Here is a 260,781-nt window from a genome sequence, read left to right on the forward strand (position 1 = left end):
TGATTCATAATTGTAATGCTTGTCACAATTCTGGATTGGTAATAAAAAAAAACATTTTACTTTGTATCGTATCTGAAATTATGGACCAACTAAATCAACAGTCTTAAATGTAATGTGTGCATTTTGTGTGTCTGTGTGTGCAAAATCTGGCATTGCTGTTTTTACTTGTTAGAAAAAGGAGTATTTGGCACAGTAACAATATAAAGAGAAATATTTTCATCTGCGTATGAAAATGTGAATGTGTACGTTAGTACTTTGTTTTGCTATTATTGCAATTCCTATTTGTGTGCCATTGTCTGAGGATGAGTGTAATTGCTGCTTTAATGGTACAGCTTATTTTGTTGACGATACAATAAATAGATTAGACAAAAGGCATAATATGCTGTCAATCTCAAGAATCAGTTTCAATTTCTTCAGCACAAATACCACTTTGCTTAAAGAATGGAATGAACTTTGCATGCTAATTAGCTCATTAAAGCTTAACAACTGTTGTTTTTAAAACTACATTTTCAGTCCTCGATATCAAAATGAGCAATGGGAGCTACGGTCTTTAATACTTACATATTAGTGTTTATCATAGACAAACTAATCACTTAACAGCTGTGCTTCACACATCTTTGAACTAATTTATCATCCGCGTCACTTTTTGTCCAAGTAACATTTACATTTGTCAAACTGCTTGCATTTCCTCTATTGTTGAGTTTGAAGTTTTTTTTTTTGTTTGTTTGTTTTTGCATATCCAAAAACCCCTTTATCTCTCCATTGATCTTCTTGCACGGGTCTCCTGCTTTATATCCGCATACACACGCACTTTAGAATGTCCCGGGAATACGGACTGCATATGCAGGTCAGTGCCACTTGAAGACATTTTCCCACTCTTCATTTCTGCTCCATTATCATTTGAAATAAGTTTTAAATATGACTTATGAGGCGTAATGTTGGAAACTGACGCCGGCACTTATTCTTCTATTTACTTTTTTTTTTTTTTTTTTTTTTTTTTTTTTTTTAATGGTTTATTATCTCTGGTAACGGTATCCCCTGAAGAAGACGCAGTAAAAGTCTATCATTTTAATTTATTTATGACCGTAATTAAGCGATTAAACTGCATCTTATTTCAATCAATAAACGTCATTGTTGATACCGCGAGAGCACCAGTCAGCAAATTAACCGAGACCCTTGGCAGATCTCGCGAGATCTCTCGAGTTTTTTTCCCCCTCCCTCTGCTTAGAAGGTAAATTATATTCGTCCTTTGTTCCCCTGTATTCGTTTATATTGAAATCTGTAGCATTTTGGTATTTTGAATAAAAATTAAATATTGTATGAATGCGTTAATGTTATTCAAATCTGAAGCCACACCAAATTTGTGGCTCTTTTCTTTTTTTTAATTTTTGAAAATACGTCAAACTTTGAATCGTCATTACGTCGTTGGACGTCAGCGGGGTTACTGTTTTGAGACGTTGGGAGAGACGAGACTGCTGGGTCGCTGCTTAGCGGTTGAGATTTCATCACAGCGCAAACTTTGGCCACTGGGTAGGTTTTTTTTTTCTTACTGTGACCATGTAATATTAGAATTAAACACACGTTGTGCCACTGTTACACTCCGTACTTCTAAATATGTCTCAGAATGTTTTATTGGGCTTACTTGTCATGAAAAGCCATATGTTTGTGCCGTTAGCTTGCGTGAGCTAGCTTGACATGCTAACACGGGGAACTAACGTCCGCTAACGTGATCGTGAATCGTTCTACGGTTATCAGTAACGTTCTGAAATGATGGGATGTTTTTGTCATGCTCGGGGCAACCAGTGAAATGTCAGCGACAAACATCGCCACTTGACGGTTTTGTTTTTATACGTGTTTTTCGTAGCGCACTTGGATTTATTGCCAACTGTGAGTTACCAACAGTTAGCATTCGATGCTAGATCGATGTGACTTGTTGATCTCGTCATTTGTCAGATTATGAACGGCGAAAGATCTAGAGCGGACTCCCCTCTGTACGGGTGATGGCTGCGCGTCTGCGGTCATATGATAGCAACTCAAGTGACACCGAAAACTGGGATCAAACGGCAACGAGACGACCTCGCAAACTCTGCAAGCATTCTAGGTGAGTCAGCTAACTGAGCATAAATCCAGACAACAAAAGGTACACGTCGTGACAAATGTAGTGTCAGTGTGACGACGAGGCTTCAGACAGCGCTGTAACCCCCACCGTTGCCAGGAGAGACCTGCTATGTGGCACGGTGGTTCTCGTCATCCTGTTGAGATCATTTCCTGCCAGCTCTCTTGTCTGTTAACCTGTTCTCGTTGACGTGGGTTCCAAATTCCGTGTGTTTTGAGAAGGATTCGGGGGTCAGATTTGTGTTTGAAGACCCAGAGGAGAAAGAAAAACTAAATACATAGAGCCGGTGCAACAGGGTCTCTCTTGACTGTGCCTTTAAATGCCAGGTCCTGAATGAGAAGTGTAATGCTGAGGAAGTGCTTTCCTCCAGATTGCTGGAAGCAGTAATAGCCGAGGCAGTTGGCTCGGCGTTGGTGTATAATTATGGCTGCATTCTTTGTGTCTTGACGTGGAGTTATTGAATGTGGCAGAGCCTGTTGTGGTACAAGAAGACCTTTAGACCAATGTCTGCAAATGCAGTGCTTCATCTTGGTGCTTCTGCCATGGCAATACAACTATACAGCTATGTTATGGACAATGTGTGTGGAAAAACCAATGTGTGCGTGTCAGAGTGTGCAGCTTAGGGAGTAAGACAGCAATATGTAGGTATGTCTACGGTCTCTGTCACTGACCCTCCCTGGTATCAAAGCACTGCCATCAGTCCCATCAGAGGCTGCTGTAGCGAGGCCGGGCAGTTAATCTACTTTCATTGTCACTTACAATTTGCTCTTTTTAGTGATCATTACAAACAAGCTAGCTGAGGTATAATGATTAATATGACTGCACGGCATGTGGGCAAGTGTTGCATTCCTCAGCGGCCCCGATGTGCATGCTCGGCTGCACCACCTGAGACCGCCAAGTTTTGTTGGGGTTTTTTTTCAAAAGGTTTTTGTCACTTTACTGATCTCCTTGGGGAAAGTCTTTCTCTCTAGTTAACCCTTCATAGTGGGAGCAGTGGGCTGCCGCAGTGCAGCGCCTGGAGTGTAGCCAGCGCTCCAGGAGCCTTACTCAAGGGCCCTTTCTGGTGGGCATAAGGTTGGAGACGAGCGGCGATCAGTCAATGAAAAATTGTGGTGTTTAATATATAGTTTATAATTTCATTCTTGCACAAGGTAATTATGAATATGGTTTTTATGATTCCCTGTAATGGGGCATATTTCCCTGCATGAAGACAACGCAGAAAATTGCTGAAACTGTCAGATCGGAGTCATACGAGTGCATAATACCATTGACAGTCAAAGCATCGCCTGGAGCCTGAAGTAGGTTTTCCTGACGCCGGACGGGCGACACAAAGCTGTGAACATTTCCCCTCTGTCTTCTTTGGGTCTCTTACCATTGTGTTGCTGGTGGAGCTTCCTTTCTCATACCGTCAACCAGGCATTAATGCACTCATTGATGTAAAGCTCCTCTTTCACTACCTGTGCTTGTTAATGTGGAGGTGGGGGGAGGGGGGGGGGAGAGTCAGGGTATGTGGGAAATTCTACATTACTTCTGTAATTGGCTTGTTGCATTACAAAAAATTAATTATATGTGATATATGTGTAACTAAACAAGTCTGAACTGCTTGGCTGGAGGAAATAAATAAGGGAGCTCTGTCATGTACCCTGCAGCTCGGGGCTGTGCGATTAATCGATCTTAAATCGAAATCAGATTATTTTTTTTTTTAGTCGTAACGACGTTAAATAGAGGAAAATCGGAAACTCGATTTTCCTCTTTCATGCTTCTGGGTTGGCGCCTCTTGGGTACCGTAGTCGCCCCCCCGCCCCGAGAAACTGTTAACTGGCTGCCTATGTTTACTCGCATCTGCACTAGCCGCAGCAGGTGTTAAATCCAGGAAGTGATTCTGTTTGCTGCCCTCACCACTAGCTGGTAAATTATTTTTCCGAAGTCGCACACAACCCGTTTTTGTAGCATATTTAACGTGGAGACCCCCCCCCCCCAAAAAAAAAAAAAAAAATCGAAATCGAAATCAAAAATCGAGTTTTCGGAGAACAAAATCGTGATTTTAGTGTTGACCAAAATTGCCCAGCCCTACCTGTGAGACTGGAAATGTTGCTTTTGTCTGGAAAAGCAGCCAGGGCCGAGCGTCGCGTGTGGAGGCCGAACACAGGAAGATGAGCCTGCATGGTGCCAGCGGAGGTTGTGACCGCTCACGTGACCGCCGCCGCTCCAGCGACCGCTCCAGGGACTCGTCGCACGAGAGAGAAGGCCAGCTCACCCCCTGCATTCGCAACGTCACCTCACCCACCCGCCAGCACAACAGCGGTGAGTGCGCGCCCGGAGAACTGGGGGCTTATATGGATGTCATGTTCAGGCGCCCGCAGCCCCGGGCAGCGTCTGCAGAGAACAGCTGAGCGGGTTCATCAACTCGCTCCTCGGACGCCGGCCGCGTCTCTGCTGTTTTTCCACCGCTAATGCTTAAAGTCAATACTCATTTTCTGCTTTGTTTGGCGTGAGTGCCCTGGCTTGTCTTGATTCTAAAGAGGCATTCAGGGACACAACTCCTTTCAGATTTGATTGCATTGAATACTGTTTGTGTCTCTGATAAGTAAAAAACAAAAACAGTTAAAGTAAAATTCAGTCAGTTTTTAATATTGGACGTTGTTTTGTGTGCAGACCGCGAGCGAGATGGCGGCCCGTCGTCCCGGCCCGGCAGTCCCCGCCCTCAGCGGGTCTCTCCCAGCGGCTCCAGCAGCAGCGGGGTGGTGAGCAGCCGCACCAGTAGCCTGTCCAGCAACGAGGGCACCTTCAAAAGCCTGGGAGTCGGAGAGATGGTCTTTGTTTACGAGAATCCCAAGGAGGCCGGAGCCAGCGCGTCCGTGGGGAGCCGCAGCACCAGGACCTCGGAGAGAGTCACGCTGATTGTGGACAACACTCGTTTTGTCGTCGATCCATCCATCTTCACAGCGCAGCCGAACACCATGTTGGGCAGGTAGCGGAACGTCGTCCTCGTCCTCGTCCTCGTCCTTGTCCTCGTCTCGTCTTCATTTCTTGTTTCGGATTATCGTCGCGTTTGAGAATAACTCAAAGTTTCTGTGTTTCAGAATGTTTGGCTCTGGAAGAGAGCACAACTTCACCAGGCCCAATGAGAAGGGCGAGTACGAAGTGGCTGAAGGCATTAGCTCCACGGTTTTCAGAGCAATCCTGGTCAGTGTCCCTCTCTCTGTTTCCACATTGTGTATCGCTGATGGCAAAACCACAACTGAAAGTACTGCAAATGTTACATATTAATGAAGCCATCGCAGCACAACAATATTGACCTTGAACAACGTATACATTGTAATCTCAATTAGAGTCGCTCCCATTACCTCTGAGAAGTTCTGATTGAATTATGACATAATCTAATGCATAATAATATAATATGGGATATTGAAGGTAACCCATGTGGGCATCTATTTTTTAGCTCACCACACATTTCTCTGAGCCTGCTCAAAGTTCTGCCAAGACAAATGTTAATGTACGAGCACCAATTCAGTCAAAAGTTTTTACAACTCTTGTAAATCAAGTCGGGTCTTAACTTTTGAAACACCGGAGTCCACTCGATGTGTTTGAGTTCTTCACAACGTGTCCACAGAGCATCAGAGTTTGTAATCTGTGTTCTGTGATCCGAGTCCGGCGCTTTTACCGGATTTCTCTTCTTTCTTCTGCTTGAATGACGAGCACGCGCTTGACCTCCCACGTGCTTTCTGTTAAATTGACAGGATTATTACAAATCTGGGATAATCCGGTGCCCTGATGGAATCTCCATCCCCGAGCTGCGGGAGGCGTGCGACTATCTATGCATCTCCTTCGACTACAGCACCATCAAGTGCAGAGACCTCAGTGAGTGTCCCGTCGCGTGCGCTCCGGAGCCGCTCGCTGCTGCCGCCCGCCTCACACCGTCTGACCCGCCGTCCCTCTGTCGCCAGGTGCCCTGATGCACGAGCTGTCCAACGACGGAGCCCGCAGACAGTTTGAGTTCTACCTGGAGGAGATGGTCCTGCCTCTGATGGTGGCCAGCGCCCAGAGCGGGGAGAGGGAGTGTCACATCGTCGTCCTGACCGACGACGACGTGGTGGACTGGGACGAGGAGTATCCGCCGCAGATGGGAGAGGAGTACTCGCAGAGTAAGCTCACAGCGGCGCCTCTGCGCCGACCCGCAGGTCTTGAAGACGCGCGGTTGAACGGCGCGCGGTGACGTCTCTCTGCTTTGGCTCTTTCCGCAGTTATTTACAGCACAAAGCTGTACAGATTTTTCAAGTATATCGAGAACCGAGACGTGGCCAAGTCTGTTTTGAAGGAGAGGGGATTGAAGAAAATCCGACTCGGCATTGAAGGTAAGACAAACTCTTTGTTTTAAGTCAAATGTCATTTGCAATTTAGAGGCCAATCAGAAAATAGCCAGACACTGAAACCACGCCCAAGAAATAAAAAATAGGCATCAATACTGATTTAAAGGAAAAGACTCCATTTGTTTCACATTTTCAACTTTGCTAGCAATAAAGCTGAACTCCACTGTTGCGGCCACTGACACTGGTTGGCTCCTGCGAAGGCTAGCTGTATTAACGGCGTGCGCTCCTTATCGCCAGGCTATCCCACGTACAAGGAGAAGGTGAAGAAACGCCCGGGAGGTCGTCCAGAGGTCATCTACAACTACGTGCAGAGGCCCTTCATCCGCATGTCCTGGGAGAAGGAGGAGGGCAAAAGCCGCCACGTGGACTTCCAGTGCGTCAAGTCCAAGTCCATCACGAACCTGGCGGCGGCGGCGGCGGACATTCCCCAGGACCAGCTGGTGGTGATGCACCCCGGCCCCCAGGTGGACGAACTGGACATCCTGCCCAACCACCCCCCCAGTGGGAATCACTACAGCAACAACTTCAGCAATGAGCCTGATCCTGATGCACCTTCACCTGCTGTCTGAGGACACACGGGTCCTCACTCAATGCCTCTGCCGCCCTCCTCCTCCTCCTCCTCCTCTAGTCCTTCTCCCAGCATGCTGCAGCATGGAGCTCCAGGGGCACCATAACCATATTGCCTTGACACCTCCTTTGCAGCCTTAGAGCCTCAAGTATCTGGTTGACTGTTGAGAAAGAAGCGCGAGGGGCATGAGACTGGTTGAAACAAGTGTGTTCACTATTGTTTTAATTTTTTTTTACTTGACCAAAGGAATTTTATTTTTCTGTGTTGGGGAGAAAAAAAAGAAATCGGTAAATACTTAATATTAACATTATTATTTACTACGTTCTTGTACCTTAATATGAGTTTGGCCAAGCACTCTTGTGGTGTCACTGTTTTTCTCACAGGGTTTTATTTCACTGATAAGTTTGCGTTTGGTTTTTTTCCTCGGGTGGCCCCACCGCGTCATTGTGCTTTGGAGGGGAAGAATACAGGAAGTGCTATGGAGAACATCAGTCATCACCACTTAGTGTCATGATCTCCAGTTCAGCTTCTCTCAGATGTCTTAAAATCTTGTAATTGGGTATGTCGTCATTGGCTGGACTTGATGTGATATTCAGCAGAGCACAGGCTGTTGTTGTCCAAATCTTTTTTTGTGCAAAGCTTGGAACTGTTGTTTAAAAATGAAATATAAAAATCATCAAATAAAGACATCAATAAAAATGTTTTTGCATAAGCCATCCTTGATTGTCAGTTTTTCTCGGTGCGTCGCCGACCCTCAGCGGGACGACTGCCAGCAGTTGAGACAGGAAGTGATTGGGAATGTTTGAAGAACATGATTATTCAGGTTGATTGATCTCTGCATGATCAAAGAATAAATCAGAAAATACAGTACAATATGTTGTGACTTGTACAAATTGGACAAGGGATGGACAACTAAGGGAAATGAAACGGTTGAGAAACTTTAATTAAATAAGGCTGGAGTAAAGCACCAGAGATCTGAAACAAAGAAACTTCTTGACAGTCCCATTAAACCTGGACCGTCGTCCTGACCCAACTTCTTTCACGGTACCAATCCTTGTATGGAGAAACATGATGAACCGACATGAGCACTGAGCCTTGAGTCGTGAACTTTTCCAGGAAATCCTGAAATAGTCGCACACACACAAATTTTGTTGAAATTGTATGATTGTGCACTGACCATGTAAAATACACAATAAACACTTATGAACAAAAAAAAAGCAGAAATCAGTAAAACAAATATTTAAAGCAACATGTTGGAGTTGTTTGGCCAAGTTCATAAAATTTCCTTTTTTCTTTTGTTTAAATAAAAAGTTTTTGAAGTTCAGATATTTAAGGGCTCATCAACCAAGGAAAGGATCCTACACAGTCACTACCTCCTCTTGCCACATGTTAGCAGCAGTGCACAACAAACAGGGAGGATTTCTGCTGATATATTCAAAGTTCCTAAGGGATTCTATGTGAGAGGAGAAGCAGCAGATTGACTCAGTCAAATCTGCTGTGTAAATGTTTTACTGGTAGAGTATAGATTATATCTCTTTACTATGTAGCCTATTTATTTACCCCAGCAGGCCTCAAAAGTGCATTTTTATTTCATGGTTCTATTGATACAACTGATGAGACTGTTTTCACACACACAAAAAAAAGAACAAACAAAAAGACAAAAATGGATAGATTTGATCTTGCCAAACAAAATTGATTCTAAAACAAACATGTAAAAGACACTGACTGTGATCACAGTCTATACACCAACCTGAGCTATTTGTCCAAACAGAATTGTGCCTTCATTCCAGAGACCTTCCTTGACTTTAAAGCACAAGGTCAAGGTGGAGTTGAACCAACCATTTCTTGATTAACAGTCCATCCACTAAAACACCCTGAACTATTTGTCTTGACAAGGCCATGATCACTTGCAACCCCATTCAAAGTTGAGTAAGCTTGATTCAAAAGCAATTAAAATATATATATATATTTCAGCTGTGTAATAAAAAAAAACAAAAAACCGGCAAGTGCACAGATGTTTGGATGAAAACAGATTGCTGATATATGAGAGGGTTTATTTTTTGACTGCTGCTCTTTCTAGCAGCTGGCTTAGCAGAAGCTCTGGTGACGTCTAATTAAATAAATTTCCATCAGAAAAATGTGAGTGTGTAATACGACACCTTCTCTCCATCTGCTCTTCGAGGTGGCCATTGTATTAGTTTGCCGCACGTCAACGCGCGATGAATCAATTGCAACAAGTTGTTTTGCGCTGGATTAGCAGGGAGCTGTCAGTTACACGCAGACAGACGGGCCACGCTTTCGCTCTGCTCTCAGATTTGAAATTGTCCGGGGTTCGTCAGTAAAATGGTCACAGTTTTGCAGATTTGTTTTCGCAGCACAAAAGGCCACTGTAGGCGTGTCTGACGGAGACGTGAACGTCAACGCACGTAATCCTTCCTCCCCACGACCCTGACAAAATAAATAAACGGACAACGTGCAGCATGTAACCAGAGACGCCCCGCCAGCAACATAAAGGTCAAGTGTCTCAAGTCAGACAAAGGTAATCGGAGACAGAACGCGCTAATGGGGGGGGGATTTGTCAAGAGACTTTATCAGAACATCTACAGATTAATGGCTTCAACTCTGCTCCAGTGCGGTGGAACTGTGCGAATGAGTCACTTGGACCATCTTAACCTTGGCCAGGCGCACGGCAACGACCTTCAGGGGTGCGGCTGCGGCAAGTTTCTCCATCCACTGAGATTAGATGGTGACTGGATTGTGTTTAAGTCTGTCCAAGATTCATGAGATGAAAATCTGCTCAGAAGCAGTCAAAACAGTCTGCATGACGACACGGTCACGGTTTCTCACTATTTGTTTCATTTGTTGGTTTTGTTTGATTCTGTGTGAATCAGTGGTTTGTTTGTTTGTTTGTTTGAGTAAAGACTCAAATGAAAGTTCTGCAATGTGTCATGGTGCTGTTTTATCACGAGAATGCAGTTCAAACCGAGGCTTTCTCACCAGTCAGATTTAACTAAAATTGTAGCACACTCGAAAATACATTTATATATTTTTTTCTCTCAGAATGTACCCGCTGACCCACATCGTTACATAAATATTTCTGGTTAAAGATAGAAATGGAGTGTATTGCCAGCCACTGCAGGCATCATTAGCGGTACCGCCGCTATTTTCTGCTCTAAAAAGCTAATGAAATGCGCTGTTTTTGTCACGTGCAGCTCTCCCTCCTGTTTGCCATCTGATGGGCTGAAGGTTCCGCTGCCAATTTCACTGACTGACCTGTTGATGGCGTAGCCGCGGCTATCTTTGTTCCTGTATCTGACAGCGTTAGCTGTAAAGATTAGCAGTGTTGTGTTTCCTAACATGTGACATGAGCACAAAGGTTTACATCCATCGACAACACTCCTCGCGTAGATAACGAGAGAAAACGAGGGCACGCTGTAAAGCCATTATGGCAATTAGCCACTAGCGCGCTAATCAATTACCCCCGCGCTTTAGATCTGTGCTTCGTTGAGGAAAAAAAAAAAAAAACAAACCTGCAGACTTTTTCAGCACGGCAGTGAGGCCTCAACTGACTAAAAGCTCAAGTGCTCTGCGTCTTCGAGGAGGCAGTGCGATGCAGTGACCCACAAATGTCCTGCAACACAATCCGTCTCCATTGTAAGCGAAGCCAAACGCCGACCTGAGGGACAAGAAAGGGCAAGTAGCAGCAATTGTTCCTTCGCCCGCAGCGGAATCCCTTCACTTTTATACACGGAAGATAATTAAGAGAAGTTCAGAAACACCCCAGAACACCTCAACGGGCTTGTCTGTAACTGATACACCGAGAACACCCAACGGGACCCGCTGTGAGCGATAGGAGAGCGCCCGTGTGCAGTCGGAGGTGATAACCGAGCCTGCGATACCCACGCTGCTCTTTTCTTCACGGATGGGTGTGGCCTGTTTTGCCACAGAGACCACCTGAGACAGCCGGACACGTGTAAGTCATAAAGTGCAGTAAAAATATAACAAATAAATTTAAAAAAATGTCCTACCAATCAGGGTTTTGGGGGTCTGCTGGAGCCTCTCCCAGCTGTCACAGGGCGAAGGCAAGGTGACACTTTGGACAAGTCGCCAGTTCATCACAGGGCCACTTAGAGACAAAACAAAGACAAATAACCAATTTCACTTACTCTACTTACTCACACATATGGACAATTTAACCCTCACATGCATGTTTTTGGACTGTGGGAGGAAGCTGGAGAACCCGGAGAGAACCCACATAAACTCCACACAGAAAGGTCCCAATCCCAGAATCGAACCCACAAGATGCATGCTGTGTGATGGCAGTGCTAACCACTGCACCGCCGTGTCACCCATTTTAGGGTCAGTGTGTAAAATTTTTAAGGAAGCCCAGTATTAAAGGAAGCCCGCCTGGCTATTTATATTATATTTACATTTATGGCACAGACAGGTGGGCTTCCTTAAAAGAAATGACAGCGAACTAGGAGCAAGACATATATATATATATATATATATATATATATATATATACATATATATATATATATATATATATAGAGAGAGAGAGAGAGAGAGAGAGAGACAAGTGTCCTTGTCTATCTGTTCACTTCCCGTCACTGCCGGTGAGACTATTCAGTGGCGGCAACCATTTGTATCAGAGTCCTTTGCAGTTTTCTACTTTTATTCATGGAACAAACTAAGATCGTACTACAAGTAACTGCTCAGATCTCTCTGCCCAGAGAGCTCAGTCCTATGCACTCCATCTGCTATTGTGGTCACAATTTCAACACAGTCACATAAAATGTAAAGTTGTGAAGCCGTTTTGATCTTGACCACTTCAGCGATGTGAACACAGTTGAGGTCGGCACAGTTGTTGACGGCCCACTGAGTCACGTATACAAAAGACAGAGAGACGTCATTGAAGGACGCAGTTAATACTGAAACACCTCAGCTTTTAGCTTTAGCGTGATTGAACGATAGCCTGCCGTCTCAGACAAATAGTATATTTTATTGTCAGATAGATAGATAGATAGATGGATAGATGGATAGATAGATAGATAGATAGTCTGGGATGGAAAATTATACCTATCATACCGATAACACCTATTATACGGAACCTTTTAGGCTTCTGAAACAACCAGCAGCAGGATCGTTGCAGCGTTTTATTGCGTCTCTCTCTTTCCCCTCTGAAAGCAGATTTTTGGAGGGAACTTTGCCCGCCGCGGCTGACAGACCTTGGCTCCATCTGCTCCTACAGGAGGTGACAGGCTCTGAGAAAGAGAAAGAGGTTCTACAGTATCCCGCAGGCAGGGTCTCGGGGGTCAGCGCCCGGCCTGACAGGATTAACACACCTGCCACAGGCACAATGAGCCCTAATGAGTGCACGGTGGCGGCCCCGGCCTGCTAGCAGCGGGCCGCGTGCCCCCTGAACGGCTCCCACCTCAGTGCCGGCGCTGAGGCCGCGACTCTCGAGTCAGTACCTTCATTAGTGACTTGGTGGCCGAGCGGCCCAAAGCTTCCCACAGACAAAAAAAAAAAGGGGACACATTCCAGGGATTAGGGGACGCTAGCTGGTTGTGCCATTAAAGGAAGTTAATTTCTCTTGGTGACATGCACTGAATTCCCTTTGACAACAGCGTCTGTAAAAGAATTCCCTTAAATTAATTAGATGGAGTGGTTATTTTTTCGCCCCTCTACTTGTTAACTTGATGATGTTTTCAGTAGCGCACAATCCTGATTTTCAGTCGAGTTGATGTATCGAACTGGAGTGCATTTGTATCAACGCTGCAGCCTCTTCTATAAATGTACTGTAGCGACTTTTTGAAACCCAAATTGAGTTACTTGACCAAAATCATCAGCAGTCCAGCAGCCTCGGCTGTGACTATAGGTTGTGCTTAAATGCATTTTTGGACGCGGCCGGTTTCAGCGATCAATGCGTTGAGCTCTGCTGTGCCGCTGTGTCTCTTTTTGCTGGCCAACCCCGGAGACCTCATTTGTGCAATGATCAACACGTAACTGATGCGTCAGCAACTATGTAAACAAGAGCCCCGGACTCCCTGCCGACATGTAAAGGCCTCCTGCGAAGGAGGTTTTCTTCAACATGTCATTTCCTGCAGCCGATTGCAGAGGAGTAAATGAGTTTGTGTGACAAAATGATTTAGTGGCTGCACACGGGCCTCGGTTACCAGCACACACACACACGCACAGCACGCACACACAAACACTGCCGCTTGATGCATGTTCCCCAAATCCTTCCCGACCCCCTGTCAGACAGCAGTGATCCTCCACCACAGTCAGGCTTCCTCCATCTGTCCAGATGAGATGAAGTTCCGTTTTCTCGCCCTTCTCTCTCACTTTGACTTTAAAAGTTATATAAACTACTCATGGTGGAGACCAGGATTCAAACTCTGGTCTCCAACAGCAGATTCAGCTGCCTAACCCACTGAGCTGACCTGCACAGTTCCAGAGGACTGTGGAAGGATATCAGTACATAAAAACAGCAATGATTTGACATTGTATGTTTCGCCACTAGACTCTTGAATGAACAAATAAACAGCCGGTCACTTTGAACTGGAGTAACAGCAAATGGAGTTGAAGAATTTTATGTCAAATTTTGACCAAATAATAATATTAATCCTCACTCTTTTAAAATTTAATTTGAAGGGAAGAAGGAAGAGGGCGTTAGCTAGCTAGCTAGCTAACTAGCTCCACTTACCTGTTTGCTGTTTCCTGTTGATCTCGACAGGAAGGAAATTCCAAATGCTCAGAAGATTGAAAAGCTCAGAAATTCAACGGACGCAATGCAAGTTTTGGTTGTTGGTATTTGGACTCATTGCTTCACCTGACACAGACAAACACACACTGACAAACATACAGCAGCGACAGAAACACAGAATAAAAGAAAATGAAAAACAAAAAAACAGGAGAATAAGTCACCAAAACACAAAATTATTTTATGAAAATCAGAAGAGCATATCACATTAAAATCGAGACTATCAAATTATATATGTTTATATATCATATAGGTCACTGTATAATATCATAAAACAGTTCATAGTAGTGTGTTTATTATAGCACAGTACTGACATGGAGGCCGGCTGTATAAATAGGGTTACTTGTATACCTCCATGCTGTTAGGCTAACAAAGAAGGTAGCTCAGTAGGTTATACCTCTGATTGTGGTGTGGAAGATGTGCATTCAAATCCCAGATGGTACTTACATGTTCATCTCATCAAGTCCTATATTTAATATGCTCTGACCTTTGACCTCCAGAAATGCAGGATTGAAAAAGTCAACACTTCTTTTAAAACTGCAAAAGTCCAAAATCGTAGGTGTTAAATTTTCTTCAAAACTCAATTTTTCCACACAGGTCCAGACTTCCAAATCATTTCCGATACATGAGCATTTAACCCATAGGGGCAAAGACTATTGATCGGGTTCATGGTTTACAACGGCACTTGCATTGATGGCAGATGTCGACAAGGGTTGCAGAGGTCAGCAGAGGTCGGCAGGCCACAGAAGAATCTGTCTCTTGAACGCTGCTTGCAGCTTAAAAAAAAAAGAAAATTGCCATGTCACTTGCCACTTGCTCTAGTCAACTGAGACGCCTCCTGTGCCCCATGAGTCAGAGTTTAGTCTACATCTACAATATCATAGAAACAAGGAACCTTGTTGGAGCAGGACGTACGTCTTCATTCCTCAAACCTTTTTGTTTTGTTGAGGCCAGCTCTGTGCAAAGCCTCAGCGAAGGGCACTTGAGGTTGCTGAGAAACTTCCTCCTGGAGTGGCTGCAGGGGTCTGCTGGGGGAGACACTCAACGTGATTAAAGGTTGACATTGGTGCGAGCCATTCAGCAGTGTGGGAACCTCTCCTCAGCGGTGAGACAGAGAAACAAACAAAGGGCAGGAATGCGCTTTGACTTTTTTCCTTCCAGGAACTCGGAGGGCAGAGGAGCCTCACATCCACGCTTGTAACGCATCACATGAAATGGTTTCATGTGCTTGTGGGTCGAGGCTCTGCTGTTAAGAATGACATGATGTGAGGGTTGTCAAAACTAGTTCAAATTCTAGTGATGAAATAAATGTCCAACGAGACTTCAGTTCTTATTGGTTCATGAGAGCGCCCCACTTTAATCAATCATATAAAGAGCATTGTTCTTAATATTCAAAAAGGCTTAAATGTTGTGTCTCTGTCACTTCAGTGAAGATGCGTGTGGGGGGAAAACGTATTAGAACAGAACAAATACAGAAGAAAACAAGTTTGATGGATTGATACAGTTACAGATTCTCCTCTCAAGCATTAAAGCGCCACCCCTCGCCCCCAAAGTCCAGAAGTCATGATCTCTGTGCAACACATCAAACTAGGGATCCCGGATGTTATGCACCTGCCATTTAACATGTTCAGAGTTACACAACCCTCTGTTGTTTTGTTGAGTCATGTCACTCGGTCACTGTATATGCTGAGAACCTTCCGCTGTCACCAGTGTTTTATGTATTATTCAACAGGCCTATTAAGTAGCCTAAGGAATCAGGGTAACGTGCACTTGCGCATTCATTTGTCCAAGACGGTGAGCTCAGTTGCTGAGCTGCACACTGGACAGGTTTCTTGTTTTCCTTCATTTTTTTTTTTTTTATTACATCTCACCTCAAAAAAATGACATATAAATGAAAAATCGATATTAAAAATAAGTGCTTCAACAGTTCATCACAAGTATATAAACTGTCCCTCAGGGTGAAGGGTAATCCCTGCTCGCGCTGGAGTGGCCTGCGTAGAAGGCCTTGGGTGAGCTTTCACGGTAACATATTTAACAACACACTGTCACCTGCAGGCCACAGAGTAGTTAGCGTTGTCTAATCAGCTCAGTATCTGCATCTCAATCTCAGCTATCTTTAGTGAGGGTCACACTTCTGAGGCTCTACGCACGTGATTGGTTCGATCGTTTCTTTATCTCTTTGTTTTGCAGAAAGAAATGGAAACTGTTCTTCATGACCTCACAGTCTTGGGGCGTCATCAAATGGAGAACTTAAACTGGAGAAATGAGGTGGTGCAATTAACATCCCTTTCTCCCTTTGACAAGCTGAGACCCTCGCTCATTTATTCCATTGTCTTTTTATGGTGTCCATCACAGTGTCCATTCCCTCCTCATGGTTTACAGAGCACTAAAACAAACAGTGGTGGAACTCCGTCGCCTCCTAAATTCTAAAACATTCAACCTCAACAAGTGACATGCATGTGTTGTATTGCAGACATTTAATAGGACCAGTAATCTGCCCTCATTTCACCCCAGGCCAATCCAAGCAGACACAGCTGCTGAAGTGAGTATTCTGTTTCCAAAACCAAGTTGGGATGTAGCTCTTTTCTGTATGCAAGGCTCCACCTCGATTTTCTGCAGAACTGACAGGAAAGCCCTGAATGTTACATTTGATTTTTCTTGCAATGTGAAGCGGCTGTGAACTTTGTGTGTGTTTTGACGAGTGATTCACACCGAGGAGGGTTCCTTTATCACTCAGCGTCTGGGTCACCTTGTAACATGAGACGCCGCTGACAGAAGAATTCTCAAATCCTTTGTGTGTTTTGGCTGCTGTGTCTTGTAGTGCGGCAGAGAGAGTGAAGCTGATCCCACAGCCAGCACAACGATGCTGTAGTGTGTGTGTGTGTGTGTGTGTGTGTGTGTGTGTGTGTGTGTGTGTGTGCGTGTGTGTGTGTGTGTGTGTGTGTGTGTGTGTGTGTGTGTCAGAAAGCAACTAACTCCTGCTCAAAGTCTCAAAAAAAGTATTGATGAGGAAACATCCAAACTAAGAAAACTCATTCATTCTCTGATATTACTCTGATGATGATTTGCTTTGGGGGAGATTACAGTCCCTGAGATCAAAAGTTGTGTTTTGTATTCGTTCAGTCAGATGTCACCTAAACCAGTGCCTCACACCGGCTGGCTGTCTGACTCCTGGCTGTGCATGGAGCTCAGCCCGGTGTCGGAGTCGTCGTCGTTCCCACTGTGAGTTTTGGAGAGACCCCTGGCCTGCTCCAGCCACTCTCCTCTGCCGTCCTGCAAGCAAGGGTCCATCACCCCAGTCTCAGCATCCCTCCCGGGGCTGCTCCCCTCCTCCCAGGAGTCCTCCAGCTCCAGAGCGTTCACCTTCTCCAGCAGCTCCGTCGTCTCCTCCCGGCGTGCCGCGTAAATCTCCTCGACCAGCTCCAAATCGTCCCTGACTCGCTCCAAATCCGCGTTGAGACGCAGGCCGATGTACGAGCTCGCCTCCAGCTGCGTCCTCGCCCTCTCCCCTTCGAGGAGGAGCTCGTTTTGCCACGCGGAGTCCGCTGCCACCGCCGCTGGGTACGGCCAGGGCGGCGCGTCCCGGAGCTCGCCGCTCCTCCGCTGCATCCAGCGGCGGTTCAGCTCTTCCTGCAGCTGCACGGAGAGGGTGTCCGCCAGGGCTTCCTGCTCCCACAGCAGCTCTTCCAGTCCGAGCAGCTCCTCACACTGCCAGCCACAGTCCTCCACCCCGGCGGGGCTCTCGGCGGGCGGCTCTCCGTCCTCCTCTCGGCTGGAACGAGCGGCCAAATACGTGTCCTGCACGTAGTTCACCCCGTGCGCTTTGATCCTCTGCGAGTGCACCTTCGCCTCGCACCTCTCGATCTCGGCGTCCAACTCCGAGATCCTCTGGATCTGCTGGCGGATCGTGTGGTCCCGAGAGATCACCAGGTGGGCCAGAGTTTCCATCCTCTCCACGGAGGACGCGTCTCTGCGCGCCGCCCGCGTCCTCTTGCTTCTGTTGATCTTCTCCAGCTTCCTGAAGGCTTTCCTGACGACCCGCCGCTGTTTCTCGGGCGAGATGCTCCTCACGGGACCCGGCCCGGTGCCGGCGGGGAGACAGGGGCTCCGCTTGCTGAGCACAACGCGAGCCTCCGCGCTCCGGGTCCCGTGGCTGGTCAAAGTTGCGTCTCCTTTGACCAGCATGAACTTGACGTCCCTGCGCTCCTCTCCCCACGCGTCCCAAAGCCGCAGAATCTTGGTTTTGCTCGGTAAGATCCTCTCGAGGCCTCTCCATTTCTCCACGATGTGGTAGGACCGTGCGCACCCGGTGAGCGGAACCGCGCCGCCGAGCCGCGACTCCTGCTGCTGCTGCTGCTCCTCCAGCAGCACTCGGACCACGTCGGCGCAGGTGGTGCGCCTGGACAAGCCGAGCACCAGCTTCTCCTCCCGGCAGACAAACACAGAGATGCGACTCTCCTGCGACTCCATCTGAAAACTCCCGCCGAACTGCGCTTTCTCATGGGGCGACTATCAGGAAAGTTGGTCCCTACTGCTGCTGAGGTAGATTTATGACCCGCGCACCCTTGGAGAAATGCGCAGGTGCATATAGTGCATATACTGTAGTGGCGTCCGGTTCGTGCATGCGCGCTGTGTCGCAAGAGAGGCGGCGCAGGCTCCCCCAGGTGTCCCACTGTGAGTGGAGTTAAGAGTTGAGGGAAGTCAAGAGGACACTGATCTCCGGTCAGTGCAGTTCTGCGCACTGCACTGAGAGGAGCCAGATGGTTGAGAGCAGAGCAGACTGTGCGGTCGCACGGGAGAGCATCTCCTCAAAGCATAACTCTGAAAACAAATATGATGAAAAATCTAAACATTTAAGATGAAAAAAATGGATCTGGATTAAGGGCCAACGTGTTATAGAAGGCACATAGCTTCGTTATTATCAGGACTGACCAACAAGAGAATGTAATATGTCCTCTGATGTGCTAAATCTTCATACACATACCTTTTTCTGGAATGTATTAAAATCACAGTAACATTTCAGTGGAAAAATATCCAAAATTGTTTTTTTTAGAGGACAATAAATTGAGTTTAACCCCTATAAAAAATTAAACATATTAAAGTTTGATTAAATTATTTTTTTTAATCTGGTCGACGCTGTAAATTAATTTGCTGCAATAAAAGCGCGGTTTCCTTTTCAAGAACTGCATTAATCTGAAATTTAAGATTACCATCACCATTTACATAAAGCACAGAATCGCGATTATAAAGTGGTGTGTTGTACGTTCGACAAAGAAATAACAATAATAATAACATAAATGTTTTTGCATTCTTGTGCCGTTTTCTCAATTAATTATTTCAAATAAAGTTTTGCATCTTTTTTCTCAAGCACAGGAGTCTAACTTTTAAGTTTTTTGTTTACTTTAGTTATTTGAACAAGCTTTAAAGATTTGGAAATTGTGTTTGCTTGTTTTAAGGGGCTGCATCCGTAGTTACTGAAAAGTTATAAGACGTAAATAAATGAGGCAGTCTTCCGATTGTTTTTGATCTAATAATTTCGTTTTTGATGCCTCTGATGACACAAATTACAAAATGTAAAAAAAAAAATAAATAAATAAAAAAATTAAAAAAAGAAGGAAGCCATATTCGCTTGTTTTCATTGAAAGGTTTTCTTTGCGAGGCTTTTTATCGTTCGATTTTTTACTTTAATACAAACTGCAGAAGTTTAATGCCGACGTCCATGTTGTTCGCTTTTAGTGGACAATGTCTCCCCCTAGTGGTGTTTTTTTGTCTCCACATTGTGGACTTGAAATATTCGCCCCTCCTGTTCAACCAGGTTCTTTCCACTAGTACGAACAGTTCCTGCTCGGGTTTATCGCAGCTGCCACAAGTGCCAACACATCTGTGATCTCCGATAAAAGTGACAGCATGCGGAGGCCGTATGTTCAGATTTATTCAACTTCAATATTGCATACATACAAAATATCTAGAAAGCTACAAAATATCTACCATTATCAAGAAGGCATCATCATGTTACGGAGCAGACAAGACCATAATATGCAGAACACGGGAACATTGCAGAGCCTCGTCTTCTTCCTCTGCTCGAACATTATTTACTGTCATGAACACATAAAGATATCACACATCTGTACCAAGAAAGCTAGAAGATATAAACTTTGACAAAGCACCTATTTTTTTTTTTTTTTTATGTTGTTGGGGTTTTTTTTTTGTTTGTTTTAAATTACAAAAACAAGTCGGCACACAAAACCAAAACGTGTGTGTGTGTGTGTGTGTGTGTGTGTGTGTGTGTGTGTGTGTGTGTGTGTGTGTGCTAACGGCAGGGGAGCTATGAGAAGTCACTTTAAAGCTAGCATCTGAAAATGGTCAGAAAACAAAGGAACCACCAGGACCTGCTCGTCAACAGAAAAGCATAAGACAAGAGCTCAACTGCTGATATGTTTATAGCAATGATTGCTCAACGTAGTTTCCTCTGTTTTGTTTTGTTTTGTTTTTTGTTTTCAGTTTTTCAATCATTCCATCTCGGAATAGTCCTCCGGACATTTGTAACCTTGAAAGCATCAGTCCTGCTGCTTTAGTGTCAAAAAAATACAAACGAAAAAACAAACAAACAAAACAAACAAAACATGTCACCATGCACCAGCAGTGCGGCAACACCCTTGCTGCCACCTGGCTGGGTTTGCAATATACAGACTTTGTCATCACCACAAAAACCAAGTACAGCTGTACACAAGAACAAGTAAACAGGAACGTGTCACTAAGTGATCAATACATGTGAACGGACACACAGGGTAAACATAGAAAACAGTTCACAGCGCTCACACAGGCCTGTGGCAAAATACTGAAGGACTCGACATCATCTGCATCCGCTGGACATCGTCTGCAGTGTCTTCACTTGAAATGTTGTTTTTATTTTTTTCCTCAAAGGTATAAACAGTAGATGTTTTGAGAAGCTATGATATCTAAGGTAAAGTATAAAATAAAATAATATAAAATAAAATAAAATAATAACCAAGAAGGTTTCGTCCAATTTGAATTCCTGGAACAGCAATTAACAAAGTGTTTTCAGGCCAATTTCAGAACAAATACATTTAAAGCAGTTTTATGCCACCAGAATCCTTAATAACTTCTTAAAAAAAAAAAAAAACCTTTTTGTTCTGAAAGAGAATAACCGATGCTAAGAGCTCGTGTTGGTCCCGGCCTCGTCGACATCACAGCTGCTTGTGCATTTTCAACGGTAACATTGTGAAAGTGTGATGCTTTCTGTTTTTGTTTTTTTTGTCGGGGGGGGTTCACATCATGTGAGTGTGCAGTCGTGGGGGGGGGGCAAAATGTTTCGAAAAAGACCTTTTTTTTTTCTTTTTCTTTTTCTTCCAGAACACTCGAACCTGCAAGTGTGCACGAAGCAGACAGCTGCTGCGTCTCTACGAGTCGACAAGGCTGCAGTGGCCGAACATCACCAGCAGGGCCTGACACTCTTTGACCTAAAGCACAGGCATGGGGTGTTCATCTCACACAACCTCATAGGCTTTAAATACCAGTGGAAATAAATGAAAACATCTCTGCAGTGTCACCTCCAACTATAGCAACCAGCTTTTTTTTTTTTTTTTTTTTTTTTTTTAATATCCCTGCTTGAAATTACAATCCTTTAACAAGGCAATGTGGTGATTGGTTTCACATGTTGTTTGTTTGTTTTGTTTTTTTTGGTCTGACAAATAATTCGATTAATTTCAGTTGAGTGTGTTTGAAGCTGGAAAGATTTTCTCCAAAGGCACTTCCTTGCTACCATGCAGAGCATGACGTGATTGACTTGATCTCTGTGTTTTTTGGTCTTTTCTTGAACAAGAAAGGCAGTCGGTCTGTGTTTAGTGCTAAACACTTGAAAAGGCTGATGTCATAGGAGCAAATTAACCTTCAGAGGATAACGCAAGCGGTTCTTAACTCTTCTTTCAAATAAACCAAGATGAGCGTCCTGTCCACCGACGGACAGGACAAAAAAAAACGATTCCTGTGATTGTACCAATCACCAGTGAGACTTCTCATATGTGAATATGTAACCAGTAGTAACTCGGTGGTGTATTTTCTTTTCTCTCTCTTTTTTTTTTTTAAAACACAAACAAATCAACAGTTGATGTTAAGAGTATATTCTAAGGCACTGCACATCTACACTTTGGTAGATATATATTAATAGTAATATTCTTTTGAAATTTCTTACACAATGAAAAGTTACAAAGAGTCTTGTGGCGCAGAGATCACAGTTTTACTGGCATCTTTTGGAGTTCACAGAGCTGGAGCATGTTTAAGGCGGGTGCTGGAGGGTTGTGGTGTGGGCCACAGACACACGACAAATAGATATATTCAGAACCTCCGAGGGGCCGGGAAAAAAGGAAAGAAAGAAAGAAAGAAAGAAAGAAAGAAAAAAAAGAAGGGATGTCTGACTCGGAGCGTCCCAATCGTTGGAAGTGATTTTCTGAAACCACAGACCGAACAGGGAAACACGAACGCTCGTACACATAAACAAAGTGCTTCAAGACAAAATGAGAGTTTGAGTCGTTTCTTTTCTTCTTGTTTTTTTTTTTTCTTTTCTTCTTAAGCAGGGCTGTTTTAAGCTAATTATTCTCTAACCGGTCGGGAGAGAAAAGACTTGTTTGCACACACACACACAAAAAAAAAATGTTTTGCAGGCAGTAAGACTTCTCTGTGAATAAGAGCAAACGAAGAAACGTAGTGTTTTCACAGTGCACTCAATTCTCTTTAGTGTGAACAAGCTGGAGTGTGACAGCGCGGGACGACTAAAGCATTAAAAGACCAGCTGTTTTCTAAGCGGCCTTGGCAATTACGCACGACCTGCCGCCGCTCTGGCTCGACTGTCTTGGCAGTGTCGCGTTAGCGTTGTGTCTTTGGAGCATCTATTGGCTGTGTGGTTGCGTGTCTGTACGTTCACAAGGGAAAAATAAACACCTGCAAAAAAACATTTTTTAAAAATTCTAAAATACACTCAGACAGACGGACTTGCACAAACCGCATCAGGAAACCGGCAGCAGAGGCCGGCCTCCTCTTTTTTTTTAGTGTACAGAACAGAGCAGAAAGAGACACGCACGCACATTTCCGTTTAGCGAACAAACTGAGGGAGAACAGCCACAGAGCCTCCGCAGCGGACAGCAACTCAACATATCAACTAAAGTTCCCATATTTATACAGAACACAACCGTACCGCAAATCACAGCTGCAGTCGACTGAACAAACACGTGACATTGAAACAGATTCGTCCGAACCGACTTTCAAAATAAAACAAAGAAAGCGCAGGTGTGACTGTCAGGTAGAGGCACTGCCACTTGTCTCTGAGGTCGGTAAGTCTATGAAAAGAAGGGCCGACTGATGGGGGAGAGGGGTATGGGAGAGGGGCGGGGCTTCTCACTCCTTTACCAGTCTGTAGATGTGATGCTGGGCGCCGTGCTCGCTGTTGGACACCTCAAACACGCACGCCATACACAGCAACGTCTCCTGGGTGTCCCGGTTTGTCACCACCTGGAGCAGCATCCAAAAACAAAAAGAAAGTCAGGCTCACGCTTTCTAACGGCGGCCTCACACACTTTCAGGGGAATTTGAAAAAGCAGCCGCGGCCTCGAAAAATCATCAGCTGTCAGTGTTTTTGAGGTTGTTTCTTAAACATTTTTGACATTTTTTCTTAAATTTGTAAATAATCACACGAGGTGGACAAAGAAAAAATGTAAAATAGCCAACATTTTAATTTTTCACTTAGAAGACACAAGTTCTTAACTTATATTTTGTTTTTTAACTAATTATTTTAGGAATTTTGGTGACTACAGTCACAAGTTTGGACACATCTTGTCATGGAATTTTTTTAAATCGTTTTTTTCTTTAGATCTTTACTTTTTCTTTTGTTATTTGTGTGGACAGACAGGAAGAATAATCCTCACGTTGTGAAAACTAATGGGACACCAAATAAAATAAACAAACACAGACTTCAGCGACACAGAGCCATTCATAAAACCTCGGCAGAGACACCTCACAAGGACACTTTCTTATTTTACCTGTACCATTACACTGATTTCAACACCCCCCCCCACCCCCCAATTTGGTATTTTGCATTTCCCCGCCCATTTTCCTGTCATATAATTTCTGTTTGAAAATCCCCCCCTGCATCAGTGCGCGAGTGCTTAAGGCTCATGTGACGGCTAATAACAGGGGTCCCTGCTCTCTCTTATCCGCCTCCTTCCCCCTGCAGATAATGAGGCTCCTCACACTGTGTTTCATCCCCTGTGGAATGACAGCAATGTGGCCGCACCGGCAAGTGGAGCTCATCTCGAGACACAGTCTAACCCCTCCTCCCCTCCCCTCCCCTCCCCCACACCCCTGCCCACCTCCACACACCCCTCCATCTCTACAAGGTCATCAGAAGCCACCGACGCAGGCTGGCGGAGCGAGAGAGAGAGAGAGAGAGAGAGAGAGAGCGACAGAAAGAGAGAGAGACAAAGAAAGAGAGAGAGAGAGGCCGAGTGGGATTCCTGCAGATGGGATCTCACCCACGCCAGGGGGAGGAGGACCAGTGATGTAATTACCAATAAGATGGTGAAGTTCTCCAGCACGCTGTTCATCATGTATTTCTCCGGCAGGTGTTTCAGCTTGTGGATGAAGTTGATCATGTATTCACACATGGGGGATCGGCTTATCCGGTAGACGAAGCGGCCGTTCTCGAACCGCGCGTACTCGGTCTGGGCGGGACGAAGCGAAGAAACAACAAGAAAAACTAAATGTGTGCGAAGCTTCTCAGTCGTCCAGGTCATCTTAAGGTAGAAGGGTTGAGTGAGTCGGGGCAACTGGACTTGTTCGAGTGATCTTAAAGTCTTTTGGATGAGAGGCGAAACGTCTTCAAGATCACAAGAACAAGTCCAGTTGCCCCGACTGACTCAACCCTTCTACCTTAAGAAAAACAAAAACAAGTTTAGCGAAAGAGGAAACATTCGCAGCGTGACACTCGCGAGAGCCGAGCACGCACCTCTACTTTCTCCACCACCTGCTTCCCGAAGGAGCAGACCTTTGTGGAACACGTGATGGTCATGTTCTCCGAGCTCTCGTACTGGCTGGTGACTCCGTAGAAGGATCCACTTTCATCTTGGATGTTGCAGTTCAAATCGGCCTAAAACGCAGGTGGGAGGAAACAAACAGACAAAACAAAAAAAACAAAAAAAACCTTGTTGTGACAAAAAAGCAAAAGAACAAGTCTTTCATGCAGCATTAAGAAGCAGCAACAGAGTCTTTTCAGAAGGTCCGGGAGTTCCACAATTTGCCTACACGTCCCTTATTTACAGCCAGACGCGCTAATTCTCTGTCAGCCTGGGCTGAGAGTTCCAGTCGCTGTTAAAAGAGCCTTTTGCCACGCTGGGATGAAAGCGGACTGAGTACTCCTGAGGTGCACGGAGAGCTGATAAAGAGGTGAAACACAGTGTTCCCTCCAAGAGCCCACCGATGAACACAGGAGCCACATTCATTAAGAAACAAAAAGAAATCAACGGCACCGTTGCAGGGAAGTTTCATCAAATCTGCCGGCAGAAGCCGAAGAGAGAGCGATAATAATTTCAGAGGGGAAGTTGTTAAGAGGGTGTATAATAGTTTTAATAACGTAAGCACATTTTACGACAACACCACTTGTTATTCCTCATCTCTGGCAGAGCTGCTCTCCTCCTCATCCGACCTCATTGGTGGAACAATTACTCCTGTTTCGTTTCATGGGCAGAAATGTGCTCCATCATTGTTGAGGCAGGATTACAACATTATTTTTAGTGTGGAGGGGCGGGAGGGGGGGATTAATGAGTTTCTGATTCCTCTGAATGGACTCCAAACCCTGTGTTTTCACTGTAGAGGAAAAACAGGCCAAATAAGCGCACAATTGATGAAGTTTTCTTTCTTAATTTCTCTCTTTAAGTGGGTTGAGCTCCAGGAATTGTGGGGCCAAGTTCACCAGTTCTGAGTCAAGCTGTTTGTTCACAAGGAAACAGAGCCCGGGCCAAGTCAGCAAACGACTTCAGAGGGAAAAAATGTTCCCCACAATGATCCACTTCTTGTAAAATCAGCAGTTGCCTTTTTGATCAGTGAACCCAGCGCCTTGCGGGGGGAAAAAAAACCTCACAGTCCGACTTTGACCTTCTGACATGAAATATGAATCAAACTATTTTGTGCCTTTGAAAATTGATTAATGGAGGCTTTTCCATATGTTCAGGATATCATGGCTGTACACCACATATTGAGTAACTATTTTTGGAGCTGCCCCCCCCCCCCCCCCCACCTCCTCATCCTTCCTTTGCCTTCATCTACACATCATGTGTTTCCCACACTCAGAACTTGTGTGCGTGGGCCATCCAGTCCTATTAACATCTGTTAAAGCAGTTTCAGGGGCCCATTGGAGCATTCATTTGAATTTATTTGCTGATTCTATCCATATAAAAGAAAGGCATTTGTGCTTTTCTTTGGATTTTTTTTTCTTCCTTTACTTCATTGGCATCTGTCTGTAGCAGGTGCTCATGTTTAGTTTGGCCTGAACTCCACAGTGCAGCTTTAACTTGACTGCCATCATGTGACTTATGCGTTCATGAATGAAATAAGTCTCAAATGGTGAACGAGGGTTTTCTTCAGGGTGAAACCACTGTCAAGGTTTTAAATGAACTCTGCAGACCTGTGTCTCTCTTTAACGCGACGTAATGCAATGTGCGTTGGCCTAAAGCTGCAGGCCGTGCTCATTTTTTTTTTTTTTTTTAGCAGTGATGGGTGATCACCACGTGAAGGACCCACCTGAAAACATGAAATATAATATTTAATGTTGCCAGTCCGCTGTCATTTTACACCCACAGCAACAAAGCGACGTGCAATCTGTTAGAGCAGTGCTGGGTTTCAGATTTTTGGGCCAGAAACTTATCGTGTTAACAAAAAAAACATGTCAAAGTAAACGTCGCATGGAAGAATCCACAAGCAGCTCACACAAAATGTTGAAAATGTATATATATATATATTTTTTTTTAACAAAGTGATTTGTCCAACGCCACCCTGCAGTAGGCAGAGATTTACTCTGCAATTTATGGTGCAGACTTCGATCAATATTTGGCCTTTAAAGAGCGAGACAGAATGAGCTTCCGACATTACAGCTCATCACAATAATCAGTGTGAGACTGCGTGCAGAATTTCATGACATGTACATGGCACATCAAATTAAAAAAGGACTGCGGCCTGGTCTGAATGTGAATGTTAATGTGATCATATTGGAAAGAGGATTTTTAAGAGGATGAAATGACGTTGCGTTAAAAGCCTGATTTCCAAGGTTCAACGGGGTCTGATCTTGGAGGGCAGCCTCTCTGTGCCCTCCACATCCTGTTCATTACGGACACAAAAAGAGCAGACATCCTCCCTACAACATTCTCCTCCTTCATTAAGCAAAGCAGTTATACATTCATTATTGTGCAGATTCTGTCTTTCATTGGAAATTCAGATTGGCCGGTCACTTCAAAAGGAATCCGAGGGGACTTGGTCCAAGTACGCACGGTCCCTACTTTGTTGGCTGCCGCTAGTTAGCATTTTGCGTCAGGGAGGAAATACATGCAATGTTTAAAGAGCCATTAGGAGTGCAACCAGGTCACTCCATTGTTTGGAGACATTACATTGAATTAGTGGGTGCTTTGATCAAAAGCTCTCCTGCTATGCAAGTCCAAATACGGCAGCGCTTTCTGCTAACGTTAAGAGAGCAATCTTTGCTATGGGGACTGATTATGTCCAATCGCTAAAGACAAATCTGCACAGACTGGTGCAACAACACGAGGCACTTTCAAAACACTCTAACTAACATTCACGTGCGATGCGGACTGCACTGCTTTCTAAGATAAATTGTACTCACCCAGAATTTTATTAGGAAGAAGGAATTCTGGGGACCCTTGCTATAAAGTTCCTTCAGACCTCCTTTCTTTTCTGGGAATTTGTCATAAATCTGGCGAATGTCCACCGATTCCAACAGGGCGTCACTGTAGGAGTGATTTGTCTGTCCGATGTGTACAAATAGGTGCTTGTTGTACTGTAAACAGAAAAGAGAGAACACACGTTTTGAATCAATTTGAAAAGCAAAAATGACCAAATGACCCTCTGATGATGTCATAGATAAAATGCAGATGAGTCGTCAAAGTGAAAGAGTTCTAAAGAGGGGCTGGAAAAAAACAACGTGCAGGTTCTCAGCGCGACTGTGACTGTGACCCGGGAACTGTGTTTTGCACTGTTGATGACCTTTTTGTCTCTTTGGAAGTAAAAACTAGGCCAGACCTTTCTCGTCCAAAGTAACAGCCAAGCCATTTTTGAAATAGCATCCGACACTTCTGTATTTCTATTTTTGAAACCCCAATTCCACAGGCTTCAATTGCTCAGGTTCAACACAGTATAACTAGTGATTAGAATCTTTTGTTTTCCTTCAAAAAAAAGTCAGTTCTTTTCAAGACATCTCCACTATCGCAGTGTGTCTCGAAGGCATTTAAATTAATCCCATTACTTTATCTTTCCAATTTTTTCCAAAAAAAAAAGCATCATCTCAGGTTTATCTCAAAAGCAAATCCCGCTTTGTGGTGCTGGGCCTGGACATCAGCTTTTAAGATGATAAAGAAGTCTTTCTAAATTTTATTTCCTGTATTAGCAGCATATAAGATTAATGGCTGCTGTCCTGCAGCGACTGGGAGAGAAGAAACTCAAACTTGAAGCTGCCAATTAGCAAACTCGCAGTGTAAATATTGTTGTGGCGCTGCTTTAAGAGGAGCTGATTAGTATTCAGCCCTTCTGCAGGGTTTTTTTTTCTCGCTGTTTCTCTACAGGCCGGCACTCTTCCCTGTCCGCCTGCGTTGGCCTTCCCCCTCAGCTCACTCTCTGTCTGGGAAAACCGTCCCAGGGAATTCAGAAAGGTGGAAAGGTCCACATGATGGGAAATGGTAATGGGCCACATGGCTGTATTTGGTTCTTTATTGCGATGCTTACGCTCACCGAGTCGGGGTCCCTCTGCTGCTCCAGGAAGGCCGAGAACTCCACTAGCCTGAGCTTGGACGTGCCGATGGAGCGGCCCTGCCAAGCTGGCGCCGTGGGTGTTGGAGCTGCGGTGGGCTCGTAACCTGCGTTAAAAACAAAATATTTGTATGGAAATAAGATTAAATACAGTAAAATCTTTTTAATGTTTTTTTTTTACTTAGAATTTCTCACGTGGTCTGTTTTATTGCACAGCACCAATATTTATGTTTTAACTTTGTAATGGATGTCTTTGCTGCCTACCTTGCTCACTATGTCTCACCATAAAGCCACTTTAGTTAATAACACACATGCATTAAATAATTTTTATTCACATTGTGACTCTGACATAACAAACTAAGATGACTAACAACTTATTAAATAAGGATAAAATTAAATATAGTTCAGAAAAAAAATCAAGAAACTTGCATAAAATTAAGTAATGATGAAAAAAAAAAACACAGTAGAACAACTACATTTCTGAATATGTATAAACTGATAAACAGGCACTGCAGCACTTTGCATCACTCCTAAGACCTTACTTGAAATGGCTGTGGTGACTGCTGGCTGGATGGGATAGGCTTGCTGGGTGAAAGGCTTAATACTGGAGCCAAAAACAAGACAGACGCGTTAGAAATGAACTCCGTCTGGGGAAATATTCAATTTCATGTTTAACAAAAGTATTCCAGAGTTTGAAACTTACTCTTGTGAGGATCCTGGTTGGCTGCTCGATATCATACCCTGCCATAACTAGATATACAGACAGACGCACAAAAAAAACAACCCAAAAAACAGGAAGCGTTTGTTAGAACAAAAAAAAATAATAATTCACTGGGTGCAGTTATCTTTACTACCACTCCTTTTGATCATGTGCTTATCTAATCTGGCCGTTATTTGTCTGCCGTGTGTAATGTGATTTGGCCCGGCTGCGTCTGTGGCTGCCCTCCCCCTCACCGCCACCCGCTGAGGCGGGGGCATGGAGCTGGACAGGGCGAAGTGAGCGGGTGCAGCGAGTGGTCTTACCCCTGCTCCGGGGAAGGCTGGCCGCGGGATGCCTGGCAGCCCCAGCTTGTTGTGGATGGCCGTGGCGGAGACGATCTGGGCCGAGGACATGGAGGCCATGCTCTGGAGGGCTTTGTCTTTCACCGCCTGGTCCTTTTAACGGCAGTCACAAAGGGCTCAGCACTCACTCGGATGGAGGGAGGGAGTGAGGGAAGGATGGTGGTGTGTGGGGGGGGGGTTGGGGGGGGGGTGAAGCAGAAGCAACCAGAGTCCAAACAAAACACTGAAAGCACCACTGACCTCTCTCACAACAGCAAGCGGGTTAAAAAGAAGACGGATCTATGATGCTATTTAAGTGTCGCCATTTTTTAATGGAATGTGTCAAACAATACCTGGTGGATTCCAACATACAATGGCTGGCAGAGGTATGTGCTAAATGGAATTTTGCTTGTTGACTAATCTGCCATTAAATTACTTACACATCCACCAAGGCTTTTGCTCATGCCAAAAAACACATCTGAAGGCTGTGAAGAATTTCTCAAGTTCAAAAGAAAATAAGGGGGGGAAAAAAAAAACCTAAGCACTGCATTTCAGATATGTTCTCTTGTTTTGGGGTGACAACTGTAAATAGCAACAATGTATCGCAAGTCTTGGAAAAGCGTGGAGAGATGCACAGCGTATTGAATGTTGCTTTAGAGAAAAGCACATAATGCACATTAGTGAATCTAGTTTAAAGGTCCCACAGTGTGCAACATTCGCTTCACCAATGTTGTCTCATAATAACGTGTGCGACTCGTTGCTTGCTTTTCAAAACAACTCTTTGGGATTTCACAAAGAGCGCAGACATCAGCCCAGTGTGGACTTTGAGCAGTGCTAAAAGTACTCTGAGGATCAAATTCACCTTGCTTTTTTTTTCTTTTCTTTTTTTAAAAAATCCCCTTCCAAATGTGTTAAAGTACAACAAAGCGTGAGTGGATCAGCATCAGGGAAGATTTTCTGAGCTAAATACGCTGATTTCTGGAGATCTGTGGAGTTTTGTGGAGATCGCTTATATGGCGCTGCGCCACTTGAGTCCTAGATGGACAATTATGATTAAGTATAATGTGGGACCTTTAAATCAATGCGAGTATAGGCGCCTACTATGAAACAAGCCATCACACACAGTTTATCTCACGCAGGCTTATTGGTGGCAGAGAGAAGTGCATGCTGGAGAGTCAATCTTCAGTATGCTCACAAAACAATGACACCATGGAACAATAAAGAGGGAAAAGACGGGGCGGCAGATATGACGCCACTAGCACGGGAGCACAAGTCAGCAGCTGGTAGGCGAAGAACAAGGCAGCCTCTTTATAAAAATCACTCAGAGAAAAGTAATACTTACCATACTTGTAACCTAGGTGCAAAAAAAACAGTTTTATTGTAAATGTGTTGCTCATCTACTTCAGAGTAATTCAACATTGACAATAAACGCCTTATCCACACAACCAGCAGACAATGGTGCTCATTAACAGAGGATAAAGTGTGCGGTTGCAAATGATCCTCCGTCTCAAAGGGGCCAGTCATTGTTTCACAATCTGATCAGCACTTGACGGCGAAGAAACTGCAGCGAAGTAGCGACGGCCGCTTCGCTCAAATGCCACAGAGAGCCCGTTTTCACCGATGCCGCTTGAATACGGGGCACATTTCTGTTTCTCTTTGCTCATGAACTCTAATTTGCTTTGAATGAGGAAAGACAGGGGTCTGTACAAATGCTCTGTTTGTCTTCAGACTGCTGCCGGTTAACCATGAAAGGCCGAGCATGAATGCTGGCTCGCTGCCCCTTTGACTTTTATGTTTCCTCAACATAGGCAAACACACATGAATTAACATTGGGGCCATTCATCTTGTGTTGAACACTGCTCATGTAGCACAGTCATGTCAGTGAAATACTTAGTTGGTCGAACAAGGAGGGAACAGAATGACACATGGGTTAAGCATCCTTATGTTGTGCACATGACTCAGTTCTTAAAGGCCCACTGTGTCACATCGAGTAGCCTCTAGTGGTAAGAAAGCACACTGCACACTGATGATGAAGATGATGATAATGATGATGATGAAGATGTCACTTGATGTATCATCTGTCTTCCAGCAGCTGTGTTTTCAGGGTAAAACCACAAGTGGTTTAGATACAGGGTTGTATAATAATATCACCAATTTGCTCTCCACTTGAATACAAATACTTTGCTACCAGTGTAGGAGAGTTAGCGCTGGTGTTTTTGTTTTTAATTAATGGAAAAAGGTTCCTTGACATGCTGCACATTGGGCCTTTAAGTAACGATTTGACACGGTAGCATTACTTCAGGGATTTACACATATTTCCTGTAAGAAAAATAACAGACAAATCCAACATCTAAACAATCTGGACCGGTTGGAAGGGAAAGTGGATGAGAGCCATGACAATGTGAGAGTTTGAGTTAGTAACAGCTGCATGAAGAAGCAGGAAAGAAAAGGGGACATTTGAGGATCAGCCAGCCAGAGTGGAAGGGTGGTTGCCCAGGAACGCTCAGCTCTCAGCCAATCACAAGCAGCCAAAGCCAGCGAGCCTCCCATAGGATTTTGCATTTGTTAAGTTTATATTTTAAATAGTGCAAATCTAAACATATTTAGAGCCTCAGCCTTTAAACAAAAAGGTTTAGCGCATTAGCTCTAGCTTAGCAGAGGTTGAGGTTCAAGTTTTTGCTGAATTTGGTCAGTTAATCCATAACACTGTGCTCTGTTCAATGTTTCATATAAACAGTAACATTTCATATTTTCTGTATAAATTATACATTGTTCCACATTTAAACAAATGCAATGCAGTTTTAAAGTGGATTTTGGATTACCGCATATCATCACTTTGTGTTATGACTCAAACCAACCTGTAAATCATTTCCTTGACAAGCTAAACACTATTTGCATTTGATAATGTTAACCGACATTTAAAAAAAAAAACTTTTTAGTTAGTTCAGCAGCAACTCTAGCAACAAGTTAGAGAAATGAATGAAGGTGAAAGCAAAGAGGACAGAGAGTGAGGCTGAGAGATGGACAGACATCAGTCAGTCAGTCAGTGGGGGGTTAGTGCTGGGGAAGGAGGGTGCAGAGAACCAGGCATTCGCTCTCACCACAGGAAACAGGAAGTCAAGATGCACAGCAACCAAAAAGCCCAGAAGCAGAAAAGCGCATACCTTTAGCTTGGAATGAAACTCACGAGATTTCCTTCTGGCAAGAACCTGAATGTGACTAGACACCTGCAGGGTAGGGGAGGGGAGGAAAACAAAGGAACAGCCTGTAACCATGGCAATGAAAAGCCCCCTGCAACTGGGCAAAGCCAGACGTACCTTAATGGCAGCTTGGATTTCTCGAACTTTCTTTCTTGCTATGACCTGTATGTGACTAGACACCTCCATTAAAAAGAGAAAAAAAAAATGAAAAAATAAAAACAAGAAAAAACAAAAAAATGCTCACGGTGCTTTTTTTCTTCGTCTTCTTTTTTTTTTTTTTTTTTTACATTTCTTTCGTTACAAGGGACTTAGAGGAGATCGTGTGCATAACAAAGCATCTCCAAAGCAAACACCAAGCAAACAGCCAATAAAGCGTTACGCTGTGTATCGCCGTCACGTAAGTGAACTGATTAAGGAGGATGCAGGCCCCTTTAGCGCACATTAACCACAGCCAGATGTGATCTGTTGTGTGTTGAATGAGAATTGGCTGTTCTAGTATTCTAACGGGAGTTGGCCGAGGTATGTCAGTAAGCCAGGTTGGCCCCCGACGCGTTCACCGTTCAGGATTTACAGTCTTGTGTTTTGCGGCGCAGTTGCTTGTAAGTAATGTGCTCCTCTGCTGGTGATGACGACGATGTCCCAAGAGTGGATTTCTTTCAGGGAATTATTTCCTTTGGTTTACACACGTCACAGTCAACTGTGGTAATAAATACAGGTAAACAGAAGGCTCATGTTTACTTGACTATGTGTATATACGTGTGTAAATTGTAAATATACATATATATGTATATATACACATGTGCATATGTGTAAATATATTTATGAATGTCGATATAGATTAATATACTTTTGCCAAAACATTTCATACACAATCCTCAGTTTATTCCCCATTTAAACACATCAGTCATCATTTTGACCAGGTGAAGTAACGACATTGTGTCCTAAAAACCCAGATGAAATGAATTGTACGCATTTGCTTAAATTATCCATCATAGACTCTTGCCGATGTGAATTTCTTCACTCTCAGACAGTTCACTTGACATGGAAATGACCTTAACTGCTCTTTACGCAACACTGAATGAAGGCCAGTAAACTTTGAATTCATGAAAACAGCCAAAATGCTCCTTGAAATAATCAGCATGTTAACTGATTACCTGTCTGTCACTGCAGATCAAGTATTCACTTTTAAAACCCTGAGAGTTGTAAATGTCAATTTAAAAAAAAAATTCAAATTCAGCATAAAATGCAAATATTAAGGCCTTCTGTTTTCAACCAATCCCAACACAGTGTACAGGGTTAAACATTGAGGTTTCCTGCTATTTAAAAAAAAAAGTAAACTTAAATTCTTCCAAGAAAACGTATCATTCCCTGGATGAAGCATTGTTAGCAAAATGTGTATTTTAAAAAATAACATTTAAAAACGCAGCTTGTCAAGGGTGAAAACAATAAACAGGAGCAGCTTGTTTTTGCAGCCAAACTCCTTCCTCCCTCCCTGACGCCACGTCAGAGGAGAGAGCGAGTGAGAGGAAAACAACGGTGTGTTTCTTCGGCCCCAAACTGATCAGTTCACACACATTGATCCCAGATCCAATGCTACTGTAGACACTGGCTTGTTTATCACTGCTACCAACGCCAGCGGCCACATAGAGAATTTCCTGCTCGTAGGGGAGATCAGTCCGCCTGTCTGCAGAATATCCATCACCAGCAGCAGCTCGGCATTGGATAATTTGCAAAGGCAACAACTACCTTTCATGTTTAGTGGATTTTCCAATCGCAATTGTCAACCTCCCCTCGACTTTAAATCATTATTATTACATTTCCCTTACGAATCGCTAAAATGTTTATTCAGGTGCTGGTGATTCTGTCTGTCTGCATGGCCGTGTGTATGAGAGAAGACACTGTCAACTCTGGCGATGGCTGAGGAAGACTGCTGGGTGCAGAGGAGGAGACTCAGCCGTGAGGAGAAGGGAAGATATTATTTGGCGTTATGCACACCTGTAGACCATGCATGTGATCAATACTCTGGTGTATTTTTTTACTGCCATAGGAAATAAATGAGAAAAGCTCTTTGGCCAACAGAAGTCCAGCACAAGATTGTTCTTCTTTCAATGAAGGCTGGGAAATAAACAGTGTTGTTTTTAACAAAAAAAAAAAAGGCTATGACAGCAAATTATCATTATGTAGAATGTGTGGTGAAGACGCGTGCATTAAAAAAGCAATACTTGTTTCTGTCGTGCGGAAACAAAAGGCAGCCGTCTGCACACGTCCAGCAGCCCTCCGTCCCTCATGCAACCAAGACGTCCATCCGTGGGTTTTCTTACCTGCTTGCGAGTCCTCGTCTTGCCGGTCCGAAGCTTGATGTATCTGGCTATTAGCTCATTTCGACCTGTAAGAATGAGAAAGTGTGAAATGTCTTTTGAAATATCGACACACACACACACACATAGAAAAAAAACCCTCCAGAGATACACTCAAAATATCAATGATGACAGTGTTGCTTGGTGTGTGTGTGTGAGTGTGTGTGTGTGTGTGTGTGTGTGAGTGTGTGTGAGAGAGAGAGAGAGAGAGAGAGAGGGAGAATGAGAAAGAGAGAGAGAGAGAGAATCTGCAAGCCATTCCTCATCCTGACAACCGAGTCATACACTGAATTTTAGCTTTTGTTATCTTGTGGTTTTGTATTTACTTGCTGTTTTCTGTTAAATATATACCATTCTGAATTTGCTGATGAGCTACAGATTAAAAAAAAAAGGTCAAGTCAGAACTGACTGGCTTGATTATTTCACCTTTTTTCCGATCACTGTTGAAAAAAAAAAGTGTAGCTGCAGTGCACCTGTGCACGTGTGGACCCGACATTCTGTGGACTAGTTTGTACTTTTGCTCTACGTGATCATCATTAGCCGCAGACAGAACCCAGAAGCAAACAGAAGGTCTGCGTTCATTTTCGAACGGGATGCAAATCAGAAGGTATGTCTGCGCATTCTTTAAATGAAAGGAAGAGTGAAACACTGTGTCATTAGCATGATAATAACGACGCAGCCTTCCAAATTAATCTAATTCCATCTGATTCCCTTCAAAGGCCGACACTCTGAAAGGAAACAGAGCCAGTTGTTTATACTAATGCAGGAAATAATGGCAACTGATTCTACCGGGTTTGAAACCATGCAGCTCCGACTAAATTATAATTAAAGTGCAGCTTTGTAGAGATTTCCAATTAACAACGGCTCCAAACATTCTTCTGCCCTCAGCTCTGCTCTAATTGCTGAAGCGATGCACATGACCCCTGCTTAGCCCTTTCATATGGTAATAACATGCCACGAACCAAAACTATTACACAAATTATAGGTAGGGAGGCACTCTAATTATTGGTCCAGCTGTAGCCGACCAATGCCAACATTCTGTGCCGCCGCTTTATGAATTGCACCTAACGGTAAACACAATGAAGACATGTTCTACGTTCACTTCATTATCAATTAATGGTCTCACTTTTGTGACGACATAATGGGATCCCAGCAAACTGGACATGTGCTAATGAGCCGTATCTTAGGTTATGAGCAGAAGAGGCATTTTTCTTTTCATAGGGATCGCAGAAATTGAGCCCAAACAACTGAGGAAGGTACAAAGGAGCGGGCGTTATGTTTAAAACTAAGGACAAGAAAACACTAATGGACGTGTCTGGGCTGTTTGATGAAAGTACAATATCTGCCGTAAAGCTGCACCGTGTCAAGGTGGCTCACATGCCTGGAAAAACATATCTGCAAAAGCTTCATTTTAAAAAAAAAAAAACATATTCTAATTACCTTTAAAATGTGTGTGGGAAATTTTTTGTTTTTTGTTTTTAATTTAAGGGTTAATGAAAAACCAGTTTATATTAAACAGGGCAATAGTTGCATGTCTCTCTAAATTGTAATGCAAATTAGTGAATGAACCAAAAATGTTTTAATTGTTTCTCCAAAATACAAAAGTGAAAATGGGAACTATGTATTTGTATATTGTATATATATATATATACACATTTGTTTGTTTGATATAAGCCATTAATGAAAATTTGGAGTGGATACATACAGTAACTTCCAGTGTGAGGAGTTCAGTGCTTGCAAAAACACCAACATCTCTGAAAATGCTTACTTCATTGAGCAGTTGCCTGTGTAGGTAGTTATTAATGTTTTTGTATGTTCGTTGTGACCCCACCAGTCAAAAAGTGTCGCCACCCCTGGGTTAGATACATCAGAGTGAAATTCCTTGATGTAGCCAAGTTGAGGGGAAGCGGCTGCGCTTATCCTGCGTTGCACTATTGTTAAAGGCTGACCTCGGTGCTCGCTCACCTAGGCAGTACGACCCGGTCACATGACCACAGAGGACAAATAAAGAGAGATTTATTGGTTCACTCAGCCACTCCTGCACGGTGTGAACCTGTCCAGCTCAATCGGGAGCCGACACCATTTTTAATAATTCACACGCTGAGAAAACATAACATGACAATACAGGCATTCATGCAAACTCCTGCTTCCCAGATCAAAGCGCACAAATGGCCAGCTGAAAGCTTGCTTACTGTTGAATAATTCATTCTTTACAACAGGCTGGAGGAAAAAAAAAAGCCTTGACTGGTCCCGGCCAGTCTGCAATTTTGTTCTTCGCCGAGATTGTACCAAAAAAACAACTGCTGATTTTATGTAGCATCGAAAAAAAAAATTACCTTCAAGTCCAGGACTGTGTGCACTGTTTGCTGCAGCAACATTATTGCCATGTTCACTGCAGCCTCTCAAGCCAAATATCAATGTGTTTAAGAGTAGCATGTGTCTGTCCTGCTGCCCTTTGTCTGCAAGCAGAAAGTGACTTGGAACACTAGTATTTAAAGTGACACTTCAAAAAAACAAAAAAAAAAAACGTTTTGTTCATTTATTCCTGTTCTTTTCATTAGCTGCAGCCATTTATTCTCTGTCTAACCTCTAGTGAAGACGAATTGCCCTGGTGGGTCTTATGGTGCCCAAAGCACTATTAAATATGTAAAAAAAAAAAAAAAAAAAAAAAAAAGGCAGAACAGCAATTTGTCTTGCAATAAAAAAGGGAGGGAAAAAAAAATCAAGATCAGACTACTTAAATACAATTTCAATGCAATTTCGGCAATTGCTGCTCAGCAGTGCACTACAGTTGTGCAGAGGTTCTTATCTTTGTCTACGACAAACCCAGTGCTGTCTACTTAATACCATTTGATTTATAAATGGATCAGAAATGCAATTATTACTGAGCGCACTCGCAGAGATTAGAACGTTTTTATGGGCGACAAACAGGATTTGCAGACGCTTCGGCTAATCACTGCCTTAAAGTGACAAACAACGCAGACGAGCGGCTCTTCTTCCCTGCAGTGACAGCGGGGTGCACTTCAATGCCACCTGCCTGAACAGGCGGGTTATTATTAAAAGGGTACAGCACATCAGAAAGAACCCTGCTTGAACTTTGACCTCTTGCGAGAACTTTAAATGTGAGCAACAAAGAGAACAAAGTCCGGCCTTGTTAATTTGCTTAATAGGCAATTTGAAAAATAAAAAACAGCAACTTTATTTTCTGAGAACATTAAGCCATTATGAGGTGTTCCTGTCACTCCACCACAGCCAGGATGAGATTATGGGAACTGTATGATCCCTGGGAAGATTTGTTCCAACAGAAAGGGAGAAAAAAACTCCACCTGGCCAATGCCGTCGCATCCCAGCGACGCTGGAGGATGCGCCATGTATGAAAGGCACCCCAGCAACAGACCCACAAAAACACGGTGGCTCAACTTTGCCTGGACCATCGATAAAAAAAGATTCCTCTTTCAGTCAGAAATCCAATTAGACCCTGCGCATCCTTTCTCTCAGCAACCTGGGACAGGGCCCCCTCGGTGGCAAATAACAATTCTTTTTGTATTCTTCTGTATTGTCGTATTTCGCCGTGGACCAACCACCGAGAAGACCTCAAGGACGTGTGTGTAGCCGTGCTGCGACAACATTTTGCAGCTCCGCAGAGACGGCGCACAACAAAACAACTAAATGAAACAAACAAAAAAAGTGTTTTCTCTTTTGTCACAAATGTATTTCTTTTTTCGGCTTTACATTGATTTTATTTAGTTGGACTGTTACCTTGATCCGCGTCGCAGTTTTGAGCTTATTTGGGATGTGGTGTTCCTATGTGCAAAGGCACCTGGATATTCACATCTCTTCAGGGCTTTCTACAGATCCATTTATAATCACAGCAACTTATTTCATGCAAATGTTTGCCATGTTTTTTCCTTTCTTTTAGCAAAGGCAGAAACAGTTTCTTAAAATACTGTGGCTTATGATGGACTTGCCACTATAATTTCATATATCAGTATCATATACAGCACTCTCAGTAAATAAAAAGAAAAGAAAAAAGAAAGCCTAATCTTGCTCATGTCTCACTCCTAAAACATGAGACCTTTCTCCTGCGATGGTTAAGGTTTGTCATATCATTCTCGGAATTCAGGAATTTCTGTTGTTATTTCTGCTATGTTGTAGTGCAAAAATTCTTGTTCTTGCGTCTCGTCAGTTACTTTCAGACACCATATTTTCAGCAGCCTTGACACAATAAGTGTATATTAATCAATATACTCAACATATTAAGACTTGCCCTTAATGGAAAGGTCTTGCCTGAGGTATATGCTTCTCCAAGTAATATATAACAAAAGTTACAAATTTTCTCTTTAGCAGAAGAAACAATATTTTTCGGACTTACTACGAACCCCTTGTCTTTTCCTCTTTCCAAAAAGATCCATTTCCTGTGACACTGTTTTGTTTTTTTTTCTAAGCCAGGCACAACCACAGCCACATCTGGCCCAGCACTCTGCCATGAGACGGCGCAAGGGCTGGCCAGCAAACAGCGGGCACGCTGCCTACATGTGCCTATGTGTGTGGCTTTTACCACTCGGCTGTCTCTTTCACTCCCTGCAGCCCCTGAGACGCATCTTTCATTAACCCTTTGTTTGAGTACTAAGTTTTTGCCATTTAAAATAGTGAAAAGAAAACGTTTTCTGCTGAAACAGACTGAAGAATATCAAAATCAAGACAGGAGTTGCAAAAGTCTTATGCAGGTGCATATGGAAAACACAGTAAGTTTTCTTGAATGTTTTTTTTTTTTTTTTTTTTCAAATAACCATGACAGTGAGAGCATTTTGGAAAGAAATAATGTTGGAAATAATCACAATTTGAAACAAATCAACCTCTAAATCTCTATCAAAACCTTTTCAGGTCAAAGGAATCAGGATACTTTGCACTTTGGTAACTTGGGAGTTTTAAAATGATGGCGCATTTAAGGAGGAAGAGCTGACTAACTGATACTGATTACTTACTGAATATTCATTAGGGAGAGATATGCATTATTATTATTGTTGTTATTATTATTGTTATTATTATTATTAATATTATTATTATTATTGTTATTATTATTATTATTATTATTATTATTATTATTATTATTATTATTATTATTATTATTATTATTATCATTATTATTATTATTATTATCATTATTATTATTATTATTATTGAGCAGGTGCGAGTATTCCCATTTTGTTATCTGCCCACCTGTAGGCTTGTGTGACTGTGAGTGCATGACAGCACGCGTGTGTGTGTGTGTGCGTGTGTGTGTGTGTGTGTGTGTGTGTGTGTGTGTGTGTGTGTGAATGTGTGTGTGTGCGCAGTGTGCACTGGCACACTTGGGCGAGCACTAAAGCCGGAACTTCGCTGTTGTCTGTGACAGATGACTCGAAGGTCTCAGCGAGACATTAGCATCACAATGGTCTGAAGCAACAATATGAAGGCATCCGTCCTGGGTTTTAGAGAGAACAGACGGAGGGGGGAGAAGCCTTTTACTTGGAACATCAGTGAGGGACCACCACTTGCCAAGTTGGAAGAAAGGCCGCACCCTGAAAGAAAATTAACTGGATCCCTTTCGACTGAAGACGTGCGTCCAACAGAAAACGGTGGAACCTGTGGCTGCAAAGCCGACAACTGCTGACGGCTCGGATTTTGACACATTATGATTTCATTTGCACATAACCACTGTGCTGCTGTTAAAACAATATGCCGACTATTTCTTTGAATAAATATCATCAGGGCCTAAGAGCCGTGCTGCTGCCCAGAAGCTGCAGGCTTTTGCCTGACATTTGCAGCACTAACACCCACAGTACTCGGGGTTTTTCACCCTATAGCTACTCAGCAATTTAGCCCATTCAGCAGTGAAACATTTTTTTAGTGGAAGTAAGAAATGGAATGTCTGTGAGCATAACGTCTCACTCCAGTCCACCTCTGGCTTGTACATGTTCTTTGTTGGATACTTGCACTGGAAATGTGGGTCTATTTAAAAAAAAAAAAAAAGACTTCAAGGCCACACACAACAGCTTGTGTGGCGCCACAAACAACACCAGCGACACAAACATTTCCTTTTGCCTTTTATGCACAAACTAACACGCCGCACACAATACCTGCGGTGGACGGTAATATCACTCAAGGATAATAACGGCGTTTGTGCACGGATGAGTAACGGATTTAAGATTGACCCTTCTGTGAGAAGGTGATTATTATCTTGATCCTTTTACTCAATTTAGACATCACATGTGATTTGAATGGCTCATAAATTTTTCACAGACTTTAAAGTTTGTGGCCTTGCGTCCAGATGGGTGTTCCTACCATAGTCACAGGGAACAATTCCACTAAACACTCATTTGGACAACAAAACCAGAGATATATAAACAGAATGACTGACAGTGGCATTTATTTCAATCTGACTGAGGCAGAAAATAACCTGAACATTTTTAATGAGTCCTTCATTTACACAAAAATATTTTTGTATGAATTGAAATGTAACTCATTTTGAGCACAATCTGCTTGTAAACGCAAAATGTAAATCGGAGCTCTATCAGAAGGAGTCTGACGTAAATAAAAACAGCGCTAGAGAAAATACATCAGTTTAAAATCTTGGCAAATATATTTACCTCTGATTTTTTGCTTGTAAAAAAATAGTAGTATTTCTATTTTTTGTTCACGTTTTGTAATAAAAAGCTTTAAAAGGGCATTAAAAAAGAGGTATTAAAACAAATGCAATTCAGATTTTTTTTAAAATCCTGCCACAGCTAATTAATTTCTCTATGTATGGCAAAGTGCAAGTGTAATTAACGGCTCTTTAAAATCCATTTTTTCTCTAGACACCCAAAGAAATCAATATTTAACTTCAGATGACCTTATTGAGCTGGATAAAAGGCTTTATTGCAGGGGGCTGGGTCAGGACCGGTTGAGATAATGTGTTAGTTGAACAGTGGGGGATTAAAGGTGAGGTGTTCTCTAAAAATCTTACAAGACATCACAAAGCAGCAGGTCACTAACCCGAACCTTCCTGGAGACACTGAGAGGATTACAGCAGCCAACCTCTGCTGAACTGTGCCTGTATTCAGACGGGTCTAAGGAGGCAAGACAGCCTCTTTATCACTCAGCTGGTCCAAGCCCTTCTATTTCCTCTCTTCCCTGCGCTATGGACCTCAAACCCGCCCCGAGCTGCAAACCGGTAAGTCCCAACTCAGGGCAATATACTCACAGGGGACCAATTTGCGCGGGCAGCCCTTGTCTGAATCACTCTATCAATTAGCGGCCACTGTGTTTATCATCACGTACATTATTGTAGAGGCCGAGCAGCAGGCCATTGTGTTGAGGTGTGTCTCTCAGGAGAGGGAACGGGATGAAACAAATGGCCGGGGAGTGAAGCTACACTTGGACAGGCTGGCGGACTAATCTGAAAAGACAGCTGTAATTACGAGTCTCCCGAGGAACTGGCAGCGTGGCAAGTCCGACGTGTGAACGCGGCGCCGGCAGACAGGAAGGTGCGCTGCCCCGGCGCTCCGCCACCGAGTAAGGCAGGTAGCGGAGTCAATATTTTCAATCTCTTGAGATCAATTCAGCACCTGTGCACAAAGGGAGGGCACGTCGGGCTGCGAGCAACGAGCGAGAAACGTGAAGAGTCCAACTTTGCCGTCACGGCGGGTTCTGGTTGGTTCGGGGAGCTCCGTTTGAGCCTGGCGGCATCCAAACCACACCCTTTGGACTTCCTGCTGTAAATATTTAGGCTCTACTTACTGCTGCAGGGTAAGCCACTCTCCATCTCGTTCATAAAAGAGAAGTGCTGCATTTGACACTGCATCGAAATTTGCAGTCAAAAAGCTCCAAGCACAGCAAGGACTTTAAAATATATATTTTTTTGTTTTCAAATATTTTCAGCACGCTGTCTAACACACAACTTAACGCCCCGCCCCTTTTAGGGAATACAATTTCCTAAAGGAAACATTTCCGATGATATACAGGGTGTCCCAAAAAAATGTGACATCATTTTGCAGGCCAATAATTTTGGCAATTCTTGTTAAAAAAAAACAACTCAAATTTTCACAGAATGTATAGAAACAGATCAAGATTTTATATTCCTCCTTTGTTTTTCCCGCGATGCTGCTAAGTGATGAGAGACCTTTGGCTTGAGCACAGACAGGAAGGGAAGAACATGTCTGCTGTCTGAACAACACACATATTCAGATTCCATTCATATGTTGATTACACACAAATGGTCCCATCAGTGCGAGACGATCTCATCAGAACAAAAGTGTGTCATCAATGAAATATGATGTAATCAGCACCAAAACGGACGATTTCTTCAAAGAGCACAAAAGTGACACTGCTTCTTTAAAAACGAAAAAAAAAAAAAAAAAAGAAGGGGCCCAGCTCTCGCTGTGTTTTAGTCCAACAAAAGCAGCCAATGGGAACATGCAACCTGAAACCAGAAGCCTGCCTCAGAGGGCCGCACACAGACCTCAGAGCAGAGACACACCCCATGTATTCCTGATTCAGGCAGGCAAAGAGCCACATCCTGCTGTCAGACCATTCAGTGCAAACATTCACGCAACCCAAAAAAAAAACACCACACACACTGATAGTTTTGTCAGAATCGTTTCCACGGTTGCATGTTTTTTTGTTGTTTCAGTCATTTCCGCATGGAAACATGAGACTGGCCTGCTCATGTGGATTCACAATGAAAAATTCCACACAGAAAAAAAAGGATTCTAAGCATTTTCTCGGGGTCACATCTTTGACACCAGATGCTTCACCACCATCAAATGAACTACACAACACCACCACCCAGTAACATCTGCAAAGGTAACGCGAGGCTGGAGTCTGGATCCTCACACACGAGTCAAAACATATTCTGCTCGGTCACCTTAACACGGACCTGAGTTAGAGCTGAAAAATCAGCCCCCTGAACAGAGTGCTATGTAATAATATCCACTTCAAATTCAATTCCGCTGCTCAGCAACAGGGAAGTTCTAATGGCACATCCATTTGGGAGACAGAGTTTTATTATTTGTACGTATTCAGACAGACAAAACATGCGCCATGCCACCTAAACAGACACAAGTATTAAATCAGCCATGACTAATATTGCAAAATAAGGCTAATCTCACCGAATCAAAACAGTTTATTCCGGTCACTTGTTGCTTTTTTTTTCCCCATAAGAGATTCAGCGTATATGAACTAATGTACAAGGACTATCACCAAATGTCTTGCATTAAAAAAAAAAAAAGTTTAACATTGTTGCATTGACATCAATTTAAATTAGATTTTCTTCAGGTTCTGCCTCTCGTACAGTCTCGTTGTCTTTACCATGCAAGACTATTTCAGGGTTTACAAAAACAATCATGAGAATTCCTGTCCATGGCAGACATTCCAGCTAGAAGTCTGACAAGTTGATCCAGTTTCGGTAGAGTAGTTGTAATACTGTCCATTTGCCCAAGTGTGCACCACAGCGGCTCCCATTAATTATAGGTTAATTACATGTATCAGCTCACTGTGGTCTTAAATGACCTTAAAGATCTCTCTTCCTCTGGCTTTGCCGTCCATGCACACTGACAGTCTATCACACACTAACAGTCACACACGCACACACACACACACACACGCACACACACACACACACACTGATCAAAACTAGGCAGACCTGATGGCTTACACCAGCTCCCACTTCCCCTTCCTGTAAAACATGTGCCAGGGTTGTTTTTTCTTCTAATGTCCCTTGATAGCAGAACATATTGTTTTATTTTTTTTAAGTCAAGGCAAAGAGAGAAAGCACCATGTGAAACAATTTGCGTCCCCATAAAATACAAGTATGTCCATCGACATGGGATCAAATAAAGGCAACAGGACAATGAATGTTGAGTCTTAACGTTGTCCCATTCACCAGCATTCAACCAACTCATGGAGAACTGCTTGGCTATCCATGGGCATGTCTGTTATTGTAACATTAAGCTTTCCCCCCCATTTCGTAGTACTGAAGAAAAAAAAAACACCACTCAGGACATTTGCCTTTAAAAGCTACCACTGCTTAAATCCTATTGGAATGTCTAAATCCACAGTGGTGCTAAGAGAGAATAAACCATGAATGAACCAGTCTTTCTTAAAACTAAAATCTCTAATAATCATTAAAAAAAAAAAAAAAAAAAAAAAAAAATGCTAATAGAACCTTTGACAAGACCATTTCCACTTTTGATATCTGCTACTCTTTAGGTAGGCATGGAATAACTGGAACTTTCTTCACTAGCACGTGTGAAAACATAGTAGGCTTGCTCTGACAATGGCAGAGGGATAATGAGGGATTATTCTGGAGGTGTGCAGTGCCTCTCCTGCAATTTTCCTCACACTCTATTCTGAATGAATGTAGGTGACTTGGGGAGCCTGAGCTGATCCCAAAATTCCTCATTATCCGCCCAGCAGGGAGGATCAGGTCCGCTCGCTCCGTCTCAGAGCATGCTCGGCCCAATGAGATGAGCCCCAGAGGAGCAATGTGCTGGGCTATCGGGGGCAAGCAAGGTCTGCTTATTATATCTAACTCATCTTTGGCATCTGTGCAAACCAAGTGCCACTTAGTTCCCGCAGGAGGGGTCTGGGCTGGATCACGCACGAGATGGCAGAGCAAACAGCAGAGTGGTGCGAGGGAAAAAAGCTTTACATCAAAAGACACATCGCGTAAGTTGCAAACTTCTGCATTCATGCTGAATAATACCTCTTTAGCGCATAGTTCCCATTTCCTCTCATACTTCTCACCTTCCCCTTTTTCTACGTTAATGTGTACCAGCGGTCCAACGAGATGACAGGAATTAAGGAGCACGTAATACTGACTAAAGGTTAAGCGCGTTTGGAAATGCTTGAAGACACAACTGCTGCTGCGCCTTACGCTGACAGACAAGAATACAGTTCAACGCGGCGTGTGGTGTGGCATACAAGTGCGTATTTTACTTCTTGTTTTGTTTTTTTTGTCTCTGTGAGAACATGACACAAAATCACTGCTTCCAGTTTCCATCAAAAGCTGCTGTCACCAATGTAATTTGGCTTGCAGGCCAAGTTCAAATACATAACTCAATGAATAAACATACGATTTGAATGAAGCGTGTTGTTTCATTTATAATCTCCATTTCTGGGATAAACGAATGCGGAGCTCGCACAGCAGGTGACTTGTGCCAGCGCAAATTCTAAGGTCTTTGGCTCGGAGCCACTGTCCTCCTTTTATTTTACTTTCTACGAGTAAAATGTCCTCTGGGAGGAATTGGAAGCATGGAGGCGACGGAGTCTATGCAAATGCAGCATCTTCCGCTGGCGCCGACTCCGCATGTAGAGATCCAATAGCGGTCTCAGCATCTGAAACACTTCAGGTAAACACCACAATAAGCTAAGAAGCAGAAATTAGAAATTGTTTTGTACAGCAACGCAGTTGCTATGGAGACGGTTGCTAATTAACTGCACTCTACCCCTCGATAACAAAGGGCTTAAGGGCACTCAGGGCAGCCTCCTCTTGTGATGAGCTCTGTGTATGGAACACTGTGCCATCCCCTGGGTTTTTTAAGTACAAAATACCTGTCTCCTTATAGCCAACTTTTATCTTAGATGCCATGAGAGGTTTAGCGTGCTGTCTGTCTGAGGTTATTAGAGACCCTATGGACTGGGATTACGGTGCTATATCAGCTGCAACACGGACAACAGAGTTCTGCTGAGCTAAGAGAGCAATAAAGGCCGGCTGTTTTAGATACATCAACTCATCTTTTTTTAATCATCTCTTACGACAATCTAAGAAACTTTGTCTGAAAAAAAATTCAAGTGACTCAAGAAAGAATTCAAGGACGCATACAAATACAGAAGGATAATTTCTACTTTTTTAATCTAGTTTTACATACTTGATTTGTATATATTTATTTGCCCCAATTAATTTTATCTCTACATGCACTTTTAACTCCTGCATATATGTTTTTCATGTGGTGGTATTTCTATATTGTACAGCATGTTTTCTGTAAAATATGCTAAACAAATAAATGTGACCGTAACCTTGGCCTTGATTAGCTGCATTGAACATCTACAGGGGAGAAGTGGCATGGAGGCTGGCCTCGCTGCCTATAAGGAGGTTCAAGGTTCAATTTGCGGCGAGGAGTATGTGCGCTTTTAATGTTCACATTGGCCACTGCTCCCTCACGACAGGATCGGCCAATGCTTAAGGAGTGTTGCCACTGTTTATGTACATGTACTCAAAGAAAAGTAGAGTAAAAACTTTAAAGATGAAGAAAGAACCAACTTTCAGTGTCACACTAATTTTGGTGCTAAACTGATGTGGCACTCTGCACACGCATGTTATTTGTGTAATTGCACCCAACATTTTTAATTTTCTATCATACACAAACAGTGTATTTTCATCAATAAAGGGTTTGTAAAATCTTCACAAAAGTAACTGAGGTTGCTTAAGATTAACATTCATGGGACCTTTATTGCTCTCCCACTTTTCCCAGTTGAGGGTTGTCACACCTCACGTCACGAGAGGATCGGCACACAGATACAAGCAGCAGCTGCGGCCGGGCAGAACAACAGTGAGCCAGAGAAACAGCCCAGCTGTACATATACCAACTGCTATTTTTTTTTTTTAGAAGAAGAAGAGGGCATGCGCGTAAACCCTTAATCTTGGACCGTCACGTCCTCGTGCCCTCACTCTTCCCTAAGCCTGCCAGACCCAGTGTGAAGTCATGGTGTCATACATTTTATTCCAAAAACATTTAGGCGCTGCATGTAAAAGCCCCGACAGAGTAAAAGGCAATATAGCGACTGTGCTACTGGTGAGGCAATGCGTAACAAGATACAGAGCACATCTGGCAGGATGGGAGCCTGAAACATTAAAGATGTCTCTTCAGCAGATTTTAGGGAAGATTTAAGAGCACAAAAGGGGAAGGAAAAATTGAGTTTGGTATTGGGGGTTTGCCTGTATCATAATAAATGTCTTTTTGAAGGCCAGTGGGAAAATAAACCTAAACATTTTACCGCTAGCGTTACAAATTCAAGTTTATCATGCCTTAATCCAGAGCAGAGGGGCAGCTCCTTCGTGTGTACGGACAAAGGCTTTGGAGTGGAGGCAATGTGGGAGGGTGGGGTGTGGGGGGTCCTGTCGTCTGGCCCGCATCTCCGCAGTGGCCACTGAGGGGCTTCATTGCAACTCCTACGATTTACATTTCCTTTGGCCAGAGGGGTCACATGACAGCTGCGAGCGAATGCTCTGAGGGGTTTCCTGCTTTCACTTGACACTGACAGGCTCTACCATGGTCCAAGACTACAGAGAGAGAATATTCCCTCTTTCCATGACATCACCCAGCCAGGAATGGAGGGAGAAGAGGGGGCACAGCTGGTGGCCACCGCGGTACCATCTGCTGCTGTCTAATAGTTAGCGCTGCCTCACTTAGAAAGTCAACCACTTCGGTAAGCCGGAGGAGTAGCTGGGTGGTCACCATCACAGGGGCGTGTGACAATGTAACACTTGAGACTGAGGAAAATAGTCCATTTTAGAAACTGTTTGATTTTGCTGTATTGTAATAGAGAGTAGCTGCGTTTCATTACAGTTTGTCGCAAAATAAAAGCGATATTTTTAAGATTTCGACAAAGTACAATTGCAATTTGCAGGTGTTTTCATTGAATGGTGTGAAGCGCATAAACCGTAACTCTCTGGTCCCAAACAAAATCTACATCACAATAACAAAAAACTGTCTTTTTAAATCTTTATTAGAGTAAAGATTTAAAAAAGACAAAGACAAGACATAATTTAGATTTATAATTCTTAACCTTACCTCTACCTTTTGAGCGATTTTATCACTGTACTACCTTCGAGTTTTAATGCTAAGCTAAATGCCGTGTTCAAGTCAGGCTAAAAGGTATTTCACTGAAAAAATCTAAAACTAAAAACTAAAAAAAAATCTGCCCTTCAAAGGCATTTAGTTGTGGATCTTGAAGAAAAACTCTATTTTAGCCCTAATATAACACATCTCTACTCACCATACATCTTTCCCTCGTCAGAGAGGATGATCTTCCTGCGTCCACATGGGGGGTAGATGGCCAGGGCCTCCTGGAAGCTCTGTTCAATGTCAGGGCTCCACACTCCCTCAGCGTCGTTGTCCACAGGTTTGTCTGCCGAGTCGCTCATCCTCTCCATATCCTCGGCAGGACTCTCGCTGCCGCTCCAGCTGCTGGGATCAATGGTGGCGGTTGGGCTCTCCAAGCTGACGCCTGGAGCAGGCTAGGGTGAGACCTGCAATCCCCAGATACACAAGTGCGCGTGAGAAAAGGACGAAAAGAAGAAATGGAATGAAAAAAGAACACCTGTTTAAAAAAAAAAAGAAAAAAGAAAAAAAACACAAAGTGGTGGTTGAGAGAAGTGGCCAAACAAGCAAAGGTCGGCTGCCTGGAATATTGTTATTTTGACTCACAACTGATAGTTTCAGTTGGAAAAACTAAAGTATTTGCAAACATTGCCTGCAAGATGATAAGAATAAAAAAATCTTAATAATTATTTTTTGGGTTAATGTCAAAGCTATTTGTTTGAAAAAGTCAGATCAACTGTCAACTAAAGAGAGTTGCAAGAAAGTTTAATCTGGAAAAAAAAAAAAAGGGACACAAGACATCTGCAGGCCTGGTTGTCTTGTGCATGTTTCTCAGTGGGGAAGCAAACGAAAATTTATTTCACTAAAAACCACTGACAAGACAGACTGGTTCCCAGTTACAGTAACACAATTTGGAGTTGTGTGTGGCCTGTCCATTCAGTAAACTGACAATAGAAACGCTGTATATGTAATATATGGAGCCACACTAGACGAGTTTAGGAAAGTTAGTTGTATCACACATTGCGCTACTTGTATTGCAACTGGATAAATACTATTGCTCTAAATAAACTAAAAAGAGAACCTCTGTCGGGATCTGCTAGTCTGCTATGCTTGTTATAAAACCTTTGTCCAAATTGTAAGACATATTTGGACAAGACATATTAATTGGTCTCTGCACGGATAAAAGACTGTTCAACCTATTAAAAAAAAATCAAAGCAGAGATGAAAAATATGCCTACATTTCTGATTAAAAGAAAAAGAAAAACATACAAAGAAAAGTCCAGACTAGGCTGGGTTAAAAATAAAGCGCAGGTATACTGCAAGTAGGGCTCCTTTACCGGTGTCTGAAAGAAGTACCAACAAGTGGCTGCATCGTGAGTCATCAGAACACTATGGAGTAAACAGGCAGAGCTAATATGCTGAAAAATGCTGTTTTTCAAAGATAGATTCAGTGTAACGCTCATTCACAGGGTACCATTTGTTCCCAAAAAGAAATACATATATATATATACATATACATACATACACAATATATATATATATCACTATATACATACACAATATATATATCACTATATATTGTAAACCAGCAACAGGTCCACATCAAAACTTTCACAATGACAGCTGAGACAATCAGGAACATTGATTCCATCACAACGTAAGCAGCCAAAATATTCTCATACATTGGAATCTTACAATTGCCGCTTTACACTCAGAAGCCACCGCCTTTTTATTCTCTTAATTGTTAATACACTGATAGATTAACTTCTCCTTTGTTTCTTTATCTCTCCTTTCTTTCCAGACAACTGTGCTGCCCCCTGAGCCTGAACCAGGAGGCGGGAATAGCAGCATATGTTTCTTCCAACATGTCAGCTCGTGAGTGGGGAGGGAGGGGCTGGGAGCGAGCCTCTCCCGGAGAGCACAGAGCTTTTACTGAATTCCGTTTTTGTGTGCCGACTGCTGACACAGCAGAACTAACTCACAAACTGATGAGGGCGGGGGGGGAAAAAAATTCCCAATTCAACCACTAAGAGGCTGGGCCTCTCTCTCTCTCTCTCTGTCTCTCTCTCTCTCTATCACTCACCCACTCACTCTCTCATGTTCTCCTCACCCCAGCCCAATGATGGACTGTGCTCATCATCACCTCCAGCTTACACATCCATTGTGGGGAAGCTTCTAAACAACATACTTCTTTCTATCTCTGTTGTGCTGAACCTCTGGCAGCAAAATTGTAACAACTTTGTAACAACTTTGAAATATTTAACATTATTTTAATGGGAGAAAAAAGAATGAGAGAATCACTTTCAAATGTTCCATCTTCTTTAGGATTGATTTGCACGGTATTCCGAACCCTCTGAAGGAACGTTTGGTGACTCTTTTTTTTTTTTGTTCTTTACAGAGAGATTAAAAGAAACATTTAGAATAGAATTGTATGTCTGTAATTCCCATGGATTCTTAAACTGTAGCTGTGACACGCGTAGTGGAGCTGTTTGTCTGTTAGCAAGACACTAGGAGAGAATTACAATCAACCGATACCAAATGACACAACAATTGTCATTTTAGTTGCCACAGACCTAAAAACCTTTTGTTCAGACAAGTATTAGAACCAATAATGTGTCCTGCCTTTACAAGTCTATTTAGCTAGGAGTCAACAGATAAGACAAAATCAGAGCATGTTTTCATTCTGCGCAGATATACAATAATCTAGCTTGCAAAAATAACCTCAAAACAATAATTCCTCAAATGGCTTTACTCAAACAGGAGATCAAATTTATTGTTTGCGAATATCATCTCAGAGAACAATTCAACCAGAACAAATAATACACCAAACGCCAACTATGGCTTTACCATCTTTCAATCTCTTCAAAGGGCCACTTGTTGGATTTGTGCATTATCACAGAACTTCCGTAATGAGAACAATCATTTCCAAGCGGTGTTTCAAATTCTTTTTATGAACCACGAGCGGGAAGTTGAGAAAAAGAAATCCTCCGTTGGCCAAAAACTCCCTTGATGACTTATCGTACCATTTTAGATGTCATTTTTGTGAAGGTGCACACTACTGCACGTTCACACTGATGAATACTGTTTTTAACTGCCCTCATAAAAAAACGGAATAAAAAAATTAGCCAAATCAATTCATTAGTAAACGTTGAAAAACTGGGCAGACTACGACAATTTCCATTCGTCTTGTTTTAAAATCACTTTGGTAACTTTGCCAACAATCAGAAAAATGACAATTTTGTGCTTTATGAGCAATTGAACGTTCACATTCACTGACGCCTGCTTCAGACGACACTGATGACTACCTTTAATGATTATTCACAACAGAATGTGGCGACGCTTTGAAATAATAAAGGAGGAAATGTGCAGACTGGATATGAAGCATATAGTGTACATAGCCAATATGTGATACCTCCCGCCAAAAAAGTTGTCACTGAAAATTTATGTGTAAAAAAAAAAATGTATACAATAAAATAGCTAATGAAATAAAAATAGTGGCATTGACAACAGGAAAAGCGTGACAAAACATATCAGAGGATTTACAACTGTGACCTGTGGTTGATGCTTCGAAACCAGTAGCCAGCCCGTGACTAAAGCACACTGCTTCCCTCTCTAAACAAAATCAATGCAAAGGAAATAATTGATCTGTGGAAGTGAATATGTATTTATGTCTCCAAGGGCTGCATGAAGTCGGATTGTTAAGGTGTCCTCAGACAACCACGGAGGTGAAAAACAGGCTTAAAACATCTCAGGTCTTTTTTCCTCCCCTGCAACCAGTGAAATCAACAGCATGCTTTCGCTGTGAGCAACATGTGAGTAAGCCCGCGGTGCTGTCAGCGAGAACCGTCTCTTAGAGCCGTAAAATCCAAGGGCTAATTATGTCCATCAAAGGAAGGTATGAATGTCAGCTGCAGAAACACTTGTGGCTTACAGATAATTGCATTTTTCTGTCTTTGCAGGGTGCACACCATAGAAATGGTCTTATTTGAGAGGCGGAGGTGGCCCGCAGTGCAACAAGTGAATGCGGGGCTCGGCAGAGGAGTAGCTGTGGCATAGTATTATGGGAAATTACGCTTACTGTGAGATTACATAAACCACTCACCGAGCTGGAATTCAGCTCCTTAAATTAAGAGAACCCATTTCACCCATTAGACGGAGCAAGGTAATGAAATAGCAGATGAGGGAACTCAAATGTAATTTTCCACGTGGAGTTCTTTTGTGTGGTTATCTCAGAGGCTGCAATAATGATTCTGTGAATGACTTTTGTGCGCCCCATAATGGCCCACAGTAGTTAAGGCCACAAAGTGTAAAACTATAATTACTGTGTGATTTGCAAACTCAAAGAAATATCCTGGCCTTTGCATAATTATAACAGCTATGTCAATAGTATTCCATCCTGAGCAACACCGTGCAGCCTCAGCGAGTGTTTACAGTGACAGAAATGGCTGAAATTCCATTTGGTTTTTTAAAAAAAACAAATTAATTACCTCGTGAAAAGAATGTTTACAGAATGGATGACTCCCTGCCAGGTCTGCGAGAACCTTGAGGTGCAGAAACGGGGCTCAAGCAAAAGAAGGGTAAAAAATAATTAAAAGGTCACAAAATACACGGGGTCATGCAGTTCCCGTTTTTATAATTAAAACAAAATAATGTGGCTGTATATTTCTGAGTCCCAGCATTTATACAAAAATAACACACAAAAAAACATGTGAAGCACAAAGAAGGAAGCACTTTAAGTCTGTGATCACAATTTGGTCGAAAAGCATTTCCAAACTGATTAGGGGATGTCATTGAGCTACAGAAGAATGTTGGGACATAACTATTGATCCCGCCATGGATTTTCTTTCCTTCAGGTCTCATGAATAAATCTACAGACGTGAAGTACAGATGAATGAATAAACAAGTCTTTCAATACCAATTTCCAGGGGGGCCGCTGCCGAGCCAAGGAAGCTCGCTGGTGCCGCCGCCGTTTATTGGCAGCGGCCTTGTGTCTATTTCATGCCTCTTTGAACCAAAGAGTCCGAGGTGCTGCGAATCTGTCTCAAATCATCCCAGTCAAATCTGAGGCCTGGAGCCCAGCAGCAGCAGCAGCAGCAGCAGCAACAGCAGCAGCGGCCGGCCACGGCCACTGTGGGATCAATCATGGTTTGCCAGAGAGTAGGACTGATTTACAGCTTCTGTCAGAGCAGCCCTCTCTACCTGCATGACACTGAGAAACAGGCGGCAACAACGTGACCTGGACAGCATCAGATATGATGGCAGCCCAGAAAACAGGCATAGCTTAAAGGTCTGCTGCTGCTGCCACACACACACACACACACACACACACACACACACACACACACACACACACACTCGTGGAAAACTAGACCGGAGACACACACACACAAAAAAAAAATCCCTTCCACCCTACAGCAAATAATGGCGAAATACAAAAAGTACAATTTCCCATTCAAACGCGGCACGTAATGAAAGCCGAGGAGACATTTGCCTATCAAAAATGTGCAGCGCATTCCAGACAGCAGACAGCATGCGGCCGTGTCACGGTGGAGTGTGAGCAGAACACATACAGCTCAGGAAATTAAAGCTGTAAATAAAGGTCGGTCAGATAAAGAATCTCCTGACAGTTATGAGAGCGGCGCGGGGCCGCGGCCGGCCGCCAGCTCATTCACGACGCGTGCGGATGGGCACGAAAAAACAAATCACGGCAATGAGCGCGCAGGCCACCATTTGCATGTGGCTCTGCCAATTCACACCCACTTTTATCTCGGCGTATGTTCGTCTCCTACTTGACTGACCACTGTTTACTCCACTCTCTCGTTTCTCTCTCTCTCTTTCTCCGCTCTCCACATCCATCTCCTCTCCTCTCCTGTCCTCCCATCATCTCGTTTGTCACGGCAGCAGAATCTGATCAGCGTTGTGAGGAAATTCTCTTTGAATTTATAAATCTACTGTGATAGAAAACAATACGACAGGGTTATATATATATATAAAAAACAGAGGCAGACCATTTCGATATGAAAAAAAAGATTTAAAGGGAAAAAAAACAAGGGAAAAAAACACAACTGTGATTACATCTAAAATTACAGTTTACAGACTACAGTTCTGATAGATATAAAGATTTTGACTAACAAAATTTGACAATGAATAGATGAGTTTTCTATTTTTGTGAGCTTAATCTAAGCAGAAAATCGTAAAGTGATCCATGTTCTAACAGAAGGTTTAACATCAAATCTCTACATATGAGTCTCCCAACTTCAAATATCTGGGTTATTTTATGGTTTGAATTCCTTCTGGTCAATACACTGGAGCCTGTGCTGAGGTCTGATCTGCAATTCAGACAGCAGCAAACTTAAAAAAAAAACTAAATTAATAATAATAAGGAAAATAACAAAAATGACTGTAGTCATATAATATATTATATACTCAGAGGAACTGAGTATATAATATTTCTTGTGCAGTGATCAGCAAATTAAAATGGATTTTAATCCAAACATTTCACTTTTGGTACAAACTGACTTGGAACCAAATTACACCCACAATTAGCATAAGTGTGAAGAAAAAGTTCTGGGTGTGTTTTCTGCAACCTTATTATTATATTACGTACACCCATAGTAAATAAACTGCACATGGTATGCCAGTTGTGGATAGTCAGCTAGGTTTTTTCATGGAAACCTACAACTTTTTCTTTGGGGTTGGACAGTAAACTTTGAAACACACACACACACACACACACACACACACACACACACACACACACACACACACACACACACACACACAGTTGGACCATCCAGTCCTCCATTTCTGTGTCCCAGATTGGATTGTGGACTAATTTACCAGACACAGCCTGCATATTAATGTTGGGTGCTCGGTCTCCAGTCTATCTGTGCCTTTACTGAATCCAGGGCACCTTCAGGGCAGAGACATGCTGTCCGATCTGTGTCAGCCACGATAACAATACAAGCATCATTGATAAAAGGTCTTGTGGGAATTTATAACAAAACAGTTACGTGCAGTTCACAGCCAGAGAGCGAATAATCCACATTTGAATGCACTTGCAGCAAATGGCCCACTGTTACAGTTCATGAAGCGGCTGTTTGCCTTTGTTCAGCGCGGCTTCCTTTCACCAGCAGGGAAGCTCGACACCCATGCCGCCAGCATGACCAGCACTGAGGGAGGAAGTTGTTGAAGCCGAGATTTCCTGCTTTCATTGTGGTTACAAACTCCAAAGCTTCTCAGTGGTTTCTGAAACTGACTCATCCAATGATTTGTGGAGTGCACGTTGCATTTCATCTGTGCGTGATCGCGGATCGGCTCATTTATTTGGGCCTTTTATTCAAATAAAGGCAGGAAGACAAAGTGCACGTCGAAAGCGCCTAAATGACATCTGAGGCACTCCACAACAGTTACAAGTGGTAATGGCAATATGCTTTTCTCGCGGCACACTTGACTGCGATCGACATATGGCAAAAATTATGAGGCTGTAATATTCAAGTGCTGTGACTTCAAAGGGTCAGAGGGCTTTTGAGGTTTTCTGTCATTTGAAAAAAAAAGACTTGTAGCCGTTACCACTTGAGCGGAATAGCATGAGCAGTGCACACGTCTTTTCCTTCCTCAAGTTTTCAGCCCAAAAAATTATATATACATAAATATATATGTATATATATACATATATATGTATATGTGTGTATACATATACATATATATATATATACATATATATATATATATGTATATATATATATATATACATACACATATACACATATATCTGTGTTAGACTCACAGAGGTGGCTGATGGGGCCAAAGTGCATTCAGTAGCCAGCAGTCATTTTATAGCAGCAGTTCTGAAGCAGATTTACTTAGATGACGTCAGTGGCTTTGAGCCAGCTTTTCTTTTTTGGTGGCACTCGACGGCGGCCTCAGTGGGCACCGCGGAAACTGCTGAGCAGCGGCGCATACTCTAAAATTCCCTTTCTAGATCGGGTTTACCTCAGGGCACACACAGTCTGGTGGCCCGCTGAAGTGTCCTCTCAGAAAAGACTGCTTGAGCCGAGGAGCACGTTGATGTCTGGATGCCACACATCATGTGTAATTAGACAATTAGTGACTCGTTTGCTAGATTCAATTACACACATCACATACCTTATCATATTCTCTGTGTCACGTAAGAGAAACGGACTTTAACTGAGACAATGTCTTTATGACAAAAATCTTTTCATCAAAGATATAGAATGTACAAGGGTATAAGTCCTATTCTTTTCACCAACATGTTTGTGAACACAGGAAAGGGCAAAGAGGAACTGCTTTTAAAAACTATTTACATCTCATATTTTTTTTAATGAATATCCAAAACATGTAATGTTACTGGATTGCCTCTCTTATTAATGAGGTAAATAGGCCCAGAGCTGTTCCCGGGCACCTGTTGCATGAAGTAGATACGAGATACAGCAACAGCGGCTCTACAGCAGTCAGTCCCCATCTGCATTTACAGACTGTCTCTCTTGATCTGCAGCTAATATTGAAATTCAAAGTATACAAAGAGACCATCTCAACAAATCATTTAAATTTCAACATCCATCACAAATTTTAGAATCCTTGCATCTCAATTTGGTGTCATTTTTTTTTTAAACTTCATCACCATCATTTTAAACAACTTGTGCGCAAAAACAGGCATCTTAGGGCAAATAGCTTTAAATATTAGAATAATAGTTATGCGTATCAATTCCATGTCAGGTTTGAAAAAAACAAAACAATGTTTTGAAAACAGAATTGTTGCTTTGTTACTCACTAAATCACCATCATACATTTTGAAAAATCTTTGTATTAGCCACAAAGGTTTGCATGGAAGCCAGATTGTTTGAAGAAAATTCTGAGCAAAATCTGGAACAATCTAGACATTAAGGAAAAGAAGGAAGTCTCCCTTTGCTCGACGATGAACACAGTCGACTCTGACTCTGCTTCACAAGAGAAAATTACTCTGTCCACACTTCACGACATACTGACTACACTTTCTGTTGTAGTGCCCTCAGACCTCAGCAGTCTGCAGAGAAAAAAAACGGTCATCTCTGGCTTGTATATAAAAAATACTTCCACAAAAGCAACCTTTATGTAAACACAAGATTTATGCTTAGATTATTCAGAGTAGATCATAATGCGATGACAAAAAAAATGTCAAAATAATCTTACACACACAACACAATACTGGCTCATCATAACAGTCAGTCAGTGAAGAAACACCATTTTATAAGTTTGTACAAACAAAAGAGAATTCAGGGAGTCTAAGATTCAAAAGTAAAGTCTCATTCAAACAAAGACAACATCCTATTATTGCACAAATGTTATGCAGGCTATGGTCCAACAGGTCCATTGGTTGCATAAGCCTAAAACAAAGCATCTTTTTCTACCCCTAGCTTTTTTTCCCCCCTTTCTTTCTTTCATCCCAGGCAGCAGATTTAAACTGAGACTCGTCTGGTGTTACAACCAATTATTTTCAAGTTCTCTCTTGGAAATAAGTTTTTCAGGTTGTCGAAATTGAGCCTGCCGCGACAGCATCAGATTGGCCATTTTATTTCCTGCAAAGTTACATCAAATAGTGTTTGAGGATCAGATGCAATAACCAACAGCTTTCTTGTCAGGCAAAAAAAGACAAAGAAAATGCTACAGCAGCTGGAAATAAAAGCAGCTATGGATTTTCACATCACTTCCACTGAATACTTGATGATCTTCTGGCATGCAAATATGTAATATGGGAATGTGGAATATGGAATACATCAAAGCCTTGAGGCGTCTGTATTCCTGGACTTTGAATCAAGAACATTTGCAATTGCAATGGCCATCCATCTGAGCATGCACATTCTGATTGAATCCGTGCAGCATATCTGAGCTGTGTGAACTGTGACCTGATGACTGGACGGGGATGTTTGTTCACAGCAAACCAAACCTGACAATTTAAAAGTGCAAACATTCAGTGGTGTCAAGGAGTGCGGGGCTTAAATGGAGGGGCTGGGGGTGTGTAGGGGTTACTGGGCAAAGTATGAAGCAAACAGTCTCCTGAAGCTAACTGTCCCGCTGCTAATGAACGCGTTTTGTCCTCATTCTCTTCTCGCACTTGGCTAAACAGCCTCGGTCATTTCTACAAGAACATTTATGGGGGGTGAAACCACGCCGAAGAGTAAAACTTTGTGACACAGCTGGCCACCAGTTGAGTTGATGGGGGAGTTTTTTTTTTTTTTTTAGCTGAGCAGGCATTTCCCAAAGTCGAGGAGGGGGGAGGAAAACACTGTGGGGGGGGGCCCCGCAAAAAGTCCGGAGAGCAGCGCACCTATTTTAGCTAACTTTACTCGTCAACTGCGCACAAAGATTTGTTTTAAACGCGTTGTGAGGATGTCATTTCGTTCAAGACCCCCAAAGCAATCCTTATTTTCCCCTCAAAGAAACCGCTATTGAATACAGTTAAATTATTTGAATATGTTGCCCACAATTTGCCGTTAAAAAAACACCGAGCTAAATAAAACAAACCAGAATGGTTTTTTTTTGTTTGTTTTGTTTTTGTTTTTTCTCCCCTCCGGTTCCGTTGTGTTGCACCAGAAACAACATGGAGAGCACTCACACACAGAGTAACATGGACCGCGGAGAGAAGTCGCAAACATAAACACGAGAGCTGTTACTTACACAGAGATCCGCCGCCGAATTCAGGAACGGGGAGACCGCCGCCGTCAAACCGTGTGGAAGCAACAAGTCTCCACAGTTCTGGTTTGTTTCTTCTCCTCCGAGCTGCTCCGATAATTCTCCGGCGAAACCTCCAACAAGTCGCCGCTGCTGCTGCTGCTGCTGCTGCTGGTGGTGGTGCTGCTGCGGCGGCGGCGGCGGCGGAGCCAACTGGGGGAAGGAAAACAGCAACGATCTCAACCGTCATCTTGTCCAAAAACAGTTTTTTCGTGCACTGTATCTCTCGCACTTTATCCACTAATCCAGCCGGGAATTCCCCGGCAACCGAGCGCTGAAGGACCGTGTGCCTGGCGGATCGCATCGGGCCGTCTGAGCGAGGTCGTTTTTTTTTCTCTCTCTCTCCCTCTCTCTCTCAGAAAAATGTGAAAAATGTCAAAGATTTTTTCGCCGCTCGCTGTGTCAGAGCCGCCGAGCGGAGTGGCTCCAAGTGGAGCGCCCTGTTTGCAAAGCAGGCGGCCAGGATCGGCCATGTATCTAACTCGGCGATGGGAGCGGACGAACCTACTGTTAATTCGCCACATGGGATAAAGAGCTAAATCTCCAAATAAGTCAAAACGTGTTTGCTTGCAGTTGCGCACCGGTTCCTTTTCATCATACTCGCCAACTAAACGCCAACAGAAGTCCACAACAGGCAGTTTGGATACCTGCAAGTCCCATTGAAACTTACCTCGTTATTGATACCTCATCTAAAATGCCAAGCACTTTCGCTAATGGGCTGTTACGGGTTTTTCTTTTTCTTTTTCTTTTTTTACTTTTACGCAAAGTTATTCTGCTGTGCCTGGGCCAGCCGGGAAAGGTGTTGTTGGTGAGTGGCTTCGCGCACTGACAGAGATTCGAAGAATGCTCGGAATGAGAACAGGAATGAAATGAACGCAAAGAGCGAGTTTGCGCCGGGGCGGAGCGAGAGGTGGCGTCATCCCGAGCCCCGGCAGGCAGCCTGGGCAGCAGGCAGGCAGGCAGGCAGCAGGCAGCAGGCGGCGGGGAAGGGACACAACATCCCGGGAAGTGACGCCTTCACGGACACCGCCAAACTCCGATTTCACAGTTGCGTAGAGGTTACGGAGGCATTGAACGGAGGGCCCGTGAATCCATCTCGACTCCCTGACATGACCTCAGCCAAAAAATAAACAAAAAGAAACACATGACTAAAAATTCGATCCGATCGCTGTTTTAGTTTTTGATGTGATGATTTTAGAGTAGACTGTAAAAGCTTCGGTCTTAATCCGCAATGGTTTCACATGATTATGTCGCGACTAATTCAAAGTGTGACAGAGATTTGAAAACTGTGTGTACACTACTGCTTACTTTTGTGTAAAACTAATAAAAGTAACCTACACTGAACAAACTTCAGTATAAACTGATGCGTACAAATAACTAACATTCAGGCTATAATGTAGAAGCAATAATTCTGTATTCCATCTATTTATGGCAGCATACATGTGAATATATGAAATTCATTAGATTGATCATTTTAGTTTTATCATGACATAAATATGTTTGGATTTTGGTGTTTAGTTTGATTTGTTTTCTTATTAAATTAAGCTGATGATTTTCTAAAAAGTTGTGACTCTGACTTTTCATTAAAACATTAAGGACTTTAAAATGAGACTTTCAGTAAACATGTAATTGTCATTAACACATCAGTCATTGACTGATTAATATACAACTTTGACAACTGTACAAATTACACTGCATCCTATTTCAGTTGTACTTCAGGGTACTGCAATGTTTTGCTCATTAAGGCCACAGCAGCGATATTTCCAACAGCACCAAAAGGCGGCAAGAGAAAAATGCAGCTTTCAAAGCAACATAAAAAAAAATGCACATTTAAAAATATACAATTCTTAAACTGCTGTATCTCATGTACAGTTCCTCCAATACTCAGTTGCCCACAATAATTTTGTTTTAGGCACAATCCTCTGTTTATTCCTATTAAAAGTATTAGTAATTACCTACAACCAGGTGCAATGATCACATCATGTTTCCCTGTAATGGAGATTAAAACGACATTAAATTTGTTTTGTGCTGTAAAATAGAAGTAAAGAACATATATATTTAATTGTATTTTAAGAGCATGAGACAACAGTGTATATATTCAATGTGTCAGCAGTGGGATTGACACATTCTAGTATTATTACACCTATAAATTCAGTGTCTCCTCTTGACACAAACATGTCATTGAAATAAAAGCTATTATATCTTCATTCACCTGTCATTGTAGGTTTCTCCCAGTAAAGCTGCTTTCGGCAGAACCACACGTGCAAATTCAAACTATTTTCAGCAGAAATTCTCATTGAAGGCAGGTCTGCAGACCTGTCTGTACAAGTCATCCATTATGAGCCTGTGGTTTGACACCAATCCTTCATAATATAAGGATCTATAAAAATGACAACAGGCCAGTGAGGACATCCATCAAGACCTTTGAAAACATGTCCCTGCACATTTCAGCAACAGTGAGACACAGTTGAGGTGTTTGCTCTACATGTAGATGTTTTTTCATATGCTTGTTAAGGTATTTATTTTTTCGGTTGTTTCTTTAAACATGCATTTCCTGCTGTATCTGACTGGAAGCAGTCAAAGCCTCTGATCTTCAAATTGCAAATCAATCAAAGATGAATCAAAAATCTCTTAAAGCTTCTATATCCAGATCACTTTTGCAGCAAAGACAGTGTGTCTTATATTTGGTGTCACTGTGCATTGGAATTCATAAATACACACAGAGGAGAAGTACATAGTGTCATTGCACCTCACAGAGGTGTGCAGTCAGTAGGTTCCAAAGACAGATAAGTTAAGGTTTTAAAGATCAGTTAATTTATTTATTTATTTATTTATTTTTTGTTTACTGATTTCTGTGCTGTGGGCTGTACAGCGAGTAAATGTCGCCAGAGATAAATCAGCATGAAAAGCATGGCTGAACATAATTAGACACAGTGTAACGCCTGCAAGTGAATTGCGTGTCTTTTTGATGTGGCATAGTGTGGACGTAAGAACACTCGGCATGGATGATTTCCTGAATCGTTTGGGCTTATCTAGACATCATAGGAAGCACTTATAAAGGGAGGACAAAACACAGAAAGTGTTTCTCATATTAAAAGCAACACTTTCACCAATGCCAGCACCCTTGACATGAGAAAAAAAGAGCAGCGACAACCGAAACCCAACAGAAACTTTGAGAAATTCTGTTGTATTTAAGTGTTTAGGTCAGTGTCTTTTTCATTTTTTTTTCACAGTGGGGGTCTTTGTTTTTTGTTTTGTACTTTTACTCGTAAATTATCCACATGATTTGGCGCGATATCATTATTGATATGGTAGGTCCAGTAGTATGCACTTTAATCCACAAAATGAACAAAAGGAGACTAATGGAAGTGACCTCACGATGAACCAGTCTGACTGCCGTGTGGTAATAATGCTGTGATAACACATTCTGTCCACACAACAGGCAGCTGTTTCCAGGTGTCTTACGCCGATGTATCAGCTCACTGAACAATCCCACAGTGTAATGAGTCAGGATTTTGTTTTCCTGTCTCTGTCCTCAGATACGTCTGTCTGATGTGAATTGATTTTCATATGTTTTTCCTATTAACCGTGCCGTCTGATATTTTAAACCATTTTTTTTTGGTACCTAATATTTCTCCCAGGGCAAAGATTATTTCTGCCGTTTACTCTTTCATCTAAAAAAAAAAACAAAACATCTGTTTGTTTTTATCAGCTTCATAAGAAGTGTAGTTTTCTCAGCCTTGGCGTTCACTCCTGACTCCCGGGTTTTCGAGAGCGATGAGGGTGCTTTGTGCTTCGATTTAAACCTGCTGCTCCGAGCCTCTGAGGGAGGCCACGGTGCAATAGAATTAACCTGGCTCCGTTCATTTTCACTCCAGACCTGTGCAGCCACTGCCGCTGGCTGGCCGGCCTGGTCCGGTTCAGCCTGGCCTACGTCCCCGTCTAATCTGATAGGTGTTTAAGGCCAGGTGCTACTCTGGCTTCGACTGCTCGGCCAGCCACCATGATTCACTTTGTCCAGAGATAAGAGAAGGACTAGTGAGGGCCTCTCTCTGCTCAAATAAACTGGAGTAGGGTTTTGATGTTTTTAAATTAGTTTTGTCCTTTTTTGTTTGCTGTTTGGAGGTGCACAACTTCCTGACTGGAAGCCTGACGCTGTAAAAAAAAGTCAATCTAAGGCCACCTGACCGCATTTACTGTATGTGTAAGACAATTATTGGTGGTCCTCAGATTAAAGGTTCAATTTAAGTTGAGTTGAAGTTCAGTTAAATTTTTTTGGTTCTACCTTTTTGTGGTGCCAGCCATGGTCAGGACTCTATTGAAAAAGAGATTTTTGATCTCAATAATAAATTCTTGATCAGATAAAGGTGTAAATTCAACCAATCAATTTATATCAAATGAAATCAGCCGCAACATCATACTTGGATGTCTTTCCTGCTTGTAAAGTTTGCAAATATATACCCCACTTTACCGTTTGATTTACTGCCAACTAATCACTGGTCAGATTTCTTTCATTTATAATAAAGACGCATGTCTTTGCGAGTCTAAGGCAACACATCGAGAAACTCAGAAAACAGTGCCACATAGACGCCATAAAGGGGCTACGTTCAGGAAAGATGTCAGTAGTGGAATTAAAATGGCCAGTCAGTCATCGCAAACATCCTGAGCAGTGAGCAGAGGGACGGCAAAATATGAGATAGCTCCGTAAAAACCAAGTGCCTTGGTATTTCCAGCCACATTGTATCAGAAATAGCAGCTGCAGTAAAAGGAGCAAAGAGGGCACAGCACAGGCTCCTTGGGCTGCCAGGGTTAGTTTGACCTCTGCCAGGTCAAACCATCAAACCACTGCTCTACTGCTGAGCTCAATTAACGACACCGCCGTCATTTTCTCGGTTCTGTTTCATCAGAAACAATCATCTCACGTAACTGGAAAAAAAAAAATCCAAGTTTGTTTTTTCTGGATCAATAGGGAGGTTTTCCTTTATAGACATGATGTCTTTAAACGTCAATATTGTGTCGCCTGCACAATTAAGCTTAATTGCTCCTTTTCCTTTCCCACTTTTGCAGCTACAATAATGAAGTCGTAAAACGACGCTGGGTACTAAAATAAAGTTGGCGTGAAATGTAAAAGACGTTCTCCATACATATTCGGCAACAATTTCAAAATGTTCTCAGTATTGGACATGCTTTTGGACTCAGCGGTGTAAGTTGAGGTCACACACAACACTGTTTGAGTTATGGCTCATTTGACGGAGTGAAGTTTGGACAAAATCGCCACCAATGCGGCCCTGAATGTTTCCGTACGCCGCCGCCGCAGCAGCAGCAGCTGCCTGGCTGCTTTTTATCACACTTTTGAACAGGCTGCATACCTGCTAGTTCTCCACAAATCTCTTTATCTCGTTGGCAGCTCACTTGCCTGCCCAATAGAAGTTTGCGCCAGCAGGACACAGACATTAAAGACAGATTATTGCGTAACCAATGTTTGAAATGTGATTATAACCAGATGTGCATGCAGATTGTATCTGCGTCGGAGGATTTTCGCAGTATCACACAGATGCATGCTATCACAACAGAGCTCTGTGTCCTGCCATCAGAGAGAATCAGAGCGCCCTCCAGTTTCTGCCATTTGGCAAGGAAAGGCTGGGCGCACCAACACCACAGCAACATTTTATTTTTATTTTTTTTATAAGGAATTGCTCCTGCAAGAAATAGTGCAGCTTGACACACGGCTGCAAAGATTGTCAAATACAGTCATTCGGCACGAGGGAGTAAATTGCAATCCAAAAAATGTGCCCGCGACGAGAAAGTACAGTGAGCGGTGACAGACGTGCAGAACATGGATAACATCTGAAAGGTTCCGAGGCATGAGCTCAAATCAATAACAATCACGCAGGAGTTCCTGAACCCTCTCTAGCACAAAGTACTCCTCCTCAGCATCGCTCTCGCCAAGCCTACCTTTTTATGACTTATTGTTAACGGCTGTCGTGATGTATAAAAGACAGACGTAGTGTGGTAGTACCATGTGTGGAGAGGCTTGTTTTATATGAATACTGTGGTATATAAAAGCAGATAGATACAGGAGCGTAATTGCACCTAATGGCTGGAAATACTCCTGTTTAAGAAACGCCGGCGTATGATGTCTGATTATGGGTGATCATCTCCTGCTTTTTCTTTTTTTTTTTTTTGTGAAAAAGCGCAGCTCCCAGGTACACGGGGCTTTACTGATGATAGTGCTTCAGACAATGGGGCTATTGAAATGCATTCTCACTGTCCCGGCTTAAATGTCAGAGGATAAGGCTGGCAAGAAACCCAGGGCTCGTTTTATAGTCGGCGACCATCCTCGGCCAAAAGTAAGAGCAGCTGGCATGGCGCTATGTTGAGGATCGGCCATTCAGCAGCCTCCTATCCCAGATTGTAGTCCTGTAAGGACTTTCTTTTCTTCAAAAATCCAACAATGAGTTAACAATGAGTGTGCTAATGCACACAAAGAATGTAAAATAGAAATATCCACTGTACAGTCATGCATTTTAAAATCGGATGGCAAGAAAAAATACTGCATATACAAGTTGTGTTGATTAATCCATAATTTCTGACATCCCACTCCATTCAGCCTCTTCCAGCTGCGATGTCGGGAAAAATTCATTATTAGCCGATGTTCTCAGAGCTTCAATAGTATTACCCTGACATCTCAAATTAAGTGCAATATCATAGAACAAGGAATAACATTAACACTACAATGTGTTCTCTTGGAATTAGATGCAACTGAATTTTAACCCGTTATTTCGAGAACAGACAGTATTACTATTAGCTACGACAAGGTTCGAAACTATGACACAGGCAAAAGGCTAAAGAGCAGTGACCTCTTTCCCAGATATAGGCTGATCAGAGTGGGAGCCTGGAGCCACATTAAACATGGCGGGTGGATGATGTCAGCGGGAGAGACAAACCCTGCAGCCGCAACCCCCGTTAGCTTTTTGCTCATCGCTTATTAGCACATTTTAAATGAAATCAGCACATGCACAGTGAACGCTTTATCTCTCGACTCATCTACACATCGCAAACGTTGACAGATGTCTTGCAAACTCACAAGGGTGCGCCCTCTACTGGGCACACTGGTACTGCTGTCACATCGAACATTTAATATTAATTTAACTTAATGTGCTGAATGTGCTGATGCTTTTGAACAGAACCACAGTGTGTGTGTGTGTGTGTGTGTGTGTGTGTGTGTGTGTGTGTGTGTGTGTGTGTGTGTGTGTGTGTGTGTGAAATTTCAGTTTCATCCACCACGTGATCTAAACTTGCCCAGTCCAGCCAGACAATATTTCTTGCTGTTATCTAGTTGTGTTGCAGGTCTTATAAATAACAGACAATATGAAATTCTCCAGATTAATTACGACGACTGGAAATGGCAAATGCAAATGAATGCAAGTTGGAATGAGCAAGTCTCACATTCTTTGTACGAAACACTGTCATTATCATAAGAGTTTTATCTTGGTAGGTGTGTTGCTTCAGTTTGTTTAGTTTTTTTTTACATTTTTATTTCATTTGTTTCTTAATTTGTCTCCTATTATTCTTAAATAGAAAGGGCTTACAATAAAAGTAAATTTGTATTGAAAACTGAAAATGGATTATAAAAACAAAATAAGAAGACAAGGTCAACATGTCACCTTCAAATTAGCGATAATCAAAGTTTGTGGCTGGGATGAAACAAATAAAATTTGAAGGATTTCTGACAAATTCAAGCTTCTCGGGTTACTGACAAAAAATGCAATTACAAATGTTTGTACTCTGCCGCAAGTGCTGCCTAATTTCCGACAAAGGCACGCCTGATTCATTCAAGGATGCTCAGCAGCATTCTTGGAGTTCATCAAAATTTACACTGTTGACTTGATAAAGGAACGCGGAATACTTGCATATTTGCAGATTTAGCCCGAAGAGAAGTCTTAAATGGGCTTTTGAAAAAAGGAAAAGTTGCAGGAATGGAACTGAAAAGAAACACACAAATGGCTGAAAAAGAATGCGAGTCCAAAAATCTATTAAAAGTACGGCCTCTTTACGCTTGCTGAGGAAAAAGTGAAGCTTTTGTCAAAGATTTTGAGTCTGATCATTATTTGTCAACTTGTTTCCCCACTTTTCATTTAATTCTCTAACCCTCTAATCAGAGATTCTGCAAATTTTATATTTCGCTGGGTGATGGCAAGACTGTTGCTCATGACTATATACCATTTGTGGCACTTACATTGTTTCAGTTATGTTTTTCTTTTGCAGATTGTTCATTTCTATGTCCTGCAAGACATCAACGACTTCTCTTCCCATACAAAGATTTCAGACTGATTGGGCGAAAGGTGACAAATATACAGATGACTGTGTTGAACACTAGTTACTCAGTTAACAACCGAGTGTCTGTCGCTACGTGATTGGTACGTCGCCTCACTCTTCGCTGTGCGGCAAGGCGCAGAGGGCCCGGCCGGGCTTCGAACCCCCAGACTACCGGGTAATCATCATGCGTGCTTAACCAGCTGGCCAAAGGGAAATCCCCTTGGCCAAGTAGCCAGGGCGCATGATCAATTGGGGGCACAATGACAGGACCGTCAACTGTCACAGCTGCAAAATGTTTGAAACACGCAGGAACCGTCTTCCAATATCTGCCTTTATTCTTCTTTCTGTTGCTGAGAGGGTCATTTTCTACTCGGCTGTAATGTAAAAGTCCTACTGAGACGTGACCTCCTCCTCTCCCCCACGTGACACATTGTTTTCTCCGCAGGTTTCTGCTTAAGAGGATGATTTGCGTGAAAGTGGTAAAATAATGACATTATATTTTTACACTCATCTCCAGGCTTTTAATTTTTTTTTTTTTCCATCAACTTACACAGCTTCTGTCATTTCCGTTCAATTTCAGGCATTTGATTACGCCGCCACCTGAAGGCTAATCTCCGCTCCCTGGCGACGACTTCGCTGCTTGATTCTTTTTGATCTCAAGGGAAGGGTCATTTAATAAAGGGAGAAAGAAGCAGCGATGTTGAAAGGCGTCAGTAAACAAATGGCGCTGCAGACAAAGTGCAGGCACTTGTGCTTCTGCTTCCCCTGTTTGTCATTTTAATGTTATTTCAAATATCCAGAAAGGATCCATAATCAGGAACCACGAGGCGCAGAAAATCAAGTCTTGTCTGCATATGACATCTCGTCTGGCGCAACTGGCACAACAACACAACAGCTCAATGCCAAAAGGCCACAATGCTAAAGTGTCACAGCAAAGTCTTGATGCACAGTGGGTTCTAAAATTTGGCAGAGGGGCCGGATCAGCAGCAGCAGCAGATGGATGGAGTGTTTTGGTGACCCAACTCATAGGAATAAAACAAATATATGAAGAAAACAAAAGTGTTACAACAAAATATGTCTTTGAAGCCCAACTGTATTTTGCTCCTTATTGAAACTATTCTGAAAACACTTTTTTTTAAAAAATGGATGAAATGCAGCTATTTTACGATACTAATATAATTTCTACGAGTTCGACGGGCTGGATTTTGGTGTGAGAATCAGAACACACGCAGTGTGGAGTCCCACTGCTGTTACACCACAAAGCAATTTGTCTGTATGTATGAACTGAATGAAAGTTGCATCTTTGATGTTCTCCACATTGTTGGGTTTTATTTCTGAGTTTTTGTTGTTGTTGTTTTTTTTTAAAAATAGCAAAAGAAAATATGACCAGAGAGGAATTGGTACAGGAATCACAAATCACAAAAATGAAAACATTACCTTCACTCTTTGTGTGTATTGTCACTTTTACTACAGGACACAAAACACAAACAAATGAATTGAATATGTCCGCCGTCACGGCACTAACAATTAATGGAAACGGAACCACGCCAATGGCTTTCTAATACACACATTTATTTGACACATTGCATGTAGTAAGGACAGTATCAGTCATAGTAAGGCACTGCACTGAAGACATAGAACAACTAAAACACCTTTCCAAACACACAAACATCAGAATCCTAAATGTCACGGTCCTCAGTGGGTGGAGAGGTTCTTGGCGGCAGCCGCTGTTGACTGTCAAGCAAACGGAAAACAGCGGCATCAAACTTTGGGAAGCTCTCTCTCTCTCACACACACACACACACAAACAAACAAATCTCACTGCTCACCGACTCAGTGGCACATTGTGTTGTGATAGTTGTAACTCATAAACTCATGAAAGCTGCGGACATCTACAAAGGGCTCCAGCATTTTCTCGAAAGGACAAATTTACTCTTGAGAAAAGTTCTGACATATTTGTGCGAGTTCAGCTTCCACACAGCTGAAAACGCTGAATTGAGCGGTTTAGAAAAGGCATTTCTCGGTGTGCGAGCAAAATAAACAAAATAAAGGCCGACATGTTTTCATCCTTAGCTCAGCGAGATGAATACTGTCGTGACTGAATAAAAGCTCCCAGTTCTGCCGTTCTCGTGCTTTTTTCTTTCTTTCTTTCTTTCTTTCTTTACAGTACGACCAAACAACAATCACGCGTCCAGAAGTTTCAGCACAATGACAGTGAAGTCAAGGACTTTTTTGAGCAGGATTCATGGAACAAAGGTTATGGGAAAGGTAGTCAGCTCTAAGTGCATTCCTGAGCAGCCTGCAGCACAATGGAGAAGTACTTTTTACATTCTGTCAGTGAGGAGAAGGCAGAGAAATGCCCACAATGTGTTTGATGAACGGCTGTTAGTCCTGCCGTGCAGCAGAAATATCAAATGACACACAGAAAAAGTTGCTCTGAGTGCTGCGCCGCTCAAAAACTTAAAAAACGGCATGAAACTAGAAGGCCAAGAAGGAAAATAAATTGTTGTGTCTGCCCAGCCACAGTGAAAAGCCTCTGCTGGTGATGAATCTCCTCACACACAGAAGGAATCATGCGGATGATCAGGGATATTCTTTCTTGCTTGTTAATGCATCCATTTTAAACACTGCTCTGGGAATTCAACTCGAACATCAACAACGCATTCAAAGACAGTGGAGGGGTTTTTTTTTTTTTTAGACTTCCGAGAGGCAGAGAGTTACAGAATCTCGTCCACAGACTCCATCATCAGGTCACCTCAGAAAAGATGTTTCCGGCATTCATTTCAGTGAGCCATCAAATCCTTCACCTCAGTGAGGAGGCGTCTGGAGCCATAAATGCCACTCGGAGAAAGATTTCTTGGTATGCAGAGAGGAAACTAAGCCGTCAAAGTTTCCTTTTAATTTTTTTTTTTTTAGCACGTTAAGGTCTTTGAATCCCTCTTCTCTCTCAATTGACACTTTGTTGTAGACCTTGAAAAACAGTATGGAAAAGATTTTTGTTACTCTGAACCAGCACTTTAACGCATGTTGTTGTTCAATATATTATTTGTATTTCACAAACCGCTAAACTACTGAGATTTCCACCACATGACAACCATCTCCTGGGGTTTACAGAGATGGTTGTCCAAAAAAAGACAAAAAAAAAAAAAAATACCCGTGAGTGACACTTGTGTGGAGGAAAATGCTTTGCTGATGTCAGGGGTCAGAGGTCAGAGGTCAGAATGCGTAGACTGTTTGGAAACCAGCAAGGCAACATTTGCTTACAACCAAGACCTGCAGGGCATCATCTCTGAACACACAACACCTGCAACCTTGAAGCAGTTGTTAATAGAGTCGACGTTACACCAAACTCGGTCGCATGCTCAACTCAACTGGTGCTTGGGCTGCCATTTATTCTGATTTGCAGTTAGCCACCTGGTTAATGTGAGCAGGAAGTGAAGGAACCATGCTCCGTTAGTTCATTCCCACCCACTCACTGACACAGAGTCAAGCTGTTCATCAGCCACCACCCCCACCCCTCCCACCCCCCCCACCCCCCACCACCACCACTTCAACAGCAGAGCTCCTGCAGTGCTGCGAATGCCGTCGGGTCAGTTTTGGTGAGTGATTTATGTCCGGGGGGGGGGGGGGGTTTCGAGGTGAGTGCGACCGCGTGACCATGCACGTGATCACCTTCAAAACGCCATATCTCCTAACCAAGCGGCCGACGCGCGGGCCTCATAAAGATCTTCAGCTGAACGGGAGGAAGACAGGAGAGGACATTCAGACGTAAATGACAAGAGAAAATGTTTATGGGAACAAAACACTGACATTCATAATGAAAATTATGTTAGCACCAATGTACATTTTGTCAAAAAAGAAAATATTTGGAGGAAATAAAAACATGCATAAACTCGGTCAATTAAGTATAAAGATATTTGGTCTAAAACACTGACCTCCTCCACCCATTTACTGCACAAAGGTCAAACTCAGAAATTGAATTTAATTATTACAGGCAGCAGGATTTTGTAAATCAAAATAAAAAAAAAAAAAAAAAAAATGATAACAGAAAAAACAGTAAACACTGAGCACAACAGCCAACGATTTATGACAAATATTTTTAAATAACTTACACACGAAAGGAAAAATAGGCAAAATACTTTTGAGAACCTAAAGTGCTTTGAGAGCACCACTAGGTGGTGTTTTTTCTTTAGGAAAACACTGGTTTCCAGTCAAGGCAGGTCCAGAGATACGCAGTTGGTCTTTCAATAACATTCGTTAAACTAAAGTCGCAACAGCAACTCAGCGGCTCCTGCCGTCTACAGTAGATGTGGAAATACATCCCAGATGAATGTGTAAACCATCATCGTTTTAACAGAGCCAGAGGCCCTGATGGTTGTTTTCAGAAGTCAACAGTAGATGGCAGCAAAGTAGAACCTAAACAGTGGGAAAGGATGCATACGGGGCAACACGTCAAGGGTTTCTTTGGCGTTTTAGCGAAGTCAACAGAGACAGTGACGACCTCTGCACGTTGGTCTGTGCGTAAAAATAGCAAGGCACCAAACGGCAGGAGAGGCTTTAACCCGCCGCGCAAGATTCTGCACACGGTTTACGAGGCACAGCTCAGACATAAAGTGCATCAAGTCTGTCGGTCAGAAGCTCAGAGTTAAAGCTGTTTCAACGGCACCGTCCGTCATTACAGGACTGTTTGTCAGAGGTGAGTCTGTGTGGCAGCTTTGGCGAGACATTACAGCAGTTTAATCCGCTGACTGAGGCCCGTTCGTCTTTCTTTCTCTCTCTTTTTTTTATTTTTTATTTTTTTACATTTGGTGCGCTTAATCGTTATTTCAAAAACCAAAAACACTGCAAAACAAATTAAATAGTACAGCTTTCAAGGGGGCCTTTACTTTTAAACCCATCCAGAGAAAATTGCAAATGTTGCAGGGGCAACTTACAGTGTCTCTTTTACGTCAACACTGAGAGCCAACCGACTCTCGGCAGCATTATTAAACGGCAAGTAAACATTAAAAGCAAAAAAAACAAACAAAAACAGATGGTGCTTCTGCACGACTGCACTGATTGTGGCTGATTGCTCGGCCACAGCCAGGCTGGATCAGGACAGCGGCACCGTGGGCCCTCCGCTAGATGAGCCTGTGGCCGAGGTTCTCCTGCAGCCAGCTCAGCAGCGGCCGGATGGAGCCGGACTCCTCTGGCACGGCCTCGGCGTACACCTGCAGCAGCACCTCTTGCAGGACCAGCAGCAGGGGCACGCTCACGCTCAGCAGCTCGTACAGGGACGCGTAGTCCTGCGCGTTGTCCCTCACGTGGGCGGCCAGCGCGCTCGCCGCCGAGCGCACACCGCTGCACAGCCGCCGGGGGGCGCTGCACGCGGCGCGCGTCACGCGCAGGGGCCAGCTCAGGTGTTGGCGCACCAAGCTGCGGAAGGTACCTGCCGGCGGTGGACTCTGTGGGGGGGACGTGCCGGCCGCCTCCGAGCTCCGGACCCCCTCTCCGGCGTCGGCGTCGCGCTGCGCGTGCACGCCGGCTCCCCGCGGATTATGGGGCAAACTGCTGCGTGGCTTCGTCCCGTTGTTGAGCTGATCAAAGTGGAGCTGGCAGTAGAGTTTTCCTGCGGGAGCACAAGGACAGTCAGTCAAATATTTGTTGATTGACAGTATTTATTTTCAACATGTATTAATGTATGCAAGTATTTAATATCCATCCATCCACTTTCAACACCCACTTCTTCCTGAACTCAGGGTTGCGGGGGTCTGGCAGTGTGACACCCTGGGCAAGTCGCCAGTTCATCGCAGGGACACACATACACACACAGTCAATTCAGAGTTACCAATTCAGCTCACATGCATGCAGACACAGCATGCAAACTACACACAGAAAGGTTCCAGGCTGCGAGGCGGCGCTAACCACTGCGTCGCCCAGTATTTAATATGTATAATGTAAATGGTAAATGGACTGCACTTATATAGCGTGTTCCAGCACCTTCATGGTACCCCAAAGCACTTTACAATGGCCTCTCATTTATCTATTCACAAACACATTCACAAACCTGCTGCCATGCAAAGCGCTGCCAGACCCTTTGGGAGCAATTTAGGGCTGTATTGTTATTATATTGTATTGTATTGTATAATGTATTTCTGACTTGATGATTGGCCATAGGCGGATTGTCATAAAGTTACACTGAAAATATTTAAAACAACTACAGTAAAAAAAATTGACCAATAAGAACAGTCATGTCGTCATTTCAGGTATCTACTTATTGCCGACCCCCATGTGAGTCAACATCTCAACCTGGCTACCCCAAGGAATCATTTCTGGCTCCGCCACTGGGGGCAGCGGACAACTCTGAGCGCAGAAACCATTTCCGGAATGTGGATGGCGGTACGTACCGCGTTTGGAATCGAAGGCGTGTCCCCCTAGACGCAGCGTGCAGCCGCAGGTCGAGCAGCGGAAACACTCCCTGTGGAAGTAGAGGCCCTCTGCGCAAACTCTCTCCACCATGTAAACCCGCCGCTCACACGAGTGGCACTTGTCGCCGGACGTGGGGAACGTTCGGCGGACTGAGGCAATCTGGAAACAAACACACAGGGTGTTGACAAAGAAGAGAAATCATGCAGATCACTGATTGAAGGACTGAGGCTGGAGGGTCAGTAGTTCAACATCCGCTTGTGGCGTTAAAGAACTATTTTTCCCAAACCATCAGTGAATGCGTGTTCAGGAGTTACTGCTTTGTAAACTTGATAAGTTAAGAACACACAACTTTGTTAACAGAGGTTTTCAAACCCAGACCACTTCCCAAATGTTTTCTCAGGCAATTTCCTGTTGTCTGAATAATTTCCCTGTTGAATTTCCAGGATCACATTTAAATGAAAAATGAGAAGACGAAAACAAAACAAAACAAAGGGTGATTTATAAAGGGCAGCAGGAGCTTCTCTTTCACTTGCACTGCTCCAACATCTGGCTATTGAGTTGGAGCAGGCAGTTTGAGGTAGGTGGAGCAGGCAAAGCCACAAAGTGCCACCGCAAAAACACACACTTCTGCACTGTGAGCAATTTGGCTAATTAAAAGCACAAGAGGCAGAAAACAGCATTTAAGAGCAACGCTCCCCGTGCAAAATGGCAATGCTTAGGGCAAAAAAAATAAATAAATGTTATGATTAAAGGATGCCTTGTATAAACACTCTGACAAAAACAGTGAAAAACAAATCAAAACAAGACCAGATATTCTTGATTAGTTGTATATTTTAGACCAATGTATAAAATAAATGAACAGTTTATTGTGGAGGATATCTGATCATTCTTGCTGATGATCTAATCGGTTGATGAAAAAGTGTTTAGCTGAGCCTTTCAACTGTTTATAAATAAACAAAAAAAGATGCAAGAAGAGTCTCAGCTTTTTAGAGATTTGGTTTCCCAACTTTTGCAGTTGAAAAAACGTTGCAAAACATATCGCGGGAGCTGGACACTAACGAACCCAACCACCAAACTGTAGCCGTATTTAAATCAAGAAAAAGGAAAGAAACACACTGGACAAAACAGGCTGCATGCATGTTCGTGACATCTGCCACAACAAGTGCTTCTGCGTGCAAGTAAACAAGGCGGTGGGAGGTGCGGCCGGAGGGAAGCACATGGCCAGCAGGCCGGGTGAAAAGGTCACACGCTTGACATAGTCACCTTCACAGCCGAGCTGTCCTCTGAGAACAAGCCGCTGAGGTGAACGGCTTTTTCCTTGATACTCTTACTTTGAAACTCTCTGGCGTGCTGTGCCTGAGCTTTCCTCTGCAGAGTGACATGGGGTAGACGAAACAAAGGGAGCGCCATCAGTCCCGTCTCCTCGCCATGATGAGGAACAATTCCGCCAAAAGCTCCTTGGTGTGTGTGTATCTGTGTATGTGTGTGTGTGTGCGTGTAGTACACATAATTAGGTAGACTAATAGCCGTTTAACACACAACACGCAGCTAATAAATGAGATCCTCCTGTTCTCTCGGCCACAAAGAGAAGCGGGCTTGGACAGCTCAGTGTGTATTGTCAGGGGAACAATGACATCACTGTGCGAGACTGAGGCCGGCTTATTAAATTAATCTCCCACTTCATTTGAAGTGCTCACCGCTGATGTACTGAGAGGGGAAAACCAAGACCAGACCTGTCTGAGAAATCACAGGCAAGATGTTCAGAACCAGCCAGCGCCCAGGATTCAGAGAGATGGGGCGTTTGAGAGAACCGGAAAGGTCAAATTGTTCAAGCCAATCCAATTATGATGCAGATAAAGTGACGGGAACAGAATGAGAATTCATATAGTTTTTCCAGGTGCTTAAAATAAGATCAAACTCTGCATGCACTGCAGAGTCAGTGCTACCATTTCTGAAGTGCTGGTCTGAACAAGGAAGATGAGCTTTTAGTACAATCGGAATCATTTTCAGGCAGCAGCCTGCAACTGAGCGGCTCCCAGCCTGGCCCACAATCCTCATGTGTGCCTGTCTCAGGTCAGGCCAGGTCTAAAGGCCAGATTTCCTTTTGTCGCATACTAACACACAAGCCTGGCTGTGTATATAGATGTAGAGGACTGTTAAAGAGGAGACAGAGAGAAGAGAAAGGATGGAAGGAAGAGGAGACAGCCATCACCTCGGAGACTTGCTGGTCCACCTCCCTGAGGCGCTGCAGGACTCTGGACATGAAGTGGATAGCCGAGTGGCAGGACGGAGGGGGCGCAGGGGCGTCCAGGTCCTCAGGTAGAGGCTGGAACTGGCTCTCACTGTCTTTCTGCTCAACGGGCCTGAGCCTCACTAGGGAAAAGGGATGCGGGGCCTGGGACTGCTGTTGGGGGTTGTACAGAGCCTGTGGCGGCAGGTGGACTAAGTCCTGCGCTGCGTTCCTGATACGCATTTCAAACTGGAAGCAAATATGGATGTAAATGTATATAGAGAGAGTGATTACTGCCTGAGCTGCAGTTTAATTTAAGATCAATTTCACTGAAAGCCTCTTAATCCTTTGTACTGATGCAGCACACTGGTGGTTTCGCACCTCTAAGGGACTTACAGCACAACCCCACCACAGAGCAGGGTTCATGCCAGCATGCAATTGCATGTATGGGCTGTGGAAATTGGTTCACCAACTCACCACATTTGGCCAAACCAGGGATCTTAATTGGCTCAGAGATAAGTTTTTTTAGAGCGACTGTGGGAGGAGAGGCAGTGTTGTTACGAGTTTGCTGGAAATGCAAGTGCAACAGCTTTTTCTTTTCGTATTTTCTTGAGTTTTTAGCTCTAAACTCTGCTTTGTAACTAAACTCTATAATTAAAATAACTCAGTCAGTTGGGACAAAAACATATAAAACCACCAGTATGGACACACGGTAACAAGACATCTGTTTTTGTAAAATCATATAATTCAAGGCTTGCATACAGCGCAGGGTTCCATTTCTTGGACGTACGTAAAAGAATGGTATGTGAATCCAGATGTCTGTTTCTTTTATATGTCTTCAGAACCCTTTTTGTTTTATGTGGAGCTTTAAAGACAGTCTGCAGTCTTAAAAACGGTCCTCATGCTTTTTTTTTTTTTCGTTTTTTGTGCCTCTGAACTGCCATCGTGCAGCTCGGGACTCTACCTGTTTCTCAGGGGAAGGTTTAGGTGGAACCGGAGGCCTGAGTCTAGTCTGCGGACTCTCGTTCACATCGAGAGTCTGCAGCGGGGAGGAACTCTTCAAGGTGGGAAAAAGGATAAGGAGGCAGTTATTAAAGAGAAGACAGCAAGTGGAAAAGGTTGAACAGAAAGTAGGAAACAGCAGACACAGATTTGAAGGCATCAGCACAGAGAAAGAGTTACGGTCAGTTGAAACCACAGACCGCAGCCCGCTGAGCCGTAGACGGAACAGACTGGTCATACTTGCGGCAGCGAGGGGAAATGACCCTTATATCTTCTATGTAATGACTGATTATTTTAGCTTTAAATAGCTCAATGGAAGATAGATGAGGAGGCACATATTTCAAGATCGCAGGAAAAATTGAAAACCCAACATGCGAAATGAATCCGTCCACTTTTATTCAACTAGTTGCTGTTTACCTGTGTTTTCCTGATGGTGTGACTCTGCTTGTTTTCAAATTTGGCCAGCAGCTGGGAAGCCATTGAGCGTACTTTGTTTTCTTTGGGCTCTTGGCTTTCTCGTGGCGAGGAGCCATTGCTGGACAGATTGGTGGCCTGAACAGGGCACAAATAACACAGTTATTTGTTTATACATATTCTGTGGAGAGTTATTCATTCAAGCATTTTAAGGTCAAACCTCCTCCAGGTAGCTGCAAAATTTCCTCTTTCTTTTGTAAACGGGATCTGGACCCTCTGACACCTTTTCCTCCTGTAAAGTAACAAAAAGCAAATAAAAGTGAAAATCGAGGCTTCAAAAATAAGTATCGCAAAGCATCTTTGTATACTTTCAGAACACAGCTTTGTTTGAATCTTATTTCACAATGACTCAAAATCTATTTTAATATGTGCACTGCTAAATATATATGTATTTTTTAAATCAGATGCCACATTCGTTTATTTTGATGTCATCTTCTGCGTGGACTGACCTTTGGTGTCCGTTTTCTGAGTTGTGCAAGATTGAGGACATTATGACTTCGGACCTCTTTCGATGAATAATCTTCATTATTCTCATCAACTCTTCTGTAACCTGCAACAGAACATGAGTCTGTAAGCGAGATAGAGAGTTTCCGTATTCGTGCAAAGGTACTCCAAAAGCTACCCAGCAACACTCAAGACATTTCTGCGGGACAACAGAAGAATTTCAGGCTGAAGGGTGAAGAATTAAAAAAACAAGTTGATAAACAGAAGCAAATGATGGGCCGGAAACAAGCTGCTGTCTGGTGGTTTGCTGGAAATCTCAGGATGTTGTAGTGGCTCAGGTGCAATTATGAGACACACCCATGCAGCTTGGCTGGATTCACAGGACGCCGCTACATGTGCACGCTAACTGGAAACCGAGGAGGGCTTTAAATGCCTTCTATTGCTGGATTTACGTTCATGTTCTTACACATTTTAATCGCAAAGTGAATTAAAAGTGCGTCTGAAACAAAGCCACGGCCGGTGTCCACAACTACACTGACAGGCACAAGCTGAGTCTAGTCAGACTGGAATGAAGCGGATCATCGGAGGCGAATCCGGAACAGCAGCAGAGATCGGTCGCATCCGGAAACGTGGTGAGTCACGCCGCCAATAGAAACAGTATTAAAAAGAATGGAACGGGGGCTGAAGCGGCGCAGAATACCTGAGGCAGGCAGAGGCGTGCCCCTGAACAGCTCATAGAATTTGGACAGGTAGGTGATCATGGTGGTCTTATCCAGCTCCTGGTCGCCACTCATCTCTTTCTCTGAGGTGAACGGCCGGATCCCAAACTCTCGCTCACTGACGTCTAAGGCCAGCTGCAGGTTTGCAGCATGGTCCTCTTCATTCAACGAGTCAAAATCTCTGATGGGAACAGAAAAAAATATTTCCTTAAGTATGTCAAGCAGTTAAATAACTTAGCAGAGAAAAGGAAATAGAAACACACGAGTCTGAAATTCATTTCCGATCTTTGACTTCTGGTAATTATTATTGGTTTGTCCTAGAGGGACTGAAATACAAATCACCATTGTCTTGTTTTGTTTTTTTTAAAGTAGATGTGCAATGCCCTGAATGATGAGACAGGAATGTAACAGCCAGCTTTGTTCCTGAGATTCTTCAAAGGATTATTTCCAGACTAGCGTTCATACCTTTGTGTAGGTGTCAGGTGACTGACGCTGAGAGTAAGTGTGTGACAATCGCTAACAGAGGTGCAAAGGAATGGAGCTCCTGCCCGAGAGCTATCGTGATGAATGTCTGAACCCCGCACAGAGAGGCTGGAACAGAAATTAAAAGCAAATTGCTTTTAATGGGAGGAGACGGGCGGGTGGGGAGACAGCCTGGACGTCTCCCCCATGCACTGACGGTGTGCAGACACCATCAGAAATAATTTCAAGGAGACAGCAGTAACCTAGCAGCGGCGCACACAAACTGGTGTTATTCTGTGAGTGCAGAGTCCCACTCTTTCTCCTTTTCTCTCTCCTCTGTGAACCTGCTTCACTCTTTCTTCGCAGCCGGTTGACAGCCGTGCATATGGAAGGGGGAATGTGAGGTGGGGACAGGAGGGGGGGAGAGGTTCCTGGAAACTTACAGGACCTCACAAAATTGTAGTGGCACGCGGCCAGGTATGAAGGCAATAATTAAACAGTGGTAGGATATAATTAGAAAAGTGTTCTGATGTGCCGTTGCACCCTGAAGACTGAAAGCTGAAGGTGCACTTCCTTTAAAAGCCTATTTTATGATTTTTTTTTTCCTAGAAAGACTAAATTTGTAGTCTTTGTGACATGAAGGACTTTTTTCTTTTAATAATAATTGGCAACTAATGTGTAGTCTTCCTCACTAGAACCTAAGCTCTTTAACGTCCATAAGCACTCTAAGAGGAGTCAAGTGTTTCACAAGCCGAGCGTAGGAGGTGAAGCATAAAGACTAAAGGCGTGCGCTCATGCTGAGCATAAATAACACTGAGTACCTACAGGCATTTCTTACAAAGGAGTTCACGGACTTCAAACGGAAAAAAAGAGACGAGAGGGATGCATTAAGGAAGGATGGTATCATTTGCAGTGACTGCCTCTGGACAGATGCAGCTCTGCAGGATCTGGTGTTTTTGGCGTGACCCAAACCATGATGACTGGGTTGCTGCTTATTGCTTTTACATTTGTGTTTTAATTATGTTGCACTAATTTAGCATTTTATTCTTTAAATTGTGATGGATTGATTGATGCGCGGAACGTACATCAGCTGCGGTTTGAACCTGTGGATGAGGGCGCAGAGGGCGATGCCACTCTTCCACGAGGACGTCAAGTCCGTGATGGTCACATTCCTGTAGCCCTCCGTCTGCTTCTGGCACCAGGTGAGCAGCCTCGCCGGTCTGATCTCGGACTCTGCGATCAAACAGCAGGGTTGAAAGTCTGTGAAATTCCTGAAATAACTCCCGAGCGAGCGCCGGCACACGGCAAGCAGGTAAATAGGCTCATGAAAAGAGATGATGGTTCCAGAGGTATGTAACATTCTTTTTTTGGGGGGTCCAAGCCTTCTTAGGTATACATTAAAGCACACAAGTCAGTGTGTGCCAGTACACACATGATCCTGCACTGAACCCTGAAGCACCATCTTAAGTGTTTACAAAGAAGGTTGAAAGTTTACTTTTTCTTTTTTTTTTTTTTACTGACAAATTTGTTTCAGGCAAAAGTCAAGCTTTTTTCCTCTTACAGAAAAAGCGAAAAAGAAAAGGCAGCCGCGGGGCATCGGCTTGACCTCCTGACAGAGCGCAGGAAGCTTTAATCAGGCCGCCGTGACAAAACACACAGAGTCAGCACGTTGCATCCTTTCAACCAGCGGGAAAAATCCAGCGCGCTGCATGCAAGTTTCCGCTGCACTCACCTCGTCTGCTGAGGTTGACGGGTCGACGTATGGTAGCGGCACGCTCCAGGGTGCAGGAGCTCAGGCCCTCCCGCACGTATAGGTGACGCACCTGCAGGTTAAGAGAAACAGGATTACACAGGCTGCGTTGAACTACTGGGGTGGGGGGGGCACGGAACCCGGTGCTTGAAGTCACTGCTCTGACCTGATGAGGCCTGACTGAGGAAGAGTTGAGGTTGGGGTACCGAGTGGTGGGATCGATGGTGTACTGGTCAAAGTTCTTGGCAATGTTCTCGGGTGTCGTCTGCGGAAGCAACCTGTAAATACTCTCCCTGCAGCAACACAAACACAAAAATCCATCATCATTGATGAAATCTCAGTATTTCATGAGTTTCTTCTTCTTTTTTCCCACTCGTTTTTCTGACCTTTCTGCCAGCGCTTCCAGAACCGTCTGACCCTGAGCCCAGCTCCTCACCATCCACACCGTGTCAAAGGCAGCCAGGAAGCCTCTGGCACAGCCTGTACCCATGGGCCAGAAGGGCTGCACAGAACACAAGCAGGCAGAGACAAAACACAAGGTTCTGGATCAGTGATGAAAATACTGCGGTTAGATGGGTGGGGGGAGTGGAGGGAGACTATTTCCAGCGGGACATGTTATTGGGCGCATGCCGTCACGTTTCAGGAAGAGGGAAATGATCTCACGCAGGCAGAATCTGGATCACTGGCATTTATACGGCGAGACGTGCGTTTTATCCGAAGAAATGCAGAGGGCGTGGCCATGCCAGCGGCACAGGGGTGAACGGGCTGGAACGTTTTGTAGGAGGATTCAAAACTAATAAAAGACCATGATGGAGTGAAGGTTCATCGAGTACATAAATGACCTCATTGCTTATCAAAAGTTATGCAACAGCGCTATTTTCTTTCCCTTTTCCTCGCATTTTTTTGGTGCTCTGCTTATTTTCATGTTTCCCCTTTCTTGGGTCTGGTATCAGAAGTGTATGTCAGACTAAACATTCAAATAAACTTTGATCAGCGTGTGTAAATGTGAGCTATGTCACTGGAGTCGTCGCCAACAGCTGTGGAAAATATGCCAATTCTGAACAGGATACGTGTTAAAAACAGGCTGGAAGGACACCAGACACCAAAACGGTGGCCGTGGGGTTTCTCGCTGACCGTTCCTCACCTCCAGCAGACTGTCCCCAACTAGAGCCACCAGCAGCTGGTGGCCGAACCTCTCCCTGACCAGGGCGGCGTTCTCCGAGGCGTGCATGCTGGTGAAGTCAAACATGGCCACGTCGGGCTGCCCGCAGTGGTTGATGGCGTAGTCCAGAGTGGGGAGTTGGTAGTTGGTGCCAAAGTCAGCAGCCTCACGGGCGTAGCACAGAAGAGCTTCCTGGTTGACGTTCTCGCCGCTCAGCAGCATCTGGGTGTCGGCGTAGTCCTGAGCAGAAGCAGAACAGTGGACGGGGAGTTGACCCAGAATGCGGGAGCGCTTGATTTAGTTCCCGTGTGTTCAGTCTGAGAGTTGCTTGGAAGCAGGCAAAATACAAAGTGCTGTTCTGTTTGAGTCACGCAGACGCAAGTTACACAACATAACTAAAGCGGTTTGTTTAATAGCTAATATGTATTACTGACACCGCACTTTGAAAAAAAAAAAATGTTTATTACATAAACATATACTCAAAAAATAATTCTAAAGAAAAAGTCTGTTTAAAAAAAACTGCACGTTTGTCATTATTGCAGATGGAAAAATCAGTAGTGCGCTCACATTTAATCTTCTTAAACAAACAGATGTTTGCAAACACTTGTATCCATCAGGTCTATTTGTTTTCCTAACAGGCCTCCTGAGGGCAGCCAGTTAATCAGTTAATCAGTCGACCGTTTAATTCTCTCTTCCTTTGCAAACAATACTTAAATAATCCACACACAGGCTATTCAAAAAAAAAAAGTTGCTTTAACTTTGACCCCATTCTTCAAAATTTTAACAGCTTTCAACGTAGAAGGAGGAAACTCCAGTTGAGCGAGTTCACCCAACGTCTTATTGACTGCGACACGTTTTGCTTACATTGAGGACGACTCCCTTGTCCAGCAGGCTCTGTTTCTTGGCAGTCATGACAAAGTAGTGTGTGTTGTCCCTGTAGTACACAATGTTCTCCAGGTCGATGCCTGCAATGATGACAACACTGGTGTGATAATGTCCAAGAGTTCAAAAATTGTGCAAAGAAAAGGTGATCAAGGTATTTTTCTTTTTTTTTTAACTGCTGACTTGCATCCAAAAGTAATTGGTTTGCAGGTTGTGGGGCTCCTTCCAGATTAGCAGAGTTAAAGTAAAGATTGTTTTGGTGCTTACTGATCGCAACGTCAGCAAAACACTTTTTTTTTTAAAAAAAAAGAAGCAGTTTCTTCTCCATCCTCTCCCACCTGTCTCCTCTTTGAGGTCGAGAAAGAACTTCTGGTTGAAGATAAAGGCCACGCCGCTGATCTCCTCCACCTTGGCCTCGGCGGTGGTGTTCCTGTTGATGAAGTTGGCAGTGATGGCGATGGCCAGCTTCCCCCGGAACTCCTTCCTTTTAAAGCCTGCAGAGAGACAAAGAGAGCAGGAGAGGGAATGAAACGGCGAGACACTCGATTAGAATCAGCGCCGCCAGCTCGTCTGCTGACAACCATGTAGATCTGATGGGAGTGTTTCTCTCTAGATCTGATGCTGAAGCTGCTCTACACTGCAAGCCATTTGCTTTCACAAATAACACACTTACTAACCCTGTTAGTCAGACTAAACCAGCTATTGTGTGACAGAGCGAACAATACTGCTGGTGGCTGCAGATTCAGAAACAAGAAGAAACTCTACACTTGCATCTGTAGATGAAATTTAAAAAAAATAAAAATACACATTGTACCATACACAGTAAAAGAAGCAAAGTGTATGAACTTGTGTCAGCAAAGTTCACAAGGGGCGTTTGTTTCCATCTGATACCACGGCATTCCACTGAAAAACAAGCCGACTGCTGGGGGGGGGGATCATTTTCTCCTGGGCTTCATAATTGGAGAGTGAGCGAAACCTCTTGCTCTGCCTCAGAATGACCTTTTAAGGATTATTCTTCTGATGCAAATTGGTTGCTAGATGACAAACTTTTTTTTTTTTAGAGAATGAAAACAGCGAGACAGTGAGATGGACTCCGTCCAGCGCGATGACATCAGCAGCTGCTCCAAGACGATTCTGCTCCATTAGTGCTCGCTTTAGCGCATGATTTATAGTCTCTTGAATGCTGTGAGTGTGAAATGGACACATACTGCGTGTGTTCTAGTTTACAGAAATTGTTTATAGCCTCCAGCTTCAGGTCCAAGAGCCGCCTTGATGGGCTGCTGGGACGATCCAGTAAACAGAGTTTAGCTGGCGTTAATCTGAGTGAGGTGAACTCCCCGGCACAACTTCTTTTTTTTTTTAAACACAATTCTTCAGAGACTAAAAATATACACAGATGACTGTCAGAGTACAACAAAACCCCACAACGACAGCAGACGTCTGTAGTTTTCAAAGCTGCACATTAAAGCCAAATTGTGTCGTTTTTGTATCTTACAATGAAACCTTTAATATAAAAAAACAAACAATTTTAACAATTCCCTGACTTGAAGAGTGGCACCACTTCCGCTGACAGTGTACCTGGCAAGCCTGAACAGGAGGACGTAACATAGAGCCTTTCGAGATTAGACAGGCGTGTTCTTGCAAAAGGGTGCTGGGCAGGCAACCAGAGTTATGTAGCTCCACAGCAGGCCAGCCTGGAGCACTGTGTCAGTGGCAGGCAGGGCGGACATCCTCCATATTCAAAGTCAAAGAGTTGGAAAAATATTTTGAGACCATCACGCAAAATCAGACAATCACAGAATATCGTGACAAGTGATCAGAAACCACATGCTCCTTCCTATTATCAGACAAAAGTAACTTTACACGGTAAAAAAAAAAAAAATGTCACCCTGGGGGTCTTGGCTGCTTCTTCTCACCTTCCAGAGTGTTCCTGCGTCCATCAGCCCCGACCACCACATCAAAGTCAAAGTTAGCCACGGGATGATCAGCAGGTCGGATTGCAGCCCTCCACCCAACCCCTAGGACACGGGAACAAAGACAGAGGCAGAAGAGAGGGATGAACAATCACACGTCATGAAGGAACCTTGTCCCACTTCAGCCACTACTATACCCAAAACAGGAAAACTTTTTGTTGTTTGTTTGTTTGTTCCTGCTAGGTAGGTGGCAACACTTCACAGAATGCCTCTTATCTCTCCAGTTGCCAGTTTAATACCAGAGATACTGGAGAGGCAGCATGGAAAAGCCCAGCATGCTGTTGTGTAACGCTGCCATTCGGAGAAGGCATTCCGCGAAGTCAAGGGCACAGCTAAGTCCGCAGCAGCAGAGCAGGACAAACGAGTTGCGGTCTAATTTTAGGCGAGGCCCTTTTTGTTATCACGGTGCTGCTGATGCTACAGCCTGAAGGCGAAAAACACCTGACACAACAAGTTACTTTCTTCCTCAAAGTTTTGCGGTGCAGTGCAGGCCAGGGAGGTCACCCAGCTGAGCACGTTTGAGAGGTTTCCGTTTTTGTTTGTTTGTTTTGTGAGATGATGAAGATATATTAGCAGAAAGGTTAAACTGTGTAATTGACCTTAGCCATGAAAATTAAGAAGTGGGCGCTGTTTATAAAGGAAAAACTCCAAGAAAATTTAAAAGTGCTTCAGAATAGAGGTACCAAGCTACCGCAGAGCCTCGACTCAGCTGCACGACAGGCAGACAGATGCAGACAGACGTCACGTCCCATTACTTCTGTCACTTATGCATGCATGGTTTTCCTACCCTTATGTTGGAATGGTTCTTATCTATATATAATCATTTACATAGAGCAAGGCTCTTGCTCCCAGGTAGCCATCTCATGCCGCCGTATTTCTAAGGAAGCCTCATGCGGACAATCCAGCCTGCCTGACAGCATGTTTCGTATTTAGGGTGAACGCTTGCATCCTCAAACCAAACGAAGAAAAAGGTGGACAAGGTATCTAGGTTTGTGTGCATAGGCAACTGTAGCTCACTGGCAAGCTAGAGAGAGGGACAGGGAGTGAAACAGCGCTGTCCCTCTAAAATGTAGCCACTTGATGTCGCTGTTTCCTTTACAAATCTCCACACATTACACACTTTACCTTTTAAGAGAAAAAATATAAGTAAAGCAGGCAAATAAAAAAAAAAAGCAGGATAGTTATCAGTTCAAGAGTGCACCGGCCACCGGTTACCTTCTTTTTCCTGGTCTTCTGGAGGCTCGAGCAGCTTGACAAACTCCACGTTGATGTGAAACTCCACTGCGACAATGAGGGCAATCTTCAGCAGCATCAGCTGCAGTTGCTGAATGCCTGTGACACACAAGAGCGTTAGACACTCTGAAGCAAACAACAGCGAACGCCACGCTCTTAATTCCATGGCGGCAGATGCTCACTGATGTGGTCAATGGCTCCAGCACAAAATTTGCCATAAAACTTTTTGGCGCCGAGGCCTCGCAGGTCATGAATGGTGTAGGGCCAGAGGTGCAACACGTTGTTCCTGGAGAAGGAGTCCCTCTTCTCGATCACCACCACCCTGGCGCCCATCAGAGCGAGCTCGATGGCGGTACGCAGGCCGCAGGGGCCTCCTCCGATGATGAGGCACTGAAAAGAGAAGGAGAAATTTCTGTCGTAGAACTTTTCAAGGCACGGAGGCAACTTGGAGAAATGAACTTCTTATGAAAGAAAAAAAAATGTTGACGCCTTAGCACAGCATCAGAACTGTGAGGGTCTCAAGGAGGGCATCGCTTTATTGCTCCTCTAAGGTTTAAACATGACAACAGGTCGGCAGACTGAACGGCGTGGGGTTAATATGATCGCATCCGTCATCTCCGGCCGATATTACGATACCGACATACCGAAGGAGTTACTCATACGACGGCCAGGGTCCGTTCTTTGAAGTTAATAGCTGTAAATGTGTAGTTTAAACATGACATCACCCTCTCATACGATGAATGACGAAACCGCTGAACGTGCGCCAACGAACCTCCGTTTGCCCGGAACATGTGAAAGTGATGAAAAGCATAAGACAGTGCCTGATCTGAAGGCTGCGCTCCACGCGGTGGACGGCCTCCCATCAGGACAGCATGAATCAAACCAGTGCTGGTCTGCAGCGTCTTTCCTCTCGCACTCCAGAAAAAAACGGGGACACTTTTGCGCCATTTACAGAGCGGCAAGTGGTGAGTGAGCAGGTGGATGACAGACGTCCTAAATCTTTCCCTTAAAAGGCTCTTTTGCTCCTCACTAAACTCAACAACCACTGATTTAGTCATTCCGTCGGTCTCAGGCTGGAAGCATGTGGCTGAGGTTTCGCCGCGTGGAGGGATGTGGGCAATGAGGAACACAATGTGTCATCTCACACTGCCTGAGGTGATCGGGATGAGGTAATCTCAGGTGTGAGGCACACACACACACAGAGACAGAGACAGAGACAGATGGTGGAGGGGCTGCCTAGACATGCCTGGCCCTTGGCCTCATTTTTCTGCCCCTCTAACAAAGGAGCTCTAAGATGTCCAGGCTGTTGAAGCAGTCAGGACACACAAGATGGATGTTTTTCCCCTCCCTGTTTCATTTATCCTCATCACGCCTTCTGGCCAATAGGGCAGCGACAGAGTCCCTCCACTTCCACCGCAGTGTCCAGAGTTCATGCGGATGAGCACACTCCCACCCAATCTCATGGAAGTGCTTCCATCTCATTGTCACTGGCGGCTGTTTGCACTAAGAAGTTTCCATTTGCTAATATCTTACTCCAAATGTGCATGTGCTCCCCACCCCCGACAGCTCGGCCCACATGTGTCTGGGGTCCGGACACACACGTTTCCTCTCAGCTCCACCTGTGACCTCGCTGTTATCCCAGCTTCACCTCGGCCCGCTACCTTGCCTCCACTACTCACCGTTAAAAGAATCATGAAACAAAAAAAAGGACAAGCACGGCAAACAATTGTGCTTTTTATTATGACAGCAAGTTTATTCCAGCGTAAGATAGACATCAGTTAGAGATCAACAAGGTTTTATCACCCAAGTTTGCTTTGGCGGCTCAAAATTATATAGATCTATATATATTTTTCATTGTACATTAATACAATATGATTTATTAATGAAGTCAGTTTGTGGTTATATATTTTGAATTCTGAAGTTTTTTTTTTATATTCCAATAATAAAACACAACTTCAAGAAGTTTGGATGGATGAACAATGAAGGTACAACTTTAGGGAGCCATGTGTTTGACTTAGAGGAGATCAATTAATCCAAAATCCATCCTTTGCAATTAATTTGCAGCACTCGGCAGTAAAACCTCACCAGGAAGACACAAACAGTTGTTATGAGTGAGGGTCACAGCGAGCACCAGCAATCTGGCACCATAAAACAGGATGACATCACGGCCTTCAAAAGACTGCTGCTACAGCGGGAATATGGATGCCGGCTGCAGAGTGATTACACACGTGTCACTTTAAAGAACCGAGTCACCATAAAAACGCGAGTCATCACCTTGTGGTCGCCCCCGGGGCTGAGGAGAAGTCGAATAAAGTAGGTCGTCGGCTCGACCTCAAAAAGGCTTCTTATTTCGCTCACACTGTGTATGTGGGGAAACTGGAGGAAACAACGCAATGCCACATTTTGGAAAGGGAAGATCTATCTATCTATCTATCTATCTATCCATCCATTGAGGTACGCAGTCACTTTTGTACATTTTAATTAACACAGCTAAGGGGACAGTCAAGACAATTAAGAACAACACAATGTGGCAACAATTTCTGTTTTTTCTTTAAACGCAAGGCAGTTACACTATGGACAAGAACAGAGCCACTCAATCAGTGACTTCTCACATTGGTTTAAATCGGGGCTGTAAAAAGATTATCTTTTAATCATGATTAATCTCAGAATCTTCATAATTAACTGTGATTAATCAGTTTGAATTGCATGTGTAAAATTCATTCATTCATTGATTTTCTATACCCGCTTCTTCCTGAGCTCAGGGTCATGGGGGACCATAATGTAAAGTATTTCTTACCAGAAATCGGCCAGTCGGGTCAACTACGGGTTAGTAAAAGGGACAAAAAGGCTTACGTTTTATATGCGATTAAAAAAAAAATTACAAGTTATGGATTGTATTTAATTAATCACGATTAATGTGTTAACGCACAGCCCTAGTTTAAATAAGGCTAAACCTGTTAAACTGGGTTCACAAATTATAACACACACACACACAAACGGGTCTGGCTGCCGTCAGTGAGAGCAGAGCACAATCTGACCATGACAGCTTCCAATTATTCCTACCCGCTGAGTGATGCTGTCTGTTTCACTCGGCAATTTAATTTCTTTGGAGCTGGAAGCGGTCGATGCCTGAGAGGTAATCACACACTCCTCCAGGTTTTCCTACCTTGGACAATCACACACACACACACACACACACACACACACACACACACACACACACACACACACACACACACACACACACACACACACACACACACACACACACACACACACACACACACGCAGGAGCAACTCTTCTGCATAGCTAACTGTGTGACATGTGTTTATGGAATTTCTTCCTTGTCTGTAATTTGCTCTTTGAAAGTGATTGGCATGTTTTGTTTTGTTTTTTGGTTCAGTTTGGCTGCTGGGTTTTGTAAAGGCTCCGACTAACTTTCCACTTGTGTCATACATTTTATTTAATTACAGGCATATCTGGTCACACATGTTTAATGTACAACATGTGTTTTTTGGTTTTGCCTTCGTAATCTGCAGGAAACATAAAAAGGTTAAATACAGGGGTGTTTTTGGCAGGGGGTAATTTGTCCGTACAATAATGATGCTGACTGTACGAAGACATACAGCACCTGCCTGAGAACAGCAATATCTGAATCTCTTTAATTTCCTGTGTGCGTGATGAGCCGTCACAGTGATGAGTATCTGCTGGCAGGTGAGAGACTATCAGAATCATGACTTGTTCTGTGGCCGTGATATACAATAGACTGGAAAGGGGATACAAGCAGGCTCTGGTTCTTGAACAATAAAAGTCAAGAGGTGAAGTCACTGGAACACTTCCTGAATCATAAAATGTTGAAAGAAGTGACACATGCCAAGTCCTTGGGTGTTTTTTCAGATGTGTTCCAGGTGATGCAATTCATTACCTTCACCTCACAAAGAACACAACACACGTCCAGCGATGCCATATATGGCAATGGCTAGTCTCTAAAAGGTAACAACATATTGTCCAACAATCAGCTTGTGGAAACATTTTCCTTCTGTCTGCACTCTGACACGCTAGTCATAAAGACATGTGTATTTTGTACTGTGACTAAGCCCTCAGATAGTCAATGGCATATTTCATAGTCACAGAGAGGTGAAAAAACAGACTTCAAATTAAAATGAAAAGCTGACAACAAAGGCAACATTTTAAGAAATATGCTCTCTAAGGTTTTTTTTAGACTGATTATTAAAACAACAATGCGACCTACCTTGGTGCCCACGCAGGCCTGCCCTTGGTTGTACACCTTGTGGGACATCCTCTTGTCCAGCTTACTCCACAGAGCTTTAGCCTTCCAGGTGGTGACCCTCTCCTTCAGACTGCTGTAGAAAGTGCTGCTGTCGGCCGGGTCCAGGTCCAGCTGTCTGCAGAGGACGTTGAAGGCCTGGAGGGTCTCCTTGCAGGTCGAGGCCTGGACAAAGTTCTCGAAGAGCTTCCCCACATTGTCCCTCTCCTCCTCCGTCTCTCCCATCTTCTCCTGTTGCGGCGGGCGGTTTCGGCGCACTGGGGCTCGCTCTCCGTCAGATGTGGCTACACCCTCAGCTCGGTCGGCAACGCCATGCCCAGTCTGAGTTGGGATGTGGGGGGTGGGGGGATGGGGAGCAGGAGAGTGATGTCATCTCACAGTTGGCTGACTGTATTTTCCATATACTGAATGGATTGCACATTAGAAACGTTAAAAGTCGAATAATTGCATGGTTTGAAGCTGCTCTGCTGAGAGCCGTGAGCATTTCACATGACTCAACGTATGTTTTGAAAGACAGGTAGCCCCGCCCACACTGACATCAACATTATCATTTTACGAGGCATAAAATGCCTTTGGGATAAATTCTGGTGGATAAGAATAAAGACAAAAGACTCAGTTATCATCACACGGCCATCAAGCATTTTAAGGTTTGACAGAATCAGAAGCGCATGGGATTATTAAGAGGCTATTTGTGGTTTCTCCACTAGTCTCACTGGCCCTGCAAACTCCTCAAGGGTCAAAAGTTTCAGCGATCAGTCGAAACAGAGCCGCAATCAAAAAGTACACAGTTGTGTTACCCGGGTCTTTGCTGGGACTGTAAATCTGTTGGCTGCTTCTCACTTGTATGTTTTTGCAGCAGAGTTATGAGCTATGGGCCATATATCACCTCAAGCATGACGTGCTGCAAATGAAATTTCTTGGCAATTGAGGCCGGTGTGTTACATGAAGACACACAGGGACCACAAACTCAAACTGCGCTTCCCTGCTTTAACAGTGTGTGAATTACATTTTCAAAAAAAAAAAAAAAAAAATCTGTAAACGGTGGTCTCTCTGCAATTGTAAGTCTGCGCCCCGAGTTTGTTTCTGTTGGGCGGCTGGTACTGGGAGCCCACAGCACTGACCGTGAGCGAGTAGACCGGAAAGGTATTTGTCTGAAAAGCAACAATGTTTCTTCCTGTATAAAGAGACTAATTCCAGAGCCACACTGAAACAACTTGATTAGCTCAGATTGGGCCTGTTTGGCTGTCTCACCGCTACCAAATCACTACAGCCACTATGATTCCCTCTGTGTGGAAGGCATTTTAACTAAAACCTGTACTTTGTCTTGGTCTGACCAGTTTTCTTCTCTGATCAAGCCCTTAAAAAAAGAAAAAGAAACAAAGAAACAAAAACAAAGCAGTGCCAAATCATCTAGGTCCAAGCTCAACTTTGAAGCATAAAAATGCTGAAGTTCTCTCAACAAGCGTGTAAGTGGGTGGAGGCCGCAGCTTCTGTGAAGAAGATTGCCTTTGATATTTTAATGTCCTGCTGAGTGGGTTGGACCAGTGTAGAGCAGAGGTCAAGCCGGCTGGAGCGGACCTCCCCTCTGATCGGCTGCTGTTCTTATCTCACTAATGATATCACAGTGGAGATAACGTGAAGTAATGCAGACGCCAATCGACACGACAGACCTGTGTGTCACAACAACAACACACAGTCCAATAGAAATCCCAGTGAAACTGTCTACTGAGAGCCGCTGTATGGCACCCAGTGAGCATTCTGGTAGATTTATACGTGGGAAGACTTTTTAAATCGTTCCCCGAGCGGACAGCATTTGTCCAGCTGCTAAAATTAGAGAAATAATTTGCACGATATCCTGTTTGGCCGCGTGTTCGCATCCTGTTTTTGCTGCCGCTGATGATGATGATGATGATGATGATGATGATGTAAAAAACAAAAAGCTGCGGATGAATAAAAGGGGGAAGAAAAAAAAATGACAAGAGAGGGGGGAAAAGTATTTTGCACAGCCAGACTGCTTGGTGCACCTTTGTGGCTTCAAACAGTAGGCACTGTGTAGACCCCCTGAGGCCCTTCACAGCAAACACCCAGCCTCAAAGTGAGCCAGCGGACATTCCTTTGCCATGTGGCCGAAGTGCTCCGTCAGCACGAGTCGGTCCATCCCTCGGCCAGCCCTCTCTCCAGCTGCAGCAGCAGCAGCAGCAGCAGCCACAGGACCATCTGAATTTACACTGATTGTTAATCAGTGACCCTGCAGTGACGGACAGGGCCATGATATAGAACGTAGGTGCTTTAATCTTTCACGCTGGCAGCGGACTGCAGTGAAGTGCCACCACAGGAATATCTTTACAATGACTTCATGCTGCACATTGTGATTTAATAATCAAAGCAAGTCACGTTAAAATAATAGAGTAATAATGTGAAATAACAATTCAGGGTAAGTAAGACATAAAAGAATTGAGACTGGGTTGAAAGCAAAAAGTATTGTGTGTTAATATTGTGTGTCTTGTTATACAGTCTCAAGAGAATGACAACATTTGGCCTCTGGAGTTGGGAGTCGATGTGTTGCGATAGTTAAAAGCACTTTGCTGGCAAGGCTAAAATGAAGACCCACATTACAAAAGGGGAACTTGACGGTGACATCATTTTAAGCTTGGCCAACTTTCTCTAATCTGGGGCCCTGAAGTCCACTTTGAGACATGTTGACTGCATTTACTGCTTTATATTAAGGCTCAAGCCTCAAGAGTCAAGCAGTATAAAAAAAAAAAAGAAAAAAAAAAGGCTAAATCATTCGAACCATCTGGCGCTCAACTCTGCAAGGATTAATATAGAGGTACAACTACTGTCCGCCTCAAGCCCAGGCACAGCTTTAACGCTCAAACTACATTGTCTCAGACAGAGTCCTATGACTTCACCATCTCGGGCTGACAGAATGGAAAGTCACTTGTGGGCAGACAGAACAAACCCACAGAGCGGCTGTAAAAATACAGCTAATGACAGACGAGGCATAAGGAATACACACTAGCACGTACAGCATGCGCGGCGGAGCAACTGTACTGTGGCTGAGAGGATCAGAGAGTTTAAAAGTTTCAAGTCGGTCAGAAGATAATAGGAGTGGTTGAAATCCACAGCAGATAGCAGAGTGGGAGCGAGAGGGAGAAGGACAGCAATGTATTATTTGTACAGTGAGTAATTTCCACCGAGATAACTGTGGTTTGGGGATTTGGTTTCCAAGCGCTTTAATCTTGTGATGCAGCACATACCGTTTTATGACTTATCTCACGACCTGGCAGCGCCTAAGAAGAGAAAAGCGCCCAGTGGAAGTGTTGTTAAGCCGGCATTTAAATAAATAAATGCACCGTGTGCTCCGTGCTTTTTACCCCCTTCCCCATGCCAGTACGATAGACGGAGAATGTTAGGAATGTGACAAACAGACCTGTTGCATCTGGTCAGCAGAAAAAAAGAGATAATAGCTCGGACGTGCACACTGCATGTGACCACATCGAAAAGCTTGAGTGCTTGTCGCCGTGCAAATGTCAAATGGGTTTCAAGAAAATGGTCCTGTTTAAAAATGACACTCAATTACTCTATGCATCATCGCCGCCGTCACGGCCGACTCACAGAAAGACCCAAAGAGCAACTTAAACATTCTGTGCATTTTCTCAGTTGCTCCAACCACCTGCGCAGTCTGTAATCACATTAAATACTACCGAAAAGTTCTGGAAAGGGGGCAAAAAAATAGAATAAAAAATGAAAATGCTTGTCAATTTGTCGCTATACAATACTGTTCCCCTCTGGAAATCCTGTTTGCGACCTACAGTACAGTACAGCTCCGGCACAAAGGAAAGTGACAAACCAGTGCGTCATGTCTTCATTTGTTTCTGCAGCGCACGCAGCTTCAGGGCAGGCGGGGTACAATGTGAGGCTGAGGACAGAGAGAAAACACTGGGAGTGCTTGGGAAAAGCTTCTGCTGTGGCGTGCCCAGTCAGTGAGAGTAATTACATACAGCGCTGAAGAAAACCAGGAAGGAACCCTCTGCGGGCCTGATAAGCAGGCGGTGTGCCTCGGAAAACAGTGCACTCGTGGACTTCAGCCCGGCCGGCCGGCCAGCCGGCCAGCCAGCCAGCCCTGCCCTTCTGCAGGCCCCAGAGCTCCACGCCGTTATCTCAACCCTCTGAAATCTGCCTACATGTTTGGGCAGCGCCGGCCCGGGAAACAAAAGAAAGAGCTGACGAGAACGCGGCGCGGAGGCCGAGCGGCTGCCGTGAATGTCAGCCACCTTTTTTCTGCCGGAGAGAAAGCGTGACTTCACAACAAACAGGTGCGGGCTTGTGACGCCCCGGGGGTTCCGCCGACCAGCCGGCCCCTCCGGACCACGAGGTGTGTTCACCGCACGGCTCCTCTGGAGAATGATTCGTCTGGACACACTGAGCACTGAGTTAGTCTTGCTCCAACAACACATTCTCTGGCGTTAAGAGGAATTAGTCTGCTCAGTTATTATCAGTGCATTTCATTTTTCTTCTTTTTCCTTTTGTCGGGGAATACAGTCTGGTGTCAATCGCAACGTTACACACCTCCAGACTCTCACTGGGATCAAAACACACCTATAAATAAAAACTGAAATAACTGATAAGACACTGACATTTGGGGTCAGTCACCGCATGGGGTCATTTCATTCATCAATATCACACAGGGGGACGCTGAGAAGCTTTAGATTACTGCCTGGCAGGAAGAGTAAATGCTGCAAGCCAACAATGAGTAAAGCCAAGCTCAGAATAGACGGGTGTCACATTGCAGCAAAACACAGCATGTGACCTGGAAAGATCTAAACCGGGTCAGAATCTGTAAACAAAAAGGCCAATAGACAGGATTATAAACACAAACACGAACAAAGGTCGACGCGCGATATTTCCCAATGCAGCTCATCCAAAGGGAAGTTTCAACACCTCCGCGGCGGAGAAACTAAAGCGCAATGTTGGCGGGCGAATCTACAGTTCAAATTCTGAAAAGCTCCATTTTCTGAGCTCCCTCGGACGCCTCCCGTCTGAACGCTTCCTGCTGAGTGTGTCTGGTTTCCTGTCCGGATCAAAGCTCAGCGGCGAGCAGCTTCCAATGTCCAAGTCTGTGCACGTAAAGAAAGTGTTATGTTTAAAAAGCTCCTTCAAAGTGAGCTCCTGTTGCTGCCAGGGGGGGGAACACATTCACGACATCCTGGGGTAAATCAGCCGCTCTTTTTCCTCTTTATTCCCTCCGCCAGCCCCTTTGAGTGGATGTTACAGAGCTTAAATGTAAGGTGTCAGCATATATCTTGCCAGTGGAGCTTTTTTTTTTTCTTTTTTTAACAGCAGTAAATGTTTTGGGTACATGCTAGCCGACCACAGGGAACAACACGCCACACCCATCTGTGAAAGTTTCCCCCTCTCTCTATTGCTCTCTCTCTCTCTCAGGCCTTGGTATACCAACCATTTTTTGTGTTGTGAAACCAGGAAGGAAGCATGCATGTTTGAAAGCGGAAGGAGAAAGTTATGACACCTCTCGCCAATGACGACCCACCTTTTCCACTCATCAAGGTTGCACAGGACACAGTTGCATCATCTTCTGGCTCTCACATAAGATGCTTTTACTTTTTCAGACTGAATCATTCAGTTTTGTCTTTTTTGGGGGGGGAATTTATAAACATTTACTTCTACTTCTGATACTGACTATTAACCCTGTGTTCTTTACACCTGTAAGCAAAACCTCTAATAATGTTCAAAGATTGAAACAGCAGGTTTTGTGACGTCAGTCAGTGCGGTGTTGTCACAGCACTGACCTATGAAAGATGAAAAGTCTGTGGACAGGTGTGTCTAATTGGTCCCAGCTGTTTTAACAGACAAGGCCACATTTGGCCACAAGGTTTAGTGTAAGACTGCACCATTGGAAACCATGAAGGACAAGATCTGTCAATGGGTACAATATGGGCCTATGAATTTAATTCTTTATGCATTATTGTTTGTCAGGTTGCTGTTTTCATTGAAACGCACTGTTGTCAAGTCAAACTGGAGTCAAACTGGTAATTATTATCATTCAATGGCCGGCACTCATTTCGAGTTGTGAGTTCCTGAAGCAGTAATACATCCTGCTGCGAACGGGAGACTGTTTAGAAAATGTGGAAGTTCAGCTGCTACCTAAATCACAGCACTGCACATGATTTGTCACCCTGGTTTTAGAATCATGTTTCAGTGGTGAAAACGTTGCAGGAACAAGTTTTGAAACTTAAACCTGTGACACTGAGCCTTAAATGTTTTGTTTTTTTTTAAAAACAAAGAAACTTGCCTTTTTTGCCCTAATTGCTTACAGTGGTTCCCCCTAACATCTTACATCATAGCACATGAATAACTGAGAAAAGAAAAGAAAAAAGCCTGCCAAGCAGGAGGAGGAGGATATTGTGATTGAGAGGTTGTTCATTTCCAAGGGAATAAATCACAGGGACCATTAGTGTCTGGGCAAAGACCAGATACTGGTTGTATCACACCAGTTTGGATTTCAACATGTCTGGGTCTTCAACTTTCAGAGTCTCCTGGTGTTTGTGATGTAAAGTGCACAGGAAATGACTCAGCGGTGGGGAAGGAGAAATACCACAGTCTGCGTGACTCCGATGATGCTCCTTGAAAAGTTTCTAAACAGAAAATGCATCATCATTCAAAACACACATGAATCACCTCTGGCCCAGTCCTCACGAGGTGTGTTGAAACATGGAAGGGGGAAGCAGATTAGTCTACCCACAGGGCTTTAAATTCTCCCAAATTCATAAACTAATCTCTTTGCCGCTGCCCTTTATCCTCTCCGTGTTTGTGTCTGGCTATTTTCTGCCCTTTCCCTGCTTCATCAGGTAACCAAGGTCCACTTTGTGTGAGTACTCGATCAGAGGCAGAAGAGTTGCGTTGACAGAGTCTTCTTCATTCACTGACAAGTCAAAGGCACACCCTCCTTCCTTTATCATGCACTTGGTGCATCCTCAATGAAGGGCTAGGGGGTTATTTACAGCCTGGAAGCTGCTGAGCAGGTGGAGTCGGTTTAAAGTAAATGGAGGAAATGAAACACAGTTCCTGCCTTCGGAAGGAAAAAAAAACGCGTTTAAATTGACTTAAAGGCAAAAACAATGTAACGAAACTAATTACCTTTCTTCTTCTTTTCTATCAAGCCGAGATTGGCAGAGGTTGCCAGAGAGAACAGACAGAGTCTAGATGTCTGCTGTCGGTCACAGCACTGACTTATGCACGCAGGAAACTGAGGTTCAGCACGTGTTCAACACAACCACCGTCTCACCCTCGGGTTAATTCAAACGAGTCGGCGTCCCGGTGAGACCGACTGAAGCGAGTCATTCTAACACACAGGTAACTCTCAACACCTGTCTGTGTCGCCAAACACGTCGAGCACCAATCTCACAAGCCGCGCTACCTTTCACCTGAGCGCATTAAACACTCACACTCACCTCGTGTCTTCTCCGGTTGCCCTCACCGCTCCTTCTTCTTCTTCTTCTTCTTCTTCTTCTTCTTCTTCCTATTCCCTGCCCGGTTGTGTGTTCTCCTCCAGGCTGATCTCGGGCTGCTGTCGCTCCCTCACTGAGTGTGACTGGCAGCCGCCTCACAGAGCAGCAGCTGGCTGTACACAGCAGTGTTTCAGGGCGGTCCTCCTCTCAGGTCTGACACATCCCTCTGCAGCTACCGTAGCCGCTGCTTAACCCAGAGGCTGGTCCGAGTCCAGAGATCAGGGGTCTCCGCCCCCCCCCCCCCCCCCCCCCGCATAGGAGGGATTTCAAGACAGCTTACCATTGCTGCCGGTCAAAGTTAATAATAACACGGTTTATGGTTCGTGGTTTGGTAGTTTCGAGGTTGTTGTTGTTTTTGTTTTGTTTTGTTAATGTCCAATGAGTCCAGCAGATGAGCGAGTGACATTTAAGTCACAAATGAAAAACCATCACGCTGTCCATAAAAGACTGAATGCATAAGTGAATGAATGAATAATGAGCGAATCACTTGATAAAATACAGTTTAAACAGTTAGTTTTATGAAGCTGCCTGAGCATTTTAGTACATTTCAAAGTAAAGTGAACCTCTTTATTTTTGTCTGAGACCACCGAAAACCATATAGCTGCTGGCTGAGGAGCACATCACACATTCCACTGAAGAAGGCAAAACTGCGGTCTGCTGATGGGATTTTTTTTTTTTTTTTTTTTTATCTTAAACGTTGGAGCTGCCGTTCAGAAAGCACATTGAGAGTAAATTGCACCACTTTGTGGTTGTTCAATGGAATTACATGTAGTAGTGTCTGATAAAAACGGAATAAAGTACATACATTAAAAAAAAAAAAAAAAAAAAAGGGAAGATGCACGTTGGTTTGTCTTGCCTTGAAGTTTACTTAATATATTTACGCCCGTCCTAAATGTTGGTGTCTATGAGAGACGCATTAGAATGACTCTTCTCTTCAATTTATGTCCTTTGCGAGTCGGCTGTGGAGTTACACAAGTTTATACACTGGCGTTGTTTGTAAATATTCGTGCTTGACTCATGTTGCAGTTGAATCATGTAGTCACTTGAGACTTTAAAATTAAAGAGTTAAGAGTGTACCTATCTATTTTGATGTTAAAGGCTGTTTTAGACACTTTGATTGAGTTTATGTTCATTAGCGTAAAACTAACATGCTGCGTGCAACATCAGATGTACGCGCGCATTGATCTAAAGCAGCTGTTCAACTTGACCGGAACTATGTTTACCCCGGTCAAAAAGTAATAAACACTTTAAATACATTTTTAGTCGTTATTTTATTTTTATTTTATTTTATTAGTTGAAACCAGTCGATGACGTGAGTTACCTAGCTGAGAGGAAGAAACTGTAAAATGCCGAAGTAGAGTCTATGACCCTCGGTGTTGTGACGCTGGCTGAGCTCTTAGCATCCTCGCCACACCCATCCCACAGTGCAGCAGCAGCAGCAGCATCAGCAGCCGCACTGGCAGCAGCAGCATGATGATGCGCGTCGCTGTGCTCCTCCTGGCTTTCTCTGCCGTATGTTACGGCATCCTCCCTGACATAGTTGACTCAGGCATCAGCCACATTCTCGGGGATGATTATGGTCAGGGACGAACTGAGCTGGACCCCACCTATGTGGAAGTGGAGCAGCTGCAGGAGGATGCGCAGAAAAAACCCGAAGATGGGCTCCAAGTAGGCGTCTGTTTTTCTTTTTCTTTTTTTTTTTTCTTTCTTGCATGACAAAGCATTATTTTACGTCTCTCAACTGGAATGAACTTATTGTATATAAGCATATTTTAAGGAAACTCAACGCACGTTTCATTGAAATAGTACTAAGTTTTTGAAATATGCATGGAATTTCTCCAGACCAGTCTTAAACTTAAAATTCCCCCGTGATCTCTCCAAACATGCAGAATAACAACCAAAGCATCAGTCCTCAGCCGAGTCACCTTCCTCCAAGTCCCCATGACCCTGATCATGTGACTAACAATGACTCTTCCCACTCTGCTGCAGAGCAGGTAGGATTTTCAGGAAGTCATAGGGGTGTCGTTGTGTTTTGTTTCGGTTTGGGTTGTTTGCTGCTGTTGTTATTTGCTTCTCTGATGTGCCACCTTTGCACAGGAAACAAACAACATAACCACAGTCACTCCGTCCAGTGACGTGGAGAACAGTATCGAGCATGTAAGTTTAATTTTTTTGTTTTTTTTATAAGCAAAGTGAAAATTTATTGTCCAATGAAACTGATCCCAATTAGTCTACGTCACCATCGCTACTGACATAATGTCTGACCAAGAAACAAAAGAGTGATTATGATACACAGCTGGTCATTATTGTCAGTGTAACGTCAGTCATGTTATTACTTTCGACTGTATATTTTTTGAGGGCACACGTTTACACCATGGTAACTCGGGGAAAACGCCTGCTCCAGTTTTACAAGAGGGGGCACCTCTCACTTTATTGGTATGCTCCAGATTTTGTTGCCATAGTAGCTGAAAATAAAACTTGGTAAAGGCTTAACAATTTTTGTTCCTCATTTTGCGAAGTGTCTTGATTCTTGATCATCTAGTTTGCCCCATCATTAAAAAAAAAAGAACACATACTATGCAAAAATAGTGGTGTTTTCTGTGTTTAAATGCAATCCTTCTCTTTTACCTCCAGGGATGCGTGAGTGCCGAGGATTGTGGGAAAGGAAGATACTGTCACGTTGACATGCTCCGCTCCACATGTCTGCAATGCAAAGCACTTGATGTGGTCAGTAGACTTATTTCTACCGTTAACTGGAGCCCATGTGCTATAAAATTTTATTTAACAAGAAAATATTTTGAAACAGGAGCATCACAGTGTTGCCAATGGCACATCAGAGAAAGAAGGTTCGATCGCTGACAATGAGTTTGCTTGTTCTCCCTGTTTCAATGAGGGTTCTCTCTGGGTTCTCCAGCTTCCTCTCACAGTTCAGAAAAATGCATGTGAGGCAAACTGGAAAATCAAAATTGTGCTGTCGGATTGAGCATGAGTGCCAATGATTATCTGTCTCACTGTGTGGCCCTGCAATAATCTGGAAACCTGTGCAGAATGTAGCCCCGCCTTCACCAGAAGACAGCTGTGATAGGTTCCAGTATGTACCCAAGTGCGGGAGAAGAGGGTTTAGCAAATGAAAGAGTGAATGAATTGCAGATGAACAGTCACTTCCTACCAAGAGGGGGTTTTCACTTTCACTGCACTGCAGTTTGCCCACAAGTGTAATTGGAGTCTTTCATCAATCTCACACAAAAGGACAGCATGTGTTCAGGTCAAGTGAGTTTGTGTGTGTGTGTGTGTGTGTGTGCACACACATACATGAACCAGCCTTAGTGGAGTCGAGCAAAAGGTGATGCAAAGGAATAAAGATACTGGCAGGAAGCCAGAGGAGGTTGTGCTGGGGAAGGGTAAATACTCAGATGACTGCAAGTCTTTGAACTGACATTCAGTAGCCCCCTATGTAGAAATGTTCATGTGCCAATTCTGTATACATACATACGTACATACATACATACATACATACACAAACACAGCCAATACACAATTTTAGCTATGAGAACTTCCTGTGTGTGCAATGAAGGAGCTGACACTGGCCATTAGCTAAATGAAAGGAAAATGAACAGTCAGGTAATTGCAAATTGTTGTTTTTTTTTGTCTCCCTCTCAGTCCTGCACTAAAGATGAGGAGTGCTGCAACAAACGGCTGTGTGTTTGGGGCCAGTGCAGTCAGAATGCAACCAGAGGAGAAGCTGGCACCACTTGTCAATACCAGAGCGACTGCAGCGCCGACCTCTGTTGTGCTTTCCATAAAGGTAGAACACCTCTCAGAGCATCCGATCCAATGTAGTCCCTTTTGGTAAAATAGCCCCTGAGCGACGCCTCTTTTCAATGTTTAGTCCTGCTCTTTCCCGTCTGCTTGGCCAAGCCTGTTGAGCGTGAGCGCTGCCTTAGTGCCCCCAACCACTTGATGGACCTTTTGTCATGGGACTCCCAGAACAGGGGGCCCAAGAAGCACTGTCCCTGTGTAGGAGCCCTCCACTGTCAGCATCTGGGGTGAGTGTGGCGGTTAGCTCACCAAATGCCAAAATGTACAGCATGTGTTTGAGGTACATCATTCTGCATGTTTCCCAACAGGCGGGGCTCCATGTGCCTTAGAATGGAGGATGAAAGTGAAGAGGAGCTGGCGGACTCCCTGTATTCAGAGATCGACTATATAATCTAGGCAATCTGATTCATTCTCCCTGTGCACAACCGACTCCAGAATTTATCTGCCAGCTTGATCCAAAGTTAGAAAAGCATGAAAAGTGAAGACGTCTTTATCTTATCTGCTTTGTGCAAGAAGTGAAACTTGTGAACCTTTATCCAATGCCTAAGATGATCTAAATTAACTGCACAGCAATAACCGAAGATCCATGGATGCGCAAAAGTATCCATCTTGACAACAGATTTGTTGACATTTTCAATGAAAGGGCCTCTCTTTCATCTGAAACAAAGGTCAGAACCATCAAGTTGTATGCAAAATCTGTATATTTTGTGTCTATTAAATGATTCTATAATTCTAATATTTAATCAGCATCTTTAGATGTTTGATAAAGGGAACAGATGCATGTTCAAGAATAAATGTAATCAAGAAATAATTAAATTGCTTTATTTTTTATTTTTTTGAATAGTTCACTTTTTTTTTTGCTTATTATGTCGAGATACATATTTTTGTAGCTTAAGTTTATCAAGTTTCCCACGATGCTGATGTTTGGTTTGCCATGTCTGTATAGCTGTAATGTGGTATTAAGTACTAACATGACTTAAAAATAAAGTTATTGTAGTTTCTTTGTCCTCACTAAATATCCACAACTAATTATTAACCAATCAGGTTAGCTAACCAGTGCTTAATCTGAATTCATTGACATTTCCTCCTTCACAAAAAATAAACTGCAACACCTGAACAGCTGAAAGCAAGGCTCTGCTCGCCGGTGTGTCAAATCTTGCAGATCAACTCTGATGGCAGCCGCAGCTGTAATGGCGATTAAACATTGTACCCGTAACCACAAGTGACAGCGAGCTTTTTCAGTTCCAGAAGAAAATCTGTGACAAGAAGCTTCAACTGCTGTTTACCCTGAAATGTGATCAATCCTTGGAGGCTACGACAACACATATAGCACCATCGGCAAGTTTTCAACAGGTGCACGCCGCATTTGCGCACAACCACAAGGTGGCACAATGTGAAGTTAATATACACATTGCGTGGTTATCCACAGGACTTAAAGACAAATATATTTTTGACGTGCAAAAGCAAAAATGGCAAGTGCCAAACTTGTCGTGTGCTGTGTCTATCATAGAAAGATGAGCCAGGCTGGACAGCACAATGCTAAAACATGAGACTATATAAAGAGAGTATAACCTGACAACAAAGTGAAATGCCTGCCCCAAAGTTGGGGGTGGTAGTGGTGAGGGGGTGGGGGGGTTAAAAAAAAAAAAAAAAAAGCCCTGATAATATGAAAAGAACATTTTAATCTCTAAAATCAACTTATTTATCTATATTCACACAGGATTTGAATCTCAAAGAAATGAACAACAGAAAAACAAACAAGGTTTTCTCTAGATATTGGCATTTCCTACAGTGAATAGCTGGTGGCAGCATCAGGAGTCCAGTGGGGCCGTGAAACTGAGCTTCAGTTCTCAGACCAGCTGCTCAGCAGACTGAAGGGTCATGAGGGCTGTCAAGAAGCAGCAGCAGAGAGAAGCCCCACAACACACTCTCTCTCTCTCTCTCTCTCTCTCCACATCCCTCCTCAAGCACATCAACTCCCTCACACTCACTCACATAGACACACAGACAACACCAGAGACAAACAGCAGGTCAAACGGTGGGGGAAGAAATAAAAACATAGATACCACGGTCTAAGTTATGGTTATTACAGACAACAGATGTGTGCCTGGTGCCTCACAAGACCTAATTTATTAAGTCTGGAGAAAGAAATAATAATTTACATGAAATAAAAGCAAAAAAAAAAAAGAGACATGACATACTCTACTTGGTTTTGTTTTGTAGCCTGTAGACGACTATCTATGAGTTGTGGCAAAGCTCCTAGAAAGCAGGGAGAGCAGCGAGTGGGAGGACCCACGATGAGCAACAAGAGACTCCAACTCATCATTTACTTAAATTCCATTATTTATACACTGAAATCATCAGGTTAATCTGAATGGATGACAACTGGGGGGTCGGGCAGAGTGGGGATCGACTGCGCCAGACCAGATGAGGCTGACGAAAGCTGCTCTTGGCTGGTAGCTCTTATCAGTGTGTGCTGTTCATTGAAAGGTTGGTGAGCTGTGTGAAGTAAGACGGGTGTTCAAACGGTGTGAACATACGCACTGCCCACACGGTTCTATCTGACTCAGGATCGATGCTATTGCTTGAACAGGGGGAGAAACATGGCGCGAAAGGAAACGGGAAACTTGAAGAGACAGAACGGATTCCCACCAGCCACGTCTCAGCTCTGGCATCCACCTCGAGAGACTTCATCATCAACCATTCACCTGCCTATACAGTATTGATTCTTCTGTTTTCTGTATTGAATAGCCTTCGTACATCCCTTTAAACTTTACAGTACATACACTATAGTGCACAGTAGGGTTTTCTGAGCCAGTCCGGGGGCTCAAATTGGAGGGTGAGGGCACGACGGCCTCACAGTGCTGCCTGATGTTCAAGTATCCGTCAGGCTTGACACTCGGATTTAGAGTTGTGCGGCCCGTTTTCTGTGCTGTGCAGCAGCCAGAAGATGCCATTAAAACAAAAAAGAAAAAGAAAAAAAAGAAATTGAGACGCGCGCTCCCGAGGCCATCAGTCTTGTCCCGGGTCCTTGGCAGGGCCGCCGTCCAGGTAGATCTTCAGGGCCTTCTCCTTGCGAGGGGAGTAGCTGACGCGGTGTCCGGTCTTGAGCAGGCGGCTGCTCTCTTTCTTCATCAGCTCATTACGCTCGTCCTCTGTCAGCTCCATGGGCTCCTCCGCACTGTGCCTGCACACAAACGCAAAGCACGCATTTAATGCATTCTCATTCGGGCTGTCAGCGTTAACGCATTAATCGCGATTACTTAAATACAATCCATGGCATGTTAATTTTCACGCTTCCGCGTCTGGTGTGAACCCGGCGTGAGAGCCGTAGTCGGCCGGTCTTCGTAATACTTTACATTATGGGGTTAAAACTGCTTTGAAATGCAAAATAACAGAATTTTACACATGCAATTCAAACCAAGATTAATTGCAGTTAAAAAAGGAAGACCGTGATTTATCGCGATTAAAAAAATAATTAATCGTTTGACGGCCCTAATTCTCATACATATTTACATTGTACCAACACTGTATGTACATATACTTTAGCAACACTTAAAGTGTAACATTGTGAAGCAACTGACACGTCACCTTGTCGTGGTGGGCAGCTTGAAGTCTTACCTGTAGAAGACCACAGCTCCGTCGTCGCATATGTACAGAGGCCACACATTAAGAGTCGATACTTTAGGGTTCCAGTCCAAGTCCTGATGAATCTCCAGCACAGATATGTCACAAGGAAACGTTCCTTTACCCTGCGCAAAAAAATCAGGAGTTGATGGATCAGTCAACTAAGGTTGACTAATGTTGACAAGAAGAAACCAGTGAGCCGTTCGGTCGACAGCAACGCACAAACCTTTGCAAACTCCAGGTTTTCAAGAGGAATGTCACTCATCTCACTGAGCTGTAAAAGAAGTGAATTAATCACAATGAGTTGCGTCGTGCCAACTAGTTTTACTGCCCGGAAAACCAATAAATAATGTTTTCAACTGTGTCAATAAAGAAGACAAACCTTCTCCTTGAGTTCTTCTACACTGCTGCTTTCCAGGATAACTTCCTGAAAAGGGCCCAACTTCATGGTAGCTGGGCTCCACCTTCGGGTCAGCACAGCCAACTGCGACATGGACTTCATCTTCTCGGGTTCTGATGAACAGATTTGGGAGGGGGAAAAAAACACACATATTTTAAGCATGCATGGTGGTAAAATGGAGCATGAGGTCCTGCAGTACAGTTTTAACTGCTAGAGATGTAACTTTAACACGTTAAATAACTCTTAATATGCTTTTTATGAAAGGTGGCTATTTTGAAGAACTTATAAAATGTGTTTGAGTTATGTTTACGTTTATACAGTTTTGCATTTATTAAGATCTTTCATGCCAAACCTTTAAGTTGCAGCCATTGCAAATAATCTCTAAAGAATCAGCACAATGAGGTTTACCATCAAGAACTTCCAGGAACACCTCCCAGTTGGAGGATATGCTGATGTCTTCTTCATAGACATGGTAGTCCAGAAACACAGTGCCCGGGTTCTTCCACGTCTTTTTCCTGAGACGGACCCTGAGGCCAACAGATCACAACGCACAGTCTTTTAATCTTTTTTGGTTTTCTTAACTAATCATCAAATTCTGAGTCTTCTGTGTTGAAGAAAAGCTTACCGGTCAATGTTAAGGTCCAGCTTGCACTGATCTCTCAGCTGGGGGAGCAACTCCTCTTTGGACTGCCTCACAGTCATGCTTTTTGCAAACACAGTGTCCACAAGGAACTTGCAGGGCTGTCATAGAAACACACACACACACACACACATTTTTGGGGGGATTTTAGATTTTTTTGGATTAATCCATTTGGTCACAATCACTTCAACTGCTGTGGCTCTTACCTCTGGTTCGTTCACTAGTAGTTGGTACACTTTCACTCTGTATTCACCCTTTTTCAGTGCTCTTCCTAGTCGAATAGTGATCTATGAGAGGAAAGAAAATATCAAAACACTGGTTAAAATCTGTGCAACAGACAGAAAAAAAAACCTAAATCTGACATTTGCGGTATTAAATGGATGCTGACCTTATTATCAACAGAAAAGGAGGAGAGCGTTTCGGTGAGCCGTACGCTCTCAAACTCCTGATTGTTGCCGTAAACCCGAAACACTTTGAACTGGGTGGAGGCGACTCCCACATAGGGCTCCAGGTTCTGCTTAAACGCCGCCAGCGTTATTCTTTTGTCCACGTGAACCACTAAACCTGAAGTGAATCACAAGAAGCACCAGTCACACACAGTGTTCGATTCTCCGTCTTTGTGAGAAAGTGTCACGCAGAAGAATATTCACATCTATTTTAAACAAGTCCTACTCAAAAAAAGAAAGAGAAAATGACGTTGAACTTGAAGCAGGTGGGTTCTTACATTTCTGTGCATCCCCTGAGGCGTCGTCATGGGGACAAGGCTCGGTCCTAAAGTACAGGTACTGAGCGTCTGCTTTGGCCTTCCCGTTGTCGTCGTACTCGCTGTCCGTCCCCGAGTCTTCTTCGGCCGTGTCCCACGTCTCTTTTTTGCCCTCGTGGGCTTTGGAGCGTCGGCTGCTCGTGATGCTGTGCGAGTCCAAGCCGTTGGCCAGCTGCATGGGTCCGCTGTCGGCATTGCACAGCGTGTCGCTGCTGTGGCTGGAGCTCAGGATGTCGCTGTCCACGGAGCTTGTGCTGCGGTCATTGTTGACCTCAGAGTCTGACCGCTCCTCGCCGGCAAAGTGGTTCTCAGGGTCTGAGGAGGCTCCACTGCCCTCGCCCGCCCCCGCTTTGATCCGATTCTCCAAGTCTCTGTTGTCGGTGGCCACGCAGAGCGAAGAGTTGGAGTCGGCCTCTTGCGTCGGGGATTCAATGTGTTCAAAGTCAGTGGTGTCAGAGCTTTTTGGGCCGGCATCGCCGGAGCCCTGCAGCTGCTGCTGCTGCTGCTGCAGCTGCTGCTGCTGCTGCTGCTGCTGCTGCTGCAGGGAAAGATTCTTCAACTTCTCCGTGCTCTCCTCGAGGATGGCCTCGACAGACTTCCTGTTACCCTTTGACCCCTCCAAGGACACGTCAGAATCTGCGCCTTCCTTCTGGCTCAGAGTTCTGTTAGTCAGGGTGCCAGGAGACTGCTCAGGCAGTAAGACCAAGAGCCGGATCGTATTCCCATGACGGTCGAGCAGTTTCCACAGCAGCGAGTCGGTGAACGCAACCTGATGATCTGCTGAGTCAGAGCTCTCGACGAAAATCTGAAGGGGAAGAAATGCAAGCCAGGTCACAAAATCAAACTGCACAGCATCAATGAGGGGCTTTGGCTAACTAAATGAACAATGCATAGGGACCTTGTTGCTTCTGAAGAATCCCTCAGCTTTCAGTGTTTTGTTTGGGACGTAGAGAAGCCGGAGGTCATTGCAGCAACGCTCCAGGACCACACGCATGTTGTCTGCAGAGAGACCAGTGGCCTGGAAAGAGAAACACACGCTTCACATCAACAGGTCGGAAGTGACTCACAAATCAAAATGCTATGGGGACCTTTTAACGACTGGAGGTGAAAGCAAAGAAGCGGAGAGCAGAAGAGAACCTGCGAGATGAGCTGTTTGAATTCTGTGATGGTCTGATTCAAGTACGCTCGGACGCTGACGGGAGCCGCGATGTTCTCACTCTTCAGATCCACCACATGGACCTTCACCATCACCTCTTTATGGGTCAGGCACATAACAGAGATGGTTAACGTCCTAAACATCAACATTTCATAATCACAGAGGAAACAGCGGCCGACTGCTGACCTCCAGGTTTGTAAGGCTGAAACACCTGATCCGGCCCACGAGTCTCAAGCAACAGGTCGAACGTGTACGAGGACTTGACTCCTCCCAGCAGGAGGCCCATGGGTGTGTCCTCTTCACCTTCGTAGGAGCGCTCCAGGTACTCGTGCAACTCGTCGTACTTCACCAAGCGGCAGCAGTCCAGAGAGACCACGCCCTCCAAGTCCATGAGCTGCAGGAGGAAAGACCACCGTCGTAAATCTTGACGAAAAAGCCATCAATATCCTCACACTGTTCTTTGTTGCGTCTAGGCGTAAATAAAAATACTTCCGACCATCAAGATTTGTAGATCAGTTCCTGAACATAATTGATAAAATTGCTCAAGAACAAGAATTGCTCAAGAATAAATTGTGTAAAAAAAAAACAAAAAAAACAAACCAACCTTGTAGGCCATTTCTGTCGCTTCTCGCAGTGTTTTGTCCTTGTGCACTTCCAGCTTACTGTCTATCATCATCTTCACAGGATGCATGCAGAAAAGCTTCATCTACGAATGAGAAGTTTAAGAGCACACAAGTTTAACTTTAATTCCAAAGAAAGCAAATTTGTGAACCAATTAGAGAAAATCAACCTCAAGTTCAGCTGCTTACCTTGCAAGTGTTCCGCTCAATCTCTCTCTGCCGTTTCTCCTGCTCCTCAGACTCCTTCTCCTTCTGAACCAAACTCTTGATGTGCTCTGGGAAATCTTCTACAGACAAATAGTCTGCACACAAGAAAAACTTACTTAATTGTGGGAAAATACTAAAGAGGGACAACAGAACAACAACAAAAAAACACTGAAAGCTAAACTCTCAACAACGCGACTTCTTTTCTTACTTGCATTCCTAGATGGATCTTTCAGTCTGTAAATCAGCATATATGCATTTGTAGAGCTGTGGAAAAAACAGAAGACTTGTTAAGGATTACAGACGGAAGCAGAGGGAAAATGTCACGACTGCTGAAATACGAACAATGCACGCATTGACAAGGAAAAGAAATGTGAAAAATTCAAATGTACGTTGTGCAAATGTGATGCTGAGAGTTACATCTGCCTCTTCTGTGGAGGCCACAAATAATGCTACGGCTGATCCGTCACTTTGTCACATGGTGCAACAAAGGCCTCCCGAATTCCTACATTAACAAGCCTAAAAGATTCCTGCAATAGGCAGGAACATTTAACGTGCATGTTGCTGCAAAGGAGATCAAACGGTTTAAAGCACTGCAGCTTTAAAAGAAATGTGGATGTTTAACAAGACAGCAAGTGCTGCATGCAGACACGACTGACCTTGCAAAGGCACCGGAGTAATAGCCTCTGCTCCCTGAGGACCCGCCATGCGTCTTCCTGATATCTTCCTGGGTGATCTGACCACCAAAAAAAAGCACAGAGGCACAATGGCCATGATTCTAAGCGTGGTGTAAAATGTAGCCAAATTGATACTAAGCAGTCACATGGCGCGGTGCGTCATTCTGCGAGACCATTGCTCAAGGCTGACCTTGCTGACATGTTGATCATTGAAGCTGTACCACTGGCTGTCGCTGAAGGATTTGATGCAGGCGTAGTAGTGGCCGCCCGCAGCACTCCCGCAGTGAACCATGACGGAGAAGAGCTCAAAGGTCAGCAAGCTCTGAGAAAACACACGGGGGAGGAAATTATTGCCCGGACGAAAGCATGAAACAACTCACATGTTGTTGTTTCTTCACAATTGGCCTCCGCTGCGAGTTCTACAACAAGCAAGCTTTGTCAGTAAACGTATGACTCACTGGCACAGAAATGAGGAGAAAGCCATCAAGAAGGGAGTGCAAAATGTTACAACCTAACCTGTGCAACTACAGTTTAATGTTAGCAATTGTTAGAAACCAAAAAACAAAACAATTTACAGTTCGTGAAAAGGCCACACAATGTCAACAGGTTCCTCAGAAGCGTGTCCATGATCAAAGACGATGAGTGAATAACTGTTTTGTCACTTAGACTGGGAAAATAAATACACACAACTTCACACAACAAACAGCCTGAAAGCATCATCTCTCCTATTATTAGTAGTTTATCAAACAGTCAGGTGAATGCTTCCATTTTTTTTGCCCAACACTGATCACATCAATGATGTGGATGAATTACCAACTGGTGACAGTAGGCAATGTCAGCTGGTGTTGATTAATGTCAGTTCTAAGAGTGACGGGATAGCAGGCCAAAATTAAAAACTGGCTCATGTTCTGTGCAGTAAACAAGCTGCCATCTGCTTTCAACGAAGGACAGCGTTTAAAAAATGTCTTTGTATCTGTTTCTATTTTTTTTTGTAACATTTGGAATTTAATTGATGATTTCTGTTACATATATTTTAGTGAAATTTGAACCATTTAAAATAATCTAATATTTGGAAATGTAATTAGATAGGTATTGATCAAGCCTTATTTTTCTTATCCTGTGCGTGCAGCTAACCACATTAATACATTAAAATAAACAATATTAGTACAGAGCGCTATCCCGGTGTTTACCTTTGGCTTCAACGCTCTCTCTGTGCTGCCAGTGCTGTCCAGGCAGATGCCCTCATCCACACAGTCGTCAGTGGAAAAATCATTGCTCATCTGGTCACTGTGGCAACTCCCTTCATTCTCTGCGCCGCTGTCGGTGCAGCTCTCCGTCTGAGGCGACTTCTAGAGATGAGATTACACAAAAGCAAAGTTTAACTTTAAACAGGCCTTGCCTGGACTTCATTATTTACATGGAGCAGTTCTATTTCCACTGAAGGGATGGTGGTTTCTACAAGACTTCAACTCACAATAAAGTGATAGAATACAACATATGGTTTTTGTTGCCCTGTAACTGTGTAGCCCTTTGTGTTAATAGCACATGTATTGGTTTAAGTGAAGAAACAGGAGGTCAAACTGACTGTAAAACATCCCTAGATAGTGCAAAGTGCAGGTCACAAACCTGATGACATGTTCAGCAATTTTATATTGTATAATGATTTATATAATATATGACTGACAATAAAACATTTTTTGAAAAAGCTGTGTGACCCACTTTCTTTTTCCATCTAATTGCTCTGAGTTACAGCGACATTTGGAGATTATCAAAGCAGACAAAGGCCACAAAAATCTGACGAAGGATTAATCTTATGTAAATCTGACAGAGTCCATTGTTCACCGTCGCCCACCTCATCTTCCACATCAATGAATGGACTCATGTCGAGCTCTTCGGGGAAAGTCATGCGGTCGTTGAGCTTGATGCGGTGCATAGTGGTGTAATCAAAATCAAAACGCTTCAGCTGGAGCGTCAGCAGGTAAGGAAAGTGCAGAAATCTCAGACCCTGTGAGGATAAAGAAAGACAAAAGATCAGAACGTGGCTGTCTTTGATCATGACTCGCGTCCCCCGCTTTCGCCACAGTCACCTTCCGTGCGTCACATTTCTTTTTGCAGCGTTCGCAGAAGTACTGGTTGGGCCCATCCAGAGTTTCAGGTTGGATGAATGCCTGCAGAGCCTCTTCCTGTAGAGGAATAATTTGCTTCAGGTCATTTTGGAACAGTGTAATAAAATCATGAGCATGAGTTGTTAAGTCCACAGAACTTTGGAGTGTTAAGTAATCCTGTGTTATTTCCTGCTTGTGCGTCAAATGCGGAAAAACATGAGCAGTTAATACTGGGTCCCTGTACTGAACAGGCACTTTGGCTTGAAGAGATCAGCTCAGATATTTTGTGCTGGCGCAGCTGTGGCTTTTCTTGCACCATCAATAATAAGATGACCAATTTTCTCAAAAATCAGCCTTCTATCATTCACTTCCACTAGTGTAGCAGACTTTCTAAAAGAGCATGGCTAACGCTAACGCTGCAGTAGAGATTGATAAACAGTACGAGCGGTCATGAGAGTGGCCATACCTTTATAATCTAATCACGACTAGCAACAGAATGCACAATGGAGAGATACACACCACGCTGCCGTAGGCCTGGCTGGCCCCAAAGGGTCTGATGACGAGAGGAATGTCCAGGTAGGTGTCAATCCTCCAGCTCTCGTAGCCGCACTCCAGACAGCGGACATAATCCTTCAGCTTTCCCTGGTACAGCTGGTTGATCAGGTCAGCCTGAGGGGACAAGCCACGAGGGTGAGGCCTCCACAGCTGATGTTTACAGGCAACAGCACAACAACTGTCTGCGCAACAATGTTTTCTTTCACTGTAATAATTTATTCTATTGCCTCTTGCTGAGACCTACATTGTTGGAACACATTTCCGATGAACGGGTGAGTTTGTAAATCGAGGTGTTAGGAACAATCTGATTCCGTCACCTCCAGCAGCTGCGTTTACATGCGCAAATTTCTCCAATCCGATCTAAACCTTGGTTGATTGTAAATTCCAAATCCACTGGTTACATGAATACTAAATAAAATGATCCGATCATGACGTGCGTATACATGCACCAAGCGTTCAATCAGAATAAATCATTTGGGCGTGCGCGCAGTTGTCTACTTTTAAGTAAATAGTAGTACAGGAAGAAGCTTTACTTCCGCCTGTGTTGTAACCAAACGTCACGTTGTCTGCACGTCCTTGGCTCGTTCACTCTTCCTGCTCCTCACATTATTTTTATCTTTTAAAATTTCCAGCAACAGTCCGGTTTTGCTTCCCTCCAGGCATGTTTTCTGCATGCCGAAAAACGACCGGCTGCCGCAAAGGCAGAAACTCGTGACGCTGAACGTAGCACACATGCGCAGTGGAGATAATTTTACCTCAAACAGGAAGACAGGATAAGAATAGGTGCGTGCATGGACGTCATTCGAAATAATGATCGGCATAAACTACCTCTTTCATTCGGAATGAAATCTCTTTCCGAAATGGACTGAATCGGATCAGAATATTCCGATTGACGCGTTTACAGTTTTTAATGTGATTGGCCCTTTGATATGATTATTTGTGTTCATGTAAACATAACTACTGACTAGGAGTAATTGTGATTTTTGGTTTACGGCAATCACATATTTTCTAAAACAGAGTTAAAACACAAAACAAGAGAGAGCCAGAGATAGAGAGGGAGAGGGCAAGAGAGCGAGATGGGGAAAAGATTTTCATGCGAGCGTCCTGCTCGTTCTCTCTTACCTGCACTGTCTGCTTCCATTTCTGCTCCAGGGCATCAAACATCACCCTGCACAGCTCCTGGATATCGTGTTGCTGCCAAGCTGAGCACAGGAGGGAAGTGTCAATGAACGCACCATGGGAATCGCACAGACCTGTGAACAACTGAAGTGCACCGACGCTCACCCTCGCTGCTGTCCCAGCCAAAGCTCCGCGTCACGTCCGTGGTCTCGATGGCCCGTTTCTTGCTGGTCTGCAGAAGCACAAACAGCCTCTGCAGCTGGTAAGGGATGCTGGTAACCGGATCCTCCTCAGACTCCTCAAACTCCCAGCTGGCAGGTGGAGAGAAGTTAACTACACAACTTGGAAACGCAGTACAGAAAGATTGGCCGAGACTTCCATGAGACTTCCTCCTTACTTGTAGAGCGCATTTCTGAACTCGGGAGTCATAAACAGGGTCTGCAGGAGGCTGTTCAGGTAGCAGGTCATAGCTTGGTTGACCAAGCCAATGTAACCTGAGATAACAGGAAGTTTAGTGACTGTGATGAAGAAGTGATATAGAGGCCAGAAAAGGATATGAAGAAAAACACCTCACCTGTTTCTGACTTGCTTAGGATGGAAGAGTAGGAGTACGATGGACTGCTGTAGTCTCCGCTGCAGCCCACAGTGCCGTCTCTTGGTAGCGGCCCAATGAAGCGTTCCTGTGAGCTGTCATCCAGGCCGCTGCTGTCAGCTGTTCCTGACTCATCCTGCACACGTCCACATGCAGAGGAATTAGTGACTTCTGATTAAACTCCAGAAAATGCGAACAAGCTCTCTGTTGGTTTCACTCACAGATGCACACTGAGGCTGCTCCCCATCTTTGTCTGTAATATGGAGGAAGTTCCTCTTGCCACCTGGCTCAAATCCAGAGTCTGAGAGGGCCATGTCGCTGCTGTGGTCCAGCGGTGCCTGTATGAAGAGATAAATAAATAAATGGCGTGCATGTAAAAAGACATCCACTTCAAAGCAAATAATGGCCCGCGGGCCACAAAGTGGACAAGCTCACAAGACTCAGGATCCCACTGAACTCATTTTCAGATATTTGTCACGCACTGACGTGAGCGAGCGGGGCAGGCGACTCCGAGTCAACATGTGAGTAATGCTTTGACGGCCAAACACTTTCTGCAGTTCTCTCAGGCGAGCTGAAGACGAGCGTGGCGCCGCAGTGGAAACATGCAGTGGCTTAATCCACTGACCTACTCAGTGAGATAACAACAGATACAGCACCTGGGCTTTGGCCTGGGTCAGCAGCAGGATTAGCCAGTGCTCATTTAAGAAAAGTGGGGGTGGTACAAACGCAACAAGGAACGGAGCAAACTCGCAGGCGGCACGGCGGGCACGTCGAGGGGCGCGTTGGCAAAGACTCTCACTGTGCTTCTCAACAGGCCAGTCTCTCTTAGCGCAACCGTTCAAGCCCACAGAAGAATGACGATAAAACCCATTATGGAACGCTGATAACAGGGAGGGGGGAAAAAAAGCGCACATATCTGCCTGCTATCTGGCATGTCTCCGACATTATCAGCATCGCTGAGGTCACCACGAGGAGACTCGCGCTGTGGGAACAAGTAGGATCTACATGCACTGCAGGCTTTGTTCACAACACTGGAGAGCTGGACGGCACCAAACGCAAACAAATGTGTTACATAAAGTTTGAACGGAGAGTTCATCCGGACTTTTAAGTGAAACAATTTCCTGATCCAGATCAATCCAATGGAGACTGAAATCCTCAATTCAGGCTCCGGTCACCATTTCAAATCCACACGACGAGTTCAGGAGATTTACGAAAAGAATTCCACCCAATGGATGAACGGAATGTAAAACCTGCCTCCTTCCTTTTTAAAGTCTCTGCAACATGACTTGAAATGGCAACACTCACACCGTGACTTCAGCCAAAATATTCACTGTGGCCTACAAACGAGGGGGCTGCATTCATGTGAGTGCACAAGATCAGTGCGACACAGCTGCCTGTGTTTACCAGCTCCCGGACGTTGCCGAGTACAGCTGCCTTGCGGGAGGGGAAACAATGGAGAGCTGCTTGAGTAAATGTATTTCCAATGCTACAGGACATAAGGAATAAGAAAAATGTCCGAGGGTGGCAAGATAGACCAGAAATGCTCGCTGTGTCACGTTCTTGCTGATTTTGTGTGTGGAACAATGTACACGACTCCAGCTACTGGAGCCGTTGCAAACCAAACTGACACCTGGATGACACAGTAGAAGCAGTAGAAAGAGTTTCGTTTTTTTTAATCTGGCTACTGTTGGTGCCCACCTTACTCCACTATGTAAGCAGGTTGACTGAAACTGAAGTATTTGACTTTTGCGGATTGATTCCGGCCTGCACATATGAACTGAGACAATTTTGGCAGTAATGTCCATCTGCTCGCTCTCAACTGTTTGGGACACGTAGGAAGTAATTTGTCTACATCAGTTCAGAAGCCGAGAAAGCTTGAACCTTGATTGTCCGCTTTGAAGCTACGTTACTGCCCAAAAGGGCAATCTTGACAACAAACTGTATGTGGAAGACACGCGACAGGTCACGTACAAAGCATCCAGTTTGTTGACATGGCTGGTGGACAACAGAATACTGAGCTGAGCTCATAATAAAAGGGCAATCTGGAGCAAGACATTACACTATTTTGTTCACAGACACTAGCGTTGGCTTCTCAAGAGCAAATAGAGAGGACACTGGTGCTGCGTCAGTGCCGGAGTAGGCTTGAGCGTGAAACGGCAAGGAGGAAGTTACGATCACATTAACCGTGGCAATAGCAAAGCCATATAAACAACGAGACGAAGAGGAAATAAACTGCCAACCATTTCAGACACGTTTCCCCAGACGAGATCAAAAGTGCCGTTCACATATCCAGCTTTGTGAGCGACGTCCTTGTACAGCTTGGCCAGAGTGGTGGAGGCCGGGAGGTTGAGGGTGAGCTTCTCCGTGACCGTCTTTGCATTGGTGGTGTCCTGAATAATGCACAGCACTCTGGGCTCCTCCGCTGCATTGTGAATCTGAAAGTATAGCATGTGGACAATCAACATTTGGGTGACGTGTTTAGGCAAAATGTGTTTGTCTATGCAGGAAATGCATGCCAGTGAGAGGGAGGTTTAAAAACAGAAATGTGTTAAGGCTCTGCAAGCCACCATCACAAAGGCAACAGTACACTTTAGATTGAACACTTTAATGTCATGCGTCTGTGGTAATAGCACTTTCAACTAATGACCACAAAGTCCCTTTATGGAATCAGGAAAATTCTGGTTACGAGAGATGTTTTCAACATCTTCACAGTTAATAATCCGAAACCTCCCCACATTACGCAGGAGAAGAAATCTTGGCGTGCTCCTCAAGTTATTTTATTTTTTATTACACACTGCATGATTCATATGCTTTTATTCATTACAGGAGGGAATTTAAACACAGCATCAACAACACTTAACATAATCAAACACTGATGCATTTAAGAGGTAAGGCTCTTTTGTTTTTTTCCCAACACGCAACACAACACAACAAACTCCCCCCATTTCTTAACTTGGTGCAGATGTTTCACCGGAGGAAGGAACAACACGGCCTGCATTCTGTAAATCATTTACACGCCAGACACACCTTTCATTGTGGCCTCGAGGTGCTCAAAAGTTTTCCTAATCTGTAGCGTGCAGCCTGACTGTTAGGGCATCGTGACAGCCTCATGCATCTGCTCAACGCCATGCTGCTCCTGCATCTGCATTCTCTCACACACCGCAAACGGGATGCGTCTACCTGAGAGAGCCTCCTCATCTCATCAAAAATATTCTGTCTGCAACTCCAAAACACACCCTGATAAAAAAAAGTAAGGGACAACAAGTCAGAATCTAAATAAAATAAACAAACTTTAAAGTGAAGTTTGAGACATCTCCACACAGCCGATATGTGGGTCCTGTGGCCACCTTCTGGTTTTAAAATCTGCCTAATTACTGGTGAACTGGTAAAGTGCAGGGTTATACTGATGTTACCCCTGCGTTCTTTTGAGTGCGGTGCGTGATCTTAGCAAAATGTGGTTCTATAAAGGAGCTGCAGCCCACAACACACAAGTGTATTATGAGATTAAAGGTTATTTTTACCGTGGATATAATCACAGGGTGCTGACATAAAACCACATGAACGGCGAAGCGCAAGGGCTGCGTTTCGGCGACTGCATGTGATTTAACAGGGGCACATAAATAGGGACATTGTTTATTTTGTCGTCAATCCCGCAGTCCCGATTGACTTCAGTAACGCCAACGGTCACGTTGCGCTTCTGTCGGGGTGGTCGACAGCGTAGAAGTCGCCGTTACACGACTTTACCTGCGCGCAGCCGTGCAGTCGTAGCTATTTTCATGGTTACACGAAGAGCTGGTGAATCACTGTGGCGGCCCAATCTGGAAGCACTACGAGCTGCTCCCGTCTATTTTCTAACTCAATGTCCGTGAAGCAAAACAGTTGTCCGCTTTGCGCTCTGGGCAAACAGTTTGAGGGGATGAAGTCTACAAAAAATTACAGACGTTTTATCTGACACATTATTAATATGATTTACATTCCAAAGTCAGACCTTTAACAATGGCAGAGTGGCCTTTTACAATTACACAAAAACAGACTAAATACCCTCCAGGTGATGTTTGCTTTTTACACCACGAGGCAAATTCTACAGCTGACCAAAACCTGGAGAGCGTTAGCATCATGGTGCGGTGGCAACAATATTCAATAAACAAAAACAAGCTTGTAAAACAATGCGCAGAATTTTTTTTCTTGAGGGGAAAAACACCAACGAAAACAGGCTAAAGAAGAGGCAGCCTTAGTCACAGGGAGGTAATGTGAGACAACTGGATTGCATCCCAGTCAACACATGTGACTGACACTCCAAAGGATCTCAGCCATTGCGATCTGAGTTTAAAGAAACGAGCTGCATTTAGGGCAACTCACGAACCAATGTAAAAACAAGTGTGCGTGCGTGTGTGTGTGTGTGTGTGTGTGTGTGTGTGTGTGTGTGTGTGTGTGTGTGTGTGTACACGATTTATCCACATTATTTGGGAATAAAAACGTAAGCCTAGAGAGATATTACTTAAAAAAACAAAAAAAAAAACAAAGCGTGTCCAACTATCGGATGTGTCAGATCCATTTTCCCAGCAGCCCATTATGGCGGAGTGACGTCTTGTGTCTGACGTAAAACTGCAGCTGACGTAAACAACGCCTCGGCGCAAAACGGGCTTATAATTAACTGTTTCGCTTCAACACGACTCGAAGCTACTACGCGTTGATGCAAAAGGTGGTCGACGACATACAAAATAGACAAAGTCAAAGAAAGAAAAAAAAAATGTATCTACCGATGAATAACACAACAGCGCTTGTCACCAGAATTCTGACTGGCATAATCTGACAAAACTGTTTTTACTTGGACAAACAAGCGAATGCTTGACACAGTCTGGATTTATGTGATTGCTTCGTGTCAGTTTTCTTTGTTTATGGAAATCATAACAAACCTTGGCACTAACTTAGCAAGCTAAAAATGAATAAACAAGCACCGCTTTGGAGTTATTATTATCAGCGAGTTCCACAAGTAAAACGAAAATAAAACAAAGACCGTTTCTACCAAAACATCTGAAGCGACGTTTTTTAGGAGTATTTTTTTTAAGTGATAACTATATTTTTGAAAATGTTCGTGTGTTCCTGTTTACATTTAACTGGTACAATTTTGCTAGGTAGCCAACACGACGAGCTAACGTCTATAGTTAAGCTACACGTACTATCCAGCACTAGCTATAACCGAAGGCTACCGAAAGAAGAAAAGTACGCATCATGTATTAAACATATCCTTGTGGCAGATGTAAAAGATCACGTCAAAAGTATAAATATGGTTAAGTCAATGTAATGTGCTCATTGCCATTAGGTTTGTCAACTTCAAAACATCTAAAAATGTCAATAGTTTTTGGCTCCTAAGCCAAACTGAAAGAGCCCGTCAGTTAGCCCAATTCTATGAGCTAATGTGATATATACAAGTCTGCTAACGGTAACCAATGTTGACAGGCGTCGTCTGCGTCATTTGGACGCAACAACACAGGTAAAACAATTTCCATTTTTATCTTGAAATGGCGTACACTTAACTACACGACAAGTGGGGCAAAGCGTTAAATAGTGTTACCGATTTAAACTCACTTAAAGGGACGCTGTCTTACGTTAGCTCAGTGGCTAGCCTAGCTGTGTCAAGACAGGCCGTCCCAGTCGTGTTTAGCCGCTAGCCGCTGTGGGTTAGCGCCCCCTCCAAATTAGGCTACCACGATCACGGACTCATAAACTGGCGTAAAAGTTCTGCAAGTAACAACGAGCGAGGTCTGCAAGGGTGACAGCCAGGGCTGCCACTCAGGCTCCCGATCCGCGACCTTCCGCGGGATAAGCTCACCTCTTTGGGTACGAACTGGTTCTCCTCGCTAGGCACCATTTCCATTTGTGCGACACTTTACACGGGCATTTATCCGGCCGAGGATGTCAGCGAAGAAACTTTGCGGCGCTGGGCGCAAACATAGTTTGTGTTCTGGCTGCCGTGAATTTAGACGCTCGCTTGAGCGAATACCAAAAAAAAAAACTTGCCAAATTAAAAAAAAAAAAAAAAAACTTGTGGGCTTATCGACGCGATCGCGACACTCGTTGTTACACTAGCCAAGCACAAAGTGTCCTGCTATAAATGGAGAAAAATGGCCGGTGCTTTACTCCGCGAGACTTCACTCGGCCAGCTTTGGCATCGCATTCCATTTACACGGGCGTGCGTGCGTGATGTGAGCAGACACACGGTGACGTCGCTGCTTGTGTGTCTGCGTTTTGTTTTTGAACGGACAGCCACGACAGGGAGGCACAAAACACGGCATTACTCAGGTTGTGTACAACTCTGTGATGTGTTTTTCACCCAACAGCCGTGTTCTGTGTGTGTGTGTAGGGGTGAAACTGTCTTCATGATACAGTCTGACAAATATCTTATTTTTCTCAAACACTGGCACCTGTCAGTCATAATTTATTTTTTTTTATTTTTTTTATTTTTTTTTAATTTTTTTATTCATTTATTTATTTTCATTCATGGATTGGCCCGTTCAAATTGGACTTACAAGTTTACCGTTAACTTCCCGATGTTCAGGCTTCACAGTCAGGTTTTAGAACTAGGCACAAATAACATATTATCATCTGTCAAATGTAAACACCCAAATCATTTCCCTTTTAATTTACTTTTTGCCAATTCGAAAACCAGCAGGCCAATAAAGTCACTTTTTTGGGGGGTTGTTTTGTGAGCTCAAATTCAGTTCAGTGTCAAAAACCTGAGTTCTTCTCATTAGAAGCTCTTTTCTTGAAGAACTTGCTTGATTTCTAATGTAACTGCAGTTTGGTTAAATCATCTTTATAAACACACAAATCAGAGGGGAGAAGTTACAACGTATAAATACTTTGTCACTGTACCTCAGTACCTGAGATTTTTCAGGTATTTGTACTTGAGTATTTCTTTTTCTGACGACTTTTTACTTTTACTACCTACATTTGTTTGCTAATCATCATTAAAAGTGTAAACATTCAATAATGGTTCACTCGTACCAGGTACCAGATTACCCAATGAATCCTGGGCGCAGCGCCGCTGCCCACCGCTCCCTGAGAGGACGGGGATGCAGAGGGATTGCATCCCTCTGGTTGTGACAATCACTGGCACTTTAAGTTGAACTGTTAGTAATTATAGTTTGGTTGTGCTGCGGTTGAAAAACAAATAAACTATGGCATAGAGAGTATCAAAGCTGTTATGATCCAGATTGCTCATCGAGACCTCTGGTCAGTTCAGTCCAAATTATTCTGTCAGAACTTTTTCATTTTTGCAAAACTATCAATGAATCTATTGTTTTGTTAATGGCAATATATATACATATGTATATATATATATATATATATATATATATATATATATATATATATATATATATATATATATATATACATATGTATATATATATATATATATATATATATATATATATATATATATATATATATATATATATATATATATATATTTTTTTTTTTTTTTTTTTTTTTTTTTTTTTTTACCTAGGTATATTTCAAAACCTGTACTTTCTTACTTTTACTTGAGTGAAGGAATTGAATCAGTACTGGACACCAGACATTTCTCAATAAAGTATCTATTTATCTATCTACTTTTACCAGAGTGTTTTCTGCACAAGTACACTTTTACTTCAGTACAGAATGTGAATACTTTTGCCACCTCTATGCTTTACCATTATACCAAACTTGTTTTTACTTGAGTGAAGGAGTTGAAATGGTACAGGAGACCACACATTTCCCCTGGAGATCAATGAACTATCTATCTATCTATCTATCTATCTATCTATCTACTTTTATCTACTAGTATTTTTTTTGTTTGTTGCACAAGTACCTTACAAGTTACCATGTTAAACTTGCTTTCTAAGATTTAAAAGGAAACATTGTAATTAAGGGGCCAATTCGATGTAACCTTATATTTCAGGAAAAACAGTACAAACTGATGTTTATTCATACATATTTATTTCATAATGAGCCAGACAGCGACCCTTGGCAGGTTGTCAGCCCCCAGGGAGTCTCTCTCTCTCTCTCTCTCTCTCTCTCTCTCTCTCTCTCTCTCTCTCTCTCTCTCTCTCTCTCTCACGGGATGACGTACTCGCAGATGTACTTCTTCAGACTCCGACAAACCTCGTCGTGCCACTTGCCCTGCGCGGCCACCGACAGGGCCACGCAGCTCTCCCTCTTGGTCCCGGTGGGCTGCCTCTTGGAGCGGTCCCAGTTCAAGTAGCTGACCGGCACGCTGTTCACATCCACGTACTGGCCCTCTTTCACAATGTCTGCCACGCCGATCCAAAAGTCTTTGGCCCCCGGGGCGCTCCTCTTGGCGTAGTCTCTGAGTTCGTTGTTCTCCGCCGGGTCCCGCGGCGTGGCCAGGGTTCCGCCCTGGGCGATGCAGTCCTCGTTCGCCTCGTGGTAGTGTTTGGGCTCCTCGACTGTGAGGTAGCACTTCCGGTGAGCTTTGATGCCACGGAGACACACTGAAAACACACGAGAGCTTTTTATGTGAGTGGTTTGCGTTCTGTTAATGAATGTGCTTCGTTCGATATGAAAGTGATAAAATAAAATAAAAAAACTCATAAAAAGATAAGACGAAACTTGTGTGTCAGTCTTCACAGTCTCAAAAATAGCCGGAAATTAGAAATGCGAGGCTTAAAAAATATAAGCTAGAAGCCCCAAATTTGACGTGGCTGTGTCTTGAGGGATCCCAATGAACCTGCAAGTGGCCCCATGTCTCTAGGACAAAGTTGACTTTTGACCCCATAGACTTACATGGCATTAGGGCAAGTGGTTCTCAAACTTTCTCTGTTGTTTTGTTTTTTGTTTTTTTTCAAATTCACTGAAACGACATAAATGTGTAAATAATGTTTTACCTTTGGCACACCACATTTTGTGATATCAAAATCAACATTCTTAAAAAAAAAAGAAAAAGAAAAAGAAAATCATGAACATTAATTTTTTTTTTTTTTGATGATGATTTACGAAATCATTTATTTTGTACAAATAAACAACTTTAGCAAATCACTCTTTGTGACATCAAATCCTGAACATTACTTTTTAAACAAGAATACTCCTTTCACTTTCCTGCTGCGCAAATCTGTCTGGCGTGAACGACACCATCGTTCCGCAGCTACTCGCGGAACCATTCTACAGCCAAAAGTGCCCAACAACAACAACAAAGAACACTGGCCACCGCAGGACTCCTGAATTCTTCTTTTCGTCCCCCTTCTTTTGTCCATCCTGTGTACCTGAGCAGCGTTTTTCTTAGCTACAACCTACTGAACACTTTTTGTTAATTGTTCCGACGTGAAAACATTAGTTCCCCCGGGCGCCGCGTCTCCCTCCCGCCCGGTGTTTTGCGCCCCACCCCCCCCCAGACGTGACTCGCGCCACCCACTTTGAGAAACACTACTGTACAGGTTTATTTTTTGTTTTAATGTGATACATCTAGTAAGCACTGCTTCCCTCTGCTGGTGGTTTGGAGTTCTAAATTCACAAGCGTACTGCACCCATAACTGACCCCAATTACCACACAATAGCCACCATAATAAATGTAAAGCGAATCTAAAAAAAAAAAAACCACTTTGTCAACTAAAGACTGCATTTCTTTTTAAAGCAGTGTTTTTTTCATTCATTTCTCCAAACAAGTCGACCTATCCACCCTGCCTTCGCTCTGTGACAGCTGCGATAGGCTCCAGCAGACCCCAGTGACCCTGAGTTCAAGAAGAGGCGGGTATTGAAAATGGATGGATGGATGGGTTTCTCCAAACAGAAAGCAAGGATTGAAACTGAGACACTTAACATTGATTAACTTGGATTTCTTCATTTGGTACCTGTCTGCAAAGCCTGCATTTCTTTCAGAGAGTTCACCTCCTGCCACAGCCGCTCAAGTTGGGACGTCACATCATCGTCTTCTGAAGATGCATCCAGATGTAGACAAGAGAAGGAAAGAAAAACAGGCCAGATGAAGAGAAGTGAAATTTAAAAAAAAAAAAAAAAAAAATCTAAATTGTGCTTATACCTCCAGGCTGACGTGGCGACACGGCCTTCCTGGTGCGGGATGGACGTCCAGTGCTGTTCTGAGGTAAAGAGAAACAGAGGATGAGGAGGACGGAGAGGGCCAGACGTGCCATGTCTGGGGCCAGTGGAGCCGACGGGACGGGGACACGGTGGCACAGGGCGTACTGCTGCGGCAAGAGGTGAAAAGACTGCAGGCTGCTCCATATATACTGCTTCTCTGTGTGCCTTCTCTGGGTGCCCTCCCAGCATTTGGCTCCAGCTCTGTTTGTTTTTGTCCACACATCAGGAAGAAGTGTGAGAGGTAAAAGGGCGGAGGGGCAAATAACAAGCACCTTGTGTCTGGATTTTGATAAATATTTACTTGCAACAGGCAGTATTCCCTTTCATTTCACAAACAAACTGGAAATTCATTGACTGCTCCACTGTTTCACAGAGCCGTCTTCATTCCATCTTCATGTGTCCCGAACAGGTTTTTAAAAACACAGTGATCTTAGGTTTTAGGCCAGGGGGGGAAAGGAAATCTCTCCAAAGGGTGACGGTTATCACCATGAGCATCCTGGGCAGTGGATACGATGCTGCATCTGGTTACACAATGACGGCACAGTGGATTACGCATACCAATTATGCTTAATATTTCTGATGTGGTGTGGATAAGTGTTTACAGAGGTCCATTTGTATCATTTAAAAATAAAGCTGCACTCAGAGCTGAGGAACTCCTGCTCCAAGTTGTGGATATTTTTAGAATTAGATGTTGTTTAAAGATGGGAGGGGGAGCTGAAGGAACTTTGGCATGAGCTCAGTTTAGTAATGCTGCTGCTTTTTATTTACCTTTTTTTTTTCTTTTTTTTTTTTCTTTTTTTTTTTAACCAATTTTTCCATCTTCATAAGTGACATCTGTAAGCACTAACATTTTTCAAGCATAACAACACTGTCTTCTGACTAAAAATATTACACCAATGTTACTTTCAAATTGGAAATTATTTGAAACAGAATTATGCACAGCGGCTGTACAGAAAGGTACGTGAGGTCATAAAGAAGGGAAGATCTTTTATATTTTTTGCACAAAAACTTGGTCTCAGTGGATGTTGGATGGTATTGTGCTCTAATTTAAATTAGAATAATCTGTGGTATCAGCACATCAGCTTTTTAGGCTCAGTATCTCCTGGCCTCAGGCTTTTATATTTGTATGAAGTAATAGATCCTTAGGGGCAACTAGTAATAGACATACAGTCACACAATAGTGGTGTATTATTCATACTTTAAAAACTAAACTGTAGTTTTGACTAAATAATAGTAAAATGTGAAGTGAAATAACTGAAAACACAAGCATGAGATACTTTGCAGGCACATTTATTCAAGTAAACAGAGCTGTGGTTGAAGAAGGTAGACAAAAAAGTGACAAAGATACGCAACCACATGGTAAACCAGTGTATAGGTGAATACTACAATGTGATATACAGTAAGACATTTTTCCATTTTTTTTTAATGCAGTTGAAATACACAAAAACACACACACACACACACACAATAATCTTTTCCCTCCTTCATCTCTCTCTCACACACATACACACACAAATCTGGCATTAAACGCACTGCGAGTGAGATGACTAACTAAAAACTCTGCATTGCCATTTGTCAGTCTAGAAATCAGCGTGTAATTGTAATGATTTACATTTGCTCTGAACCTCAATCGCTACAATATTCATTGGAAAAAATATTCAGTTCCTCTAAACGGAGAACTGTTGATATTTTAAACGTATACTCTAAAGGAAGATCTGGAACAGTATGTGATCACTTGCCAACAAAGACAGCACACCTAGTTTGCAATCAGATTTGATGAAAGAAGTTTTTACTTTGTCACATTAAAAGGCTGAGTTGCTGCAATAACAAAAACAAAAAAAGCTTTGTACAATTGGTTTTTGACATGCTAGTGTGATATAACCTGACCTAGTGATAAGTCCGATACTGTGCTGTATGTGTTTCATTTTAAAGTAAATAAAGTAAATAAAAAAATCTACAGCTGTGTTCCAGAAAAAAGGTGATTTCATCAGTAAACTTACCTCTGAAAATGCCTCCTCTGTTAATTGACTTGCAGCAAAATTCACACAAAGACAACAGTTACCAAACATATTAGTTTATAGCTCAAAGGCACAGGTGAACCCACAGATTTGCACTTGGCAACAGGAAAAATGTAACGCACACGTCCTGGTTTAACTGGCTAAGACACACATTTTTACTTCAGTAATTTGTTTGCTCTTGGCTCTAATTTGTAAGAAAGAAATTTTTTCAGGCCACTGCTTGTAAACAGCCAGCCTGCAGGCTAAAATGCTGAGTCACATGCTGAACCAACAAACTGCTTGTAGATGTCTATGGCTGCAAATGAATAATAATAAAAATAAAAATAATCTAAGCTGGTATTGAGCAGTGAAACATTACTCCATAACACAGTAAGGTAATTGGAAAATACTACTTTAAGCATGGCACTTGTTGCTTCTCTGAAAACAAAAAGCGCTCATCTTTATGCGGCTTGATTCCCCCCCTCCATTCAGTTGGCGGGCAGAAGTTACAGAGCAGCAGCATATACTGAGTGTATTCTGTGCAAACATTCACTCATGCATACATGCATGTTACGTGCAGACTTACATTCGCACGTACATCACAACACTGTGTGTGTGTGTGTGTGTGTGTGTGTGTGTGTGTGTGTGTGTGTGTTCATCTGATGGGAATGTGTGTGTTTTAATGAATGAAAGGCATTCGCTCCTTGCTCTCATTGTCTCCCTCAGGCTCCTCCTCCTCCTCCTCTCCTGCCTCGCTGGTCTCTGTGCTGTCACTGGCCATCTGGTGGTTGAAAAAAAGGTAGATGATCCAGCTATTATTATTTCATTGCAAGCAAACTCATTTTTTTTTTTTTTTTTTCGGGTAACAAACAATTGCAACTTTTCCCCCTTCCTTGTCATCTGTACACATTAGATTATGTCATTCATTGAAACGCGGGGAATCTTATTCAAGTCTATTTGTAATTTGGTTATATTGTCATTTGTCCCTTCTGGGTCCCACTGGAAACATGGCAGCCTACATTAAAGGAGACCTGCTCTGCACCATAGTAAATAGAGCTGTATATATTACACATCCTACCGTATTACACCAATATGATATATTTATCAGAGTTTATAATTGTATATTTGAAGGTCCTTTAATATTTTGTTTTTTTGGCCATCATGATTTTAGCTATATATGCTATATATTGCGTGATCTATGGTGACTGTTTCATTCCATCATTGGTTGGGAACAAACGCACACAATATACTGACATACCAGAGGGGTGGGAGTCTTTTCGACATCCAGGATGAGTTTTCCAATGTTGCCCCTGTCATGAATTCTCTGCATCGCCTCCTTCACCTGAGAGTTAAACACAGCAATAATCGTAAAGGTGCGAGCAGTGACTACTGCAAGCTGCTAGTGTACCCCTAGGATCACAGCCAGAAAACATTCTACCACCCCAAGAAAATGTGACATTTGTGAAATATCTCCCAGTGACTTTAGAAACAAACAAACAAAAAAAACAACCTTTTAATTAAAGAACGTTATACACTGGCAAATGATGTCAAACTTAATAGGAAAAATACAGATTTTTTCATTATTATTATTGACTTGTAAGATTACCGATATTCATTTTATGACAATGAATCGTTTGTTGCTGCCTTTATGTATGGCTTGTTTTGCTGGTGGATGTCAGGAGAATGATAAAAGCTCGTTGAGGGATTATGACTATTCTGTTCTCGTCATACTGGCGGGATGACAACGGTGTGTTCATCAATGTCCAGCAGCACTCATGAAAGAGGGAAAAATCCCTCTGTTCACTATGACTTGCTTTCTCAATGGAGAAACGAAACATGCCTCTTTGTATTTAATCTATTGTGTTGCAAACGTGTACATGTATTTTACTTATGCATTTAAGATGAAAGACATTTAGCCAAGAGCCAAAATAGGTCAGAAAACCCTTGCATCAGATTTAATTAGAATTTTTTGAACAATTCCCCACACAAGGATTCGTTCACAAAACAAAAAAACTGAATAAATGTGTGAATAGTTCAAAAGCTAACAGAATTCATTTTTCCCAAATATGCACATTCTCCAAAGACACATTGTCACAGTCAACACAGAGAACAAATTCTTCTAAGTTCTTCCACCAGGGATGACAACAAATGAGGTGGTTTGTACCCCTGACACAACATCCCACGCCATCTTCCACTCTAATCACATTTTTCACGGGAAATAGCTACATTGAATAGCCTCGACATTCTGCCAGTGCGGTGGGAGTTTCCATGAGTTATAAAAGCGCAGCGAAGGACTCTTTTTCACTAGACATGGTGTTTTTTCTGAAGGTTGTTCATTGAATGCTGGACAATTCTTTTTTTTTTTTCTCAAAGAATAAAACACATTTAGAACTCATTTAATGAGACAGATGACAGATGGCTTCCTAGACTGCTCATAGGTATAATTTAGAAAATCACTTTCAGATAGATGGCAGAAATGGGCCTAACATTAGTCTTGGCATAATAGTCGGAAGTGAAGACTGAACCTTATTATCGCAGACACTGGCTTCAAACTTCGCACCTCTACAATCAGCTGCTATTATGACTGGTTGATCAAGTTATTAAAGTTTTGCGTACCAGAAGGGTGAATAAACATGATTGACATATGGAGTTTGCGTGGGCGTAATAATAATTGCGGACCATGACGGCGCAACCTACCCACCTTCTGCAGAGCAACGTTTCGGAACAGATGACAATGTTCAGCTGAGAGCGGCAGTACCGAAAGCCTATATGCCGTCCAAGGCGTTTCTAGTTATCAGATTTATCAGATTATTATTTATATTTCTCATGTTAACATGCCACTCAGTTTGTTTTTCACGTGACGCCGTTAAAAGCACCATCATCTGATCAGGCCAGGCTCTTACCTCCTCCAGCGCCCACAGGGAGTCCACCACCGGCTTAATTTTCTTCTGCTCGTAAAGACGTAAGAGTTTCTCCATCACTGATTTCAGAAGGCCACTTTTCCTGTGCTTGAAAAGTATGTTGAGGAGAGAAAATCCCGCGATAACCTTGTTCTCCTCATACAGTTTAATGGGGTTGACCTTCTCCACCTGCCACCACTGCAGCAAGAACACACACAAAGACATGAGTTAATCCCAAGATACTAATGTGAGTGTTACATTTGCCATGAACTGTTCACTGAATAGTATCAGGGATTTTTTTTCCTTCTAATGAGAATGACAGGCGGCATGTCTGACTCACGGATTTTGCAAAGCTGAAGAAACTCTTTGTTTCCCCAGTGACCATGTTTGACGCGCCTGAAAAAACAAAAATAAAGGGATTTACTGAATGCAGTGCAAATAGCTGGACAAGCAACTGGTCTGCCATAAGCAGCCATGAAAAGTGAAGACAGCAGCAGTAGGTGCATGCCATTCTTCACATCCGTGCCATCATACATATTCAGTGTAATTAAAACTTATGAATGAATCTCCGTCTAATACTGTTCATTAATCACCAGCAAGAATTAAAAGAGATCAACCAAGATCAGTCGCTGTGAAGGCCAATTTAATGCCACTGACACTGTGTAAAATTGTGCGTTTACTTCCTGGTTTGCCTTCGTGACTGCTGAAAATGCAGACGCAGCCAAGACACAATAAGCTCAATCTGAAAGCAAGTTCCAACTTAAATCCAATTTAGGGGGCCAACGCATAACTTTTGAGGGGATTGATGGCATTAAAGATTAAATTAAAATTATGTATTGAAATGAGTTTATTTAGATTAAATGTTTATAAAATGTACATTTATACACCCTCAGAATCTGTAAATCAAAATCTATAGTAACCCAAAACATGGATCTGCTCAGGGTGTAACTTCAAAAATAGGATTTAAAATGAATATTGTGATATGCTCTCATATAATTAGATGCAACTAAATACTTCACACTGAGCCTTTAGAGTTGTGTTAGCTTTATCAGCACAGAAACATCATAAACGCTTCCCAAAAGATTAGATGCCTGGCAGGCTTTGAAGGACATTTTACTATTGTATTTAATGAACCAATCATAGAAGTTGTCTGTGTGCGGGCAAAACTTTCTCTGGGGGTTAAATATCTTCCTTCCTTCCTTCCTTCTACCTTCCTTCCATGCTAAGATAAACAATGACAGTGTAGTAGCTCACACATTCATATGAGGTGAACATATGTGTGCCGTCTTTGTCTCCCTACCATAGAGGATGTAAATTCCCAGAGGCTTGAGCAGACTGAGGCCTTTCCCAGTGTTCTCGCCACAGAGACAGTCCAACACAATGTCCACTCCTTCTGGAGAAATCCTGAAGCAGCCAACGGAATTAAACAAACAAACATCAGCACAAGTGAAAGGGGGAGTGGCAGAGGTAAAATTCCATTATTATGGATGACTGCAGCTATTCTTTAAAAAAATAAATAAATAAATGTTTCCAATGTTTTCCTTCTACACGACAATATGAACACAGTTTATGTAGATTTTTAAAATATTTTGTTCTGAATAAGCAACAAAACAAAAATATCCTGTTTGTACCAAACAGAGAATCCCACAGTTGTTGCAGACAAACACTAATGTTTTGACTGGACACAATTTGATGAATTTCTTTTTCTTTTTAAAAAGTTTAAAAAGGCTGTTGGCTACTGCAGAATAAACAATTTGCATCTCAGTCATGAGTTTTTGTGAGCAGACAAAAATTGATCCTGGAAACAATCATCAAATTAATCCCAAGGAGGATTATTCATAGCCCTGACAAGCTGGCGCCATAATTATTTGTCAATCTAATTATCTTAAAAGGAGGGAGAGGAAAAAGCAATGGCAGACTGCTGGGACTGATTAAAAAAATTCTAAGTTGGGGAATCACTCTGAGGGATCAATAACACATTTTGTGTGAGACAAAATGAGAGTCAAGTGTCAGGTTCACATCTCAAAAATTCTCAACACCAATATTCTACTGACTATAACTCCACAGAATGTTTGTTTTTTTAAACACAAATCTCTATGTTAAGAGTTCGTTAGCATTTTAACGACAAACTGCATGTTTATTGTTCTCTATTAACCACATCACCTTTCTCTTGAAAGGGAGACTTGTGGAAGGCACACATGAAAGGCTTGACAAGGAGACCGTAATTCCCCAACTTTCAGCCTTGGCCTTGGACACCTGCTTAGCTAAACTGCCTGGTGGTCTTGTGATTCCCATGGTTTTTTGCCTTTTGTAACGAGACTAATTTAGTTGTACTTTGCTCTTTATCCTGAGAAGAATGTGTGGGCCAGGGAGATGAAAGGCAACCACTGTTGATATGTAGGCAGAAAGCATGGAACGATCAGTGCTCATGACAAAATATTATTTGTGGGTAATGCAATCAGGAAGGTACAAACACGCAGCGTGATTCATGTATAGACGACACAGGCTCCGCGGCAACAACAACGGCCGCAAATTACTGCTGAGGCTGCCTCTCTGTGCCAAGGGTAGAATGGCGATGAGCTCCAACGGTGGATTACAAGTCATTTGAGTTTGCCACAGCATCTTTTCCTCCGAGAGAAAAGTCACTAGCAACTTGCAGTGTTGCGAATGGAATGTGAACGGTTCTAATGCTCGGCCCTAATTGGCTCAGCTGCTCTACACTGTGGCCACTGAAAACTCCGCCCCACTCTATGCTGCTGCTGCTACCGCTCCTGCTGCTGTTCACCGAGATGTGCCGTGTGTTGCCATGGGGACCACGGGCATGCAGGACCAAATAAGGCAACAGGTAACATCTGCATCATCACAACGTCTGCGCACAAAGAGGTCCATGTCATCGCAGCGGCTCACATCTATAAAATGCTGCCAGGGGCTCCCCTGGTGACGCCTTCATTTACATTTTCCGTAGCTCTGATGTTGTCATGTTGCCGTGGACGCAGGCTACTAGCACTCAAATCAACTATGTCGCGTACAAAACTAATCAGGCTTACTTTTTGACCTCCTGCATGTAATCAATGTTTCTGTCAAAGAGGTGAGTCACAGAGTCCCTGATGGCTGCGTGTTTGAAACAAGAGGCAGTCCCAAACACTGTGACGTTGGGCACGGTGGAGCACAGCTGAGCCACAGCTAGACCCTAAAGACATAAAAATAAACAGGCAGTTGCAACATTGAGGATTTTCCCACATGAAAACAACACAAGCCAATTTCTTTTGTTTAATAAACACTGTCTTTTTATGCATTTTAAGGACTAAGTCATTGGAGTATTTCTCTTTATTATTGAGTTACATATCTAAACTGAAAAAAAAATAGCAAACAACACAACTTTTCCCATTTGTGGCAATGCTGATCACATTTGCAAAACACACTTATGTGGGAGGATGGAAATAAACATGACACTTACCACACCACCGCCTGCTGAATGCACCAGCACGGACATTCCCTCTCGCAGGTTGGCGACCTCAAAGAGCATCATGTAGGCAGCCACAAAGTTAAGGGAGAAGGCGGCGGCCTCAGCAAAAGTCATTCTATCCGGCATCTTGTAGACAAAATCCACAGGTGCGCACACAACTTCCGCCCAAGCGTTGTAATTTACAAAGGCCATGACTCGGTCACCAATCTGGAGGGGAAGAGAACGCAGGGAGCTGAACGGCAAAAAGATGCTAATGAGAAACATTAAGGCATGATTATCAGAACAGTGAGTGGCTATCTCAATATTAGACTCACAGCACACTGCATTATTTTATTTAGCAGTCAGATTAATGATCATTTAAAAAAAAAGTAAACAGCTTAGTGAATCCATTTACCTCGAGCCCTGCTGTGTTTTCACCCACTGACTCAACTATTCCTGAGCATTCGAACCCAGGAATAACAGGAGGTTTGGGAGGATTATCAATCGTGCCCTGACGCACCAACAAATCCAGGAAATTCAAGCCACTGCAGCAAAGACAAACAAAAAATATGACAATAACTTAAGTATGACAAGTTTAGGCGCAGCCCTTTATGATTGATCATTTCACTATAGTGTCCGTGACTCATTGCTTGTCTCCATGAAAACAGGCCACATTCAACAGGCATCATCTCTCTCCATCACACTGAGTTTTCCTGCAATTGCGCGCAATGATGAAAATTTACACATGAAATGGAACTTATATTTAAAAAACGACAACTCATTATTATAGATGATGCTTAGAGGTACTGGGCTTCCGCAGAATCACCAAAAAATAAAAAAATATATATAAATAAAAATCACACAAAAAATACTTGATCTTCATTGATCTTCATGACTGCCAACATTCAACAGACAGACAGAGTTTTGTTCGTGAGCAAAGAAGCGCACCTTGCGTGCATCTCTCACGCAAATGCTCTTCCAATTTACCATGCTTTGACGCGGATCTTCACTTCCCCGTCGCGCAGCTCGGGCATTGCCTTCTTGCCGAGCCTGAGTTTGTTGAGACCTCCGAAACCTGTCAGGATGACCGCTCGCATTTCTTTGGCGTCGCCGGACGACTCCGCGCTCTCCGCGTCCTTCCCCGCGTTCCTGTTGATCATGCACTCGGTTTCCTCCGTCATATCTGCTCCTTCTTTAGCCATGTCGGAGACCTGCTGCACTCCTCTCCTCTCTCCTCCTCTCCTCCCCGAGGCTCGCGGTGATGTGGCTGCAGACGGTGTCATGCCGAGTTCTGCACGCCTGGCTGCCGAGACTTGCATGCACATCGCGGGAGCGCGCACCGCCGTGGCTTCGCAGCGTTTCGGCATCAGGCAAACAGATACCTCGTTGAAACCGTTCATTTCTTTGTCGATTTGCCATAAACTCAGAAGCACTTAGCTGATCGCTGTGACTTGAGGAAAAAAAAATTGGGAGGGCGACTTGTGTGCTCAAATATGGACTTTTTCTACGGAATAATAATAATAATAATAATAATAATAATAATAATAATAATAGAAAAAAGTGCAAAGGAGCACAAAATACCCACTTACTTATTGTGACACTTTTTTTCATTTCACTATAATATAATGTATTTAGTGCACCTCTGACTGGACACAGAACGTTTAACCCGTCTATCAAAAACCACTGTTGTCGAGAAGTGCTTGCTTCTCTTAATGCTATTTTGAGACAGATGTGACAGATCATCGCCATCGCCTAAGCGCTTTTGAGCTTAATTAAACAGTGTTGACTTATTATTGTGACAGTATGCCAAATCAAAAGCAACTGAGGAAGACATGAACGATATCGTATCCAACGCTGTCTCTCTGGAAAGCGGTGCGCACTCCCGCGATGTGTACACTGAGCATGGCAGGCATGCAGAACTCCGCATGACACCGGCGCGCACACGTCGCCGGACGGATGGTCCAACTGACAGCACCCCTTCCCCGCCGCACCCCCTTCCCTCGTTTGTATATTTATGGGTTATCATTTGGACACTCCACAATTTAATCCCGAATAATGCGGCTTTTGCCCTCTGAAACTAATGAGGACGACGATTAATTTATTTTTTACGTTTGCAGTCGAAAATGTCCCCCCAATTTTCTGCTTATTGGTGACGAATTGAAGAAGTGCACCACCTTCTGGCCAAAAGTGTACAAAATTTTAGTCTGATGTTTTGAAGGATGTTGACAGTATCTGAAGATGTCAATGAGGCATCCAACTAGGCAATGTACTAAATTATAAACAGCCAACTCTCTTTTTATTTTAAGAACTCTAAGCATCGCATACACCTCATATACGATATATGTAAACAGCAATCTATGAATATTTCTAAACCAATCAGACATCTGGCTCAATTTGAATTCAGGGTCCGTCTGCATGGAGCTCTCCAGCATCCTCCCAAGTTCCCCTTTAGTCCAAATACAAGCACATGAGGCTATTTGGCAACTGTAAATTCTCCATTGTGTGGCCCAGCAATGAACTGGCAACTTGTGTACTCCGCCTTTGCAGTGAGATAGGCTGCAGTACCCCTGCAACCATAGCCGCATGATAAGATTATCTTAGTAGATCAGGCAAAAAGTTCGTTGAGGGGCTGGGAATGAAACGATCAAAATAATACATGCTCTTATTACCATTACATTGGCCATCTCTGAAGCATCCTGGTGCAATCAGTTAAACATAAGTTTAAAAAAAGAAGAAGAAGAAGAAGAAGAAGAAGAAGAAGACAACAACATAAAAAAAAAGTATAAGTAATAATGAATAAAAATAATCACTGACAATGTTTTGGAACATTTTTATTTTATGCAAGACATTTATATTAATTAATGTTTTAACTTACCGTTTTAACAATAGCCCTGAACGGACAAAAACTTTGGAGGTTCCTTAGGATTCATTACTTGGCCATCATTTAAGTTAAGTTGTGCGTATTGTAGCGCTATGTAAAAAAATAACATTTTACAAATCTTACATACAATGATAAATGAGAATGCCAGGGACAACATATGTTTGCCATACTTCAAAGAAACCCTTCCAAATGATCGTAGAATTATATTACTTTTTGAAATTGTACTGTACATCCATTACATAAGAAGATATAGAGGAGCAGAATGAATGGTGTTGAAAGGAGGAGGACATTTCCTATTGTTTTGGAACATCAGTAAAGATTCGCAGACCATGCATTCCTTGAATTTCTTCTTTGAGTGCCTGTAGAGGGCATAGCGTAAAGGTTAAAAATCAATATTAATAAAGATTTTTGATCCTTCATGAATATATTCAAGTAATTGTAGGACAATCTCATGAGCACAGCTGGAATACATTCACAATATTGCAAAGGTCAGGGCATGTATTCCAGAGCAATATCTAAAACATGCGGCAACCACCAATAATAGAACTGCCGTATACCTCCCTTTTATACGTTTTTAGTAACATGTTTTACCTGATTGACCAGCTGGTGCTGCTGGATAGTCCTTTTTCCTTTGAACTCGTCAGACTCTATATGGATCTCATACATGGCCCCACAACCACCTGAACACAACAAAGTAGTCGCACTATTATTCCTGACAATGATGGCATTTTCAATGATGATCCCGTGGTCACCCTTAACTCTGCTAGTTTAGACCACGACTAAGGTAATATATAACTATCCAAAATATTTAGCACGGACTGAGACACCCAGAATGGATGTCGCATCTTCTGTCATAGCTTCAAGCAGCAGCATGGAACTCGTTTGCATAAAGTACCTGATATATCCACCACCTTCAGAGAGGAGGCGAGCGGAAACTTCTCCCTCAGTACGTTGGCGATGTGGACCTCTCCGTCCGTCTGAGTGGACAGACATCTCCGCACGGTGCCAGTTACAACAACCTGAGGAGGGAAGACGGCAGCAATGAGTGTAGCCGACTGCTGCTGACTAGCATTGCGGGCTATCCCCGTTAGCATATGAACAGAGAGGTTTAGTTACTTTGTCACCGCGGAGAAACCTCAGCGCAGCGCTGGTTGTGCCGACCAGGCGTTGTCGAAAAGCCGACATAGCGACGATATGGCGTCAGTTTTTCTTTTAATCACAAGACGTTATGAAAGGAGCTCCAACTCCTCCAAAAGTCATGTCCTCACAACAAGTTCGTCTCAGGAATATGACGTCACAAACGAGAACCTCCCGGTGTATTTTTTTTCTTTACGGCGTTGTCGCGCGCACACACACACACACACACACACACACACACACACACACACACACACACACGCACATGAATTCAGCCAAATTAAATCTGTAGTAGTAGTAACAGTGGCAGCAGTAGTTCCACGATACTTATTGTTAATGTCTTGTCTGTTTTTATGATACTTTGAATTCTTTATGAATGTATGCTTTTAATACAGTTGCCAAAATGAGTTTTGTGGTTGTTGTTTTAAACAAACATTGATCCCATCAAGGTGTGTGTGTGTGTGTGTGTGTGTGTGTGTGTGTGTGTGTGTGTGTGTGTGTGTGTGTGTATAGACAGAAGGAGAGATAGAGAGACAGATAAAGATTTGTTATATTTATGACCACACCAAAAGATATTAATTACCATTACCATATTATATTATTACACCTCTGTTAACAACCGTTCACCATTTGCACAGAAGGTAAAACATAAGACAAATTAAGGTTCAACATAACAATTAACTGCATTTCAGTGTGACAATGACAAGCCCATTGGCCAGGTACAGTCTCAGGCTGCTTTCAAAACCTATGATTGATGTTCTCATAACGAGATAAAGGTCTGAATGAGAGGCTTATCTCAGTCTACAGGTTGTGGAGGTTGAGGCAAAGGAGCAATTAGCGTCTGTTTACAGTGCCCTTTCACTACAGACAGAGCTTTTTGTCTCCGCAGGAGTTATGGCAGTAGCACAAAGCTTGACAGCAGTCGAGTGAGCGGTCCTAATGTCGAAAATAATCCTGAAAAGCCAAGGAGAGATTGGGAGGCTGACGTCAGTACCCTTTAAAGGCGCGATGCTTCTACCAGACCTGACCAGTTTACCTGCCCAGAAATGGATAGCAACACCTTTGGACCTGCTCTGATATTTTTGACGTTTCTCTTCATTAATCTGGCATGTTGTGTTGAAGATACCGATACTATTTCATGTCCAGAACAACAGGAGGTTTTTGAAGGCTCTTGTTATGAGTTTGTGGCTCTGCGAAGGTCTTTTCTTGATGCCCAGGGATGGTGTGAGCAAGGCGGCGGGCACCTTGCCTTTATTCTGACTGATGAAACACAACAATTCCTCCAGAAGCACCTGGTGCCCGACAAGGACTGGTGGCTTGGTTTGGCACCTGCTGCTCCAAACCTGACGCTTGATGTTGCTACTACAGAGGGTGAGGTTGCACATTGACACAGGAGACAGAACAGACTATACTTTTATATAGAGGTGTATATTTATTATTTTATATCATATTTTTATGTTTTTATTTTATCATGTACCCAACTGTTATTGTTTTGTTCATCCATTATGGCAGATATGTGACGAATGATCATGTGTAGGAGTCAGATATTGGACATGGATATGATAAACCTTTTACAATTGAGCCGCTATCACATGAGACAGCTTGCACACCCAGCTTGTATGAATGGGTGTTTGTTCGCGGACATCTGTTCAAGGATTGCCACGTCTGGATATCTCCCTCAAGCAGCATTGAACATTTGAGCAACAAGTCATTGAGTTTAACAATGTTTTTCACAGAGCTGTTGTCAACGAGCCTGATTTATGAGCCTCTCTTTGCTTCCCCCTCACAAAGAGGGTCCTTTGTCATCCAGTGAGCATAGCACTAGCTCATTTTTATAGCGTTGTTGTTTTTTTCGGGACGCCAAAATTGCACTTTACCCCTAAATTTTGAGAAAATATTTTCCCCCCTCTTTCCCCAGGTTATCTTGCATGGCTAGATGGCTCAGATGTCAGCTACAGTAACTGGGTGAACATGCCAGATACGCAGGCGGCCTGTGGTCTGATCCAACGACATTCAGGCTTCCAGTGGGAAAGCACAGAGAACTGCAGCCAAGAGCTCAACTTTATCTGCCAGTTTGGTACGGGCATCCAAATAAATCAACATGCAGCGTTAATGTCTTCCTGTTTGCTGCTCTGTGATCATATTTCTCTTTTTTCTTGCAGAGTCTGGACGATACATTTCATGTGACTGGAAAAACGCATCTCTGCAGTGTGGATCTGGCCAAGTTCTCGAGATAGATGACAGCTTCTATGGACGAAAAACTGTCCACTACTGTCGCTCCGAACTCACAAGCTCACCCTCAAATTCCCAGGAGGAGTGCAGCTGGGTGGATGTGACTGATTCAGTGTCAGGTATGAAGATTTTCATTTCAATGCCATTAACAATTAAACCATTTTCATTTTCATGCAAACATGGTCAATGTTATAGAAATCTAGAAATGAATAGTTCCAGCAGATCCAGCAAAAAACATTATATCTATGTGGTTGTAAAAGAGTTAAACCTTGCCAAATCCTGTTTAATGAGCTGAATTGAAGGATTTTGATGTATTAGTGCTGAATTAATGTGCTTCAGGAAGTTCAGCAAAAAAAAAAAAAAAAAAAAACTTGCTAAGGCTCCATTTTTTTTTCTTTGATCACAAAATGATTTGAGGGTAGTAGAAATTCTAGTCACTTCAATTTTTCCATTTTATGTAATTTGGTCTGATGACAACAGCACGCCTGTCATTGTGTACTGTGTGCCTTTAAAAGTGATTTCCTTTTTTCACTTCAGAGCGGTGCCATGGTCAGCGCACTTGTCAGGCTATGGGGGAACTGAGCTCTTTTAGTGAACCATGTCCTGCGCTGGGGAGTTACTTGTCTATAGAGTATCACTGCAAACACGGTCAGAAAGCTCCTTTTTGTAAAAAAAAAAAAAAAAATTCAATAGCTGTGATATTGTAATTCATTAAAATCTGTACATACATTTTTGTGTTTGTGTAGCCCACACTTTGCAAGTTATCTGTAGTTCTCAGTTGCCCTGACGCTTGCAAGTTAATGTTTGATCTATCATTGTGTGACAATAGTGCATCTCATTTTAGAACTCCAAATCCAAATTCTTTACCTTTCACCTTACAAAACATGTCTGGGAGTAGTTATGTTGTCTCTCCTGCTAAACTTGCTTGATAACTTTCAACATGAAGAAAGTAAAACAAGAAGAGAGTGAACTGAGGACCCCCCCTGAATTGTTTATTATTACTTTTTAAAATAGTTTTTCTTGTTATTATTTTTTATATAATGTTGTTCATTGTGTTCAGTTTTAATTAATATCTGTTATTTTTTCCTCCTCAGGCCTTCACCTGTTTATGAGCAAACTGGCAGCCGTCTTTGACAATGTCACCATCACTGTCAAGTGGCTCCTTCACCCTTTCCAGGGAAACCTAACATGCACACTGAATGCTGGAGACGGCCACAATATTGATCCGTACAGCCCAGTGGGGTGAGCCAAATGTTGCATCCTAACAACCAACAACCAAAATGCAGCACAACTTGCATTATTCACAGCATTTAACCTGTCACTTGTAGGATGGAGACCACTGTGATGCACAAATTCAACCAGCCGGGTGTTTTTAAAGTCAGCGTGGAGTGCTCCACAAGTGAATGGCACGTCACAGCTGACAGCATCATCACCGTACAGGAGCCTGTCGGAGAGTTTGGTGTAATCAGGTGCTTTAGCGGGAACACGTCAACAGATGGCACTAAATGCAATGCGCTCAGCGGTGAGCCTGCCAGTATCCAGGTCGTGGTTGAGAGAGGTGAGCCTGTCACACACAACAGAGGTTACTGCTTACAAGACATCCCCTATTTCTGTATGATCATGCCGTTCCCTCTGTTTCAGGAACAAATGTTTCCTATGCAATTCACCACGGCAACCATTTGGTTGTCAACTCCTCTGTGGACAGAGGGCTTGCACCCCACAACCTGACACTGAACGTCAGTGTGATCGGGAAGCTGGGACCCGGCTGCCACAACTTGACCCTGAGTGCTTCTAACAGGGTGAGTGCCCACCCAGTGTCCTCTGGTTTGGAGCTGTGCCTTCTGGAGCCTGTGGAAGGCCTGCAGGCCTCAGTGGAGGGGGCAGAGGATGGTGACTGCCCGGACCTGACTGATCTGGTGATCGGCGTGTCTTTGGAGAGGGGAGCCCCTGCAAAGCTGCTCTTCACTCTGACTGGAAGAGGCGACACGTTGTCAGAGAACAGAGACATGTTCAATGGCAGCACACAAACGTTTACGTTCTCCAGCCCACTTGAAGGTACGACCTGGCTCGAGCTGCGCTCTCATGAAATGTGAAAGTCAATTATTGTGGGTGGTTGATCTAAATTTAGCCTGCTGTGACAAAGGGTTGTTTAAGGTTACCGTACGAGCCATGAACTCCATCTCTGCCTCTGACGTCGATGTGGACTTGAAGAACATACTTCAAGCTTGCCAGAATTATTCAGACCTCTCGCTGGAGGACGAGGCAAACACAGTATGATTCTTTGTGTGCCAATTTAATCCTAAAGTATTTCACCTGACATATACAATTAATACTATGTTCATATTTTTTTACATTATTATGCTTCCACAAAATAATTTGGTATTGCTCCACAGACAGCTGATACGAGTGTTGAGGACTCTGTACATTTAAAAGTAATGGCCACCCCAGAGATGTTGTTTGACAACTCTCAGAGTGTGACTCTGACAGTTCATGGGACGGAATCTTTGCCAAGCAAAGGACTGATATATGAATGGAAATGCCGTGAGTGTGATTACACAACTGGAACTTCAATTTGGTCTTCCAAAACATGCACTTATTAACATACGTTTTCTTCCCTGCACAGGTGGAAACTGTAAATGCAGAAACAGCACAAATGATGAAATGCATGTCATTGAAAAAGACTGCCTCCCAGATCCTTTTGATATTTTCAAATATATTGTTATTGTGAGGAAAACATCCTGGTTCAGAAAATGGGTTAAACTTGATATTGCTGCAAAATGCATCACAGTCACTCCAAAAGAATTCACAGATGTCACCATCAGGTAAACCACATGTGGAAATGTCCTTGAAAAATAAATATGTTTAGAGAGACAGTCTTACTTTCAACATTTCTGACCCTGCAGTTGTGACAATTGCGCTCCAGTTGACGTGAACGACAACGTGAAGCTGATGCTGAACTGCGAAGCAACTTGCCCAGCTGTAATCTGGCATATTGAGGATCCCAACCCTCTGCAGGCAGGATATGAATAATTATGATCTGTGACATTACTGGGAAAAACTGTTCATGAACGTATTGTGATATTATCCGTAGGATGGCCCTGGAAAATGTTTTTCCAGAGCAGGAAGAAGGCCACTGACTGAGAGGCAGGACGGCATGACGACATATATTGTAAAAAGTGAACATCTGAAAGTGTCTAGGGACACACTGCACAACGTTACTGTGATTGCCTATGGTGCGTTCGGAATGGCCATGCACAGGACTAATGCATCATGTTCAGATAAGTAGCCCTGAAATTTACCAATGTCTGTCTTCCCTCGTTTTGCAGGACAAAAGGAGCCAGCTTTTGCCAGATACACTTTTCAAATACCAGTTCTAGAACCAACGACTCCAGTCGTGACAGTTGCACCGACGCACAGCAGCCCCGTCTCATGTAGCATCTCCCCACCAACAGGATCGGTTCTTAATGCTTTTGACATCACCTGCAAAGCGAGCACTTTTTGCTCCAAAGGCTGCTCTTATTGCTTCAAAACAGACACAGGTGGGAATGTCTCAGTGAGGGGGAAAGAGTATCAGTCTGTCGGCTGCAATGAATAGAGGAAAATGCAGATTTGTGATGCTACAATGAAAGGATGGTGTTGGAGAAGGCCGCTTCTTCATTTGTCGGGTTGCCACATAATAAATTGACTGTCGGAGTATGTTTCAAAAAGTGGACTTTCATCATTTCCAAGCAGACTGATGAACACTTCTCTTCTTATTATCTTTAAGGTAACCATCTGCGTTGCAGCGATACAGAGGAGGTGAAATCCCTGTACCTTCCTCTTGGAGATATGAACAACAATTACAGTCTGTTGATTGTGGTGACTGTGAAGAATGAATATGATAAAGCCAACACTACCATCCTCACTCAGGTGGGTGTTCTACCACTGTCATTGTGTCAGTAGAAGGGGAAGAAGAAAGAAAACAGGGATTCACCATGTAAAAGCTGAATTTTCAATCAGTCTGACCTTTAATGTTCCTCAAGGTGTGGAAGAGCAACTCCAGCTCATCTGTGGAGACTCTCCAGTCTGCCGTGGACGACACTGTGAGTCAGTTGGAGCAGCAGGGCTTGCTTACCGGTGAGGCGCTGGGGCAAATATTTACCTCAGTATCTGATATACTGAACACTGAGGCTGACCAGGAGGAGAAGGAAGCCAGGACAGAGGTAACATAAAGACGTCCGCAAGGGCGAGAGTGGGAAGGAACGTCAACCTCTTTGTCAATAGGCTCTTTTGCTCTGTATTTCAGCTCAGGATGCAAATGCTGAGCAAAATGACCACAGTTCTGGAGAACTCACCCAGCAACACGACTCAGGAGGTAGAGGTGACAGCCCGAGCTGTGGCAGGACTCACCCAGCGTCCAGATGAGCTCAGTCCTGCTGCTCAAGTACAAAAAACCAACACGTGGCACATTTTTTTCCAAATAAATATGGAAAGAAAGTTCTGTTAAATTCTGTATATGGCACATAAATTGTACACAAGGAGGATTAAGCATTACAGTGGTAGACAAATATTTTGAAATCTGATTGAATCATCATTTAAAAGATCAGTCATGAACTGAGTACTTATATTTTATTCTGGAAAATGAGCGTTTAGTTGTCACATCAGCAAAAAAAAAATAGCTGAAATAAAAAAGCATGGTATACTTTGCAATCAACCTTGGTAGTTTTTTTGTTGTTGTAATTTTCAGGCTTTATTAAACAACTGTAAGTGTTAACTGTAACTGCAGTATTTTGCCACATTATATTCAAAATACTGACACTAAATTTGCTGAGACCAAGCAGCCACAACTTCCACATGCAATAACACAGAAGCGCATAAAACACATATATATATATATATATATATATATATATATATATATAGTTGTATATGTATATTTATATTTGTACATGTATTTGCCTTCAGGGCAACGAATCTGGATCATATTTGCACTGTGTAATAGTTCCTCTTTACAGGAGGAAGCTGGTTCACTGTTGGTAGGTCTCAGTTCCTCCCTCAACACTATCAGCGTCAATCAGGCCGGCCAGGACAATGGAGAAGTTGTGCAAGCAGCAACACCAATACTTGAAGCAGCCAGTAATATTCTAAATGTTTCCTTAAATGTAAGGGTGAATAATTTCTCTTACTTCCACTGATACCAACACTACTTATCTCAGTTATCTATGGTCTGACAACGTACTTCGTGTTTTTCCTCAGCAAAAAGTGTCAGAGTTTCTCTTCACTGGGATAGACAACGTTCAGAGCGCTTTGCTCACCAATAAAAAGTTGAACGGGGAACCGGCCATCATTGACTCCGGCCAGATCAGTGTTTATGTCAACAGGTAAAAGATTGAGACTGATGCTGAAAAAAAGTAATGAAGAGAAAGAAGTCACAGAGTCATAGAATAATATTTATCCACTTCCTTTTAGAGTTTCTCCAGAAAATATGCAAATGCAGGAGATAAATGTCCAGAAAAACTCGTCCACTAGATTTTCCTTCCCGGCACTGCCAGCTCACATCGTCTCCCCAGAGGAGCCAGTGGATGTTAGAGTAAGTGTGTGTGTGTGTGTGTGTGTGTGTGTGTGTGTGTGTGTGTGTGTGTGTGTGTGAGTGCGTGTGTGCGTGCGTGCGTGCGTGCGTGCGTGTGTGCTGAAGACAGGGAGGGAGCGACTCTTGATCACTGTTTACATCAGCATCCTCAGAAGTGCATCTGGCAATTACCAGTTTCATACATTCTAAAAAGCTTTCTTCTTGTTGTTGTTGCGATGCATTCTTTCCTCTAGATGATGAGTTTCAAGACAAATCCTTTCGCCTGGAAGGAGGAAAACATCACAGGGACTGTGGGCTCTGTCTCTCTCACCAGAATGGATGGCACCGTCATCCCCGTGGAAAATTTACCAGAGGAAATAGAGGTAATCACCTTTGTTCCTAGAATTACTAGTTACTTTGAGTTAAGCGACATTCTGAAGTCTGCGCCTAAAAAAGCGTTTCCCACACCCCCTGTTAGATTCTCCTTCCAAGGCCTGATTTTGGCATGGTGAACAGCACCATCCTGGATCTTGCCAATTTCAGCACATTAATTATTGATATCCCCTCACCGGATGTCACAATTGTGCTGAAAATGGAGCCGTCAGAGGACATTTCCTTCATGCTATTCCTGGGGTATAAAGATTATCCAACTGATGAGAATTATGTGGCAAAGACTCAGATTCCCCAAGAGAATTTCCCTGAAGGTAAATTAAAACCACCTGTGCAGCAAAACCCATTTGGATACTCTGTTGTGAAACTGAAAGTGTTTTGGATTTCTTTACAATGCTCAAAAATGAAATGAATACACACACCTCGTCTCAGAAGGACTGCATCTCTTGAAGGCCTGAATCACAAACAGACAGCATGCATCTTCCTAAAGCCTTTAGCCATTGATGTTCATCCTTAAAGTCAGGATTCTATCCATTTAGTAACCAAAGTCTTGCCTAATTATTCATTGCGTCAAGATATGTATGTGATTCTGTCATACTGACACAGAGGGGAGATACACCTGGGTCCTGAGCCCCGGAGACAGAGCAGGGAACGCTGGACTTCACTACCTTGTTATGAAGCCCGTCGTGGACCCGGGCGTCAAATCCGTCAACACAACTGTGACCGTTGTGTCAATTGCTGCTCAGTGCAAATACTGGAATGAAAGTGAATTCACTTGGAGCGAGGACGGCTGCAGGGTTGGTACAGAAAGAGGAAAACTCTACACTGGCAGCATTGCTCATTCCTGGAAAAGTAAATAACAACAGACTGAATGTTTGTTTTCCACAGGTTGGCCCACTCACCACACCTTTAGTCACTCAGTGCCTCTGTAACCACTTGACCTTCTTCGGCAGCTCTTTCTTTGTCATGCCAAACTTGGTGGACGTCTCACGCACTGCAGAACTTTTCGCGACGTTCACCAACAACCCGGTGGTGGTGTGTTTCGTGGGGGCTCTCTTTGTCGTCTACCTCCTGGTGGCAGTGTGGGCATGGAGGAAGGATATCCAGGACTCAGCCAAGGTAAATATCATCCAAGACTTAGCTTGCACTGAAAACCTTTTTCCACTTTCCAGGTGGAAACTAAAAGTCAGGCTACACCTTTGACAACCCAGTCAAATACGGCATCATGCACCAAACCATATATCTGACACATTCCAAAAAGTGTAAAATTACACAATAATGTGAAAATGCTCCAACTCGTAGTGAAAGAAACTGGTGTTTTAAAGAAGTACCATATCCCTGCACGATTTACGAGAATTCATTGTTTATCTTCATCTCGTAGTTGACAGTTGAATCACTGTCACTCTCTTAAAGTGGATTAGCTTTAAGTGAAATGAAGATCACCATGTCTTCCCACACACCAGGTCAAGATAACAGTGCTTGAGGATAATGATCCCTTGGCTGAGTATCGTTATCTGCTGAATTTCAGCACAGGCCATCGCCATGGTGCCGCCACTTCGTCTCAGGTCAGTAACTTCGATGAAAGCTTGAGGGTAAACACAGATATTACTTGGCCTGTGCAATGCAGATAAATATGTGTATCTGTATAGGTGACCATAACTCTGCAGGGGACGGAAGGAGAAAGTGAGCCCCACCACCTCACAGACCCCGAGAAGCCAGTCTTTGAGAGAGGTGGGGTTGACATGTTTCTGCTGACCACGCACTTTTCTCTCGGCGATCTGCGGAGTATCAGGCTGTGGCACGACAACTCAGGAGCACATTCGGCATGGTACGAAGTCCAATGCATAAGTGGTGAAATCAAGGTTAAACCTGAGTCAGCAATAGTTTTGCATAAAATTTTTGATTTCACATGCAGGTATGTCAACAAAGTGATGGTGCAGGATCTGGACAGTGGTCAGAAATGGCATTTCCTCTGTAACTCCTGGCTGGCTGTCGATGTAGGAGAGTGCACTCTGGACAAGGTCTTCCCTGTCGCTACAGAGGTGGACCTAAAGAGATTCAGGTCATTAGAGTTTTGCCAGGTTAAAACAGATGACAAAAGAGTGTTCATTGAATTTGTATCATGTTTGCTGAATTTTCCATTGATGTATTTATTTTTACCTCCAGTAATCTGTTCTTCATGAAAACAGCCAAGGATTTCCGGGATGGCCACATCTGGTTTTCCGTCATTAGTCGACCTCCCTGCAGCACTTTCACACGTGTGCAGCGGGTGTCCTGCTGTTTCTCACTGCTGCTCTGCACCATGTTAACCAGCATCATGTTTTGGGGCATCCCCACTGACCCTTCTGAGCAAACCATGGACCTTGGTAAGAGACTCAAACAGAACACCATATAGAAGCAGCAGTTGTAGTATTCTAATATTATAACTGACATACTACACTACATTTCAGAAACTGTGTACTGAAGCACAGTTCTTTAATACAGCCCTTTGGGATTTTTATGGGTTGAAAAATAAATGGGTAAAATATGGGGACTCTAGTGAAGGATGTTTCTTGTTTTTGCTCCAAAACAAAAATACGCTAATTTTTGCAGGTAACGAAAGACAAACAAATCAGATTTCTTTTTAATTCAGCAATGATCAAAGAAAAATAAAACAACAATTTAGAGCTCAGCAAACTCATTCTTTGCAGTTATTGAGCAGGGTACTGCAGTCTCACCAAAAGGACTTTCACTATCAGCTGGATCTCGACTCATAAAGGATTTTTTTCTTCAGGTCATATCGAGTTCACCTGGCAACAAGTGATGATTGGCATTCAAAGTTCAATCATCATGTTTCCCATCAACCTCCTCATTGTCAGTATCTTCAGAAACACACGACCACGAGAGAGAGAAACTAAAACTGGCTCATCAAAACGGGGGAAGGCTGGGCAAGTGTCGCCCTCACAGGACCCTCAGAAACAAATAAAGGACATCACTCCTGATACTGTCATCAAGGTGAGGAAACTGCAATCTTGTGTTTTTGTGAAGGGTGAAACTAGAGCTGCTGCTGCTATTGAGATCAACGCTTGACGTGTTCCCTACTTTAGGACATAAAGAGAATAGCTCAGTCGCTGTCCAAGGTCACAAAGAGGCCACTGCCTGACCGGGAGCTGCGGCCTGGTCAGCAGGTGGACATCAACACTCTGCTGTCTCTGGTGGAGGACATCATCAGACAGCAGAACCGAGCGGCTGGAGACTTGTACACGGAGGACACCAAGAGGGACCACACTAAAATCCTCAACTTACATGCAGTTAACCTGCAAGGTAATCGGTACTATAACCAAAACATGGGAAATGCCTTCTAAAAAAAAAGTTAATTTCTCCAAATGCAAACAGATTTGTCTCTTCTTTTTAATCAATATCTGTCCAAAGGGAGTGCTGCTGTACTGAATATCATCTCTGTTGTTACCTGGTTCTGGGCTCTACAGGTCGCTTGAATCTTGAGTGCAAAATGACCCTCAAGAAGCTGTCACAACCTCACCTGTGCTTTAATATTCTCCATGGGTCTAGAGTAGCTAGCAGCATACGAAAAAAAAACATTAAGATTTTATACGTTTGTTTGTTTTTTCATGTGGATTATTTGCCACTGCTAAGTGCTAGAAGACTTACTATTACAGCAGCACTATTTAGTTTATCAGTGGCAATGGCGGTTGTAAAATCATCTTTATAAATCATTTACTCCTAACAGGGGGAATGGCACCCCTGCCACTAACACAGCACGCCTGCCTGGCCTAGTAGAAGGCAATATACTCCGACTTTATACTGTAACTGCGTGGCACCTGGACACGCCTGGCCTCATGGCAACACTTAGCTCACCAACACACCAACACCAAGTCAGTAAGCTTCTATCTCATTGGTGTCAGATACTTTTTTTCTTAAAGACTACAACTCTGTAACTTACAGACCTTCAGTAAGAACTGTAAGTTAACTGAAAGTTTCTTTCCAACTTTTTGGTCGTTGCAGTCCAGTCACATCTCCCAGTGGTCATTTGGGGTCCTGTAGAGAACATATTTTCAACAAAATGGATGCTGTTTATGTTGAATACATGAGAGACCCCTGCATAACCTTGTTGGATAGTGATGCAGGTGCCTGCGTGAAAGTCATCTTTTGAAATCAATGCTTGGTCAGGGCTAATTGTTTTATAATAGAATTAATCTGAACCAGCATATTAGAGAATATGTGTCTCTCAAAAGAAATATGCTGTTGAGTGCTTTTTATTTTATCCTTGACATACTGATTTTTCCGATGAGCAGAAACCACTGTGTGTGGCAGCACAGAGAAGACCTCAGATGAGCTTCAGACAAGGAGCAACAACAGCAGATACTTGTACAGGCAACTGCATCACGTGGAGAAGGAACTGGGTTTGCTGGGACCCTCTCGTTTTCCAAACCAGGACAAATACAACCGAGCTGTGCGGCAAGTTCAGGGAATGAAGTGTCTCCTCGAGTACCACCTGCCCTCGTCGAACCTGGAAGGCACCGGCCTCGATGGCGGCTCGAGTCCAGAGGAGAGCATCAACGGAGATTCTACCAAGAAGGGAGGACTGCCGTGGTGGTTTGTGTTTGTCGGCTGGACCCTGGTGATCGCCACCAGTGGTGTGTCAGGTTACTTCACTATGATGTACGGTCTGACCTACGGGAAAGAACGCTCCATCAGCTGGCTGATCTCCATGGTGGTGTCCTTCTTCGAGAGTCTCTTTATTACACAACCGCTGAAGGTGAGTTAAATTACTGTATGATTGTATGATGGGACACTGGATTGGATTTCAGATGTTAACTTAAGTGAGAGATGAAGACTATCCATACAATCCACACTTCTACCTAACAAAATTACATTTTGCAACAATGTGACGTGACAATGCCCAGAGGAGTCATTTAATGATTTCTAATATTTTTTTTATCTACAAAATATTTAGGAGATGGCAGACAATCAAAGTTGCAGACTATGATCTACAAATCCACTTTAAATCATGAATTCTGTTCAGTCTAAATTTAGAAACATAAAATGCATACATTTGTTGTTTTGTAAAATACAGTACCCCACATGTACTGACGTTTTTTCCTTTTAACTTCTCTCATTCCAGGTTCTTGGTTTTGCTGCTTTCTTTGCTCTCGTTCTGAAGAAAATTGACCAGGAGGAGTACGGAGAACCACAGATAGATGTCACTCTTGGAAACACTGGTATATTACATCCTTTTCACTTCATCATCAGTTTTAAATCTGATTGGATTTTATTTGTGATGGTAATCGATTTGTGGAAAACACACAACACATTTGTGGGGTCAGCTCAGACATGCTGCACATGCTAGAATAACTATAAGGAGGAGTGGCTGGCTGTTCTGGTAGCATGTGTTCTTCTTCCAGCTACTGAAGTTTCTTGTTTTGTTCCATTCATTAAATATAGAATTAACATATCTTGTTTGTTTTTTTTATCACCTAATCCCCAAAACAGTTGAGACTGTACCGGCGAGAGAATAGCATAGACTACTAGGGACATCGTCCTCTTCTCAGCTGTGTTGTTCATCCTGCAAACGTATGCTTCTCTGGAATGGAACATCATTGGAGGAAAAATAAACAAGATTTGCAGTGATATGCTAATAGTGTTAGTGCTAATTATAATGTGACAACAGAGATACAGGGTCGACATGAAGGGCCATCATTTTCAGACAAGATAGTGTTTGTATAAGAAGAATTCAGCACAGTGTTATGTTTTCTCAGATGATCCAGATATGGTGCGCGCTGCAAGGAGAGACAGCACATGCAGCTTCTACCAGCCACCACCTCCTACAGACATTGAAAGGATGAGGAGCAACATGATTAAAGAGCAGAAGGTTGTGGGCCTCATACAGGAGATTGTTGGTAAAGAGTCACTTGAGTTATTATTTATAATTTAACATCAAGGAATTCAGCGGATGGCTGTTTTCAGACGCTGATGTGAGATATTTGTTTGTGCTGCAGCCTACATTGGTTTTATGTGGATGCTGCTTTTGGTGGCGTACGGTCAGAGGGACCCCAATGCTTACCTCCTCACCCAACACATCCGCCAGAGTTTCGCCAAAGACATTTCAGACAGTATGAGCATTCAGGATGTGTTTAACTGGGCAAACACAACTCTGCTGAGCAACCTGTTTGGGGAGTACCCAGGTCAGTACGTTGTGTAATTATATGTGGCTGTGCACAACCGATTTACCCAAAACGTTTCTCTACAAGAGAAAAATAAATGCAATTTCACAAATTGCATTAATTTTGACATAGATGCTAAAAATGAACATGTCAAATTTAATGTTAAAATGATTTAACTCATTGGTTAACACGTGCATTAAAACATTAATTGACAAATTTCACTCAAACGAGAGAAAATATTCTTTAAAAGGATTCAGCTCACTCCATTGTGTTCTGATCAATATTTAGAGGTGAGTCATTAAACATGAAGTTCACCAAATCTTGTAAAAATCACTTAGCCTGCCCAGATTGATGAATCTGACCAGTGGTGTTATACTCTACAATAATAACAACACCACTCTAAATTGCAAAAGAAAAATTAAGTTGTCGTCTGCAAATAATTGTTCCACTATCATTATGTCAATTTCATGGAGCATTATGCTTGATTCTCAAGACATTTTTATTCACAACACAATATCTTTAAATTGATTTGTGATTCCCTTCATGCTTCTAACAAGCTTCAACAATAATAAAAAGAGACCTGATATGTTCCACAGGATTCATCACAGATGGAAACTCCAAGCTGGTGGGTAACGCTCGGATGCGTCAAGTGAGGGTTCACAAGGACTCCTGCCGTGTGGCTGGTGTCATGCACCAGTCTGGACGGGATTGTCACGCTCCATACTCATGGGAGCTGGAGGACATGGGCTCCTATGGTCCAGGCTGGAGCCCTGTGGTAGATGGCAACAGCTCACAGAGCCATCACAGTCCATGGTCGTACCAGTCGCAGGGCAAACTGAAAGCCTTCCCCATCTGGGGCAGTATTGTGCTGTACAGAGGTGGTGGATTTGTAGTGGATCTGGGACCAGACCTCCAAAATTCCAGCAGGTAGGTCCTATCTGAGTGTGAAGGAGAATTTAGAATCAAAATGATTTGTTCAATGATTGAAAATAATTATGCAAAACTTTTTTGTCAACATGCTTTGATATTATGTTTATATTATATTTTATAAAAATTTGTGGTGTTCTTTTCATGTGAAATATGTGTGTATTAACTTCTGTTGCAAACCAAACTGCCCTTTAGGCACAGTTCAAATCAAATCAAAGACGTAAGATGAAAAAATGTTACACAAATCGTATCATACATATTCATTCCTCCTGAAACTAAGTTCACATTTGCATGACGAAGTGTATACATGGTGTCATTACCTTGTTTTTCTTCTTGTAGAGTTCTTAAGTACCTTTTTGACAACACCTGGTTTGATGTGTACACCCAAGCAGTCTTTGTGGAGCTCACTGTGTACAACGCCAACGTTAACCTCTTCTGCATTGTCACACTGATGCTCGAGACCTCAAGCATTGGTATGTGAGCCCACATTTCGCTGCTATGCCAGAGATTCACAGACATCTAAACTGTTCAACAAACCCTGTTGTCCACTAGGGGCGTTCCAGTTCCGCAGTGAGCTTCAGAATGTACGTCTTTACCAGGCCACCGGTGGCCTTCACATCTTTGTCATGACCTCCGAAGCCATCTACTTCCTCTTTATTATATACTACATGTTTGTACAGGTATAAATATCTTAAACCTTGAATTTGCTATGGCCACCTGTTGTGATACTAATTTGGTCGCTGTCACAAACTGTCTTCCACCTGACAGGGGAAGCTTATCAAACAGCATAAATGGGCGTATTTCAAGAATAAATGGAACCTGCTGGAGTTGGCAATTATCCTTCTCTCCTGGAGTGCTCTGTCTGTCTTCATCAAGAGAACCTTGCTGGGAAAGAGGGACATTGAGTACTACCAAAACAACAAAGATCAGTGAGTAAAATAAGACCAATGCAAGCAAGCAAGTATTTTCACCATAATGCCCATATTTTCTCTATGACAAACGTTAATCATTAATTGATTATATAATGAATATCATTTTCTATTTCTGAATCAGAAGAGGGGAAGCAAATCAGTGGATGCACTCAACCCTAAAATAATTTAACTTATCTACACTTCTGCAATGTGTATTTAAGGAGTCATTTTTCTACTTGGGAATACTTTATTCTATGGATAATGAAACATTATACTAGCATTGACTTAATCCTTTCAAAAGTTTGTTCAACAGATTGTTTAAACAAGGCCCTCTCCTCTCCTGAACCAGATTTGCTAGTTTCCATGAGACAGCCAAGGCTGATGCAGTGCTGGGGTATCTAATTGCCTTCCTGGTGCTGTTGGCCACAATCAAGCTGTGGCACCTGCTGAGACTGAACCCGAAGCTGAACATGATCACAGCCACACTGCAGCGAGCATGGACTGATATTTCAGGCTTCCTGGTGGTCATAACCATCATGTTCATGGCCTATTCGATTACGGTGTGCAGGTTCCCACACAAAAACTCAGCATGCTATTTGTTTTGGGGAATGTAGAACTAACAGTGATGAAATGTCCACCTTTTTAGACTAACCTGATGTATGGCTGGAAGCTATACTCCTATCGGACTTTGCTGGATGCTGCACAGACCATGATCAGCCTGCAGCTTGGTATTTTTAACTACGAGGAGGTCAGTGTTATCATAACTGTACCAAAACTTAGCACAAAAGCTGTTTATTCTTGGGCTGATATATTCATGCGATATTCATATGATATTTCAGGTTCTTAATTACAATCCGGTACTTGGCGCATTTCTCATCGGCTCCTGCATCGTGTTCATGACCTTTGTGGTGCTCAACCTCTTTATATCGGTCATCCTGGTGGCATTCAGTCAGGAGCAGATACATCACAAGGTAACTCACACATATAGAAACTTAAAGGCCCAATGTGTAACAATTCAAAGAGATGTGTAGCAGGAATTGATGTGTGCCTTTCTTTTAGTTACATGAAGTCACAAAATGCAAATACATGTCTTGTTTCCATTTCATTATTAATTGCAAGGTTTTATGAGCACGTCCACTTGTAAGGAACATCGTGTTTCAATTTTCAGACTTTACCCTGATATCACAGCTGGTATATAAATGATAAAATATCTAATCGAGCTCAAGAAAAAAAAAAAACATTAACATCAGTATTGATTTTTATAGGATTCTTTAACATTACATATTATGCACGACTCATTTAAAACACTGCAAGAGAATCATATATATGGAGAGTCACACGTTGATACTTCCTCACGTTACCCACTGTCCCTGCAGCCATCAGAGGAAGAGGAGATTGTTGAATTGATGCTGATGAAACTCTGCAGCCTGTTTGGAATCAAATGTAAGAAACAAGGTGGCAACCACCCAAATGAGAGGACACCAGCTTCCAGTAATGCTCTCTCAACTATTTCCTCAGGGAAAATTCAATGACGCCTCGTATGTTCTCTGAAAGGTTTCTCTTTTGTTATTGCTTGCTATAGTTACTGCTAATTTGTCTATAGATATTGAGCCCTGTATATCACTAAGCTATTTTACCTTGCACAGCTGCACATTTTGCTAATATAATGGAAAAATAGTAGCTGAGAATAATTGAATGTTATCAGTAATCTGCAAAATTGTTTCTGTCAGTGTTTCACAAAATAAGATTTAATCTCAGAGAATAAATCTTGTTTCATATGAGTACTTGTTACTAATACCTTTCATCTCAAGTTATTGACCGTGAGCAGGAGCGCCAGCATGTCACAAAAATGTGACATGCTGGCGCATGGTGATCATTATGTAGCTCATAAGTACGTATAAACATAAACTAACTAAGAGTGAAATTAAATATCAAATGGGAAAAGATGTTGGAGATTCCTCTTGTCCTGAGAGTTTTAAGTACAACAAATGCAACTCTGCACCTCATGCAATGTTTTTTTGTAAAAAGAAAAAAAAAAAAAAAAAAGAAATATTTTCTTGCATATGAAAAAAATAAATGTATCTTAAATTAAAATTACCCAAGATTATCCATTTTGGTCCATTTGATACCACACCCACAGGATGTTGTCAGATTCAACAAGATATCATACTGCGCCATGTTTACAGTAAATAAAACAGTAGTTTTCAATAAAAATCTGCAGTTTGATTAGCTAACAACTTTATATCCTCAGAAAAATGTAAATTATATTTACAGTGTTAGTTTAGCATGTCAAACACGTAAATGAAAAGTGGAATTGAGGTGAATGCAAGCTACTTGTTAAGGATAAAGCAAAAGAACTTTGTGTAAAACAAAAGTGTCTGTTTACTCTCCTCATTTGTTCGAGTTTTCCGTGTATTGACGTATAAATAAAGCTTAGCCATAAACATTTTGCAGGGCTGTACAAAATTTGAATGTTGTTGTTGTTATTGTTGTTTTTTTAATCAGTTTTTTTTCCCAATTCAACTTCGAATTGTATTCTTTGAAATCTTGAAATTTCTCTTTGAAAGTAGCTACAAAGTTGTCTGTGGCTGCACACCGTCAGGAGCATCTGTTAAAAAAAAAACAAAAAAAAAACAACAACCTCGGAAACCAACTTATTGCAACACTCATTGAATACCGCGTAGTTCGTGCGTATTGCGTCAACAGTGTGGGCGTGTCTCCGAGTTGTGAGCGTCGCGCAGACATCAAGCATGCGTCGTCTGTAGGTAGGAAGGTGGACCGAGCGGGGGCTCGCCAGCCAAGCGACAGCACTAGGAACAAGTGAGCAGCCGCCGAAGACGCTCCGACGCCGAGTCGCCACCACTTGTCCTCAGAGAGCTCAGCCCCCTCAAGACTTCACTGACCGGCGGAGGGTGGGGGGAAACGTCAACTTCCACAGCCGTCGCGTTTAAGCGAGAGCGTGAGGGTGTCCGGTTTCTCGAGGCTTGAGGGACTGCGATGCCCTCTGACTTCATCTCCCTTTTCAGCGGGGACCTCGACCTCAATTCTCCCAGATCCTTGTACTCTAAAGGTAACGCCTCTCAAGTTTATCTCTTTCTCTTTCTATATATGTATATATTTATTGGTAACTGCGTGTCTGTCGTGTTGTAAGTTGCTGCTGCTTAGCCGTCGCGGTTCCCCGCATGTCAAGTTGACCTGGGAGCACGCCCCCCCTCCCTCAGTGGAAAGTGGCTCTTGTCACATGCAGCCCCCCCCCCCCCACACACACACACACAAGAGTGCCCAGTTGACAGTCAACGGGAGTTATGTAAAACTGATTTCTCTCTCTCTCTCTCTCTCTCTCTCTCTCTCTCTCTCTCTCTCTCTCTCTCTCTCTCTCTCTCTCTCTCTCTCTCTCTCTCTCAACTTAAGAAAAAAAACGTTTGTTTTGTAAAAACTAGAGCCCCCAGCAGCTGGCTGCGCGCGCACCGGTCGAACCAGTTGGTTTTTTCTGCCTGCCAGCTGAAAAGCAGTGCCGCTCTCTGTTTTTCTGTGGCTTGTTTAAATAGGCCATCCCCCTGAGGCTGAGCTTGGACACATGCTCTAGTGACCCTGAGAGGGGCACTAGTGTGCTCACAAAACACACGCACTGTGTCATCATTAGCACGTCAGTCGACTTGTTGCTGCTAGCTTGATCCTCGCAACGCTGGATGAGGTTTTGAATGAAACAGACAAACTAAGTGGAGTGAAGATCTGGCCCACCTTTCCCTTACTGCGCGAGTGCATTTAAAAATGTACTCATGCTCATGTATATTGTGTTTTGCTTTCCCCCATATCTGCATTTTGTCCAGCATATTTTACACAGTTTTATGTCGTCTCTGGATCACTTGGTTACTGCGACTGCTGAGGGCTAAACAGGTTTGTTCACCCTATGCTGTGCAAACACAAACTACCAGAGAATAAAAACAAATATTTTCTTTGGTACCATGAGTTGCAGGGAGGCATCCAATGGCTCACACATGTACAGCCATGCAATATGCTTTTAACAGCAATGGGATACTTTAATGACCCATAATGAGGATGGTTTTGTCCAAGCATTTAATAGCAAGTGCAACAAAGGAGGCAGGGGGTATTAAATGCAGTGGAAAAACATACAAATGTACTGGAAAAACATCTTTCTGTTTTATCAAGTTTTAGGTTGTGATATTAGGATTAGACAGTGTCAGAAAACATTGTCAGTAATTGATTTCAACGAAAGAAAATATGACACAAACCATGTTGCAAATCCATCAGATAGTAGGGTATTATCAACAACCAAGCAAGAACAAAAGATCTTGTTTTACTCTTATTAACCTTTCTTTTGATGAACAAGATGTACTGTACTTGGAGGCTGTCGTCCGTGAGGCACTCATATAAGTTCCTATTTGGACAAATTTGACTTTTCTTTAGTACTGGTGTTTGCTTCCAATCTCACCATTGTGTGCTTGTGTCTGCTAGAGGGACTTGGCGATGAGTAAGAGGCAGAGCTGTTCTTGCATCTTGCCGACTATGCCTGGATCACTTGCTTCAACGATTGCAATATTTGCTCAAAAGAATATCCTATTCATGACTTTTGTGATATTTTTTTTTCTCCACCTCAAAGTCAGTAGAGCAAGTCATGAGTGTTAGCCAATACCGGACAAAATGAAATCATTTTGTGTTTGATTGATGACATCATAGCAATTTAAACCATGCAATTCTTCAGAACTTCAGACCACAATGCTGAACATATATTTTTAGGTCATAAGCAGTCCAGGGAATTCCTAGTAAAAACCCTTTAACAATAGCAGCCGGGAAGTCATGCCTCTCACGCTGACTGAGTAAACGGACATCATAAAATGTCCTCTCACCAGTTTCCTATCAGAGTTAAAGGGCATTATACCTTTTTCCTCATACGTTCTGGCCATCTAAGTTAGCAATTAAAAGCCCCACAGGTCTTGACATAGTTCAGTTTTTTTTTCTTCTTTGTATTGACACCCGCCAAAGTTTGGCCAATCATTAACTGTCTGGCTTCTCAGTGTGTAAACCTGGGCTTAAATAGCACTCTATTAATATTGACTCTGCTGTGTTAAGCAAACTAGGCGGCATTCGCTTAAAATACTTGATTGCCTTGAGAGCTTGTTGATTTCTGATGATGAAAGAAAAATTAGCCAGGGGGGGTGGGGAGTGGCGCAAAAATGGACTTAGCGTTCATAAATATCCAAAGTGGCTCAGTGTTGGTTGCTTTGATCATGCCCAACAGTATGGACACTACCAATAACCTGCTGGTCGAGGTGAGAACTAGGTGAGAACGTTGCAGTCCTTACAAAATCCGATTCCAGATCTTTTTTAGTAATCCAAATGCTCCTGCAATGATTTACCAAATATGTCACTAGTGAGCAGTAAATACCTCAGTAGGTGATATTTTGACCTGGGGCTGATTAGTCTTCTTACTGAGGTTGGTTGTCTGTGTTAATGATTAACCTAAGATTTTGGATCAAGAAATTTAGATGGAGATAAGGAGGTGTGAGTAATTTGCATAATTCAGTTTGTCGTGACCTTAAAAAAAAAACAAGATACGTCATAATTTGGGATTCTCGTAGCAACTGAGAGCTTCTTTTTTTTTTTTTTTTTGCCATGCAATAAAAGCAAAGGATCGTTTGTGTTGTCATGTGCTGCTGTAAAGACGTTATGTTCCCATAAACTCTTATCTCTTGCTACAGTGGCAAATTGTGTGCACGAGTGGACAAACCTGTTGAAGCGGTTATACCTAAATCAAAACACGGTGCCGACCTATGAGTGTGGGGTTTCGCTATGGTGCGTGCGTGTGTGCGTGCGTGCATGCTTGGCTTTACATGTATATTTCTGAGTTTTTCGTGATTGACTGGGTCCCAGTAGTTGTGTGTGTGGTCCATGCATTGGCAGAGGTGATATTACATCATCAGAAAACTAGCGTGACCTTACAACTTAGTGTACCTTGATTATTTTTAATCTGCGCTTCTGCTATCAGGAAACTAACATAAAATACCTGTAAAACACCAGTCTGTCGGTTTGCTGTTCTTTTCCACTCCTTATGATGATCGTATTGTTATAGATAAGTATCAGCTTTGTGCTCACAAGTGACACAAAATACTGTATTATTTTTTTAGGTGGAATTAGATTCAGTGATGTTTAAAATGTAATATATACTGTATATACATATATATATTTTTAGTGTTTAGTTACCCCTCGTCCTAAGAGTGCAATATTGATCTCTTTGTGCTGCCTTTACCATAGCATATCATTTTTTTCACTGAAAGGTTGTTTATTTGTTTACCTTCAATTATGCACAAGCCAAAGGATAGAGGAAAATATGCATTTTCAGATTAAGCAGAGTGTTGACATAATATCTTCGCAGTCTGAAAGTGCGGTGTTGGTGGCCATGGTGCGGGAAGCTTTTACTTCCAATCTTCTTGTAGAGGAATTTTCGCACTCTTCCGCTAAAAACCCAAAGCCCCTGTGAGATCTAACATCCAGCCCTCGCGTCTCTTTTCAGACGGAGCAAGATGATTCTCAGTTAAGACGGTAATTCTTGAGTGCAGAGACTCCTGGCAGAAAGAAGCAGTTCCATTTGCAGTCACGAGGCAGTGGCGAGGTGTGAGGGCATTTCCTCACTCTAATGAAGTTGGCACAAAACTGAGATCAGATGAATTTTCTTTTGAGAACAGAACATCTCAATACTGATATTTAATATTTTTAAACACCAAATGACATGGTGGCATGACAGGATCCAGAAAGTCAATTGTCTTTTTTTATCCCAAATACTTATTAGTGACTGAACCAAATGAAAAGCCTTAAATGGTAATCAATAATTAAAAACTCTTTTACACCATCGTCAGCTGTGTAAAAACACCTACAGAGAGAAAAAAATGTGTTTCCACCCACATCACAGTTGATGATATTTTCAGACCTTACGTTATCTGACACATCAGATGCTTTGTGCTGTTTTTTTAAAATTATTTTTAAGATTGTGAGCATGTCTAAAGTGTGACTGAAATGCTTTGAAAGTTGACAGATAGGACTGGTGGAGTCTATCAAGACTCGGGTCTATCGTCTTTTTTTTTACCCTGTGTACATTAAAGTATTCAAAGTGCACTGTTCACCCATGAATACTGATCATTTTAATTTCCAATGTGGTGGAAACTGGCTTTACCACACAGTTCTTTCAAGACTGCCCAACACAACAGAAACATGTGACGCAGCTTTGTGTAATTTGATATTTTAGCCTCATATAATAAAACCGTCCCGTGAGTCTCTTATCGTTTTCAGTTTTCAAGTTTGCCAAAGCTCTTTTAAGTACTTGGTCTATTTGAAGACTGGCTGTTGTGCACTGCTTAATTATATGTTTTAATCAAAATTTAAACTGACCCTTTAAAACCTTGATGACTGTGTCTTGTTAGTTATTGAACACTGTTGTTTTTGCCAACTCCAACTCCCAGTGTATCAAGCTCATGTGTTTTTTATTTAGTACCACCTTGAAGTTATTACTTAGTATTGCTGCAATTGCACTGATGCATTTAAAAGAACGATGGGTCAACAAAAGGATCAAATCATGGTTCTTTTGTGAACTCCAAACCAGAAGTCAGATTTGTTTATATGACTACAATCTTTTCCTAACCTTAACTATGTGTTTGTTATTGCACCGTGGCAACAAGCTGCCCGGCATCAATTAAGTAGTGAATTTTAACTTTAACCACTGTGTTTTTGTTGGTTCAACCTTCAAGTCTTTTTTTTTTTTGTCTTTGATACTAAAGCTTTCCCATCATTTTGTCACAATAGATAAAAATGTGACAAATTAGTTTTTTCCCCAACTTGGATGGATTTTTACTGACATGGACAGGAAAAGTTTTAACCCTTTTAAACCACAGCTGTAGCTTTTTGCCTCTTCTCATTCATTCTTTTGTGTTTTTCGCAAGTGAACTACTTCTGCGTATAAGATGGAGTTTTCTTAAAATGTGTTTCCTGAATAATGTAAATATTTTGAATGTGAAAAAGCAATTTTTGCTATTGTCCAAATGTTTTCAACATCGACCATGGAGGGACCTTTCAGACACAACATCTGATCCAGATATAATGGACAGCGTTGGTTTTCACTGTGGGATCAGTCAGTCTTTGTTGTCTAAATCCCTGCCTTTCATACAACCTGTCACATCACAGAATCTCCTCACAGAGGCTCATATGGAGAGGTATTCCATGACCTTCAAAAATTCTGTAGTGAACCAACGTACAGCACCAATGTGGTACCTCAATATCCTGTGTTTTCATTTGTTTCTGTCTGAGTCATCAGCTGCTTCCTTTCAGACTGACTGGACTGGACGGGCAGATCTCCCTGTGCATCCTGCCATTGTTGGCACGCTTGATTACTTTTTTTTGAGGGGGCTTTTAGACGTTTGAAGAGGAGCGGGGATGTGTGGTACGATGGATTACAGAAGCATAAGACTCATGTCCCTTGAAAGTCGAAATTGAGCCTTTGTGCGTTCTCCGTTGACTTGATAACTGTCATTAAGTCTTCGCTGCAGTGGTAAGAAAAGAAAGGTGGCACTGAGAGATGCACCTAACAACTGTCTTGCGGAGCCCGAAAGACTTGGGGCGCATGGGTCCTTGCCAAGACCTTAGCCTGGATCATGTGAGATTTAAAGGCACAAAACCAAAACATAGCCAGCACAAACATCCATTAAGGATGTCTGATTCCCCTCAAATCTAAAACATTTCATCAAATTGAAAAAAAAAAAAAAAAAAATAGCTGAAAAAAGGATTAAGTAAAAGCAGATGAAAAAGGAAGTCACCTTTATGGACTTGCAACCCAGTTCTCTTTTTGTTGTTGTGACCAGATGATTTTTTTCTTTCTCTTTTTTAACATATAACTTCCTGCTTGTTACACAACAGTAAAGTGTGCCAATAAGCAAGAAGGAAGAGTGGTGGACACCAAGAATACCAGTCTGTGCGATCACTATCTGGTTCGTCATTACAGTGACTGATCATTAAAGTGCTGCATGCGGAGTCATACTGTGCAACTCGTAAAGATGGTGATTCTTAACAGCGGCGGCTTTGTGGGTTTATGAAAATGACTGTTTTTTTTTTTTTAGATTTTCTTAAAGAATGTCGGTCCATCATTACTTTGAAGTCCTCCTAACCTCAGAGAGAAGTTCCCTTTTCATGTGTTAATTTGAAAACAAAGGTCATGTTTGCTTGTAGGCCCCACACACAGTGCAGCCCTTTGCCTGAGGACAAGTCAGGGCATGTCAAGGTGAAACGACCTCTCCCAGAAAGAAGAAAATGCAAATTATTGCTCTTCCTTTTCCCACTTTTTATCTTTCGTCCAGTTCTTCCCACTTAACCGTTGCATCTAAGGTTAATAAGTCATTGACTATTTTTATTTTTCATCCCCATTCTTCACGTACTGTCGTAGCAAAAAAGATGATTTTTGGAGAGGAAAAAAAATAACATACCATTAGCATCAGAAAAAAATATGATCCTCTGTGTGGGAACTTTCATCTTAAATGAAAGTGAAAGTGTTTTTAATTAAAAAGCTTCAAATGGGCTAAACCAGACTCTTCTCTTCTTCTCTTGACCAGACATCAAAAGCGTTTCACACAAAGATGCCTGCAGTGCTTTCAGAAAAATTCTTCATTTTATATAGGCCGCAACAAATATTCAGGTTCTTGTTTGAGGTGCTTGAAAAGTGTTGACCACTTTTTCCCAGGATACTGTTTTGCTGTAGACATGTTAAATCCCTAATTAGACTTAACACTAAATCGTCTTAACAGATAAATTAAGGCGTAGGCTTAGTCCGTCTGGAGTAGGTGAGCTTGGGTGACCTCATCATAAATCTGCATAGAGGCCAAACAAGGAAGACTTTATGAGAACTGACAGGCTGTAGGTTGGCTGTATGCTTTAAAGAATAGAGTTGAGGAGAGGCCTTTTTAAGGCTGTGATTATTTTGACGTTTTATAATGACCTGTGCGCCCAGATGTTTTTGGCATTTAGTTCCTTGGCCAGTATGCTCTCACTTTTTCTATCGTCAACGTTTCTACTGCCTCAAAACAGTGATAGATCATCTGGATTCTTGTGCAGTCTTTCCTTGATGTAATTTACAGAAAAAGAAAGAAAAGCTGTTAATCTTTTTCAACATTCTTCCCTAAGTACACTGACTTTTTTTTTTGCACCTGTGATTGCTGATGCACTGCATTTATGAGCACAGGGTGGCAATTTCTGTACACAACACGCAGGTTATGCCAAGAGCCTCTGCATCAGTCTTTCATCTCCAGTGGTCTGAAATCACTGCTTGTTTTTTTAATTTTTTTTTATTTAACTTGTGTACTTCTAAGATGGAGACTGTTACTGTGACCCCAGCAATGAAGTCACCACCTATCCTGCAAAACTAACTTAAGGGCTTAGAACCACAAACCAAGACGATAAAAATAAATGTTTAGCCTCACTTTAGACCTGGAATTGAACCTGAACTGTGCGAGCATTGACTATGTCGGATTTCTAATTAATGTGTAGAGGAACACAAAATAGTAATTAGACAGGGGTTCTGAAGTCCTCACTGATGTGTTGGGAGATTCAAGAAAAAACAAGAAGCTGTTGTGCATAAAACGTGCAATACCCCGTGTATGCACGTGGTAGCCCTTCTTTTGTCTGAGGCTATTTTGCTAGTTGGTGATATTTGTTTCCGTCTATCTACATTTCACCTGCTAAATTCAGACAAATGAGAATTCATGCAATTCTCAGTCCATTACTTTCCAAAAAGTCAACAACAATTCCGAAGTCAGAAGTTGGTATATCCAATGCTGTTAAGAGCCGCTCTTAACAATAAAATTGATTGATAAAATTAGTCACACCAACAGTTAATCTGTGGCCAAAATTAGTCTTGCACTTTTTTCCCCCTCATAAGCTCAATGACTTTGGTTACTTGTCATTAGTTGATCTTTTAGCAATAACAGTGTCACTCTGTGACAACAGTGCAGGTAGACTAGCCTTTATTCCACAGGAGAGTCGTGTGCCTTTCTTGCCCGTCTATCTAACTGATAATGGTCCTGCGATACAATAATGATGAAATGTGTTCAGTGGCTGCCTCTTGCCTCAGCGGTTTTCCGGTAAGTTAGGCAGCTTCTGTGACAACTTCTGTGTTGGCACACTGCTGGTTTTGTTGAACTGCTCTATTATTGTGTGTGTGTGTGTGTGTGTGTGTGTGTGTGTGTGTGTGTGTGTGTGTGTGTGTGTGTGTGTGTGTGTGTGTGTGTGTGTGTGTGTGTGTGTGTGTGTGTGTGTGTGTTAGATGGAAACAAAACGTCACTTCAGATGTGATTTTACTGGAAGCATTGTGTTGAATGACTTTCCAGTATCTGTGTGTGTGTGTGTGTGTGTGTGTTTTCCCCTATAAATAGTTTGAATTCCACTGCTTTCTGAAGTCTTTCATGTCAGGCTCGCTGCCTGTTTCATCCAACTTTTTGGAAAACGCATGTATATGTAGATGTGTAGATTTTGAACCGAACTTGAACCCAAAACTGTTGATACGTTTGTTTCGCACGGTTATTATGCACAGCCAAAAGCTCACAGGAAGACTGTCTTAGTTGTAATGGCCATAGACTTGGTGGTTTAGCCCCGCAGGGGCCTGAGTGGGCTGTTTTGTTCAGTCACGATAGTGGTCGTGGTTTGTTGAAAGCAAGTTACGTAAACTGATGCCTGGAGGTTGTTCCTGAGAGGTTCAGGATTAACTGGACTGGCACAAACTTTCAGCCTGGTGTGACACAAAGACTTACCCTGATCCAAGTGCTGGTTGACCTGTGTTGAAAGAATAAACCCTTTCAGACCCTGAACTGTTTTGAAAAAGCCATGTTAGTCTCATGCAAACGACTGTTAAATGTTTATCTTTGGGATGGATTTCAGTCAACAATCACCACAGCACCTACAAAAAGGTGCTTTTTATTTATTCTTTTTACGAGGTGTCCCACCAAACTGTCTTTGCTGTTTCCAGAATTTGACGATTATGGCCGATTGTGAATACTTTAGCAATCCACCCTGTAGATGAAAGTTGTAGCTCACTCGCAGGTTGCCTATTAATATTTGTGTACATATGATCAGCAGTGGGCATGGCCCTGGCTGGCCTGCATTAACTTTGCTTGCCTTCACCACGTCCATGACATCGCACCTCGCTTCATGGCAAGACTTCGCACACCAACACGAGCACTTCTTTCTTGGTTGGAAGAAGCCAATACGCAAGTTCCTGTATGTTCGTCATGGCAAAGTCACTAAAGACACCAAAAGGAGAAGTTGTTGAAGGGAGGCAACAGAGCCCTGCCCAGGTGACGATGGTGGTTTCCTGCCCAGCACCCTGTGGGAAGGGAAAACAAAGTTTCCATCTACCAGGTTTAGGTGAACCTCAGCGCTTTGATTCACTACTTTACAAGTCAATGCATCCGAAACGACAACTTAGAAACTAACATTTTGAGCTGGATAAACCAAATGTAATATTTGACCGAGATTGATGGAGCGCATGCTCACTGTCTACCTTGTGAAAACTCTTAAATGTCCCCTCTGTTTCCTGAGCCTTATTTTATCATACACCACCATGGTGTCATTTTCCTTCCTCAAAGCAGTAACCTCGAAAATGCAATGGCAATCCCTCCATTAGCATTGGCTGCTATTGTGTTGGAGGCTTCAGTGTAAGAAACACCCTTTCAACACATTTTGAGTCATCGCATCTGCGCAACATATGGTTTGGCCGGAGGCGTGTCAGTCAAAATGAAAGTTGTGTTTTTTCCTGCTTGACGTCTCATCAGATGAGAAGGCATTTTGTTTTGCGGGATAACTATGAAGTAGGTCAAATGTTTATCATATAGAGGTACTGCCTTTTCAGTAGTTGAATCGTGTCTCCATTGCAGTCCAATACACCTTGACCAGAGTTCATGCAAACAGTCAATTTAATGGATCTTTACTTGTCTTGATCATTTTGATGGCACATTAAAGCAGGATATATACGCCGGACTGTAAGTAACTCTAATGACAATACACAATGATATTTGACCGGATGTGAATTTGATTATTATGCAATTTATGTCAATTATTTTGCGTTGGTCACTCTTGAACAAGAATTGAACAACAATTAATGTACTGAGCACAATCTGCATACATGCTGTTTCAGTCACATTTTCTTAATATTTCCATCACTTTAAACAGTCATAGCCCAGCAACAATCTCTTCAGTGACGTAATGCATGACTGTCTGGAACACTTTGAAAGCAAGTAGCAAGATTAACAGCCCCCCAAAAAGAATGATAAATAAAATTGTACCGTAAATTAAATTAAATTTTCAAGCAATTAAATCTGCCCACTTCTAAGAGAGGCAGATGATTCATTGGTGTATATGAATCGTTAAATCAGCCGATGTGTACCCAGTTGTCCAACTGTAGCTGCTTGTGCTCTTGTTTACTCCGCCAGATTATTTCCTACGCGTATGAGCACATAGCGCCGGCCGTTTTGTGGTACTGGCTGCATGTGTGAACAAGCTCAATCAAGAAATTATTCGCAACCATTTTTCTTGCTATTCTCTGGCATTCATGTATGAAGCAGGATGAAGTCAGCAGTTTTCTCATGTTCACCCATGAATCATCGTGAAGCTACCTACAGAGTTTGAAAATGGGCAACTCAAGAAGATTTGATTTTTTTTTTTAGTGGGGGGGGCAGTTTTTACAAAATCCAGGAATTTTTCAGCGACAGAAGTGCAAGCTGTTCGTCATCTTTCTATGAGGAGAATTCCTTTTTGTTCTTAAAACCTAATTTGATGATCTATAGCTAAATAAACCAACTAAAGTTTTAACAATTGTGAGTGAATATTCGGTGCTGGTCAGAGCTAGTCACACATTGGCAGCTAGTCTGCCATCAGTCTGCCATCACAGAGCATCTGTGGCTTCACATGTAGCTTAGCGCTACATAAATCCAAGCCATTATTATTATTTAACAGTAATAAGAATCTGAATGGAAGGTGCGTGCTGCCATTTTCCCTGCTAGCTGTACTGAGCGCTCTCAAAATAATCAACTTTTTTTGCTCTTCATAAAGGTCCTGAGCTGTTAGTAGGCCATATCTTTCCTTTTGTCTAATTTTCAGGACATTATCTCATGAGAGCAGCCGAAGCTCAAAAGCCCTGTGCTGCGCTGGCCCGAGTTGCTATGGAGCCTGTGGCAGCCTTCATGTAGGCTTGGTTGTAAACATTTCAGCGTTGTTGTACATGGTTTGCTGCAGGTGCCAGACCGTCACTGTTTTGTTTTCCTTTGCGGTAAATTAAAATGATTATACTTTCAGTGTGAGTGTTGGGTGAAACCATCCCTCGTAGATTCTATTTATGTTGGTTTACCAATATTATGTCAGTTTACCAACTCTCTGTATGTGAAATGGATACGCTTTCAACTTTAGTAGGTTATTCTCTTGTTTCATTGCCTAACAGGATTTCCACACGACAACCTGTTTAGCAAGTCGAAGTGCAGGAAATGCTCTGGGAGCACGATACTCGAGGCAGAGAGCGGTCGTGGAGTCACACTCCTCTTGAAAAAAAAAAGAAAACAAGCCTGAGTGCCACACCCCAGGTGCCAGGGCTAGTAAGAGCAAGCAGCAGGAATGTGACTGAAATGAATGGGAGCGTAAGCCCTGCCAGTCATGCGACCCGCGCTCCTTTTTTATTCACCTTTAGGCTGCGCTTAAAGTGCGGCTACAGCGCCTCGCAAGAGATGCCTCCGATATTTCTCAATCGTCTCCTTAACAAAACCACTCGTCTGTCTGCGGTCTCCAGCCTGCGTGGCGTCCTGCTCATCCCTCTGTTTACTCTGTAAACGTGCGAACCGGTTGATGACGCTTGCATTGAACAACGGAACGTATTGACGGGCCCGATCGCAGCGGACCACGCAGTGGCTGCGGACGTGCACGGGTTGTGGGGGCCGCGCTTTGATGTGTTATTGTGACGATCCCAGACGTCGGACACAAAATGAAAGGTTTTCCACATTGGTCTGCACAACGTGATTGCTGCCTGAGGTTATAATCAAAACGTCACGTGTGCTGCAAATTGGTTTATATCTCAGCCAGCGAAGCTGCACCTTTTTAATTTATGCAGGTGTGTATGTATTAAAGTTCCCTCCATGTGACAGGAAGCGTGTCACGTTGGATGAAAATTTAAAGAAACCCTCTTTGTTTTCTAAATGTCTATGGCTTACAAACATGTGGCTAAATAAGAAGCTTTTTTTTTCACCCTTTAAAAAAAAAAAGTGTGTGTGTGTGTGTGTGTGTGTGTGTGTGTGTGTGTGTGTGTGTGTGTGTGTGTGTGTGTGTGTGTGTGTGTGTGTGTGTGTGTGTGTGTGTGTGTGTGTGTGTGTGTGTGTGTGTGTGTGTGTGTGGAAACACAGGCCAGCCAGTGATTCGAGGCTGCTACTCCGAGTGAAGAGTGCATATTTTCTGTCTGTGCGGTTGGCAATCTGTTTACTGGAAGAGTTGCTCACTCTGAGCACATGTTGCTGCATGTGCAGTCAGCAAGTCAGCGCCGACTGAACCGCTGAAGTGTAAACGCGGGGCCAGAGAAAGTGTTTTTGTGGAGCTGTCGGGGGGGGTGGGTGGTGGTTGTATTTGTGTGTGTCTTTGATTTTGTTTGGAGAACTTTGCAAATAGCGAGTGAAAGGCCACACCAAAACACGGCGTGCACGTGTCCTCAGAGGAGCTTTTTTTTCTTCTTTTTTTCCCCCTTTGGTTCCGAGCGTCCAGATTTAAGCTCCCTTTATGGGAACCTGCATTCCCTGCTCTTCCACGAGCGGGCTGTGCTAGACCGGAGGGCTTTGGGGATGAAGGGGAGCGTGGGCCTGGTTTCAGAGTGTCCCAGGTTTGTCTTTTGTACACAGCGAGTGGTAACAATGGGAGGGCTAAGTATTTGATATACACACCGGACCCTGGGACTCATCTGCAAATAATTAAAGCTGGCAGTTGGCAGAGAGGAGAGTCAGGCAACTGTAATGGCTGCTCTCAGTTCATACCATAATATTTTGATGATGAATCGGGCTGCTAGTAAAAGTGTTGTCACGCTGTTGACCCAAGGCTTTCTCCCCTGCCGCGGCCCTCGGGGAGGTGCAGAGAGCAGTGAGAAAGCCTTTGTATAGCCCGGCTACCTGTTTATAAAGAGCTCTGCTGTGCCGCATTTACTCCTACCTTACCCTTTTCCCAGCCGGGTGAACAGAATGATCACAAGGGAGGGCATTTATACTCCACACTCAGCCATCTCCCCTAAACATGGTTGTTCTGGAAATCAAAAAGTTCACAGATAGTTCTGCAACAAAACATTTTGCATTCCATATTGGTCAAATGCTCTAATTGGATCGTTATTTACAGGGAGCACAGTCTTGCACTTTCAATTGTTAGTGCTCTTTAACTTTTTATTTTATTGATTTTTTGGGGGGATATTCTGGCCTCACTTCTATTATTAACAGTTGCCACAAGCCAAAATGTGCATAAAGACAAAACTGGTTTGCAGTGATAAGGATCTGTCCCTCATCCTTGGTGTTGGCTAATTATAGTTCATTTCAGTGCTGCAGGCTACTGTTATTCATTATCTGTTAAGAATGTTGCACTTTTTCAGTTTGGGTACTTTTTGTCATTTGTGATGTAACAACTTTAGCATTTTAGATCATGTGGATCAAACATGTGCCGTCCTGTGTTTTTAAAATATTTGAAAAAAAAAAAAAAAAAAAAATCTTGCCGTCTTTGAAGTTGCCATTTTAGTTATGGTTGTTGCTGGCTGCTAAAATATTGGCGAACCTGAAGAGCCAAGTCAATCTGAGGGTATTAAATGATGACTTAACACCACTGTCATTTGCGTTGGTCGGCCCGCCGGGTATTTCCGTGGCATTCATAGAGTTTTGCAACTTCTGGTTCACTAATCTGGAAACCAACAATGAATTCTGAAAAACTTACATCTAACTGGACTGCATGGGGAAACAGCAAAATACAATTGTATATACATTTGTGTCTGATGGAATTTTATCAGTTCACTTTCCTGACACCACATTCATTTTTTTCACATTGCCTTTCTCAGAGTCAGCATATGACCTTCACCTTGGCGAGCTGCACCTCTCTTCCTTCACGCAACTGAGCCCCAAAGCCATGAGTCAAAAGAGTGGCGGAGAAGTGGGCCCTCCTCTCTCAGCGACACGAACATCAGGTACGATTTTGCTTTGCCCGTGTTTACGCCGACAGCAATCAGGGCCCAACATGGCCAGAAATTCTACAACAACACAACCCTCGCTTGAGGGAACTCGAGCAGCCTGGCGCTGTGTGAGCTTTACATGTCGGTCAAGATAAAAACAAACTTGGAAATTAGTTTTTTTTGTAGGTATTCACACTGAACAACTAATGGTAGCAGCGTTGTTGTGAGAAATAGAGGATTCGCTCAGTATGATGGATGTCCTCTAATATCTGGTTAAATTGTCCAGGTCTTAGCTCCACTGTTAGATGGCCCATCATATAGATTAAGGGTTTAAACAGTGTACAGTACACAATAATGATGAGTGAGCAAACTAAGCTTTTTAGTCAGAGCTCGACATGGTTGTTGTAACGTTTTTCCTCCCCATTTTCTAGAAAATTAATCGGCTTTAAGTGATTATAATCACCTTGTTGACACTTTTGTTTTGCAGAGTGGACATTTTGAAAGCAGGAGAGGATTTTGAAAACACTTGAAATGTACTTTTACTTCATTACTCCTTTTTTGAAAACAAATAAACAAGTACTTTCAAATGCCAACTTGCTTTTGGTCATTTTGATGCCTACAGGATATTGCGCTGGAACAGATTTTCTCCCAGTGACTGGAAATTTTTGAGAGTTTGAACAGTTGGGCTGTCTGTTTTTCTTCTGCTGACATTAAACAGCGTACAAAACACAAAACAACCAGAGTGCTTAGTGCATGCATAAAAGGGACAACAGTGGTTTATGGCTTATTTAAAGTATTATCTTAAGTTCTGGAAACTCTTGGTTCTGGTTTTTATTGAGTTGTGATCCATATGGAATGCAAATTAGAACCACCCATAAATAATCAATAAACTAAGGAGAAAAACAAGCTAAAGTAAAAGAAAAGAAAAGAACACAAGCCAAAAAAAGTGCAATCCATCATTTGTTTTATATTCAGCACCGTCTCTGCTGCTGTGAAACCTGAAATGATTATACAGCCTTATATTTATTAACTGTTTTCCCTTTCAACACCAGCAGCTTTATTGGCCACCAGCAAGTATTTGCTCAATGACTTGTTATTATTGTATGAGTTTGGTTTGTGAGCATGTGTGTGTCTGTGTTTTTACACTTGGTCAAACTGACACAACTCCTCATTTCAGTGTTCCTCTCTTTCTTTCCAACTGTTTTGCAAATTAATGAGTCACCAAACAATCCAGATTGTCAGCAGCAGTCTGACTCTTTTTTTCTTTTTTTTTTACAATCTGATCTGCAACTTCACCAGGTTTTCCCATTTCTTCATCATAACTATTTCATTGCTTTTGAACGAAACAGTGTATGTCAGCATGCTGGAGCAGCAGTTTCTGAGGAAAAAAAATACCCTTGTCATGATTGAAAAATCTGAGTACCATTTTTTTTTTTTACTGTTCAGCTCTTATTGCTCATTCGCTGTCTCATTTTTATATTCCAGGAAGTTCCCTCTGAATCAGGGAGTGTCTGCATATAAAATGGTCTGCAGTTCTCTGCTTCATAGGTCAGAAGCTTGTTTATTTTGTCTATGTGGCTACGTTCAGTCCCAACAAAATGAACTATTGTAGCACAAATGAAATAAAAGAAAGAAGAAAATGAAAAACAAAGCTAATAATTGGCATGCATCCTGTTAAAATTCATATTATACCCATATTTAGCCTCTTTTTTTTATTATCACATCTGTTGTATTGGCCTATTAACAGATTTTAAAAGAGATTCTTTTGTGATCCCTATTGTATTTATACCTTGTTAGCATTTTACTCACTGTACAGTCACAATTATCCTTCTCTTATCAATACTGCAGACACACACACAAGAGCCAATGAAAAGAGGGAAATTTCATCTGCCTTAAGGCAAATAGCTGACTGTCAGGCCCCGTGTGGGGGGGAAATTTAAAAAAAAAAATCGAAAAAAGGACAAAACTAAAAACAACAACAAATCACAATGTGATTTGCTGCCTACATGGGACTGCTAGCCATTGCTGGTCAAGATTGTATTTATTAACTGTAATTCTTTGAACTGTAGATGCCATGTCCTCTTCTATGACCATGGAAGGCCCCCGCAGTGCTTTTTCCACCTCCTCCAGCACCGCCCCTTATTCCAGTACTTGTGCCGGTGACCAGAACCATGATCACAGTGGCAATGTCGAGGCAGAAGACATCAGGAACAGCAGAGCTGTGCCCGAGGTCGTCCCGGCAGAGGGCGGGAACGGGAGCGGCCGGGCCGGCGTCGACCCGGGTGCAGGTAGAGGCGCCGCTTGCCAGGAGGGCCAGCCGCATCACCAGATGGCACCGTCGAAGCGCCGCACCGTGCTCAACATCTCTCCGCCGCCGCTCGACCTGCTCGACGACAGCCTCATGTCCTGCCAGGATGAGGCCACCTTGGACTCGGAGCAGAGCAACAGCATGTGGTTGGACGACTCCCTGTCCAACTTCAGTATCATGAGCACCGTCTCGTACAATGACAACACCGAGGTCCCTCGAAAGTCCCGCAAGCGCACCCCTCGCCAGAGGCCAGGCCCCAAGCCCGTGCCTGCAGAGGGCGCCAGCATGGACGTGTTCGACGCGGACAGCGCCAAAGGTCCACACTTTGTCCTGTCGCAGCTGGGCTCAGACAGCAAGACGGGATCAAAAGGAAGGTTTGTGTCTCTTCTGGGCCCACTAGTAAAGCTTGTTGTTTCACCTGAGGGGGAACAGTGCACGTTGCGCATGACACATGTGTTGTAGTCCTGATGCATGCCCTCGTTGCGTAGCAGCTGGTTGTCTGTCGCTCTGAGCGTCACACAAACATGATTTATTTTACAAGTAGCTTATGGCTACTTTTTGCAAAGCCCCACCCATCCAAGCAAAACGCCAAGTATTTTTGACTGCCTTTTGCTTGGGGCGGGTTCCAGTAATGCTTATGTCGTGAAAACGCATAACAAACGTAAAGGAAATCTCACATTGTGTAGTTTGCAAAATGCTTAATGGCGTGTGAAGCTTTTCTCTGGGGACACACATTTTGTGTCTGTGTGTATTTGTGCAACCATACAAAGTTGTCCCCTGAGTTAATGCACTTTCTCTGATTAGACCGCCAGACAGTCGAGTAGATTCCCTGCATGTAGTTGGTCCAACAGTATCAGACAGCTTGTCAACCAGGTGGAAATCTTCTACAAACTATTCTCCTCTTAATTTCCCACCACACTTTGGCCGAAGAAGAGCGGTCAGATCATAGAGTGGGGAGGGGCAGGATACTGGAACACAAACAATGGTCAGCCACAGTGAATCACAGAGCGTCTCTCAAAGACCTAGGATAAGCAGAGCAGATTGAATAAACAGATAGCCCTGAACGCTTTAAGACCCGGAGTTAGAAATATGCTTCGTCAATGAAAGACATTTTTAACTCATTGCGGCGCTCTGGGCATCATGGGGTATACTGTATACACACAAATAACACATGCAGGTATGTTTTCTGCTAAAGCAAGTTCCACAACAGTGTAGTCTAATACCAACGTGGGTGCACAGCCAAAAATAAATGACTGGAAAAGATACTAAAGATTAAACCTGATCTTTGTGGTCTTTCTTTCAGCTCTGATGACCCCCAAACAGCCAAACAGAAATTAGGAATCCTCTTGATGCAGTACCCATCAAAGAATGAGGGCAAGGAACTGAAGATTGTCATCCAGCCTGAAACTCAGCATCGAGCTCGATACCTGACGGAAGGCAGCCGTGGCTCAGTCAAAGACCGAGATCAGCAGGGCTTCCCCACTGTAAAGGTAATTCAAACTCTTGACAGGGTGCAACTCTTTAAGGCTCACTTACTAGTTGGATTTGCGTCAGGGGCTTTGGTAATCTGCCAATATGCAATCAAGTTTTGTTTTTGAATATACTTTGAAAGAAGCCTCTTGTTTTCCTGATGCTTAAGGCTATTACCTTTCCATGTTAACTGAGCTTAATGCATTGAAATGATTGTGCACGGATTAAACACCTTGCAGACAGCCATGCTTTCAGACTAGAGTCTCTATGGTCTACAGATGACTCCAGGCCCAAAGCAGCTATAGTTTTTTTTCTTTATTTTTTTAACATCTATGGCTAATTAATATCAGGCTCACGCAGATGCTGAACACTTGCATCGACTTCAGGAATAAAAGTTACAAAGGAGATGACAGACTTTGTGGCTGGCTGTTAAAAGCCTGGCTTGATTGCTCACAGGGGAAGAATCAAAGTGATTAACTTTGACACAAACTGTGAGTGAATGATAATTGCAATAATCATTAGTAGTAATGGTGGTGGTAAAAAAGAAATAAACATAAGATTCAAAAGCCAGAATGGATGGCAACACTAATGGATATGATGCATACTGTTACGATTCCTGCTTCTGACAGTATTTTCTTCTAACTGTCATTTTTTTCCTTTATTTTGTAATTCAGCTGGAGGGAGTGAATGAGCCGGTGGTGTTGCAGGTGTTTGTTGGGAATGACGCCGGGCGAGTGAAGCCCCACGGCTTTTACCAAGCATGCAGGGTCACCGGCCGCAACACAACAGCCTGCCAAGAGGTCGACGTTGATGGCACCACTGTCATCGAGGTGTCCCTCGATCCAAGCACCAACATGACACTAGCGTATGTACATTTACCCTCCAATGAAATTTTTGCTGCTTTCATGTGTTGGAAAGCCACAAACCTGCTGCCTCTGCTTTCGACTTTTGAACACTGTGAAGATTTTCATCCAAAACGCCTCTGTTGTCCCTGTGCAGCGTGGACTGTGTCGGCATCCTGAAGCTGCGCAACGCCGATGTCGAGGCCCGCATCGGCGTAGCCGGATCCAAGAAGAAAAGCACACGTGCTCGGCTGGTTTTCCGCGTCAACATCCCTCGTCCAGATGGCTCGATGCTCACTCTGCAGACTCCTTCATCTCCCATCCTGTGCAGTAAGTCATTGCCCTCATGCTTATCTTCTCAAGAACGGCCATTTTTCAAAGCAGTATTTCGTCATATGTGTATTTAAACGCTTTCTATTCAGTGTTCCGCGAAGCCTGGGAAATGGCATCATTATTTTACAGAACTTTTCCCAAGACAATAAATTACCAGTGGACTTGTCACCTACTTAGTTAATGGTTACCATCATGAGCCGAGATATTGTCTTCTTTAGAGATGTCCTGTTTAAAGTTTAATATAGCCTGGAGTCAGGAGGCGTCTTTTGAAGTCTGCATTTGGAAACAATGTGTAACAGTCCCTACAGATCCGGAAGTTCTATTAAATAATGAAAAGTATGAGGGTGTGTTTCGTTTTATAAACAGGAAAGACGTTCGCAGTCCATAAGAGAGTTCCAGGGCGAGTGCCTTTGAAATAACTCTGAGAGAGAGAGAGTCAGGAGAAAAGAAAGGAAAGAACAAAAGCATTTAGGCGTGTAAGTCTCTTGTGTTAGACCAGAGCCAGCATGCAGTCCAGTGAAATAGCTTTTCACAATGACACTTTATATTCTTATGTTATATGGTATTATAGTTCCAAATCTATTTGTACAGGGTTTTGAAAAAAAAACCTGTAAACATACAAACTCCTCTTTCAAAAATACCATATGATGATTTTTAGTACTTCTTTTTCTGTCTGTAGATCTGTTTATTTCCGTATAACATCATCGTATAAGTTCTTGCATTGTTTTTGGATAATTTTGCTAAATTTGCTAACCGTTTTGAATCTTTAACGGTTACAAAAAGTCTCACTCTCAAAGTATGATTCTTGTTAATATCTTCTGCTGTCACGTTAATGTTATTCACTTGGCAGTAATAAATAATTATTACGTTTTAAAATGGCTGTTTTACTGTCCCAGCGGGACTATAAATATGAATTGTTCATGGCAAGGATCATCCTGCGTGTTTTATGTGAAGTTTCTCACAGGATTCTGCAATGTTGGCAGTTCCCAATAAAGCAGCTTTCTTTTGTGCAAAAATGACATTGCGCAACGTTGAAACACGTCATAACTCTAATGCCTATCATTAGTATCAAGTGGATGAAAGCAAAACAGATGACAGTTAGGAAGGTTGGTTATTCAAAAACAGGAGTGAGATGGAGTTTTAGTCAAATATGTAGTTAGAGTTTTGGGTATAGCAATAATGGCTGCTTGGATGAAGTAAAAGAATTTAAAAAAAAATATGTACAAAAAAGTATTAAAGAAACCATTACAAGGATGTGTTGGGTGGAAATGAAGAAAAGAAGTGTTGCTATAAAATGATTATCTGTGTTGTTACAGCTCAGCCCGCAGGGATACCGGAAATTCTCAAGAAGTCATTACACAGTTGTTCAGTGAGAGGTGGGGAGGAGGTCTTCATCATTGGCAAAAACTTCTTGAAAGACACCAAAGTCATATTTCAGGAAAATGTTTCAGGTAACTTTGGATAATTGCTGGCTTGCTCATTCTTCACTCATTTCTCTGCCTTATTAAATCTGCTCTACCTTCTGTTTGGTTCCAGATGAAAAATCCTGGAAGGCAGAGGCTGAAATTGACATGGAACTGTTCCACCAGGTACGAACACAATAAGGCTTGTTTTATTTTCATGCCAAGTGATTAAATAGCAGTCGCTAATGAGCTGCGTAGATACATGCAGCCATTTTAGATTTGTGTGGGGGTTTTAGATGTAATCATCTTAAACGGCTGCTGGTTCAAAGGTTTGAGTAGTCTCATTGTGTTCTGACCTAATTAGACTGGCTCTCGAATGCTTCCCCCGAGTGTGTCTCAATCGTAGAGTTTATACCTTTGGCCCTGTAAACAAAACGATTGTAAGAAGATTGGATTGATGGCCGTGTGGCAAAGAGAAAGTACTGTGCGTGTGCGTGTACGTTTGCGTGTGTGTGTGTGTGTGTATGTGCGCGTGCGTGTGCGACTTACTGGATGACTTTCTTGACGAAGAAAACACCCTCAGGTTTACATTCTTTGTCCCTGACAGACTCTCATTGAGTGCGTGCGTCTACTATTTGTCAGCACATCTGTTTTTCAAGCCTTTCTCAAGCACCATTTTTCCTCTCAGTGAAATTGTGACACATTCGTTTACTCGGTTTTAATTTTGTTCTGTAAATTTGAGCAATAATAATTCCGCAAATGTCCTGTAGTGCTTCTTATACTGGCTCTATCTGGAGATATCAGTTCCAAAACTGCCTGTACCATGTTACTCCTCCTCCCTATTTAGTGCTTTACATGCTGATGGATTACATGTTTAAACATGTCATCCAAAAAATTCTGCTTCTTTGTATCTTCTTTCATGCTTTTCTTCTTTATTTTTCATGTTTTTAATTTATTTTTAATTTTTCTTTCTAATCTTCCCAAAGAATCACTTGATAGTCAAAGTCCCACCACATCAGAACCAGAATATCACCTCTCCAGTGTCAGTGGGGATCTACGTGGTGACAAACGCTGGGAGGTCCCACGACATTCAGCCCTTCACCTACACTCCAGACTCAGGTTTGTTTCAGTCACTTCATCTTCATTTGTTTATTTATTTTCTTTCAACCAGGAGCATCTTGTAGGATAGCGTCTAACCCTCTGATTATGAGGTCCTTGTTTACAAAACACTCAAGATGTCCTGGCAGGCCCCACAGCTGTGTCACTGTAAAGAAACAGGTTCTGTTGTAGCTAACAAGCAAATGGAGAAGAAAAAAAATACATTCCACAAAAATGGTCTCAGTCACAGGAATATGAGGTGAATCATGGCATTGTCTGTTCTTTAAAAAAAAAAAGTTATTTTTTCTCAACACTGCCACCTACAGATTGACAATCAGAACAACGTTCTGAGTCACGAAACGTGTCTCATTGTGAATGAAATGGACATGTAACATTATTATTGATCATCGTGATTTTCTTTTGCAGCCACAAGTGATGTTCCTGTGAAGACGGAGATGCCGTCTCCAGTGCAGACCTGCTCATTTGATGAACAAATCAAAGGTTGGTTTATTTGCTGATCTTCTGTATTTAAGTGCAGTATGAAAGGAACCTAAAACAGTGGTCCTTTTTAATGAATGTACTGTAAAGGGAAAAAACTATGCTTACAACTGCTGTCTATTTCTCCGTTGACCAAGCAGTTCTCGATGATGCCCTGATGCCTTCTGTGTTGCCTCTGGTGAAGAAAGAAGACATCACTCCAATGGAAGTCAGCAGTCTACAGTCTGCAAGTGTTTTTAAGGTGATATTCTGACCCATAGCCCCCATTGCAGACTAGTGATGAGCCTAACAAAGGGATTTGATTGAAATCAAACTCACATGAGTTTAGAAATTAGATGGGAATCAAAATGCTGTCTGTGCAAATGACTCGTCTTTAGGATAAAATGTACTGAAATAAAATTGGTTCACTGCTGCAATTACAATATTCCCCAATAACATTGTGTTTTGTCTTATAGCAAACCTCTGAACTCTGCCCAGCCCCGCAGAACACAGACATGGCTGCAGGACTTCTAAATAGTAACAGATCATTATCAGGCAAGCTGTCTCAGCCTGTGGGAGACTGTGACAAAGGCCCAGCTCCTGTTTTTACCCACACAGAGCCCCTAAGCACCATCCAGAAGCAGGACATCGCAGCCCCCAACACCTTCTCTGTGCCGGCCGATCCTCTTCTCCAACAAGGCTCCCAGCAGTTCCTCATGGAGGCCGGAGAGGCCCTCGGCCAGGAGCGGCCCAGCGCTGGTTCTGTGAACGTCAGAAGACTGTGTGGAGAACCCGCACCTCAACAGCAGCAGCTGCAAAACTTCCCTTCAGATGAGGTTTCCGAACTGGAAGAGGCAGTGAGGCATCTCAAAGCCAAAGGCTTCTGTAGCCTAACAATCCAGTCTAACGCCTCCATGGCCAACCAGCAGCAGCAGCAGCAGCAGCAGCAGCAGCAGCAGCAGCAGCACCACCACCTCCAGCAACAGATTCAAAAGCAGCAGATTCAACAACAACAGCAGCAGCAGCTTCAGCAGCAACAAGTGATCGAGAACTTAAAGCATCAGCTCTTCCAGTCGCAGATTGAGATGCAGTGTGGCATGTTTCAGGATGCCCCTCAAGGCAAGAACACAGAACAGCAAACTGCATCCCAGGGTGTCCAGGGGAACCTCTTCCAGCAGGTCCAGCAGCAGCAGCAGCAGCAGCAACAACAGCAGCAGCAGCAGCAACAACAGCAGCAGCAACAACAAGCTGCCTTGTTTCAGCAGGCGAGTGACATCCTGTCAATACAGACTGGCTTCCTTCAGCAGACACCCTCACACCCGTCCCCGCCCATTTTCCACAATCCCACATCTCTGGCTGAACCTCGAGACCCGCAGGCTTTGTTTCAGAAGGCCTCACAGGAGCAGGTCCAGGCCGCCATGTTCCAGAACACCATGACAGTACTGCAGTCTCCAGACCAACGGCCCTCGACCCCTGGACTATTCCTCCCTCAGTCCTCCTTGCCGTCGCAGCTGACTCCCGGCAGCGCTTCACAACAACAGCAGCAGCAGCAACAGCAGCAGCAGCAGCAGCAGCAGCAGCTGGCCTTCCTCACTAATCTGCAACCCCCTCCTCCTGAACCGCGAGCAGTATTTCAGGCCCAAACCCAGCTCTCGCCCATCCAGCAGCGGAGCCCGATTGAGCAGCCGCCGCAGGCCCCCCAGCCTCAGCTCCACCCTCAGCCCACCCAGCAGGGTCCACTGTTCCAGAGCATCTCCCCGCATCCGTCTGCAAACGCGCTCTCGCCGGTCCAGCAGCCGCAGCAGCAGCAGGGCCTGATGTTCTGCAGCAACCCCCTGCCGACCCCAGATCCGACGCCGGGTCTCATGTTCAGCAGCCAGGGCCCGATGCCGCCACTGACCAGCAGCAGTCTGGTTCCGCAAGACAGCCCCAACCCCTCTCTGCTCTTCTCCCAAGCCAACATGGTCGGCGTGACCCAGCAGGACCGCTGCGAGCCCATGGCCCTGGGGAACCCCGCCGATCCCCGTCAGCAGGTCATGTACCAGGAGCAGCAGCCGATGCAGCTGGGCGGCAGCTCAGCCGGCCAGCAGGAGCCGCCTGTGGGCCTCTTCATGCCTCAGGCCAGTATGAGCTCGCTGCAGGGCGGACTGGCTGCCCGGGAGCTCACACAGTCGCACTTGTTTGGCTCGCAGAACGGCGTGGCCAACCTCCAGACCAGCACCTCCTCCCCGGTCCAGCAGCCGGGGACGCTGTTCCAGACGGGTGTCGGTGGGAGCATCAGTCAGGCCAGCCAGCCTCAGCAGTCTGGCCTCTTCCTGTTTGGCATCCAGAACGGTGAGGACTTGATTACACAGTTAGCGCGCAGAGCATTATTGACTATAAACAGGTTGAGATGATAGAAATTATATGAATCATCCTCAAAATTTAGAAAGTAAATACAGCTGCCGTGAACTCCCTTCAACAAAGGGTTTTCAGTAACTAGTACCTCGCACTAAATAAGGGCATTTGCTTTTGCCTTTTAACTTTACCACTGCTTCTTTTTTTTTCTTTGTAGAGTGCCAGCTGATGAACACTCCTGGGAATACTCTGTCGGACCAGATCATAGCCATCAGCCAGTCTGGCCAGAACCAGAGAGAGAGTGAGGCACACATTCAGTCTCTCCTCAGTCAGTCGCTGTCCCAGTCTGCGTCCGTGCAGAACAACATGAGCGCTTGCCAAAACATGGTGAAGGCCGACGACCTGCTCATCAGCCTGCAGGAGTCAGCAGGCGGCCTCACTCGCTCCTTCTAACCCAAATGCAGGTGGACGGGTTTGCCTCTCAGTTCTATGTATGTCATCAGAATGAATTGCAAAGAGGCGGACGGAAGAAGAAGAAGAATTTTTACTACCACACAGAGCTGCCCCCTGTTTAGGAGCACCTACTCTAATGCAAGTTGACCAGGTTTCTGCCCAGATTAGCCATTCTATGGTTTTGTGTAGGTATTGTTCACCCTGGAGCTGTAAAGGTTTGCAAAGACAGTCCAGTTTATCACAGAGAACGTAGTTATTGTTTCTGATGAGAAATTAAAAATCCAACGGTGTATGTTTGTGTTGGAAAGGAGGCACCAACCTCTCTTCCAGAAGCCAGGTTGCTCGGCGGCCTTGATGCGCATTTGGTTCACGCAGTTGTGTGTGTGTGTGTGTATAGATACTTGAGTGGTGATGAAATGTGCGGCTTACGTTGTTCTCCAATGGGACGTCCCGAGTGAGGGGCGGTTCCCGTGATTGTTCTTAGCCTTGTGCGGTGGAGCGTAAATGGTGTAGCAGAGCTGAACTGTTGGAATGTTTGAATAGATATTACTTGTGGAGAGCAGTTTCATCGAAGGTGTGGAAAGTGTGAGGGACGAAGGGAAGAGAAGAGAAGAGAAGAGAGGAGGCGAGGGAAAGACGGTGACTCTTTAAGTGCTGAAATAAAGGCGACGGAACTCATTTCCTGGTTACTCAAAGCCATGTTACCTGTCAACCAACAGGTTTCTTCTGTTATCAACAGGGTTTAGAAGTAAACCAAAGAGGAAAAAAAAAACCTCCAGTCGCTCGCAGCACTTAAAGACAAGAGTGACCAATACAGCTGAGCTGCCATGCAGACGTACGAAGGACAGGTACACAGTTGCAGAAGTGAGTAGAAACAGAAGTTATGTGTAAAACTAGTTTGTCTTTAAAGTGGATGCAACTGGCTCCCACCCGCCGAGATACATTATTTAACCGCAGCTGTCTATGAAAGTGACTTTGTTTTTATTTTAATACACGGTAGAGTTTATGTGCGGACGTTGTTTATCTTTTATTTACAAATAGGCTGCGCGGAATTAGTCCACGTCTGGTCTGTGTCTGTTATAGTACAGTCTTAATTGTAGGACATCTGCTGGTCAGCCGGTAAAGATGTTCCAGCCGTTAGACATATCAATGTTCGATATCATCTCCAACATCTCCGTGTGACTGAGTTAGTGAGCGTGTTCAGGCTAACATTTAGTCTATTCTCATCAAAAACTGTGTCAGTTTGCAGAATCTTGTTTAAATAAATTACAAAATGGCAGTTTTTCTTTATTTTATTTTTTTTTAATTGATTGACGTCTTTTCTTTTCTTCATACACAATGAGCACTTTAAGATGCTGTGTGTCTTGACCACTTTACTCACCAAGTACAGAGTTGTGTCCTCAGTGCCCTCTTCCTCATTGTTTACAGTGAAGAATCAGACAGTGTATTAAAGCAGCCCTCTGTTTGCATGTTAAATGTGGACTAATGAAAAAGATTCACAACTCTGTCTTTCCTCTGCCCCACATTGTCAAACTTCAGATGCAGTAATTTTCTGCTGTTCCAAACAATTTGAAACAGCTCTTTTCTGTTTCACATCCGAAAAGCAAGAGTTTAAAGAGTTTTTATGCAAGTTACCTGTTTTATAATTCAGATATCTAATTTTTGTAAATGCATTGGTAGAGAGAGTTTATGGAATTATGTATTTAAATTCATGTTAACCACAAATGTTGCATCATTGGCATCAATGTGCGTCGGGCACGCATGAACTGGAAAGGTTTTTAAAGGCATCAAGAATGAAGCTTTGTTCGCCAGTTTCATGAGCGTCTGACTCATTGTTCATTAATATGTGTAAAAGTATTTTTATCTGTCCTCTTTTAAGTGTACAGCTTATCGTCGAGGCTTGTAGTCTTGCCTGTAGTTGGAAAAACTGCCTTAAGACCAAAGTTTGACCCAAATCTTGTTTTGCATATATCCTGATGACAGTTTTACGAGGCTTTTTTTTTCCCGACCTTGAACGTTAACAAGTGATTTCTCTTTGTGTCATTACTGGGCGCAACATTATGTTGCCGCAGTTTTTCTTCTTTTTGTTGTATTTTGGAATTTCAAAAAAAGGTAAGAAAATCATATAAAAACTGTGTTTAGTTTCACTTTAGTGGAAAACAAGGGGCTGGTCTCTGAAGATTACTTTTTTTTTTTCAGTTTTATGCCTCAGTTGTTGCCTCTTTCCTTCTTAGAAATAATTACAAACCGTTACATTTTATACACTTTACAATCAAGCAGAGCTGTTGTTTTACGGTAGAGATTGAACTTTACTAATGTGACTGGAGCTGCGGCGTGAGCGTCTGAGTGGTTTTTAAGGGAACCCTCTTCGTGAAGGAAACCTGGCTTTGGAGATGAGAGCTGTCTGTGATCGGCTTCTTCTTCTTGTGAAATAGAAAAAATTATCATTTTCAGTGTTGAGTATTTATGATTTTTTTCCCCCTTTGTTTTACAAAGCTAAAATACCCTCTTTTTTTATCATAACACATTCTTTCCTCCCTTAATATCTAATTTATTTCTTGAGTTGGTTATTTTCTAAATATTTGATCATAGTCTTCTTCAGATGTTTTCCAATGGTGCTGATGACAGAAATGTGATCTGACGACCATTCCTGGCACCCTGGTGGATGAGACAGTGCAGTTTTTTAAGCTATGAATATCATTTTGAATTTCTGTGAACCCTTAATCTAACGACATTTTACAAGGATTTACAATGATAATACAAAACTTTAATGAACATATCATCTTCACTTTCCATCTTGACTAAACAGCAGGTCAAAATATCACCACACTGTTTTGAACTGTTAAATTCACAACAGGACCAACACATTTCAGTATTTTTCATATGAATGTGAACTACAACATTGCTTTAAAATGCATAGTTTGATGCAGAATGTACATTTACAAACACTGACTTTTGTGTAATTACAACATAACTAGTAATCAGAGACATTTAAGTGATTTAATACAGTCACAACTAAATGCTTGGAAAAGAGGAGAGTTGTCAAAATTGAAAGGTTTAGTATGTCTTGATAGCAACAGACTCATGACTGCCTTGGTTTCTTGTAACAAAATGGTCAAACTGATACCAACAGATTGGTGTTCCAACACTTTTGGGTTTTTTTTTAGTATCCCAACGTTGCTGTAGACACATCAATGTTGTTCACGTGCCTTGAGGAGATTGTAGCAGCGACTAGACAGATGTTTTACCTTTGCTGCCTGTTTAATACTGTGCTGGTCCAGTGATGATTAGCGCTTTTTTGATTAGAATGTTTCAAGCCATACGATTTTAAGTGTACTTAAAGTGCTCGACAGTGAGCCATAGCTGTAGCTGTGGTCTGTGCACGTGTTGTGCAATTTCTGTTGTGCATATATGTTTTTGTTTGTTTGTACTGAAGTATACATTGCATTTATGTTACATAACGTAGATGCAGGCGAATTCTCTCTGAAACTGCTATGCAGCTATTAAACTGTAAATGTAGATCTCTTAGTCTTTGAATATATATTTTTCTAAATAGCCCATCCAAGGTAGTTGTTCTTTCTGTTATTTATGTTGCTGGTTAAAATATTTCTCATGCTTTAAGTGCCTCCCACCTTTTTCTTTTCTTTTTTTTTTTAAATCTTCAGTTGTCAGTTGATATGCCATTTGATTTTGTCTCTCAAAAACCATCTTTGATGTATTCCCCTCTTGTTTGCTGTTTCCAGGCCTGTTGGTGAGATGGTTCCTAATCTATTCCATTCAGAACCTCTGACTATGAGAATGTTTTGTCATTGAACAGTAAAAAATTATTTTGTTTAAGTTATACATTACGCAAAACATTATTCCACACTTAAACGCATCAACCACTCCTGTAGGTAACGGATCATTGTTGTTCTTGGATAAAGCAAGACCAATAATGGCAATTCTGTCATTAATTTCTTACCGTCTGAACAACTGTCAAATAATCATCCTTGTATAAAAAAAACATTTGCTGTTTGGCTTTTTTGTTGAATGTTTTTATTCATTTGCAGTTAAATTCCTGTAAAATTTGCTGCTATCTATAATAAACATTTATAATTAAAGTGGTACGTCTGAACGCAGTCATTTCAGTGACTTACATTAGACCCAGTCATCAATAATTTCTATCAATATGACAATATTCATGCTTTAATTTTGATTTTCATCAAATTAATGCAGAAAAGTTCAAATGTGGTTTAAATAGCAATATTGCACCATCCCTCCATTACAAGAATCGTATGCAACTGAAGAGTTGTGATACTTTTAAACACATTCTTTTCCTTCACACTGAAACCCTTACATTGCTCACAAGAAATGCCTCTGGTTGTGCCATCATCAGTGACGGTCTGAAGAGGTGAGGAATTGTAGAACTTTTCACTTGTTGCGATCAATCAGGTACTTTGCACTGGTAAAACAAATGGAGCAATTAGACGATTGCTATGCACATGAACGCGCGTGCCAAGTGTCCGGAAGGCTGTGAACGCGATCAAAGAAAACCTACGCGATTTCCGACCGCCTACAAACGCATCATCAGAACGCGCACTTGGCGCACGTCTTTACGTGTGGTCTTTCTGAGTGAACAGAGCACGCCTCCTGCAACATGGCTGATGTAACAGCGACGGACGACGGGAAATTAAGCAAAAAGTGAGTTTCTTTCTCTGCACTATCGCCTTTTAAATGATGATAACTTAAATATTGTTTCGCCTTTCGCGATTTTTTAAGTTGTTCCAAGAGTTTGGAGCTCTTTACGACACAGCACCTTTAACATGTCACTCCCCGGTGCAGACCGGGGGTCCATATGAGGCTGTCACAGACATACATATCCCAGCATTCATTTCGTTTCCACCTTGTGGATGTTGTAGTCCAGGACGTACCGCAAAGGCTATCTGAGCACCGTGTTGTCTCTGTCTTTTGAACTACAATGTCCACAACTCAGAGGAGCTCAAAAATGGCTCCTCGGCGTCAACCGTGTGGCCGTGTGGCTTATTTTTCGTGTGTCATATTTTTGTGTGATTAGCTCTTTCTCTATAACTTCGGAATGTTCTCGACCCAAGCGTAGTTCGTTTTTGACTTAAGTGTAGTAAGTGGAGCTGCCTCGGCTAGCGTGTTTGATAGCAGTGGCTTAGCGCTGCGTTGAACTATTGACATACCAAAGGCAGAAGTCTACGGTTGCTATCAGTTTCTTCTGACTGCACTGTGCTGCCGTAGTTTGATAAGGCCATTGTCAGCCTTTGCCGTGTATGCTTGCATCCGGTGTTGCCTGTCCATTTGCTCAGGTGTGTTGGCGGCCAGTGGTAGGTGGAAATGCTGTGTCTGGTCAGGGCAGCCAGGCAGCAGTTGTGCCAGGCCCTTGCGGTCAGGACACAGTGGTTAAAGTGTGCCCCACCATGTATCGCTGCAGGGACTCTTCACACTTATCAGAAGCGCTGGAAAGGTGACAAAAGGTTGGTGACTGTACCCTACCAGTGAGGAGACAACCAACCATTTGTCCTCCAAGAACGTGGTCCCCTTCCATCTTTTTGCATGGCAGGGTTTCACAGCAGCTCTAAAAAAATTTGGTTTGTTTTTGTGTTTGTTTGTTTTTCCAATGACAGTGAGCTGAAGAGACGAATGAAAGCTGAGAAGAAGGCAGCTGAGAAAGAAGCCAAGGTCAAAGAGCAAGAGGTGAAAGAATCCAATGACACAGGAGCACAGAATGCCTGCGGGGATGAGGAGACGCTTGACCCAAATGTGAGATTTATTTTCTTCATGCCAGCCTTCGATGGCTTGTACTCGCTTAAGAGTTGTTCAATACCTCAACCAGTTCAGGGGAGAATATATCAAAAATTATGAATGTAAGGGGGGAGGGGCGTGCAATTTTATTACTCTGATTTCACATCATATTTTACCGTTTTTTTCCTTTGAATGCAGCAATACTTCAAGATCCGCACCCAGGCCATCAATGATCTGAAGGGAACAGCGGAAGACCCCTACCCACACAAGTTTAATGTAGACTTGTCACTGACAGAGTTCGTAGAAAAATACAACAATCTCCAGCCAGGGGATCAACGCAGTGATGTAGTCCTCAATCTGTCAGGTACAAAAAAAAAATAGTAATTTACATTTGTGTTCATGTTAACAAATGTCCTTTAATGTTGCGTGTCATTTTGCGGCTCTGTTAAGATTTGTGTGGTTGTATGTTTGACAGGCCGCATTCACGCCAAGAGGGTTTCTGGTGCCAAGCTGCTTTTCTACGACCTGAGAGGAGAAGGTGTGAAGCTCCAAGTTATGGCAAATTCAAGGTACAAAAAGACGGATATGGTCAGAAAGCACAACGTGCTTGTATTTTTTTTTTACTGTTTCTGTTATGCTATAAAGTACTGCCAGATGATAGAGCGGAGAAATTATTTTCTGTTAAATTAAATTGACTTTGGATTTAAAAAGGTGGTTGTTGTTTTTGGAAGAAAAAAAAAAGTGCTTTAAAATCTTTCCTATATGCATCTTCTTTCATTCTGTCAGGAACTACAAGTCAGAGGAGGAGTTTGTGAACATCAACAACAAACTGCGTCGTGGTGACATCATTGGTGTCAGGGGCAACCCAGGCAAGACCAAAAAAGGAGAGCTGAGCATTATTCCCATTGAGATGACTCTGCTGTCACCATGTTTGCACATGTTGCCCCATCTCCACTTTGGCCTGAAAGATAAGGTAATCCTCACCTTAATTAGACACTGGTGGAATTGTGTGTATTAGCTGGGATAGGCACCAGCAAACTCCTGCAACACTGAGTGCAGGAGTAAGCGAATATAGAAGATGAATAGATGGGGGAAAAAGCTGTTCATTTGGAAAATAGTGGCCTGCTTCAAGCAGGTGGCAACAGCAGCCAGCTACAGTGAGAGGCTGGACCCCATCAACTTGGAGCGCTCCGGTTACACTGTAACAACCTGTCACTGTTACAGATTGATGGTTCATTCTCCATCTAGTATGACTCACACTTATTGTGATTGTGTTGCTCTCAGCAACCCGCTGGCCTGATGTTGCTCTACTCTTAACCTTGTTGGACTAAACAGTTACGACTCATTTCACTCTTTCATTCATTCATGAAACAAGTGCTGGCAATTGAAATGTACAGAGCAGTTTGTCTCATTAATAAAAGAACAACAATCACTTTGAAGCCAGAAGTATTCTTTCTCACCACTCTGTTTTTCATTCTAAGGAAACACGGTTCCGCCAGCGCTACTTGGACCTGATTCTGAATGACTACGTCAGGCAGAAATTCATAACACGCAGCAAAATCATCACATACCTCCGCAGCTTCCTGGACCAGATGGGATTCTTGGAGGTGACAATCTTTGTGGTGTAGTTGATTGGTGGAGCACCTCCATTTACTCTGAGTGCACATTGAGTTCAAGAATGAAAATTTCAAATGTTTTGAATGAACTTGGGTTTAATCATGCTGCTCGTCGTCTCAGATTGAAACACCAATGATGAACATCATTCCTGGTGGAGCAGTGGCCCGTCCATTTGTCACCTATCACAATGAGCTGGACATGAACCTCTACATGAGAATTGCACCTGAGCTCTACCACAAGGTGATGCATCACTTTCCACAGCCTGCCCCTCATAATGATTATATCAGCTCAAGGAAGAATGTTATTGTGAAATTGATCAGAAATGCATATTCTGTATTTTGAAAGATAATTTACTTACACTGTTCATCTCTTCTCTGACAGATGCTTGTGGTCGGAGGAATAGACCGAGTGTACGAGGTTGGTCGTCAGTTTAGGAACGAAGGCATTGACATGACTCACAATCCTGAGTTCACCACCTGTGAATTCTACATGGCCTATGCGGACTACAATGACTTGATGGATATAACAGAGAAGTTGCTCTCAGGTCAGTGGAAATGTGTCTTTTGTCACTTTGACCTCCTTCACTCCTCACAGATTTGACCAATTGAATTGATTAAGTAAGTAGCATTTTCTAATACTGGCAAGACAATGAGTAACATGCAAAGAGAAAACCCAATCCAAATGTAACAAACACATTTTTAATAAAAAAAAAATAAATAAATAACCAGCAAATATGCAGCAGTAGTTGTCTTGAAGCGCAAGAAACCCTTTACCACAGTGCTCTGTAGTTGATTCCAGTTTGGCAAGAATACACAATTGAGTCCCAAAAGTAAATAATTCATCTCATGAAGCCAAGGCACATTCCATCAACACGATATCGCTGTTTGTTTAGGTGTTCTTCAGTATGATTTATTGAGATGCATGGTTGAATGCTTTCATGCAAACACTGTCACCTCCAATAGTCACAAATATCAGCACAACAAGTGTTATACAAGGTTGTTTTTGTCATCAAGGTTTAGAGATGATTTTCATTCTCATACTTGTTACCACTAACTGTTTCTCTGGGATCTTGCATCTTTCTCAGTAATGTCAGCGGGTGATGTTGTGTGATGTTGGTATCAGCTGTTGCGTAACACTTGAACGATAAAATCTAAAGACAGTGGATCTAATTAGACTGAGATAGAGGGACTCAGAATGGCTTGGATCCACATCCCTCAGTTGACTCTTTCAGTCTAAATCGGCGCTCCCTGTCTTTTTGTGTGTGTGTATAGGAATGGTCAAGCACATCACTGGAGGGTACAAGGTCACTTATCACCCCGATGGTCCGGAAGGAAAAGCCTATGAGATTGACTTCACTCCACCATTCAAGAGAGTGAGCATGACTCACGACCTGGAAAAGATTATGGGTGTGAAATTCCCTCCTACTGACAGCTACGATAGTAATGGTAAGACTCTTATGTGTGCACTGAAGACTTTTCACATACTATAATGAACTCGTAATGTGGAGGTTTTGAATGTCCTAGTTTACCTTCTCTTCTTGACTCTTTCTCCATAGAGACTCGTAAGTTCTTTGATGACCTGTGTGCACAGAAGGGAGTCGAGTGCGCTGCACCCAGGACCACTGCCCGCCTTCTGGACAAGGTGCCCAAATAGCAACAGTCACACTGTAATCCTCATTTCCTGCTTGCAATCTTTACTGATGTCCTCTTGGTTTCTTTCATACAGCTCGTGGGTGATTTCCTGGAGGTGACTTGTATCAACCCAACGTTCATCTGTGACCACCCTCAAATCATGAGTCCGTTGGCAAAATGGTGAGGCGTGCCTGGTTCCAGCCTGTACATCAAAGAAAAATGAGTTCAGAGTGTTAACACCGACACTTCATTAAACGTTACAGGCACAGATCGGAGAAAGGTCTGACGGAGCGTTTTGAGCTGTTCGTGATGAAGAAGGAAATCTGCAATGCCTACACTGAGCTGAACGATCCTGTCAGACAGAGGGAGCTCTTTGAACAGCAAGCCATGGTGTGTTCACTGTCCTGACGTGTCTGTTTGGAAGAGTCAAATCATCTAACACGTCAGACTGCTTCCTCTTCGTGTTGAAGCTCGAATGTTCATTCATGCTGATAATGTCTTCATGCTTCATTCTTTTTTTCTTTTTCCAGGCCAAAGCTGAGGGTGACGATGAAGCCATGTTTGTCGATGAGACCTTCTGCACAGCGCTGGAGTACGGGTTGCCACCGACTGCTGGCTGGGGCATGGGCATCGATCGCCTCACCATGTTCTTGACTGACTCAAACAACATCAAGGTAAAGTGTTGCTAGCACAGAATAATACCAATTTATACCAACATCCTCATCTCTGCAGCTGTTTAGCTTTTTTTGTTTGTTTGGCAAACTGTCTTTTTAGGTGCACAGTGTTGAGCTGTTTATATAGATGTTTTTAAAACTAGTAAATTGCCATTAAGGTCTTATTATAAAATAGTCTCTGCCATGATCAGCTTAAAAAAAAAAAATCTTCCTATCTCTCTGTACACAATAGATGACCCACAATGCAACTTTGTTGGTTTAAGGTGGAGGCAAGTGTCATTTCAGTGTGTGCGCCCTTTCTGCATATAATGGCACCATGGAGAGCAGTGGTTCTCAAACTTTCTCTGTCAAGCCCCACCTTGGGGGAAGAATATTTTTCATACCGTGGCTGTGTCTTGAGGGATCCTGATGAACCTGCAAGTGGCCCCATGTCTCTAGGACAAAGTTGACTTTTGACCCCATAGACTTGCCTTACCTTTGGCACACCACTTTTTGTGATATCAAAACCAACATTCTTTTTTTATCATGAACATTCATTTCACTTTTCTCTTCATTTATGAAATCATTTATTTTGTACAAATAAACAACTTTAGCAAATCACTCTTTGTGACATCAAATCCTGAACATTACTTTTTAAACAAGAATACTACTTTCCCTTTTCTGCTGTGCAAATAACTTTTTTTTGGCAAACCACTTTTGTAACATCTACCATCCTGGCTTCCCTGTGAAACAACATAGCTTTATGTTGTGCTTCCATCTCCTCACAAAGTGCAGAGAATAGCCGCGCTTTCAGGGGTCTTGTTTTGATGAGATTGACCACATCAACAACATGAGTCATGCAACATCACATTTTCTACCTGCCACACGGGATGACGTTAAGCGTTGCCCAACAACAAAGAACACTGGCCACCGCAGGACTCCTGAATTCTTCTTTTCGTCCCTGTCAAATATTTGTCCATCCTGTGTACCTGAGCAGCGTTTTTCTTAGCTACAACCTACTGAACACTTTTTGTTAATTGTTCCGCCGTGGAAACATTAGTTCCCCCGTGCGCCCCGTCTCCCTCCCGCCCGGTGTTTCGCGCCCCCCCAGACGCCCCCAGCCTTCCCCCCCGCGCCACCCACTTTGAGAAACACTGATGTAGAGATGTGCACTGTCACTCTGCACAAATAAGAGTAGTATGTTGAAAATGAAAGTGAAATACAAAATTGCATATAAGTTGAAATAGCACCACCAAAGTCAATACAAAAATATTGCTTTCATTAATAGTCATACTAAGTGGGAGCTAACCAGTTGAACAGTGTTTTTGTTTGTTTGTTTTTAACACCACAGTTCATTCCCGAGAACGAGATGCCAGTGTAGATTACACAACCAATGACTCAACCAGTTTTGCTGCCAACTTCAAATTTCCTTTGCCATCACACACCTCTTGTTCTTGTTGTTGTTTTTTTTTTATTACAATAGATGACTCCTATATTGCAAAATTAACCGCAACAGAGAGCAAGATGCTAGTGTAGATATTAGCTGGACCAACAATTCAACCAGTTCGGCCACCGACTTCAAGTTCATCACCCATCTTTTATTGTCTATTGACAGGAGGTGTTGCTGTTTCCTGCAATGAAGCCTGATGACAACAAGTCGTCTGCCCCCTCGGAGGGCACCTCCGTCTGATGCCTCGACCTCTGACCCACCCTGCTGTCACGTCTGTGCAGCGAACCTTTTCTCACTGTGGTCATCAATGGATCCTCCTGGGATATTCTGTCATCAGTGCTGATGTTTAATGAATGCATTAATGCTTCACTGTTAACAATGATAAATGGAGTTTTGCATTTCTTAAACCGCCTGGTCATATTTGTTCTGTCCATTTGTTTGGTTTTTTTTGTTTGGTTTTTTTGACCAATTACTTCTTGCCATCTTTCTCACAGTAAATGGACTGTCTGCATTTATATGCTGACATCAACGCTTATACTTTGATACATATTTGTTGGGGGTGGGGTGGTCTGTTACCAAATATGACATGATACAGCAGATGAGAAGTCAAAAATCCATCACACTTTATTTTGTCCTTCTTGTAATACTTGTCTGACGTTTGTTAACTTGGACATATTTTTCTGGCTTGAAGGTCAAACATGCACGTGTCATTAAACTACAAATGGTTCTATGCTTGTTGTGAATGGTTCTGAAAACAAATAATTCTATTTCAAGAATTGATGGATGAAATTTAAAAAAAAAAAAAAAAAGTAGCTGCCGAAGTTTTTGTTTCGATTGAGCTTTTAGTAGTCAAGAACAGGAGAGCTGCGTCTCTGTGTTTTATACAGTGTAGTATTTTAGATTGCATCGCATTTTGTGTGGAAAGTATGCTGTGCGGACACGCTACACTTCCTGGAGAGTCAGGTATTGGTCAGAGCCTTTTAAGTATTGCTCGAGTTGTCTGGCACAACTTTATTCCGGTTTGGGATCCAAGTATGAAATCTTCTGTCACCTGTCCAAACAGGTAGAAACGACACTACAGGAGCACTGGCTATGACAAGGCGTGGTTTAAAGGATTTACATCTGAATAGTACTGGTCGCCGTATAAAAACACTCTACCCTTCCCAAACTTCACGGGGCGAACGGCGGACTGGTGCGCGCTCCCGCGAACAAGTGCCCCGCGCCGAGGTGAACAGAGAGAGAGAGAGAGAGAGAGAAACTGAGTGAAAATGGGGACGAGAGCGACGCCTGCAGTGCATCACCGCGAACTTCTCCCCCAGGGTGCCTCGGCTCTTCCCCGCGGCGCAGCTTCCGACGACCCTGCCGCAGTGGAGGAGCGGCTCTACGTGGACACTGAGCGCCACCGTCTGAAGAAGATAATACAGGCTGGCTTAATCAAGATGACCACTAAAAAATCTGAAGAACTCCATGGTCTTATGGATCAAGATGCCTATGCTAAGTTTATTAAGTCACTTTGATAAGTAACGTAATACCAATACAATAGAATAAAAATAAAAACTATTTTGTATTGGTATTGTTTTGTTAATAACCAAACTGAAGGGCTCCTAAACTGACTGTATGTAAAATTGTCTCTGGTGCTTTGTTCCATTGTTCCAAAGTGTTAGGAGATTGGAAAGTGATCGTAAAAGATGTGACACATTCACCTTATGAAATGTGTCCTCCTGCCGCCAGGGATTTTGTTTTATCGCGTCCACTATAATGTCTGAATTTCTTCCTTTCCACTGTGCAGCTTGTTTCACATTCACACCAAGTTATTGAAGATGAGCTGAATAGTCAATGAGTCCGTACACACAGAGTAGAAATGGAGGTTTGAAATTAGACATTGCAATACAAGTAATGTCAGGGCTGATTAAAGCATTGTAGAATGGTTGTGCTGTTTCTTTGTACCTCTTATAGGACACTGCGCCTTGACCTTTGCCCTCAGGTATTGGTAACGCATGGTTCAGAAGCCAGTGATCAATGATTGATGAGGCTGTGGTTTCTGAATCACCGTTAGTTAGATAAATGAAAAGTTAGTCCTTTGGAAACATGACTTAATCTGAAAAAAATGAAGTAGGTTTGATGTAGAATTCTATTAGATGACTGTTTAGCTATAAAAAATAATTTTAAAGCTCAACCATGTTGTGCTGATATTTTCTGGTTAGCTTATAAACAATATTTTTGAAATTATACACAATACTTTGATTCTCAACTTGGAGATGGAAACGCACTGACAAATTGCGATAAAGCCAACTCTGCATAGCCTTTAACTTTTACAAGAAATGCTCAAACAAATTCGTTCAAACGAAACACTGAACAAAGCAGGGCTGGTTCCTCCTGCCCCCAGGGAAGGGAATATGTGATGTCCAAAAGCAATCCAAAACATTGCTGTTAACTGTTAAACAATTGTTTATTCACATGCATTTTAGTACCTTTAAATAACTTTTGGCTTTAAATGAACGCTGGAAATCTCTAATTTGTAGTTGTTTTTAGAGGTTGGAGCATGCTAAACCAAAAGCAAAAGTATTTGGCTGCCATCAGTTTCCTTCTGACTGTACTGTGGCTGTCGGTGTTTGGAATAAACATTTCCTCAAGTGTGCAACTTGGCTGGGTCTGATAGTTTTGCATGTCTGTTTTTGAGCGGAAGTCTTGAGTTGTTTCAGAGATCAGCAAAAAACAGGGCCAACACATTTCAATATTTTTCATATGAATGTGACAACAGCATTGCTGTAAAATTCATAGTTTGATGCTACTTGAAACGTTACAACATAACCAGTGTTGTTCAGACACATTTAAGTGATTTAAACAGTCACAACTAAATGCTTGGAAAAGAGGAGGGTTGTTGAAATTGAAAGGTTCCATATTTCTTGATAGCAACAGACTCGAGACTCAAGCAGTTGAGAACCACTGATGTAGATAGTTCGGGGAACCATGCATTGCCTGCTCATTTCCTCAAGTGTGCAACTTGGCTGGATGTGATAGTTTTGCATGCCTGTTTTTGAGCGGAAGTCTTGAGTTGTTTCAGAGATCAGCAACAACAGGGCCAACACATTTCAATATTTTTCATATGAATGTGACAACAGCATTGCTGTAAAATTCATAGTTTGATGCTACTTGAAACGTTACAACATAACCAGTGTTGTTCAGACACATTTAAGTGATTTAAACAGTCACAACTAAATGCTTGGAAAAGAGGAGGGTTGCTGAAATTGAAAGGTTCCATATTTCTTGATAGCAACAGACTCGAGACTCAAGCAGTTGAGAACCACTGATGTAGATAGTTCGGGGAACCATCCATTGCCTGCTCATTTCCTCAAGTGCGCAACTTGGCTGGATGTGATAGTTTTGCATGTCTGTTTTTGAGCGGAAGTCTTGAGTTGTTTCAGAGATCAGCAACAACAGGGCCAACACATTTCAATATTTTTCATATGAATGTGACAACAGCATTGCTGTAAAATTCATAGTTTGATGCTACTTGAAACGTTAAAACGTAACCAGTGTTGTTCAGACACATTTAAGTGATTTAAACAGTCACAACTAAATGCTTGGAAAAGAGGAGGGTTGTTGAAATTGAAAGGTTCCATATTTCTTGATAGCAACAGACTCGAGACTTAAGCAGTTGAGAACCACTGATGTAGATAGTTCGGGGAACCATGCATTGCCTGCTCATTTCCTCAAGTGTGCAACTTGCCTGTTTTTGAGCGGAAGTCTTGAGTTGTTTCAGAGATCAGTGAGCTAAAGAGACAAATGAAACATTGATATTTCAATGTTAACAGATTGTTTCACTTCACTTCAATCACCTTTAGCTCATTGCAAAATGAACAGGTCATCAACATTCTTTTTTTTTTAATCAATTAGTTGACAAATTAAAGCAAAAAGTTTGCATGTGGTTGAAAGAACAATATTGCACCATCCCACTTTTACAAGGAACTTGTATAAATTAAGGGTTTTTATGCTTTTTTTGGTTTCCATTAAAAGAGTTTTAACACAATTTGTTAAGCCAGAGACGAGAAATCAGTGATGTTCTGAAGACGTGACTAATGGTAGAATTATTCAGGTACTTTGAACTGGTACAAAAAGTTCAGCAATTAGATAATAATAATAATAATAATAATAATAATAATAATAATAATAATAATAATAATAACAACTAAAATTATGATTTGTTTTTCTAAATTACGGCTATGCTTCTCTGATGAAAGTAACAACCATGCGAATTTTATCCTACACATGCCTTACAGCTCCGCAAAGTTTCGGTCTGACTTTAAGTCCATAAAGAGTAGAAATCAAGGGCATTGCGTTTATGATTATTACAGAAACTTCGGCATCATTGCGTGGCTCATGAACGCGCACGCTGTGAACGTGGACAAGGACAACCTCATGATTTCTGAGCGCCTATAAAGGCATCGCCAGTACTCGCTCCCTCCTATAGCAAGTCTTTACTTTCATTCTAAGTGAACAGAGCAGACCTGCAGCCATGGCTGATGCAACAGCGACAGACGATGGGAAAGTGAGCAAAAAGTGAGTTTTTTTTTTTTGATGCGCTATCGCATTTCAAAGCATGCTAACTCAAATATTGTTTCATTTTTCTCGAATTTGTAGTTGTTTCAATTGTTTGGAGCTTTTTAATGCACGGCACCTATGTAGTAGTGCTAAACCAAAAGTAAAAGTAAAAGTTAAAAAAAAAAAAAAGAAAGAAAGAAAGAAAGCCATCCACTTCTGTTGATGCTGCATTGCCTTGCCTCAGGCAAGACGCAACACATCGTGTGTTGGTTGTCAGGCTGTGGCTTTTGCATGCCTGTATTTGAGCTATGAAGTCTTGAGTTGGTGTTGTTGTTTTTCTAATGACAGTGAGATGAAGAGGCAAATGAAAGCTGAGAAGAAGGCAGCTGATAAAGACGCCAAAGTCAAGGATCAGAAAGAATCCGGTGACACTGGAGCACAGGATGGGGATGAGGAGACGCTTGACCCAAATGTGAGATTTTTTAAATTTATTTTCTTCCTGCCAGCCTTCCACAGGTCGCACTCACTTCAGAGCTGTTCAATGCTTAAACCATTAGTTCACACCGGACGTGGAAGCGAAGCGAAGCGGAGAGCGCTCCATTCGGCGCCCACGTCAATCAATGTGGTGGTTCACACCGGACGCGAACCGGTGCGCGGCTCGCGCAATGCATTTGTCGTTTGTCTGCTCTATTTTGTGCACGAGCCGCAAGCGATCCTCGTCAATTGTGCAGGAAGTCGCAAACGAGGAAATCCGGTGAATTTTCAAAATTAAATAATTTCAAAATAAAAACCGAATTACAAATTCGATCATATTTGTCAGTACATTGTATCAGAGTGCGAGAGAGATTAAACAAATACACGCACGCACTGACTCACTGACTCACTCACACACACACACACACACACACACACTGGATGGGATGGAAGCCTGGTCAATAACTGATAACATTTACAATATTTAATGGTTGAGTCATACAAGTTTTCCTTTGAATGCAGCAATACTTCAAGATCCGCTCCCTGGCCATCAATGATCTGAAGGGAACAGCGGAAGACCCCTACCCACACAAGTTTAATGTAGACTTGTCACTGACACAGTTCATTGAGAAATACAACAATCTCCAACCGGAGGATCAACGCAGTGATGTCGTCCTCAATCTGTCAGGTACAAAAAAAAAAAAATTGTAATTTACATTTGTGTTCATGTTAACCAATGTCCTTTAATGTTGCGTGTCATCTTGCAGCTCTGTTAAGATTTGTGTGGTTGTATGTTTGACAGGCCGCATTCACGCCAAGAGGGTTTCTGGTGCCAAGCTGGTTTTCTACGACCTGAGAGGAGAAGGTGTGAAACTCCAAGTTATGGCAAACTCAAGGTACAAAAAGATAGATGTTAAGCTATAAAGTACTGGCAGGCGATATAGCAGAACAATTATTTTCTGTAAAATTGACTTTAGGTTAAAGGGCTGATTGTTGGTTTTTGAACAAAGGTTTCTGTTAAATCTTTTCAATAACCATCTTCTTTCATTCTGTCAGGAACTACAAGTCAGAGAAAGAGTTTGAGAACATCAACAACAAACTGCGTCGTGGTGACATCATTGGTGTCAGGGGCAACCCAGGCAAGACCAAAAAAGGAGAGCTGAGCATTATTCCCATTGAGATGACTCTGCTGTCACCATGTTTGCACATGTTGCCCCATCTCCACTTTGGCCTGAAAGATAAGGTAATCCTCACCTTAATTAGACATTGGTGAAATTGTGTGTATTAGCTGGGATAGGCACCAGCAAACTCCTGCAACACTGAGTGCAGGAGTGAGCAGTATAGGAGATGAATAGATGTGGGTTAATTCTCCATTTGTATCACTCTCACATATTGTGAGTGTCTCCTGGCCTCATGTTGCTCTACCCTTAACCTTCTTGGGCTAAACACTTAATCCTGAACTTTATTTGTACGAATGCAATCCTTTTTTCACAAGGGACTGTCAAAACAGTCAAATGTGAAGTTAATCTGGACCTTCTGACTCTGAATGTTCTATTACAATATCTTGAAACAAGTGCTGGCATTTGAAATGTACAGAGCAGTTTGTCTCATTAATAAAAGAACAACAATCACTTTGAAGCCAGAAGTATTCTATCTCACCACTCTGTTTTTCATTCTAAGGAAACACGGTTCCGCCAGCGCTACTTGGACCTGATTCTGAATGACTACGTCAGGCAGAAATTCATAACACGCAGCAAAATCATCACATACCTCCGCAGCTTCCTGGACCAGATGGGATTCTTGGAGGTGACAATCTTTGTGGTGTAGTTGATTGGTGGGACACCTCCAGTCGCTTCGAGTACACATCTCAAATTTCAAAATTCAAATTTCTTTATTTTTAAAAAAGGGACAAAGTACATGATTTAACATTTCCATGATAAAGTAAATATACCCAAGTTAGCTGAAGGCTAATTTCCATCGGTAGCCCCTTTGCCAGGTGTTAATAGACTCTTCAATAGAACATAGAATTCAGGAATGAAAATTTCAAATGTTTTCAATGAACTTGGCTTGAAACATCCTGCTTGTCAACTCAGATTGAAACACCAATGATGAACATCATTCCTGGTGGAGCAGTGGCCCGTCCATTCATCACCCATCACAATGAGCTGGACATGAACCTCTACATGAGAATTGCACCTGAGCTCTACCACAAGGTGATACATCACTTTCCACAGCCTGCCCCTCATAATAATTATATCAGTTCAAGGAAGAATGTTATTGTGTAATTGTTTTATCTTTTTGTTTAGAAATGCATTATCTGTATTTTGTATGACAACATTTTTTTGCACGCTTTTTACCCTGTTCATCTCTTCTCTGTCAGATGGTTGTGGTTGGAGGATTAGACCGAGTGTACGAGGTTGGTCGTCAGTTTAGGAACGAAGGCATTGATATGACTCACAATCCTGAGTTCACCACCTGTGAATTCTACATGGCCTATGCGGACTACCATGACTTGATGGATATAACAGAGAAGTTGCTCTCTGGTCAGTGGAAATGTGTCTTTTGTCACTTTGACCTCCTTCACTCCTCACAGATTTGACCAATTAAACTTATTATTTAGAGGTAAGTTGCATTTTCTAATACTGGCCAGGCTATGAGTAACATGCAAAGAGAAAACGCAATCAAGCAAATCCACCAGCAAATATGCAACAGTAGTTGTCTCGAAGCTTCTGACAATCTTGCCTCAAAGAAACCCTTTACCACAGTGCTCTGTAGTTGATTCCAGTTTGGCAAGAATACACAATTGAGTCCCAAAAGTAAATAATTAATCTCACGAAGCCAAGCCACATTCGAATAACACTGATCGCACTGTTTGTTTTCTTTTTCTTGAGTATAATTTATTGAGATGCGTGGTTGATTGTTTTCACCGTCACCTCAGATAGTCACAAATAGCACAGCAAGTTTTTTTCTTCATTTTTTGTAGGAATGGTCAAGCACATCACTGGAGGGTATAAGATCAGCTATCACCCCGATGGTCCAGAAGGGAAGGCCTATGAGATTGACTTCACTCCACCATTCAAGAGAGTGAGCTTGTGTCACGACCTGGAGAAGATTATGGGTGTGAAATTCCCTCCTACTGACAGCTACGACAGTAATGGTAAGACTCTTATGTGTGCACTGAAGACCTTTCACATACTATAATGAACTCGTAATGTGGAGGTTTTGAATGTCCGAGTTTACCTTCTCTTCTTGACTCTTTCTCCATAGAGACTCGTAAGTTCTTTGATGACCTGTGTGCACAGAAGGGAGTAGAGTGCGCTGCACCCAGGACCACTGCCCGCCTTCTGGACAAGGTGCCCAAATAGCAACAGTCACACTGTAATCCTCATTTCCTGCTTGCAATCTTTACTGATGTCCTCTTGGTTTCTTTCAAACAGCTGGTGGGTGATTTCCTGGAGGTGACTTGTATCAACCCAACGTTCATCTGTGACCACCCTCAAATCATGAGTCCGTTGGCAAAATGGTGAGGCGTGCCTGGTTCCAGCCTGTACATCAAAGAAAAATGAGTTCAGAGTGTTAACACCGACACTTCATTAAACGTTACAGGCACAGATCGGAGAAAGGTCTGACGGAGCGTTTTGAGCTGTTCGTGATGAAGAAGGAAATCTGCAATGCCTACACTGAGCTGAACGATCCTGTCAGACAGAGGGAGCTCTTTGAACAGCAAGCCACGGTGTGTTCACTGTCCTGACGTGTCTGTTTGGATGAGTCAAATCATCTAACACGTCAGACTGCTTCCTCTTCGTGTTGAAGCTCGAATGTTCATTCATGCTGATAATGTCTTCATGCTTCATTCTTTTTTTCTTTTTCCAGGCCAAAGCTGAGGGTGACGATGAAGCCATGTTTGTCGATGAGACCTTCTGCACAGCGCTGGAGTACGGGTTGCCACCGACTGCTGGCTGGGGCATGGGCATCGATCGCCTCACCATGTTCCTGACTGACTCAAACAACATCAAGGTAAAGTGTTCCAACCACGAAAAAGGTGTTTCTCAAAATGAATTATTTAGGTGGACATTCTAATGCCTTTTTCTGAAGATGGTTTATTGAATAAATATATGCTGGCACAATGTAGTCACGTTGAATGCAGCTTCCATCTGATTGTCTGATCACTAAGAAAAGAAGATATCTCACTATCTGGTGTGCGGTGTAGAAGAAGCAGTGGAACATCTTTGTTTTGTTCTTGTTTTTTTATTACAATAGATGACTCCTATATTGCAAAATTAACCGCAACAGAGAGCAAGATGCTAGTGTAGTTATTAGCTGGACCAACAATTCAACCAGTTCGGCCACCGACTTCAAGTTCATCACCCATCTTTTATTGTCTATTGACAGGAGGTGTTGCTGTTTCCTGCAATGAAGCCTGATGACAACAAGTCATCTGCCCCCTCGGAGGGCACCCCCATCTGATGCCTCGACCTCTGACCCACCCTGCTGCTTAGCAATGTATCTTTCATCAGGGCTGATCTGTAATGAAAGTAGATGACATTATAATTATCATGCTTCGCTGTTAATGATAAATGGAGATTTTGTGTTATGTTAAACCATTAATTAAACATCTTTATATACTTTAATACATACTGTTCGGGGGTTCTGCTACAAAATACAACATTTATTTTTCATCATTTTATTCTGCTTGTAATACTTGTATGGATTTTTCTGCCATGAAGTTGAAAATTGCACCTTTCAATAAAATACAAATGATTATATCTTTTTTATGATGGTTCTGAATAATTACTTCTACTTCTAAGAATTCAATGATCAAATAAAAAATTGTAGCAGCCAAAGTTTTTATTTAAATTTAGGTTTCAGTGGTTATAAACAAGAAACCTGCATGTGTTTTATACAGTGTTGCAGAGTATGCAGAGCATACTTTCCACGTGTTTTGTTTCAAAGCACGTATTTGAAAAGTATGCTAGATTGTTACCTACAGGCAAGTAGAGCCTTTAGAGCCTTTTCAGTATGACTGGCATTGTCTGGCACAACGTTATTCCGGTTTGGGTACTAGGTGACGCGAACATGTATTTATATAAGTATAAACTCTTCATCATCGGTACAAAAAAAAAAGAGACGAAACCGGTTCAATCGACACTAGGAGGGCAATGGCAATGACAAGGCTTGGAAAAATTGATTTACCTTCAATTATTATGATCAATTATTATTATTTTTTAATTCTCTCAGAATACATTCTGTAATAATAATAATAATAATAATAATAATAATAATAATAATGTAAAAAACTAACAAAAAAAAACTTACCCCTCCCTCTTTCCCTCTCTCCCTCCCTCCCTGACGGCGCGAACGGCGGATGGTGCGCGCTCCCGCGAACAAGTGTATCGTGCCCCCGCTCCGAGGTGAACACAGACTCAGACACACACACAGAGAGACAGAGTGAAAATGGCGATGAGAGCGGCGCTGCGGTGCCTCACCGCAAACTTTCCCCCCAGGGTGCCTCGGCTCTTCCCCGCGGCGCAGCTTCCGGCGACCCTGTCACTGTGGAGGAGCGGCTCTCCGCGGACACTGAGCACCACCACCCCCGCCTGGTCCTCAGGTAACTGCCGTCCAATTAAGAGCGTCAACGCGGCTGCGGTGCGCTGCGTTGCGGGGCTGTTCACGCATTCCTGTGTGTCTAGTCGCCCCCGACCCCTGTCACTGCCCCCCCCGAGTGGAGCGGAGGAATGTGCCGCCGAAGGGAAGCTTTAGATCGGCGGTTACCTTTAAACACAACAACTTTGCGACCGTTCTTGCCAGATGTTTTGCCCATATGTCATGTTGCGTTTTTGTTTTGTTTTTTTTGTTACGTGTGACATGAAGTGAGTAGCTCAGCAGCGTGGAGTCGCATTGATAATCAATGAGCGTCAGTCTCAAATCACGGCGTCTCATGCAGCCAGAAGTGACTCATTACACTGTTAACTGGAGTCAGACTGAGCCCTTCACGTGTGTCACAAGTCTGCACCACAACTCAGCTTTAATAGGGGTTCATCTTTGAGGTAACCTTTACAGCAATCATGTCCAAAAACAGTGTCCTTGTGCCAGAATTGGCTTTAATGTTTGTTCAGAGTAGTCCTGATGAATCCAGAGAGATTTTCAGAGGCGTCACTTTGATATCAAGGACATCAGAATGTTTATGCTTGGGCACTGTCATAGATTAAACTGAACTGCACATACTTCCCAAGAGGGAGATTGTGTTTTCCCTCCTTTTGTCAGCATCTCCAGTGGTTCACAATCTGGTTTAGGCCTGTATTTTTCTGCATGATCTGCGGCCAACACTGAGAGTTGTTGAGCCAGTGTGACCCTTCCTTCAGGGTATTCCGAACATGACAGTGTGCGCTTTGAATGACTTTCTCTCTTGTCCATGCACAAAACCAATTTGCCCCTTACTTTTTTCTTTAAAATTTCCCCTTATACTCACCATCCTGCTTCGGTCATTTTACTAGGACATTTCACCTTTCTTTTTTCTATTTTAACTCCAGCTCCCGGAGAACACTGTGTTTTGCGCCGAAAAATGTTATTATTTTGGACCACAGTGCATTAAACTGAACCTCTTATGTATTATCTTGGCAACCAAGGTTTCCTCTCCACTATCGTCGCTCACACTGATTAATGTACTCATTCCTCTGTTCTCTGTCCAGCCCTAAAGTTCACAGATAAGCACGAGTGGGTGAGGGTGGAAGGTGGAATTGGCACAGTTGGTATCAGCAATTATGCACAGGTAGGTTTTTGCCTCCTTATAATCACTCATTTATGGGACACGGGTTGTCAAGTCTCCACGTTTCTAATATCTGCAGCATGCACTTTGTCCATTGGTTTATGACAATTGTTTCAGACTATTGATTGCAGTTGAACTGTAGCCACATACAGTAACTCATGGACCTTGCATGGTTCTTTATGTGCACAGAGTTGCATGAAGCAGAGTTGATCAATTCAATAGGACCTCAAATATGATTTATTTTTCCTTTTGTCTGACTGACATGGCAAACTGCTAATGTCATCATGTGCCTGTCTGTATAATAAAATTAAAGTATGACAGTTAAATTAGTATCAGTCATTTCATAAAGATAGTCCTCACAAAAAAGTCCAGCATAGCTTGGTTTAACTAACAAAGAGCAGTGCCAGTGTCATGACAATCATTATTATTATTATTTTTATTTCTTAGGATTGACACCTTTAAATTGAACAGTCTCAAGGATGTCTGTCGACCAGGCATGCTTGCAAGAATGTCAGGCTTTGGGACAAAATGTAATTTTCTATTTACTAGTACATATACTGTATCTGTTTCTTGGAATGGTGACAACTAATGTTATTTTTTTGGGGCGACCAAAAACTGATATTAACTTCCACCAAGGTCTGCAAGTTGAGGTGCCACGAAAAAGTGCACCTTCAGGAAAAAAAATTATGTTTGGAAAGATTTTAGAAGCGTAGAAGTGTACAACTGTGTCTCTTCTTGCTGTGGCTGTGAAATAATATTAGGAAGGAGCAGCAGATAAAATGAGGTCAACGTGACACTCACGCTCAGCCTTGTGCTCGGTAACACACTGCATGATCATGCAGAGGCTTTTAAAATAAATCCGGTTTTGCTAATTTAAGCATCTTAAAGTGCTTTAAGTCATTATGATTTGGCTTCACTTGGATTTGGTCCCAAAACTGAGGATATGATTCACCCACCTTCTCATGTCTTTATAGGAAGCGTTAGGTGATGTTGTGTACTGTGGACTTCCTGAAGTCGGCCAAAGACTTGAACAAATAGGTAAGAATCGGCCGTATGCGGCACAGTGTCCTTTCAGCATCGTGCCTTGCAGTGCGACATGTGTGCAGCTTGTGTGTTTGTGTTCCAGAGGAGTTTGGTGCCTTGGAAAGTGTAAAGGCTGCCAGTGAGCTTTTCTCGCCACTTACGGGTGAGGTGACAGAAATCAACACAGAGCTGGCAGAGAACCCTGGCCTGGTAAACAAAGCCTGTTACGCTGAGGGTAGGCATCTTTAACTGCTGTCTGATTCAGGCAGCGTTCTTTTTTTTTTTTCTTTCTTCCCCCAAACAACCATTTCTGCAGATTTTGTTTCACAAAATGTTCACATAAAAACACGTTATTCCTTCCAATTGAGATACAAAGTTGTTTTTTCATGCAGGCTGGCTAATCAAGATGACCATTGAAAAATCTGAAGAACTCGATGGTCTCATGGATCAAGATGCCTATGATAAGTTTATAAAGTCACTCGAAGAATAAGCTCAAGAACTCTGCTTGCTGCTTTGTAACGTAATGCCAATCAAAAAATCTAGCCAGGTTTGCTCACATCTTGTCTGACACCTTATCTATATTTATTTTGGCAACAGAATTGTCTGGAATTCAAATAACTTTACGTTTGCAGTAACATTTTCGACAGAGAGGGCTGGTATTGTTTAGCTAATAACCAAACGGAAGGGCTCCTAAACTTACAATCTGTATGTATAGTGGTCTTTGGTGCTTTGTACCATTTTTTTTTTTTAATGTGCACAAAAGTGTTAGGACATTGAGAGCTTTGGCACATTCACCTAATAAAATGTGTTCTCCTGTCCCCAGTGCATTTGTTTGATCTCTTTCAAAATTATGTCTGGATGGTCCAAATTGTGCATGCCTTCTTTTACACTGTGCAGTTTGTTCCACATTAACATTGAGTCAATGAAGATGAGCTGAATAGTCAAATAAGTCTGTACACACACAGTAGAGAGACGTTCAAAACTAGACATTGCAATACAAGTAAGTATGGTGATAAAGTGTGCAACATGAATGAAAAGTCAGTGATGATTATAGCGTTGTAGAGTGGTTGTGCTGTTTCTTTGTAGGACGCCATGCCTTGACCGTTGCCCTCAGGTGTTGATAACGCCTGAGGGCAGAAGCTAGTGATCAATGATTGATGAGGCTGTGGTTTCTAAATCACTGTTAGGTAGATACATGGAAAGCAAGTCTTTTGGAAACATACAAACATGACTTCATCAGACAAAAATAGTGATAAAAGAAAAAACTTCTACGGGTGTGTTGCAGTGTTTCAATGTATTTTTGATATAAAACATAATTAAATGACTGTTTAGCTGCAGACATAATTTTAAAGCTCTGCCTTATGTTGTGCTGATATATTTGCTTAGCTTACAAACTGTATTATTACGACCTTGACCAACTTTTGCAAATACAAACACAATTTACACAAATTACATTTCCATTTTTCTTAGGTAAGATGAAAATAGTTTTAGTTTTACCTTCTAATGCTTTGTAATTCTTTGGAGATTTTTTGACATACATTTGAGTACATAGTAAAATAACTATTTAGTTTAAAACAAATGCAGCTACCTCTCAATCTACTATCACACCCCTGTAACAGTTAAGCATGGCGAACAAACTATGTGAGAGTGGTAAAAATTTGACACATTTCCCCATAAGAAAGGACATGGTATGTGAATATTTTGAGCTGCTCTTCTGCTCTGCCAACGAATGGAAATATGGATCAGGAGGGGAATCAAAGAGCAAGCCAATGCTGTTTAAATAACCTTTAACTTTTACAGAAAAAGCAAACAACAGTCACTTTCAACAAAGGGTTCGTGCCTCCAGGGAAGTCAGTATCTAATGTCCAAAAGCGATCCAAAATATTAACTTGAAACGTTAAACTTTTAACAAAGTGCTGAATAAATAAATAAAAATAAGTACAAGATCGACATCAAGTGGGCAATGTAAGAACTACACTCCATAGTTGAACGAAAAACAAACAACGCAAATGCCACCAAAACGTTAGCCTGGATAAAAGTCACAAATGTTGAACGAGAAAGATTATTATTATTATTATTATTATTATTATTATTATTATTATTATTATTATTATTATTATAAACCATTTATATTTTGGGTTCCACAATTTTAGAAAATAAAATGCAATAATAAAGCTGTCAAAGCATACGCGAAATATAATAAAATGCAGGAAACATTCAACGTGATTGTGTTTACTATATTATTAACAAAGTTGATCAGCGTACGAGATTTGACTTTAATTCCGGTATTGGCATGCAAATCCGTTAGATATTACGTATTACAAAATTTAAGATATATTGTGTTTTGGGGACAGACTAATTTTGTCCGACCGTAGTACGCGAGCCTGACTGTTCTGTGATTGGCTGGTTCACCCATATCCCACAAGTCCCCGCACTGCTACTTCCTTTTTCCTTTCGGCCATTTTCCTACCCCGTAGGTACGAGATAATTTTCTCTATATGTTTTGAAATAATCTGCCTTAATCCTCAGTATTTTGTGACTATATTTGAATTTCACTCATACTCGACGTTAGAATAATTTGTCACCTCTGTAACAATGTGATTAGTGATGTAGTTTTTTGAATAGATAATGCACAACATCTTCTGTAATAGTGCTGATCCCTGGTCTGCTGCTGCAGTGTGTGACTTAGCATTCCCCTTATAGACAAACCTCCGTAACCGAATGAATTTAGTAGGGTTTGTTAAAGTTTGTATAAACGTATGTCGCGAATGCTGTGGTGGCAGAGAAAATCAATAGAAACATGTTGCAGCCGTTAAAATAAAGTGTTGGAAATCCACTAAAGTTGTCAACTTGCTAATTTAGCATGTTGACCCTATCGCTGTGTGCCAGCATGACAGCCTGTCCGTGTTTTGCAATGTGTTGCAGGGAAGTCGTCAAACATGGCCCCCAGCCGGAATGGAATGATTTTGAACCCTCACTTCCACAAAGACTGGCAAAAGCGAGTGCGCACCTGGTTCAACCAGCCAGCCAGGAAGCTCCGCAGGTGAGAATTTGTGTCTCAAGGAGCGAGGCGCTAGCTAATGCTAGCTGCTAGCATGGACGAATTCAAACCGATGCTTCTGACGCAAACTCGTTGCTTTTGTGATGTGGCATGTGCTCAGTCATTCATTTAAATTCTGTTCAACAATGTAACATCGACGGCCTCAAATTCCACCTGACAAATGTTGTCTAGTATGCGGAGTTTTAAGAGCAGTGCGACAACTCGTAATGATGCCGTTGTCAGCAAACACTTTAATATACAGTGCGTTTTTAAAAAATTGTAAAAGTGCGTTTGACCATTTTGAAAGGACCTTTACTATTTGTCCAACCTGCTTTGCTTAGGCGAAAGGCTCGCCAGGCCAAAGCCCGCCTTGTTGCTCCTCGCCCAGTCGCTGGACCCTTGAGGCCACAGGTGAGGTGTCCAACCATTAGATACCACACCAAGGTTCGTTCTGGACGTGGCTTCACTCTGGAGGAGCTGAAGGTATGGCCTTGCTCTACAATTTAACCTTCTACGTTTACTAATATGCGTTTGTCATGGTCTGAGAATTATCACTAACCGAGTGTAAGCCAGTGCAGGTACAGTGAATTACAGCTTTTCACTTTTGTTTCTGACAAGGCCTTTGTGTGACCTGTTAAACTTTTTATGCTCTGCCCCTGTGTCATGCCGTGACTCTCACACATCTTACAGCATTGCAGCACAAACATTTCCCATGGGGGCGAAAAACACAGACTAGGACACACAGTACAGAACAGATTTGATGTTCATGCCAAAATGCACCGTCTGCCCTGTATTTGGTTGCTGTGAGAGGAATGTTAAATAACTGGCCTCCCTCTGCACTGTGGGGCTCAAGTTCACTTGACCTAGAATGTGACATTTTCGCACTTGTCATTTTCATACTGTTAGGACGTAAAATCTTTTTTTTCCTTCATATTTTTGTCACTCATTTAGTTTGCAGTGAATACCTGAAATACGATTTGAAGCATTAATACACTGGCATTGATTATTCTAAAACCCACTGCACCTGGCTTTTCTCTTATTTTTAATTTCAAGAGTCTCGCACCTTAAAGACGAACATGCAATAAACGCTCGGATCATTTTGTTTCAAGCTGTGCGCCCGTTACCTCATTGTTAGTGATTGATGCATGTTTTGCAGTCAAAGGATGACAAATCTCCGGAATCTCTGTACTCTCTTGATGAATACATTGAACCCCTTATTCTGATGACTGCTCACCATGTATAGTAAACATGCAGGTGCCAGATTGCACTTGGTTTTAACTGTTCACTAATGTCAACGTGTTTGTACTTGTAGGCAGCTGGCATCCACAAAAAGACAGCCCGCACAATTGGCATCTCAGTTGACCCCCGCCGCCGCAACAAGTCCACAGAGTCTCTCCAGGCCAACGTGCAGCGTCTGAAGGAGTACCGCTCCAAACTCATCCTGTTCCCCAGGAAGGCATCTGCTCCTAAGAAGGGAGACAGCACTGTAAGTTTTCATGTCGCAGTGAGGACAAAGCTCACCGAAACTCTTGTGTTGCTTGTAAATAAACTGTTATCTTGTTTTTTGCTCATTTTCCCCTTGGGAAATTAATGTGAAAAATACAAGCTGCAAGAAGCAGAAATAGAAGCACACAATTAGAGCGAGCATGCAACAGCACATTGACACTGGAACAATGAGTGCTGCAGAAAACCAACACCTGCTCTCTGATGATTTCATGTGTTCACCTTTTCAACTTTTTCAAATGGGTTTGTGGTGACGGCAGGTAGAGAAGCTATGTGGTCCAATTCTTGGGCCAGTTGTGAGAAGTCGCTCGTTTTTTTTTAAGCAAAAAAACCCCCAAAACATCCTGTCTTTTGCCTGTTCACCACAAAATATTTAAAAAGCTGGTACATTCATCCTCATCTGAGTTGGAGGAGTTTTGAGACGTCTTAGACGTCATAATTGCTGCAACAGCCTTCATATATCATGTTTTAAAGTGTCTGTCAGACATTTTGTTCTTTCTGTGAGGAAATCAGATGTCTAACACAAATAGATATCTTGTCTTTTCAGTAAATCTGGTTTCTTGATTATGTTGGAGAGAAAAAAATAAATAAATTTGAAACTTTTCAGGAGGAGGAACTGAAGATGGCCACTCAGCTCACTGGCCCAATCATGCCCATCAGAAATGTAAGTGTTAATCTTATCCATATTTACTTTGTTATACCTTTGCAACACATTACATGTCAACATTATTAGACACCTGTCTAATATTGTAGAAAATTACCTGAAAATTTTAGAATTTCTGCAGTCAGGTGATGTCCAATCTCCGGAATCTCTGTACTTTGATGACAATTTCATATTTTTGTTCTGATGACTGCATTTCAAAAGCTGAAAAAAAAAACGGTGTCAGCTGTGAAGTACTATATGATTGCCATACTATAGTTTTTTTTGTGTTTTTTTTAGTTTATCAGTGTTTGTAGGATGAAGTTTTGCTCAATGTTGTCCTTGTGCTCTTCAGGTAATCAAGAAGGAGAAGGCCCGCGTCATCTCCGAGGATGAGAAGAACTTCAAGGCTTTTGCCAGCCTGCGTATGGCTCGCGCCAACGCTCGTCTCTTCGGCATCCGCGCCAAGAGAGCCAAGGAGGCTGCCGAGCAGGATGTGGAGAAAAAGAAGTGAAAATAGTCACTATGGAACTTTGCAAAATAAAGTGTTTAAAAAGATTCTTGTGAGATTGTCATAATTTGAAACACTTAGTGTATATAAGAGATTTGAAATGATGGCTTTAAAATTCTGTTCAGACCTCAATCTTTTTTTCTTTTTTTTATACCAACACAATCTTTTGGAATGAAGTAGTTGTATTTAAAATGTATTAAAATCACTGAATTCTACTTCATCAAAGAATGACTTCTGAAGAAAACATCAGAGAAGACTGTCGTCAATGGATGAGCAGAGAAGTGTTGGCAATCTTAGAATAGTCACGAAGACAAAGATACAGTGGACATAATTTAGACAAACTGATGAAATGAGAAGTTAAACCCACCGATAGGGGGCAGTAGAAGCTTGAGCTGTAGCCCAGTGACGTCAAAGGTGATTCCTGTCCACGTATCTGCTTTTGAAAAACAATATATTGATCCTACAAGATGTTGTGACTAAATAAAAGTTTTAGTAGTCTGAACAAGAAGTTCTTATTCTCTTGCCCTTTTTTTTCTAGTTTAAATGTCAGTTGTGTGCAGCTTTGCACGGCGGAACATTATGTAGAGTGTATGGAGAGTGAGACCTGTTCTCTCCAGAATGTTAATACAAAGCTGGTAGAAGTGTAGGTCAGGCATTATCCTGGAGCCAGTGGAAGGTCAGGAGAGACGGAGAGGCAGATATAAGGAGTCGGCTCATTGGACCGTTTAGATTCAGCAGCTGGAGAAAATGGTTTTCATTCAACATAGTGAAGTGCACCTGTGCCCAAATATTTAAATAAGACATTACACTCAGACAACAGAAACGCTGCAACTTTTGGGTATGGTGTGTAAAAATGATAATGACAATGAACATGGTGCATGTTTTAATTGGAAATGGAGTTGTCAAGTCCAAAAATAATCCCAAAGAGAGCAAATCTGAACACGCTGAGACCAAACGTCCTTGTGCATGTCTCCTTCAGTGTCCTGTCTGAGTGAATGTGAATAAATAATTCAGGTAAGAGAGGAAACTTGTCAGTCACGTCATTTTGGACCGGAGGTGATGGATGTGGCTGAAACTGGAACTCCTTGAGAAGATCCCATAGATGAACCCTTGGAAGAAGAAATGGCTAATAATCAATTTACTAAAACTCAAACAGAACACCACCATGGGCACACCAAAAGAAAATGATAGTAGGAGTAATTAATTTAGATACTTCACAACTTTAAATAGCATCAGTAGCATGACTATGATTAATCTGATGTGAAAACAATACGCTAATTGATGTGTAAATTAATATTCAAATGTTATGTTTCAGTCAGTGTGTTTGTTTTAAGACTGATGTGGATTTAAAGAATCCCCCTGTAAGTTAGCCAGTCAGGGTGTTTTAAAAATAAACTACAAATTAAATGACTGATTAGGTTTGTTATCACACACACACACACACACACACACACACACACACACACACACACACACACACACACACACACCGCACAGACTCCTCTTGAAGCACAACGATTTCCTGCCTGATTTCTCAGGAGAGTAGCTGGTCGATACACTATCGAATCTTTAATGCTATTGATTATGTGAAGATCATGATGACAAATCGGTTAACGGGGGGGGCCCTTTGCCCACTACAGCAGGCTCGCCATATGTTTAAAACATGCTTCTGCTGCAGCGAATATCCTCATCTCTGTGCACAGTGTGAACCAATGCCTCGCTGCCGCTCACTGCTGATGTAAATTTTGCTAATGGGAGGAGATAATAATGCACCCTTTGGCCACCCAGTGATCACCCTTATCTGCATGGCAGCAGCCGGCACATCTCCCACTCACAGTCATTCCCTTCACCCGTGCAGCGACACACTGATACTTCTTCCTCTGAGACGCTGTCTCGACTATCCTATTCACCCTATAAGGAGTCAGAGCTGACCTTTGCCTTTGTAGGTCAGTGTGGCAAAATGTAACGATGACAGAGGGAAAATCTGCAGGGGGTAATATTTCCATTCGCTGGCCAGTCACTTTGAATCCAGAGAACACAAGCTCACCGATTGATTACCACTAACGAAGATGCCACAATTATCCCCTCCGGTAAGCCGGAGTTACCGATCAATAATATTTGTAAAAGGCTGGAAAATGTGGGTCATGTCGTGCAAAACATTGACGGTCTGGCTAAAAAAAAAAACCCCAAAAACCCCTGAGAGTGCATCAGGTCATGTGGAAAAGAAAACTCCTCCCATTCGAGTTATTGGAAGCGCCATGTGGTCAGCGGCACCAGAGGTGAGAAATGAATGTGGCTGGGGAGAAGGCGGCGGCGGTGGGGGGGTCGCACTTGGTAATCCATGTGTAAAGGCAGGGAACGTCCTGTGAGGTGCTGAACGGACAGCAGCAGCGGCAGCAGCAGCAGCAGCAGCAGCAGCAGCAGCAGCAGCAGCAGCAGAAGCAGATGGCCTTGTTTTGAGCCGTGGCATAACAGGGCTCAGGTGTGGACCCCGGAGCACCCTCTGGATGTCTGTGAAGGAAGAGACGCTGGGGGGTGGGTGGGCTGAACACGGCAGGAGAGCAGTGACTTTGCACTGATGGCTGCATTTCCCTCTTTAACACCAAGGAGAAAAAAAAACAAAACACGCCAGCCTCTAACGTCAATATCTGAGAGTTTGTTTTTTTTCTCTCTTTTGGTTTGGTTTTCTTGCTGTCCTTGTCGCTAAACACAGGGAGAGATGAGAAATGGCAAGACAAATAATTTGTTTCTCATCCTTGGCGGGGGGACTTTGATTGACCTCTCTCTGCCTGCTGCACACAGGATGTTAGAAATTAAAAGCCTCTAAGTGGCCCAACCCTCCAATAATCAGCCGGGTCCTCTTGAAATCAAAGAAAGAAAAAAAAAACTTGCACTGCCGCTTGTGTTGGAAGGACACTTGAGGATTCTTGAGAAGCCTTCAGGAATAAAATGGCGTAATAGCTCGGGCCTACACGTCTTTCATAAAGTGCACACAGCTAACAGGAAGTCCTTTATTTAGACGCCAAGCCCGAGCTCTCCCTTAAAGAAAAAATCTTTCACACTATATTTTGATGAAACCAAATTTAATTATGCCTGTTTTTGTTTACATCCTCGACCTTGGCGTCTGCTTGAAGAGATCTCGCAAAGTGCTGCCAAAGCACACATGCACTCTATGAAAATCTAGGAATGTTATGCAATGTCTGGAAATACATTCATGAAAATAATACATTTGTGGGTGGACTGTGAATCGTTCCCGGGTAAACGTGTATGGGAAGAAGAACGTTATGTAACGCAGACTGTTGTCGGTGATTTTAAGATGATAAATAAATTAGCTCCAATTTCAGATAACGTGAGCAAATATGGATGAAGTGAAGGTAGGAAAGCAGAGAATCCCAGATCCTGCGCGGTCACATGATGGCTGCGTTGTGCCGCTCCAGCAAGATCCATCCCTCGATCCTCCCGTTCTTTTTAAGGAAAATGTCTCAAACCTGTTTGTGGCATTTCAACTTTAGTGGGCAGACAAAACCAGCCAGGAGCAGCTTATTTAATGCAGGGTTTCACAAAATTACATATATACACAAATGAATCAATATCTTGAAGGTGCCATTTCATATGCATCACAGATTTTGTCTCAGATCACTATTTGTACAGTTCATCATCTGAAAACAACACCCTAAAACCAACCAACAAACAAAAATCCTGCGGCTTCATCCCAAAGCTGTTGCTCTGTTGTGCTTTCCACAAATTCGGAAGAAAATATCAAATATGGTGAATCGTTGTTTGCTCGAGGGTGGAGCCGACACCTGGCTGTTATTACTAAGAACTAATATTGAGGCATGAGTGCTCTTTGTCGTGTCACAAAGGGCTGATTGTCAGAGCTGCAGCTTTCAGCAACACTTTCTGCGCAGTGGAGCAGGGACAAAAAGAGGACACAATCTTCCTATACTGCTTAACTCATCGACCAGCTGAAAAACAGAGGTTGTGGTTGGAAAGTGTGACATGAATGAAGAGTGAATTTTGCCCTTTATATTTTAGCGGATAAAAATCAATTTCGACAGCAGTTGTTCTCCAGAAATCCTGCGATTCATGTTCTCATGTGGACATTACAATCCTTGACCTGAAGGCCCACACAAACTTGTTCTATAAATGTATATGTACACACACACTACCACCACCACCACACAGCCCAGTCAGATTGGGAATTGGGACTTTATTTTTAGTGCACCTATAAACTCGACTGTCCTTTTGTTTTCCTTTGCAGCGTTGGAGCTGTTTTGTGATGCAGTACCTCACTCTGCCCTGTCGGGGGACCTACGACATCTGAGTGCAGCACTGCTATGAGGGCTTTTTTGTATAATACTTTATTTGAGGTGGTGTTCAGGCGGGGCTTGATTTGGTCTCTTGGCATCCACACATTAGAGTGCGGCCGCAGAGAGAAGCAGCAGATGATTACACTGTAAGTGAGATGATCAGTGGCCACCGTGGTGGCTGATGAAGGATCGAGCCGAGCGTCTTAACTAACTCTGTGTCTGTCTGTTCCAATGAGAGGCGCAATTTAAATGTGAGCAACTGGTGAATGGTGTGTGAGTGTGTGTGTGTGTGTGTGTGTGTGTGTGTGTGTGTGTGTGTGTGTGTGTGTGTGTGTGTGTGTGTGAGCAGATATGCGTGATGTATCAAAAAAAGATTGTTAATAAGCGTTTTCTGCACGATTATGCATTGATGTAAGTGGATATCATATTCAAAGTTCACGTTTTTTCAACGCACGCACACACACACACACACACACACACACACACACAACAGGATGTTCCACCACAAGCCTGACAGCTTATTTTCCCCTGATAAATCAATAAATCAATTATATCTGGCTTATGTTGCATCTACGATGTTTTATTATTTATTTAATAGATTTTTTTTTCTCTTTCCTCCAGAATGAACTCCGTGTCAGACCCCCACCATCCTCCGAGGAGCAGCTGGACCTTTGCTCTGTCCACTCCCCATGCACCTCCCTCCCTCACTCTTTCCCTCCATCCCTCCTCTACTCCATTCCTCCCTCCCTCTCTCAGCGGCACTCAGCAGCGAGTTTCAGCGCAGGAGAAACAAAGCGGCCAGTGTGTTTCTGCTCAGGATTAAACAAGTGTTGCTGAGGAGTGAGGAGGAGCGGCACCGGCATCGGCACCGGCGGCGGCGGCAGGTAGGGAGCGTGGCGTCACTTGTTTGCTGTTGACAGGTGGGGGTCAGGTTCGGTCCGGCTTTAGGTGCGTGCGTGTGTGCGTGCATATTCCACCCCCCAACCCCCTTTCTCGTTGTTGTTGTTTGCTTGTGTGTGTGTGTGTGTGTGTGTGTGTGTGTGTGTGTGTGTGTTGGAAGTGAGTCATAACTGACAAGAAGCACCGGTGTTGGTCGCTGTCAGACGCCTCTCTCTCCCCTGCCGCGCCGTGGACAGCCAGCTCGTTATTTCAGCTCCTCCTGGACGTCAGCCGCTTTAATCGTAATCGGAACGACACGTGTGAATCAGATTAATAAGAGACTCAGCTCGAGTGCTTCCTCGATTCCTCCTCTTAAAACTTGAGCTTTCCGCGCTGTTTCCGACCTGCCGGTTCCAACCGGGAGTGGTTACTTCTTTTTCTCTCTTACTCGTCAGATCCACACAACTTTTTTCTTTGTCTCACATCGGATTTTTGAAGATTCTGCCTGAATTCGGATTGTGATTGTTGTAAGGTTTTTTTTTGTAATTTGTAATTTGTAATTTTTTTAAAGGTAAATTCTGCCTTTTTCCGACCGGTAGCTGGAGCGGCAGCCTGCGGGCGCTGTCCCCGGTGCTGAAATCCCAACACGGCTCACTTGTCCATTTCCGTCGGAGGAGACTCCCGGAGCAGGCGATGCTGCTGTTGGATTCAATTCAAACGAATTCAAACGTTCTCCCTCTTCCGAGTAGTTATGGCTGACTTAGGAAGGGTGGCTTCATCTTTAGGATAGTTATTTCTATCTATCTATCTATCTATCTATCTATCTATCTATCTATCTGCATAATTTTATTGGCTGCAAGTGTTCTGCTTTGTTATATTCTCCACTTAATCAGTTCTTTTCCTCATTAGGAGTGAATTTTTTTTTCACTTGTGCAGCCTGTTCAATCACGGTTGGTTATGTAAAATGATAACAATGCTGCAGTTCCATTATCCATCCATCGTCTATTCTAATACCTCCATTGTGGGAATCTTTGTGACAGATTTCACCTTGTCAACGACTCTTGCCAACGACCCAGCAGCCACCTTCATGTCCTGTGTGTCTTAAGCACCAAGGTGAGATTCTTTTAGGAGGTGCAGGGGGAGCTCTGACAGGCAGCTCTTACACCTTGGGCTTGGTTTGGTCTCACGGGGCTCAACGGGATTGTCTTTTCCTCTCTGTGCCAAATTGTAAGAACCTGCCCCGTGTGAGCACGTCTTTCCAGAGATCCCCCTCGGAACGCCGCTGTGCTTCTCATAAGCCTCACAGCTACTAGTCTCACGCTGCACTGCTCTGCCGGTTGGAAGCCCGTTGTGCTCTGAACCAGGATGAATGACGTCCAGGAGGCCACCTCCCCTGCAACCAGCCTCAGCGGTCCAGCTACCTGCGTCTCCAAAGTGGAGCTGCGTGTGTCCTGCAAGGCTCTGCTGGACCGAGACACGCTGAATAAGTCAGACCCCTGTGTCATGCTGATGGTGCAGACCAATGGACAGTGGACAGAGGTGAGTCCCTGCCCCACTAACACGATACAACCCACCAAAAAAGAGAAAAAAAATGTTGATTTGGGGCAGAAACTCAATATCCATTTGCCAATAATTATACAATGGCACCAGTGAAATGCTATAAAAGATTAATCCTCCATCTTTTATTAATTTCTCTTTCTGAATCATTAAGCATGCTATCTAATGTTTTATAAATGTCCACTGAATCACATACATGTAAATTTATTCCTGTGATTCAAAGCACAGCTCCTTAGGGTGATGTAGGCATGTTGGGAGAAGGAATTACACAAATGTGTTGCACAGAGTGCAACAGTTGGTCACCAATCCATTTGCTTGACATCACTGAATGACTAAAACACCTCATATTAGGAGGTAATGGATAAAAATGCATATATACATATTGTCCAGATCAACCACAGAGATCAATTGGCTGACGTTATCAATTTTATCAATGAAGCAGTTTTTTCCTCCTCAGTCAAAACTCATCATCAATTAATATTTAACTCCTGTGTTCCGTGCTTTGTTCCTCATATTAGCAACCTTCCATAACTTGCAGTGAGACCTACGCATGTGCGTCTTTTTGAGTCTTGACGACACTGACAGTGTAAACAGATTGTCAAATCCTCTTCTGTCAGATCCCTCAGCACCAGCAGGCGCCGTTTGCCTGTACAAATTATTAACTTACGTCAACAAATGAGTTAGAGGCTCAGCCCACTCACATCACTGCCTCCCCCCTCTCTCGCCTGAGCTCATGCAGCATGGGCCTACAGACTTGCTTCGGGTATTTGTTGGCCCACTTTCAATGTTGTTTGACCTCGAAGGAAAGGTGCAGGTGCAGTACCTTTTTTTTTTTCTGGAAGCTGGACATGAGTTAATTCAAACCGCAATGTCTGGGCTTTGGGGACTTGTTTTGATTGAAAAACATAGGTAATGTTCTACCTGGTTGGCAGAAATGATCACAGAAAGCCTTGATTTTTCCTGTCAGGGATCTCTCTGTAGTTCTGGCCCCAGACCAACAACAAACAGGCGGCACCACCTATCCTCTGTAGCTTTCATCAACAAACAGACCCAACCGACTCATCCTAAATCTGTCCATGCAGATGGCACAAAGAGAAGAGGAGGAAGGCAGAGAAGACAACAAAGAGTAGCGGGGATGAATGAGACTTGAGCAGCCAAGTCCATTCCGAAGTTTTACCCCTCACCGTTTGGGAGATTTTCCACTGTGACATATTAGAGACAGTAGAGAAAACCCTGCTTCCAATCGTATCGCATTTGTTAACATATAATTATTGGTATTTGCACTTCACAAACGTAAAAGGGGGGCAGATGTTAATTATGTATAGAGGTCGTCTGTGTTCAAAAGCCAGCAGCAGCAAGTCTCCAGCAGTACTGTACCAAAACAGCGCACGTAACCTCTCTGAGTGACAATAGCATGTTAAATATAAAGACGGTAGTGACAAGAGAGCATCTCTGCACTGAAGCCAACACCTCTTGATTGTTTGGTTCTGTTCATAAGATGCTTTAAATGACAAGTGAAAGTGAAGCAGGCGTACGGGTGGAAACTGGACACCCTGGTTCCACTGCAATGTTTGTACAGTAAAGGCTATGGGTGAAAGATGGCAGTGCAGATTTATCAGATTTATTGGGTTGCATACATACATCAGACTTGGCAAGTCCTTGTCTTTCATTAATTTTTTTTATTTGCCAGGGTCAGAATGGTGAAAAACCTACAAAATGAATACAGCAAATGTTACAGAGCCTTCTGTCCTCCACTGGTAAGAGCCACTAGATCAAAGTTAACCTCAGACAAGACCTCTGTCCTCCGAGGAAACGTTTCTTTTCTGATGTGAGAGGTCTCGAACAGAATGATGAAAGAGAATAGGTGGTCATCGGTGGCTGTGAAAATGCTGTAAATATTGTATGACTTTATTTAAAAAACCAGCAAGGGAAGGTATCTTAGATAAAAGGTGTTCCGATGTCGAGATGAGGTCAAGACACGTAGCAACCATGTCAGACATGAAGCTGGTTATTTACCACTCAGCATGAAAAAACAGGATGCGCTGTAAAGAGGCTGCCGCTGTGAAGAAGGTGGAGGAGGAAAGGTTCCCCGCCCACTAGAAAATCAGTCATTTTGTCTGCTAAAAAGAAAATCACCACGATTTGGTACGCATATGAAAAGGACAGATTTTTGATTCGTGTATTCTCATCTGTAAACAGCAGGACCATCAGTCTGAAGTGACTCGGTGTGCTGCTAAAGTTTGTAATTAGGCCACTATATTTATTTATGATGGTAATGAAAAATACGTTATGTTGTTTGAGAGGTTTAAACCAGTCTGGGCAGGACTGCCACATTGCCAAGCCTTAGTTCTGTGACTTGATAGAGACAAAAGAGCAATAAAATCACTATGATTTATAATCTTGCTCCGCTGGACTGTGAACATCATGACGGATGAAAGAGTCTCTGCTCTCTGTTGAGGACGAGAACTGATTATAAATCCGCCATGTGTCCGTCCACTGTGGTTTTTAATTCTTCTAATTTTTTAATTCTTCTAGATTAAGGTTAAAGTCCTAAAGCATGCATTTAATGTTATAAAATGCGCCCTTGGAATCTTATGTACTAGAATTAAATACTATATTGAATAATGATCTGATTCGTCATTGTGAGAATTTGGGAGACATGGCTAGTTGTGTGTGATCGCTAAATCCTTCATCTTGAGCTGATGGGGCCTCAGAGCTTTTCTTGTCAGGCCATTAAGGACACGCATACATCTCCTCTGTGAAAATAATAACTTTCGCCTCTATATTTAAATGTTCATGGGCGCTCAGGAGATTAAAATATGTAAAAAAAAGAATGATATTGCATGGAGAGATCAGGCTTGGGAATGAGTATCTCATGAACGAGCATACGGCCTGTCTCCATCCAGTCACAGTTGGGGTGTGAGAATGTTTTACATGGAAGCATTGGGCATCTGACTGGACATGTTCTCTTTCCAGTTGGACAGGACAGAAGTGATCAAGAGCAACCTGAACCCAGTCTTTGCCAAGGTGTTCTCGCTGGATTACTACTTTGAGGAGGTGCAGAAGCTGAGATTTGAAGTCTACGACATCCACGGCACACACAGCATCGGGACCCGCGACGATGACTTCCTAGGAGGGGTGGAGTGCACCCTGGGCCAGGTGGGCTGGAAGTTGGAGGGAAATTTGCTGTACATTTACTTCCGCTGGGCGGGAGCAGAACGTTAACGTTGATAAACTTTAACCTTCCTGCGCCGAACACGGCCGTGTAGCATTGAAGGTGGAAGGCCATCTTTTTTGTGTTTATCTCCTCCTTTTGCAGATAGTGGCCCAGAAGAAGATGATGAAGCCTTTATTGCTGAAGTACGGGAAATATGCCGGAAAATCCACTATCACGGTAGGTCTCCGGTTTCTCTCCAGTCTGGAGTGTCTGCATTGCTGGACTTCATAAAGTGCAAGTGAACTCTAGATGGGCTCCAAGGAATAGAAATAAATACTTCCTTTTGTCGGTGTGGCACCATAATGGAAACCAAATTTTACATTAACTTTAAGCTAGTTCTTTTTACCTTTCTAGCTTTTGGATTGCGGTGCGTTCAGTTATTTTAGGTTTTGGGCATTTTCTTTTGATGTTGTAGTCAATCAAGTAACTATTTTCACTGCAGATGTGAGAGTGTGTGTGTCCCTAAATGTGTGTTTGATTTAAAGGTGAGGTATATGTTATAGAAGTTATGTTCAGGTTAAGATTAGCTATACTGTGAATAAAGATTAGGGCTGGAGTTTGGCTGTGACAAAGACTGGCAAATGTACTCAAGTAAATGTCAGTCCCCATAAATATAGAGAAATTAATGTGTGTGTTTGTGTGTGTGTGCGTGCGTGCGTGTGTGTGTGTGTTAGCGTATGTATACTCCCGCTGAATACACAGGGGAGCCAAGTGTATCCATATGAAATGATGCATGGATGAGAAATCACGTGTGTAACAGCCCTCGGCTCATCAAGCACATCCCTTCTACTGCACCATGCTGCGTTCCCCTCCGCAAAGCAACACACTGGCCGTGGCAGTGCCGTCTTCAATTCAAATAGACTTTCACGGCAGCAGAAGGCTTTGTGTTTTTTTCTTTCTCACTTGAGGACGTGGGCTCAGAGGATCCCAGTTGTCTATAGGTGCTTTTCAGAGAGACGAGTTTCCTGAGGCCAACTGAAAATCGGCCAATTCTCTGTTTGCTCTTCAAACGTAATGAAACCAACGGACCTCTGCGACCTTAGATGGATGTTTGACAACATGCCCGTCAGTGAAGGAATCGCGTGGTGTCTTTCTCAGTTTCCTGTGGCATGCTGAGGATCAGAAGTTTTTTTGAAAAAAAAAGAAAAAGAAACAAAAAGTTCACCCCAGATTGATTCAGTACTCACTAGTCTGTACTGTACTGCAGTGTTTGAAGTAACTTTACACAAGCAGCATGTTATCACAGACAGCTGTATTGAACGCACCATGAAAGCACGTTGAAGCAAATTGATCCTGTGGATAGACTGGCTGCAAACGTGGGGCTAACATCGCTGCTACAAATTGGGCTGCCGTGTGTTCCAGTTGACAACAGAGGTGCCGGGGCAAGATGTAAGAGTGGGAATCTAGATGTTTCCTAATTTGCCAATCATTACTGTCAAGCCTTGTCAAACTCCAACTGGGCCAAGCAGCTCAGCACCTGCACTTCTGGGACTGTGAAGTGAAGATCTGTCAGGTTGGAGAGGAGGAGCAGACAGCTGGGCGGGAGCTGGACAGGCTGCCGGGTTATTTTTTCTTTTTTTTTTTCAAAAACAGCCCTCCTCAATCTATGTTGGAACACACACACACACACACACACACACACACAAAGAAATGGACACATCTACACATGCACCATGTGTTGTGAGCTTTCACGGTCAATAACCCCTGACAGAGTGTTAAAAGAAAAATCATTGCTCACATAAAATACCATAAAACCTTGCAGATTCATTTCATTTTATCCCTGTTTTATAAACCTGATTTTCAAAAGCCATTTGGTCTTTAGCGTTCAGTGTGAAGTTTTAATGGCAGCTGCAGCATCATGTCAACGTTTCCGTTTCCAGTTGCCATGAAAAATACTGTCAGTAAATTAAATAATACAAACAAACAAAAAAAATTACTCTCACTTGCTTTCAGGTGCATGCCGAGGAAATTTCTGGCAACAACGGCTATGTGGAGCTTTTCCTCTGTGCCAAGAAGCTTGACGATAAGGTGAGAACACTAACAGACTGCAAACTCACAGAACGCCAGTGACGCATTGCTGGCCTTGAAGATTGGCACATGTGACGTGCTCGTGCTGACTATTGCGCATAACTAGATTCCACATCCCAGTACTCACATTTCAATTGGTTCCATTTGATGGATGAACATCGCTTCCACGGCGATGCCTTCATCCCTCCTGTCTCACTCTGGACAACTTTGCTGCTCAGATAATCTGAAGTCACTTCAAGCTCCGAGGACAAACCCTCGCATACAGTAGCTTGCACATCCATTCCACTATAGGCACTGAAAAAAAACAAACATACATTTTACAAATTGTGCAGCTGTCTTTGTGCAAATTCAATTTGCGGTTTTGCCTGCTACACTGACAGTGAGATTGAAACTGGCTGACATGGGGAGATGGCCCGCGCCCCTCCGTCCGCACTCTTATCATGGAGGCGCTGATTTGAAAAACAAACCAGATGCATACAAGTTGCGGCTGGATCGGAAATTATACTGCCACAACTCGACAAAGACACTGTTTACTTTCTGAAGTCAGACTCCTCACCCGAATGCATCGTCAATCATTCTCTTCTCAAGGCAAACGCCTGTCTGTTGTTGCAGAGGAATGAATAGAAATATTCTATACAGGTCTGCGAGTCCAATTGTGAAATATATTGGTTTACGTGAACACGTCGCTGATGTTTACGATTATACACTGACTTTACAAAAAAAAAGCTCAACATTCAGTTGCAACATATTTCTTCCACTCTAAAAGTGTGCCTGTAGGTTTACTGTGCTAGTAAAGTAAACCGATAGGGTTTACATATAAGTATTACTTGCAGTTTCTAGTAATTTATTATTTTTATTTCATAATTATTATTGTATAATAATATTATGTACTGTTACATATTTTCATCTTTGTTGTGTTGAATAATATTAATAATAGTTTATCAATCTCAGAAAAGGTTCTGAACAAGTCACATGTTTACCAGGATGGTAGTGAATGTGAAGGTCAGTTAATGTTAGTGAACTCATTGATCCTCAGTGAGGGACGACTGTAGTAAAAGTAGAAGTCAAATAATTGAATGGTTAGAATAGAACAAACAGTCTTCACAAAATGAGAAGAGTTAGTCAGCGATGCTTTTTATTGACGTTTCTGAGTCTGATACAACTCCCAGCCACATGGTGTTTGGGCTTCGGATGATTTATTGCCTCCACGTCACCCTTCCAACACTCAGATACCCAAACACAACAGGTTTCTGACTGGCTGGTGTCAGACTCAGAAGCCAAAAAGAAATCATCTGCGCCGGTCGACGCACAGTTCAGTCGCTCTCGGCGGGAGAGATAACGTTGCAGGTGGGCGACGCCCCATTTCATTTTCCCACCTGTGTTCAACAAACAAATATCTGTTTGTAGAGGCTTTGGGGAATCTATGAACCAAGGCTGTGTGACTGCGGCCCAGTAATGAAAGTCGGTATCAGTGCAGTTTGCCAGTGTTGACTCAGAAACAACATGTTTCAAGTGAGCGCAACATTTTTTTTAGACAAACAAGTGTGCAACCCTCTCTTCCCACACAAGTAACACACACAAGAGAGCATGTTGAGAATTGAATTTTTTTCTGCCCTCCCTAACCATTTGACAACACAATACACATTCCACATCTAGCACGCAGTTAGGATTTCTCCTTGTGGCTGCTGAACGCAGCTCCGGCGCTGATTCTATCACACATTTCATTCGCATCGCGGACGTTTTCCTCCAAATTTGCCCGTGACATCACTTGAGTGGAGGAGTTCATTGATCACAGGCGACAGATGAGCCCTGATGCTACGCCGCGTGTCACCATTTGAATTTTTGACTTTTGAATCTGATCTATCTGTGCTGATAGCGGTTGCCATGAGAACAAAGACGGGATGCTACAGATAGCGTTGCCTTTCTTCCCCCCTCCGCCAGAGGAATCTGAGTAGTGTGGCGTGAAAATACAGAATTAACCATCGCACTCTGTGTATGAAAACCCCTTGACCTACTGCAGTGACACACACACAGACACGCACACACACATACGAGGCCCACAGTAATAACTTGTTTTCCTCCCTAAAGAATCTGTTGACCTAAATCCTTCGTGCTGCTCTCAGATACTCGCCGTTTGTGACTTGGGGGATGATTTTCAGATATCCCGAATAACCGCCAAGACGGCAAAATTGTACACATGTTTTCAATTTAGCAAGCTGTTTACTCACGCTGATGCTGTAAATGGATGCGGTGCTGACTGACTAATGAGCACGTTGATTACAAGCCGAGAGCCCGGCGACAGTTTATCAGGACTGCCCGCTTCTTGGAGAGTAATGAAGAGCGCCAGTTTGAGTCCGGGGCTTTTAAATATTGGCTGAGGAAATTAATGAAGACATTTCAGAACTGCGGGACAATTTGTGGGGTGAGAATCAGCCAGTTAGCCCAAGGACAAGAAGGAAAAAAAAACAAAAATCTTTTTGCCTCTAACTTTCCTCATGAACAGTTTCTCCTGCAGAGGAGCTGCCATGCTGCACCGGAAGACCTGATTCTGTCTGACCTGTATTCACACAGACGATTGCCTCCGTTGCAGCATAAACCATACATCACTGTCGACTGCTCTTTGACCTGTAACTTCAATTCCTCTGCACGCAGACCATCCCAACAACCAGCCGTCGACTCAAAAATTCACATAGAATTGCCTTCGTGCAGCTTGTTGAAGTTTGTCGAGTGCCGTCGTTAGGAGCCAGCGGTCCACTTCTTTTTTTCTTTTTTTTTGATTCTCTACTGTCTGTGCAGGATCTCTTCAGCAAGTCCGACCCATTTTTGGAAATTTACCGCATCAACGACGACGAAACCGAGCAGCTGGTGCACAGGACCGAGGTTCGTTGTTTAATTATCGCTTCGAACGGCAAATGCTTCCTGTCGTCGCTTTCCCTCATGGCTTACCTGCGCTTCACAGGTGATTAAAAACAACCTGAATCCTGTTTGGGAGCCCTTCAAAGTGTCTCTCATATCCCTGTGCAGCTGCGACGAGGAGCGCAAGCTCAAGGTAACAATACCTTTGCCACCAGTAAGTAGCCCACACACCTGGGATACCTCTTAAAGCCATTAACGCCAGAGATGGTGTCTGAAAGGTGCATCGATAAAGAATGAATGAATATTTCATGGACTGGCCATTGGGGAGAAAACAAGAATAAGAAAACATACGACTGGCTCGGTGTGCTTCACAGTGCCTAGTGTGGGATTATGACTCCAGAGGGAAGCACGACTTCATCGGCGAGTTCTACACCTCGTTCAGAGAAATGCAGAAAATTTCCAGCGGAAATAAGGTCAGTGAGGAGGGAGGCGGAAGAGAGCCGAGGAGAGACAGCTTATTTTACTAACCCCTCTGACATGACTCTCATTTTGCCGCGGTGAATTTCATTGCAAGTCTCCAGGGGGGGCGGGAGATGTATGGACTGTGTGGAGGACCATCATATATCTTTGTCTCGCTCTGTCACAGGTCACGTGGGACTGTGTGAATCCCAAGTACAAGCAGAAGAAAAGAAACTATAAGAATTCCGGACTCGTCATCCTCAGCGACCTAAAGGTGCGCGGCATATTATTATATTTGCCGTCAATTGAAGCTGAACCAATTGATTTTACAACCTGCAGGAGGAATAATATGAAAAAGGTCTGATAACATACAGCTCCCAGGAATATCGCCAGGCCAGCCTGGTTGGTCTGACTGTTTAAAACAATGATAATTTTTCTGCGTTACTTTTAGTCCTTTTTTTTTTTAACCCTGTTGCTTTCTAACATAAATCCCAGAATGCTGTTGCCTTTCGTGGTCAACGGGTGTGTTGAGGTGGTTGTGGTTTAATCACGGATCTTTCCACCAACACAGCTGAGGGCCCGATCTCCCACACAAGCCTTCCTTCCTTCTGAGGTTCTGCCTTCCAGAACTGTTCTCTCCTCTTGTTTATTTCTTTATTTCTTTTCCTCCTGTTCCCTGCAGCTCCACAGAGTCTACTCCTTCTTAGATTACATCATGGGAGGATGCCAGATTCACTTTACGGTAATTTGAGCCTTCCGTGTTTTGTGGTGTTCCGGTGTAATTAAGCCTCGGATTTACTGCTAGAAATGAAAGGTTACTGTCAAAGTCCAGTTCAGAGACAAAACACACACTGCGGTAAATTATATGTCAAGTGGTGTGTGGCAGCGTTTTGTTTGGGGTTGGGTTTTTTTTTTTGCTCAGGGAGCAAAGGTCTCTTTTTGGTGTCTGAGCACACAGTTTTATGTTGTTTCACTTTTAAAACAACTCGGTGAAATGCAATCAGATTGTCTTCAGCTCTTGCCCTCTGGCCGGCCTTCTCTAGCGCCTCCTTTCACTCTGGCTGGATTACTGAAGCAATGAATATTAATACTGAAGACAGCTGCGGTACATGCAGTTTTGTACTTTTTGGCAGTGAGCTTTAGCCGCTTCAACCAATGTGGGAGGCTAAAAAGTTCAAATTCGTACCTCTGATCTAATAATTTATGTGACCATCAGTTGTTCCTCAGGCTCCCTCGTGCGCGGCTGTGTGTAGGCTCTTTAGCGAAAGAACACACACACACACACACGCACGCACGCACACACACACACACACACACACACACACACACACACACACACACACACAGAAGAAGATCAAAGTTACATGGCAGCAGAAAATAAACTTTGCATTGCTCATCTTGCTCTGCCGAATTCTTGCCATCAGGTTGCCATTGACTTCACAGCCTCCAATGGAGACCCCAGGAACAGCTGCTCCCTGCACTACATCAACCCTTACCAGCCCAATGAGTACCTGAAGGCGCTGATTGCCGTGGGGGAGATCTGCCAGGACTACGACAGGTTTGCCCGCTCTTTTGTCTCTCGTTAAAACGCCCTCCTGCTGTCAGATGGAGCCGCTTGGAGTGCTCCTTGCGTGCCATTTCAGCGGACTCTCGCGTTGCTGGAACGAGCCACTCAATCTGAATCGCGCCAAAAGGCCTGTAATGGAGATCATAGAGCGCTGAAGAGCAGAGGCAATCCCGCCGGTTATTACATTTCTCGCTCGCCAGGTCGTTAAAGAGCTGGTGGGATCTGGCTGCTGACCGCCGGGCGAAACGTGTTTGTGTATTCAGTCCGGCGCTTCAGTTATCAGCCTTGAATTAGAATGACAGCCCTTGAAAAAAAAAAAAAAATCCTCACTGTTCTTTTTATTTTGTGTGCGTGTGTGTGGCACAACTGCGTGCTGTCCGAGCTCGAACCTGGTCGCAATTGACTCCCCGAGTGTCTGGCGTCATTGAGATTATTCCACGGCGGCCAATTAAAACGTAAACATGAAACGTTTTTTTTGATCTATCGGAAGTCCTGTCGCCGGCAGCGAGAGAGACGGATGTCGCACGCTTACGCACGCCACCCGGTGTTTACGGAGCCCGTCATCGTCTCAGCCGGGATATCACCCTCATTCTTATTCCTCCCTGTTTGATCATTGTTAAACGAAAAAGGAGTCAGGAGAGCCGGATGACAGCGCCGATCATCCACTCGTTACGTTCCTCCACTGAAATAACGTCTGCGGAATTTCCACTTTTGCATCGCTGCCACATAGGGCACGTGTGTGGTTGTGTGTTATGGAGGAATCATCTGCGATGGAAGAATTATACAGTTCAAAAATAGGTGGAATGCCTCCTTTTGTCTGCGCTCTCACGCAGGTTTAAAACCAGTTAAGGCTTGGTTACCTTCCGGCATGAAGGCAGTAGAAAAGAAAAGAAACAAGAATCTCTCTGTCTCTCTCTCCCTCACACTCACTCACACACACACACACACACACACACACACACACACACACACACACACACACACGCAGACAAGTCACGAGTGTCTTCTAAAATCCACTTTTGAGCAGTCTGTCAGACTGAGCGGTCTGACCTTTATGTCCACGCAGGCGTTTAGATCCTGTCCAAACCGTTTGCAACTGACAGTTGTAGTCTGAGATTTCAAAGCAGTTACTGTCCTTCCTTTTGTAACATCCTGTCAAAATAAAACAAAACAAAGGTTTTTCAAAACTTGGTTTAAACACTATCACCTGCACTGAACGTTAAACCGAACGTCCTGGGCTTTTTAAAAATACAGTTGCTTGTTCTTCATGCTTTTAAGGCTCCTTAAGTTCAAAAACATTCTCATGTTTAAAAAACACGAAACCTCCTGCAGATCTTTCTCAGCTTGTTTGCTGGCCGGAGACTTGGTAATAACTTTGCTCGACTGGCCCTCGTACAGTGAGTCCTTCCAGCAGAGATTGAGATTTTCCACAGCGCTAGAGGTGGAAGAGGCTGAGAGTGCGATACAGGCTACATCAGTAAGAGTGAGAGCATATGGTCCTCATTAGCATATTGACTGTGGAAAATACCAACAGTTCTTTTTATGTTGGTGGAAACCATCCAAAGGCTGGCTGAAATGGGTGTGGTGTAGAAAATGAAATGCAAATGATTTTTTATCTTAACGCTTGTTGATGAGGTGCAATCCAAGGAAGAGGGGTTGTGTTTCATTTTACCGTTAAAAATAAATGTCTATTTTCCTTTCTATTACACGCTGGTGCACACACCCCGTTGAGATACATACATGCAGATCTTTATTCATTGGAAGCATGCAGCTGTGCCGCTGATATGTTCATAAGGGAAATTGGTTTGCATGTGTTTAACAGACTCTTGGTGGCGGCTCCATACATTACCCACTCCATGCTCCAGTTTCCCCCGCAGCATCTTTTATCTCCACCGAGTCTCCTCTTCTTGTCTTGCACGGTCTCATTACTGTAAACTGCAGTGAAAGACACACAGAGCTCGGGGTTAACACCATGACAGTGAGCACTTCAAAACCAAGTGGGAGGCATTAAGGTGGATGGTGGGAAATAGAAAGCAGAGGTGAATCATCTGATGCACAGGCAACGGACAGGTGACGTGAAGATTACCGAAGCAGAATTAATGGACTGGTGCTGCTGGTGTATTTTGCTTTAAAGAAAATATCTCACTGGAGATGCAGAAAAAGAATATGAAGGATAAGATGGATGGAAATTCTAACTCTATTTGTTTCACAATCACAATAAAAATTAATAAATCAATGAATAAATGAATAAATGTAAAAATTTAAAAATTTGCAACCAAGTGAAAAAGTCTGGTAAATAAACACCCCAAAACAATACTTTTGGAAAAAAAAATTGGATTTAATTAAAAAGAAAATTGAAAAATATGAGTAAACTAATATAAGACTGAAGTTTGACCTGATGTTGCATTGTATCCAAAACTGCGGCCCGCAGTAACCTGCTTTTCAATGAAAAATGATTTATCCCATGATGTGTTTCAAGCAAAGACCACCCTATCTGTCAAAACTAAGCCAGATGAGGATTAACACTCTCACTCCTGATTTATGCAGATCCTCCTATTGAATATCAGAGCAGCACTGTCAGGCTAATTATAGCCTCGGAGCGATAACACCGGAGACATGGCGAGCCTACCTGATGAAAAGGTAGCGGCTTTATCGTTTCCCCTCATGTTAACATATACGCCAATGAGCACGCAACACGGAAACATGCCTGCAGGTGACGACTATTGCAAAGAGGCCCCCCCCCCCACCCCCCACCCCCAACACCTCCTCTCCTCGGCCTGGAATTATTATGGCTTAAACGTGGGCAAGAAAACCTTCCAGCCGGTGGTGAATATCAGTGATGTGGGATTTTTTTCGAGTCCTTGCAGAGGAGTGCATTATGGAGCTGGAGTGATTAGCCTTTGTGTGTGTGGGCAGAGGCTCGTTTACCTCGCTGAGAGGACTGTTATACCGGGCACATCTCCCCCATGGTTCCTGATACGCGCAGACGAACAAAAAAAAAAAGAAAAGTGTGAAAACACAGGCCTCCGTGCTCTTTGCCAGGCGAACGGGATGATCCTCTCACTCCCTCGATTGTCTGCGCTGGGGCTGTTATGTCATACCTGTGCCCTAATTAATTTTGATGATCTCCGAGGACAGTTTTGTGTTCCACACAGAGGGGAGAAGGAGTTGAGGGTTCTCATCACCGGAGCCTCACTCACTCACTGGCCATTTTAAATCCGGCGCATCGGGGGAAACAAGCTTGCTAGTATCGCATTCCCTTGTCAAGTCATGTCATTAGAAGCCCTCCTCCCCAACCCCCCCCCCCCCCCCCCCTTCACCCACCAACTTTAAGACTGCAAACCCAACGCAACACCGACAACATCACTTGTGCTTCGTTTCTGATATTTTGCATTCCAACCACATGCCTCACTGCGCTCCAAAGGTCATTGCCGTGGGAGTGCAGGCCTGCGTTCGGTGAATGGGAGTTATTTCAGTCATGATGGACGAGCAAAGTTGGAACTATGTGCACGTTAGAGGTGAGTTTGGACTGTCGGCGTCTCTTTGTGCGTTTGCGGTGCGATCTGCGGAGCTCCGTTCGCGTCTCTGTTGCTCTTTATTTACGTTTTGGATACAGCGCAGCGCATTAGCGAGGGCAGGAGGAAGCAGGGGCTGCGCCAGAGAGAAAAAAACATTGGACTTGTTCGCAGTTTATTCTTGGATGAGAAGACAATGGTGGCGACCAAATGTGAGAACGGCCTGCATAGTTCCCTCGCTGAGATTCTCCCGAGACTCGCGGCTCTTGCCGTCGCCGTTTGCACACAATGAAAACATTAAGCTAATGAGCCGCATTGTTCTTTTTTTTTTGTCTCCCTCCAAGTCCGCTGAAGAGAAGCAAGCAGGAAACAGGAGAAGTGCGTTTCTTGTTAAAAACTTGCTTGGTTAACTCTTGCAAAGTCACCATCAGCAATTACCCCGACCGAGTGAAGTTCTCTCTCTCTCTGTAAAAATCATCAGCTCTGTCAGCCTTCATAAATCCACCGCCATCAGACTCAACAAAAACGCAGGGAAAAGCTGCCTCCAGCCACATCAGCTTCCCCAGTGGGCCAGGAACCCTCCAATCAACACTTCCTATCACACCTAAACCGACGCTGTCAATTTTTCCTCTTGCAATTTCGCGTGCCCCAAAGATGCAAGCGATGGCTCCCATTGCCAAGTCCTATTGAGCGGCAGATGTGATTGCGCTGAGAATATGAGGTCATTTTGTCCGTCATTAAGCCGTGAAGTGTAAATTCTCTGATAAGGGAGGCAGACGTCTGATGGAGCTGCATTTCAGGAGCTAATCACTAATGAGACGCAGTTCACACGTGGCGGGCGACTCTCCGTGCTTTTCATGTGCAATAAACAGGGGAATAAAAATAAAATAGTCCAAATAGAATCCAGAATTGCCATTTTGCGACTGAAAGGTGTGCTTAGTTTCTTGGGGAACAGTTTCAGAATATAAAAATAAAACCAGTCTTGCAACTTGCCAAGCTAGTATCAGAATACATAGAAAATGGTAAAAAAAAAAAATACAAAATGTACTGTTGGGCTGCAAAGGAGTAAATTACCTTGTCCTAGTGGTGCCTTTTGCTTTTGGACAGCAGTACGGTTCACTGGTTCTGTAGGACTTTTGCTCCAAACAGAGCTTGCATGTCTCTGAGCCATCAAGCCGACAACATCTGAGCGTTGACGTCGTTGCGGTCAACTGCTGGCGAGGGACAGCGTTTTTAACGAAAATCTGTAAACTACAGGATGAGAGTTTCAACATAATGTTGCTCGATTTGAATGGAATGGCAAAAAAAAGCAAAAATGGTGAAGTGCAGAAGAAGCTCTGTGAACAGGTGCAGCGCTGGCTGCTGGGACAGATTTCAAATTGTAATTCAAGCTTTTAACATTTATGAAATGCAAACAAGGCCGAGGTGGATTTCGCCCTTGGAGGAGTGAACAGATGGATAAGCTATCAACATTTTTCACACCACTGTCAAATGCCGTCTTATATTGAATTTCTCTATCTCTTGTTTCTTACTAATTAATTTGCTTCTTGTTTCAGTGACAAGAGGTTCTCGGCTTTGGGCTTTGGCGCCAGGATCCCACCAAATTATGAGGTGGGTACCGCTGATCATATCTGCGCTCTGTCCTTTTGAGCCCCGAGCAGATCTCTGCCTTTTATTCTGCATATTCATGTGCCCTTATCAAATTCTGGTATTTCCCCATCACCTCGAGAATACAAAGGTAAGCAACCCCTTTCATTCTTTGCGACACAATTTGTCATTTTGTTGAAATGTAACATTCAAAATTAATCACGGGATATTTTGTTTTCGTTCACAAGCTCCTTGTTATTAACTTGGAAATAATATGCCAAGATGACATGAAAACCCTGCGGCGTGCATGCTCAATTTCCATAAGAATTCATGAGTTTCATAGCATATGTTCCGGTAAATTGGAACAAAAACCTTCAGTGATTCTGATTAGAAACCCCGAGGGCAACATCTGACATGTAAAGAGTTCCTGCACAACACATTATCAACAGCATAACTCTTAATTTTTAGATTATAGATGAAAGGTAACTGGTCCCGGAGTGGAACGTGGTCTACGATGCAGTGCCGCTTGTTTCACAGTAACATCAAACAAAGCCAATGCATTACACAGGACATACATTGCATTATAATTTACTCCATGAAAATGACAAAACAATAATAAGAAAACAAGCAAAGCAAGTGTCTATTGCACGCCCCCTTCTATTGAACAAATGCAGGTGCTTGACGCTGAAATGCACGACAATTTCAGGTAATTGTTGCTTTGCAAGTCATTCTCCTAAACGTTTCATCCTTGGAGAAGAGAGGATGCTGAGGGTTGGCAGTGATGTCTGTTTTTTTGTTGCTTTTTTCTCCCCCCAGAAAAGCTTGTTCACAAAGGCTGTGAATGTGCTGCCTACAGTCCTCTCGGCTGTTTGGTACACGGTGATTAGCCGGCTTTTTAGCTGCAGCGCTAGATTCCCAAACCAGGCGCCGACACTGCGATGTGGCTGCTCTCTCTGTACAGGCTCGATTTGGAAACACGGCCTATGATGCAATTTGATACACAGGTTGTCAATATGCTTCTCTTTCCCAAGCACTGAAGGTTGTGTAGGACACCCAAGTACTGTATCTATATGAAGATAAATTAATGAGCTCTTGATTTTTAATGACCACAGGCTCACGTTCAGTCGCTCGTCTTGGGTCGAAGGCCATCTCTTTTGTCTTGAAGTGAAATTTGCTTTGGGATGTTCAGTCTCAGACCATTTAATCTGTCAACCTCACACTGGCTATGTTGACGTGAGCAAAATGTCCACAATCTGTCTAGATGCTGGTTGATCACAAATCCTGATTTCTTCAAACACCAACAATTCAGCCTCGATTTCTCCACAGTTGTGTCCGTAGGATTTAAGTGACTGACTGAGTGAGTGCAATATATTGTTGTAGGACAAGCAAACGCGTATGCTACAAGCCTTTTAAATGAGACGTAAAGCTCTACTGAATTCTCTTTGCAAAAAGTGAATAGAGGTCAGCAGCTCCACTCATTCTTATGCATACAGACTTGTTTTCACAATGAGGAGGAACCTTTTGACTTTTCTTTCTCCCCGCTTTATAAAAGTCGCCAGCTGGAGAGGAGTCACTTGTCACTGATCTCGCTGACAGCTGGTGCACACACAAGGAAATGGTTCCTCGAGAGTGGGAGACTCTAAAGAGGATTTCATTTCTGTCTCAGAAACAGCTTTAAAATTCCCAAAGTCAGCCTGATGTTTTTGTTGGAAGAGAAGTGCATGTAAATAAAGACACCCTGCAATTAAATGTCAGAAACCAGCAACATGGCATAGAGTGCATCTCTATTGGTCATTACTTTACTGCAGCAGATGCTCTGAGTTGGCACCCAGATGCTGATTTGCACTGAGAGAAGGATTTGTTCAACAATTTAAAAATTTTCTTCTTCCAAATACATTTTACCTTCATCATTTAAAAAATATTTAGGGTGCAGGGTGCTGCTATTCACTGTGGAAAAAAAGCCTCTTGCATGCGTCAGAAAAATTTAAAGTAATGGAAGAGAAGAAAGGATGAGAGCCTGTAAACCGACTTGACACAGTATAAAAGCCCCAGTATGTCCAATGCCTTTGAAAAATGAAAGGGGAAAAAAGGTTTTGCATCTGTGTGGAATTTGCCTGAGTGGAATTTCTTTCTTTTTCTCTCCCTGTCCTTCTCTCACCTTAGCCCTCAGCCAATAATTCATAAAGATTATCAAGTCATCTGAGAGGCAGTACTTCAGTTTAAACTTTCATTTTTTTCCATCCTCAGGTGTCTCACGACTTTGCAATTAACTTCAACCCAGAGGATGACGAATGTGAAGGTATGGAGGAGCTTCTTTTTGCGCATTATTTCATTGAGGCTCTGATGAAACTGTCGTCAACCTCTGCAGTCCATTGTTCACATTTTCATTCAGTGAGTTTTCACGATAACTACTAATATCTATCAGAACGATTACACACACACACACACACACACACACACACACACACACACACACACAGTTGAAAAAATTCTCTGCTAGACTGAATCCTTTGGTCACTGACTGGCTTCATCAGCTTCATTAATGCCTTAATGCTTTAATCCTGTGTAATTGCGCTGCCTTCCTTTCACCAGAGATTCAAGGTGTTGTCGAGGCGTACCAGAACTGTCTTCCCAAGATCCAGCTGTACGGCCCGACGAATGTTTCTCCAATCATTAACAGAATAGCGAAGCTGTCGGCGGGAGACGGCAACATTAAAGACGCTTCTGTAAGTGTTTCCTCACACTTGTGTAGCGGCCAGATGTTGCTGTGCACGGTAGAAGTCTCGCAGGCAGGCCAACACTATTACACATCAGTACATCAGGATTACAGGTCAGCATATGGCCAGGAGATGCACACATGGACTACAGAAGTTACCATAGAATCACCATACCATAAAATTCTCGCATGCTTTGAGAAGGAACAAGAGTGCATCAAAAATAGACTTTCAAAAAAAGTTTTAACGTAATGTCCCTCGATTTAAATGAAATGACAAGAAAATGAAAAAACATTGTGCAGAAAAAGAGTATTTACAAATCTAGATACAAAAAAATGTAACACATGTATCACAGTTACATTTTTGTGTCTAGATTTGTAAATACTCCTCCTCTTCTTCTTCTCCTTCTTATTTTATTAATTTTGTATTCACAACTAACCGTAATCCATCATTTATAAAGTGCATAATCTCATCATACTGACAAAGCAAGAGATAAAAACCTTCATAACCAAAAAATTGTGATGACAAACAAACAAATCACAGAGTGGCTAGCCCCTAATGGTACCAACGAACAATTAAATACGTGAACTGCTCATCAACTAGCAACCACGAGATAAATGGAGGATATCCATTCAAACGTGAATGTCGATGTCGTGCCCTGTGCAGCATCTGGTTCCTACACAAACCACCCATCTTCCAAGTACGCAGCCTCCCACCCGGTGGCAGACTGTGTATCTTTTTGTGGTTCGGCTTCCAATTATAACAACCAGCTATTGCAGCGGTACCACATCCTGCTCATCCTCACCGACGGCGTGGTGACGGACATGGCGGACACGCGCGAGGCCATTGTGCGCGCCTCCTACCAGCCCCTCTCCATCATCATCGTGGGCGTGGGCAACGCCGACTTCACTGACATGCAGATCCTGGACGGAGACGACGGAGTGCTGCGCTCGCCGAAGGGAGAGCCGGTTCTCAGAGACATCGTGCAGTTTGTGCCCTTTAGAGACTTTAAAACGGTCAGTTTCTGTGTCCCGCCTCTCTTTCTCAGTCTCTTTCACATTTTATCCCATCGAACATTCTCGCTACTGCGCCACTCAGTGACTCAAAAAACATTTTTTATGTAACCCCTCTCGCTGTCTCTTGATTTAAAAGAGCAAACAGGAGGCATTTGCTGGCTTTGCTATCGCCACAGATGGGCAGTATGGACTGGAGTAGATCCAGACATTCCATCCAACACAGAGGTCCTCTGTGCGTAGTTACATGCAATAAGTATCATTTCAGCTGTGCGATTACTGTGAGCAACATTTAAAGGCTTGATGTCATGCTGTTTTTTTCCAAATCAAACCTCTCCTCAAATGTATGCTGCAGCATTTTTAAAGTTCTTCAGTTATGGGTGCTTTGCTTTACTAACCCTCGGTTAAAAAGGAAACATTACTTCAATTGCTTGCTCATCTTTTCCAAAAGTGTCCATCACAATGGGCTGATTTCTGATCTGGGCCAGGAAGAACGTTAGCTACAGGTGAAAAATACATTTTCTGGAGATCTGTATGCATTTTTGGGGCGAGGGGACGGTCGATAATCACCATGAAAGACTGCTTCTTTGCTCAAGGTAACAGTTTTACACCTTCTGCACAATGCTTATGAACACGCTCCTTGTGAAGCAATGCATGGCATCATCACTTTTCATCCATCCATCCATCCATTTTCAATACCCGCTTATTCCTGGGCTCAGGGTCACGGGGGGTCTGTTGGAGCCTGGCACCCCATTTTGCAGGGATGTGATTGTACCCAGTTTCAGCCAGGTTTGCATTGGTGGTCCACATTCCAGTTGTTATAGGCACAGTACCTTTTAAAGGAGATCAACAACAACAGCAAAGAGCAACAGCAACAGTAATAAGACGGGCATACAGTAAACAATCATCAAAATAAGAAAAGAAAAAAAGGAAGAAGAGAGAGAGGAGAAGAACAGGCAAACAAACAAGCCATAAAAACAACACGTAGAAAAAAAGAAAAAAGTTTTAAAAAAGAAAACACCGCGAGAGCTCAGTTGCAGTCATAAGGAATATTGCACACACCAGGATGGCCAGGATGAAAATCGGAAGCATCTTCATCCTTTTTTCCCCTTCGTTCCGTCTCTACATGACAGGCTTCACCCGCAGCCCTGGCAAAATGCGTCCTGGCAGAGGTTCCCAAGCAAGTCGTCGAGTACTACAGCCATCGAGCCATCTCCCCTATGTGCCCTCTCAAGGACTTACGGACCCCCATCCTCAGCCCTGTCGCCACGACACCTACGGAGTGAAGAGTCGGGCTGTTTTTGGGACCGAGCTTGGACCACAGCACCAGGCCGCAGCAGATTGAAAGGAAAAAAACAAAAAAAAAAAAAACAAATACATGGGACGCATGCTATGGAATTTTGGACGAGGACTGTGAAAAAGTACATCTCCTAAATGTGTTGTTACTCATTTATTTCATTTCCCACTGCCATCAGAGTGTTTACAGAAGGACAGTGACTGAAGGGTTTATTCTGCGCCTCTGCCCAGCGATGACCCTGCATCTCCCTCCCACTGTGCAAATTGGGCCGTGCGGTTGTTTTTTTTTTTTGCGCCAGGAGTCGTGGAGGATTGATGTCTGACATATTATTTTTATGCATGCTGGCCAATCCACCTGTTCTAAACCAATGATTGGATGCACGCTTGTTATTTCTAACTGGCCATGACATTCAGCACCTATTTATGTTCCCTTTCGAGATATTATCAGGAAATTTTGAAGATGTATTGTACAGTATTATCAATGTTGCAAACAGAGTGCTAAACATAAGTATAAAGAAGATATGCTGCTTTTTATTTTGAGCTCCTTCATTTCTTTAAACCCGTTTAACTTGTAGGATTGGAGTTGTTTCAGATTGTTGTTAATGTTTCTGGAAACAGATTAAAATTCTAAGTCAGAAAACAGTGTGACTTTGGAAAAACAAGATGTTCTTTTCTTGGTTAATACATCCACTTTTGTTTTTACGTTTATTGGCAAAGGCTCAAACTAAAAAAAACATGAATCCACCAGGCTGAAAAATAAACGGCACCAGCCTGCCTCAACATATACAAAGGCCAGCCCTGTTGATTCGGTTTTAAAGTTAAAATTGCCAAGTTAGTCCAACTTTCAGAGAGATTATTTACTCTCTCCAAGTCAGTAAGGTCCTAGTGTGATAACGGCAGCAATAGCAACATTTGTTTAAATCTGACATTATATTTTATGTTGTGGGTATGCGTCCGCGTTCTGCTTCGGATAATTTGTGATTCCTGTTGAAGTTTGAGCTTTTCTGGGAACAACAGGGAGGTAATGAGTCAGTGCTAGACACAAGACCCAGCCAGGTGGCATGAGGGTTCGAGGAGCATGTGTTCGGTTTGCTGAGTAGCAACGTGTTGCGTGACACACACACACACAAAAAAAAGAAACACTTTGCAACAGGAACAGACAGATCACGCTGTCTGTCTGTTCCACGTGTGTCATCTGGGAATGATAGCAGCCACAGACACGATTGGCACTCAGTATTTCCTCCCAATGGTCAAGACTATACTGCAGCAGACTGTTTCACTCACATTCTTCTCTCACTTGTGCCGAGTTTGGAAAGCAGCCTCGTGCTGGATATTCCTTTCGTATCAGTGTGAAAGCACAAAGATGATTGGAGTGTGTGCTGTGCAGCACACAGCAGCATGTGGGGAGAGCAGGACAAGGCATTATATTCTCTTTTCAAAGAGTCTGGCTAAGAGTGACCGGTGTCATCCTCATTGCGTCAACACAAGCGATGTGCAAACTTTTAAAGCAACGTCGGCCTGAAGGGCCATTATATATTTTGAAGGATGGCTTGTCTCTCTCTCTCTCTCTCTCCTCTTTCACAAAGTATATTTTATTCAAAAGCTGCAACCTTCACTGTCACGTACCTTGGCGGTGCTGTGTAATCTTGTCGTCATGGTGTTGTGCGTGCAACAAGTCAGGGAGGCACTCTACTGACAGCCTGCGAGTGGTACGACCTTTAAATAATAATAATAAAAAAATCAGTCTGTGGATTTGATTTAAAAAAAAATAACAACAAGCTGCTGGTTTCATCTCACGAGGTTTGCTGTGGATCAAAAATCAGGAGAGGAGATGATGTGTTCAATAACACGCGATTACATAAAAAAAAAATTAAAGGATCGTACCGACCCCCTCCCCCAATGCTTTTTCCTGATCCTGACTGCAAAAAAGGTGATTTTTTTTTCTAAGTCAAGCTATGTCTTTGGCAAAATATCCACCACAAAATCAAACAATGTATTGTTGAACCATCAGTAGAGGCTTAATTCTGCAACATTTTGGTCTACGAAATGCAAATCCCTCCCACAACATCCCTGTCGCTGAGCTGCTTTAATCCTTCATTGTGTAAACTGACATTCTGGTTTGAACTCAGATGTCATCATCTCGTTTGTCATATATAGATTCAGAAGATTAAAGTGCATTACAAGTGTAATAATTCATTAATAAAGCTTAAACAATGTTGTTCGGTCTGGTTGTTTTAAATCGCTCTCGCACACAATACACCACTGGCCTCACTCATTATTATTATTATGATTATTCGGAGCCGCCTGAGCAATCACTCACTATCATTTTTCGTGTTTGCTCCGTGCTGTTGCATTTCCCTGATAGGATGTAATTGTGTCACAGTGAGCGGTGACTAATTCACTTGGATGCAAAGCAACAAACTTGCCAGAAAATGCACAGCGAGGATATCCGGCATTTGTAGCTATTCTAACTTACACATATTCGCCCTCAGGCTACAAATATGAATCTGACTTTGATTCGTCCTCCGGAGCTCCTGCAGCACTCCCCCGATACAAACTATTGACTTTTTATGAATGCGGCTAAACACCACTAGCTCTGCTGTAGCTGCTCTCTGAACCCCTTTGAAGACCACAACTATTGAGGATTCTGCAGTCACTGGGGATGAAAGGAGGAGGCCCATCGATTCGGCAGGCCAAGGTTGGCAGCTGTACTCGATTTCTTGAATGTGAATGATCTGAGGGGGTCTCACATCCTGAACTCAGCGACTCCTCCCAACCTCCGCACCCCCTTATATAACCATTATATCAGAATCCAAACTGCCGGCAAAAATGGTGAAAATATAAAAATGAACGAAATGCGACACATTATAACTATTTTTGGTATGTATTCCATTACATTTTTTCAATGTTTATTTATTTTTTTACAATTTGACATTCTCAGATTAGAGCTGCAATGAAGTATGACAAAAATGCAGCTCTTTGCCCCGCCACATATTTTTCAGCGGCTAATTATTCTTTTTTTTTTGAAAAACAAAAAACAAAATCTTTCAGATATCAACCAATATTTCCTGTCCTTCAGGGCAAACTGGCTCCCATAGTAATATCTGAAAGGCATCAGAACGTCTTGTGTTTCCTGACTGACATGGCAATTCACTCTGTCCCCTGTCACCTGTATCCTCTTATTGCCGCCCTGCCTCAGGATATGAGCTGCGCCAGCAGATAGTCCCCATCTTCTCCTAACATTTTCTGGAGATGTGATAAAATCAGTAAATAACTGACAGAATATGACTTTTCCATATAATTAGCTTTTATTAAAAATGTTTTATCATCCATAAGGTTGTCTATATAAGGTAGTCCAATAATGTATTTTTTCTGCAAGGGCTTTGTATTTTTTTTTTGAGCCGGGCAGATATTGTTGTCTGTGGGGTTTTTTCCGGTGACTTGATTTGTATGTTTCAATTCTACCCCCTCAATAAAAGGCTTAGGCAGAAATTTGGTATTATTATCTTTCAAAATACATGATACAATTCAGTGGCGGTAAGCCCGAACAAATGTTAAAATATTCAGACCCTGCCAATATGTGTTTGTGTGCAAGAGCTGGAAACGTGGCGAGTTGTTTTGTGCGAAAAAAAAAAAAGTCTTATGTTTTAATGGAAAACCATGTTTTGTGCCATGGCAAGAGTGAGCTGAAATGCTGGAGACAATGAGACCACAGTTCACGTGGCCATCTGTGGATTAAAAAAAAAAAAAGAAAAGAAAGAGGAGCTGTAAAAAGAGGCTGTAAAGAATTTGCTGAGCGCATTTCTTCCCCTTATCTCCTCTCGCACCATTATGACACAAAATTAACATGACATTCCCACCATCTGAAACACAATAAAACGCTCTAATAAGCGTCTCGCTCCCTCTCAGGCCGACACCAGCGTTCATCGGGAAAAGGTTCCCAACCTGTGGCCCTGAACTCGAGGGTGACTCCACCCACTTTGACGTCAGAAAAGCGCCTTGTCCGCCGTTGGTAATGATTCCATTTCTGATAGAGGAACAAAAAGGGGGTCTGATGAGAAGCTGATGCGTGAGGAAGCTTTTTTTTGCTCGACTCGCCCCTTTGTTCCTCGTGCAGGGAAGAGGAAGGTACATAAATCTCCCGGTTCACCACGACTTGCCTTCGCCGTTTTGCCATCATGCATAACAAAGCCTGAGGTGATTTTCGTAAACGTTGTTGTGTCGCATCTGCCTGTAAAATCCTGCTGACTTGTCCCAGCCAAGAAACCTGACAAAACATCCTCCTGCCACTCACTGGTGCACAGGAAGGACGCAAGTAGCGACCAGAGGGCTGTGCTGGGATGCGCTTGACAAAATGTAGGCGATGCCATCATCGCGCATGTGTGTGTGTGTGTGTGTGTATGTTTTTTTCCTTCTTTGCCCTGTTTGCTTTTGGTGTGCTGATGCTGCGGGCGCCTTTCGCATGGAGAGGAAGCGAGCCTACTCTTTTAATTCCATCAGACAGCTCCTTTTATTTAACAGCCATTGTTGAGTGCGCTGAATAACGGTTGTTTCCATGGTGACACCCACTTGTGGGGAGACGTAGACCTTCATTTTTTGTCAGATTCAGGGACATGGATGCAGGGTGAGGCCACTGTGAGGAGACCATCCTGCTGTGTGTGTGTGTGTGTGTGTTTGTGTGTGTGTGTGTGTGTGTGTGTGTTTATCAGCAGGGGCAGGCTTTGATTGTGGTGACTGCGGTCTTTTCCAAGGCTGCAAAATGTCCAGTGAGGCCATTTCTGCTTATAAAAACTGTGTGTGTGTGAGTTCAAAATGGACACTTCCTCTCTACTGGCCCCCCCAATCCTCTTTTTTCCTGCCACCATTTCTGTGTCTCGCATTCTGATTTATGGCCACAATTAAAGTGCGCTCAGCACCACTTAACATTCAGAGGCAATAACCCCACCAACACCATCACCACCACCATCACCACCCCCACTCCCCAGAAGGCCCGGCCCAGGTCAACCTGACACGGTGCTGTTGTTTAGTGACTCCTCCCTCCCTCCTCGTTATCAGATGAACGTTGTTGGATTCGGCCGCCTGGCTGGCAGGTGTAGCTGGAGGCGCCGCAGACAGAGAGCGAGCGGACACGCTGGAAGTGGAGACGCCCAGCCGTAATGAGGAAATGACTAATAAGCGATGGAGGGTGAGGAGTGGCGCTGGTAATTAGCCGCCTCCTCCTTCCTCTGGGGAGGGGAGCAGCACGCACCCTTGAAACGCTTCAATCCTGCTCCTCTGATGTCGCCTCGCACGCTTCCTGTCCCCTGAAGCTGCGTGCGTGTTTGACTGACCAGCGCCCACTCACATGTGCTCGTGCTACTCACACAAGTGCTTTGATGATGATGATGATGATGATGATGATGATGATGATGATGATGATGATGATGACGGTGCCGTAAACGTCACGCAGGCAAGTTGATTCTCCGATTTTTCATCCTGTGCCAAGAGACTTCTCGTCTCTCTGCTCTCTGAGGCTCTCAAAACCAAACAGTCTAGAGATGAGTCATCTCGTAATGCTCGCAGTATTACGGAGAAGGACTAACAGAGGGAACAGCTGCGTTTTCCTTGTCTGCTTGAGGCTTACTGGAACAAGTCGGAACTTTTTGGGCCGTGTCATGTTCTTCGCTTATTACACCGTCTCTGCACCCAGTATCTCACTTTCCAGCTCCTTCTTTCGCTCTGTTTTCATTTTGTTGCTTGCTTCTTTCCTTCACACACACACACACACACGCACGCACACACACACACACACACACACACACACACACACACACACACACACACACACAAACACACAGACACACACACACTTTTCAATTTTGTTGTCCACTCCAAGAGTTAATGTTGTCATTTTCACGGTTAGAGGAAAAACAAAACAACCCCCCCCCCAAAAAAAAAACTTCACTGTCAGCATCCAAGATTTGTATTATTTTTTTTTAAAATCATAACCACAGCCGGGAAAGGCTCATTTTCCTAAGGTGTGAAAGAAATTGAAAAACATAAAAGTTGTCTGTCTTAAATCAACAGAGGGGACGCTGCCAACATGCTGATTTTTGTGAATACCTGACGATGTACCAGCGCAAAGCTCAGCATTTGCAGGTACTTGGTCGTACAAAACTCTATATCCATATAATGGTGACATTTGGTCCGAGCTAAAAGTGAAATCATTCTAGCCATAAATCCAATGATATTAAAAACAAGGCAACAACATGGTCCACAGAGAAAGTAATGGGACTGTATTCCAAAGTTGTTTAGAGGTTTCAGTCCTGACCAAAGCGACAAGCTGCCCAACTCCTGACTCTGGTTTCCCCTTAAGCGTGACTGCAAAATAATGTTCTTACCATGCTTTGAGGAACATGCTCAACTGTCTGTGTGGGAGTCTATAAATATGCAAATATCACAATGAAAGTTTTCCTCTGAAGACCAAATGGACGCCACCCATCCAACCATCCATGTATCCATGCTTTCAGTCTACATTCACCTGTTGCCTGAGTGCAACAAGTATCTACAGATGCTGTTTACATCAGGGTAGGCAGTAATTTCTGCTGGGTCTATAAGATTTTCCTGTAAGCTTCACAAGCATTGTAAATATTTGGGTCCTCTGTGCCTCAAACACTCTCAAACTATCGAAATAACTATTTCACTTTTCAATGCTTCTCAAACCCAGTGCCGTGTGGACGGCAAATAGCAAATGATTATAACACGTCTACAAAGGAAAACCCCAATAGCAGCAGAAAGTGACAAAAATGATGAGGCTTAATGGTACATTATGGAAGCGAATGGTAATGAAATTTGCATAAAACAAAAATAAAATCCACAAATGTGGTTCCCTCCAGCAAGAGGATGCATGGCTTGCTTAGCAACATGTTGGGAATTTATAAAAAGTGGCTCTGTGCTTTCTTTTAGAAGTCCAGTGACTCACTGCAGCTGAGTCTCCTCCATCCATATCTCTGAGAGCCATGTATATATTTATTTAATGAAGCTCTTTGGTGCCCAGTTGGACACAGTGGAGCTTAATACACTTGTGGCCATAATTGCATAACATTGACTTTGCCGCCTTTTGTCTCTTGGTCAAATCAAATATATATATATTTAATCAATAAATCAAGTAATGGAATCTGGATGTTCATATTCAAGTATCATATTCATCATATTCAAGTCTGTGGTAATTAGAAGTGAGAAAATTACAGTCTCTGCTTTTGGGCATTGGTTTTCATTTTAGCAAATTTCTCAGTTAAGTTCTGTGATGCATGCATGTGAAGGTGGATGTTTTTTAATCTTTGCACAGCAAATTAATTTGCCAAATTCTTACCTAAAAATCACTTTTAACTTTAATGTTTGCTGTCTGTGATATAGAGTAATGTTGTAGTTTACGGTTCATGTTTTCTTCACACGCACTCAAAGGCACATTATCAAATAGAGACCATTGTGATCGTATTTGTTCCATACGACAGAGAAATGTCTGCAGTCAACGCAATGAACTGCACTTTTCTCTCTTTTAAGGCATTTCAGATTTTTGTTCATTGCTTTTACAAAGTAATGAAATCGCTTTTGACAAGACAGAATGGACAAATAATGGAACTGTTTTTGTTTTTGGTAACTGCTTGCTGTGTGTGCAGCGCACTGCAAAAGATTTTGGCTTATAAACTGGCATAATTTGATATCAAATCAAAATAAACGTTTTGGGTGACGACAACATCCATTTTCATGTTTTGTTTTTGTTTTTTTGAAGGGAAAAGAAGCACAGAGGAGATGAGGACGCTGCATCTTCTGGGATGAATCAGAGCAGCGGAGCAACTTCATGACCCCGCTGAGCTGAACAACCGTTTTTCTCTTTGGCTCTTCTCACTCAGAGGTCACATTCTCCCGCTGCCAACAGTAAACAGAAAGTAAGTGTTACAGAAATAAACAACAGGCTCACATCCCAGGCTTTCTTTCTTCCAGGATGTGCAGCTATGCATGCCGGCAGCAGACTGTACGCTGAACATCTAGAAATGGCCACTAAATTCTGCGTAGCCACGGAGGTGATGACTCCAGCATGGATGGTTGGAGGAAGGCATGAAAAAGCTGCGGCTGCCACCTGTTAGACAGGCACATGGATGACTTCACCAAACTGACCCAACGTCGAAGGCTTGCACTGTACAACTTCCCAAAGAGCAGCAAACTTACTTGGATGACGATCACGATGTTCAAGTCCAGAAACACGATCGCTGTCTGACATTTCACCACCTGCGAGGTTCGTCCTTGAACTATTCACGAGAGGCCCTGTGTCTGCCAGTCTTCAGTGCTTCCCTCTAAGGCGCGGAGCAGATGGATCAGCTCAGGTAGAACACGGCCTGCCTGTTTTAGTGCAACAGCTGCTTTCCAAATATCTGTTGACGTAGCCAGACGAAGCAGACGGTGAATCTTGGAGCCATTGCTGGTCTTCTGCTTTACCATCATCATTGACCATCATATGTTCACCAGACTGAATGGACATGCTGGGGAGTAGTGTGCAGTGTGCAGAGCTAGATCACATAGAACACAGAGCTTGACATGGAGTCTAATATTTGGGTTTCTTGATTGGAGTCCCTGTTATCACAACGGAAGCGCCTGTGAAAATTGCGCGCGAGCCGCAGCCCTCCTGTTCACACCAGACACGCTTGTCTCCGCGACGGTCGACAAGCGCGTTTGCTCAGCTGCTGTTTACTCTCATTCGCGCGCGTGTGTTTCATCTTTCTTGCACTCTGATACAAGATACTGACAAATATAACGTACACAAATATGATCGATTTTGTCATTTGCTGTTTTTTATTTTGAAAATTGCTTTTATTTTGAAAATTAAACAGATTTTCTTGTTTTTCTTTGAGAGACTTCCTGTCCAATTGACGCGGATCGCTCACGGCTCACTCACAAAATAGAGCAGATGCCGAAACGATAAATGCATGGCGCGAGCCACGAGTGGAGGTGCGCGCTGCTTTGCGTCTGGTGTCAACAACACCATTGGTTAACATGGGCGCCGAAAGGAAGCGGGCTCAGCTTCGTGGTGCTGCCGCGCGTGGTGTGAACCGGGCGTAAAGTGTAATGATGCCACTGATCAAGGTCTGGAGTGCTATCTTGAACCTCAGCCATTTCAACCAGTGCTATGACCAATATCTGAATATTTATAATAGAAATGTCACATCTTTCAAAATACGTGGCACCTCGTGTTACACTTGTTGTTACAAAATCTCAGGAATTTACACTGAAAAAGAAATAATCCTATTCAACCATTTGATAGTGTCATCTAATGCACAGAAGTGAACATGTGATAAGGAGAGGAAAGTAAGAATAGTAAGAAATTCTGCAGTGAATTTGAGTCCAGAGTCCTGGATGTCCTCCCCTCCCAGGCCTTGACTTTTCCAGACGGTGTGTTTACAAGTCAAAGTCAAAGTCACGTATTGCGCAAGGGAATAGAAAATTGAAGGAGTTTGTATCTCTGCCGTTCTTAACAGAAAATGGCATCTGCTATGGACTAAATGCTGGCGATCATCTGATATTCAGCAGGAGTCTGTCATCGACAGCCAATAAGTCAGTGTTCTTGAATGTCAGCTGAATGAGTCACCACAACTTTATGTAAATGCGTGTAAAATTATGGATCATTTAGAGGCTTTTTAGCGACGCACATCATTTGCGTGCGAGTGTAGGCAGGCACGTTAATGCCGGGGTTTCTTGTTTGGTCTTCTTTCTTTCGAAGACAAGGTCATCTTCAAAGACTCGAAGACTGAAAATTCAGTCAAAGAAAAGCAGCAGTGAAAGACTCCCAGATCGAAGGAGTGAATGAATCGCTGGCTTGACACCCAGACGTCTCCAGATTTTCAGATTAGCATTTTATTTCTTGGATTCTGGGCAGACATATTTTTTTGATGGACTGATAAAATTCATCATATTTGTCTGCTCTGGAAAGACAATTTTTAATTTATTGGTAATTGCTTGTAACTCTTACTTCAGTTTCATCCGTGCATGAAGGCACCAGCTGGAGTAGACAGTGTGTTTCCTGTAGAGAGATCCCTCCTGATGGAAACACTCCTTGCTTTTTGCTAAACGTTGGCTTCTGTCATTTAACAAACGCTACACTATTTTTGCTTGAGATATTACAGTTAGAAAACATCTGTGAAAAAAATAAACTGCTGCTGGGAAAAAATAAAAAAAATTGTGTCTTGTATTTTGAGAAAAATCGGGTTTGTCGATGCATTTTAATTAGATGTTTCGCTGCTGCAGTCGTGACCTTTCACATGCAGTCTCCTGTGTGTGAACGTCATACTTGTCATCCTCTAGTGAAGAAAATATAATTAAAATGTAACGTAAAGATGATAGGAACAAACCAAATGCGAAATCTGTGCTTATCAAGACCTGTTGTGATGTCAAAAACTTTTTTCAGTTTCTAGCGAGTTTCATTTGTGCCTTATTCCTGTTTGTTTACGGTCAGTGTAGGACTCATTACATTGTCATCCAACATTCATGGCCCTGGTTTAATATTGTGCTCAGGCACAATAATCACTGAAACGTGGGAGCGGAAAAACACAGTTAACAAGGCACTCTAATGAGTCATTGGACACATGTGAATGGCTTGAGAAGCTTTTCTTGGTAAACCGCTGTGGCATACACGGCAAGACAATGGAAGATATTGTGATTACACAGTCATTAGTCATGTCCTCAGCCAATCAATAAAGATTATCTGTACTTGAGGGAGCACTTACAGTAAAGACAACAGCACACGCGGTTTCCTCTCTGATTTAAGCTGATCCTTGTTTTCCCCGATCCGGCTTTAGCCTTTGTTTTCACTTTGCCTCATTACCTCCACGGATGCACTGCTCCAACAATTGAATACCAGCAGCGCCCAAGTGATTTATTGGTAATTTGTTTTGTGTTCCTGTCATCCTCTCGCCTGAGCCTCTAATTCAAGGAGCACAGGTAAATAAATGTTGTGGTCCGCTGAGTTCCCTCACCCCTGGCCAGCACATTTACCCTGCGATAAACACTAGCAGCATTTTTTTTCATGCAAATTTTCCATTTTTCTTTACCTTTGACATAAATATGATTAAGAACAAAGATTGTACTTCCTGCTTTTTTTTCTTTTTCTTTGGAACTCTCATTTTGCATGTGTCGGACTGCGTTTTTCATTGTGATCATCTCCAGTGTGTTTTAAATGGTTTTCCAACAGAGCAGAGGTGGTATTTTTAAATAAGTGGAGTTAAGCCTTTTGCCAATAGCACGAGTTCTTGGCCCAGTACTCATTTGTGCAATGTGCACACATTCACAAAAAAAGAACAAAAAATGAAATAACACGCTAATGTCTGGGGAGAGCTTGCGTTTTATTTGCACATTACACTAGCTTGAAGCTATGGCCAATGAAAGTGGATAATTAAAGCTAATTCTTTTCATTTAATTATTTTCTGAAGGTTTCATGCATTTCATGCATGCATTATGCTTAAATGAAGAGCACATTTGTGTTTTTAGTAAAAAACAATAAACGCATGAAAAAGGACGCTCTGCTGCGTGTCAACTAACCCACAATCAAACTTTATTTATTTTAGTAAGTGCTGTCGAGCAGTGCGGCCTGCTTTCCTTTACACAATTTTCAAATTATTGCAAATGTCAGATGACACCTCTAACATTTTCAGATTAAACTATTATTTTTCAAATTGTTGTTTTTCACCCCCTTTTTCTGATGGAGTACTCCAAATGTACAGACAAAAGGCTGATGCAAGATTAGCTTGGTGTATGTGTGCTTTATCCACCTCACTTTCACATCATTTACTATATATGGTTTAGAAGGAAATATGTTTAAAATATTATCTTCCCCACTGTGGTTCCAGTATACATGCAATGTGTAGCCTAATGCATCATATAGGACACATATAGGACAATAATTATGATGAAAACTAAAGAAATAATGGAAAAACAGTGCGGCTCTAAATGCCATTACCATTACCATTGAGGTACCTCAGTCCAGCCCTCTACCGATCCTGCACGACATTTAGGGTAGGATGTGGATGCCTCCCTTTAATTCTAATCTGTTGCCCATTTTATACCACTGAGAGATATTAACAGATGAAATAATGCAATGTGTTGGAACCCATTCTCTGTATCTGAATAAACTGAAAGGGAGCAATTTACTGCCTCCAGGGTCTCACTGTCCCTGTTAGAGATAAATGGACCTAATTTTGTCTTGTCCTCCGCTTGCATGGCTCCACCGCCTAACCAATAAAAGCAAGGCTCTAACTGCATAATGTCTCTGTACGTTCCAGTATAAAAGGCCAGTTCACCTGTACAACTCTGGAGAAAACTGTTCTGTTTGCAGTGGCAGAATCTTTGTGTCGCCTCCAAATGCGAAACACAGTTTAAAGTGCTCCATTCTCAACCATTCTCAATTAATTTCAAATAAGCAACAGTTTTGTATCTTTTGATTTGAATGTTAAAAAAGTACAATACAGTCACAATTTGATGTTTGCAAGCTGTTATAATTGGGATACAAGCGGGTGGTGCAAAGGCTCTAAGTGCTGAAGTGTCAGGAGATGAGTAAGAGGGAATAAATATATTCTTGTCAGTTGATATTCAACCTTGCCAGAAATCCGTCATGTGTTTCTGCCTCGAAAGACGCCTCTCTCCTTCATTGTCACGTGTGTGTCTTTTATCAACAACTACAAACTAATAAATTATTCACATGACAACAAAGCAAAATTGAAATAAAACAAACCTCCAGGGACAAGAAGGGAACACAAGATAAAAAAGGGAAAAGGGAAAAAAAGTTACCTTCCTCATTCAGACCATGGGGAATGTCTGTCAACACAGCCTGGCATGTTGGTACAAATGAACAACCCTGATTTATACTCTGTTATCTAACCATAGCCTGCAAAAAAAGCTCAAAAACACAGGTGATTGTAATGAAGTGACGTAATGAGAGTGTCCAGTCTCCACTGTGGCACGTCTAAAGCAAAATCTCATTAAAGACAGGGCAAGATCTGGGTCAGAAGAGCGAAAAATGTAATTGACCATTATGATGGCTGCAGGCAAACGTTCATCATTGTTTTTCTGACCTTTCTTGATTAAAACCATGCAAGAATTTTCCGTCAATGGAAGCATTTTATGGGTATCTATCTATCTATCTACCTATCTATCTATCTATCTATCTATCTATCTATCTATCTATCTATCTATCTATCTATCTATCTCAGTGTGTACAGGTATGTAACTGTGTGCTGAATTTCCTATATAAACTGCCAAATGTGCTCCACATACCCAAACATTTGGCCAATAGGGAAAACGATATTGAGACATATCACCGCAAATGGACGGCAACTAAAACGTATTTCCTGCTGCCCACAGGACAGAGCTGTCTAACCCGCGCATGTGACGCCCGCGCATGTGACGCCCGCGCTGGCAGTAATGCATCGCCGACATTTGATTCGTGTCCCTGAAACGATGAGCGAGTCAGACGACCAACCAGACGCTTTATTTTAATAGCGACTGATGGAATGCCTCTATCTGGGAGCCATCGCAGCAGTACGATCTATCAGCACTGGCAGAATGGAGGCGCACATCTGTCACTGTTTGCGAAACAAACACATGGCCGCGTCTGTCAAACTCTGCCTCCATCACAGAAGAGGCTTAAATTGGTCGCGTGGAACAAAATGTTACGAGGTCAACTGCGAAAGAAGAAGAAAACTTTGGGAGCCGTCTCTGCGTTGTGTGTGTTGGGGGCTTAGAAATCTGAGATTGGCACCAGTTGAAGAGCCTCAGGGAACCCTATTAATTCTTTCTTAATACCGAGGAAGCCAGGTACAAACAAAACCATTTCTTAATTTCCTAATCTACACCTTCACTGCAACTACGTATTTCCAACAGAGTGGGCAGCAGTTTCTATACTACCACGTAATAGCTCTAAAAGCCTCAAATGATGCCTAATTGACACAGGGGGAATAATCTCCTGACACTCAGGGAGTCCGCCTGTCCCTTCAGAGCATCCTAATGTCTTTCTGTATATTGTTTCACTTTTAATAGCTTGAAATGCCAATGTTTTCCTCCTTTCTGTTGCTATGGTCTTGTTTCTTGCATGGGCAGGCAGCTGCCTGAAAAACAAAGTCTAAAAATTTGCAGATATCTTGCAGGTAGTCTGTCCACGCACAATGTTCAAGCACAAATAAAAAAATAAAATACCCCCGTGTGAAGCCTTACTAATCGATGGAGCCACTGTGGTGGACGCACACTGAGAAGAAGGGGCACTAAGAGGACACTGCCAATCAAACCAGGCGGACATGGTTATTGCCGGTTTAGCTGGGCATGGAAGAGTGTTTGGGAAAAATGGAAGCAAAAGAGATAAAAGCAGGTAAAGTCATGCGAGGTCAGGCTTTCAAATGACAGTAATGGGGCCTGATGTCTCTCCAAAACCACCTTTGAATGGTGGGGTGGAGTTAAAGCACTGAGGTGGACGGCCATGACAAAACAGGAGAAATAGCTTTTTAGATGTGCAGGTGATAAGATAGAAGTGACAACACGAACTGGAGCATTGGGCCGGCTGGTCATTCAACAGGAAGAAGCCAACCAGATCTCACTGGCATTCATTTCTAGCAGCACAATGGAGCACCAGTGGTATCACAATCAGCTGGTTCCAGTCAGTACTCAGGAACCAACTGAAAGTCAGGCTTCTGCTCTCATTTTGCCACGTTGATGCTTCTTCTCTTCTCAAAATCATGTCTGAAAAAAAAAACAACCCTACACACAGGTCATGTCAACACTGTAATCACACGTTGAGGAAAGTTACTTAATAATACCAGAAGTAGTCATTACTTATTTAGTACCAGTCAAATATGTTTTGTTTTATATTATATCTCAGATGAACCTTGTTTTCGCCTGAAGGCAGCTGCGATAGTAGAAGAAGAAGAAGAAGAAGAAGAAGACCTTCATTGATCCTACAGTGGGGAAATTTGCATAACTACAGCAGCAAAACTGCATAGTGCAAAGATTGAGAATTATATTAATTAAAGTAATAACTAAATAAAATATTGTAGGTAGAAACAGAAAAGAAAAAACGAGATATTTACATCCTGAATTTACAGCTATTTACATACTGACAATAAATAGACTTTATTGCGCCTTTGAGAAACATGTACAGCTGTTAAGGGGATGGATTTTATTGAGTGCAGTTGCACAGCCTGATGGCCGCAGGCAGGAGAAGTGGTGATGGAAAATGAATGGATGGATATCTGATATGTCATTTTCATAGCACTTGTGATGCCAAAAAAATGTAAGAACATAACTGAAGCTTTTGTGTGTGTAATTGCAGACAAGTAGAGGAAAAAAACAGTTGAAATAAACAAACAATGGTAAAATCTAAAAACTGACTTGCAGCCACTTCCTGTTGGTCTGTGAAACAGGTTGTGTTACAGCTGTCGGGGAAACTGACGTGTCGTCTGCAGAAGGCAACGTGTGGTGACTGGAGCGGTGGAGGCACCTCGTGTCCTTCTCCGAGACGTCAAAGGACATGAGCAGGAAGGAGGAGATGGAAAAAAATTGATTTTCCTCAAAAATACAATCAATAGCATTGCTGTTTGGATTCTCCAAATCTTGGTTTGGCTTTTTTGATGTCTTTGCCAGCAAGAGATTTCTGTTGCTGTAAATTGAATTCCCCAGACGTTTATTGGGATTGTTGAAGTGTCAGTTAGTGCTGTTCATTGACCACAGGAAAGCCAATGTTGATGTATAATCCTTGCAGCTCTAAACCGTCTGGGGACATGCGGATGAGGTGCAGAGACATTAGGAGCTTTATTATGATTCCCCCGGCCCATTAAATTCCCCACGTGTGTGAGCGGGAAAATGTCAAAGCTTCATCTGGGACGAGGTGTCTACCGTGTATTGGCTGGCGTCCCCTGCGCCACCATCCCACTGGTTTTAGAAGCACAACTTTCCCGATGAAAGGGAAGGGGTTCTGATTTTAATTATAGATTAATTTGAAATGCCAGAAAAGAACCGAGTATCCTCTGTGGCAACAAATACGACCTGATTTAGCTTTAATGACGTTACTGACGACGGCCAAGGCCTGTGCAAATACCAAGATGCGATAATGCACAATTTAAAAAAAATAAAATTACCTGACGCTATTCTGCACAAATAAAAAGTTAGTTAGAAAGAGTGGCAACCTAGAGAACAGCGGTCAGCAGTCACACAGAGTTGGCAGGTGAATCAAATCCCTCTAAATCAGCTTTAGGGTGCCTGGTAATGGTTGATATTGTTGGTGTTCCTCGAACCATGTTTTATTCAGTGTTTCCAAGGGATTACAACTCACCAATCACCAGCACATTGTATACTCAGCTGACTCTCTCTATTTGGACGTGTTCCAAATATGCCATCCGTATAGAAACACATTTACGAGGATAAATAATGCACTGCTTCTCTTCAGCTATATAAACGAGGCCAACAGAACCATGTACAGAGCTCCCAATTTTGTTTAAATGTCACCGAAGATGTAAGGGGCGTCCCGCGTTGCATTCCTCTCTGTCAAAAACATATTGTACGTCACACTAACTATGAATATGTAGTACTTGGATTGAGTGAGGAAGTGCTCAAAGTGCATTAACATTGAGAAATATGCAAGTGTTCTGTCCACTGTTTGCACAGGCACGTGGCAGAAGCGCTTGTAATAGCGTCATAATGCAGCTTCATTCTAATCAGGCCGGTGCGCAATTGGTTTCCGTGAGATGAAATGTGGTCTGTGCTCTGTTTGCCATTTCCAGTTATGCTGTGTGCACTGTATTAACATGCATTGCATTAAAGTCTACCAATGGAAGTATGCGTTTCAGCAACCTACCTGCATATCCTTGGCAAGAGCAATAATGGGCTGCTTAAAAATGCTTGCAAATAACATTAAGGAGGTAAATTTTAAATAAGGAAACAAGGGATGGAATTTTCTTTTTATCCTCATCCTAAAAGAATAACAGACATTATGTTTCTCTTTCACGTTTTAATCACTGCTGTGCATTTAGAAAAAATACAGCAACAATAAGAAGCAATATAGCATAATAAATGGACATTGTAGAAAAATAAATAGTGTCCATTGACCACACAGCATATGCAGCGTATTGAGAAATTACAACTGCTCATTTATTTAAAAAAAAATGAAACCCATATTCATATCATTTTCATAGCATAAACGTTCTTCTCCTTTTAAATGATGCTTTCTTTGTTTTAGACACATTATGTTTTCTTTCCATTCATTCCGTGTTCCACAGTGCTTAAGCAGAAGTAAATCTGAGCCTTTACCAAGCTGCTGCAAGTTAGGGTGAAGGCAGAGTTGCGCCCTTGACAAGTCACCAGTTCATCACGGGGTCACACAGAGACAAGCAACCATTTGCACTCACATTCACAACTGCAGTCGATTCCAAGTTAATGTGCATGTCTGCTGGAGGAAACCACAGTACCAGGAGAGAACCTACACGGAGAATATGCACTGTGCCCTCACTATTTTCTCTTCACCGCTTTATCAGATCCGGCTTTTGCTCAGTTTTCAGTGGATTTGTTTCAATTAGTCACATTTCAATTGGCTCCTGACAGCTGTTATTTCAATTTTTTTTCACAGGATCCTGGAAGGTGCATAACAGGGGACAGTAGATCTACTGACATATCGAACGCGTGAATTCTGTGTTAGCACATTTAATGAGATGTGCATTATTTTTTTTCCTTCCGTGGTTCTTATGAGTAGATCGATGCCAGGGTGAATAACCGCTGCCGCTCGAAGCCTTTCTCTTTCGCCCGTCTTCTTGCTGCATCTTGCAAGGTCTTATGAGCTTCACAGATGATGTAGTGAAACTTAATGAGACAGAAAAACGGCCGAAACTTTTTATATGCTGCGAGGTTTAATGATTGAGGGAACTAATTGTCTTCCCACCGCTTGTGCTTTATTTAATTGTAAGTGATGAAATGTGTCATGCTGCTCCCTGCTTCAATAAAAACAAACTACTCATGAAGAATGGATTAGATGTGTGTTTTTTGAGTAGACAAGGAGCTTATTGGTTCAGTTTGATGCTGTGGTCAATGCCATTGATTCCCCTTAGAGGGACGGGTCAATATGTCTTTTCCTGCCCGCCTGTGCTATCATAGTTACCTGGCTTCACTAACCGATCCACAGATGAGTTGTCAATTTTATTGGACCTTTGTGCATTTCTTAAGTGCTGACCTCCTTTTCATCTGACACTGACCAGAGAATCAGACACGCTGCATCTTACTGTGCATGACGAGTCATTGACAGAAGCAAAGATTTTGCAACAAACAGTAGCCGTACCTGATGAGCGTGATAAAGATTTAAAAAAATGGAAGCGTCATACCCTTCCTCAGTGTGTAAACACACAGGGGCTGAGGTACGGCCGGCGTCCACCTTCTTAACCAGCCTCACGGTGTGAAAAGTAGCACGGACACCTTGGTCGCCCTACACTTTGTCATCCATCTGAGCGTAATGCAGAGTGGGCGTCCTCTAAGGGCAGTCAGAGACCCTGTGCAGTTCGAGAGTAAACAAAACGGAAGCAGAGCACACGCTGCCGGATGGGGCACGCAGGGCGGTAAAACCTTCGGCTCCATCATCTCCCCGCCTCCTCTCTTTGCCTCGTTTTTCTGGGTTGCAGGGCAGGAAGCGGAGCGGTTCAGAGGTATCATGTTGTCAATACACCTGAACACACTAAGCTAGTTGATTTAATTGCATTATGTAACTGATACAAAGATTCCAAGCTGCATCATTGATTGTCTGAGTCACGGTTAGGAATAAACCCACGCCTCTAACAGCCCAGCAGTGTTTCTCGAGTCCGAACCAGCACATGTTGATGGATTGAAGGCATACATATATGTGTACACACATACATATGTGTGTGTGTGTGTGTGCACGTGTGTATTCCTAGTGATGGATTACTCTACATATCAAAGGGAAATTTCATCTAGCTGCAGATTGGTTTAGGGTAGTAATGTGTTGAAGTGGATAATGGCTCTGTGGAGGAAAGTAGGAGATCAATGTTAGCGCAAAGCTGGGCAGAGGGTGATGGACTGTGGAGTAAATGCAAAGAAAATGGCCAGTAGCACTCGGAAAACACAGTGCCTCGTGTTCAGTTTTCAGCCAGTAACTGGAGCACGTCTTTCCAAATCTCAGGCCAAGTCCCGCCACTGGTTACACGCATGCGTTGTGCTCCAATGTCAACAGCTCCATAGGTAAATCCAAGCAAACAAATGCCGACACCCGAAGAGACTTACTGCTTCTTCTGGACTGTCGATTCTCCCAGAGGCTTGGAGCTGTGTTGTCTTTAATTTTTCATGATTCTATTATTTGACAGGTGGTTGAGCCGAGAGCCTGCATAAGAGCGCAGAGGCCAGCTGGGACAAGGTTGACCCTCAGTCGGAAAGATGGGCAGAATAAATGCTCGGAGGTCTGATCTGAATAACAAAAGCAAGGTGAGGAAAGTTTTTGTTTGTTTGAGTTGACGCTACCTTATGTTTGGCTCCTTCTCACCTTCACCAGTATCAGGACGAGCCGTCTGTTTACTCTGAATCACGACCGCTCATTTGTTTAAAAAAATAAATAAAAAAATCTGCATACCATGACATTCACAGCTTTATTTTCACAGCAGAGAAATTTCTTCTTTTTTAAATAGCGTGTTCGACCCCGTCCTCCCTTCTGATGGTCTATCTGCAAAGTCAAACTCAGATGGCGAGATTCGACCAAAATGTCATTTCCAAAAGCAAAGACTTGAAAGATGATCTTTGATCATCAGTGACGGTCGACATTACCATCCTGCCCATCACAGAGACCTAAAGGCAAAATCAACTCTTCCATGACTGACATTGCCATCAATGCCATATTTTTAAGGTTTTGGCATGAGCAGAAAAAAGCTTTTTCTTTGACAACATGACAGGGAGAGGAAAACTGTCTGGCATGAAATAAATGTTGGTACCTCTCAGAACCGTGTCTACAGTTCTTCACATTATTTGCTGGTCTTCGTGCACCAGCGGTTAGTGGAAAACTTCAAACCAGCACAAAGAAGAGTCAGCAGCATTTTCAGGTCATGCTGATCAGGATATTCACCACATAGAACAAAAGCCTCAGCAACTTAACATTAGAAAGAAATGGTTGACATACCAGTTTATTGCGATGCCCAAGGTGAAAAAGCAGCAAATAATGTAACAGACAGGGTGTGTGGGAGCGGTGGCAAGCATATCGAGAAGAAGAAGCAGAAGCAGCCAAAACACATAGAAGAAGAAGAAGAAGCAGCAGAAGGAGGAGCAGAAAACGAAGTAGAAGAGAAGTAGAAGACCCCAAGGTTCTTGCTCTTTCCCTAAAATATCCCCACAGAACACCTCTGAATTGCATATTAAACTAATTCAAGGAGATGCCATTCTCATCTGGGAACCTTCTGGTCATCAGGGGTTCTTTTCTCATGACAGATAATCACCTAAGCCTTTGTACTTCTCGCACTGAAACAGACAGCATGAGAAAAGGGAAATCAGGTAAACAAAATATGTTAGTTTTGGGTGATAAGAGACAGTCCCCAAAGGATGACAACTGAACTTAGTCGGTTAATTACAAATAACAAAAAATGAAATAAACACAGTTGTTACCCCATTATTTAGAGGTAACATTTCAGAGTGAGGATGTGACTGTCTTACATTGTTCATTCTTTTCTATTTAAAAAACATCCCACTAAAATCAGGACATCAGAAGGTCTGTATGCAGAGGAAGTGGATATGCTAAGTAGAGCAGTTGGAGCACTGACTGGAAAACACACACACACACACACACACAGACACACACACACACACACACACACACACACACACAGAGCCAGGTGTTAAACGGTTTGCTGCCTTGCTCCTCACATATTTTCCTCAGTTCAGTTAAAGTCTCTAAAGACCACGCGTCTGAGGCATTTTTTTTTTTTTAGAAAGTCCATCCCTAAAGATCTCTCTCTTTTACTCCCTCTGCCACAAGCAGGCTTCCACCTACGTCCTGTCTTCGAGTGATGTGCCTGACATTTTAAAATGTTTGACAGACGCCTTATCTCTGCCGCAGATTTTGTCTGGAAGGATGGAGTCAAGATTATGCCAGTCTCCCATCTTGTGTCGAGACACCGAGACTTTGGCTGCCAATAAAACCAAATGGAAATAATAAAAAAAACAGCAATTCTTTTGATGTTTACTCATCAATATTAAGACACTTTATCCACTCCCTCAGCTATAGGTGACTGATAGAATTGTTCATTCTAAAAATATAACAAAAGAGTTATGAGGACTTTCAGAACATTGTAATTAAAAAGGAAAATATATTTCTTTCATTAGTGAAATGTTTCCGATCAGGTGTAAAGATAAATTTTTTAAACTGCAGTTCCAAGACTTAACATGGCATGTTTGGCTGCTACAGCGCTAACTCTGCCTTTAAATTTAGATCAGTATCTTGTTTATGACTCCCTTATACCAGCCCACGGTGCATCCGAGGAAATTAAGACAGAGTTAAAGGCAGTCCTGAAGCCTCCAACAGGGAAGCATTACAAGCCGCAGTATGCTTTGGCTATTTATCACTGGCACCGCTCACAGCCCCAATCTGGGAAATTAGCATAAATTGCCAAAGAGGATGTGTCCACACCGTCTTCTCAGCCACGTCTTCCCTCATGTTCTTCAGCTTCATCTTTGTTAAAAGTTAGACAACCAGATTATGACAATGATTATGCAGTGTTCTTCTTATGCTTTTTTGTTGTTGTTGTTGCTTAATGTAATTTGATCACACACGAGTGTCTGTGAGGTCTCACCCCTGTGAATATACAGATGTAAATGGTGATGTTGGAGGACTGGTTGAAATTGTTCTGCTGCCTGTGGCTTGCCAGATTTTTTTTTCAAATTGCTCAGACTAGATAATAGCACTGGCCTCAGTAAAATACCTTTTATTATCACAAACAAAATAAAAACTGTACAGCATTTCCAAAGCATTGCCCTGTTAAACCTTTGTTTAATTGTGTGTCCTTGCACACAGAAAGAAATTAGTGTCTGAGTTTGATGTTGGAGAAAGTAATTTGATGCCTTTTGTTACTTTGTTGTGCTGACGCTACGAAATAGATCAATCAAATATTTTTGCATTTGGAATATCAACAAATCACATCCCATCTATCCCATAAACAGCAGTTTGAATGATCTTTATTTGAATTAACACGTGGTAATTTCCCCATCTCCCAAGACAGTAAATTGCTTTTTTCCCCCACTTTTATACATCCATCCATATTAATCAATAAATTGCCAGTTTCTGACTCCCTCTCTCTGTGTGTCTGTGTGTCTGTGTGTGTGTGTGTGTGAGAGAGAGAGCCTTATTGAGTTTCCCCTTGGATACAGCGAATGTATTTGCAGAGGCTGTGAATC

General features: G+C 43.0%; 16 protein-coding genes, 1 long non-coding RNA gene and 2 other non-coding genes across 45 annotated transcripts; 11 read left to right on the forward strand and 8 right to left on the reverse strand.

The window, feature by feature from the left end:
- Nucleotides 1-1,370: 1,370 nt before the first annotated feature.
- btbd10b (BTB (POZ) domain containing 10b) lies at nt 1,371-7,759 on the forward strand. Of its 4 annotated transcripts, none has more exons than XM_076022511.1 (9): nt 1,372-1,530; nt 1,954-2,101; nt 4,227-4,420; nt 4,772-5,087; nt 5,200-5,302; nt 5,857-5,977; nt 6,064-6,261; nt 6,361-6,471; nt 6,724-7,759. In XM_076022511.1, exons 2-9 carry the CDS (start codon nt 2,001-2,003, stop codon nt 7,053-7,055), a joined length of 1,476 nt encoding a protein of 491 aa, XP_075878626.1. In that variant the 5' UTR covers nt 1,372-1,530; nt 1,954-2,000; the 3' UTR covers nt 7,056-7,759. The 4 variants fall into 4 exon arrangements, with proteins under 4 accessions (XP_075878638.1, XP_075878626.1, XP_075878630.1 ...); XM_076022515.1 differs by having other exon boundaries at nt 4,230-4,420; XM_076022523.1 differs by lacking the exon at nt 1,954-2,101 and having other exon boundaries at nt 1,371-1,530; nt 4,230-4,420.
- A 9,014-nt stretch (nt 7,760-16,773) lies between these two features.
- Nucleotides 16,774-18,293, reverse strand: rassf10b (Ras association domain family member 10b). Its single transcript, XM_076025724.1, has one exon. It carries the CDS (start codon nt 18,291-18,293, stop codon nt 16,971-16,973), a length of 1,323 nt encoding a protein of 440 aa, XP_075881839.1. The 3' UTR covers nt 16,774-16,970.
- Nucleotides 18,294-20,324: 2,031 nt separating this feature from the next.
- On the reverse strand, nt 20,325-61,173 carry tead1b (TEA domain family member 1b). 14 transcript variants are annotated; one of them, XM_076022586.1, is made up of 15 exons: nt 60,706-61,172; nt 59,982-60,188; nt 49,480-49,732; nt 35,425-35,489; nt 33,221-33,283; nt 33,068-33,130; nt 31,246-31,257; nt 29,886-30,017; nt 29,566-29,612; nt 29,405-29,466; nt 28,839-28,969; nt 27,724-27,897; nt 24,841-24,981; nt 24,404-24,556; nt 20,325-23,348 (listed from the first exon to the last, which is right to left on the reverse strand). In XM_076022586.1, the coding sequence occupies exons 3-15, from the start codon at nt 49,634-49,636 to the stop codon at nt 23,235-23,237; spliced, it is 1,314 nt and encodes a 437-aa protein (XP_075878701.1). In that variant the 5' UTR covers nt 49,637-49,732; nt 59,982-60,188; nt 60,706-61,172; the 3' UTR covers nt 20,325-23,234. The 14 variants fall into 14 exon arrangements, with proteins under 14 accessions (XP_075878701.1, XP_075878708.1, XP_075878660.1 ...); XM_076022593.1 differs by having other exon boundaries at nt 28,845-28,969; nt 60,706-61,170; XM_076022545.1 differs by having other exon boundaries at nt 28,845-28,969; nt 33,068-33,283; nt 60,706-61,173.
- An 8,732-nt stretch (nt 61,174-69,905) lies between these two features.
- On the reverse strand, nt 69,906-99,084 carry mical2a (microtubule associated monooxygenase, calponin and LIM domain containing 2a). 7 transcript variants are annotated; one of them, XM_076022687.1, is made up of 23 exons: nt 98,855-99,084; nt 91,347-91,703; nt 87,276-87,483; nt 87,076-87,192; nt 85,804-85,905; nt 84,226-84,381; nt 83,870-83,970; nt 82,988-83,245; nt 82,230-82,345; nt 82,010-82,136; nt 81,826-81,916; nt 81,179-81,326; nt 79,613-79,812; nt 78,918-79,018; nt 78,629-78,700; nt 78,412-78,546; nt 77,957-78,049; nt 76,975-77,241; nt 76,026-76,130; nt 74,741-74,921; nt 73,783-73,962; nt 72,027-72,087; nt 69,906-70,088 (listed from the first exon to the last, which is right to left on the reverse strand). In XM_076022687.1, exons 2-22 carry the CDS (start codon nt 91,605-91,607, stop codon nt 72,029-72,031), a joined length of 3,078 nt encoding a protein of 1,025 aa, XP_075878802.1. In that variant the 5' UTR covers nt 91,608-91,703; nt 98,855-99,084; the 3' UTR covers nt 69,906-70,088; nt 72,027-72,028. The 7 variants fall into 7 exon arrangements, with proteins under 7 accessions (XP_075878802.1, XP_075878812.1, XP_075878776.1 ...); XM_076022697.1 differs by having other exon boundaries at nt 69,906-71,324; XM_076022661.1 differs by lacking the exons at nt 69,906-70,088; nt 72,027-72,087 and having other exon boundaries at nt 72,388-73,962; nt 98,855-99,083.
- Nucleotides 99,085-100,176: 1,092 nt separating this feature from the next.
- Nucleotides 100,177-103,207, forward strand: dkk3a (dickkopf WNT signaling pathway inhibitor 3a). Its single transcript, XM_076022746.1, has 7 exons — nt 100,177-100,579; nt 100,801-100,905; nt 101,009-101,068; nt 101,546-101,638; nt 102,572-102,716; nt 102,801-102,957; nt 103,039-103,207. Exons 1-7 carry the CDS (start codon nt 100,382-100,384, stop codon nt 103,124-103,126), a joined length of 846 nt encoding a protein of 281 aa, XP_075878861.1. The 5' UTR covers nt 100,177-100,381; the 3' UTR covers nt 103,127-103,207.
- Nucleotides 103,208-104,392: 1,185 nt separating this feature from the next.
- usp47 (ubiquitin specific peptidase 47) lies at nt 104,393-121,382 on the reverse strand. Of its 2 annotated transcripts, none has more exons than XM_076022724.1 (28): nt 121,022-121,382; nt 117,429-117,623; nt 115,410-115,526; nt 115,171-115,324; nt 114,994-115,090; nt 114,762-114,907; nt 114,600-114,679; nt 113,442-113,591; nt 112,905-113,000; nt 112,670-112,822; nt 112,008-112,166; nt 111,008-111,139; nt 110,800-110,876; nt 110,352-110,407; nt 110,126-110,238; nt 109,921-110,022; nt 109,503-109,710; nt 109,298-109,413; nt 109,059-109,178; nt 108,122-108,965; nt 107,786-107,961; nt 107,604-107,684; nt 107,383-107,498; nt 107,166-107,284; nt 106,740-106,870; nt 106,584-106,631; nt 106,352-106,482; nt 104,393-105,917 (listed from the first exon to the last, which is right to left on the reverse strand). In XM_076022724.1, the coding sequence occupies exons 1-28, from the start codon at nt 121,064-121,066 to the stop codon at nt 105,743-105,745; spliced, it is 4,137 nt and encodes a 1,378-aa protein (XP_075878839.1). In that variant the 5' UTR covers nt 121,067-121,382; the 3' UTR covers nt 104,393-105,742. The 2 variants fall into 2 exon arrangements, with proteins under 2 accessions (XP_075878839.1, XP_075878848.1); XM_076022733.1 differs by lacking the exon at nt 121,022-121,382 and adding an exon at nt 118,369-118,401.
- Nucleotides 121,383-123,152: 1,770 nt separating this feature from the next.
- On the reverse strand, nt 123,153-125,416 carry clec3a (C-type lectin domain family 3, member A). Its single transcript, XM_076022771.1, has 3 exons — nt 125,228-125,416; nt 125,040-125,120; nt 123,153-123,686 (listed from the first exon to the last, which is right to left on the reverse strand). The coding sequence occupies exons 1-3, from the start codon at nt 125,337-125,339 to the stop codon at nt 123,289-123,291; spliced, it is 591 nt and encodes a 196-aa protein (XP_075878886.1). The 5' UTR covers nt 125,340-125,416; the 3' UTR covers nt 123,153-123,288.
- Nucleotides 125,417-127,764: 2,348 nt separating this feature from the next.
- Nucleotides 127,765-134,935, reverse strand: vat1l (vesicle amine transport 1-like). Its single transcript, XM_076022758.1, has 9 exons — nt 134,616-134,935; nt 134,044-134,173; nt 133,641-133,856; nt 133,231-133,373; nt 131,484-131,587; nt 130,524-130,579; nt 130,187-130,381; nt 128,542-128,625; nt 127,765-128,064 (listed from the first exon to the last, which is right to left on the reverse strand). The coding sequence occupies exons 1-9, from the start codon at nt 134,909-134,911 to the stop codon at nt 127,963-127,965; spliced, it is 1,326 nt and encodes a 441-aa protein (XP_075878873.1). The 5' UTR covers nt 134,912-134,935; the 3' UTR covers nt 127,765-127,962.
- Nucleotides 134,936-135,898: 963 nt separating this feature from the next.
- On the reverse strand, nt 135,899-136,330 carry LOC142887845 (uncharacterized). Its single transcript, XR_012926607.1, has 2 exons — nt 136,298-136,330; nt 135,899-136,195 (listed from the first exon to the last, which is right to left on the reverse strand). It is a non-coding gene; the product is annotated as an uncharacterized LOC142887845 (long non-coding RNA).
- Nucleotides 136,331-136,442: 112 nt separating this feature from the next.
- Nucleotides 136,443-137,799, reverse strand: bola3 (bolA family member 3). The gene is made up of 4 exons (XM_076022784.1): nt 137,626-137,799; nt 137,405-137,528; nt 137,101-137,189; nt 136,443-136,868 (listed from the first exon to the last, which is right to left on the reverse strand). Exons 1-4 carry the CDS (start codon nt 137,692-137,694, stop codon nt 136,803-136,805), a joined length of 348 nt encoding a protein of 115 aa, XP_075878899.1. The 5' UTR covers nt 137,695-137,799; the 3' UTR covers nt 136,443-136,802.
- A 314-nt stretch (nt 137,800-138,113) lies between these two features.
- Nucleotides 138,114-155,858, forward strand: pkd1l2a (polycystic kidney disease 1 like 2a). Its single transcript, XM_076022796.1, has 41 exons — nt 138,114-139,017; nt 139,565-139,723; nt 139,809-139,997; nt 140,416-140,526; nt 140,973-141,120; nt 141,207-141,436; nt 141,520-141,933; nt 142,022-142,149; nt 142,272-142,419; nt 142,502-142,700; nt 142,782-142,893; nt 142,970-143,111; nt 143,205-143,417; nt 143,645-143,787; nt 143,901-144,080; nt 144,164-144,301; nt 144,873-145,019; nt 145,114-145,238; nt 145,327-145,447; nt 145,681-145,809; nt 145,905-146,130; nt 146,423-146,613; nt 146,705-146,935; nt 147,280-147,381; nt 147,466-147,644; nt 147,732-147,878; nt 147,983-148,182; nt 148,590-148,810; nt 148,903-149,119; nt 150,109-150,572; nt 150,939-151,035; nt 151,573-151,713; nt 151,813-151,998; nt 152,574-152,904; nt 153,244-153,377; nt 153,457-153,584; nt 153,673-153,833; nt 154,165-154,375; nt 154,462-154,563; nt 154,655-154,786; nt 155,192-155,858. The coding sequence occupies exons 1-41, from the start codon at nt 138,693-138,695 to the stop codon at nt 155,345-155,347; spliced, it is 7,458 nt and encodes a 2,485-aa protein (XP_075878911.1). The 5' UTR covers nt 138,114-138,692; the 3' UTR covers nt 155,348-155,858.
- A 669-nt stretch (nt 155,859-156,527) lies between these two features.
- On the forward strand, nt 156,528-185,851 carry nfat5b (nuclear factor of activated T cells 5b). Of its 3 annotated transcripts, none has more exons than XM_076022810.1 (13): nt 156,528-156,885; nt 170,920-171,045; nt 173,100-173,712; nt 174,642-174,828; nt 175,483-175,673; nt 175,808-175,980; nt 177,300-177,434; nt 177,520-177,572; nt 178,373-178,505; nt 178,911-178,985; nt 179,120-179,223; nt 179,438-181,295; nt 181,516-185,851. In XM_076022810.1, exons 1-13 carry the CDS (start codon nt 156,813-156,815, stop codon nt 181,749-181,751), a joined length of 3,957 nt encoding a protein of 1,318 aa, XP_075878925.1. In that variant the 5' UTR covers nt 156,528-156,812; the 3' UTR covers nt 181,752-185,851. The 3 variants fall into 3 exon arrangements, with proteins under 3 accessions (XP_075878925.1, XP_075878933.1, XP_075878940.1); XM_076022818.1 differs by having other exon boundaries at nt 156,529-156,885; nt 179,123-179,223; XM_076022825.1 differs by lacking the exon at nt 156,528-156,885 and adding an exon at nt 172,516-172,578 and having other exon boundaries at nt 170,968-171,045.
- Nucleotides 185,852-186,278: 427 nt separating this feature from the next.
- Nucleotides 186,279-193,580, forward strand: LOC142885980 (lysine--tRNA ligase-like). Of its 2 annotated transcripts, none has more exons than XM_076022849.1 (14): nt 186,279-186,431; nt 187,382-187,517; nt 187,698-187,863; nt 187,975-188,068; nt 188,286-188,472; nt 188,981-189,106; nt 189,237-189,356; nt 189,498-189,660; nt 190,388-190,561; nt 190,672-190,757; nt 190,842-190,927; nt 191,011-191,137; nt 191,278-191,421; nt 193,016-193,580. In XM_076022849.1, the coding sequence occupies exons 1-14, from the start codon at nt 186,388-186,390 to the stop codon at nt 193,088-193,090; spliced, it is 1,728 nt and encodes a 575-aa protein (XP_075878964.1). In that variant the 5' UTR covers nt 186,279-186,387; the 3' UTR covers nt 193,091-193,580. The 2 variants fall into 2 exon arrangements, with proteins under 2 accessions (XP_075878964.1, XP_075878954.1); XM_076022839.1 differs by lacking the exon at nt 186,279-186,431 and adding an exon at nt 186,769-187,231.
- A 3,691-nt stretch (nt 193,581-197,271) lies between these two features.
- LOC142885992 (lysine--tRNA ligase-like) lies at nt 197,272-202,450 on the forward strand. Its single transcript, XM_076022861.1, has 14 exons — nt 197,272-197,410; nt 197,741-197,864; nt 198,389-198,554; nt 198,669-198,762; nt 198,923-199,109; nt 199,547-199,672; nt 199,960-200,079; nt 200,247-200,409; nt 200,850-201,023; nt 201,134-201,219; nt 201,304-201,389; nt 201,473-201,599; nt 201,740-201,883; nt 202,259-202,450. The coding sequence occupies exons 1-14, from the start codon at nt 197,367-197,369 to the stop codon at nt 202,331-202,333; spliced, it is 1,716 nt and encodes a 571-aa protein (XP_075878976.1). The 5' UTR covers nt 197,272-197,366; the 3' UTR covers nt 202,334-202,450.
- An 808-nt stretch (nt 202,451-203,258) lies between these two features.
- gcshb (glycine cleavage system protein H (aminomethyl carrier), b) lies at nt 203,259-206,474 on the forward strand. Its single transcript, XM_076022876.1, has 5 exons — nt 203,259-203,474; nt 204,556-204,635; nt 205,607-205,670; nt 205,759-205,890; nt 206,048-206,474. The coding sequence occupies exons 1-5, from the start codon at nt 203,321-203,323 to the stop codon at nt 206,143-206,145; spliced, it is 528 nt and encodes a 175-aa protein (XP_075878991.1). The 5' UTR covers nt 203,259-203,320; the 3' UTR covers nt 206,146-206,474.
- Nucleotides 206,475-207,979: 1,505 nt separating this feature from the next.
- On the forward strand, nt 207,980-211,396 carry rpl13 (ribosomal protein L13). The gene is made up of 6 exons (XM_076022887.1): nt 207,980-208,132; nt 208,581-208,698; nt 209,037-209,178; nt 210,008-210,181; nt 210,806-210,862; nt 211,194-211,396. The coding sequence occupies exons 2-6, from the start codon at nt 208,595-208,597 to the stop codon at nt 211,350-211,352; spliced, it is 636 nt and encodes a 211-aa protein (XP_075879002.1). The 5' UTR covers nt 207,980-208,132; nt 208,581-208,594; the 3' UTR covers nt 211,353-211,396.
- On the forward strand, nt 209,857-209,930 carry LOC142887950 (small nucleolar RNA MBII-202). The gene has a single exon (XR_012926631.1). It is a non-coding gene; the product is annotated as a small nucleolar RNA MBII-202 (small nucleolar RNA).
- Nucleotides 210,989-211,064, forward strand: LOC142887958 (small nucleolar RNA MBII-202). The gene has a single exon (XR_012926636.1). It is a non-coding gene; the product is annotated as a small nucleolar RNA MBII-202 (small nucleolar RNA).
- A 6,182-nt stretch (nt 211,397-217,578) lies between the features above and the next one.
- cpne7 (copine VII) lies at nt 217,579-239,463 on the forward strand. The gene is made up of 16 exons (XM_076022901.1): nt 217,579-217,651; nt 217,771-218,077; nt 221,072-221,254; nt 221,415-221,489; nt 223,266-223,340; nt 226,137-226,220; nt 226,300-226,389; nt 226,571-226,669; nt 226,843-226,929; nt 227,338-227,397; nt 228,080-228,213; nt 233,294-233,348; nt 235,572-235,623; nt 235,917-236,050; nt 236,818-237,054; nt 238,185-239,463. Exons 2-16 carry the CDS (start codon nt 217,904-217,906, stop codon nt 238,335-238,337), a joined length of 1,692 nt encoding a protein of 563 aa, XP_075879016.1. The 5' UTR covers nt 217,579-217,651; nt 217,771-217,903; the 3' UTR covers nt 238,338-239,463.
- Nucleotides 239,464-260,781: the final 21,318 nt, after the last annotated feature.

This window comes from Nelusetta ayraudi, unplaced genomic scaffold (assembly GCF_046127955.1).
Source record: "Nelusetta ayraudi isolate G7.1 ecotype Tasmania unplaced genomic scaffold, CSIRO-AGI_Nayr_v1 ptg000002l, whole genome shotgun sequence".
In the NCBI taxonomy this organism is placed as follows: Eukaryota; Metazoa; Chordata; class Actinopteri; order Tetraodontiformes; family Monacanthidae; genus Nelusetta; species Nelusetta ayraudi.

What these genes read in the sequence shown, in the direction of transcription:
- btbd10b (XM_076022511.1), top strand. Translation starts at nt 2,001, where the DNA reads ATGGCTGCGCGTCTGCGGTCATATGATAGCAACTCAAGTGACACCGAA. An exon ending in CCGAACACCATGTTGGGCAG is followed by an intron (nt 5,088 to 5,199) that starts GTAGCGGAACGT and finishes TCTGTGTTTCAG; the next exon opens with AATGTTTGGCTCTGGAAGAG. An exon ending in CGGTTTTCAGAGCAATCCTG is followed by an intron (nt 5,303 to 5,856) that starts GTCAGTGTCCCT and finishes TTAAATTGACAG; the next exon opens with GATTATTACAAATCTGGGAT.
- rassf10b (XM_076025724.1), bottom strand. Translation starts at nt 18,293, where the DNA reads ATGGAGTCGCAGGAGAGTCGCATCTCTGTGTTTGTCTGCCGGGAGGAG.
- tead1b (XM_076022545.1), bottom strand. Translation starts at nt 49,636, where the DNA reads ATGGAGAGGATGAGCGACTCGGCAGACAAACCTGTGGACAACGACGCT. An exon ending in AGACGAGGACTCGCAAGCAG is followed by an intron (nt 33,284 to 35,424) that starts GTAAGAAAACCC and finishes TTTTTAATGGAG; the next exon opens with GTGTCTAGTCACATACAGGT. An exon ending in AGTCACCACAGCCATTTCAA is followed by an intron (nt 28,970 to 29,404) that starts GTAAGGTCTTAG and finishes TTTTTAACGCAG; the next exon opens with GTTACGAGCCCACCGCAGCT.
- mical2a (XM_076022661.1), bottom strand. Translation starts at nt 91,607, where the DNA reads ATGGGAGAGACGGAGGAGGAGAGGGACAATGTGGGGAAGCTCTTCGAG. An exon ending in CCTCAGTCAGGCCTCATCAG is followed by an intron (nt 81,917 to 82,009) that starts GTCAGAGCAGTG and finishes CTTAACCTGCAG; the next exon opens with GTGCGTCACCTATACGTGCG. An exon ending in TTTGCAGCTACCTGGAGGAG is followed by an intron (nt 78,547 to 78,628) that starts GTTTGACCTTAA and finishes TGCCCTGTTCAG; the next exon opens with GCCACCAATCTGTCCAGCAA.
- dkk3a (XM_076022746.1), top strand. Translation starts at nt 100,382, where the DNA reads ATGATGATGCGCGTCGCTGTGCTCCTCCTGGCTTTCTCTGCCGTATGT. An exon ending in AACCCGAAGATGGGCTCCAA is followed by an intron (nt 100,580 to 100,800) that starts GTAGGCGTCTGT and finishes CCAAACATGCAG; the next exon opens with AATAACAACCAAAGCATCAG. An exon ending in CTCCACTGTCAGCATCTGGG is followed by an intron (nt 102,958 to 103,038) that starts GTGAGTGTGGCG and finishes GTTTCCCAACAG; the next exon opens with GCGGGGCTCCATGTGCCTTA.
- usp47 (XM_076022724.1), bottom strand. Translation starts at nt 121,066, where the DNA reads ATGGAAATGGTGCCTAGCGAGGAGAACCAGTTCGTACCCAAAGAG. An exon ending in AATGGAAGCAGACAGTGCAG is followed by an intron (nt 113,592 to 114,599) that starts GTAAGAGAGAAC and finishes TTGTCCCCTCAG; the next exon opens with GCTGACCTGATCAACCAGCT. An exon ending in TCAAACAGCTCATCTCGCAG is followed by an intron (nt 109,179 to 109,297) that starts GTTCTCTTCTGC and finishes TTCTCTTTCCAG; the next exon opens with GCCACTGGTCTCTCTGCAGA.
- clec3a (XM_076022771.1), bottom strand. Translation starts at nt 125,339, where the DNA reads ATGGCACGTCTGGCCCTCTCCGTCCTCCTCATCCTCTGTTTCTCTTTA. An exon ending in GTCGCCACGTCAGCCTGGAG is followed by an intron (nt 125,121 to 125,227) that starts GTATAAGCACAA and finishes ATGCATCTTCAG; the next exon opens with AAGACGATGATGTGACGTCC. An exon ending in AATGCAGGCTTTGCAGACAG is followed by an intron (nt 123,687 to 125,039) that starts GTACCAAATGAA and finishes GTGTGTTTTCAG; the next exon opens with TGTGTCTCCGTGGCATCAAA.
- vat1l (XM_076022758.1), bottom strand. Translation starts at nt 134,911, where the DNA reads ATGACACCGTCTGCAGCCACATCACCGCGAGCCTCGGGGAGGAGAGGA. An exon ending in AAAACACAGCAGGGCTCGAG is followed by an intron (nt 133,857 to 134,043) that starts GTAAATGGATTC and finishes CTTCCCCTCCAG; the next exon opens with ATTGGTGACCGAGTCATGGC. An exon ending in TCTTCAGCTTTGCAAAATCC is followed by an intron (nt 130,382 to 130,523) that starts GTGAGTCAGACA and finishes TTCTTGCTGCAG; the next exon opens with TGGTGGCAGGTGGAGAAGGT.
- bola3 (XM_076022784.1), bottom strand. Translation starts at nt 137,694, where the DNA reads ATGTCGGCTTTTCGACAACGCCTGGTCGGCACAACCAGCGCTGCGCTG. An exon ending in GGTTTCTCCGCGGTGACAAA is followed by an intron (nt 137,529 to 137,625) that starts GTAACTAAACCT and finishes TTCCCTCCTCAG; the next exon opens with GTTGTTGTAACTGGCACCGT. An exon ending in AGCACCAGCTGGTCAATCAG is followed by an intron (nt 136,869 to 137,100) that starts GTAAAACATGTT and finishes TGCCCTCTACAG; the next exon opens with GCACTCAAAGAAGAAATTCA.
- pkd1l2a (XM_076022796.1), top strand. Translation starts at nt 138,693, where the DNA reads ATGGATAGCAACACCTTTGGACCTGCTCTGATATTTTTGACGTTTCTC. An exon ending in GCTCGAGACCTCAAGCATTG is followed by an intron (nt 153,378 to 153,456) that starts GTATGTGAGCCC and finishes GTTGTCCACTAG; the next exon opens with GGGCGTTCCAGTTCCGCAGT. An exon ending in GTATTTTTAACTACGAGGAG is followed by an intron (nt 154,564 to 154,654) that starts GTCAGTGTTATC and finishes ATGATATTTCAG; the next exon opens with GTTCTTAATTACAATCCGGT.
- nfat5b (XM_076022810.1), top strand. Translation starts at nt 156,813, where the DNA reads ATGCCCTCTGACTTCATCTCCCTTTTCAGCGGGGACCTCGACCTCAAT. An exon ending in AGTCTGCAAGTGTTTTTAAG is followed by an intron (nt 179,224 to 179,437) that starts GTGATATTCTGA and finishes TTTGTCTTATAG; the next exon opens with CAAACCTCTGAACTCTGCCC. An exon ending in CCTGTTTGGCATCCAGAACG is followed by an intron (nt 181,296 to 181,515) that starts GTGAGGACTTGA and finishes TTTTCTTTGTAG; the next exon opens with AGTGCCAGCTGATGAACACT.
- LOC142885980 (XM_076022839.1), top strand. Translation starts at nt 187,092, where the DNA reads ATGCTGTGTCTGGTCAGGGCAGCCAGGCAGCAGTTGTGCCAGGCCCTT. An exon ending in AGGAGACGCTTGACCCAAAT is followed by an intron (nt 187,518 to 187,697) that starts GTGAGATTTATT and finishes CTTTGAATGCAG; the next exon opens with CAATACTTCAAGATCCGCAC. An exon ending in CAAGTTATGGCAAATTCAAG is followed by an intron (nt 188,069 to 188,285) that starts GTACAAAAAGAC and finishes TCATTCTGTCAG; the next exon opens with GAACTACAAGTCAGAGGAGG.
- LOC142885992 (XM_076022861.1), top strand. Translation starts at nt 197,367, where the DNA reads ATGGCTGATGCAACAGCGACAGACGATGGGAAAGTGAGCAAAAA. An exon ending in TGTCGTCCTCAATCTGTCAG is followed by an intron (nt 198,555 to 198,668) that starts GTACAAAAAAAA and finishes TATGTTTGACAG; the next exon opens with GCCGCATTCACGCCAAGAGG. An exon ending in TCTTTGAACAGCAAGCCACG is followed by an intron (nt 201,600 to 201,739) that starts GTGTGTTCACTG and finishes TTCTTTTTCCAG; the next exon opens with GCCAAAGCTGAGGGTGACGA.
- gcshb (XM_076022876.1), top strand. Translation starts at nt 203,321, where the DNA reads ATGGCGATGAGAGCGGCGCTGCGGTGCCTCACCGCAAACTTTCCCCCC. An exon ending in CACCCCCGCCTGGTCCTCAG is followed by an intron (nt 203,475 to 204,555) that starts GTAACTGCCGTC and finishes TTCTCTGTCCAG; the next exon opens with CCCTAAAGTTCACAGATAAG. An exon ending in GTATCAGCAATTATGCACAG is followed by an intron (nt 204,636 to 205,606) that starts GTAGGTTTTTGC and finishes ATGTCTTTATAG; the next exon opens with GAAGCGTTAGGTGATGTTGT.
- rpl13 (XM_076022887.1), top strand. Translation starts at nt 208,595, where the DNA reads ATGGCCCCCAGCCGGAATGGAATGATTTTGAACCCTCACTTCCACAAA. An exon ending in TCACTCTGGAGGAGCTGAAG is followed by an intron (nt 209,179 to 210,007) that starts GTATGGCCTTGC and finishes TTGTACTTGTAG; the next exon opens with GCAGCTGGCATCCACAAAAA. An exon ending in CTAAGAAGGGAGACAGCACT is followed by an intron (nt 210,182 to 210,805) that starts GTAAGTTTTCAT and finishes GAAACTTTTCAG; the next exon opens with GAGGAGGAACTGAAGATGGC.
- cpne7 (XM_076022901.1), top strand. Translation starts at nt 217,904, where the DNA reads ATGAATGACGTCCAGGAGGCCACCTCCCCTGCAACCAGCCTCAGCGGT. An exon ending in CCGGAAAATCCACTATCACG is followed by an intron (nt 221,490 to 223,265) that starts GTAGGTCTCCGG and finishes ACTTGCTTTCAG; the next exon opens with GTGCATGCCGAGGAAATTTC. An exon ending in ACGAGGAGCGCAAGCTCAAG is followed by an intron (nt 226,390 to 226,570) that starts GTAACAATACCT and finishes TGTGCTTCACAG; the next exon opens with TGCCTAGTGTGGGATTATGA.